The following is a 288358-nucleotide window of genomic DNA, read 5'->3' on the forward strand; positions in this document are numbered from 1 at the left end:
TGCCATGAGTTCAACATATGTATACTCATATGTTGGCACTAACCTCATACATGCCCTGTATACTGCTTCAAACCGATTATAAGTTATTATCTGTTCATCAGCAGCTTGGTATTTTCCAGGGGGGACTGACTGCAATGACGATTGCGGTGCAGACAAAAGCGGATAAATCTTTAAGAGTTTCTCTCAATTATTATTATCTACGGGCGATTCTTAATCTTGTACACATGAAAATACTGTAGCAGCTGGAAGAACCGATTACTGCTTCCCACATCAGTGATCGGTATACATCTACAGTCATTCAACCAGTATAAATGGCTGGAAGGCACTTTCATTATGTCAGTGTGCTGTAAAATACCAACAGACTGTTCTAGTTCGTTTTTTTTTTCTTGCCTGGAAAGAAATAATCTATCCGCAATTCGTAAATGTTGGAAAGCTCAGCAATGATCTCGAATACATTCTCATTTAAACATGCTTTATAATATAGTGCAATAATAACGCGTTTCCTTTTGATGTGGCTACGTGAACTTTGGCAGTGTATTACTTATGATGCAAATATCTGAACTTTATATTTCCGCGATCCACCTGACCGCTATCTTCAGATGCGAATGCTGTACGTTAATCTCGCCGGAACTCATCGATACCGAGAATGGCGCCGCTTTTATACACCGCAGAAGCCCAACAGTGCGTGCACCAGAAGTAGTCGTTACTGCCCCTGCAGCGTCCCGGTGTCGAAAGGTGGCAAGAACAATGGATCGCTGTGGAGTACCACTATCAATATATTCTACTGGCCGAGTCAACTAACATCGTTTTTTAGTATCAGAAAAAGCAGGAATACACGTAACAAAACGGCTAAGCCATAAATTAGGTTGGTAACTACGATCAGAATTCGTGTCCTGGATCAGAGAACCTTGGTCACTCCACTGAATAAGGGAAATTAAAGAAGGCCACTAAGAAGTGCAAACACGACCAGAGTGGGCGATGACCCCCTTGCACCGGACGCTAAAACCTGTGGCCCTAGTACTAAAAAACGATAGGGCCGTTTCCTGTCTGTCCTGGCTATCGCGTGCTAACTCCCCTTGCCACCTTCGTCCTGCCAGAGCTGCTTCAGCCGACTACCCTGCATCAGTCGCTCCGTGCGCCGTACTGCCGATCGCGCCCTCTCGCAGCCAGCGTCGCTAAAATCAAGCTGTCGCTCTGAGCGATCTCCTGCGCCGTGAAGACCCTTCTCAGTGTCGGTGTGGTGGCCAGTTGACAGTGGCCCACATTCTGTTGCACTGTTCTACTTTGGCTGCCCTGCGACATAATATTCGATTACCAGACTCGTTACCGTTAATTTTAACTGACGACACCTCATTGGCTGATTTAGTTTTACGTTTTATAGGTGAAGGGGGATTTTATCCTTCTATCTTTTAGCGCACATCCTTTGTCCCTCTGTGTTCTCTACCCTAGGGCTTTAAGGCTGGAGGTTTCAATGAGATGCCGCGCGGGATTAGCCGAGCGGTCTAGGGCGCTGCAGTCATGGACTGTGCGGCGGCTGGTCCCGGCGGAGGTTCGAGTCCTCCCTCGGGCATGGGTGTGTGTGTGTTTGTACTTAGGATAATTTAGGTTAAGCAGTGTGTAAGCTTAGGGACTGATGACCTTAGCAGTTAAATCCCATAAGATTTCACACGCATTTGAACATTTTTTTTAAATGTGTTGCTGACGAGGGAACCTCCCCATCGCACCCCCCTCAGATTTAGTTATAAGTTGGCACAGTGGATAGGCTTTGAAAAACTGAACACAGATCAATTGAGAAAACAGTAAGAAGTTGTGTGGAACTGTGAAAAAATAAGCAAAATATACAAACTGAGTGGTTCATGGTAAGATATGCAACATCAAGGACACTGAGAACGCAGGATTGCCGTGGTCTCGTGGTAACATGAGCAGCTGCGGAATGAAAGGTCCTTGGTTCAAATCTTCCATCGAGTGAAAACTTTAATTTTTTATTTTCAGTTTATGTGACAAACTCTTATGTTTTCATCACTTTTTTTGGAGTGATTATCACATCCGCAAGAAAACCTAAATCGGGCAAGGTAGAAGAATCTTTTTACCCATTCGCCAAGTGTACAAGTTAGGTGGGTCAACAACATATTCCTGTCATGTGACGCACATGCCGTCACCAGTGTCGTATAGAATATATCAGATGTGTTTTCCTGTGGCGGAATCGGTTGACCTATGACCTTGCGATCAAATGTTTTCGGTTCCCATTGGAGAGGCACGTCCTTTCGTCTACTAATCACACGGTTTTGCGGTGCGGTCGCAAAACACAGACACTAAACTTATTACAGTGAACAGAGACGTCAATGAACGAACGGACACATAATAACTATGCAAAAATAAAGAAAGTAAAATTTTCACTCGAGGGAAGACTTGAACCAAGGACCTCTCGTTCAGCAGCTGCTCACGCTACCACGGAACCACGTCGCTCGTGAGCCCACATTCTACATGATGTTGCCTATGTGGCCCATGGACTTCAGTTTGTATATTTTGCTTATTTTTTCACAGTTCCACACAACTTCTTCCTGTTTTCTCAGTTGATCTGTGTTCAGTTTATCAAGGCCTATCCACTGTGCCAACTTATAACTAAATCTGAGGGGGGTGCGATGGGGAAGTTCCTTTGTGAGTGGCTGGCTTATCCTTTTCATTCTCGTGATCAGCCAGCCACGGTCATCTGCTCTCTTGTTTTAATCCCTCCCACCTGTTTCTTGCGTGTCTCTGTGATTTATTGTCCTATTTTGTCCATTTTGCCCTTCTGTCGTTTTTGTGGTTTTACCTTTCTCCCAGTTTTGTGCTGTAAGTCTTGTTTGTTTTATTCCTTTGCGGAATTGTTTTAATGACAACAAGGGACCAGTAAGCAGGGAGTTTGGTCCCTTCCCCCCCCCCCCTTTAAACCAACAAACCAACCTAAGAACCACTGACCTTGCTGGGGTGAGGTGATTCCATGCCTCAACGCTACAGATGAGCGTACTGTAGGTGCAACACCAATGGAAGGGAATCTATAGAGATACCAGACTAACATGCGGTTTCTGCAGAGGAGCAGCAGCCTTTTCTGTAGTTGCAGTGACCACAGTCTGAGTGATTGACTGAACTGGCCCCGTAACGTTAATCAACATGGCCTTCCTATGACGAAACAGCGATCAGCTGAAAGCAAGGGAAAACTTGTAATGATCTTTAGTCTGAAGATTTTTTTGGCGCAGCTCTTCACACTAAGGGGAAAGTACAGAAACTATTTTTCTCGAGACCATGCAGCTCTACCGTATGATTAAATGATGATGAAATCGTGTACAGTGAACTATTCTGGAGGTGCAATGTTCTACATTCGGATCTCTGGGCAGGGACTACTCAGGAGGATGGCATCATTATGAAAGGCATCGGTTGATGAGACACATCCTGAGACATCAAAGGCTCGTCAGTGCAGTGAACTATTCTGGAGGTGGAATGTTCTACATTCGTATCTCTGGACAGGGACTACTCAAGAGGAGGTCATCACTATGAAACGCATCCGTTGATGAGACACATCCTGAGACATCAAGGAATCGTCATTTGGGTAATGGAGGGGAAGATGGAGGGTAAAAATTGTAGAGAAGAACCAAAGGATGTATACAGTAAATAGGTTGAAATGGATTTGTGTTCCAGAAATTATTCAGAGATAAGGAGACTGCACAAGCTGCACCAAACCAGTCTTCAGGCTGAAAACCACAACATCAACAGCGACAACAACAACGTAAACATTGCAGCCGTGAGATCGTTGCCGGCCGGAGTGGCCGTGCGGTTCTAGGCGCTACAGTCTGGAACCGAGCGATCGCTACGATCGCAGGTTCGAATCCTGCCTCGGGCATGGATAAGTGTGATGTCCTTAGGTTAGTTAGGTTTAATTAGTTCTAAGTTCAAGGCGACTGATGACCTCAGAAGTTAAGTCGCATAGTGCTCAGAACCATTTGAACCGTGAGATCGTTGGGAACTCTGCCCTCATAAATAATTACTTAAATAATAAATTAGAAGCTACATTAAAATTTTTGGTGTTATAAATAGATTACGGAAAAAATTGCAACACCAAGGAGGAGTAGTGCGACATAAAAGAAAGTTGGTAGGCATGTTTCTACGTCTGTAAGGTGATGTCTATTCAGAATTTGCGGTAGTCGCATAAGAGAAGCGGCACTATGAGCATGCAAATCAGTTTTGCTTTAATACACACTGCAACGGTCCTGAGCGTTAGTTGCCTTTGAGACTGGACGTGGTGAGCTGATGTTATTTAAGAATGCCTTTAAGGCGACGAAGATAACATTACCAGCACCTCACTGACTATGAACGAGGTCGTGTAATGGGGCCACAAGGAACAGGATTTTCATCCTGTGATATTGCAGAAAGACTTGACACAAATGTAGTCACTGTACATGACTGCTGGCAGCGATGGTCACGAGAATGTATGGTCGCAAGAAGACCAGGTTCTAGATGGCCACATGGCACTACCGAGAGGGAAGACCATCGCATTCAGCGTAAGGCTCTGGCGCTTCGTACTGCATCCGCAGCAGCAGTTGGAGCAGCAGTTGGTACCATAGTGACACAAAAAACTGTTACAAGTCGGTTACATCAATGACAGCTGCTAGCTAGACGCCCTGTAGCGTGTATTTCACTGAGCCTCAAACCAACGTCATTTCCTTCTTCAGTGATGTCAAGCAGGAGCTCATGGACGGAGTGGAGGTCTGTTGTGTTTCCTAAGGAAAGCTGCTTCTGCCACAGTGCCAGTGATGGCCATGTGTTGGTTAGGAGGAGGTCAGTTAAGGGCCTGCAACCATCCTGTCTGTATGCTAGACGCACTGGACCAACACCTGAAGTTATTGTCTGAGGTGAGATTTTATATGACAGCAGGAGCACTGTCGTGGGTATCCCATGCAACTTGATTGCAAATTTGTATGTCAGTCTGGTGATTCGAACTGTTGTGCTGGATGAGTTTCCCAATGAATAATGCTCGCCCACATTGTTGTGGCTTGCTGTTGTAACCCAACATGCTCTTCCGAGTGTCGACATCATACCTTGGCCTGCTCGATCTCCAGATCTGTCTCCAGGCGATCACGTATGGGACATTATCGGACGTCAACGCCAGCGTCATCCAGAAACAGCATTAACCATCCCTACATTGCCTGACCAAGCGCAACAGGAATGGAACTGAACCCCACAAACTGACACCTGACACCTGTACAACACAATGCATGCACATTTGCATGATTGCATTTGATATTCCTGCGATTACTCCGGTTATTAATGTACCAGCATTTCACATCTCAATGGCTTAAATCACGCTAATTATTTATCTGTGATCATCAATGTTCATCACTTATAAATGTTGCCTATACAAATGTATTCCCGAAACTTCAGTACTCTACATTCATTATTATTTGGTGTTGCGATTTTTTCGGTCAGTGTATAAGTGTACTTACATCAGTGCCATGTAAAATAAGGAAAAACGGTGTAAATAGTGTATTTTCTTTTGTATCTACAACAGTAATTTTAGGTCTACAATTGTGCTTGAGAATCGTGTGAAAAGAGTAATACAAGTTTCTTTTTCATTCCTTTCATTGTATCGATCGTTAACATCAATCAGCCATGTGTTGGAAGTGTTGATGTTGCCTCAGGGAGTGATTTGTTGAACTTGTAGGTTATGGCTTCATTGGAGTGACTGCAGTGGGGAAGAGAATGATATGATCAGTTGGGCTCATCCGTGGAACTGTAGGTTATGTCATAAAGACCAGAAAATCAAGGAATAGGGGGTATATATTTGTGCCATTCAGGAAGAGTTGGAAACCAGAAATTTGAATTACGACAACTGAAGGCGGAGAAAGAGAGCAGGCGTTGGGATAAGGTTTGCAACCAAAGCGTGAATGGAGGAAAATTTTGTTAGCAAGTTCGAAATTCAGTTATGCAGCAGATTCCGTTTGTTAGAAGAGTAGTTAGTCAGAGAAGGAAGAGTCTCATACAGATGAAGTGAAATGTAAGGTGTAGTAGAACAATGCTACGTAACTTACAGCTTAGTCAGGTGAAAAACAAAATAGGAAAAGAAGTGTTCTGCTTCTTGGTAGCAGTCGTGGCAGTGGACTAGGCCAGCAGCTACAGGAAAAATTAGTTTCAGAGTACCAGATCACAAGATCTGTGAAGCGAAGCGCTATCCTTAGCCAGGTAACAGAAAACTTAGGAAAATTTGTAAGGATCTCAACGAAGTAGCCCTATATGAGGGATTTATGGTTGGGGAAGCTGGAAACTGCCTGGCTAAAAACGAAAAATACAATATAAAGGGTGGTCTGGACAAAATAGGAGCAGCTACTGCACACAATTATATGAATTTCCTGAAGGTTCTATGGTGCTATGCCCTGTCCTCAGTCAATGTTACTGTAAAGCGTGTAAGCTTGGTGCTGAGAGTGCTCCATCAAATTGATGCAAAATTTTATGTTGGTGCTGTTCCAGAAGTTTCTATAGGAAGATATACTTCTTATGGCCTACACATCAATATAAGGAATGAAGACAAATTAGATCTATTAGCAGAAAACATAAGAGGAGCAACTGCCAATAAATCCAAATTCCTGTAGTTATTGTGGTCAGGTGAGATGCTGACGTTAGGTTAAACCCAGAATTAAGAGAAAATCACAGGAAATTAAATTTACAGAGATTTCCATTTCATCTTATATTAATAGATGGAATATTCAACTCGTTTCATCGCAATGTTATGTGGGTTAAAAAATAAAGTAAGTTCGTTTTTTTGTTTTCCTTTTTTTATTTTTGCAAGATCTTAGTAGTTGGAAATAACCTGATTTCATTTGTCTGTCTGTGCAACCATATAATCATAGGAATATCAAATCTTAATGTGAGTGGTTGTAAGTTAGCTGCATATTCATGTGGACACTATATGGATAAAGGAGGAGTTGTCACATTCATAAGAAAAGGGTATAAACACAGTATAAAATGTAGCATTAAATAAATTCTTTGTAGATCAAGGTACAAAAGAATGTGCTTATGAGTCTTATTTTTAGTCGTCAGTCTTCTCACTGATTTGATGTGGCCAGCCAGGAATTCTTCTCCTGCACTAACCTCTTCATCTCAAAGTAGCATTTGCAACCTACATCCTCAATCATTTGTTGGATGTAGTCAAATCTCATTCTTCTCCTACATATTTTACCCTCTAAATCTCCCTCGATTACAATAGGGGTTAATCTCTGATGTCCTAACACATGTTGTATCATCCTGTCCCTTGTTTCTGTCAGTATTTTACATATGTTCCTTCCTCCACCAATTATGTGGAGAAACTTCTCATTCCTTATCCAATCAGTCCACCTAATTTTCATCATTCTACTGGCTCCACATCTCAAACGCTTCGTTTCTCTTCTGTTCCAGTTTTCCCACTGTCCATTATTCACTACCATACAATGTTGTGCTCAAAATTTACTTTCTCAGAAATTTTTGCTTCAAATTAAGGTCTATGTTTGATAACAGTAGATATTTTTTACCAGGAAGGCCCTCTTTTCCTGTGCTAGTATTCATTTTATGTTCTCCTTGCTTCATCTGTCATGGGCAATTTTGCTTCCAAGGTACGGTACCAGAATTCCTTAACTTTATCTATTTCGCGATCACCAATTTTTGATGTTAACGTCCTCACTATTCTCATCTCTGCTACATCTCATTGCCTTTGCCTTTTTCTAGTTTACTCTCAATCCTTATTCTATGAGGTGTGCGGCTCAGCTTTCATCGAATTCCCGGGTTCTGTTTGTTGTTTGTTTCTTCGCTTCTGAGATGTTCTTGTTCTGGTGGAGGCTCTCGTCTCAGAGCGACAGCTCGATTTTTGCGGCGGTGGCCGCGAAAGGGCGCCATCGGCAGTACAGCGGAGGGTAATCGGGTGAAGCAGCTCTGGCCGAACGAAGGTGGCAAGAGGAGTTAGCACGCGATCGCCAGGACAGACAGGAATCGCCCCTGTCGTTTTTCAGAACTAGGACCACAGGTTTTGGCGTCCAGTGCTAGGGGGTCATCGCCCACTCTGGTCGTGTTTCCACTGTTTAGTGACCTTCTTTAATTTCCCTTATTCAGTAGAGTGACCATGGTTCTGTGATCCAGGACACAAATTTTGATCCTAGTTTTGTTACGTGTATTCCTGGAAGAAAACGCCTGTTTAGTGTCATTTAGTGGTGGTTGTTATATTTATCCAATTAATCTGGAGGCCCACCTGGTTTTCTACTGTGGATACTTCACGACATCTTCGGTAAAATGGTTGTGTATCATTAACTCCACCTGTGGACTGTATAAGTTGCTGCCTCCTCAGAGTTGACCGACGTTGGGGGACTGTTTGGATTAGCTTTGCATGAGCCGGCCAGCTCTTTAGTCGTTCTGGGTTTCGGTAACATCTCTGTGGTGTCTTGGTTCGATTTAGTCGCATCGAGTTGCAGGCCTTAGCTTCTGCCCATTGCCTTTGAGCCTCAGGTAGCCTGGCATTTCCGTATTGACGATGGTTTTACAGAGGCACTGTGCTGTTTCGCACCGCACTTGTATTTCTCTCCTGTGTATGTTTATTGAAATTACTTTTCTACCAGTGGTATGGAACCTGCCGTCAACACACGCCTTAGTGTGTTCTAGTTGCGCCAGTATGAGGGCTGCGCCTTGTAGAAGACGACGCTGGACTGACAAGGTGGAAGGATGCCCGCACCTGTGGCAACAGAGGGACGGCGACTAAGCAGATAAAAGCATTATACGCAGTTAATGGCTTGTCCCAGTGTACCTTGGTCAGGGCTCTCAAATTTTTTTCTGCTATATTTTTCAAATAATTAAAATTTTAACAGTTTTGTTGTTCAACTGAAATAAGTTGTAAGATTTTATTAAGTATGGTGCCAATTGTACATAATTCAAGTTTGCCTTGACTGTATGTGTGACTGGTCCTTAAATGAGTGTCTTCTCTTAAAAGCTTAGAATCTTTTTTAAAAAGAATCTTTTTGTTTTAAATTGCGGAAAAGGTGTACATTTGATGGTTAACATTTCGCTTAAGAATTGGATAACTATGAACTTGACCTCAAGATCTTGAGTTAGGTTGCGGCTTTTGTTATTTGTTTTTATTGAAATTATATTTCTTAAAAATCTGGGAAACTTTTAATTGCAGAATATTGGTTTGTTTAAATAAATTGTGTTACTGAAATATGAAAGATGTTTTCCTTTAACTTTGCCTAGAACATTGTAAATTATTTGTAAGTTACTCCTGTTTTCCTCAGAATTTCTAACATGTTGCAGCATTTAGATTGTCTAAAGCTTTTTCTAGCTCGATGAATACTATGAGTTATTAGTTACTTTTGGGAAAAGAAATATTTGTGTTTGTTACAGTATACAGGTTACAAATGGGAAATTTCTATAAAAAAACTTAGATAAATTACTGTGCTCTCTGTTAGAAAGAAAGAATTGATTATTAATTTGTGATGATTTTGATGTAATTTTTTGAAGGAATCTGACAGAAAAGTGGTTCCAAACGTTATATTCATTCAATAAGCAGAAACTAAATGACCACATGCATATCTGGTGATAAATGGATTGTCAGGTTATGATGTGCAGTTAATTATATTACGTGACTTAGCTCCATGTACAGTTCAGAAACACTCTAAGAAAACAGTGAGGCCAGTTAGTGACAAAGCTACTGAATATATTTGTGGTATGATCCAGAAATCATAGTGCCACACCAAACTTGGCAATGCACACCAATACCACAGACATTAGCGATGTCTTGCTGCAATCTGCAATGACATATAGGAGAGACTGAAGATATACTCCCTCTCTCAACACAACAGCTCTATTGCACAGAGATCAGTACAGGGCCGAGCTTGGAAGTGCTCTACCCCAGTTCGTGACCTCTTCTGAAGCAGTCAACATCGTCAAGTAGGTGTTAAGAGTTATTCAAATCTTGGAAAGAAATGTACTTTTGGAAATGTTGAACACTGTACTTCAATTGTTGATTGATGCATCAAATGATGCTTCAATAGTTAGTGACAGTAGTAAATTATTAAGTATTCTAGTGGCAAATGAATGTATCAAGCTAAGTAAATCTTTTCATCACTAATTTAATAAAAATAACTAATATTTCATATATTGTAGTTTGATGAGCCATCTCCCAGGACAATCAAAGAACCTGTAGTTATGGGTGGACAATTGTAGTTTCATCTGGTCACAACAGTATTAAAGAAAGCCTCAGATATATTGACTGAACGAAGTTTACAATGTGCCTAATGCTAACTTTCACTTAAACAAATTTCTTAATGTGTTTGTATCAGTTTTTTAAAGTGGTTTCCCTACAGCAATAATTGCATGTAATAATGTCAAATCATTAATGAAACTTGAATCACTACAGGTATCAGCGTTTCTTCACAATGAAAAACGACTTGAATAAAATAGCCAGAATAAATAATAACTCAGAAATAAGTCTTGTTACAAACATACTGTAATAGATTAAAGTCCATTTTAAAAAAAATCATATTGTCTGAAGTTGGCAGATCAGATAATAAAATAAAATTTAAAGAGAGGCATGGAAAGAAGCCACAGAAGATGACATTAGTTCTGTTAAAGAGAATAGGAGCATTGTAAAAGAAAGTTCATGCATAGCAGGATATTTTTAATAGCTACTTTTTAAAAATAAGTGAGAAAATTCGAGCAAATCGTTCAGAACAGAGAGCAAAACAGTATACTGAAGAAGCAATACATTTACTGAATTAAAAATTATGTTAGATCTCTATCTGAAATAAGGAAGATCATTGTGACTAACAAATAGATGATTATGTGGTGTTTAATATCTCAGTAAGACATTACAAACTTATGGCTCTACAATGTGTAATGTTCTTAGTCACTTCTGTAATGCATCATTAACTCAGAGCCTTTTCCTAGAAAGGTGGAAAACTAGCATTGTTAAGGCTTTCCATGAAAACGTTATCTCTGCAGATGTCGATAACTATCGCCCAGCGTCACTCCTTACATAATTTTCTAAAATTCTTGGGAAGATGATGTAGTCCAGAATTGTCAGTTACCTGTGTAGTAATGGGATGCTCAGCAACCACAGTTTGGGTTTCAAAATGACCATTCTACTGAGCAAGCTTTTTATGCATTTACTGAGCACATAATAAAATCTTTAAATAATAAACTATCACCAGTTGGATTCTTCTGTGATCTTTCGAAGGCATTTGATTGTGTTGGTCATAATATTCTACTAGAGAAGTTAAGTTTTTGTGGAATACATCTATACCTCACTGTATAGTTGCTCTTCATGCTGCATTATCCTATAATGACCTTTTCAAATTATGGCACCTCTTTGATTTATGGCCCACAATATTTTGTTGCATGATCAATGGCGATACCTGTTTAGTTTGTTACACAGTCAGAAGTGACGCTCTGTTTAGTTTCAGCTCCTCTATATGTATTGCCTTTTTCATCACTTCATTTATTATGGTATCACTTGAGTGGTTTCCTTTGACTCAGTTGTTAGACATGTTTGTTGCTATTTTGTCTGTTTGAATTCATCGTTGAATTGTAAGCATATCTGTTACATATACTCATAAATTAGAAAGACTGCATTTTCGTTATACACTTAATAAATTCCCTATTTCTTTCAAACATAATTTTTCTTTTGTTTTCAGGAAAAAATGCCACTGAAACGTTTGAAGCTGGATATTATGTTTCACACTAGAGACCAAACAAAATGTTTTATGTCACATAGACGCTGGTGAAGAAATAATTATATTTGTAATACACTGGAGATGGGGGAGCCCACTGTTCAAAGTTTTCAGAATAGAAAAGAAGAAACCAAAACATAGTCACTATCAGCATCACATTCAGTTGTATCAAAATTAAGTCAACAGGGAAGCACCAGAATGAGAAAAAATGGACAAATGCGAGTATAAGTGACACTCTGAAGAGTATACAGTTGGGTATACAGACAGACTTAGAAGAATGTATATTTGAGAATCAAAATATGTAACATAACTGACCGCATCTTTTGTTTGTATTGACTCAGAAGCTTCAATTTTTCATATCGCCCAGGTACCATGGTATTTGACATGAATTTCAACTTAATATCTCAACCTGTTCCTGAGAAAAAGATGTCCTAGCAGATGGACAAACAGACAACAAAATGATCCTGTAAGAGATCTTTTTTTATTGATTGAAGCACGGAACCCTAAAAGTTGGCAAAAATATTACATACATGGATTGAAGACAATACTCAATGAATTATACCAAAGAGCCAATTGACTATCGAAGAAAAAGCTAAAAGTATTTTTGAAGAATTAGAGGGTGGATAGTGATGAATCTGTGGAATACGAAACACTTCAAGGAAGCTGAAGTTTTTTTGAAAAAATCAAAAACTACCACAGTTTGCACAATTAAAAATTAAAAGCGGAAGACCAAGTGCAGATGACGATACAGCTAAAGACCATCCCAACATTTTGGAAAAAATTGTTGAAAGAGGTCGATGATGATATAGCTAAAGACTATCCCAACATTTTGGAAAGAATTGGATGCCGACCTAAGCAAGTTTTCAATGTAAGTGAGACAGGATTCTGTTGGGAGAACTGCCTGGAAGAACTTGCGTTTCGAAATGTGAAAAGTCTGCATCTGGATATAACGTGTGAAAACAAAGACTAACTTTGCTCTTTGGTGCTAATGCTGAGGTGATTTTAAGCTAAAACCACTTTTAGTATATACTGCCGAAAATCCTAGGTGCTGAGAGGTTATAATTAAACTGTCGGTGTTCCACATATTGCAGTGCGTGCTGCGCGTGAATACATCGACTGATGCCGAAACACGGTAGGCATGTTTATTAAAAGGTGCACCCTTGGAGTACACTGAAAAAGTAATACATCCGCTTTCTACCACTAGGTGAAAATATGACGCTGTAAGAAACCAGAACGGCAAAATTATTTTATCAGAACGGCAGCAATAGCAGTGTTGCATTGCAGGAATCTCGCCAATTGAAACAGCTGTGAAGAGGCCTCAGATCAATAAATAGACTAAAGAATATGATCAGGAAATTTGAAGAAATAGATGAATTAGGTGGTGCAGCAGGAAGAGGGAGATGGCCCATTCCCATGGCAGGTGTTAATGAAATTGCTGTACCTATAGGCGACTGTGCAGGACATTGCTTCAAATTCTGCAGCTAGTGCTCGAGCTCTGTCACGGCAATTATCTCTCCCCTGGCCACAGTTCAAAAGATTTGGTCACGTGTTTTACAATTGTATTCCTACAAGATTCAGAATGTGTACCAAATGAAGCTCCAAGACAAGCTACAACGCCGTGACTTTGCACTTCGTTTTTTGGTATGCGTGGGAATGGATGATATGTGGCTGGGGAGTATTCTTTGGATAGACGAGACACATTTTCCACTGCACGCTACCGTGAATGCACGGAACTGTCGCATGTGGGTCTCTACTCTGCCACATACTGTGTGGGAACATCCACTGCACTCATACTGTGTAACTGTGTGGTGCGGTTTCACAAGCTCCTTCATTCCCTGTCTGTTTCTCTTCGAGGAGGTGATATCTCTTGGGCCTGTTAGCGTTATAGTAACATGTGATTCCAGCTTTGCAAGGATTTAACTGTGTCCACACCACTATTTTCATGCAAGATGCGGCAACACCATATGTCACTTGCTAGGTGAAAGATCTGCTTCAAGAAACCTCCGGTAACGACTGCATTATATCTAGCGAATTTCAAGACGTGTGACCTTCCGGAGCCGCGAACCTAAATCTATGTGATTTATGATTGTGTGGATATCTGAAAGATCGTGTCTATCAAGGAAATATCTGGACTCTTACCGATCTAAAAGATAGCATGTCACTCTGGTTACAGCGGACATGCTGGAAGCAACTGATGTAGCAGGTTGATGAGTTAGGAGATCATACTGAACACATGTTTTAACTTGTGAGCATGTCCAAATAAACGTGAAGGAATCACCATTATCATGTGTTTGATCGTTCCTCTCCTTTTCCTGTACCCACACCACGTTCTGGCTTCTTACAGCATCATATTTTCACCTAGTGGTAGAAAGCGGATGTATTACTTTTTCAGTGTACTCCAAGGGTGCACCTTTTAATAAACATGCCTACCGTGTTTCGGCGTCCCTCGATGTATTCACGCGCAGCACGCACTGCAACATGTGGAACACCGACAGTTTAATTATAACCTCTCAGCACCTTGGATTTTCAGCAGTATATACTAAAAGTGGTTTTAGCTTAAAATCACCTCAGCATTAGCACCAAAGAGCAAAGTTAGTCTTTGTTTTCACACGTTATATCCAGATGCAGACTTTTCACATTTCGAAACGCAAGTTCTTCCAGGCAGTTCTCCCAACAGAATCCTGTCTCACTTACATTGAAAACTTGCTTAGGTCGGCATCCAATTCTTTCCAAAATGTTGGGATAGTCTTTAGCTATATCATCATCGACCTCTTTCAACAATTTTTTCCAAAATGTTGGGATGGTCTTTAGCTGTATCGTCATCTGCACTTGGTCTTCCGCTTTTAATTTTTAATTGTGCAAACTGTGGTAGTTTTTGATTTTTTCAAAAAAACTTCAGCTTCCTTGAAGTGTTTCGTATTCCACAGATTCATCACTATCCACCCTCTAATTCTTCAAAAATACTTTTAGCTTTTTCTTCGATAGTCAATTGGCTCTTTGGTATAATTCATTGAGTATTGTCTTCAATCCATGTATGTAATATTTTTGCCAACTTTTAGGGTTCCGTGCTTCAATCAATAAAAAAAGATCTCTTACAGGATCATTTTGTTGTCTGTTTGTCCATCTGCTAGGACATCTTTTTCTCAGGAACAGGTTGAGATATTAAGTTGAAATTCATGTCAAATACCATGGTACCTGGGCGATATGAAAAATTGAAGCTTCTGAGTCAATACAAACAAAAGATGCGGTCAGTTATGTTACATATTTTGATTCTCAAATATACATTCTTCTAAGTCTGTCTGTATACCCAACTGTATACTCTTCAGAGTGTCACTTATACTCGCATTTGTCCATTTTTTCTCATTCTGGTGCTTCCCTGTTGACTTAATTTTGATACAACTGAATGTGATGCTGATAGTGACTATGTTTTGGTTTCTTCTTTTCTATTCTGAAAACTTTGAACAGTGGGCTCCCCCATCTCCAGTGTATTACAAATATAATTATTTCTTCACCAGCGTCTATGTGACATAAAACATTTTGTTTGGTCTCTAGTGTGAAACATAATATCCAGCTTCAAACGTTTCAGTGGCATTTTTTCCTGAAAACAAAAGAAAAATTATGTTTGAAAGAAATAGGGAATTTATTAAGTGTATAACGAAAATGCAGTCTTTCTAATTTATGAGTATATGTAACAGATATGCTTACAATTCAACGATGAATTCAAACAGACAAAATAGCAACAAACATGTCTAACAACTGAGTCAAAGGAAACCACTCAAGTGATACCATAATAAATGAAGTGATGAAAAAGGCAATACATATAGAGGAGCTGAAACTAAACAGAGCGTCACTTCTGACTGTGTAACAAACTAAACAGGTATCGCCATTGATCATGCAACAAAATATTGTGGGCCATAAATCAAAGAGGTGCCATAATTTGAAAAGGTCATTATAGGATAATGCAGCATGAAGAGCAACTATACAGTGAGGTATAGATGTATTCCACAAAAACTTAACTTCTCTAGTAGAATATTATGACCAACACAATCAAATGCCTTCGAAAGATCACAGAAGAATCCAACTGGTGATAGTTTATTATTTAAAGATTTTATTATGTGCTCAGTAAATGCATAAAAAGCTTGCTCAGTAGAATGGTCATTTTGAAACCCAAACTGTGGTTGCTGAGCATCCCATTACTACACAGGTAACTGACAATTCTGGACTACATCATCTTCCCAAGAATTTTAGAAAATTATGTAAGGAGTGACGCTGGGCGATAGTTATCGACATCTGCAGAGATAACGTTTTCATGGAAAGCCTTAACAATGCTAGTTTTCCACCTTTCTAGGAAAAGGCTCTGAGTTAATGATGCATTACAGAAGTGACTAAGAACATTACACATTGTAGAGCCATAAGTTTGTAATGTCTTACTGAGATATTAAACACCACATAATCATCTATTTGTTAGTCACAATGATCTTCCTTATTTCAGATAGAGATCTAACATAATTTTTAATTCAGTAAATGTATTGCTTCTTCAGTATACTGTTTTGCTCTCTGTTCTGAACGATTTGCTCGAATTTTCTCACTTATTTTTAAAAAGTAGCTATTAAAAATATCCTGCTACGCATGAACTTTCTTTTACAATGCTCCTATTCTCTTTAACAGAACTAATGTCATCTTCTGTGGCTTCTTTCCATGTCTCTCTTTAAATTTTATTTTATTATCTGATCTGCCAACTTCAGACAATATGTCCATGCTACTTGATTTTTTTAAAAAATGACTTTAATCTATTACAGTATGTTTGTAACAAGACTTATTTCTGAGTTATTATTTATTCTGGCTATTTTATTCAAGTCGTTTTTTATTGTGAAGAAACACTGATACCTGTAGTGATTCAAGTTTCATTAATGATTTGACATTATTACATGCAATTATTGCTGTAGGGAAACCACTTTAAAAAACTGATACAAACACATTAAGAAATTTGTTTAAGTGAAAGTTAGCATTAGGCACATTGTAAACTTCGTTCAGTCAATATATCTGAGGCTTTCTTTAATACTGTTGTGACCAGATGAAACTACAATTGTCCACCCATAACTACAGGTTCTTTGATTGTCCTGGGAGATGGCTCATCAAACTACAATATATGAAATATTAGTTATTTTTATTAAATTAGTGATGAAAAGATTTACTTAGCTTGATACATTCATTTGCCACTAGAATACTTAATAATTTACTACTGTCACTAACTATTGAAGCATCATTTGATGCATCAATCAACAATTGAAGTACAGTGTTCAACATTTCCACTGAGAACCTCTTCCTTACGCTTGTGCCTTCATTAACAGTCATCATTGTGGCACCATGTCAAATGCTTTACGATTATCTAGGTATATGGACTCCACTTGTTACCCTTCATCCATGGTTTGTAGGATATCACGTGAAAAAGGGATAAGCTGAGTTTCGCACGACGCTTAGTAAATCCGTGCTGATTTGTCAACAGAAGCTTTTCTGTCTCAAAGAAATTTATTGTATTCGAACTCGGAATGTGTTCAAGAATTATGCAGCAAGCCGATGTTAAGTATATTGTTCATTAATCACGTGGATCAGTTCATTTGCCATTCTTATATACAGGCGTCACCTGCTCTTTTCTCCAGCCCCTTGAGACTTTTTGCTGGGCGAGAGATTCGCGATAAATCCAAGCTAAGTAAGATGCCAATACGCTGAGTACTCTCTGTAAAACAGAATTGAGATTCCATCTGGACCTGCCGATTTATTTATTTTCAGCTCTTTCTGTTGCTTCTCTGTGACATGGTTCCCAATTAGTACGTCCTCCATGTGGGAGTCTGTATGACTCAAAAGACGATAAGTTTGTACAATCCTCCATCGTAAAAGATTTCTTGAATGTGTAATTTAAAAGTTCGGGTTCCGTTTTGCTGTCTTCCATTGACACTCCAGACAGGTCGACGAGTGACTGGATAAAGCCTTCGACCCGCTTAGTGATTTTATGTATGACCAGAATTTTCTCGGGTCCTCGATAAGATCTTGGTTGTATGCTTCATGCGTTGATCTTACAGACGCACGAATTTCTACTAACTGTTGCCTGTCAACATTTGCACACTCTTTTTTGAAACGAGAGTGCAACGGTCATTGTTTCTGTAGCATATTCCGAATCTGATTATTAAACCATGGAAGGTTCTTTCCATCCTTCATCCACTTACTTGACAGCCTCCAGAGCGCGATTTACAGTCTGTTTAAACTTTGCCCATAATCTGTCTACACCTGTCATACTGGAGAGAAATATTGTCCATTTATTGTCTGCGTGGGATGCTAACAATTGCTTATCTTCATTCTGTACCATAAACACTCTCCTAACCTGTTTTACGGATTCATTATCTTTAGTAACCATCGTCGCTGTAACGACATCATGATAATAATCCCTGACTCCATAATGCCACCATCGAAAGGTCGGGCTTGTTTGTAAACACAAAGTCTAAAATATTACTGTTGTGGGTGGGTTGTCTAACTAGTTGTTCGAGGCAGTTTCGGGAAAATGTGTTGAAGTACTGTACTTCAGAAGACTGTCTGTTTGTATCACCTGCAATGAATAGACTCCCCAGTCTGTACTAGGTAGGTTAAAGCCACCTCCAACTAGTATTGATGATCTGGGTATCTCCATTGCTTTGGGTTTCAGCCAGCTCTCAGTCCCGAGAATAACACGAGGGCGAAGTATTTCCTGGAGGCAGTAAATTCGAGAGCTTGTTTACAAATACTTCGAAAATTTACCGTTAAAATTTTGACAGCCCAAGTGTCTCTGCTTAGTACACGATCTGCTTTCGCTCTCTGAGTGTCGACTGGCGAGGATTCATCAGAGTACCTAAAATTACTGCGTAGCTTAAAAGACCCCCATGTGCACTCCACAATACTCTCCTATCTCAGTAGAGGAGTAGCGCGCCCTTCGCCTACCAAGAGGAGTCCTACAACTCTGCACGACCTGAAATCTGCAGCCATGACCATCACAGAATCGATGGAGCCTCTGGCTGAGACCCTCCACTCAGCTCCAAACCAAAGGACCCCAATCGACTCTGATATAATGCTGCAAATTGTGAGCTCTGCTTGTACCCTACAAGTGAGTCCAGCAGTCTTCACCACTTCCACCCTCCACCCACAGGAAATAAGGATGTCCTCAGAATCCAAGCGACAGGCGTCATTGGTGCCAACATGAGCAACAACTTACAGGCAACTGTCCCTGCACACTCAGCAGCTGCAGGCAGCGCCTTTTCCACATCTCTACCAGGCCCTCTGGCACACACACCATGTGCACTTTGGAATTCTTTCTGGCCCTGGACGCTATTTTCCTAACGGACTCCACAATGCGCCTAACATTGGAGGTCCCAATAACTAATAAACCCCTCCTCCTATGTGCCTGCTCTCACCCCACTGAAGGAGAGGCCACCTGTCCATTCATAGAGCGATTGGGTGAAGCTAGATGATCAGCCTCCACTTTCACTCTCCATCTCGAGCGACACGACCTCTTAACAATCTGCCACTCACTGCACAGTGAATGTGGATCCCAAACATCGAGTACACTGGAAGGTGCCTCGACAGCAGAGCTCGCTGGCGAAATAACCAAAACCACACATATCCCATGTGATGTGTCAGTTTCTCTGCTGCTGCCACATCCTCAGGTAACAGCCTGCAGACAGCTGACCATGACCAAAAGCGTCTTCAGCATCTCACAAGCTTTGGTCAGCTCTTCCTGCATTTGCAAACTGCCAACAAATACCCTATCAATCCTATTATCACTAATTTGAGAATTAAACTATGAAACAGAAAAAGTTAAATATGTGACTAGCTAGTCTCCCAGTAGCTCACTAATCGATGATGGCAGCTGATTGAGCTATGGTCAACAATTACTAAAAGTCCAAAAACAAATGACTAATGTACTACAGACTGTGAATGTAAATGTTACCATTACAAAAACGCATTACTGATCCTCTCAAATAGAAAAATACCCAATGAATTTAAGAATTAAACTTTAAAAGCACAAGGAGTTTAAGAATTGAACTAAGAACTCAAACAGAAAAGCTAAATATGCTGCTTGCTAGTCTCCTGGCGCTTCACCATGGAAGCTGGCAGCTGACTGCGCTGTGGTCAACAGTTACAAAAAAAATGACTACTGTATTACAGACTGCGTGAATGTAAACGTTACCATTACTAAGACGCATTACTAATCCTCTCAAATATAAAACTACACAATGAATTTAAGAATTAAACTTTGAAAACACAAAAAACATGTAAATAATTTAAGAACTGAACTGAGAACTCAAACAGAAAAGCTAAATATGCTACTTCCTAGTCTCCTGATGATTCACCATTGGAGGCAGACAATTTCTCAACAGGCATTTCATTTCGTACAGAAAACTTCAACCTTCCTAACCTTTTACACTAACAGTCACTTCACACAGCTAGCAAATCAACATGTTTCATCAAGTGACAAACAGCACACTGACGTCAAAAAGGAAAACGTTTCATACTCTTGATTTCTTACAGCGCCATACTTTCATTTAGTGGAAGCAAGGGGAACAATTATTTTTTCAGCGTACTCCACGACCACGAAAATTAATTAACAAATCTACGATGTTTGGGTATCCTGCAATGTATACAACACTGCAGCACTCAGAAACCCATTAATTTAGTAATAATCATTCAGTATGTTAAAGGCTCGACCAGGAAACAACTGCCTGTGATTTGAAGATCCAACAGTAAAGGTCAGATGACTAAAATTCTCTTTGAAGACTGGTTCAACAATTATTTTTGCGCAAATGTAAAAAAATATTTGAACGACAATAACATAATCAACAAGGCATTGGTTACTTTGTATAATGTTCCAGGTCACCTGGTTAATTTATTCGACTTATATGATGATGTGAAACTTGAGTATATTTCCAAAAATACAACAGCTGTTCTCCAGCCAATAGATCAGGATCCAACAGGCACTTTTAAGTCTTTTATTTACACAGAACTTTTCACAAACTTATGCACAACACCGGTGGTGGATCTTCATTACAACAGTTTAGGAAAAATACGACATCAGAGATGCTGTAGACAGAATTAGTGAATTGTAGAAGGAATTCAAATCGACCACATTGGAAGTTTGGAAATAAAATATGGCCAGAATTCATAAAAGCTAATGAACCTGAATTTGATTCTCTTTCGGAAATTCGGCAAGACATACTAATCATAGAAAGCTGTCTTAGTTTGGTAATTTGGAAGAACATAATTTGACTTACTTTCTTAGATGTTGGTAGAGTACCTCTTTCAAGTGACGAACTCATCCAGTTATAAACAGAGCGAGCATGTGATGAAGACCCAGAGCCTGAGCATCCTCTGCATCAACAGCTGACTGCAAAGAATTTGACAAATACACTTTATTATGTTATTCTTCAAAATAAACCCAAACAAGAAAGCAACACTAAAGTCTCTCGAGGAGTAAACTCACCTACTACCTGTTTCAAAATACTGCTGAAGAAGACAAGAAGTAGTCCAAAGCAGACAACTTTTCAATAGTATTTTAAACTGATCAGTCCGAAAAAGCACAAAGTGAGGATGACAGAATATAACAGCATAGTCATTCTTCATGTCAATGTTTGTCATTAGATTAAATAAATGTCTAAACTTTTTTATAATACTATAAAAAAGTGCATGTGATGCCTTATTTTTTATGTATCTGTTTATTTTTTTATTGTCTAGTATCACATTGTTTTGTATTTTCATTTTTGGATAAATATATTTGTAGGAAATAAAAATAATAAAATACTTTATGAAATGAATATTACATAATTTTATAAAAAAATTTTAATAGACCCAATGAAATTTGTTTGGCTTTGTATCAAAACTATTGATTCATTATATCACCTCTTTAGTTTGTAGCAAACTTCTACACAATGTATCTGTGTCCTAAAGTGAGCTGTGGGTGTATATAGTTCAGCAGATGCCTGCCTTAGATCTTACATAAGTAACAGAAAGCAGAAAGTTACCCTGTGCTATTGGAGTATTATAAAGTGGGGTGCCACATCTTTTGCACTGGGAGAAATTACAATGGGAGTTGCACACAGTTTGATCACTGGCCCACCGCTGTTCTAACTTTATGTTAATATTCTGTCATTTTATCTGAATCACTTAGTAGTATTAGTCATCTTTGCAGATGATAAAGGAGCTGTTGTGATGCTAAGCATGAAAATATAACAGAGAAAAAGGTACATAATATTATTCTGTAAGTTGTTGAATGGTTCTACACAAACTAACTAGATTTAAGCTTTCAAAGAAATGCAGTTAATCTAGCTTTGTACTGTTGAAAATATCCCACTTCCTATTAACCTAGTATACCAACAAGAAATAATAAACTGAGCAGAAAATTGTAAGTTCTTGAGTGTGCATATTGATGAAAACTAAAACTGGAAAACCATATATTGTTGTTTCCAGAATGAGATTTTCACTCTGCAGTGGAGTGTGCACTGATATGAAACTTCCTGGCAGATTAAAACTGTGTGCCATACCGAGACTCGAACTCGGGACCATTGCCTTTCACGGACAGGTGTTCTACCAACTGAACTACTCAAGCACAACTCACACCCCCTCCTCACAGCTGTACTTCTGCCAGTACCTCGTCTCTTACCTTCCAAACTTTACAGAAGCTCTCCTGCACAGCTTCTACGGTAAGTTATAGGGTCAGTATGGCCTTACATGTTCCAACATTTCTACAGAATCCAAACTGATCTTCCCCAAGGTCAGCTTCTACCAGTTTTTCCATTTGTCTGTAAATAAATCGTGTTAGTATTTTGCAGCTATGACTTATTAAACTGATAGTTCGGTAATTTTCATACCTGTCAGCACCTGCTTTCTTTGGGTTTGGAATTCTTATATTCTTCTTGAAGTCTGAGAGTATTTCGCCTGTCATACATCTTGCTCACGAGATAAAAGAGTTTTGTCATGACTGGCTTTCCTAAGGCTATCAGTAGTTCTAATGCAATTTAATCTACTCCCAGGGCCTTGTATCGACTTTCAGTGCTCTGTCATATTCTTCACACAGTATCATAGCTGCCATTTCACCTTCATCTATACCCTCTTCCATTTCCCTAATATTGTCCTCAGGTGCATCGCCCTTGCAGAGACTCCTTCCACCTTTCTGCTTTCCCTTAAAATAATGTAAATTTAATCTATGAAGTTGTAGATGTAAGTGGGTTGTGCATAGCAGCAAAATTGAAGATGTAGCCATAACGTTTCCAAAACAGGAAATTGTAGTAGCTTCAGTACACTGCCCCCAAAACACAATGAAGACTTCTTTGTGGAGCTTCTAGAGAAACTAATACTCTTGCTACTCAAACACAAAGATTACAGAATAATAGCAATTGTTGGTATCAATACACATATTAGGTTTGAGAACAGAAATGTTGATAATTTGCTAAATACATTAAGATCCCTTAACTTTTGTTGCATTAGTGACAAAAGGATGCAGGAAGCATGTCTAGATAATATAATATGTAATTTTCATCTAACCAAAACAGAATTTGACACAATCAAACTATGTATTTCTGATCATGAGGGACTATGGCTCAGCTAATCTCTTAACAGTAATATAACTGAACATCCACAGAACATAGGAAAATTATTAGACCAATTAATGAATCAGAGCTTAACAAGTTGATAGTAAATTGAATAAAATACAACAGGATAAAATAATAAACACTGCAGATGCAAATTAATGTACCAAAATATTTTAAAGCTGTTCATTGAACATTTTGAAGCATCTTGTCCTAAATACTACAAGAAAATATCAAAGCAGAATCACTACATCAAACGGCAAAATCTAAAAAAGTAGCACACCCCACATCTAAGCAGAATAAGAATCACAATGCTCCTCTATCATGATAGGTCTAAGCATAATAACACTGACAAAGAAATGTATATGAACGTGCAAAAGTTTTCAAGACATCAGAGTGCAAAGCAAATGATACATATATACTGAACCCAGTGAATAAATGCGAAGCAGTATTGGACATTATTAAAACTGAAATAAAGTGTGATGATAAAATATATCAGATACAAATTTCACCTGATATTCTAAATGCACATTTTGTCAGTCCTCAGTCAGATGATATCATCTTAGAGGATGTGAGTAAAGAAGGGGCACTGCTGCCAGAAATGAACAGTAAGTAGACAGACAGCTTTTGCTGGACTTGTGTAACTGAGAATATGGTCAATGAATCAATAGCTAAACTCCATAATTATAGAGCAGAGGATTTCTATGGCCTCTCATAATACATTATTAATTATACCAGAAATCAAATTGTAATGCAGTTGACTAAAATAATCGATAAAATTTTAAATGAAGATATTTATTTGGAACATTTAAAAATATATGTAGTTAAACCAGTACTTAAGGAAGGAGATATAGCACATCCAGATAACTATAGACCTATATCACACATATCCAGAATATCAAAAATAATAGAATACTCCATGCATAAATGGATGAGTCAATATTTTGAACGTAATGATGTACTTACCTCCTCACGGTAGGGTTTCAGATCCAGCCCTTCTACAGTCAAAGCAATTGAGAGTATGGTAGCAACAATGTACAAGTGTTTTGAAAATAAAGATGTTATCTCTGCAACACTGTTGAACCTCAGGAAAACATCTGATATGGTCACCCACAATATTCTCATAAAAAACTCTACCACTATGGAGTGAAAGACAATGATCTATGCCTAACACAGTCTTACTTGGGCAATAGAAAACAGTTACTAAAGGTAAATAATCAAATGACAGAATGTCTTTCGGTTGTAAAGGTTGTACCTCAAAAGTCTGTTCTTGGATGTTCCCTTTTCATCATTTACATAAATGATTTATCCAAAGTTGTACCATGTGATGCTCATCACATGGGGTAACAAACTTGAAAATGTGCAACACAGCAAGGCAGTTGCAATGGAGATATGTACTACTTGTAGGCTGAGGTAAAAGTACTGCAGAAGAATGATAGTAAAACTGGATATACTGTGTTCAGTCTGAATACTCCCTCTCATGATAACAAAACAGTTGAAGTATTACGATTTCACATAGATCAAAAGCTTAGCTGGGATGCCCATGTAGGGAAATTATGTGGTAGATAAGCACATGTCATCTATCTGCTGTACGTGCTGAGGAGAAGTGTCAGTAAAGACTTTCCATTAAGCTTTGCATATTTTGCATGCTTCCATTCCCACCTGAGTTATGGGATACTATTATGGGAGAATTCTGTAGACTCAAACTAAGTGTTTAAATGACAAAAGAATGCTGTAAGGTACACTGCAGAACTTAGCCCATATGAATCATGTCGGATTATTTTAAGAAACAAAATATAATGACAGTGCCTAGCCTGTATATTTACAATTGTGTTGTCTTTGTTAAGGAGAATCTAAGTAAATTTCACCTAAGGAGGGCAGTTTGTGGCCATAATACGTGAAGTGGACATACAATTAATGTTCCATAACAGTTACAAATATCTTGGTCCTGTCTACTTCAAAAAGTGAAGTGACCTACATAGTGCTAGTAAATAAATTTAAAACTGGTCTTTCAAGATGGATGAAAAGTAAAGTAATTTTCTCTGCTCAACAGTTCCTTGAGTGTATGTCAAATGGCCTGCATTCCTTATGTGAATTAACAATTAACTACAAATTTTAGATATGCTACACTGTGTAACAATATTATTTCTGTTTCATATACCTATTGTTAATTATTTGTTTTATTACTTACTATCATAGTGATTTATTTAATTATATAGTTCATTTATATTGTATTTGCTCTATTAGGAAACTTTTTTATTGGCATTTGTTTAAATATGTAGAGTATCTATCCTGGATTATTTTCTTAAAGTTAATGACATTTTCCCAGGCATATATTATTATTATTGTATTAACTTTGATGACACTGATTCATGTCAGTATACTCATAGGTGAAATGAAACATTTGTGTTTGTATTTGTATGGCATAATATTCTGGGGTAACTCCTCACTGAAGCAACAAGCATTCATTTCAATAAAGAAAGTAATTAGACTTATATGTGGAGTTCACACATGTACATCTTGCAGATATCTCTTTAAACAGCTGGGAATATTAACCACAGCTTTGAGTACATTTATCTATTTGTGAAACTAGTTATTAACAACCCGTCTAAGCTCTAGACTGACCGAGATATTCACAGATACAACACTTGAAGGAAACAATATCTTCGTTACCCTTAAATGATGTTAACCATGGCACAGAAAGGGGCCAAATACACATCTATAAATCTTTTTGATATTCTACCCATGGATATAAATGTTTTCAAATATAGATTCTACATCTAAATCTACATGGATACTCTGCAAATCACATTTAAGTGCCTGGCAGAGGGTTCAATGAACCACCTTCAGAATTCTCTGTTATTCCAATCTCGTATAGTGCGCAGAAAGAGTGAACACCTACATCCTTCCATATGAGCCCTGATTTCCCTTATTTTATCGTGATAATCGTTTCTCCCTATGTAGGTCGGTATCAACAAAATATTTTCGCATTCGGAGGAGAGAGTTGGTGATTGGAATTTCGTGAGAAGATTCCGACGGAACGAAAAACGCCTTTTTTTTAATGATGTCCAGCCCACATCCTGTATCATTTCAGTGACACTCTCTCCCATATTTCGTGATAATACAAAACGTGCTGCCCTTCTTTGAACTTTTTCCTTGTACTCCATCAGTCCTATCTGGTAAGGAACCCACACTGCACTGCAGTATTCTAAAAGAGGACGGACATGTGTAGTGTAGGCAGTCTCCTTAGTAGATCTATTACATATTCTAAGTGGCCTGCCAATAAAACGCAGCCTTTGGTTAGTCTTCCCCCACAACGTTTTCTGTGTGTTCCTTCCAATTTAAGTTATTCATAATTGTAATACCTAAGTATTTAGTTGAATTTATGACCTTTAGATTTGACTGATTTATCGTGTAAATAAAGTTTAACGAATTCCTTTTAGCACTCACGTGGATGACCTCACACTTTTCGTTATTTAGGGTCAACTGCCAATTTTCGCACCATTCAGATATCTTTTCTGAATCGTTTTGCAATTTGTTTTGATCTTCTCATGACTTTATTAGTCTATGAAAGACAGAATCATCTGCAAACAACCTAATATGGCTGCTCAGATTGTCGCCCAAATCGTTTATGTAGATAAGGAACAGCAAAGGGCCTATAACACTACCTTGGTGAACGCCAGAAGTCACTTTTATTTAACTCGATGACTTTTCATCAATTACTACAAACTGTGAAATCACAAATCCAGTCACATAACTAAGACGATATTGCATAAGAATGCAATTTCACTACGAGCCTCTTGTGTGGTACAGTGTCTAAAGCCTTCCGAAAATCCAGAAATATAGAATCGATCTGAAATCCTTTGTCAATACCACTCAACGCTTCATGTGAATAAAGAGCTAGTGATTAAAGAGATTTCTCTTCAACAATGACTTCTACATCACAGAGGAATTTTTGAGTAAATTTAAGCAGTCATTAAAAGAATCTATGAAAGACTAGCTAGCACCATAACGTTTTTATTTATTTAGGTGCATATAAGTGTTCTGTGTGTGTTTTGTTGACACCATCCACACCATAACGTTTATCTGAATTTGATATATGAAACAAGTAACTGTCTGACTAACAAACAACTTTTCACAAACGTGTGACTCACATATATATCAGGAATTCCGTCAATGAACTCTCCTGACATACATCAAGGATTTTAGAAAGCACTGAATACACCTTAGGCTATAGGCACATGCTTAACCCATGGATTACGTGTCCAAGGAATATGCTTAAGTCAGATTCTAATCTTCTGGGAACACGCAAGGCCGCGAAATATAATAGACTGAACAAACACGTTGCACATGACAGACCTCCGGCTATCTGCTGTCGACATGCTACTATTTCACTGCGGTGGAATGACTTACACCCACATATTTCTGGAAATTTGATCAAATCACCAATTCCAAGTTTCAGGTTTGCTCATGTGTCATATCTGCGCACATTTCTGTCCCAAGTGCAACGATTTCTCTGGGAAGAGATGATATATGCAGATATTTTAGAAGGCATATCGTTTCATTCGGTACAGCCTTAACCAAGACCACCTACAGGTGGTCTTGCCTTAACTTAACGACCCAGTTCTTGGGTATGGCTTCATCACAGAAGGTTTTACAGGGAAGGTTTCGTCCCTCACGATCGCTGACGTTTTTGGTATGAGTGAGGTATTACCCCATATCTCTGTGTTCAACAGAGAGCGAGAGAGCAAACAACCATCAGTTCCTGTTTGCGTGTTGGAAACAGTAGTTAATGTTAACCAGTGACGCTAAGGTGATCCTGAAAGTTCTTTTGTAACTGAAAAATGTGCAGCCTGCTTTTCTTGGACACTTTATCATCAGGTGCTTGTCATCTACTGCTTCAGTGTACCCTAGAAAATTACATCTTGATTCAAATCCCTGCTCTGTCTTCTTCCATCCGCTTTCACTGCAAGGTACCTAGAAAAAGAAAAAAATGAAGTTACACATCTGATAAGATGCACACATTAACACGTTACAGCAGTAATAATTTTTATCAAATCTGTTGTAGTTTATGCAGATTAACGCAGCTAAATGACAAGTAAATACCTCTTACATTATTTGCAGTAGCTACAATATCACCACAAGAATCTATCACTTTGGCTCCCTCTATCGAAGAAAACTTTATTACACTTCTTTACTCTTTCGATTACTGACAACAAATTAGTTGCAATATTCTTTACATAATGTACACCATGAGCAGTAACAATTTCCTTTTCCCCATTCAGAAGCAAATTAAGATCCACTTTTCCTGCGAGTTCACACCTCAACTTAGATCCATCAACTGTGTAAATTCCAATGTCAGTCCTTTACTGGACATCATGCAAACCTCACGGAGCTTTGGTAATGTGCACAGATGCTCCTGAATCTAGGAACCATTCTGCATGATCATCACTCACTTCATTAAAAGAGTAAAAAACAGAAAATGCCTCACCTTTATGGGTAGTCTTTCTCCCAGGACTACTAGAATTAACATGCTTCTTTTCTTTTATACTTAACTTTTCGTTACACTGTGAAGCAACATGTACAATTTTCTGGAATCTGAAACATCTTATTGGCTTCTTCTTCTTGTACTTATAGTATAAAGCCGACGCTGTTTCTTTTTCTCAAACATTAGAATCTGGTTGATTCTTCACGTCCTGTAGAATCTTTACTTTAACACTATCCGCTGTAATTGGTATTCCCGAACTTTCCAAATCCATAATCATTGGCGAATATATCTCTGGTAGTCCAGATAACAATAAAGTTCCAATCCATTCATTCGCAATTTTGAAACCAATATTCCTCAGACGATTGGAGATTGAAATTATTTTATTCACATATTCATCCACACTTTTACACTTACTCAGTCTTATAGTTATCAGCTCACGAGGTAATCCTGCTTTTCTGATTAAACCACCATCGTCAAATGCGTTTTTCTGTTTGCCCCATACCTCCTTTACTGATGCAGCATTTTCAATATGAACATAATTCACTGGATTAATCAAAAGGATTAGATTTGATTTCGCCTTCCGATCCTTAGTAGCAAAACTTGATTCCGTAGGTTCCAATTTACCGTTTACGACGTCCCGTAAGTCATCCAAGTGCAAATACACTTCAACGGAAAATTTCCAGGTCGCGTAATTTTCGCGCCCTATAAGCCGCTCTATTTGCGGTATTTGTGTTGTACTCATTTTACACTTATTTTTCTTCTGTGTATAGCGTACAGAATCCAACTTTATACAAACTTCCACGCACTTTTTGCGCAAGTACAAGTCACCTTAAAGGTTATCACTTCGCTTTAATCCAGTAGCTGGGCCCATAACCTGTCGTCGTTTATGCATATTAACGCTGCTAAATGACAAGTAACAACTATTTAAGGGACAAAACAAGCTTTTTCTTTATTCGCACAACACATATTAATACATTTGGCTGCGCAAATATATTACGTTGCCCATCAACAAACACATAACATGTATATTCCACAGAGTCTAATGCACTCTGCACATCATATCTTGTGCGCCACTACGTACGCTCGTAAACACAGTCTAATATAACAGTCGCGACACTCACTGCTGTAAAAGTTGTTGCCGTTTGACAGATGGAGCGACACTAGCGCTCAGAGTGGCAGGTAAGGTGAACGTCAGACGCGTCGTAAGCATAATGTTTGTTTGCATCCATTTCCTACGTAATTTCCGAATTATTCGAGTTAGTTTCTTGCCTCCAAGAGTTTGTGTAGTATCAGAAGGCATATATGTCTCTAAAATTGCTTCTAAAATAAGCGCAAGTATGGACAAAAACCATGAATAGAGTGGCAAGCTACAACACATTCGTGAAGAAACACTTGCGAAATTGGACAGAATTGCAGCTTACCACGTTGATATCAAAAGAATATAAACACACAGATTCACATGTAAGAAGCACAGACATGTACCTCTACATGCAAAAGCGATGGACAGCTCGTTTATCGTTATGTAGGCCTACTGTGTTTGTCATTGTCACTTGTTTCCACGACCTTCATCTTTATATTATTCTAAGTGGGACAAGCAACTGACAAATAGTGGGAAGAATATGCTGAAAACACTATAATGAGCTGATTACACTACATGTCACGAAAAACCAAATATTTGTATAATTTTCAAACAATCTGTCAGTGAAGAAGGTGCTGACAAAATAATGTCATCACACGTTTCTCTTTCAATGGCATGCTAATCTGGCTTAACAACAAGTCAAGGGCATCTTTTTTTAAATATCGGGATCCTATAGTCTTTAACATTCGTTTGTCCTTGTTCACTTGCTCCTTCTGATACAATTTCTGTCGCTGTCTATAGGCACTTTCCTTGTCCCGTAATAGTTTCGCTCGAAGTCTAGCGATTTGCACATTCTGACACTTCACACGCTTTTGCAAGACACGAACAGCTGCACTTAATCTAACCACTTCATCGTCAAAGCAGGTCTGTGTTGACGATTCACACGAATCTGGCACTGATACATGGTGAGCTGAACCAGCTGCTTCTGTGTCATAGGACTGTTTTACTGCTTTAGATTGACTGTCGAATCTTTGTGGCAGTTTCCTCTTCATCGTCAGCTGAGGTGGCTTATTTGGAATGTCAAACAGGGTGGGTACTGCATTCCACACGAGTTTGTTGTTGTCTGCGTTCATGAACTGGTTTTGTTCGAAATGTAGCGAACAAAACCTAATATTACTATACAGGTACACTGGGTCTTTCTTCATGAGGTCTTCTCGGCTGCTATTAACAAGCTATTTTCTGCTCCTAAAACGAAACATTCATCATTTATACACATATAGTTTGCAAGTGAATCCTGACGATACAGTTTAGTAACATGATGGTTATACCTCTCAGGATCCTTAGGAAACCTAAAAAAAGACAGCTTTGGTGTCTTCTTTCTGTTGTTGGTGCAATTTATTGCGCTACAAACGCTCCCGCCAGTAAAAGCCATTGTAAAAATCAAAATAAACAACCACTATTCTCCTTCACGATCGCGCCGAACTCACAGTGTAACCTACCAGCCGCTTGGGGCGCTGCTGGCGCTGTAGGCAACAAAATCGAGGCGAAGTGTCGCGACTGTTATATTAGACTGTGCTCGTAAATGCTTGTTCACAAATCCCCAACAAAATCACTGACATTATGTCTGCTTTAAATAAATTCCTATGGACTATACATGATCTATGGTGTAAGACATTGATATGTACACTCTCTGGTTGTCAAGTTCGAAACGCGAATGTTTTGGCGGGAATCGGCTTGTGAGCTTGTTCATAGTGTTACAAACTTTTTGGCAGGCGTGTACTAAACTTTTATCTATATTATCATGGATGAACAGTGTATACCAGAATTTCATATTCCTTCTTCAGCAGATGATCTTACAAGTGATCGTTGGAAAAACGCAGGAAGATATACTGTTGAAAATGTTCTTGGTATCGGAGATTTGCCAGGAAAACTTGCTGGTTAGTTCATGGAGTGATGCCAAATTGACATCATATTTAGTGGTGCATTATACGTGCGTGCCCATTACGATGCTGTTATTTCAAACTACGAACCTAGGAATGTCTGCTACATACGTGTATGTTTGATAGTTATAAGAAGAAATTGTGCTGTGTTTATGTGCTAATACAATACATCGTATCGACAGTGACTTCTGCAAATCCATTCTTCCGGCTCATATAGCCTGAGACTAGGTGTATGCTTTCCAATTATGTACTCTCAAGGGCCCATTGTTGAAAAATATAAACAAATCGTAATGGGTGAAGTATATGTATACAGTAGCGAAATATATAATTCATTTTAATTTTAATGACAGAAAACATGTTTTTTGAAGCCACTGTAATAATTTAACATATAGCTGGTTTATTTATCACTGCACGCACAGTTTCTTATACTTACAAGATCTATCGCCTTTTCCAGAATGCCGGGAAGCCATGCACGATGTTGGTATGCTGTTCGTCCTAGACCATTTTGATTCACTGTTCTCGGTGATAGTCCACTTCAGAAAACTGGAGTGGAGTGTGTTAACAAAAGCATGGGGTGCTGTCATGCAAGGTAATACCTACCAAATTTTCATATTAAGTAAGCAGAGTAGGTCCACCTTTCCTAATTTTGTACTTAGTTCTTAATATTTGTGGTGTAGAAAGTGGAGAATTTATTCAAAAAGTATGTAATCCCATTTGCATCTGTACTGTGCAGAGGACAGAGCATAATTTATTTATTCATCCAAGAACAAGCACAATGATATAGGAATTGTCATGGTAATAAAATGATCATTGGTTCAAAATATACATAGGCACAGAAATTACAAGTATTGTTTAAGAGAACAGAATAGCTGGTTTGCTGTAGCGTTGATGAAGGATCCATCCCGGAATTTGCGTGAAAGGATATAGGAAAACCTAAATTGAGATGGACATACAGAGCACCCTCCATCCTCGTGAATATGAGGCCAATCTCTGACAGCTGCACTACCTCATTCATTTGGTGCTTGTTGTACAATGTTGTTTGATTTACATACAACCTGCCGCCTGCGTAGTGCAGCGGTAGCGTTACTGGCTTCCATGCAAGGGGCGACAACTAAAAAGACTTGCAATACGGCGGCTGAACCCGTAAGGGGATATCCCGACCAATAAACGCCATACAATCATTTCATTTGTTTTTGCTTCAGGCAACATAACATGAAACATGATTTGCACACACTGGGACACTGGTGGCGGTCGCCACTGATGGTCACCCGTGACTGTGATGAACACTCCTGAATCACTGGTGTCCAACACCGCAGGTGTTGCTAACTGATTAGTTACTGAAATGGAGTCATACAGGAGTAACAACTAGGTTTTGCTAACCTTTTATGGTCCGAAAAAATAAGGTTTTAAATTTAAAACAAGAACATACAATTTATTTTTTTCCTCAGCCATGCCCTTCTAATTGAAATCGGGCACAAACTTTGTTATAATTTCTTGCCACAAATTCATTTTCATCACTTTGTTGCTATAATCATCCCTTTTCACATCCCAAATAGCAGGATGACTTTGTGCTACTTCATCAGAATATACAGTCACTTAGGAATAAAGTAAGAGAGCTTGAAATCTTGCTACCAAGTGAAGATACGTTAATATACTGTGCTTAACTGAACACTGGCTGAAAGAAAATGAGTTAAAGACAGTGAAAATAACGGATTATGTGTTAGCAGCACAAACATGTAGAAATCGGTTTACACGTGGAGGGCACGGCATATACATAAAGAAATATATCGAATTCAATAACTTAGACAATGTTGAATCCTTAAACACTGAGAAAGATTTTGAAATATCAGGCATAGATATTCCAGCATTCAAGTTAATTGTAATATGTTTATATAGATCTCCAGAGACCCACCTAAAAAAATTCAATACTCGGCTTGATACTTTACTAAATAAAGTAGTAACAAATCAAAAAACAGTTTTTATATGTGGATACCTAAATGTAGACTTTAATAAGCAAAGCAATTCGAAATCTGCAGGTATAGATGATATACCTGATTTCATTATAAAGAAGTGTGGAGACTTGATTACTGAGCCCTTAACCCACCTATGTAACCTATCTTTTGCTACAGGAACTTTTCCTTCATGTTTGAAAATAGCAAACGTAAAGCCATTATACAAGAAAGGAAACAAAGATATTTCCAACTGCAGACCACTGGCACTTCTGTCTGTTTTCTCAAAAATGTTAGGAAGGCTTTTCAATAAGAGGCTAACAGTCTTCTTAGAGGTAAATGGCATTCTGTCAAAATCTCAACATGGATTTAGAGCAAACCGCTCAACCGAATCTTTCACTGCTTTCTATTAGAGGCACTGATAGCATTAGACAACAAAAAACTTACCATGGGCATATTTTTAGATGTGTCAAAGGCATTTGACACCATAAATCATGACAAATTGCTACACAAGCTAGAAAATCTTGGCGTTAGGGGAACAGCTAACAACTGGCTCAGCTCTTATCTTAAGAACAGGGAACAATATGTGGAAATAGGTCAAGAAAGGGACAATGTCATTAGGCAATATAATTCCAAGCTACTGACTGTTAAATATGGAGTGCCACAAGGATCAGTAATGGGTCCTGTTCTGTTCTTACTCTATGTAAATGACCTAAAGATAAAGAAGCTACTGACAGGCTAATATGCTACTTTGATGACAATGACTTAATAATAAACTCTGAAAAAACTCTAGCTGTGGATATACACACAGCACAAACAAAAAATCTGGTATCACCCAATCTAGAGCTATATGGACTGACAATTGCCAAAACAGCCTGTACCAAATTTCTTGGACTTCATTTACAAGACGACTAAAAATGGAAAGCACATATCGAGCAAATGAACAAAAATTTAAGTACTTCTTGTTTTGTGCTGCATACATTAAAAAATTGTACCAGCTACAACACCCTTCAGTATGTATATTATGCAGTTGTACATTCTCACCTCCGGTACGGGATTATGTTCTGGGGAAATTCTGGAGATGCCATCAAAACATTCCAAATTTTAAAAAAATAAAAATTATAAGAATAATGGAAGGGGTAGATAATTGCAAATCATGTAGACCATTGTTTCAAAAAAGGATGATCCTGCCACTTCCTTGCATATATATATATATATATATATATATATATATATATATATATATATATATATATATATATATATATATATAAAAAAAATAGAGGGAAGCATTCCACGTGGGAAAAATATATCTAAAAAGAAAGATGATGAAACTTACCAAACAAAAGCGCTGGCAGGTCGATAGACACACAAACAAACACAAACATACACACAAAATTCTAGCTTTCGCAACCAATGGTTGCCTCGTCAGGAAAGAGGGAAGGAGAAGGAAAGACAAAAGGATATGGGTTTTAAGGGAGAGGGTAAGGAGTCATTCCAATCCCGGGAGCGGAAAGACTTACCTTAGGGGGAAAAAAGGACAGGTATACACTCGCACACACACACATATCGATCCACACATACACAGACACAAGCAGACATTTGTAAAGGCAAAGAGTTTGGGCCCAACTCTTTGCCTTTACAAATGTCTGCTTGTGTCTGTGTATGTGTGGATGGATATGTGTGTGTGTGCGAGTGTATACCTGTCCTTTTTTCCCCCTAAGGTAAGTCTTTCCGCTCCCGGGATTGGAATGACTCCTTACCCTCTCCCTTAAAACCCATATCCTTTTGTCTTTCCTTCTCCTTCCCTCTTTCCTGACGAGGCAACCATTGGTTGCGAAAGCTAGAATTTTGTGTGTATGTTTGTGTTTGTTTGTGTGTCTATCGACCTGCCAGCGCTTTTGTTTGGTAAGTTTCATCATCTTTCTTTTTAGATATATATATATATATATATATATATATACACTTGAAAATATAATGTATTTAAAGCAGAACTTACATACAAAAAGACCACTCATCATTCAAAATCACACAATACACAGCTGTGATACAAGACAAAAATTGGATGTACATTTTCAAAGTGCCAACACAAAGTTATTTCAAAACAGCCTTATCCATCCTAGTATCAAACTATACAATGCCTTACCAGATACGATTAAATACATACAAAACATTGGTCACTACAAATCTCAACTGAAGTTGTACTTAGTTGATCACTGCTTTTACACAGTAAATGAATACCTACAAAACTAAATTTTTGTGTGTTTACCCAATGTAGTCTCATTCAGAAGAACATTTGTATTTTATCTCTCTGTATATAGCATAACAACATTTATTTAAGTATTCATCGTTAATTGATATATTAATGTGTGTTATTATGTACAAAGGTATATTATATGTAAAACTGTTAATATTAACAAAAAAATCCAAATATCTCTTGCACATTGTGTAGATGAAAATGGATCAATAAATCAACAAAATCTTCTGTGTTAATCAAATCTAAACTCCTGACTACAATGTGTACAGTATAATGAATGTTTTGAGTAACTGTCTCAAAAATGACTGCCTGTTGGTTGGGGAATCTGCAGCACTGTGTCTGTGATCTGTGTTCCAGTGTGAACACTCCAATTCAAACTAATGCATGTCTGGCAGTGACTGCTGTAAACACAGTCACCTTGTCCGTCACATGTGGCGAGGGTAAGTCACTGCTGGATCATAGTGGCTCGGTGAGGCAGTGTAGTGTCCCAGTGTGAATGCTCCAGTTTAAATGTATGTATTTACATCTACATCTATACTCCGCAAGCCAACTGACGGTGTGTGGCAACCGTCACAAGTGTCCCAGTGTGAAACGGGCCTTGGAACACAGACTGGTGATTCCTTCACCATGAACATGCTGCTATGACCCTTGCACTAATTAGTCTGGAAAATTGACTCCAGGCTCAAAACAGTCAGTTATAATGGCACCCCATGTCTCTCTTCATGTTCTCACCTCAGTTCACCTGAAAAACGAAGTCTGTGTCCAGTCATGATAATTGAGATGTTGCACTCAGGAGAATGAAAAGACGTTACCAACATGCACTTCAGATCTTCTACATGCGATTTTCTTTTAAAAGTATTACACTGTGATAATGTAATGTGACAAGGTGTTTGTAGTTATTCCCTTTTGTTATTAACCACTACTTGGTCTCCTGTAAGTAATCTTCAGTTGTATAATATCCATTACTTATGAAGATCATTTTAGCTCCATTTTTAAACAGGTATATTTTAGTAAACTTTTTCATTTCATTGGGCGCTTTATTCTAAAATTTTATTCCTTGATAGAAAACAGTTTTCAGTTGTTAGTTTGATTTTCCTTGGAAAATATGCGGTAGGTCCATGGCTTTTATGCTGCCCATGCACACCTGCAGAAAAGAGGCTGGAACTTCATCTACCCTTGCTGACCTCTTAATTTCTAAACTTTTTTCGTGACTTATAGCTATGTTGTGTTTGCTGTCTTAGTCATTGTAGGTGCTGCATGTAGGAAGATTTTGCTGCAGCTTCTCCGCAGTAGCAGAGAAATAATCATAAAATTTGCCAGTTTCTCAGATTTTCCGTTGTTCTGCTTCCATATTAGGACTTAAATATTGTTATAATTGGGTCTGCCTTTTGAGTTTCATGTTTTAAAACATTCTGGTACTATGCTGTTGTTTTCTGCATTACATGTTATTTTATCATTGACTTTTTTTCCAGCAAGCAGTACCCATGTGTGCCATCTTTTGTACCTGTGATAGTAATCTAGGAGCTGTGGATTAGTGTAGTGCTTTTGCAAAAAACTGAGAGATTTGAGTGTCTTGGATGACTTTCTAATACCCACAGTTATCTATCTATTTGTAAAATGCATCTCTCCTCAAAAATCCACATTGTTTGCCATATACACTTCATCCCAGATTTGATTTGCCATTATACAATAAAAAGTACATACTTCAAGTTCCGGGAAGATCCTTTTGTAGACCTGCAGTTTTATGGGTTTTACCAAGCACATTTTTTTAGCTTTGTATAATGATGATGATCAGAAAGGCCAAAATACATTCATAAATACTATTCTTTCCAATTTTCCCTGTCATTGTGTATAAGTATAGGGTCCAAGACTGATACTGAGCTTTTTGGTACCCTGTTGGTAACATTCGTGTCAAAAGTGCTCAAAATGTTAGAAATATGTAACTATTTTTATCCTCAAGTACTGTGTCTACTTTTGGAGGCTAAGGCTCTTTCCATGAATTCAGTTACTTTATTGAAGAATGTGTCCACATTACCATTAGGTGAGCTGAACACACACAAAGAATTATTTACTTCCTATGAATTCTAGTTTTGTTAGTTCAGTGACTGCCAATTCAATATGTTTATCAACACTCATGGTGAGCAGATCTCCTCTAGCTTTAAAAGTGTGTGCCACCTCATAGTATACACATGATTCTCCACCTTTTAAGGTAGATTTACTTGTGCATAAATTTTAATTTCACGAGTTTCACTGGGACAGGTAAATATGCGTGGACTGTGCCTGTTTTAATGAAACAGTGTATTTCACTTTATTCAGATATTTTGCTTTCTGTGTGGTTTAATCACAATAACTTTAAATTCTAAGTTCTGTTGACTAGTACATTTTAGCTACTAAATTACTTTCAACTGAATGTTTGTAAATGTTGTGGTAGTATATTAAAGGAGAAAAATTCTAAAGCTTTCAGGATTAGCGTCAAAGAATTGGATAAGACTATTTGTGACTCAATGGAAGCAGATAAGCAGCACAAGTACCGTAATGCCACAAAAATGATGGTGTATTTGCTTACACAATATATAAAAGGTTTTGAAGACAGACTGGCCGGGTGTGGCAAGGTAAATTTTATTTTTCCAGCATTATGGTATATTTCGCACTGCTGACCACTAAAATTGCAACACCAGGAAGAACAGCAAATTATAAAATTTTATTTACTACGCATACACATTATAGTAGGAAGAACTCACAAATTTGTAGCTGATTTGGAGGGTATGCAGCGTGTGACATTTAGTACACAGAACTGGCATCACAGTACCTCTAACATGACTGGACATTGAGCCAAACTGTGCTTGGGTGACAGACAGGGATATGTCATTCCCTCCTGCTTCAGCTGTATGCCAGAGTTCATCAGTTGTTGCTTGTTGGAAGTGAATGCCTGCCAGTCTCTTGACAGAGTACGTCCAGATTTGTTTCAGCTAGTGCAAGATGGGAAGAACGTGCTCTCCAGAGCATCAGTCGAACGCCCTGTGTGTGACGGTTGATCAGAACGATGTGGGCAACATGGGATCGTGCTTCATGTTGTTGAAAGAAAACATCAGAGAGACATTGAAAATGGAGAAATCATTGCCCATAAAGTGACAGCACTGTAATACTGATATCCAAATTATTGGCTATGCGAACCAGAGGTGATCGTGTTGTGCACCCCACTGGTACCACATACCATTAAAGTAGGTGCTGGGTCTGTATGACACTGATAAGTGCAATCTGACAAGATTCATTCTCCATAGAGCCTGCACACTGCAGCAGGATCATGGCAGTTTATTGCTCCATGGTATTTCTGCTTGCATTCGTTAGGTTGCCCGACTGTCACACGCAGCTGAAATCAAAGGGTCAAGAAGACAATACTCATATGGTATGCAGGATCTCAATAGTACCACACAACTAGAGTTGTTTGAAAAGCCTATATGTTTCACATGTGCCCACTGTTTTTTGCCGCACTATGGGTGGTGTGCCTCTCTAGGTTGTCACATCAGTGGAAATTGCAGTGATTGTCATCTTGTTGACAGCCCACAATGCTCCAGACAGCATCACGCTTTACATGTGGACACTTGATTTGCTGCAAACAGGCCTATTACGTAAAGCATGTCGCTGTGGAATTCTCTGTGGCCAAGTGAACAATATGTCTACAGACAGGTTGTCTTGGTTGGTAGTCACAAGGGGCTATTGATATCCTGCACGGCATTGAGTATTGCCCTCTTGTACCAACTGCTTCTACATACATTGTGTGTTGAATCCCAAGAAACATGAACAGCTATATCACAGAACAATAAACTGCGTTCTCAATAGACTATGATCCTGCAACTGTCAAATTCTGACACATGCTGGCAGATTTTTCTTCTTCTTACACAAGTAACAATAACAATAATAATAATAATAATAATAATAATAATAATAGCATGCATCACACATCATGCCAATCTAATAAAGATGCCACTTTTGTGGTGTTGTAGTTTTATTGGCCAACAGCATATGTGAAGAGTGTATCTATAGAATGTTACTTTCTATGATTTCAATCCTATTGCTTGTAATTATGTACTTGAATGTAACGTAATTGAAATAACTTTGTGATTGACAGAGATCAGATGGGTGTTGTGTTGGGCTAATACACAGCATGCCAAAAGCTCATGCAGTTGATATAAATCTTATTGTTTTGTTCTCCATCTCATGTAACTTGACTCTATTGATAATGCTCTGCATACACCCGCAAAACAGGCAGCACCACAAGAAAATGGAGAAGAAAGAACTCTGAACAGATGGTGCCTAGGTCCTACCATTTGTCAGTTACCTTAGTGACAATCAATCAGAGCATGAGTCTGGTCACTCTCTCCTATACTGTACAGGCTGCACACAGTTTTTGTTTTGCTCTGCTACCTCAGCTCTCAGTTAAAAGTCAGCTGCGGTTGATTGCTGTCTGTAACATTACTTTTGTGATTTATTCTTACATGCTGTGTTTCCCAATGTGTTGTGTATCTTTTATGGAACGTGTGTAGCTAACTGTGAAAGTGCTTAGGGAAGTGATAAGATTATTATGATCCTGCAAATGAGGACTAAATGCTGCGTGAATGTAGAAAATGTATGACTGTACAAAGTACAGAACTGCACAGCTGCTGCTATTGGAGCCATATCACTGCAACACCTAATAGATAACCATTGACATACCCTACTTCCTTGTTCAACTGTCAATCATTGTGTTATCCAGATCCAGGTATATTTGCTCAAAAAGAGTCACGACTCCTGGAATCGTTTTATCATCGTATCTGGAAGCTTAACTTTGAAGTCAAAGGCAAAAGTTAGTGACTCGTTGTCAATGACGAGTCTGAATTTTGTTTTGTGTAATAAAACATTGACTTTCGTGATGCTATAAATATATACTTCAGAGGTAAAATTGGCGCTCATTCAGATCTCCGAGCAGTGGCTACTCAGGAGGCTGTCTTCATCAGGAAAAGCAATACTGACATTCAGTGGGTCAGAGCGTGGAATTTAGATCACTTAATTGGGTAGTAAATTAGAGAATTTGAAAAGGGAAGAAAAGGGTAAGTTAAAGTTTATTGCAATTAGCAAAGTGCAGTGGTGGTGAAAATAGCAGTCCTGGTCAGGTGAGTACAGGATTACAAGTACAAAATCAGATATGGATAATGGAGGAGTAGGTCTAGAGTGAATAAAAATAGAAATGTGGGTGAGTATATGAACAACATATTGAACATGTTAGTATAGCAAAAATCACACAATGCCAACACCCACAACAGAAGTAAAAGTTTATACGCATATTAGCTCCGCAGTTGATGAAGAGATTGAAAGAATTTATGATGAGATAAAAGAAATTATATAGGTAGTTAAGGAAGATGAAAATTTAATTGTGATTGGGGACTGGAATTCATTGTAGGAAAAGGAAAAATAGTAGAACATGGACAGAGGCAAAGGAATGAAAGAGAAAGTTACATGGTAGAATTTTGCACAGAGCATAATTTACTCATTGCTGTTGCGTGGTTTAAAAATCAAGAAAAGGGGTTGTAAACATTTCAAGTAGAGTATGTCATGGTAAGACAAAAGTTTTCGAAACCAGCTTTTAACCTGCAAAATGTTTCCGGTGGCAAATGTAGACCCAGACTGTAATTTACTGGTTGTAAATTGTAGATTAAAACTGAAGAATTGCTTTGGTGACAAGCCCATGCATAGCTCGGGCCACATTCTGTTTGTTGAGTGACCCAGGAATTTTGGAAGCTCAATAGGAAGAAATTGCTCAATAACTCATCTCATTCTCCCTCTCCCTTTTCGTCATAATTTTTTTAAAATTTTTAATCTATCAAAGAACTGAAGTAAATATGAAAAATGAATCTTGAAGCTTTGTCTGTTTGTAATGTGTGTTACTCTTGAAGATATATCAATTACATATGCACCAGTAACACTTTACATAATGGCATAAATTGCTGTTTTCTAGGCCTGACATTGTTCTAAGTGGCTGGTCTTCAGAGTTTTAAAAGATAGGTAATTATGGAGGTGGGACCTGAATAAGTTGAAAGATGCAAGGATTGTTGAGAGTGTCAAAGGGAGAACTAGGCAGCAATTCGCTGAAACAGGGGTAGGAACAAGTGTGTAGCCTTGATGGATGACATAGTGAAGGCAGCGAAGGATCAAATTGGCAAGAAGACAAAGTCCAGAAGAAATCATTGGCTAATGCACGAGATATTGAAGAACTTATTTTACTGAAAGAGACAGTATACAAATTAGGAAGACAAAAAGGGAATACAGATGACTAAAAAATGAGATTAACAGAGTGCAAAAAGGCAAAGCATGACTGATTAAATGAGAGACATAGGGATGTAGAACAGAGGTAGCCAACATTTTTTATCTATTTCCCACTTTTGTGTCTGTTAAAATTTTATAAAGCCCACCAGTTCCACAGTAATAGTGATTTAATAAGTAGGGAAGTAACTGTACTTTATAACATTTATAAAGCAGGGTTGAAACAAGTTAAAGTATATAAAAATAATTACTTACAAAGTACTTTGTCAGAATTTCATGAAAACCTGATGAAAATGTTTTTGATATGCCTGCCTTCCACCAAGAAATCTGGAATGCCCCCTTGTGAACTGTGGGGACCATGTTGACTACCACTGGTGTAAAAGCATTCATAATAAGGGTTAGGGTTAAGATAGATGCCACCTACATAAATATGTATACATTTTTAAAAAACTCCTTCTCGAGAAAATAGCTGTAAGCGTTCCCTCTGTGGAGTAACGGGCTAGGATAAACCCGCAGTTATTCCTTGCCTTTCATTAAAGGCACCTGAAAGGGGTCTCATACCTAACGGGTTGTTTACATTGCAGATTTGGCCATTATTAGGACACCCATAAGTTTCACAACCTTTTTCATTCAATTACTTGTGTTCCCCTTTTAGAGTTGGACCTCCAATATTCTAAATTTCACCGAAGTATGGGCCATTCTAGGAATGGAATCTTACATAGTGCGTAATCTATCCACCATGCACTGTAATCTTCTGCATCTACTACTGGAGTGGAGTTCGGTTAGCACCCAAAATCCAGCTGGTTACTAAACTGTCGTGGGAGAATCATCCTGTATTCTCACAGCATAGCCCCCTGACAACCCAGGGGTAGCACTGATCTCACATATGCCAAGTTGTAGGTGCATGTTCAGTCTGGCACACAGGACCCTGGGCAATGGATACTAAGCCAGGTAGCCTTTTCATGACAGGGTGGCACCCATGGGGAGAGCCTCCAATTGGAGTGAATGGCATCAGGACAGACAGTGCACACTGAAACAGATCAAATTCGTGAATACTGGGGACCATATCAACACAGCCGTCTCAGTGGATCGAAAGTGAGATTAATGCAGAGACTTACAACCTCATGACATTTCCAAATTTGACTATGCCATGGGGTGATGGTCTGGCAAGGAGAAATGGAGTTGAGCAGTTCACGAGTTTTTGGCATACTGTAGAACTACTTTTCGCGAAGAATATTGGGGACTGATTTTAGTTGCTGCAATAGAGAATATAAGGATCTTTGTTGATTGAAACATTGAATACTGACAAATCTCAGGCACTTCAGTCCTTTGACAAGTGTTGGGAAGTACCAGTTGCCATCTCTATTCATATCAGACTCAACAGGATTCAAAATGTCATCATCCAGCAGGACAAATGTTAACAGACACATAAAGAACTGTGTGCTAACCTAGAGTGGTTGATGTCCAGTTTGTTAGTTGCATCCAGAGAGGGCCTGAGAATAGTTGGATGGACAGGGGAGCTTTCATCCTAACCTTTGATGGAAATGTTTTACCTCAAAAACTTAAGATTTTATGGTTTTTGAGGCCTGTTCAAAAAATTCCGGAATATTCATAATTTTGTGCCAATGGTGTGTTGGAGCAAAATGCAGTTGGCAACCCTGCACATGCCTGTGTTTATGTGTAACTGCTGGAAGTTTCATTGTTGTAGGTCTGTTAGTTATTGTTCAGTGCTGTATTAAATAGAACATTGTGCCACACCGTTTACAAAATTCAAGATGGCAGTTAGAGAAGAAATGCATCTGCATTAAATTTTGCGTGAAGTTAAAGAAAACCTTTACAAAGACATACCAAATGATGCAGGAAGCCTACAGTAATGAATGCTTAAGCAGTACTCAGTGTTATAAATGGTTCACACGGACGGAAAGTAAAGATGACTCTTGTTCAGGATGCCCTTCAACATCTACTGACGACACTCAAGTCAGGAACGTCAATGAAATTGTGTGTGCCAATCGAAGACTGACTGTCAGAGAGATTGCAGAAGAATGTAACATTTCAGTTGGATCACGTTGTGAAATCCTGACACAACATCTTGGAATGAATAGTGTTGCTGCCAAGTTCATTTCAAGGGTCATGAGCAATATCAGAAAAACCTCTTCCTCGCAATGTGTTATGAGCTTTTTGATCACGCAAATGAGAACAAGGTATTCCTTAAGAAAATCATAACTGGTTATGACACATTGATCTACAGTTATGATGTTGAGATCAAGGTTCAGTCTTCATAATGGGTTGGGACAGGTTCTCCAAGACCAAAAAAAGCTCATCAGATCAGGTTAGGTCAAATGTCAAAGCCATGCTAGTAGTTTTCTTTGACTTTGATGTATTCGCGTCAGAGGGACAAACTGTTAATCAGTGGAACTAGCAGGACATGTTGTGAGAAAGAAACAGCCTGAAATGTAGCGGGACAATTCATGGCTCTTGCATCACGATAATGCACCCACACATTCATCCCTGTTGGTATGTGGCTATTGCACAAAAATACAAAATCACTGTGCTGCCTCATCCTCTGTACTCTCCAGACCTGGCCCCGACAGACTGTTTTTTATTTTCAAAGTTGAAAACCCTGTCAAAAGACAAGAAAAAGAAAATTCACGAACAGCACTTCACATGATCCAGCAAGAGGCATACCAAGACTGCTTCCGTAAAAGGAAACTGTGTTGGGGGCAATGTATCAAATGTGGAAGGGAGTATTATGAAGGAGAACATGCATAATAAATAAAAGGTAAGCATAGAATAATTTTGTGTACAAAGTTCCAGAATTTTTCAACAGAGCTCATATAGATGATATGCCAAGCCCTTTCCTACTCCTCTGAGAAAATGTCAAAGTCCTGGACATACATTGTTCTGCTGTATGAATGAGACGTGTAGCAGGACAACGCGTGAGGACAGTCTTTGCGAACAACCTCCTACTTGTGTAAACTGTCCAGAACACCATCCCCCTTGTTCACCAACATGTTCAGTTTGCAAGAGGAGAAACGAAATCCAGAAATATAAAACACTTAACTGCCTGTCTTACTAAGATGCTAAAAAAAGTTTGAATGACTCCTTTCAACCAATATGACATCAAACTTTGCTATCATTGTGTCAAAATTCACATCTAGCAGGGTAACTAGCTCTCAAAACTGCAACTCCTGGCCCTAGCCACATGTCAGTGCCTGTTTTATAGTCGTGGAAGGGGGCACCAGCTCTCTCAACACCCACACTCACATCATTGATAGTGACCACCCCATCAGTGCAGCCAGAGATACCTCATGCTCCTCTGATATCATCAGGGAAGAAGACACCTGCCAAGATGCCCCCTCCCCCCAGGATGAACCAGACCAGCAGGCTGCTCCCAACCAGGGGCTAACATAGCCACAGGATGCAGGTCCTCATTTGTTCCAGAAGTTAAAGACAGGAAAGTCCTCACAGACACTGAAACCTCATATAAGGACAAGGATGATAAATCAAAAGTTAAACCGAATTATGCTGCTCTAGATTCAGTCCCCCACCCCCATAGGTCAAGCCTGTGAATACTGGTGAAGAACTACACATTCAGGTATAATGCAACTCAGGAGCAACATAATTTGTACTTCTGTTTCCTCTACACCACTTTCTCAGATCTCGGTCTGATATTTCTTCAGTGGTACTGCAATAGCTGCTATCACCACCAGGCTAATTACTCTACAGTTGGCATGGTGCTTCATGAGGCAAGGTTCTCATAAACCCAAGTCCTTACTATTAAAACTCCTGTATAAATTGTATTAACACCGAGAGGGCTTGTGGAGTCTGCATGCTCATGTAATCAGGCTTCTTCAGTGAGCAAATGCCACTAACCACAGTGTTAAACCCCATGGCTTTTCATATCTATTTCTCAGTTAATATCATAATATTTAAACCCCACCTACCCCAGACAAATCTGTAATATGTCACAAGTTGGTGGAACTAGCGGACCAGCTGCCTCCAACTATCCTCCTCCTAAGAGAGCTCAATGCCCACAATTTGTGTGTGTGTGTGTGTGTGTGTGTGTGTGTGTGTGTGTGAGAGAGAGAGAGAGAGAGAGAGAGAGAGAGAGAGAGAGATTAAAATGGAAAAATTAGAGGATAATACAGTTGCATTATTATTAAATGTTCTGCATGTACGGAATTGTTTATTCACTTTATCTTGTGGCATTTCTCTTTTTTACTGTGTCCATCACTGAGTATATTTTAATTATATTTGTCATCTTCTGAAAGGTTCTCTTTCTAGTTAATCTTGTGAAAATATGACCGTGGACTTCCTTTCCTACATTTCAATTATAGACACAGGCAGCCGACTCCAGGGAACACCAGTGCCTCTCAAGATAATATAAAACATGAAGGAAATTCTCCCAGTTTGGCTCCACTGCACTTCTATTAAAAATAATTCTGTTATTAGGTCGTCTTATTCGAAATCACATACAATACAAAACACTCGTAGCACATTATACTGCGAGCAATACATCTTAACCGTCCTTCTAAATATGAGAGAGTGAAACAAAATCATGTACAAATGTTTTTTGCTAATTTATCTGCACCTTACTGCGCAATCATAATTAATGTCTTTGCTGACACTTATGGTTGGTCTTTGATTCTGTCATTATCGCTTTTTCCTTTTTTTAGTAAAATTTAACTTTACCATATCCAGGGAGGGTCTTTCACCATGTACCTATACAAATCCTCTGTGGGGCAACCAAACCACATCTCGCAGGACCAAGTAATAGGACAATTAATTTCAAAACTAGAAGTCTGTGTCCTTAACACTGGAGCTGCAACACATTTCAGTACGGACCATGAAACATACTCAGCCAAATATGTTATGACTGCAACCCAAGTGTCTCATCCTTAACCCAGTGGTCCATCCATGGCAACCTTTGTGACAACGGCCACTTTCACATCACACTCTTTTCTCAAACCATCAACCAATGGAACATATACCACTCTTGGTCACTTTGGAAAGCTAACTGACAAGCTTTTGCCTCCAAAGTGACATTTGAAACCAGCCCTGAGAAGGGTGTTGAAGGAGTGGTACGTGATATTATTGACACGACTATAAAAACTGCAGAAGCAATGATACCCTTTCCTTCAGGCTCTTCCCAATGGACAACTGTGCCACAGTGGCACAAAGAAGTAGCTGCAGCTATCATAGTGTCATAGGGCACTTTAACAACACAAGCACCATCCTTCTATAGAAGATTTACTAGCTTTCAAGAGACTTCGAGCAAAGGCATGGTTTTTAATAAAGAAGAGAAAGCAGCTGTGTTGGAACATTATGTATCATCCATGAGAGACCACATCCCATCGCCTCAAGTATGTGCTAAACTACTCTGCATTTGTGGGCACTCACCATTCACAGTAGTCCCTCATATCTCCCATAGTGGTGGTAGTCTGCAGTAATTCGTGAATGTTTTGCAGGACACTTTGCCAAAGTGTCTACAAGCAGAAACTATCATCCTACTTTCCTGACAAGTAAACATCTGGAGCAGCAAAATTCCTTATCCTTCCCTGTACATGGCTTTGAATAATATAGTGTTCCACTTAATGGGAGTTCATTCCACAGTGCTTAAGCAGTGTGTTAAGACACACACCCCTTGACTCAGTAAAATCCACAAGCACCTTAGCAACAGCATAGAAGACATTCTCAGGTTTTTCAGTCATATTTGCTGGGAAGGGGAGTTTCCCTCCAATCAGTGATGGGTGGTGGATTCCTATTCTGAAACCAGGAAAATGGCCTCAAATTTTGACCAGTGATCAGCCAAACCAATCTTTCTAAGAATGGGTTGTGTAAATTATTCAAAAGAATGGTCAGCTGATGACTGTGTTGGTGCCTGGAAGCCAGAGGATCTTTACCACAATTTCAGAGTAGCTTTTGGTTGTTTGGTCCACCACGGACCAGCTGATTATCCTGGAATATGCAGTGCACAATGCTTTAGCCCATCGCCAACACCAGGTTGCTGTGTTCTGTAACTTACATAAGGTGTACAGTACCATCTGCTGTTATCACATCCTATATACTCTGCATGGGTGGTGCTTTTAGGGCTGTTTACTCATTTTTATCTAAAATTTTCTATCCCTCAGACTGTCCCAGATCTCCATCTACATCTACATTTATACTCCGCAAGCCACCCAACGGTGTGTGGCGGAGGGCACTTTACATGCCACTGTCATCACCTCCCTTTCCTGTTCCAGTCGCGTCTGGTTCGCAGGAAGAACGACTGTCTGAAAGCCTCCGTGCACGCTCTAATCTCCCTAATTTTACATTCGTGATCTCCTCGGGAGGTATAAGTAGGGGGAAGCAATATATTCGATACCTCATCCAGAAACGCACCCTCTCGAAACCTGGCGAGCAAGCTACACCGCGATGCAGAGCGCCTCTCTTGCAGAGTCTGCCACTTGCTAAACATCTCCGTAACGCTATCACGGTTACCAAATAACCCTGTGACGAAACGCGCCGCTCTTCTTTGGATCTTCTCTATCTCCTCCGTCAACCCGATCTGGTACAGATCCCACACTGATGAGCAATACTCAAGTATAGGTCGAACGAGTGTTTTGTAAGCCACCTCCTTTGTTGATGGACTACATTTTCTAAGGACTCTCCCAATGAATCTCAACCTGGTACCCGCCTTACCAACAATTAATTTTATATGATCATTCCACTTCAAATCGTTCCGCACGCATACTCCCAGATATTTTTCAGAAGGAACTGTTACCAGCATTTGTTCCGCTATCATATAATCATACAATAAAGGATCCTTCTTTCTATGTATTCGCAATACATTACATTTGTCTGTGTTAGGGGTCAGTTGTCACTCCCTGCACCAAGTGCCTATCCGCTGCAGATCTTCCTGCATTTCGCTACAATTTTCTAATGCTGCAACTTCTCTGTATACTACAGCATCATCCGCGAAAATCCGCATGGGACTTCCGACACTATCTACTAGGTCATTTATATATATTGTGAAAAGCAATGGTCCCATAACACTCCCCTGTGGCACGCCAGAGGTTACTTTGTCTGTAGACGTCTCTCCATTGATAACAACATGCTGTGTTCTGTTTGCTAAAAACTCTCCAATCCAGCCACACAGCTGGTCTGATATTCCGTAGGCTCTTACTTTGTTTATCAGGTGACAGTGCGGAACTGTATCGAACGCCTTCCATAAGTCAAGAAAAATAGCATCTACCTGGGAGCCTGTATCTAATATTTTCTGGGTCTCATGAACAAATAAAGCGAGTTGGGTCTCACACGATCGCTGTTTCCGGAATCCATGTTGATTCCTACATAGTAGATTCTGGGTTTCCAAAAACGACATGATACTCGAGCAAAAAACATGTTCTAAAATTCTACAACAGATCGACGTTAGAGATACAGGTCTATAGTTTTGCGCATCTGCTCGACGACCCTTCTTGAAGACTGGGACTACCTGTGCTCTTTTCCAATCATTTGGAACCTTCCGTTCCTCTAGAGACTTGCGGTACACGGCTGTTAGAAGGGGGGCAAGTTCTTTCGCATACTCTGTGTAGAATCGAATTGGTATCCTGTCAGGTCCAGTGGACTTTCCTCTGTTGAGTGATTCCAGTTGCTTTTCTATTCCTTGGACACTTATTTCGATGTCAGCCATTTTTTCTTTTGTGCGAGGATTTAGAGAAGGAACTGCAGTGCGGTCTTCCTCTGTGAAACAGCTTTGGAAAAAGGTGTTTAGTATTTCAGCTTTACGCGTGTCATCCTCTGTTTCAATGCCATCATCATCCCGGAGTGTCTGGATATGCTGTTTCGAGCCACTTACTGATTTAACGTAAGACCAGAACTTCCTAGGATTTTCTGTCAAGTAGGTACATAGAATTTTACTTTCGAATTCACTGAACGCTTCACGCATAGCCCTCCTTACGCTAACTTTGACATCGTTTAGCTTCTGTTTGTCTGAGAGGTTTTGGCTGCGTTTAAACTTAGAGTGAAGCTCTCTTTGCTTTCGCAGTAGTGTCCTAACTTTGTTATTGTACCACGGTGGGTTTTTCCCGTCCCTCACAGTTTTACTCGGCATGTACCTGTCTAAAACGCATTTTACGATCGCCTTGAACTTTTTCCATAAACACTCAACATTGTCAGTGTCGGAACAGAAATTTTCGTTTTGATCTGTTACGTAGTCTGAAATCTGCCTTCTATTACTCTTGCTAAACAGATAAACCTTCCTCCCTTTTTTTATATTCCTACTAACTTCCATATTCAGGGATGCTGCAACGGCCTTATGATCACTGATTCCCTGTTCTGCACATACAGAGTCGAAACGTTCGGGTCTGTTTGTTATCAGTAGGTCCAAGATGTTATCTCCACGAGTCGGTTCTCTGTTTAATTGCTCGAGGTAATTTTCGGATAGTGCACTCAGTATAATGTCACTCGATGCTCTGTCCCTACCACCCGTCCTAAACATCTGAGTGTCCCAGTCTATATCTGGTAAATTGAAATCTCCACCTAAGACTATAACATGCTGAGAAAATTTATGTGAAATGTATTCCAAATTTTCTCTCAGTTGTTCTGCCACTAATGCTGCTGAGTCGGGAGGTCGGTAAAAGGAGCCAATTATTAACCTAGCTCAGTTGTTGAGTGTAACCTCCACCCATAATAATTCACAGGAACTATCCACTTCTATTTCACTACAGGATAAACTACTACTAACAGTGACGAACACTCCACCACCGGTTGCATGCAATCTATCCTTTGTAAACACCGTCTGTACCTTTGTAAAAATTTCGGCAGAATTTATCTCTGGCTTCAACCAGCTTTCTGTACCTATAACGATTTCGGCTTCGGTGCTTTCTATCAGCGCTTGAAGCTCCGGTACTTTACCAACGCAGCTTCGACAGTTTACAATTACAATACCGATTGCTGCTTGGTCCCCGCATGTCCTGACTTTGCCCTGCGCCCGTTGAGGCTGTTGCTCTTTCTGTACTTGCCCAAGGCCATGTAACCTAAAAAAACGCCCAGCCCACACCACACAACCCCTGCTACCCGTGTAGCCGCTTGTTGCGTGTAGTGGACTCCTGACCTATCCAGCGGAACCCGAAACCCCACCACCCTATGGTGCAAGTCGAGGAATCTGCAGCCCACACGGTCGCAGAACCGTCTCAGCCTCTGATTCAGACCCTCCACTCGGCTCTGTACCAAAGGTCCGCAGTCGGTCCTGTCGACTATGCTGCAGATGGTGAGCTCTGCTTTCATCCCGCTAGCGAGACTGGCAGTCTTCACCAAATCAGATAGCCGCCGGAAGCCAGAGAGGATTTCCTCGGATCCATAGCGACACACATCATTGGTGCCGACATGAGCGACCACCTGCAGGTGGGTGCACCCTGTACCCTTCATGGCGTCCGGAAGGACCCTTTCCACATCTGGAATGACTCCCCCTGGTATGCACACGGAGTGCACATTGGTTTTCTTCCCCTCTGTTGCTGCCATATCCCTAAGGGTCCCCATTACGCGCCTGACGTTGGAGCTCCCAACTACCAGTAAGCCCACCCTCTGCGACCGCCTGGATCTTGCAGACTGAGGGGCAACCTCTGGAACAGGACAAGCAGCCATGTCAGGCCGAAGATCAGTATCAGCCTGAGACAGAGCCTGAAACTGGTTCGTCAGACAAACTGGAGAGGCCTCCGGAATGTCTTTCGCCCCCTGCCACCCTTGAGACGACCTCCCACTCTACCACAGGTGAGGGATCAGCCTCAATGCGGGCAGTATCCTGGGCAACCACAGTCGTAGTCTGATCGGGGGATGCGTGGGAAGAGCTGGCCGCCCCCGACAAACCCCCATCCAGAACCCCACAGTGATGCCCATTGGCAACAGCCTCAAGCTGTGTGACCGAAGCCAACACTGCCTGAAGCTGGGAGCGAAGGGATGCCAACTCAGCCTGCATCCGAACACAGCAGTTGCAGTCCCTATCAATGCTAAAAACTGTTGTGCAAAGAACGTCTGAACTAATCTACAGAGAGCACAGACAAATCGACACAAAATTTAAACGGTTATTAAAATACAAGATTGCCTAGTAAATGCAGTAATGCTGCTACTTGCGCACTGCTGACACACTGCCCGGCGGTGGAAGGAGACTACGCAATTTTACACTATTCAGGTACTAAAACGCGATGCTACAACTCTCAAATACTATAATACGCCAGAAATTTATGAATTAGACAATGTAATTACCAAAAACACGCAAAGAAATTAAGAATTAAACTATGTAGCAAATGGGTGGGTTTGACCCTCAGTAACAAATATGTACAGGAAACTGGAATCCCTCTCTGCCATTTGCAATCAGTGGTATTGTGGGTGCAGTGGTGTGCAGTTGGTAACTAGAGCCTTCCCTATGAGCCTTGTATACAGTCTACTGATGGATGATGGTGTCCAGCACTGCAAGTCTAATGCCAGCAACTCTTGCTAACTATGCTGTCACAATCTGTCAAATGCATGCGTATCCATGTTACATGACTTTGTTTCACAACCAGCAGGTTGTTTATGAATCACTTAAAACTGGATAGGCTAGGTGGGATAAGATTGCAGGTTCTGTGCAAGGGCCTCAGACTGCCCTCTCGTCTGTGTGCATGCAGTTCCCCCAGGCACCCATATGGTGTGTATCAAGTCCTCTAATTCGGATGGCCTTCTTCTGTGGCCCTAAGAAAAAAGGCTAATCCCACCATTCTTGGACACCAATTCTGTTCGAGTCTTCATGATTACCCAAACTCAACATGTATCTATACACATAATCAAAAGTCAATGACAAGATTGTTTGTGTGTTTGCACATGCAAGGGAGCACGAGAATTATTGTTGTCAAATACATACAGTGTATATGCTGCAGAGTGTGACCTGGCGAAGATTGCATCAGCATCGAGGCATACCAGTGTTGAGTTTGTATCTGTTCTTGGGCGCCATGACCGACCTCATTTGAACTCTTCTGTCAAGAGAGTTAATTTGGAGCTGGAAAGGCTGCTCATGTCGGGTGCGGGGTCACACATTGGTGTGGTTCATGTTGATTCTGTCAGTAGGTGGGATTATACTAGGCATGGCCTTCACCTCAACAGGAAGGGGAAGGGTAAATTGGCTGGGGAAATAGCAGGAAAGTTAAAGGGGGGAGGCACTGTCATGAGTGGTAAAATACCAGTGGTTATAGGATTCAGAAAAGACCCTTTTTTAGGGTAGGGAGGACAGAAAGAAAACAAATTTTAAGAGAGGTTAGAACTGAGACAAACCTTCAGTTTGAGAAAGAAATCAAAAAACATAATTCCAGCTTATTACATCAACATAAACAGCCATTGGTTAAGAATTTTCAACTGTCAGCAGATATTTTAACTCCATCCAATTTTAAGTCAGTCAATGTGAAATGTCAGCTATCTTTATTGCATCAAAATATTCGAGGACTGAGAAATAAAATTAATGAATTAACTATCTGCATAGATGAATTAGAGTCTTCAAACCCAGCTGACATAATCTGCCTCTCTGAACATCATGTGACCACTGGTATAGAACTTTTAAGTGTTACAGGGTTTAGGTTAGCATCTCACTATTGTAGATCAGAAATGGAGAAAGGAGGAGTTGCCACATTCATCAGGAACTGTCATAAATTTAAGAACATAGACATTCATAAATTTTGCCTAGAACAGCATATGGAAGCATGTGCAACAGAATTAGATTTTCACAAAAAATCTTTCATAATATTAAGTGTATATCGAGCACCTGCAGGTAACTTTAATCTGTTTGTAAACCACCTTGAAGCTGTACTGGCCCATTTAACAACCAAAAACAAAGAAATAGTGGTTGCTGGTGATTTCAATGTAGATTTCCTTAAAGACTCTCCCAATAAGAACCTATTTGAGTTAGTAACACTATCATTCAACTTAATTCCCACAGTAAAGTTCCCCACTAGGATAACCACTTGCTCACAAACAGCCATTGATAATATCTTTATAGAAAAGTCAAATGAACAAAATTATATTACAAAACCAATAGTCAATGGCCTCTCAGACCATGACATGCAGTTCCTTCTGTTAAATGTTAATACTGAACAGGATATAAAATCTGTTAAATCTGAGCTCAAGAGGGTAATCAGTAAGCCAAAAATTGATTATTTTAGGACACTCCTCAGAGACATTCACTGGACTGATGTTTACAGTGCTCATGGCATGAATGAAAAATATAACATTTTTGCTAATAAAGTGCTTACCTTATTTGAACACTGCTTTCCCCCAAAACTTACCAAGGTTAGAGCAAAGTCTACAAAGAAGCCATGGATTACTCGAGGAATAGGGGTATCTTGTAAAACAAAAAGAGAACTGTATCTGTCAATCCGAAACATTTCCAATGTTGATGCTATAGCACATTATAAGAAATACTGCAAAATATTAAAGACTGTAATACGGATGTCAAAGCAAATATATTACAAGGAAAAGATAGTCATATCAGATAACAAAATAAAGACAATATGGGATATAGTGAAGGAGGAGACCGGTAGAACCAGACATGAAGAGGAACAAATAGCATTAAGAGTAAATGATGCATTGGTGACAGATGTGTATAGTATTGCAGAACTTTTTAACAAACATTTTATAACTGTTACTGAAAAGATGGGGTTGTCAGGTTCGGTAGATGCTGCTATGGATTACCTTAGACCAGACATTTCAAGTAACTTCCATAATATGAATTTGACCCTCACTACCCCAACAGAAATAATGTCCATCATAAAATCTTTAAAATCAAAAACATCTAGTGGGTATGATGAAATATCAACAAAGTTAATTAAAGAATGTGATTCTGAGCTAAGTAACATATTAAGCTATCTGTGTAACCAGTCATTTATCAGTGGAATATTTCCCGAATGGCTGAAATATGCTGAAGTTAAGCCACTGTTTAAGAAGGGAGATAAAGAAATAGCATCAAATTTCCGTCCAATTTCACTGTTGCCAGCATTCTCAAAAATTTTCGAAAAAGTAATGTACAGTCGTCTTTATAACCATCTTATCTCAAATAACATACTGTCAAAGTCACAATTTGGATTTCTAAAAGGTTCTGATATTGAGAAGGCTATCTACACTTACAGTGAAAATGTACTTAATTCATTAGACAAAAAATTGCAGGCAACTGGTATATTTTGTGATCTGTCAAAGGCATTTGACTGTGTAAATCACAATATCCTTTTAAGTAAACTAGAATATTATAGTGTAACAGGAAATGCTGCAAAATGGTTCAAATCTTATATCTCTGGCAGGAAACAAAGGGTGTTATTAGGAAAGAGACATGTATCAAGCTATCAGGCATCATCCAACTGGGAACTAATTACATGTGGGGTCCCACAAGGTTCCATTTTGGGGCCCTTACTTTTTCTTGTGTATATCAATGACCTTTCATCAGTAACATTACCAGATGCCAAGTTTGTTTTGTTTGCTGATGATACAAACATTGCAATAAATAGCAAATCAAGTGTAGTCTTAGAAAGATCAGCCAATAAAATATTTGTAGACATTAATCACTGGTTCCTAGCCAATTCTTTGTCACTAAACTTTGAAAAAACACACTACATGCAGTTCAGAACTTGTAAGGGGTGTCCCAAGAGTATATGTCTAACATATGATGACAAGAAGATAGAAGAAGTGGACGGTGTTAAATTCTTGGGATTACAGCTTGATAATAAATTCAACTGGGAGGAGCACACCACAGAACTGCTGAAGCGTCTTAACAAATCTCTGTTTGCAATGCGAATTTTGTCAGACATAGGGGATATAAAAATGAAAAAGCTGGCATACTATGCTTACTTTCATTCCATAATGTCATATGGGATTATTTTCTGGGGTAATTCATCAAGCCAAGCTAAAGTTTTCCGGGCACAAAAACGTGCAGTAAGAATTATATGTGGTGTGAACTCAAGAACATCCTGCAGAAGCCTGTTTAGGGAACTAGGGATACTAACTACAGCTTCCCAATATATTTATTCCTTAATGAAATTTGTCATTAAAAATATATCACTTTTTCAAACCAACAGCTCAATTCATGGAATCAATACTAGAAATAAGAATAATCTTCACAAGGATTTAAAGTCACTTAGTCTTGTACAAAAAGGTGTGCATTATTCAGGAACACACATTTTCAATAACTTGCCAGCAGCCATAAAAAGCTTAACAACCAATGAAATTCAGTTTAAGAGAAGCCTAAAGGATTTATTGGTGGCCAACTCCTTCTACTCCATTGATGAATTTCTGAGGAAAACCAACTGATTTGTATATAAGTACAACATAACTTCTGCACAATTTCAGTGCAGTAATGTGTTCACTGAAAATTTGTGTGTGTGTGTGTGTGTGTGTGTGTGTGTGTGTGTGTGTGTGTGTGTGTAAGTATAATCTAACTTCTGCACCATTTCAGTGCAGTAATGTGTTCATTGTAAATAAGTATTACAGTAGTTGTATTACATGTTTCTTACCTTATAAATAAATATAAAACTTTTTTATTTTAAATTCAGTGCAACAGTATTTGTAAAATGACTCTTAGTGTTCATTAAAAAATGACGATCATTCCACTTGGGACCTGTGGAATGGTACATTAGCTTATTTTGTTTTAGTTTAAATATTTGTCATGTATTGTTGTTTTTCTGACATGTTCCACATCCTGGAGGACCTCCTCACTACGGATCAATTGGAATGAAAGTAAATCTAATCTAATCTAATCCATAGCACAGGCTGTGTGGTACATTAAAATTCACTTCATAAAGTATTTCCTTATTTTCAGTGACTCAATGAGCTGCTTACAAGGTATACAGAAATTTATTGGTCGCTAAGCTCAAAGACCTACTGTTTGCCTTCCACAGCTCCAGAACCACTGGAATACTAATCTGTACCCCAAGCCACATGGGTATTCTGGGAAACGAACTTGCTGACAAGTTAGCTAAAGAAACGACAACAGAAGGCAAACTTGGACTCAAAGTACTGTGCAGATTGCAAATACGATATCAGATTTTAAACCTGGGATACAGAAAGGCAGGCTAGTACAACCCTAAACCAGCTGACAGCAATCAAGGGAACTGCTGGGGTGTGGCATACTTTGCTCCAAGCCTCTCTAAAAGTTGCTATCATACTTTACTGACTATGTACGAGCCACTCCAGACTTATCCATGACTTCATTTTACATCAACAGGACCCTCACCGATGCAGTTGTGGAAACCATCTCACTAGTGCCTACATTCTCTGAGTGTGCACTGCTGGCTGACCTGAGATGTGCCATTAGCCTCTCTACCACTCTACTCCAGACCCTAGCAGACATTTGGATTACAGCTAACAAAACCATATATTTCCTATGGGAAAGCAGACTTCATACTAAAATTTGATGCACCTCAACTTACAGTGTGAGGGGTGGAAGTGTGGCATGGACATCTCGGTTTGACGTGTGCCCAGTGGCCTGCAACTACGTTCTCCTCCTACTTTGTCACACATTTTTAAATTTTTGTGATTTTTATATATGTTTTTTATTTATGTAACAGTTTAAACAAACTAAATGACTATCTCTCTACAGTCTTCTTTTCCTCATTTTAGTTGTGCTGACTATAACTAGAGCCTGAATTCCCATGCAAATGTATGTAGTATGCATGTTTGCAAAGTTTGGTTCTGTTGCTTAAAATACTGTGTGTATTTAAAAGTCCAAATCTCATGATGATTTTCTCCGTACCACTGTAGGGTAAAAATAAAATCAGCAAAGTGTCAGAAAGCAAAGACTGGAACTGGAAAGACCGTAACCATGAGGCACTGATTGAAATATATAATTGCTTACAGTTACCACTGCAAAATCTTTGGGATCCAGCTGTCTGCGAAGAACCATTTTCAGAGTAAGACTTGCCCATAGTCAGTATAGAAATTATTAGAGGCTACAAATTTAGTAACATATAAAAAGGCATTTTAATTAATATGTAATTTTATTATTATTACAGTATTGTCGGAAATGCTTGTTTCAAATCACTAGAAGATCCAGGAGTTACACAAGTCAAGATGAAGCCAATGTGTGAGACTATTTTTCAAATTATTGGTACGTTGGTGAAAAAGCATGGATATGGTTTCAGTTGCATTGTGCGCATTGGCCAGGTGAGTGGAATACTTATTAACTATTGGATCTCAGTCCCAGTCAGTCTCTCTCTCTCTCTCTCTCTCTCTCTCTCTCTCTCTCTCTCTCTCTCTCCCGCGCCCCCCCCTCCACTCTCAAATATATAGTGGGTGGTTACCTCCTTCCAAAATAAACACAAAAAATTTCCTCTGTATTGTATACAGGAATACACAGAATAAAGATCATAGTTTTCTGAATGAAGATAAAGGAATTATGCCTGTAAGTTTGTGAAAATTGTCTAGTTTCCTCAAATTGTAGTATGTGGTCAGAATTAATGTACTGTCTCTAGGATTGGAAAAGGTGGTGATTAATATGGAAACAGTTGTTAGCCATGGTCCCCCTTTTTTTCCTCTTTTAAAATCTTGAATGATGTAAATTCTTTGAGGCAGTGCTAACTGCAATAGGCCATGGTGGGCTGGAAAAAAAAGACATTGTGTCCCATACCATCAGTTTGTCTATTACTGTTGCTGTTTGTGACTGTCATCAGCAGATTTAGATTGCAAAAATAATACTTAAATTGGAGCACTGCTGTTTATTACTGTAGTAGTTCACACACTCTTAATCTGTTGCTACTTCTTTGTGTCTCATGTAAGTTCTTTACCTGGTGTGATTTTGAAGCAGTTTCTTCTTTTAGCCGCAGGCAGCTCACAGAATAATTCCCAGTCGCTTGTAGGCATCTAAATCCTTGAAATAACTGTAAAATATTTTACTTCAAGGAAAATTTTTACATAACAACCAACTAGACATAATTCTCTTAAGATTTACTGAATAAGTGCAAAACAATTTATGATTATATTGGTGTGGTATCAAAGACACCTGTTTCTTGTGCTGAAAGTGCAACACTCAATTGTTTTTGAGGAAAAGTGCACCAAGAGATGGTGAGATGTAGTCATGCAGCAAGGAGATTGCAAAATGCCTGAAATTGAATTCAAACATCAGTAAAATGAGACTTGTGTAATCAACATTCATATAGGCACTTGTCATATTTATAAATGATTGGCATAATATCCTTAATATGCAGTTCGCCATTAAATTTTATACTTAATATTATTCTTCTCATAAAGCCAGAAAGTTAGTATTGTGATATAAATGTTGCACAAAGCATGTATATTGGGCCTAGAAGCCACACTTGGAATGTTTGATGAAATATTTATGAAGAGTTGTATATTATTTCTGTGATACATACTGTTTCATTAAAAGTCTCACCTCCTGTGCCATACGAACAGCTGCAATGTATCCTGGAGATAATATTTGACTCTTAGGGGAAGAGAAAACTCGGCCTACAGGCCACAAGTGGCCCATCGGGACCATCCAACCACCGCGTCATTCACAGTGGAGGATGCGGATAGGAGGGATGTGTGGTCAGCATACCGCACTGCCGGCCGTTACGATGGTATTCTTGACCGAAGCCGCTACTTTTCGGTCGAGTAGCTCCTCAATTGGCATCACGAGGCTGAGTGCACCCCGAAAAATGGCAACAGCACATTGCGGCCTGGATGGTGACCCATCCAAGTGCCGGCCACGCCCGACAGCGCTTAACTTCGGTGATCTCACAGTAACCGGTGTATCCACTGCGCCAAGGCCGTTGCCTAGGGGAAGAGAAATTGTAAAGAAAGGTAGATTGGAAAATTAACACAGATTCATTTTCTGACAGAAAATTTTTAACACATTGAGACAAAAATGATTGATAATTGCACAGGTCTTTTTACAGAAAGCTTAATGTAGCTTCGTATTTTGAGAAATGAAGGGAAAATCCTACCAACAATTTGAGCTTATGTTTGATGAACCTTATTGCAAAATGAAAAATACAGGCTGAGTGCACTCAGCCTCATGATGCCAGTGTAAGAGAGATAAGGAATTAGTAGTAGTGAACCCAAGGTCTAGAAAGTAAGCAACAACTGGGAGTGTAGTGTGCTCTGATCCCATGCCACTCAACACTGCATCTGATGAATGACTGAAGATGACACGGCAATCAGTTGACTGTCATGTGGTCTTCAGCGTCTGATGCTTCTTTTTCTTAGTCTTCTTCTTTGCCTCCTCCTCTCTCTCTCTCTCTCTCTCTCTCTCTCTCTCTCTCTCTCTCTCTCTCTCTCTCTCTCTCTCTCACACACACACACACACTGTTTACAGAAAAGAAAGAAGAAAAGTTTTCAAAAAGCAATCCATCTCTGCCACTCACCCCCTTGCAGGTTCGGGGGTTAGAATAGGCCCGCAGTATTCCTGCCTGTCATAAGAGGCGACTAAAAGGGGTCTCAAATGTTTCGGTCTATATGTGATGGTCCCCTCTCGGATTTGACCCCCATATTTCCAAATTCTTCCAAAGAGAGAGCCAATTGGGGAAGGGCGCCTTACATGGTGCATTGTGCCCATCACGCATTGAGACCTTTAGCCAGCTTTCTCATCGCCGCATTGCCGTTCCACTCATTCTCCATTTCTTGGGCGAGGATACATTTCTTGGTGCGATATCCACCATGCACTGTGCAGTGTTGTTTTTTTGTGGAGACAACAACCATGGACTTCCTTGCACCTAATATCCAGTATGGTGGCTAGTCCGTTGTGGTGGAGCCACCATGTACCCGTTGGTTGTAGCCCCCTGACAACACAGGGATCACTGCTGATGCCTGCGCCATTAACTCCCCACGTATGCCAAGGAGTAGATGCCTATCTCCCTGTGGAATCGGCACTCCCGGCAATGGCCATCCTGCCAGGTGGCCCTTGCTGAGGCTGAGTGGCACCTGTGGGGAGGGCTCTTGGTCGAAGTGGGTGGCACCAGGGCAGATGACCCACAATGAAGCGTGGTACATTATCTCTTGCTGGTGGCCAGCCGCCAGTAGTCTCTAAGCGTTCTCGGGCTCAATTCAATGCTCAGAAATATGATCCCAAATCGTTCCACCCCTGGCCACACCGTGGAAGGAGCCCCAGTTCCTAGTTTGTACGAGGGCTGATGGGGAGTCTTTCATGTCAACAAAGCCTCAGTTCATCGTAGAACATTTAGAGGTCAAGTTTGGGAAGGTGGAGGGCTTGTCCAAAATGCGCCCTGGGTCAATATTGATAAAAACGGCATCCCTTGCCCAGTCATGAAGGTTACTTGCTTGTGACAAGTTTGGGGACGTTTCAGTTACCATCACACCCCATAAGAGTTTAAATATGGTCCAGGGTATTATTTTCCATAGGGACCTCCTTTTGCAGTCTTACGACGAGCTGCGCGCCAGTTTAGAGCGTCAAGGTGTTCGTTTCATCCGGCGCGTTCATTGGGATCCGATGGATAATCAGATTGCTACCAGTGCCTTCATCTTGGCCTTCAAGGGTGATACATTACCGGAGAAGGTCAAGGTGAAGGTTTACTGCTGCAATGTCAAGCCCTATATCCCTCCCCCATGTGGTGCTTTAAGTGCTGGAAGTTCAGCCATATGTCTTTCTGCTGTACTTCCAGCCTCACATATTGAGATTGCGGACGCCCATCACGTCCCACTACTCCATGTGCCCCGCCTCCCATCGGTGTCAACTGCGGAGAGGATCATTCACCTTGCTCGCCAGACTGCAGGATCTTACAGAAAGAGTGGAAAATCATGGAATATAAGACCCTGGACTGACTGACCTATCTGAGGCTAAGAGGAAATATGAACGACTTTGTCCTGTGTGCATGACTTCTTCATATGCTGCCGCTACGACAACCGTGATAGCCCCATCAGTTCAGCGACTTCCAGTCGGCTCACCAAGCCGTACAACTCCACATGCCCCCTTGCCCAGGGGGGGCACTACCCACTCAGTTGCTCCTGCGCCACCTACCTCAGGAGCAACACCCCCCTACCCATCGGGGACGTCTGTCCCCGCTTCTAAGCCGGAGGAGCAGCCAGCTTCTTTGACTCCTCTTGCTCGCAAGGGGTCCCTTGGGTCCCTCCCTTCCCAGGGTTCCACAAGTGGGAAGGATGACGCCCGACAGTGGCATAAGTGCCCACAAGCAGCTGGTTGTAGGGCTTCGCGATCCTCCTCCGACCTGGAGACTGAATTGGTGAAGCCGTCCCAGCCAGTGAAACACAAGGAGCAGGGAGAAAAGCCCAAGAAGACCACCTCTAAGACGAAGGAACTTGCGGTGGCACCCACCCCACCGCATCCTACTGCGTCTGAGGGCGAGGTAGAGATTCTGGTGTCCGCTGAGGTCGTATATCTCGCCGGACTCTGACACAATGGATATCATTTGCATAGGTACTCAATCAGTGGCAGCAGCTGACCCAGTGGTGTAATCTGCCTCCTTGGTCCCTTCATGCCTTTCTTGGCCGTGGACAATGTCATCCTCCAGTGGAACTGCAGTGGTTTTTTCCACCATCTTGCTGAGCTCTGACAACTTCTCAGCCATCACCCTTTCCTCTGCGTTGCTCTTCAGGAAACTTGGTTTCTGTCGATGCTAACCCCTGCCCTCCATGGCTATTGGGGTTATTATAGTAACCAGGCAGCTTATGAGAGGGTATCGGAGAGTATCTTATGGTGTCTGCATCTGAGTCCTTCATTCCCTTTACAGCAAGTCTGTCCCTGTACAAACTCCTTTAGAGGTTGTCACTGTTCGGGTGTGGACGCCTCAGGCTGTTACTGTCTGCAGTCTCTATCTTCCACGGGATGGTGATGTCCCGCAGCATGTCCTGGCTGCGCTGCTAGCCCAATTGCCGCCACTTTTCCTGTTACTGGGTGACTTCAACGCCAATAACCCTCTGTGGGGTGGATCAGTGGCAACAGGCTGAGGCAGCATCATTGAGCAAGCATTGGCACAGCTCGACCTTTCTCTTTTAAATAATGGTGCCTTCACACATTTCAGTGTGGCGCACAGCACGTACTCACCCATCGACCTTTCGATCTGCAGCCCTAGCCTGTTACCATCTGTCCAATGGAGTGTGCATGACGACTTGTGCGGCAGTGACCACTTTCCGATCTTTCTGTCACTACCACAGTGTCACTCTTCTGAGCGCCCCTGCAGATGGGCTATGAATAAGGCTGACTGGGACTTGTTCACCCCCATTGCCTCTTTCCAATGATACCATTGATGCGGTGGTTCACTCGGTCACCACCGGCATCGTTACTGCCGCAGAGTCTGCCATTCCCTGTTCTTCTGTCCCCCTGCGGGTCCGGGGGTACGAATAGGCCCGCGGTATTCCTGCCTGTCGTAAGAGGCGACTAAAAGGAGTCTCAAACGTTTCGGCCTTCTGTGATGGTCCCCTGTCGGATTTGACCTCCATCTCTCAAAATTTTTCTGAAGAGCGAGCCGATTGGGGAAGGGCGCCTTACTTGGTGCATTGTGTCCATCTTGCGTTGAGAACTTTCGCCAGCTTATCCGTCGTTGCGTTGCAGTCCTGCCCACTCTACATCTCTTGGGCTTCGATACGCTCCTGCGTGCACTTTCTGCCAAGCAATGTGTGGGGCCACTTTCTGCACTGACAGCGACCGTGGACCACATGTCACCTAACATCCAGCACGGTAGCCAGTCCCTTGTGGTGGGGCCGCCATGTACCCTGTTGGTTGTAGCCCCCTGACAACACAGGGATCACTCTACTGATGCCTGCGCCGTTAACTCCCCACGTATGCCAAGGAGTAGATGCATATCCTCCTGGGGTATCGGGACTCCCGGCAACGGCCATCCTGCCAGGTGGCCTTTGCTGTGGCTGGGTGGCACCCGTGGGGAGGGCCCTTGGTTGGATTAGGTGGCATCAGGGCGGATGACCCGCAATGAAGCGTGGTACATCATCTATCGCTGGCGGCCAGCCGCCAGCAGTCTCTAAGCGTTCTCGGGCTCAATTTAATGCTCAGAAGTACGATCCGAAAACATTCCCCTCTCTGGCCACGCCGTGGGAGGAGTGTATGTCTCAGGATGGAGGTAACAGTTATTCGCCCAGATTCTTAGTTTGCACAAGAGCTAATGGGGAGTGTTTTCTATCCACAAAGACTCAGTTCTTCGTCAAGCATTTAGAGGACAAGTTTGGGGAGGTGGAGGGCTTGTCCAAAATGCGCTCTGGGTCAGTACTGATACAAACGGATCCTCCGCCCAGTCACGCAGGTTACTTGCTTGTGACAAGTTGGGGGATGTTAACGTTACCATTACACCACATAAGAGTTTAAATATGGTCCAGGGTGTTATTTTCCATAGGGACCTACTTTTGCAGTCTGATGACGAGCTGCGCGCCAACTTAGAGTGTAGAGGTGTTCATTTCGTCCGGCGCATTCATCGGGGTCCGAAGGACAATCAGGTTGCTACCGGTGCCTTCATCTTGGCCTTCGAGGGTGATACATTACCAGAGAAGGTCAAGGTGATGGTCTACCGTTGTGACATCAAGCCCTATATCCCTCCCCCGATGCGGTGCTTTAAGTGCTGGAAGTTCGGCCATATGTCTTCCCGCTGCACTTCCAGCCTCACATGTCGAGATTGCGGATGCGCATCACATCCCAATACTCCATGTGCCCCGCCTCCCATCTGTGTCAACTGCAGAGAGCATCATTCACCTTGCTCGCCTGACTGCAAAGTCTTTCAGAAAGAGCGCAAAATCATGGAATATAAGACCCTGGACCAGCTGAACTATACTGAGGCCAAAAGGAAATATGACAGACTCCATCCTGTGTGAATGACATCTTCTTACGCAGCTGCTACAACAACTGTGCTAGCCCCATCAGTTTCGAGACTCCAGCCAGCTCGATGAGCGGTACGACTCCTCCTGCCCCCTTGCCCGTGGGGGGGCTCTACCCAACCGGTTGCTCCTGCACCACCTACCCCAGGAGCAACATCCTCCCACCCATCGGGGACGTCCGTCCCCGCTTCTCAGCCGGAGAAGCGTCTAACTTCTTCGGCTACTCTCACCCGTAAGGGTTCCCTTGGGTCCCTCCCTTCCCAGGCTTCCACCAGCGGGAAGGATGACAGCCGACAGTGGCATAAGTCCCCACCAGCAGCCAGGCGTAGGGCTTCACGATCCTCCTCTGTCCCGGAGACTGAATCGGTGAAGCCTTCCCAGCCGGTGAAACCCAAGGTTCAGCGAGAGAAGTCAAAGAGAAAGACCTCTAAGGCCGAAGAACTTGCGGTGGCACCAACCCCACCGCACCCTTCGAGCTCTGCGTCTGAGTTTGAGGTCGAGATTCTGGCATCCGCTGAGGACCTTGATCTCGCCGGTCCCTCAGACGCCATGGATGTCACTCGCATGGGTACTGAATCGGTGGCAGTGAGTGAACAAGCGGCGTAAACTGCCTTCCCAGTCCCTTCACGCCTTTCTCAGCCATGGATAATATCATCCTCCAGTGGAACTGCAGCGGTTTTTTCCTCTATCTAGCTGAGCTCCGACAACTTATCAGCCTTCACCCTTTCTTCTGCATTGCTCTTCAGGAAACTTGGTTTCCACCAATGCGAACCACCACCCTCCGTGGCTATCGGGGTTATTATAAGAACCGGGCAGCTTATGAAAGGGTGTCTGGTGGCGTCTGCCTCTATGTCCTTCACACTCTGCACAGCGAGTCTGTCCCTCTCCAAACACATTTAGAGGCTGTCGCTGTTCGGGTGTGGACGCCACAGGCTGTTACCATCTACAGTCTTTACCTTCCACCGGATGGTGATGTCTCGCAGCATGTCCTGGCTGCACTGATAGCCCAATTGCCGCCACCTTTCTTGCTACTGGGCGACTTCAATGCCCATAACCCTCTGTGGGGTGGGTCAGTGGCAACAAGTCGAGGCGCCACCGTTGAGCATTTATTGTCGCAGCTCGATCTCTCAATTTTAAATGATGGTGCCTTCACACACTTCAGTGTGGCGCATGGCACATACTCCGCCATTGACCTTTCGATCTGTAGCCCTAGCCTCTTACCGTCTGTACACTGGAGTGTGCATGACGACCTGTGTGGTAGTGACCACTTTCCGATCTTTCTGTCTCTACCACAGCGTCACTCTTTTGGGCGCCCTAGCAGATGGGCTATGAATAAGGCTGACTGGGACTTGTTCTCCTCCACTGCCGCTATTGAGCCTCTCTCTAATGATGACATTGATGCGGTGGTTCAATCGGTCACCACAGGCATCGTTATAGCTGCCGAATCTGCCATTCTCCGTTCCTCTGGGTCCCCTCGGCGGCGGACTGTGCCTTGGTGGTCGCCTGAGATCGCTGCAGTGATTAAATCGCCGGTGGGCGCTACAGCGTCACAAGCGCCATCCCTGCATTGAACACCTCATCACCTTCAAACGGCTGCGTGCGCGGGCCCGCCGCCTTATCCGCCAAAGCAAGCAGGAGTGCTGGGAGCGGTATGTGTCCACCATTGGCCTCCATGTCTCTCCATCGCAGGTCTGGGCCAAGATCCGACGCCTCTATGGCTATCGGACCCCTGTCAGCGTCCCTGCGCTTTCGCTGAATGGAGCAGTTTGTACAGACTCCGACGAAATTGCCAACAGCTTGGCAGAGCATTTTGCTCTTAGTTCCGCTTCTTCCAATTACCCACTGGCCTTCCGTTCCATTAAAGAGCGGATGGAATGTCGGAGTCTTTCGTTTCGCACCCACCACCCAGAATCTTACAATGTTCCATTCAGTGAGTGGGAATTTCGCAGTGCCGTAGCCACTTGCCCTGATACTGCTCCTGGGCCAGATGGCATCCACTGTCAGATGCTGAAACACCTTTCAGTGGCCTGCCAGCGATGCCTCCTCGACCTTTACAACCGTCTTTGGGTCGAGGGGGAGTTTCCGTCGCAATGGCGGGAAAGCATTGTCATCCCTGTTTTGAAACCTGGAAAGAACCCTCTGGAGGTGGACAGCTACCATCCCATTAGCCGCACCAACGTTCTTTGCAAGTTGCTTGAACGGATGGTAGCTGGCACTTGAATTGGGTATTGGAGTCTCGGGGCCTTCTGGCTCCCATCTCAGGGTGGGTTCCGTAAAGGCCGCTGTGCCATCTGGTGAGCCTGGAGTCGGCTATCCGTACTGCCTTTGCCCGCCGTCAGCACCTGGTCGCTGTCTTTTTCGACATGCGGAAGGCGTACGATACGACATGGCATCATCACATCCTTTCTACGCTTCATGGATGGGGTCTTCGGGGTCCTCTGCCGATTTTTATCCGCAATTTTCTGTCGTATCGTACCTTCTGCGTGCAAGTCGCGGCCTCATATAGTTCGTCCCACGTCCAGGAGAACGGTGTGCACAGGGTTCTGTTTTAAGTGTCTGCCTGTTTTTAATAGCCATTAACGGGGCTCGCTGCGGCGGTGGGAAATTTGATGCCCGGCTGACTTGGCTGCCTCACATTCGGCAGCTTAAACAGGCGTGTTGGTGGCATCTGAATGCTCTGAGATGCTTGAGCGACACCCGCTGGGGCGCCGACCGATCTACCCTGTTACGGCTCTACCAGGCGTTAATCCAGTCTCGTCTGGATTATGGGAGCCTGGCTTATGGCTCCGCTTCCCCATCTGCGTTGCGGGTGCTGGACCCAATACTACACAGTGGGATACGACTTGCCACTGGTGCCTTCCGCACCAGCCCTGTGGACGGCATACTTGTGGAGGCAGGTGTCATTCCATTGCGGTTCAGGCCGCTTATGCTGCCCATGTTTTTAGCTTGCCCGGGCATCCAAACTATCGTCTCCTGTTCCCACGATTGGTCGTCCATCTGCCAGAACGTCGGCCCCGGTCAGGTTGTACGATCGCGGTCCGCGTCGGAGAGCTTCTCTCCGGGCTTGGGGCTTTACCTCTTCCGCCTCATTTCCGGGCACCTCTGGGTACACCCCCATGGCGTGTGCCTCGCCCTCGCCTTCAGCTGGAATTGGCACAGGGCCCGAAGGACTCAGTCCCTCCGGAGGCCTTCCACCGCCGCTTTCTTTCCCTCCTTGCAATGTCTCAGGGCTCTGGCATTGCGTACACTGACGGCTCAATGGTTGCTGGTCGTGTCGGTTATGCGTTTACTCTAGGGGACCATTCCGAACAATGTTCATTGCCGGCTGGCTGCAGCATTTACACTGCTGAGCTGGTCGCCATCTTTCATACCCTAGAGTATATCCGCTCCTGCTCAGGTGAGTCCTTCGTGATCTGTAGCGATTCCCTGAGCGGTTTACGAGCTCTCGACCAGTGTTTCCCTCGTTCTCGTCTGGTGATGGCTATCCAGAGTCCATGTATACTCTTGACCGTTGCGGCCGCTCTGTGGTCTTTGTTTGGACCCCAGTCCATGTTGGGATACCCGGCAATGAAAATGTTGACCGCCTGGCGAAAGAGGCCACCAGTCAACCACCTCTGGAGATTGGCCTCCCGGCGACTGATTTGCGGGCACTATTACGCCGCAAAATTCTCGATTTATGGGACGCTGAATGGCGCAACCTGCCCGTACCAAACAAACTTCGTTGTATCAAGGCGACAACGACTGTGTGGCGGTCGTCCATTCGGGTCTCCTGCCAGGAGTCTGTTGTCCTCTGCCGGCTGCGCATTGGGCACACTCGGCTGACACACGGCCACTTATTGCGCCGTGAGGACCCACCTCTGTGTCGCTTCGGCTCCGTTTTATCTGTGGTGCACATTTTATTGGAGTGTCCGCTTTTAGCTGTGCTCAGGCAGACGTTCGCACTGCCTGACACGCTCCCTGCCCTTTTATCTGATGACCCTGCTATGGCTGGCTTAGTTTTACGTTTTATTCGGGCAGGGGGTTTTTATCATTTAATCTGAGTGTTTGTGTTTTATTTTATTGTTTTGTGTTGATTCTGGCCTATGGCCTACGGTTTTAAACTCAGTTTTTAATGTGTTCTCGGTGGCTGGCTTTTCCTTTTATTGTTCCTATGGTCGGCCGACCACCTTCACACTCTGTGTGATTTTAGTTCGTTTTGCCTGGTCTTTATCTACGTTTCTCTTGTTCTGTGTCGTCTGTGCTCTATTATGTTAATCGTTTTTATTCTCTGTGGGTGTTTTTAGGATTTGGAAAAAGGGACCGATGACCGTAGCAGTCTGGTCCCTTTAATCCCAACGAACCTTCCCTGTTCTTCTGGATCCCCTCAGTGGAGGACTGTGACTTGGTGGTCGCATGAGATCTCTGAGGCGATTAAAGATCGCAAGTGGGCACTCCAGCATCATAAGCGGCATCCCCCATTGGAACACCTAATCGCCTTTAAATGGCTCTGTGCCCGAGCCCACCGCCTCATTTGCTAACGCAAGCAAGAAGGCTGGTAAAGGTATGTCTCCACTATTGGCCTCCGAACCTCTCCATCGCAGGTTTGGGCCAATATTAGGCGACTCTATGGCTATCAGACCCCCATCAGCGTACCTGCGCTTCCACTGAATGGAGCAGTCTGTACTGACTCCATCACAATTGCAACTCGCTTGGCAGAGTATTTTGCTCAGAGTTCCGCTTCTGCGAATTACCCACTGGCCTTCCGCTCCCTGAAAGAGCGGTTGGAACGTCGGAGCCTTTCATTTCACATACAATGCTCCATTCAGTGAGTGGGAATTTCAAAGTGCCCTAGCCGCTTGCCCTGATGCAGGTCCTGGGCCAGATCGTGTCCGCTGTCAGATGCTCAAATGCCTCTCGGTGGAGACTGCCAGCGACGCCTCCTAGACCTTTCTAACAGTATCTGGGTTGAGGGTGAGCTCCTGTCGCAATGGCGGGAAGCGTCGTAATCCCCATGTTGAAACCTGGCAAGAACCCACTGGAGGTGGACAGCTACCACCCCATTAGCCTCACCAATGTTCCTTGCAAGTTGTTCCAATGCATGGTGAGCCGGAGGTTGAGTTGGCTACTTGAGCCGCGGGGCCTTCTGGCTCCATCTCAGGGTGGGTTCCGTAAGGGCTGCTCTGCCACCAATAATCTGGTGTGCCTGGAGTCGGCCATCCGTATAGCCTTTGCCTGCCGTCAGCATCTGGTCACCGTCTTTTTTGTCATGCGGAAGGCGTTCAATACAACATGGCAACATCACATCCTCTCTACGCTTCATGGTTGGGGTCTTCGGGGTCCGCTCCCGATTTTCATACAAAATTTTCTGTCACTTTGTTCCTTCCGTGTGCAAGTTGTGACCTCCCATAGTTCCTCCCGAGTTCCGGAGAATGAGGTATTGCAAGGATCTGACTTAAGTGTCTGCCTCTTTTTGATTGCAATTAATGGACTCACTGCGGCAGTGGGAATGTCTGTCTCATCTTCCTTTGTATGCTGCCAACTTCTGCCGATACTATAGCTCCACTGGCATTGCAGCTGCTGAACAGCAGATGCAGGGCACTATCCAGAAGGCGCAGTCTTGGGCTGTTGTGTGTGGCTTCCAGTATTCGGCTGCCAAGACCTGCGTTATGCATTTCTGCCGGCGACGCATTGTTCACCCTGAGCCATGGCTTTATCTTGACTGCGAACCTCTTGCTGTGGTGGAGATGCATCGGTTTTTGGGATTGGTTTTTGATACCTGGTTGACTTGGCTGCCTCATATTCGGCAGCTTAAACAAATGTGCTGGCGGCATCTTAATGCTCTTCGTTGCTGGGGTGCTGATTGGTCTACCCTTCTACGGCTGTACCGGGCGTTAATTCAGTCCCGTCTAGATTATGAGAGCCTGGCTTATGGTTCGACATCCCCTTCCGCATTGCGGTTGCTGGACCCCATCCTTCACAGCAGGATCCGACTCGCCACTGGAGCTTTCCATAAAAGCTCTGGCAACAGCATACTTGTGGAGGCAGGTGTCCGTCCATTGCGGTTCTGGTGCCATCAATCACTGGCCGTTTATGCTACACGTGTTTGAAGCTCGCCCGAGCATACCAATTATCGTCTCCTGTTCCCTCATTCGGTCGTCCATCTTCCGGAACGGCAGCTTCGGTCAGGGTGTACAATTGTGGTTCGCGTCAGAGCTCTTCTATCTGTTCTTGAGGTTTTCAGTTTTCCACCTCTTTTCCTGGCCCCTCTGCTTATACCCCTGTGGTGTGTGCCCACTCGTGCCTTTGGCTCGATTTTGCACAGGGCCCGAAGGACTCAGTCCCTCCTGAGGCCCTCCGCAGCTGCTTTCTTTCAATCCTTGCCGCATTTCAAGGCTGACGGTTCGATGGGTGCTGGTTGTGTCAGTTATGCTCTTATTCTAGGTGATCATTATGAACAACACTCATTGCCGGCTGGCTGCAGTGTTTTTATTGCCGAGCTGGTTGCCATCTCTCGCACCCTAGAGTATATCCGCTCCTGCTCAGGTGAGTCCTTCGTTTTCTGTAGTGACTTCCTGAGCGGTTTACGAGCTATCAACCTGTGTTTCCCTCGCTCTCGTCTGCTGATGGCTATCCAGGAGTCACTCCGTACTCTTGCCCGTTGCGGCCACTCTGTGGTCTCTGTGTGGACCCCGGGTCATGTAGACATTCTGGGAAATGAACGTGTTGACACACGGGCCAAAACAGGCTGTCGGTGCACCAGCCTTGGAGATTGGCCTTCCGGAGAGTGACCTCAGGTCAGTTTTGTGGCAGAAGGTACTTCGCACCTGGGGTGAAGATTGGCGCGTCCTGCCTTCACCCAACGAACTTCGGGCCATCAAGGAGGCTACCGGTGCGTGGCGCTCCTCCTTGCAGGTCTCTCGCAAGGACTCTGTTGTCCTCTGCCGGCTGAAAATTTGCCACACCTGGATAACGCACAGCTATGTATTGCGCCGCGAAGACCCACCTTCATGTCGCTGTGGGTCAGCTTTGACTGTGGTCCACATCTTGTTGGACTGCCCGCTTTTAACTCCGTTGAAGCAGACGTTTGCACTGCCTGATACACTTCCTGCAGTTTTATCAGACAACGTTGCAATGGAAGATTTAGTTTTGAGTTTTATTCGTGCAAGGATTTTTATCACTTGATCTAAGTGTTTCTCCTTTTTTGTGTTGAGTCTGGTCTTTGGCCTACGACGTTAGACTGGGATTTTTAGTGCGTTTCTTGGTGTTTGGCCCTTTTTTTTTTTTGTGGTCGGCCAACCACTGTCTCATTCCGTGCGATTTTAATTCCTTTTGTCTGGTCTCTGTCTGTGTCTTTCTTGTCCTGTGTCGTCTCTTGTTATCTCCATTGTTTGTTTTTATTTATATTGGTGGTTTCAAGTTCATGGAAAAAGGGACCGATGGCCCTAATTTTCTGGTCCCTTCAATCCCACAAACCAACAATCTGCCACTCGTGATCTTAAGCAGCAGAGATACATTGTGTCTTCTTTAATTATTAATCTGTGACTACTACGGATTGTTGGCATCCCACCTTAAAAAAAAAAGTTTGAGGCATACAAAAGTTGGTTTACATTATGTAAGTCATGGCCTTTGACACTGAACGTTAAATCTTCTAGAGTGTTACGGTGTGTCATAGTCCTCTAGTATTTCTTCTTGCACAATCAACCCCTGTGATGGGATTATCAGTTAACCAGGAACACTAGAAGATCCCAGCAAAGGAATCGAAACATCGATTGTGTAAGAAGAAATTCAAAAGGAACACGATTTAGCCTAACAGCCTATAAGGTCTTAATTTTCAGTAGTGTATATTGTTGTAGGACAGTTATAAAACAACCTAAAGTGTCAGCTTAGATGTATAATATAAGAAAAGCAAGGTGTAGGTTTCCAAGTAAATGAAGTCAGTTCTTTTAAGTACAACAATCACTGTAATTGTTAACATGTAAGTGGTAGTACATTATACAGAAAGCAATCAGAAAATAAGTTACATTGGGGGGGGGGGGGGATATTGGTCTAAGGATAGTGTCTTTGACTATTAATCCCAAGTTCTTGGATCCCAGTTTCAGTCCCAACCGCTGCTTAGGCACTGAATAAAAATTATCAGCTATGGGGGTTGAAGACTTTCGGTGTGGGAAGTTGTCCACATTCTGCCAGTTGCCATGTCAGTAGTCAATGGAAGAGTGGATAGAGATTCAGGATACCCTCTTGCTCTTCCAATGTGAAACTGCCTCTAAAGTCAGAAGAATCAGTAATGATCAAAGGTAAGATGGTGAAAAAATGAATGGAAAGTGCTGTGTTAAAGACATCTAATACACATCAACAGGGAATGTTTTCTGTAGTTGGCAAAAGATTCTGAAATAGTCCCACCATTCAGGTATTCAGGAGAAAGGATTGCCAAAGGGAAGATGACAAATAGAAAAAGTTTGAAAATTCACATAAAGGGTAACATTTTATGAGTTGGAAACTGAAATGTCAGAAGTCCAAATGTGGTAGGGAAGCTCCTCTCATCTGACATTTGGGACAGTCTTGTAGGAAATAACTGCTATTCCCAATGCTTATTTATAGCTCAGAAAAAAGCTTTAAGGCTGATCTGCAAGGTCTCAGCTAGAATTCATTGTAGATATTTATTTATTAGGTTCAGCATTATGACCTTGCCATATATATACATATTCCAGTGTCTGTTATACATTAAGAAAAGCTTCTCTTGTTTCACTTTAAAATATGATGGGCCTAGCTATAATAAACAATGTTATAATGGCATAACAAAGACTTCGGTTTTTGTACTGTGACTGGACATCTTTATATCCAGATTTGTTAGGTTATTTGATAAGCTACCACACTGAGTCGAGTCTAAAGCTGGAAGAATTATGTGAATGTAATGTTTAATAATAGTTTAATTATATTTAGGTTTATAGTCTATTTTGTCTGTATATTTACTGAATGTGCTTATGCAAACTTCACACTCACGTAAATGTTGTGGTTTGGGGTCATAAAATCAGTTCAGTTGAACAGAATCTGAAAATGGGAGTGCAAAAGCTGAAATTAAATGTAATGTGGATCAGTTAAGTGAAATGTAAAGAACATGAAGTTATCAGAGAAGATTGAATATAAGTTTGTTCTTTTGTAGTGTTCTGTATGTCCAATCGAGGAGATCCTTCAGAAATATGAAGTAGACCAGTGTATACATTAACAAAAGACAAGCAGATTGTAGAAACTATGTGTACACTGCTTTAACAGTGAATTTCCACTGTATTGCTTAATGCTATTTGTGCTTATGCCATATAAATTTAACTCAGTGAATTAGAAATAAATGTGCTACATTGAAAAAAGTTTGTCTCCTCTTGTCCCTTTTTCCTCAGTGGGCAGATGGTAAATTTGAAAGCAAAAGGTGAAGGAAAATATTATATTTAGAAAAATTTATTTTTAACATATTCAGAGTAATCAAAATTACAAGCTGTTATATTGACAAAGTATCGACCTAAAAATGTAACATTATACGTATTCTAAGCTTATCTGCATTTTGATAATACAAAGAGAAATAAAATTAAGAAATAGAAATGGTTTACAGTAATTTGTGGTCCTTTGCTAGCATTTTGCTAATACAAAGAAAAGTTAAATATGGAATTAGAAATGGTATAATTAATTTAACAGCATTTTCTTTTCGATGTTTTTTGCTTACTAACCCTGATATGTGGCACCTCTATTTTTAATCATCATCATCATAATAGCAAAGCTGTGAAATTTCTGTCTTCATTGACACAAATATTTGGCAGTCTCTTCTGAATATGATGCAATTGCTGAGGTTGTGGTTATGTTGGGACCTGATAACACAGTTTCCTCCCTCACCCCTGAATATATACCGAATTTCATACCGTATTTACTCGAATCTAAGCCGCACCTGAAAAATGAGAATTGAAATCAAGGAAAAAAAATTTTCCCGAATCTAAGCCGCACATGAAATTTGAGACTCGAAATTCAAGGGGAGAGAGAAGTTTTAGGCCGCACCACCAAATCGAAACAAAGTTGGTCCATTGTAATATGAGACACAATTTAGGTGGAATGAATGTCGATACAGCTACAGTAGGTTCGAGTCGTAAGCTTAGCAATTAAAGCTTTACTAGGTAGCCATTGCTATGCGCCACACGCTCCGTCCGTATTTATACAGGTACCTTTCCTTTTTCACGTACTCCGTCTGGTTTGAATTGATTGCTTATTTTGCTTTGATCCGGTAAGTGCCGATCTCTTTGTTATAGGTGTTTACGTCACTCTAAGCTGAAAATGCATTACTGTACTGTGTCATGAATTGTTTGTCATGTTCTGATAATGAGTGTTTACGGCCTGTCCCCGCTCGCGGCATGTCTTGCTTTTGTGTGTGCTACCGCCGCTTACAATAAAAAAAAAAGAGGAATCGTCTCATGAGCAAAACAATGGCAAGAGACTGCTATTTGTTGTTACTTACACTGCTGCTTTCTTTGATAATGGTCAACAAGAACCAAATAATAGACGGCTTATTATAGAAGACGTTCTGAACGAGAGTTTAGCGAAAATTTTTCTCGGTTTGAAAATCTTTGCAGGCGCTTCTTTAGTACATTACATTCTGCACAGAAATTAAGAGTCATCTTTGATTTAAAAATCTAGTCGATTGCTGCTTCATTTCTGACTGTATCACTATTAGGCATAAGAATATAAACATGACATGATATGTATATTCTTCTGCGTTTGCTGCTGTCTCACCCTAGTTTCGTAGTTTATTAGGCAGACAGGATTTAAATGAGATAGCAGCAAACACGAAAGAATACATGGCAAAATTTTTATATTCGTATTATTCTTATGGCGAAGAGAATACTGCATATAATTCACAATTCATAAAAGTTCCTATTTGCAACCATCTCTTCTCACAAGTAGGAAAAAATTCAGAACGTAGAGTTGGCCATATTGACAAACATCCCAAACAGTCTTGCCACTCGGATTTTCGTAGTACATTGAAATGCTGCTACATTCGAAGATAAACAATACGGAATTTGTATTTACTTCGTTGGATAGTGTATAAAATGCAGTGGTGGAAACTCGGGGCGGAGAAGAAATGTCGTCTTCCACCTTCTCTCTCTCTCTTTTTACTGACGCGGAGGTTTTGGCGCCAGTATTTATCTTTGTGCCTGCAAAGCATGCCTGTGCAGCGCTACATATATTCGACGGCGGAAGTTAGTTGTGGCGGCACCTACCAACATTTTTCAGAACTTCCGCTTACTTTGCACTCGATTCTAAGCCGCAGGTGGTTTTTTGGATTACAAAAACCGGAAAAAAAGTGCGGCTTTGATTAGAGTAAATACGGTATCTTATACCGGCATGAGAATATTACAGTGTCTCTCGCCTCCAAACATATCGTCTGACTGTTGCTCTCTCATTGGCTTCATAAAACCAACTGCTGACACATCCCCTTTTGTGCGGGTCATACATCATGGTGAGTGTCAACAACATTGCTGCATGTAACACATGAGAGCACCACTGGCCCCTGTCTAGACTTTACCATCTCTTGCAGCAATGAATGCTGTTGTTAACTATTTGTCCAATTTTATTTAGTCAGCTCAATTCCAACTGCAAAGGAATTCAGACAGACTGCAGTTTAAATGTGGTAGATGTTCATAAAAAAGCCAAAGTATGGGGCACAGATTCTTTGGTTGGTAACACAATGTAATTTGCTGCCCACTTACTACTCACCTACCCACACTCGTTCTAAATTTTCAGCCAAGCTGGCGACACTGTTCCCGTCCAATCCTTGCTTAGTGCTATGCTTGAGCAACTGTGAAACATGAATTGCAGTATCTTGTAGGATGTAAGTCATATGTAACAGCAGTAACTATACGTAAACAAAGGATCGGAATCACAATTCAGTCCAACTTTCATTCATCCTGTGATCTACTGAAGTCTGTTGGTACTGTCTCCATGACGAATCTTGCCTGTCTAATTTACTTTGTTTGTTAAACATTTCATTCTGGACTAATTTTCCTTTTTGTTTAATTTGAGTGTGACCACCAAGTTCTAAACTGATTAAAAGCTGGTTGCATTTTACCTGGTATTCCAATACATGAACAGTGACCAAATTTCCCATTTGCAACCCACTTAGTAAATCAATATGTTCTCTCATAACCTAATGAAATAGGAGTATGGGTTCAGAATTAAATAATGTTTTCTGAAGAACAACATTTTTGCTTTTGAATTTTAATTTAAAAAAACAACATTAATGTTTGTATATGGTATCCATACCTGTATAAGAACTTTTATTGCAAACCTGTTCAAATATAACAAGAGTTCGCAAGGTGATAGAATCTAATGCTATTTCCTTCTGTTACACAAAACTGTCAAATTTTTAGCAGAGCAGGGACTAGTTCATAGTTTCTCACATACCTTGCACTATCACTGCACTATTCAAATGGTTCAAGTAGTATCAGTACTGTAATGAGCATTTCAGTGTTCTGGGAAATCTTGAGCTTGATCGAATGAGAGTATCATTTGCCCATCCCTGCCCTTCTGAATGCTTCAAAATAAACCTGCTCTTGTCCTCAATAGCCAAAGCTTCATCTTTAAGTGTAAGATGACTCGTATATACTCCATTAAACAATGTTACAAATTTTGACCTCAGCAGCAGTGGTTTAGTCTGTGAATATAAGATGGCTGTGTAGTTTTCAAATGAGAATTTGAGAAGAAACTTTGTCTTATGATTGGGTAAATATGGCAGTCACATTCTCACATTAATATAGATGCAAACTATAGTATGTATTTGGGGAGGAGGGGGGAGACAGATTCAGAAGCAACAGCTAAATATTTGTGGCAATCAAAATTATAAATATTATTGGTGCCCAGTTGCAGCAATTTCTTCTGTGCTATTAATATTATGATTAAAAACAGTGATACCACAGTCAATGGGCTGAAATAGCAAGCAAACAAAGTGAAGATAAAAATTAATGTAAATCATTTCTTTTTGTTTATTTTATTTCTCCTTATATTATCAGAATGTAGGCAATCCATCAATTGCATAAGTTAAGAACAAGTATAGTGTCAACTTTTTTAAGTGAATACTTTGTCAATAAAATGGTTTGTAATTTTTACTAACCAAAATATGTCAAAAAAGGGTAACCATGGTATTTCGTAATTTATATATACTACCCATTCACCAGTGAAATTAGAAAACCTTCTACAGTCTTACATAGTAAAAGAATGAACTCCTTTTCCCATATTTGGAAGAAATTCTTCAGTTTTCTACCTATTATGATTTCTGACTTTTTAAATTTTATGTAAATATGACTGGTGAATATGAAATCATAGGGATCTGGGCTCACATAATATTAATCTGCTCATGGGGGTGTCCTTCAGGGCCAATGGATGACTGTTTTTTAAGATTATTTCGGATGTAGATTCCCTGTAGTTTTCGTAAAACACTTGAGGCAAATGCCGATATAGTACCTTTGAGAAAATCACTACCAGTTTCTATCCCTGTGTTTGCTGAGGCAAAATGTAGTTGTGTATGGAGGATCAGACCATGGTTTTTTTATTAATGTGCATGAAGGATGAGTTTTGTTTCAGTTCCTTGCTAAGTTCTTAATTACACTGCTCTAGCTCTATTTCAGATGTGGGTACTACATTGCTATTTGTGCAACTCACATCCCTGATCAAAATCAAATTGTGCCTTCCATTTCAGCTTTCCAATGTACTTCATAGAATTCTAGGGTTGGGGAATGGGTAGTGACAGTTAAATTCCATTTCAGATATAATAATATTTCTCTCCTTCCTTCTTACTTACTGTGCAGATTCAACTATCTGTTTCATAATTACAGCAATTTTAATGTTCCATATCATTACTGGTTTTACACTGTTATTCACTTTCTTTCCGTTCTGTGACATTCATCTCCATATATTCTACAGCCAGTGTCCATAATGTGTTTGTCAGATCAATGAGCTTTGTTTCCCATTCAAGATGTTTTTCAGTGGGAAACTCAAGGGCTCTCATTTTTCTTGTTTCTTCCCTTGTAAGCAGAAGACTTTGTTGATACAGGTTTATTATTATTTTATCGCAATATTGACCAACTAGGATCATGTAACATTTTCAGTTCCTCTCTTTGCCAGTTAATCCTTCAACTTCTCTTCATAGTGTTTTAGTTTTGTTGTACAGATATGCACATCTTGGTGTAGGTATTTTTTGTCAAACCATATGCTCTTTTCATCTTAGTCTTTTTTCGTGATCCATTCTGCTATAAATTTCTCAAAGAAATTTAAATTTACTAACTCACTGTCTTACTTATTTATGTTCTAAAGTATTTTGGTGTATTTTTAATTATTTATCACGAGGGTTTTTTATTTTTTATTTTTTTTTATTTTTTATTTTTTTTTTATTTTTTATTTTTTTTATTTTTTATTTATTTTTTTTTCAAGAGAAATTTTGAGGCCAGTTCTGTTTGTTGTTTTTTTTTTCTGGAGATTTGAGTGCAGTAATTGCTTTTGTCAGATTTTTCTGAAAGTGTTGCAGAATCGTCTGCAAAACCTGAACAGTGTACCTTAATTCAATTTGTTTTCCTTGGTTCAGTTTTGTTGCTTTTAGCTCAAAATTCCATTATCTTAGAGTTTTTAAAATGCTGTTAAATTGTAGAGGTGACAAGCTGTACCCTTGTCTAAAACCAGTTTTCATTTCAAATGGTCAAGATACTTCTCCTGTAACTTTAACTTTATATATTGTATTGCTAGAGTTTCACAAATTAGTAAATATAAATTTGATTTAATACAAACTACTCTGATTTTATCTATTGTTTCTCTGTCTACTTAATCAACCATTTTCTTGAAATCGATAAATCATACTATATGATTAACATGTGATGAATTATTTGTTTTTTAGGTAAATTTCTTTTCTGCACAGGAACTTCCCTTTCAAAAATCTCTGATATTCTCCCAGTTGTTTGTCTAAAGTTTCTTGGACTTTGATCAAGACTGTTCTGATATTTTTTTTGTTTAGCAAGCTGATGAAGAATCTCCTGAACCCAACATCTGGCTCAAGCTAACGTAGTTTCCTCTGTCCAGGCCGGTTGCTTCTAGTAAGTGGGTTGCCGTTTTTGGTGTGGAAGGCACACCCTGTTGGAAGCTGTGTGTGGAGATGGCAGTTGCCACAGCGCACGTGTGTTGTCTCGCATGCTATTCTGCAAATATTCAGTTCCTCTCCAGTTGCTGTCAGTGTTATCCCATCAGATGGTTCTCAGTGTCGGGTGCCTGATCGTCACCCCTGGTTTGGTAAGCCGTTTGCCCCAAGATACATTGGAATATAGAGTGGTTTGTGCCCTAGGTTTGAATGGTATTGGAGGCTACTGGACTACCCATCAGTGGCAGTTACTGTAGGCTGTCTTCTATCATCTTTGTCTACAGATTATGCTCATAGGGTGGCAGGAGTATGACCGGTACTGGAACAATCTCGTACGCAAGAAGTCAGAACACAGTAATCACAGAATTGAGTGCGAATGACATGAGTGCCATTGATCCTACTGATCGACTGACTGTAGCTTATCGAGGTGGAGTATTTGTGCATCAAGGGTAGGCCTTGCTTTTTGATGTCATTTGTCATGACCATATCAGTTTCACTCTTTACGAGTTGTCAGTGGTCTTCCATTCTGCAACTTTTGCTTTACCATTTGTTTCAGTGTCTTAACTGCCCTATCAAACCTCTGATACGTGATGCTGTTTCCTCCTTATCATTTTTTACTTAATGTTATGAGAGTAACAAAGGCATTTTCGTGTACATTGGTTTAACAATTTTCCTCTTGCACTCGTACACAGCAGAATCGATGCCGCGCTCCAGTGGTTGACTATGTCAAATTGTTTACGCCTAGCGGCTGCCTCGTGTTAATACTTTCTTGCGCTTGAGCAATGGTGTTCCGTTCAGATTTAGAAAACTTCACTGTCCTGTTTCTTTACTTTCTTGATGTGTGACAGTTCTCAAAATGTAAGGACAAGATAGAATGCTAATTGCTGTAAAGAGGACACGTTAAGTTGCAGACAGGCAGAAAGAAAGACACCTGCACATTACCTTTGGTCCACAGCCTTCATCCGATTAAGAAAGAGAAACATACACACATTCATTCAAACAAGGGAGCACACCTCACGCACACATGACCACCATCTCTTTCAGCCTGGATCAAAATTCTTGTCTTTTTAGATGTGCTTATCTGCAACTTAATGTGTCATTTTTACCGTAACTAGCAATCTATCGTTTTCTTACAATCTTGAGTTTCCACAGTTCTCATAAAGCAAGTATAGATCACTTATATTCTTTGGTTGTGACCACTTCGATAATCTTCCTATAAACTACTTTGTTGTTTTTGAGTGTCTTGCTGACTTTGTAAAGTTATGGCTCTGTTAGTGAGAATTCTTCCTCAAGATCTCCTGGTATTGTTGAAAAAACTAATTTAACTGTTGGAACTGGACAGTTTAAGAGCCTGTCAAAAAATTTTGCAAATATTTCACAAGTTTCTGTGTTATTAAATCACAGAAATAAATACTTGGTGCTTTGTACCCCTTAAGTGCAGTACATGTTTAAAGGTTTGGCTAAAATTTCAGCTATTATTTTTGTGAAATTTTGTTTTATTTAGATAAGCTGAGAATTTTCAAAGGTTCTGATTTTTCAGATTATTATTGATGTTGTTTGTTTTGTTAGTTGTCTGATTTGTTACAGATGTTCTTTTTTTTAACAACCCCATTTTTCCCCTCTTTGTTGTAATGCTTCTTCACGCTCTTCGATCCACCATCTCCTTTCTTTATTCTTGACCAATCCTTGTGTTTTTCTGGTGCTATAGTAATTAATACTTGGAGTTTGTGCCAATCACTTTGTCTCCATTTCATCTCTAAAGTTTCATTTGTTTTATGTTGTAATTTGGTCCTATGGAGTTGTATCTGAGTATTTTTAGGGTTTTCTCTCTTGTTTTAGACAGGGGAAAACTATTTTAACTTTTGGTAGATAATGATTTGAATCTGATTCTCCATTTCTGATCACTGAACATTCATAATTTCCTGGGTATGCTATTGAATACTGCTTTGTTAGTCTAATTGGAATTTCCCTAGGTTTGAACTTGAAGATATCCAAGTTTTGGCTTTTTGTTGTAGTTTCCTAAAATATGTGGACATCAGTGTTAGTAGGAACAGGTGGCATATATAGCTCAGCCTTTCATCATTTCAGCCTTTCATCGTTTCAGCCTTTCATCGTTTCAGCCTTTCATCGTTTCAGCCTTTCATCGTTTCAGCCTTTCATCGTTTCAGCCTTTCATCGTTTCAGCCTTTCATCGTTTCAGCCTTTCATCGTTTCAGCCTTTCATCGTTTCAGCCTTTCACCGTTTCAGCCTTTCACCGTTTCAGCCTTTCACCGTTTCAGCCTTTCACCGTTTCAGCCTTTCACCGTTTCAGCCTTTCACCGTTTCAGCCTTTCACCGTTTCAGCCTTTCACCGTTTCAGCCTTTCACCGTTTCAGCCTTTCACCGTTTCAGCCTTTCACCGTTTCAGCCTTTCACCGTTTCAGCCTTTCACCGTTTCAGCCTTTCACCGTTTCAGCCTTTCACCGTTTCAGCCTTTCACCGTTTCAGCCTTTCACCGTTTCAGCCTTTCACCGTTTCAGCCTTTCACCGTTTCAGCCTTTCACCGTTTCAGCCTTTCACCGTTTCAGCCTTTCACCGTTTCAGCCTTTCACCGTTTCAGCCTTTCACCGTTTCAGCCTTTCACCGTTTCAGCCTTTCACCGTTTCAGCCTTTCACCGTTTCAGCCTTTCACCGTTTCAGCCTTTCACCGTTTCAGCCTTTCACCGTTTCAGCCTTTCACCGTTTCAGCCTTTCACCGTTTCAGCCTTTCACCGTTTCAGCCTTTCACCGTTTCAGCCTTTCACCGTTTCAGCCTTTCACCGTTTCAGCCTTTCACCGTTTCAGCCTTTCACCGTTTCAGCCTTTCACCGTTTCAGCCTTTCACCGTTTCAGCCTTTCACCGTTTCAGCCTTTCACCGTTTCAGCCTTTCACCGTTTCAGCCTTTCACCGTTTCAGCCTTTCACCGTTTCAGCCTTTCACCGTTTCAGCCTTTCACCGTTTCAGCCTTTCACCGTTTCAGCCTTTCACCGTTTCAGCCTTTCACCGTTTCAGCCTTTCACCGTTTCAGCCTTTCACCGTTTCAGCCTTTCACCGTTTCAGTTTTCTGAAGTATGCTGGATATTCACATACAGTATTCTTAAACTTCTTTTCCTTCATCTCTTGCGTAATGAAGTTGCCAAGAAGTACTTTGACGTTGATCGCACAGTCCACAGGTGGACTACCATTTCTTAATCCCTGATAGGCACAATTTTTCAGTGTTCAGAAATGTCACCGTCATCAGCTGCACGGACTTAAGGAACTGCTGGGGGTCCACAGTTGACTTATTTCCCTCCCACTCGCCCACAAACTGTTATCAGTGAAATCCCCAACTTATGGTGCCATTTGGGGTGGCTGCAGAGGCTATTGCATTGGCATCTGTGGCCTTTCACACCTGCCAGGGTGCCCCAATTATTAAGATGACATTCATGAAGAGATTTCATAGCAACTTTTGTGAAGATGGTGCATCACATTGATTTAGCAGTAGCCAGGAGAATCAAGAAGTCGGCTAGCCTTTCCTTGGTACATGAAAGGATTCACTCTACCCTCTGGAGCCATGAGGACAACTGCTAGGAACTATTTAAACTACTTTTATAACTGGCCAATCATTTTAATTCCTGTCCCTGGGACTGGATCAATGGCGTTACTGGATGACAGCCGTTACTTCACAGGAAGAGGGACATCAAACATAAAAAAACTTTTACGTCTCAGGTCGGCATGCATTTATTGCCTGAAGCAACTGAATAAGTATGTTGTGAAACATTTTATGCTTTGACACGAACTAATTCTATCAAGTCACATTACCAACAGAGAGAGGGCAGCCATTTTGGACCTGAGAGACAGCCTGTAGGTTGTTCCTTTACCTGCAGACAAAGGCAATACTCTTTTCTTTCTCTCCCACAAAAACTATACTATGAATATGCAGAGCCTGCCAGATGATCAGGAAGACTGATGATGACCCATCAGGAAGGTGAACAAGACCAGGTCACTTCTCAAGGACTTGGAGGATTTACCAAAAATGTCATCAAGGAATTGTTAACACAAAAATATCTACCGCCAGTACTTAACAGACTCCCTAAGGTCCATAAAGATGGGGTCCTGTTACACCCCATTGTCAGCTAAATCAGGTGCCTGCACATTTGCTGGCAAAATACCTGAAAGACTTTCTAAGCCCTTACAAGGGCAAATGTCCGCATCATGTCTGTAATTCTGTAGATTTTGTAAAATGCCTCAACAACTTGAGGTTGAAGGGCTCAGATATCTGGTGAACTTTGACATCATTTTTGCTTTGCTCTAGGCTGCCTCTGCAAGAGTCACTCAAATTAATTGGTCAGAAATTTGTCGGGAAGATCACCGTCCTTTTCAGGCAATTCCTGACTCCACAATTTTTTTATTTAATGGAGAATACTATGAATCAACAGAGGGAGTTGCATTGAAAGTCCACTCTTCCCAGTGGTTGTGACTTTGTATCACTTTGAGGAGGAAGCACTGAAGTCATCCAAATGGAAACTGATTTGCTTTTTCTGTTGTATTGGTGATAGGTTCATCATCTGGCCCCATGGAAGGCGGCAGACTCCATGACTTGCCCTAAAATCCATTCATCCCAACATCAAATTCACTATGGAGACTAAGATAGAAAGATCATTACCATTCCTTGATGCCATAGTCAAGAGAAGAGATGATGCCACAGTTTGTATCAAAAGAAAATGCACACTGACCTGTGCTTGCTTGCAGACAGCTGTCATTACCCTGTGCAGAGGAATGGGGCACAAAAAATACTAGTGCACAGGGTGTATGCCATCTCAGGTGGAAAGGCTTCCCCAGGAACTGGAACACATAAGAAATGTGTTCTAAAAAAAATGGCAGATTAGGCATGCTATGCACTCCTCCATTGTAGCACAACCTGTTGAAATGGATGTAGACATGGGGAAAGAAGTAGCCACTGCCTTTTTACCATACACCAGCACACTCAGGAAAAGTTGGATACATACTTAAAAAGCACCAAATGAAAACTGTCTTTTGCCCACTCAATAAGACACTCGCATTATTGAAGAGCATCAAAAATGACCTTGGCATGGAAGGCTGGGAAATATCAGATTCTCTGCCAATGTGGCTAGACATATATTGGACACACAGTGCACACTATCAAAGACAGATGCTGAGAACATCAGCGGCACGCTCGGCTAATGTACCTCAAGTCAGCAGTCACAGAGCACTGTTTGACCAAGACTCATGCAATGGAATACAAATGTACCATGATTTTAGCACAAACTTTGAAATACTGGGACAATATCATTAGCGAGGCCATCAAAATATTCACCGGGGACAGTCTCATCGAGTGGAACTGTAGTGTTCTGGCAGCCAGGGTTGACAGATAGCTACACCCGCGCTACAGCAAGCTGGGCATTCTGCCGGGCATCACCAGCAAGAGACATAAATGCAATTGTGCTCCACAGCTGTGCCAACATGCACCCTCTGGCATGGATTGCTAGGAGTTCGGGGGAGGGATATAAGTTGGCCGTGCATCCCCAGGAGGTCAGTACATCAGTGCACATAATGATGGCGACATGTTTTGATTGCGCAACATTGTGCCCACTGGACATTGTGAACTAGCAGTATACCCATTGACTGTTCAGTCAACAAAAATGCAAGGGAAAAATGAAAAATCATGTTTTAACCTTATCTTCAGGTACATTGGAGATTTCAGATTCTAAAAGATCCCAAAATTGATTTATTTTCTACAGTTTTATTAGATTTTCATGACAGTTTATAATGGAACAGCACTTTTTCTTGCACTTTTAATAATAGGCTTTCTTCCTGGTTTTGACTTAAAATCTGTTATGCTCTATTGTTGGTTATTATTATTATTATTATTATTATTATTATTATTATTATTATTTCTTTCTTGTCTCAGACGTTAGGTCTGGTTAAAAATGGAAGGTGACACGGACCTTGATCAAGCGTGACTTCCTTTTAACTGTACGGTATATGTTACATTGCATTTAGGAACTTTCGGGTAATTGAACAAGTGTCAATAATTACAGATTTCTGTAGTTGTATGTATAAGTTTGGATGTAACTGTATTGCATTGATGTACTGGTGGATATTGTGTGGTATGACTCCTGTAGTTGGTAGTATAATTGGTATAATGTCAACTTTATCCTGATGCCACATGTCCTTGACTTCCTCAGCCAGTTGGGTGTTATTTTCAATTTTTTCTCCTGTTTTCTTTTGTATATTTGTTGTATTGGGTATGGATATTTTGATTAGTTGTGTTAATTTCTTCTTTTTATTGGTGAGTATGGTGTCAGGTTTGTTATGTGGTGTTGTTTTATCTGTTATAATGGTTCTGTTCCAGTATAATTTGTATTCATCGTTCTCTAGTACATTTTGTGGTGCATACTTGTATGTGGGAACATGTTGTTTTATAAGTTTATGTTGTAAGGCAAGCCGTTGATGTATTATTTTTGTTACATTGTCATGTCTTCTGGGGTATTCTGTATTTGCTAGTATTGTACATCCACTTGTGATGTGATCTACTGTTTCTATTTGTTGTTTGCAAAGTCTGCATTTATCTGTTGTGGTATTGGGATCTTTAATAATATGCTTGCTGTAATATCTGGTGTTTATTGTTTGATCCTGTATTGCAATCATGAATCCTTCCGTCTCACTGTATATATTGCCTTTTCTTAGCCATGTGTTGGATGCATCTTGATCGATGTGTGGCTGTGGTGCTTGCCGTGTAGTGTTTTCTTTTTCCAATTTACTTTCTTCATATCTGTTGATGTTGTGTGATCTAAAGGGTTGTAGAAGTGGTTATGAAATTGCAGTGGTGTAGCCGATGTATTTATATGAGTGATTGCTTTGTGTATTTTGCTAGTTTCTGCTCGTTCTAGAAAGAATTGTCTTAAATTGTCTACCTGTCCATAATGTAGGTTTTTTATGTCGATAAATCCCCTTCCTCTTTCCTTTCTGCTTAATGTGAATCTTTCAGTTGCTGAATGTATGTGATGTATTCTATATTTGTGGCATTGTGATCGTGTAAGTGTATTGAGTGCTTCTAGGTCGGTGTTACTCCATTTCACTACTCCAAATGAGTAGGTCAATATTGGTATAGCATAAGTATTTATAGCTTTTGTCTTGTTTCTTGCTGTCAATTCTGTTTTCAGTATTTTTGTTAGTCTTTGTCTATATTTTTCTTTTAGTTCTTCTTTAATATTTGTATTATCTATTCCTATTTTTTGTCTGTATCCTAGATATTTATAGGCATCTGTTTTTTCCATCGCTTCTATGCAGCCGCTGTGGTTATCCAATATGTAATCTTGTTTAGTGTGTTTTCCCTTGACTATGCTTTTTTTCTTACATTTGTCTGTTCCAAAAGCCATATTTATATCATTGCTGAATACTTCTGTTATCTTTAGTAATTGGTTGAGTTGTTGATTTGTTGCTGCCAGTAGTTTTAGATCATCCATGTATAGCAGATGTGTGATTTTGTGTGGGTATGTTCCAGTAATATTGTATCCATAATTTGTATTATTTAGCATGTTGGATAGTGGGTTCAGAGCAAGGCAAAACCAGAAAGGACTTAATGAGTCTCCTTGTTATATTCCACGCTTAATCTGTATTGGCTGTGATTTGATATTATTTGAATTTGTTTGGATATTAAGTGTGGTTTTCCAATTTTTCATTACTATGTTTAGGAACTGTATCAATTTAGGATCTACTTTGTATATTTCCAATATTTGTAGTAACCATGAGTGGGGTACACTATCAAAAGCTTTTTGGTAATCAATGTATGCATAGTGTAGCGACCTTTGTTTAGTTTTAGCTTGATATGTCACCTCTGCATCTATTATCAGTTGCTCTTTACATCCTTGTGCTCCTTTGCAACAGCCTTTTTGTTCTTCATTTATAATTTTGTTCTGTGTTGTACGTGTCATTAATTTCTGTGTAATGACTGAAGTTAATATTTTGTATATTGTTGGTAGGCATGTTATGGGGCGATATTTAGCTGGGTTTGCTGTGTCTGCCTGATCTTTAGGTTTCAGATGAGTTATTCCTTGTGTAAGTGTATTAAGGAATGTGTATGGGTCTGCAATGTAACTGTTAAATAATTTAGTTAGATGTGAATGTGTTGACGTGAATTTCTTTAACCAGAAATTTGCTATTTTATCTTTTCCAGGGGCTTTCCAATTGTGAGTAGAATTAATTGCTTGGGTGACTTCATGTTGCAAAATTATCACTTCAGGCATTTGTGGTATCATCTTGTACGTATCTGTTTCTGATTGTATCCACCGTGCCTGCCTGTTATGTTGTACTGGGTTTGACCATATGTTACTCCAGAAGTGTTCCATGTCTGTTATGTTTGGTGGATTGTCTATTTTAATGTGTGTGTTATCTATTGTCTGATAAAATTTCTTTTGGTTTGTGTTGAATGTTTGGTTTTGTTTCCTTCTATTTTCACTTTTTTTGTATCTTCTAAGTCGTTTGGCCAATGCTTGTAATTTCTGCTTCTTTTCATCTAATTGCTCTATCACTTCTTGTTGTGAGATTTTACCTAACCTTTTTCGTTTTTTGTCTGATATTTCATTTCTCATAAATTGTGTTAGCTGTCCGATGTCTTTACTCAGTTTTTCTATTCTGATCTGTAGCCTGTGTTGCCATGCTGGTTTTGTGGGTTTCTTCTGTGTGTTGGTTGGTTCTGATCTCTGCCTAGTGTGTATATTTTGTGTAGTGAGTGCTCCTATATAAACCAGTAGTTGTAACTCTTCCATAGTTGTGTTTTCATTTATTTTGTTGTGTATGACTGTGTTGATAGTTTTTATTGTTGTTTCGACTTGTGGGTTATTTGGCGGTCTATGCAAGAATGGTCTAGTGTCTGTATTTGTGTCTTTGTATTCTATATATGTCAGCTGAAATTTTTCTTCTATATCTAACATGTGTGTCACTTCGTGTTCTATTTGTGCTTGTTCTGGTGGCTGTCTTAAGATTTCGTTTTCCTCTGACTGTTTAATTGATGCGTGTTGTTCTTTGCTTGTTTGCTCTGGGATGTTTGAGTCCATTACTGTATTTTCTTCTTCTTCTGATTGCACATTATTTTGTTCCAGTATTTGTTGTACTTGTTGTTTGATGTTTTCTAATTGTGACTGGGGTATCCTGTTAATTCTTATTATTACACGGATCTGATCAGCTAGTCGTTGTTCTGTTAAAAATTTTAATTCTGGGTATCTGGTAATAAATGTTGTGTATACTTGTGATCTGTATCCAGTTGTGTTGGTTCCTAGGTTTGTTGCTTGCTAATAACAGAACATGAGGTGTCGATTAACTTCATCTGACCATCTCATCCTCTGTCTTTGTTTTCCTTCTAGGGTGGTTGCAGGAAGCATATCCTGCAAAACACCTCTATTTGGATTTGAATCATTTTCCAGTTGGCTAGCAGTGTCGTTACCATTGTGGGCGGGCATAGGGTTCAAACATCGTCCCCGACCATAACGGCGCTTGTCCGAGGCTTCTTTAGTTCTGTCCTGAACCAACTAATCACACTAAAAGGGGGGTTAGCCCTATTAGTGGTTTGTTCTTTTTGTCGCCTTTTACGACTGGCAGAACATACCGGAGGCCTATTCTTTTATTATTATTATTATTATTATTATTATTATTATTATTATTATTTGCATAAAATGTTGCTCCAAACATTGGTTTGCCTCCATTCTTACTGCTGGTTTCCCTTTATATAGTCTGTAATGTGTATCAATCATATTCTCATTGGTTTGCCTCCATTCTTACTGCTGGTTTCCCTTTATATATTCTGTAATGTGTATCAATCATATTCTCATCTAAGAATCTAGTTTCTTGAATTTCTAAAATTTGTATATGCCGCTTCTGTAGAAGTAATCCAATTCCTCCTATTTTTCTATTTTCAGAAGGGAATTTACATTTAGTGTTACAAAGTGGTAAATCTTCTTGAACTTGTACTTAGAAGGCATTTTAGTGTATTCCATTTCCTGTTTTCAGTGCAAATGTTGGGATTCCTGAGAATCCCAGATTCCCGTGCATTAAGAGATGCATTGGTGATTTCTTCATTAGAATTACAACCTGAGATAGTATATCCATTATATGAATTTTCTATTTTGTAATTTGAAGTTGTAAATAGTAGAGCAGGAAATCCAGGGTCATCTCTGAATTCCCAAACTAATCCAAATTTAGCACTGGAAAACGGGCTGCCTCTTTCACCAGTTCTACCATTCCAAAGTCTATTTTTTCTGCCTTCACTGCTGTTGAGGTCTTCGCCATAACCCTGTCAAGTGACACTTATGTAGTACTGGCAGCTAGACCTGCAGAACTAAGTTTTCTTTAAGATATGTTACTCTGTCACTCTTTCTTTATCCTAGGATGCTGCAAACGACCTTGGAAGCTCTTAGGCCCCAGGTTGATAGAGGTTATTATTATTATTATTATTATTATTAATTATTATTATTATTATTATTATTATTGTTATTATTAGTATTAAAATGTGTATTACTCAGTCTTTCTCATACAGAACCAACATAGTATAAGCTGTTCTAAATTTGCTCTGCAAAGATTTTGTTTTGCTAGATTACTTCTTTTTCTGTTCTTCACCATGTATAATGTTGTGTAAGAAAGAGTAGATGTGTACTATTAAAATATTCATATGTACATTCCTTTGTCATTCAACAGATGTTACACATTCATGAACATATGGTGAGTCCAATGGTGCGCTGTGTGGTTGTATTGTTCAAAGAATTCAAGTGTACTCGCATTGTCCATGAAATTCTCCAAGAAATCTCAAGGATAGACACTGAAGTGGATGCAGATTCAGAGGAGCCTGCAGCTGGAGTGGGTGTAGCAAAAACATATGGCCAATTTATTGCAGAACTAGCAGAATCTGTTCCTGAACTAGTATTGCCTCATGTAGATTTACTTAAATCTCTTCTTGATATAAAGGTAAGAACATGTGTTTGAGATACTGCTTTTGAAGTAAATAAATTATTGTAGTGAAAATGGGTTTTCAGTTTAAGGATGTGATATATTGAGTTTGGGCAGCAAACTAAACAGAATTGTTGTTGTGTATCGTGAAGATGAGAAAAAATTCAAAATATATAACATAGTGAAAATAATATAATTATTTCAAAGAGGGTATCATTAGAGATGTTACAGAGCCATGTTGTATATTCATGATCTGTGCATTTTCTCAAATTATTTGTACCATAATTCAGCAACAAGTAAAGAGAGAGAGAGAGAGAAAATATACTGTCAGTTAAAAGGAAAAAAGTATGTTTTCACCCAGGAGAAAGTGTATTTTTAACTGGGAAATCCGGGAATTTTTTTCCTTGTCCGCGAATACACCGTGGATGAAGTACATTTGATTTACTTACAGATACCCACACCTGCAAATGTGTTTTTGTAGAGTCTGGTATCAAACAATTCAGTGCAATTAAGGTGATAGCAGAGCAGTATGTTATGTACCATTGATCTTTCATGTGTGAAGGTCAGCAGATACTGGAATTATATAGTGTAAACAATAATTGTTTCTTACATTCCCTTATAAAATGTTTTCTAAAGCAGTCTTCTTAAAAGTATTTTACTGTTTCCGTTGTTCTTGATATATTTCTCTTTTTTCTCGCTACATTTGCTTCCTTGATGTGGCTTTAAAAAAAAAAGTGTTGTAACACAAGTAACATTAGCCGTTGCTTCATAAACTAATTTCGTCTTTTCTAGGCATACGTGATGCGCAACTCAGTCCTATCTGCATACAGTATAATTGTGCAAAAGTGCCTTAGTGGTGAAGATCTGTCTGAGGAAGAGAGAAATAAGAGAGATGACTTACTATGTGATATGGAAGATCACATACATGATGTAAATGCCTTTGTGCGATCAAGGGTGAGTAAAGTTTACTTGTATGCTGTTGTTATGATTTGCATGTTATGTAATATTGTGGAGAACAGGAAAGAAATTCCCCTTTTTATTCTATACAACATTCATTGTCATGATCTGTCTTCCCCTAATAGCACTTCTCTAGTGAGTGCTGCCTCCTGGCAGGCCTTCTCAGATCAGTCTTTCCAACAGATTGTTATTGAGACGCACATCAGCATGTCTGTAATCCTGAAGGAAAAGTAACAGATTTCTGCCACAACATTCAGGGTATATTGTGAACTGTCATAACAACTGCAGAATAGAGGAGACTGGTATTTGGACAATTACTCCTCCAAACACTCCTTCTACAAGCTAACTGTATTATTTAAAATCTAAAATTGAAGCAACTATTTACTTAAATGCAGATATTTATTTTGAATGCAAAAAAAAAGAAAAAAAATCTAACCTACCTGGAAGATAAGGGCAGAAATATTAAAATTTAAGATGAAGATCCACAGTGGTATTGTTGATAAATGGTGTTAACTTACTATGCCACATTTCGTATGATTGCTTTTTAGCATTCTTACTAGCTTTCTGAAATGTGCAAAACCTGTGTCAGAAACTATGGCAGATCTGAAATATATTAAGTTAGCCTGTTTCTATTGTCTTTTAAAATTTAATCATCCCCTGTCCATCCTATCTCCCTCATTTGCCACGTCTTTATACTGCTTCCCCCAACATTTGCTTTCGGTGATTGATTGTAAGCATAGCAGGGTTGAATTTGAATTTGTAATATTTTAAGCCTAGAATTTTAAATTTTCTTTCTATACATTTGAGATTCTCATTATATGGTGTTATGAAAATGTATGATTATATTAAATGCCACTGCTAATATAACACAATTCATTTGAATGTTGCAGGTGCTGCAGCTATGGCAAAACTTGGTGAAGGAGCATGCCGTGCCTATTTCCTTCCATGCTAGTGTGCTAGAGAGAGCAGTGGGTCGTTTGCATGACAAGAGTGCATTTGTCAAGAAAAGTGCTGTGCAGCTTGTTGCATCATTCCTTGAACAAAATCCATTTGCTTCAAGGGTAATTTTGTTGTGTTATTTGGTGCAATAGATGACCATTTTGTATTGGGGGGGAGTAATTTTTGTCTTTAAAAAAACTGTGAAACAAAAGCTAACATCATGGACTAGAGAATTGAATGTTTCCTTATATTACAAAATATTTATGAAAGTGCGTATATTCAGCAATCTCTCTTCTGAATTTCATGGTTGACACATAAGTACAGTCATTGGTTGCATTAAGACACCTTTCTCTATTACCTCTTGACACTGGAACTCAATACTGTGACATTGGTGATAATTAGGACCTTTGATTCTGAAAAAGGACAGTTGTAGGATAATAATGATTCACTTCATCAACTGTTTTTGCTTTTAAATGGTTCAAAGTTGCAGAAACAAAAATTACAATTATTACTGGGTTGCCACAGATTCTGGAAATCTGGGAATTTCAAGTCCATCAGGGAAGTTTGGGGGGGGGGACTGAGAAATCTCGTTTTTGTCTCAGTAGATGAAATGGTTTGTTTACTGTGGTGACATGCAAGGTTTTTAGCTGGGTGCAGCTGAGTACGTGTGCCGCTTCCCTACTCCCTCATTCCTACTGCTTCTCCCATTCCTACCACTCTCTTCATGTTGCACTCAGTGCTGCCGCCATTTCTTGCCTAGCAGTTGCCGATGAGAGGCAGGAGACATGAGGAGTGGCTTGTTTAGATCTGATTGTCAGAGACTGGAGATACAGCATCCGGAGATGGCAGTCATGTGCGCCTGAGTTGTGACCAAGTGATTGTGTGAATGTGTGTGCGCTCTCATTTTTTGATAAAAACTATGACTGAAAAATTAGTTATGAGTGTGTGATTGTCTTTTCTACGTGTCTGTCTGTAGCTCAGCAATCATCTTTATGGGGAGTTGCTACCTATCCTCATTATTATTGATTGTCAGAGTATTTGAACAAGTTATCTGTTGCAGGGATTGATCAACGTGGTCTCATTTCATCAACGTGCTGTCTATGGCTCGTAAATAGCTGACCACAGAAATGGGTTTTTGCGATGGCCCAAAATCAGAGGCCGTTTCTGCGGGTATCTGTAATGGATAGGCCCTGCTGATCTGAAGCCATTCAGTTCCCGCTAATGTGCAAGCGCTGCCCGTCAAATCTAATCTCACTTATCTGTCTGCAGCCCGGGTCTGTTCGTGTGTGGCACAATGCAGTGGATTTTCAGGGTTTGTCTGTGGACACAGCATTGCAGTGCTCCTCAGCAGGCCAGAGTTCATGGGCAATGGATTTCAGGAATTGAGACTGTCTCACTGCAAGTACATTGTACAGTGTGGCATTTTATAGACATTTTATTTGTTCTAGTACATTTTGGCACTTTAAAAGTAGTTTATATGTTAGAAAGTAAGAATGGTAAGAAGAAGAAATTTGTGCCAGTCGCTGGTAGACAATTTGTAAGCTATTTATTCATATATTTCTTAAAAGAAAAATTACACAATACCTGTAAAATAGTACATATCACAGTGGGTAATAATCAACAATAACAAACATAGTAGAACCAACATTTTTTTTTTGCAGTCACCTACAGTGTTTTTTCCTTCACAATTCTTGGCTACCTTATACACTTCTTTCAAGAGGTGTACTTTTTTCCGAGGTTGTTTCTGAAATCAGTGAAGATATTTTAAATCTGTCTTGCAACTCCAAGGAAATGCGTATTTTTGTCACCAAATGTTTCATTTCATTGAAATAAAACAACATCAGTGATCTTTATTTATGGTATCCAAGACATCACTTTTACAAAATCTTTAAGGTTAGAATATAGAGAAAACATAAAGTGTAAAGCAACACAATACATGGTAGTGAGAAAAGTGAATATTAAATAAAGCCAAATTACAAAAACACAGGAAACAATGTTAATTTCAAAGAGCGGGTATGATTCTGTCTGGGATTACAATATTTGTATCCCATGCCAAGCCCAGTACATGGCAGCTTGTATGGCCTTGTCATCTGCTGTTAATAGGTCCTGTATCATGCAAGGTTTGTCCAGTTTCCTGCAGGCTAGAAGGTGTTGTGGGTCTTGGAATTCTCCACATTCACAGAGCTCATCTGTAGCAATACAGCCCCATTTCTTCAGGTTTACTATGCATCGTGATACTCCTGATCCTAATCTATTCAATGTTTTCCAGATCATATGTGGAAGTTCATATCCAGATACAGGTTCTTCCCTGGAGCTATTCCCTGGTCTTCGTGGTTCCGAGTTTCACCACAGGCGGTAAAGACATTGGATCAGTTGCTTGTAGTAAAATCTTCCTTGATTAGTGTCCAAACATTGGATGCCTGGGATCTGTTTCTTGTTTTTGTTTCTCGGTTTCTGCAGCAGTTCCTCCTCCTGATTTATGGAGGGGCTATGCCTGTAAGTTAGTCCAGCAGATTTGTGAGAGTTGGGCAGAGGCAGCCTGTTATGTAGCGTCCTGTCTCATTCAGAGCTATATTTACTTGTTTTGCATGGGTGGATTTTTGCCATACAGGTGCCGAGTACTCTGCAGGGGAGAAACATAATGCTAGAGGTGACATGCGGAGAACAGTAGGTTTTGCTCCCTATCTACTATTTGTAAGCTTGTGGATGTTGTTGTTCCTGGCACTCACTTTCATCTTTGTGTCCATACAGTGATCCTTGAATGTGAGAGTGCGGTCGAGTTTGACTCCAAGATATTTTGGTGTCACAGTGAGAGATGTGCTGTCTCCTCCAGCATATGTTGAGTTTACTCCTGGCCCCTTTACTGCTCAGGTGAAAAGTGCAGACCTGGGTTTTTGCTGGGTTCGGCTGGAGGTGGTTATCATCATAGTAGTCAGCTATATTCTCAAGCACTGTTGTCAATTTTCTTTCCACCTCTTGTACTGGTTGTTACCTATCTTGTTTCTTGATAACTGAATGATGTGGAATCTTACGCGGTATATTGTGGTAGGACCACATTCGCACCACGTGTTTGTAATTGATAATAATACGAGTAGTTCCAGCACAATTTCAGCAAGGCTTATTTATTAGTAGCTGCTGAAAGATTACACACTGCAGATCTCGTTTGTCTAGGGGTTTTCGAAGTTTTGTCTGCAAAATCATTACTCTAACAAGCATGGTCTGGGTTTTCTTCTTGTTTGAAATAAACACTACTGGATTCGAATTACTTTCGTCTAAAAATAATATTTATTCGTACTTTTTGTTTAGTCACTACAATATTTTCACTACGAACATTGATACTCTAAAAATGCATTATACTGTACTGGTCACTTAAACACGTCCATGTCCCTCCAATACTGACAAAGAAGTGGCGGGCAAGCCAACATGTGCCCGGAAGTTGCAGACATTCCTGCATTCCAGATTCTTTGGTCTTCTGACCTTAATACACTCCAAAGACACATATAAATAAATACATATAAATATACAACATTTATCATCTCAAACAAACCCATTATTTATCATAAAAGAAAATATTCATAAATAAATAAATTAAACACATTGTATGGCAACATAATGAAGTTACCTTAACTCTCTACTGTGGGCATCGTACTTTTCGCATGAGATAGTTTATCTCTGACAGTTAATTACATTACACTCTTCAAATGTTTTTCCCTGAGCAGTAATGACTGTATGTATCATCTGCGTAGATGGAGCGAGCATCCACTAATTGGCTGGTCATTGGTGCAGATGGTGTAAATCAGTGGAGCAAGGACGCTACCTTGGGGTAGTCCATGTTTCTGGGTTTGGCATTGGATGCTCTTTGTCTGCAGTGTAACAAAGTAGCGTCTGTTCTGCAGCAGGCACCGGATCAATTGCGCCAGTTGGTAATCCTTCATGGTGTTATATATTTTTGATATAAACTTATGATTAATGGTGTCATAAGTGGCTGTAAGGTTGATAAAAGCTGCACCTGTGATTTGTTTCCATTCGTAGTCATCTTCTTTGTTCTGTGTGAGGTTCAAAATTTGTCCACAGCATGACCTCCCAGGTCGGAACCCCGCTTGCTCTTTAATAATATTCTGGTCTGCATGTGCGGAGATGTGGTTGAGGATCATTCTTTCTAGGACTTTATAGAGCTGGCAGAGGAGGGAGATAGGTCGAGAATTTTTGGAGTCTGCAGGGCTCTTTAAAGTTTGTGGTGTAGCTACTATCTTTGCCTTCTGTCAGATCTTGGGAATCTTCATTTCAAGGGAGCATTTGTTCATCGTACTTAATGACCACTGTCTGGTAGAGGGTCCAAACATTTTTATTTGCTCGACCTAGGGCAGCAGCTTTACTACTCTTTATTAGAAAGATGGAGTCATCTAATTCTTCCAGGGCAAAGTAAGCACCTAGATGGTCTTCTTGAGTGAATCTCTCTCAAGCTTCTCTCTTGCATGTTTGCTGCTGGTTTTGCCATTTAGTAGGAGCTGATGCGCTGTTTGATCTGGTGTGACCTTATATTAATTTTGGGTGTTAGTTGAGGGTCATTAACAGTGTTTTTAAGAAATTGTCTGGCCTTTTAGCTATTCTGTTTCATGTCTAGGCTTGTGAGTAAGTTAGATGTTAGTACTTGCGATTTTTGCACCCTTCAGGAAACGCCATCTGCTTGCAACTTTTTTTTAGATATTTCCTCATTTGCACAATTGTTTCTTGTACTGTAGCTGCAAAGACAGATTGGCAGGGTCTCAAAATGTGTCAGGAAAAAATGCTAAAATTTGTCTGGAAATCAGGGAATTTCACTTGTGGAAAATTCTGGCATTCCTGTATTGATACCTACATGTATAGTACTGGTACTAAGCTTTTGTAATCATCGACACTCACTGGAACACATTCCCCTAAAAATTAAAACTGTACAAAAGGTTAAATAAAATTCCTATGTAGATGTTGAGCATTCTTTAGCCCACTAATATTCACTACAATGGATATTCTGGTAAGACAAATTTTCTTTGAAATCCTTAAAACATGAATAAGCAGCATACTTACAGCACAGATGCCAGCATAAGGCACTAAGAATGTGTCCTGGAAAGTTCTTGGCCTTGCCTGTAGCACCCAGCACTAGGTGCAGGATTTTCTTCCAACCCGAAGAGTGCCCAAAAAGTGCAGCAGAATCAGAAATCATTGAAGAAATTCACAATGCAAAGGTGGCTGAAATAGAAGTTGCCAGGATCATAGGGATTACAAATGACTGAGTAGGCTAAATTTTTCATGAAGAATTTCACGTGAGAAAGCTTTGTGCAAGGTGGCTGTCGCACCTACTTATGGCGTATCACTTACCAAATGAACACACACACACACACACACACACACACAACAGTTTTTAACAGTAATTGATGTGTTTCAATAAAATCAATTTTCTGCATTGGTAAGTGACAGTAACAACACTACAGATAAGACAATTCTTCAGCTCCAGGAAGGCAGACAGTTTTACCAGCTGGAAAGGTCATTGCATCGGTGCTTTGGAATTCCAGTGGTGTTCTGCTAATTCGATATCATCAGATAGATAAAATAATAACTGGGGCTTCTAATGTATTTGGATGAAAAAAATGCAACAAAATTTCATCAAGACAATGGACTACTTCACAGAAGTGTATTGGCATTGGAAAAGCTGAGCGATCTGTGCTTGATGTTGTCATACTATTTCACACATTTTGCTCTACCGGACTTCAGTCTCTTCCCAAAATTCAGTCTTCCTTGCTGGTCAATGTTTTATGAGCAACCAAGAAGTGACTGTAGCTGTAAACTAGTATTCTGCAGAACTTCCACAGGAACAATCTTGCAGAGAACTGTGTCAAACATAAAAACACTAAGTTGGTCCTGTATGGAGGAAGCATAAATTGGCATCCGTGTCACAGAGAAGCAACTGAAAGAGTTGAAAACAAATAAGTTGCCAGGTCCACAAGGAATCCCAGTACTCCTTTACAGAGAGTACTCTGTGGCCATGGCCTCTTACTTAGTCTGCATTTATCGTGAATCTTGCCCAGGGCAAAGTCCCAAGCAAATGGAAAAAAGCACATGTGACTCTTGTATGTAAGAAGGGTGAAAGAATGTACCCACATAATTACAGACCAGTATCCTTAACATTTGTTTGCTGCAAAATTCTTGAACACATTCCAAGTTTGAATATAACACATTTCCTTGAAGCAGAAAGATTTCTGTCCACAAATCAGCTTGGATTTAGAAAGCAGCATTTGTGCAAAGCTTGGCTTGCACTTTTCTCAAATGATATCATACAAGCTGTGGGTGCAATACAACAGGCAGCTTTGTTATTCCTAAAGTGTTCACCAGAGACAATGTTATTATCAGGAGTGCCCCAGGGAAGTGTGATAGAACTGCTTTATTCTATGTATACATAAATGACTTGATAGACAGGGTGAGCAGCAATTTACAGCTGTTTGCCAATACACTGCAGTGTATGGTAAGGTGTCGTTGAGTGACTGTAGGAGTATATAAGATGATGTAGACAAATTTCTAGATGGTGATGAATAAGCAGTTGCTCTAAATGTAGAAAAACTTATGTTAATGCAGATGAGTACAAAAAACAATCCTGTAAAATTCAAGTACATTATTAGTAGGATGCAGCTTGACAAGTCACTTCACTTAAAGATAGAGATGTAATGTTGTATTAGTAATATAAAATGGAATCAACATATCAGGTTGGTAGTAGGGAAAGTGAATGCTCAAATTCATTTTATTTGGAGAATTTTTGGGAAGTGTTGCTCATCCATAAAGGAGATGGCATATATAATGCTAGTGCCACCAGTTCTTGAGAACTGTTAAATGTGTTTGGGATTCCCACTATATCGGCTTAAAGGAAGGCATCAAATAAATTCTGAGGTGGGCCGCTATATTTAATATCAGTAGGTTCAATCCATATGCAAATATTATGGAGAAGCTTCGTGAACTCTAATGGGAATTCCTGGAGGGAAAGCAGTGCTCTTTCAACAAGGCACTATTGCACAAATTTATATTTTAGGCTGACTGCAGAATGAGTATACTGCTGTCAGCGTCCATTTCACATACGAACCATGAAGATACAATGTGGGAAGTTAGAGCTCTTATGGGGGCTTTTAGATAGTCATTTCTTGCTTGCTGTATTTGCAAGTGGAAAAGGAGAGGAAATGACCAGTAGTAGTACAAGGTACCCTCCACCACATACTGTATTGTGCTTTGTGGAGTATGTATGTAGATGTAGAATAATGTAGAGATGGAATACTGTCACTGGAACACCCTTGAATGATGTGTTTTAATGTCAGAGCAGGTGATGAAGATAAGCCTATTGTAGGACCGAAGTCACTCCAGGTGGATATTAGAATTGATTTGGCTATATTCAAAGGGAAGTAGTAGTTCATAACTGTATCAGTTCCTTGCACAGAAGCTGCAAAAAGTGGTAAAATTGCTATCTCATAATCTTATCATCACCACAAACTCCTTCCTCCTCCTCTCGGAATACTGTTACATTCCGTCCTGGGTTTTCCATTGTTTGATTTTCCTCACAGTATTCCTTTACAAGCATTTCTCACATCTAACTTACTTTAATTTCTGTTATGGACATTTCCAGGGGACACCACCTCATCGTAGGCACCTTCAGCACTGGGCAGGGACTCCCACGCCAGAGAAGCATCTGAAGAGGGGCCTGATAAAGAGTGTACCATAACTAAGGGAAGGATGAACTGTTGGAGAACTGGGGCAAGAGAAGGATCTGTTTCTTCTCGTATAATGAGGGGGGTCTAAAGTCATCTGTTCTCCATATGAGGAGTAATCAGCTCTGACTTACTGTTCAAAGATTGGACCAGATTCATTATGCTATTATGTCTGGGAGCCAAAGGCAAGCTCCTGTCTCGTTTAAGCCAGAACTGATTTGATGGGCAGTACTCTGCCACACTTGGAAGGAGGCAATATTAATTCCCTTATGGAAACTAGGCAAGTGTCATACCAACTCATAATTACTGAAGTGTAGCCCTTACCAGCGATATGGAGAAGTGCGCGCTCAACTGTGGAGGCATCTGGCTCCCCGAATACCAAGGTCATCTATGCTGCTCCCAGTGCAGTTTCAGCCACTACCATTCCGCCCTCGACAACTTAATTCTGCTGGAGATGGCCATACAGAAGACTGTCTTGTGCTGAAACAATTTGTTGGGTGTATTCTTTGATCTTGGAAAGGCATATGACAGCACTTGGAAGTATAACGTCCTTAATCAGTTTCATGGATGGGTGCTACGTGGACGTGTGCCATTTCTTATTCAATACTTCAAGGACAGGTGCTTTGTGCATTGGTGATACTTCGTCTAACCATTATGTTCAGAAGTATGGAGTCCCGCAAGGCAATGTACTCAGTATCACAAAATGATGGCAAACAATCAACAGCATGTCCATTGCAGTTAGAAGCCCGGTTACAAATTCTCTTCTTCTTCTTCTTCTTCTTCTTCTTCGTCTTTTGATGACTTTACGACCTTCTACATCCTCTGATACTACAACAGCTAACCATCGGGTGGCTGGAAACTTTGACCAATAAAACTGGTTTTAGGTTCTCACTTGAAGATTTCTGATGTAAATTTTAACCTTGCTTATTGAAGTTTTAACCAACCAGATCTCATTCGTTCAGACAAGGTTTTAAATTTTAAGGACACTTTTTGGGCCTACTGTTTGACATGAAATTAACCTCGCTTCCACACATGAGACTTATGAACAAAGAGCATCGTATCAGAATATTTTTAACTGCCTCAGTAGAAAGGCACGGGGAGTTAACAGGTCCTCCTTCCTGCAGCATTATAGGGCATTTTTCAGCTCATGATTGGCTCATGATAGCATGATTTATGGTTCAGCAAGTACTTCCTACTTCAACATGCTGTATGCTGTCCACCATGAGAGCATTCAAATCTCAATTGGAGCCTGTCGAACCAGCCCAGATTCAACACTGAGGCAAGGGGGTGGTATTTTGCTGGGCAGCAGTGTTTTGACACAATGTGTGCAGAGGCTGTTGAACCAATACTCTGGACTCAGTAGCAGCACCTCCTCCCAGCTAAGCAGATCCTGAAAATCACTGACATTGCATTAGTCATTAGCATTTAGTGCACCAGTCCACCGCAATTATGAGGGGCTGTTCAGCAATTGGTACCATGTGACCAAGCCCTTCAGGGTCCAAGTTACAGACTGTCTCTAGGATCTAGAGATATCACACCTCTGAATACACAGTCAGGGATGCCTTGGCATTTTCAGAGTCCCAAAGTGATTCTAAACTTGATAGAGTACATGAAAACTTGCACTCCAGATTATGTTTTTATAAATCTGGTTTCTTTGATTTTTAACTACGTGTCACAAATTTATCACTGTATCTTCAGATGGATCCCAGCAAGGAAATGCATTGAGTTGTTTAGTTGTTTTACCTGATAGACATTTCCAAATATGCTTCCAGAATAATTTACAAATTATGATGTGGAATTATATGGTATTGAAATGGCACTGGAGTGGATCCAGAGGCATCACAGTACAAATTTTCTCACCTTTCCTGACTCGCTCAGTGTGTTACAAGTGGATCAGAAACTGAAAGAAGTAGTTGTGTATTTGTACGAGTAAATAAGCTTTAGACATTGTGTAGAACATTACCTTTCTTTTGACTCCCTGGATTTTTATACAGTGCAGTGTATGACAAAGAAAACATTGTTACTTAAGACTTTGTGTAATTGGTATTTCTAATAAATGTTAAAATAAATGTGATTTATGTATGGTACATAACATTTCAGTTGGGATTGGAAGAACTTCAAGCTCAGCTAGAAAGTGAAGAAAAAAAGCTACAAGCTATTGAAGACTCTACTGCAAAACTGCCTCAAAAAGTAGAAGAGGAATGGAATGAATTAGAGCCTGATCTGAAAGGAGGTCTGACAGAAGTCCTGGAGGCAGGTATGTACACACATTTTCTATTTTGCGCGTGCGCGCGCGCGCGCGCGCGCACACACACACACACACACACACACACACACACACACACACACACACACACACACACACTGTACCTAGTTGTGTAATTTTGGTATAAAGTTATTCAAATGAGGGGAAACTGTATTTTAGGAGCATGTCCACTGCTTCGTGACAAAAATATGCTTTGTCTGTGTAGCGGTTTTACATGGGGGGAAAATGGGTTGCATGCAATTGATTTACTAAAACAAATTGAGGGACAGTACATGACCAAAGATCTAGAAATGATCTACTCTCCTAAAGGGTAGGTTTGTCTTTGAGAAGAATACAATGCAAAAGCAGTAATCCATGTATGTGTCCGAGATATGTGCCTTCATTATCAAAAATACCTTAACACAAAAGTTTTTGTTTCTTGGAAGAGTTAATTTGACTTCTATATGGATATGTTTTACCTTCATACAGTGATGACACTGTTCGAAGTCTTTTGCATGGGTGAACATTTGTCAATGCTTCCATGCAATAAAGATCTTTAAGTTTAGATATTTCTGATGCTGAAGGCATGTACCTTAGAAACACACGAAAATTAGTGCTCTTTCATTGTGAGTTATTCAGCCTGCATTTTAGCTTTCAAGTACTAACATAAAAATCATTCAATTATTTGTGTTCTGTAGATCTAGTTGTAAAATATGTCAAGATGCTGTTGGAATCTGTTTCTCTAGATTGCAGAAACAATCACCAGTAAAATGTCATACGGTTTTACACTTGCAGTGGCTAGTATTTCCAGTATAAAATTAGAAGAGAAATATCTTTAATTTTTTTAACTGCTACTTTCTCAGCTTTGCAGAGTGTTAATCTATCACTGCTTACTTCATAAAGACACTGCATCTGTCAAAGAATAACAACTATCTGCATGCTGTAAGAATAGACTAGTTTACAAAGTACATTGTTACTTACTATGCAGTTGAACAGGAGTTTTAAGTTACTGACTAGAAAATTGGATGACTTGTTAAAGTGACTAATAAAATATGTAACAGAAATACATGATTTCTTGTTTTATGTCTAACGGCAGCTGTTCAATACCTCTGCACCAAAATGCAGGATTTCCCTCCATACCTTAGAAAAGGAATCAATAACTGATTGTTATTATTAGCCACAAATAATATTCGGGAGTAAGTGTGCTGGAAATTGCAGCCTACAAATTTAGTTTCTTATGACTCTTTTCTCCTTGGCGGTAGAAACCCTGCCACAATAGAATTAATGGTACACAGTGAATGACAGAGATGTAATGTTAGCACAAAGATGCTACTGAGATTGGTGTAACTAATTTATTAGCCAAGAATTTGGATAATGTGCTGAATAACAAGCAGTCATAGAAATTTCTGTTACATATTAATGTCAGTATTGTATGAAAAGTTAGTTGGAATGCAAAAGCAAAGCAACTTTTGAGTAGAGGTATCATAAGCATGAATGAAAACTGAATTTTTCAGTGGTCCAGCTAGTGCAACTTAAAGCTATGTAGCAACTTTTTGATAGATTAAAATTGCACGGAGGTCGAGGACTCAATCCTGAAATTATGCCTTTCATGGGCTCTGCTTAAGGACTGGAAAGTATTTATTTTATGCCCATTTCTTGTGTGTTTTCTGCCATTTTTGATGTTACTTTCTTCATATTTTGGTGTTCTTTTTGCCACTTTTAGTATTTCATTATTTTTTCCTTTCCACATTGTTTTTCAGCATTATGTTGAATATGAAAATATAGATATCAATTACATTGTATTCACCAGCAAACAGGTCACATTTATATACATTATTGAAAAAAATAAATGATTTATGTTAAAGCCTTTAAATCTAACCCATTAAAAAAATCTACAACCATAAACTTGGAAGTTTTCCAAAAGAAAGTGTTATCAAAACTTGAGAGGTCTCATCTGAGACATTATGTCACCAATCAGTCAACATAAAACAGCTGCACAGAGTCTATAGTTGAGCACTCAAGACAAGCTGTCACCAGAAAAACACCAGACATGTAACAATGTACACATTTCCATCTGGTGTGGAAAGCTGCTTTTTCATTAAATGATGTTCGATAAGCGACCGGCTTGGGGATATTCCCTGCCCAGGGACTGGGTGTTTGTGTTATCATAATTCATGACTGTGGCTAGATTGGATTGTGAAAAAAATTGGACTGTGTCAACATTGGGACTTTGTATGAGCACTGATGACTGCAGAGTTCAGCACCTACCAAACCAAACACAACACCAGCATCATCATTAAATTATGAAGGGACTTGTATCCCCTCAGAGTATTTATACTACTGAATCCTGCCATTACAGAACAGGTCCTTTGCTGTATCAGAATTAATGGACTTAACCAACATCATCCTGTTGTTGCAATGAGAACCTATGACTCTGAATACAAACTTACATGGATCTGTGGCCGTAAGAGTTTATAGCCTACTTTAAAGTGTAGCCCAGTGTGTACCAGTGTTTCTTTCGTCTACTTGAAGTGCTTGTGCCTCCATGTTTCTCAAAAGCTTGCTTATTTCATCAGAAAAATTCCTTTCTCCCCAGTAATAACACAATCTTCAGCCCCCGTAACTTGGAATATGCATGTGATAATTTTATCTGGCAATGTCTCATTTCTCAAAAATTTTGCCCAACAAAGCATACCAAAAATAATGCATTTTTGAGAAATCATTAATGTTGTGTGCCAGTTAAACTGCATGTTTTTCATAGTGCACAAGTATATATGTGAAAACTCCCAAATAGGCACTTTAACTTCGCAAACATGGAAATAAACACTGGACTTGTTCTCTTTGCTTCCATCAACCTATCACAGCATAGGACACAAGATATGTGTTTGACAAACTACTTATCTGCCATATTTTGTGGTTTTCATTTTTATGGTTGGGTACTGTGAACATTTGCAGTTTAATTAATGCCCAGAATTAAAGCTTTCTCAAAAAATGCGTCATTTTTTATGTAGTTTGTTGTGCAGTAGTGTTGGTAATGACATTTCAGCAACTAAAGCTGTTACTTGAATGGAGTCATTGAAGTAAAGCTATCCTGTTCTTTACATAGGAAATGAAATGTCAGTCTAAGATTACAGATGACAGTCAGACATGAGGAGATCAAAATCCAATTTCAGAATTACAATTATTTACTAGTAATATTTACCCTGCTGCCCTCAGATTTACTACATTTTTACACAGAAACATTTGCTTAAACCCTTCCAGTTTCATTTTATATCACTATTTATTTCATGTAATTTTTTGCGTTATCATTTATGAAAAAGTTTCCTGTCCCTAGTTGTGGCCTTATGCTTCAGCTACTCAGGTTCAACTCACAACCTCCATTTCTCCCTCCTCCCCCTCCTCCCCTCATCCCCTCATTCCCCCCCCCCCCCCCCCCTCCACAGCTTCGTTTCTGCCAGTACCTCTCCTAGTTTCCAAACATCACAGAAGTTCTCCTTACCTTGTCGGACTGTTAGTTGGGCCTGGATAGGGTAGTCTGTAAGAATGTTCACCAAAGGCAAGCTTTTCATATTCGAGTCCCAGTCCGGCACTGTTCTAATTTGCCACAAAGTTCTGTAACAGTGCGTACTCAGCTGCAGAGTCAAAGATTCATTCTGGAAACAATTGTCTAGGTTGTGGCTAAGCCATTTCTCCAAAATATCCTTCTTCCAGGTGTGCCTGTCCTGCAAAATGTGTAGGATAACATCTTCATCTGTACTCCAGAAGACACCTTATGATGTATACCATTCCCTGTATTACCCAAGAATGGTGTGTGGGAAGAACAAGTGTATGTGTTCACAATATACCAGATGTAGAAGTATGAAACCGGAATTTCCCTAGAGATGGTGCTAGCAATCAGTGTAGGACCCATGAGACCATGTCTGCAGCGCCATCTGCTTCCTGTAATGGCTGGCGATGAGTGTCAGCACACAGTAACCTAAGTTCCATTCATCAATATCTGTTTCGAATCGGTAAACATGCCGAGTTTTGTGCCTGTGAACTATGATTTGCTGGCTGAATTGGTTTTCTGTTATCATTTGAAGAAAACTGCTACAGAATCGCATCAAATGCTTGTTGAAGCTTTTGGCAAAAATGCCCTTGGGGAAACAGTGTTTCAAGTGGTTCAAAAACTTCAAAAGTGGTGATTCTGACATGAGAAACGACGAGCTCAGGAAACCACTGAAAAGTTTCGAAGACAACGAATTGTGAGCTTTATTGGATGAAAATTATACTCAAACTCAGCAGGAACTCACAGTATAATCGAATGTGATGCAGAAAGCTGTTTCTATTCAGTTGAAAGTCATGGGAAAGGTGCAAAAGTGGGAAAATTGGTTCCACATAAATTGAGTAAAAGACAACAAACAAATCGCAAGACCATTTGTGAAATGCTGCTTGCTAGATGCAAAAAAAGTCATTTCTCCATCTGATTGTGACAGGTGATGAAAATGGATATATTTTGAGAACCCTGTGCATTGTAAATCATGGGTGAATCCAGGAAAACCATAGACATCCACTGCAAAACCAAATCGCTTTGGAAAGAAGACAACGCTCTGTGGGATTAGAAGGGTGTCATACATTATGAGCTACTAAAACCTGATGAAGCCATTAACATTGATCGCCGATAACAGCAAATGATTGATTTAAATCAAGCATTACATGAAAAACAAACGGAATATGGAAAAGGGCAACACAGTCATATTGCCCCATGATAAGGCTCCATGACACCCAGCAAAAAGGGTCAGGGAAACGATTTAAGGCATTCAGTTGGGAAATACTACATGACGCAGCCTATTCTCCAGACTTTGTTCCATCAGATTATCATCTATTTGGATCACTGGGACACGCTGTTACTGAACAACGCTTCAATTCGTATGGAAATGTACGAAAATGGCTTGCTGTTTGGCTCGCTCCAAAAGAAGAACTGTTTTTTTGGCTTGGCATTAACAGCCTGCCCAGAGAGGTGGGAGAGATGTATAAATAGCAGTGAAAATTATTTTTGAATAAAATATTGTTTATCAGTTTCAAACAATAGACATGTAATTATTGCAATCAAATTCCGGTTTTGTTCTTCTACACGTGGTATATTGTGAACAGCATTGGCCTAAACACTCGCAAAAATTACTTTTATTCATATATTTCATTCCATTAAGAATAACATTTTGAGTTCTTTATCCTGTAAAGCCTTGCATCCAGTCACGAATGTGGACAGATACTCAGTAAGCTCGTATTTTGTTGATTAAATGACAGAGCGGAACAGCATTGAATGCCTTTTAGAAGTCAAGGAGCTCAGTGTTAACCTGAGGGCCTTTGTCTACAGTGCTCTGGATTTCATAGACAAACAAAGCTGTGTTTTGCAAGATCTCTCATTTCCACTTTGGTTTTTATAGGAGATTTTAATTTTCCAGAAATATCAATACATAAAGATAAAACTCAGTTATGTGATCCACAAAAACTGTGAAAACTTTTGCTCACTTTCACATGAATGACACTACATGCAGACAGTTGCGGTATACACATTCTGGAGGGGGGGGGGGGGGGGGGGGGTGTGTAGGAAGGGCATCTGGCTACCCGTTAAATTAACATTACCAAGTCTGTAAATAACAATGCTGACATTGTGGGATGTAGGCACAATCAAAATATCTTTTTCGTGACCATTCTTGAAAATAGAAACGGCCTGTGCTTTTTTCCAGTCTCTTGTTCCACATTTAGATTCTGTTATAACCTCGCCCGAAATTATTGAATTCCTTCAGGCTATAAATTATCCTACCCTATCCTTGCTGTATATATTCCATTTAGAATTTCAGTATTATTCACTTCAGGTTTCAACCATACTGTGTGAGCATAGCCTTTAATAATCCATTCTAATTCTGGCACCTTACCAAATGTTTCTGCAGTTTACTAATATCATTAACATTTTCTCTATCTGATCTGCAAGAGTGGAAGCCTTCCTCTGAATCTAATACTTCTGCTCTCTCTTCTTTTTCAGTAAACAGTTAATCATTGACCTTAAGGATGGGTTCCTCCAACCTAAAAAAACACCTATCTGCATGCCATACATTGTTTGTTGCCCAAGTAGTCACTTCTGTTATCAATTGCACACCTGAACTATTGAGGGATGCCCCCTAAAATTCTCAGTGCTCCATCTGGTAGCAGACGTCTAGAAATTTGCATTAGAGATTGACACTCATTGTATGAGCCCCTCTGTTAGACTTTCCACAAAGGTCAAAACCAACAGACCTTCATTGCTTCTAACTCATGGCCGAAGCTAGCTGTCTTGACCAATGCAACCAGCTAGCGAAAGGAACTGAGCATGACCTTAGAACCCAAGTGGAAAGTGCCATTCAGTTGCCAGCAGAGCCTCCTCCAGACCTTGGATGAGAACTGACAAGCATACCAAGTGCACACTAGCCTGATTGCTATTTCCCTAGGGGGCTCCATTACCCGAATAATGCTGGAGCTCCAGTGACCAACAAATTCACCTTCTCAGGTTGTCCAGACTTACCTAGAAATATCTACACAGCACAGCAACTTAAACCTGTTACTAAAGCATAAGGGGAGAGCCGACCGTTCAGTTCCTACTTTCAGCCTCCAGATATGAACCCACCACTGCCTGCCACTGACCCTGCAGCAAGGATAAATCAGTCAGATGTTGCGTATCTGGAGACAAAGTGACATAGGAGTTGCCGGAGGATTCAGACTATATCGGAAATGTTAAATCCTTCATCGCTGGTGCCCACTGTTGCTGTTGCTGTTGCTGCTGCTTAGAGCAACAGCCTGAAGCCTCTTGACCTTGTCCAACACAGCTTCTAGCTGTTTACAGACAGAGGCCAATCCAGCTTCTGACCTCACACGACAAGCACTATTCTTATCTATTTCCTACTTCCAAACAAGAAAAATAAAAACTAGCTGGAGTCCGCCGATCTGTCCATACCAGTGGCCAGCCCAGTTACTGCTCGCACTGAAGTTCGTCCTTCACCTATGGTTGAGTATGAGGTCTCCTCGGGGCATGGCAGATGGCAAAAGACTTCACAGGGAGCCGAATGTAAGGCAGCCCCAGTTAGTCTGACAGGTTCCAGATGCTGTCTGCAGCCGATACTGACCCTCAGCCAGATTCAGCTGCTTGGCCTGTTTCAGAGGAAACCTCTCAGCCTACAAGACCCAGACAATCACAGAGGGTGGGATTATTAGTTAGGAGCTCCATTTATAATCATGTTATGGGACCACTTTGGGGCCTGACTGCCAAGGAGGGGAAGAAGGCCAATGTGCACTCTTGTGTGCATACCGTGTGGAGTCATTTCCAGATGTGGAACGGGTCCTTCCAGAGAGCTGTGAAGAACACAGGTTGCAGCCAACTGCAGATGATGGCTCTCGTTGATACCAGTGTTGTGTGCCGCTTCAGAGTGGATGAGATTCTCTCTGGTTTTGAGTGGTTGCCAGTAATGGTAAAGGCTGCCAGTCTTGCTTGTGAGATAAAAGCAGAGCTCACCATTTGCATCATAATCGACAGGACAGATTGTGGATCTCTAGTACAGAGCTGAGTGAAGGGTCTGAATCAGAGGCTCAGTCAGTTCTGTGACCATTTAGGCTGCAAGATTCCTCGACTTGCACTATAGGATAGTTTGATTTGAGTTCTGCTAAATAGGACAGGAATCTACTACATGCAGGAGGCGGCTACACAAGCAGCAGGGGCTGTGTGGCGTGGACTGGGCGGTCTTTTAGGTTAGAGGTCTCAGGGAAAGACAAAAAAGGGCTTCAGTGACTGAATGTGCATGTCGAACACAAGAAGAATGTAGATCTAGGAGCCATCGGTATAACAGTTGTAAACTGTTGTAGCTGTGCTGGAAAAATACCAGAGTTCCAAGTGCTAATAGAAAGCTCTGATGCTCAAATAGTTATAGGCACTGAAAGCTGGAGATACGTTCAGCCGAAATTTTTGCAAAAGCCCTAACATTGTTCAGAAAGGTTAGGCTAAACACAGTTGGCAGTGGCATGTTTGTTGCTGTTAGAAGTAGTTTATCTTGTAGCGAAATTGAAGAAGATAGTTCCTGTGAGTTAGTATGGGTAGAGGTCATTCTTGGCAACCGGAATAAAATAATAATTGGATCCTTTCACTGACCTCCCAATTCAGATGATACAGTTGCTGAAAGGTTCAATGAAAACTTGAGTTTAATTTCAAACAAGTATCTGACTCGTACAATTGTAGTTGGTGGTGACTTTAATTTACCCTCAGTATGTTGGTGAAAATACTTGATAAAATCTGGACGTTCGCATAAAACATCATCCAAAATTGTGCATTGATAAAGGATTGTCATAGAGAGACTGAATATTGTAATTCCCAGATCCTTCAAAAAGAAAGAAAAAATATACCTATTCAAAAAAGCAGATAAAAATTCTCTTGATGCCTTCCTGAGAGACAGTCTTGACTCCTTCCAAATTAACAATGTGCCAGTAAGTATAGACCAGATGTGGCTTGAAGCAGTTGAGAGATTTATACCAAATAAATTACCAAATGATGGAGCAGATCCCCCTTGGTACATAAAACGGGTCAGAACACTGTTGCAGAAACAACAAAAAAGCATGCCAAATTTAAATGAATGCAAATTCCCCAAGATTGGCAGTCTTTTACAGAAGTTCATAATTTAGCGCTGACTTCCATGGGAGATGCTGTCTAAAAACCTGGCAGACAATCCAAAGGCATTCTGGTCATATCTAAAGTATGCTAGTGGCAACACAATCAATGCCTTCTTCGCACACTAACAAAGGAAATACTATCTATGACAGTGCTGCTAAAGCAGAGTTACTAAACACAGCCTTTGGAAATTGCCTCACCAAAGAGGAAGTAAATATTGCAGAATTCGAATTAAGAACAGCTGCCAGCATGAGTAACTTAGAAGTAGGTATCCTTGGAGTTGTGAAGCAACTTAAATCATTTAATAAAAGGAAGGCTTCTGGTCTGGACCGTGTACCAATTAGGTTCCTTTGAGAGTATGCTGAGGCTATAGCTCCATACTTAACAATCATATACAACTCCTCACTTGATGAAAGATCTGTACCCAAAGACTGAAAAGTTGCACAGGTCACACCAATATTCAAGAAAGGCTGGAGGAGTAATCATTATATTACAGGGCCATATCACTAACATTAATATGCAGCTGGATTTTGTAACATATATTGTGTTCAAATGTTATGAATTACCTCAAAGAGAACATTCTATTAACACACAGTCGACACACATTTAAAAAACATCGTTCTTATGAAACACGACTAGCTCCTTACTCATACAATGTGGTGAGTACTATTGTCAAGGGATTTCAAATTGATCCTGTGTTTCTGGATTTTTAGGAGGCTTTTGACGCTGTACCTCACAAGTGGCGTGTAATGAAATTGCGTTGTTATGGAGTATCGACTGTTACGTGACTGGATTCGTGATTTCCTGTCAGAGAGGTCACAGTTCGTAGTAATTGATGAAAAATCATTGAGTAAAACAGAAGTGATTTCTGATGTTCCCCAAGGTAGTGTTATAGGCCCTCTACTGTTACTTTGAGATATAAATGATTTAGGAGAGCAGCCATCGTAGAATGTGCAGATGATGCTGCCATTTACCGCCTAGTAAAGTCATCAGAAGATCAAAACAAATTGCAAAAAGATTTGGAAAACATACCTGTATGGTGCAAAAATAAAATTGCCAATTTGTCCTAAATAATGAAAAGTGTGAGGCCATCCACATGAGTGCTAAAAGGAATCCGCTAGTCCTCAATTACACGATTAATCAGTTACATGTAAAGGCTGTAAATTCAACTAAGTACCTAAGAATTGTGATTATGAACAGCTTAAATTGGAAAGAATACATAGAAAATGTTATGGGGAAGGTGAACCAAAGACTGTGGTTTATTACCAGAACACTTAGAAGATGCAACAGATCTACTAAAGAGGCTATGTACACTATGCTTGTCCATCCTCTTGGAGAGTACTTCAATGTGGCGTGGGATCCTTACCAAATAGGACTGACAGAGTACATTGAGCAAGTTCAAAGAAGAACAGCATGTTTTGTATTATTGAGAAACAAGGAAGGGGTCGTCACTGACATGATACAGGATTTTGGGATGTACATCATTAAAACCGATGCCTTTTTTGTTGCGGTGGAATCTTCTCATGAAAATTCAATCACCAACTTTCTCCTCTGAATGCGAAAATATTTTGTTGGCACTGATGTACATAGGGAGAAATGATCATCATCATAAAAAAAAGGAAATAAGAGCCCACACGTAATGATACAGGTGTTCGTTTTTTCTGCATGCTGTCCAAGATAGGAGTAGTAGAGAATTATTGTGAAAGTGGTTCAAGGAACACTCTTCCGGATGCTTGGGTATGATTTGCAGAGTATTGATGTTGACGTAGATGTAGATGTGATGTCCTTAAGATGTTGCCACTACTAACCAGTGTCACAAAATGAGAAGTGGGAGCTGACACATTGGCACTAGCTCACTGAACACTACTGCACATCACATAGGCAAACAGCAAAATGCAAGTACTGATTAGCAGCTCTATAGTTTTTAAACTATACTGTTATGGCATTGCAGGATAAAGCTACACTTCTAAAACTAGATGGGTCTTTTTGGTTTTGCTGAAGGTGATACTACTAAGTAATGTCAGAAAATGAAACCACAAGCTGCTGTTTGAACACTGGAAAACTGAATTTGTCCGTACACCACACGGACAGATCACAAATGTCTCTGAAGCTTGGAAGGTGGGAATAGCTACTGACTGAAGTTATTGTATGAAGTTGCAAGTCGTGAATTATGCTTGGATACCTCAGCTGGAAGAACATTACCCTCAAAAGGCAAAACGAAGTGACATGGTGCAGTGGTTAGCACACTGGACTTGTACTTGGGGGGACAATGGTGCAAATCCTCATCCGACCTTCCAGGTTAGGTTCCCCATGATTTCCCTGAATTGTATAACACATTCAGTATGGTGCCCGAGTATCACGAATGCACTGTCGTAGCTAGTGCCAGAGTGAGACTAGAGCGACATCTCAAAAGGGTTAACATGTGATGAAATGAATCTTTCACAAGAATTGAGTCTCCCTTATTGGTATTGGCAGAATCACTTGACAACATTGCCACCTTATGCTTCTTTAGAGGGCTATTGATGTTATTGTCACTGCAAGCATCCTCAGAACCCTAAAAACATGAATTTACACAGTGTTCTCAGTAGGAACACCTGAGTAATTGTTTCAGTAACCTTTAAAAGTATTTCGGATTCATTCATTTCCTTCAGTTTTCTGGGATGCCCATACCTAAAAACAGGAGGAACTTTGAGTATCTGACTTACGAAAATAAAATCATAATGCTAAATAAGCAAAAAACGCATGAAGGCAATCCAGTTTGATGCACTGAGTACTGGTGTGACCACCTAAATTGACAAAGTCGTTAAAATATAACACAGCAGGTGGCATCTACAGACAGTGTGTAGAAAACGCTGGTTATCTCAAGATACATCCGTAAAGGATGGTGCGCATCACGCTGTGTGACAAGGTAAATACCTGAATAGTTCCTTTGAAAGGGCACACACAGTTTTCTTCTCTGCTCTGAACTTGTGGTCCATCTCTATTGACCTCATCAACAAGATGTTAAATTCCAGTCTTTCTTTCCAAAGGCAAGGTTCAAGTTCCAGTCCAGCAAGCAGTTTAAATCTGTCAAATTGCCTAACAGCCCACACCCCACTGCAAAGCGAGTCATTCTTAAAATTAAAACATAAGATACACAGTGGTTTATGCTTTTCATTGATGAAATTAATTCTCAGTGAACATCAGAAGGATGTTTAAGCTTTGTTAAGTTTTTTGGTCTCAGTCTCAACAAAACTTCAAGTGGTTACATGCACACGAACTTTTTCATAAATTCAGTACCCTAATTGTTCCTCCCACCCACTCCCAGTAAATGCCATTCATAAGGAACACAAGAGAGGGGATGTAACACAGTAACTTTTAGTCAGTTATTCAGTATGGTTGACGAAAATCAGCCAACCAGTTGCAGGTATAAAGGTTAATTTAATAACCCTTGACCATGGTTTCAATAATTATAAAAATGTCTCCTTCAGAAGTACATGGATCTACTTAGGAAAATTTTTTACATCATAGTTAAAAAGAATCAAGAGGTAAAGGATTTATAAAACCACTGGATAAAAATATAATAAACAAAATTTACTTACACATAAAATCACATATTGGCAATGACAAATTTCAGAGGAAAGAAGCAAGGCTTTTCTGTAAGCTGTTGTCAGTGGAGGAGGTTACGTTACATTTGTATTTATTCGCTAATAAGTATTTTATCCTATAGGATACATTTCCTAGGAAAGGACAAGAAATTCATTTACTATTTTCCACTTTGTTGGTGTCTTGTGTATTTCTATGTAACATGGAATATTTGTTAGTGGTTCTCTTGTTGACAATGCCGTCAGCTAAATTTTAGTATCTGTTGTTGATGCTAATAGATTTTGTAACGGCAATTTCATTCTGTAAATTAATCAAGGAAGGGGGCATTGATACAGCACAGTCAGTAGCTGAATGAAAGACGTGTGTGGGTGGGGGGGCAGAATCAGCTGAAGTAATAATATCCAAATATTTAGGCTTCCAGAAAATATTTAAGTTGCAGTTATTATCTACTGTTGTAATTGTGAAATCAAGAAAATTAAGTGGCATTTTCATTTTGTACTTCATTTGTGTAAGAAATTTACTTCATGAAACATGTTGAAAATGCCAAACTACTAATCTAGTTCATGGTCATTGCCATTGAAGACAAAAAGTATGTTGTTGACATAGTGAGTATAGAATTTTGTTTTAGTTAGCAATTCTGAATTGGAAACGGAATAAAAACTTTAAAGAGGCTTTATGAAAATGTGAGCAAGGATTCCAACAAGAGGCAACCCATTGTAAACTGTATGACTTGTACACATATTTTGTCATTGAAAGCGAAATAACTGTATTTGAGAATAGCCTGTAATAAACTTGTTCGTTCAGCAGTTTGCATTACAGGTAATTTTCTATGTTACTGTAAGTTTTTCTTGAGAATATTTAATGTCACATCTATGGGAACATTCATGCAAAGACTTACTATGTCAATCAATCTAGTGCAGGGTGTGCATTGTACTGTCATTTTATGAATTAGGTGAGCGGAGTTTTTGGCAGAAAACTTATTTTCAAAAACAAAGGTCTCTTTGATTTTATAATGGAGATGCCTCGCTAATACGAGATGTGCACTTCCAGTGCCGTTAACTAAGGGACGTACTGAATGGTCCTGTTTGGGCAACTTAAATTGACTTCTAAGAACTAGTGGCTATGGATTCATGTTAACAAGCCGTTTCTTCTGAAATTTACTGAACATCCTTTACACTTTGATAATTCTTTTTAACTGTGATGTGAAAAAATTCCTCGGTAGATCCATGTACTCCTGAAGAAGACAGTTCTACAGTTATTGAAAACAAGGTCAATGGTTTTTAATAAACCTTCATACCAGCAAATTATTTGCTGATGTTCTCATATCAGTCATTTACAATCACTGTTGCTGAGCAGCATGTATGTTCAAAATTCTAATATTCAGTATAGCATAATGTTCTTTAGGGAATATGGTGCCACTGATTTTTGTCAGCATCTCACATTGATGAGCCAACTGTGTAGCTATGGAGCTACTGCTTTTCTCAGCATTTCATATTTATTGTTCCAATGCTGCACCTCTCATTGTGAATTTATCTCACTATTTCTTCTTGTCTGTTTGTCTTACTGGTGCAGACATGACAACATACATAATGTCTAGTTTGCATATGTTTTCAAATTTTTTGTTTTGAAAGCACAGTAATGACCATAACTTTAAAAATTTGCATGTCAAATATAGGTACAATTCTCACTAAAGAGCTTAATACTTACCACACAGAATCTAGATCTTTGTCGTCAGACACCACTAGAAATTTATTGAAAAACTAAATGGTAGGACTATATTTAACATCAATCTTATTTCTCAAAAGAATTGGCAAATAACCAGAGCCAAAAAGTATAATTTGCAAGAAAGAAGTGAAAGATGACAGTCAAAATAACATTTCACTACAGGGTAGAATTGATCTTTTCTTCCTCTCTCTCTTTCTGGACTCTTTCCAGATTACATCTCTCAGCAACTGGTAGTTAAGAACTACTTTTCCGTCTCGCAATATAACTGTTTGTACAAAAATGATTAAATAAATCAATTTTAAGATACATTTGTAGTTATAATTTAATAATTAAACATTTTACTTATTTAACATGTGTAGCTTACCTCCAGATATGCAATCACTACGTTTGCATGTGCCACATCTTCCAAAAGATGAAGACCAAATTTCAGAAACCGTTTTTTTCACTGTCCCCTTTTTTTTCTAAGCTTAGTTAAATAAGACTTCTGGCAAACAGCTGATCCAGTTTCTGATTCAGTTATTCCATTCCCTTAAATATTGCAGGTAGACCGCTTCGTGCTCAGTCCAATATTTCTGGTTCTCCTTCAGTGCAGAATAAGTCCATATTAACTGAATATACTGGGAGCAAGATTTAACATTGCAAAAACGGCTGTGTTTACATGCGAGCAAAAATCAATAGCGGAATTGGAAAACCGGCAACTAGAAACAATTTCCAAAATCAATTTTGAAGTGTTTACATGACATCCAAAAAGCGGTACTGGGAAATCAGTTTACATAATCTGGTTTTGGTAGGCCCCATGTAAATGAGGTGAATATCTTATTTTAACGTTGTTTCTAAAAATATACTGTTTTCTCTCCTATACAGGGACTGGTTACTGTTACGTCCTTCAGTTTCCATCATCATCATCATCATCCTCGTCGTCGTCGTCGTCATCATCAGTATAGACACAGATACACACAGGGCATCCCAGTGGTAGTGGTCATTATTCAGGGATATGATAGGAACTATCATTCAAAGCAAATCAAGTGTTGTAAACACAGGATCTAAAATGGATATGTTAAGAGCTATGAGCAGTGGTTCATCTTAACTCTTGAAACACATATTTTCTACTGAACAGCTGCTCATAGCTCTTAAGGTATGCATTTTAGAGCCCATGTTCACCAGACTTTTTTGCTTTGAATGATCATTCCTGTCATACCTGAATATTGACCATTCCTCCTGGGACACCTGGTATATACACTAATCAACCAGAACAATACTATGATGACCTACCTAATAGTCAGTATGTCCATCTTTGGCATGAGTAACAGTGCTGATGCATCATGACATGAAAGCAATGAGGCCTTGCTAGGTCGCTGGAGGTAGTGAGCACCACATCTATGCACACACATCACCTAATTCCTGTAAATTCTGGGGAGGGGAGACAGTGAGCTCTAATGCCACATTCAATCAAATCCCAGATGTATTCGATCAGGTTCTGATCTGATGAGTTGTGGGGCCAGCACATCAGCACCATGTTCCTCGAACCACTCCATCACACTCGTGGCCATGTGATATGGAGCATTATCATGTTGAAAAATGGCACTACTGTTGGGAAGCATGTTTGTCATGAAGGGGTGTACATGGTCTGCAACCTGTGTACGATACTCCTTGACCATCATGGTGCCTTGCACAAGCACCACTGGACCCATGGATGCCCACATGAATGTTCTCGAGAGCATAATTGGGCTGCTGCCAGTTTGTCTCCATCCCGCAGAACAGGTGTCAAGAAGCTATTCCCCCGGAAGATGACGGATTCGTGCCCTCCCATCAGTGTGATGGGGAATGTATCGGGATTCATCAGACCATGCAATGCTCTGCCACTGCACCAACATCCAGTGCCAGTGGTCACATGCCCTTTGCAATTGTAGTTGCTAATGTTGTCATGTTAACAGTAGAACATGCATGGGTTGCTGGCTGCAGAACTCCATCATTTGGAGTGTTCGGTGCACTGTGTGTTCACACACACTTGTACTCTGCACAGCATTAAAGTCTGATGTTAGTTCCACCACGGAACTGCATGTCTTGTTTTACCAGACTGCCCAGCCTACGAGGTCGGACATCTGTAATGAGGGGTGGGCCGCTCAACCCCATTATGTCTGGACATGGTTAAAATCTTGGTTTCACCACATGTTGAAGACACTCACCACAGCACACCTCAAACACCTGACAAGTTGTGTGGTTTCCAAAATACTCCTCCCCGGCCATCACATCCTGCCCTAGGTCAAACTTAGATCGCACACTTCCACATTCTACAAATGGACAGCACACCCTCTGATACTACATGCACCATGTGTGAGTCTGGATAGCAGTTGTGAAATTTAAAATTTTCCTGGCGGACTAAATGTTCAAAGCGATTTCAGTATTGCAGCCGGTCCTCGTAAACTTCATCCCATGGTATTTCATCAGGAAACCTGCCAGTCATCTGCAGGTGAGCCATCAAAGACTGACGAAGACTTTCTCCCCTCAGCCTCGTCTAGCTTGCTGATAGTCATGCCGCACATGCTTCAGAGTCCGTGACAGAAGGACCACTCTGCCCAGTCCCAGTGGCAGCACCCTAACTGGTGGAACTGCAGAGATTAGCTGTCTGGCATTCCCACTTGCCACAGTCATATGGCATTTGGAGATGATAGGAATTCCATGCGTTATCCAGCTGTTAGCCGGGGTGTCTGTCAGAATGTCATTTCCGTCTAACCAAAACATCCAGGAATGGGAGACAACCATTTTTATGTAATTTCATAGTAAATCGAATTTTCTCATGAATGGCAATTTTCTCATGAACGGCATTAACATTATGTAAAAACTCCATTAACTTATCTTGCCCATGGGGCCACACTATGCAAGTATCATCTCCATATCTCCTAAAAACAATTGGTTTAAGAATGGCTGGTTCAAGTGACCTTTCCTCAAAATTTTCAAAGAGAACTTCAATCAGTAATTCTTAAACCAACTGGTTCTTGGAGATACATGCATGGTACTTTCGTATTGTGGCCCCAGCTGTTGGAGTTTTTACACCATCATAACTCCAGTCAAGAGAATATTCAGTTTGCTACGGAATTAGAGGAAGATAGTTGTCTCCAATTCCTGGATTTTTTGGTTAAATGGAAGAGTGAGGCTTTCTCAGACATTCTGTTTACTGTAAGCTCACCTCACAATGATTTGTACTTAATCTCTTCAAGTTGCCATCACCCATCACAAACCATGAGTGTGCTTAAAATCTTTGTTCCCAGTGCGCATACAGTGTCAGATGCAGATATTTTACCTAAAAAACTTGCACATTTAAAGATGTGTTCAGAGAGACAATGGATACTTGACCCAGTAAATTAACAGGGCATTCTCAACCAAAACCATGAAATGGAAAGTGGATAAAGGGAAGAATGCACCAGCTAAGTCCCTAGCTTTTCTTCCCTTCGTCGGAAATATTTCCTTCAAAATAGCAAGAATCCCTAATAATTTTCAGATGAAGGTGATTTTCCACCCACCATCCTAAGATTTCAGACCTGCTGGGATCAGTGAAGGATAATTTTTTCGGAAGGCAGGAATTTACAGAAATGAACAACAATGTCAAAGACAGTTGATCCTTGCAGTTCCACCAGTGAGGGCACTGCCACTGGGACCGGGCAGTGTGGTCCTTCTGTCACTGGGACTCTGACTCACCAGCAGTACTATCAGTGTGCTATATAAGGCGGAGCAGAGAATGTCTTCGTGTCTTCAATGGCTCACATGAAGGTGACTGGCAAGTGTCCAGTTGAAATATTGTGGAATGAAGTTCACAACGACTGGCTGCAATCCCAAAATCTCTTTGGCTAGCAGTTATTCCTCACCAGGTGACACTGCTATCGCCTGGATGTCTTTATATCGATAATAGGTTGGTGGTCACAATGTTCTGGCAGATCAGTGCATAACTGACACCATTGTGTGTTTTTGAAAACTTTCTACAGTGTTTGTAAATTCAGTACAGTAATTTGTTTCCTTAACCCTACTATTTCAATACAATCTGAGCAAGTAAGTGTGAAAGGTGTAATCTCAGAGGCATAGTCAACACCAGCAGAGTTCAAATCTACTCGTTACTGAGCTCTCCCACTGTTTTCCTAGATCAGTTTGATTCATACTCTCTTTGTTCCATGAAGTGCATTTTCAATTGCTCTAATCATATTTGCTTACTGCACTATTGGTGTAGTGTTAAACTTTAATGATTGATTAAACAGAAGCGGCAGAAGGGAATGACTTCCAAACTGCTGTTATGTGCATTTTCAGTTCTTAGAAATCCTGTGCACCTCATCTGGCTTCTGTATCAGTCCACATTTGGTTCCTCTCATAAACCATGACCAGAAGTGAGATGCCACCATGCTTGAGTGCTGTTACCTACAGTCACTATCATTCCAATTGTGAACATTCTCAAGAAATATAAGCAGATGATCCTTGGCTCATAGTCACAGGTGGATTTTTCCTTTATTCTTATTACTTGGATATTAAAAATTAGGATATTACTCTTGTTACTATCAACTGAAGAGCATAATTGATTTTATTTATCTTTCTTCTTGTTACAAAATCACTTCTTCCCTAGTTCATCTTGCTCTTGTTCCTCTTTTCCACCTCTTTGTACAAGTTGTAAGTTTATTGTTAATCTGAATGATGACTGTCAGCTAAAAATTCTTAATGTACAACAACCCTGAAAAGTGAAAGTGGCGCAAATTTCATGACAGTTTTGTTTAGGTTAGAGTGTTGTTCTTAATATTCATTAAGAAGACATGGACAATAATTTCTTTAATTGATAAGTCATTGTTAATTCTCAAAATGAGAGCACAAATCTCTTGTTATAAAAATATCTCGACAATGCATAAATTATTCATGATACTTTCTTTTAGTCCAGACCACCTATAAGCAGCTGGACAAAAATTTTGAGATAGATCTTTCATTTCATGTATCTTCATGAAGGGCAAGAGGAAACAACTGTTTCATTAACTTAATTTCCATTGCAGTTTTTTAACAAATGTGTTTCCCCACAATTTTAATACATGTCAAGATTGTGCATTTAATCTTTTAACAACAATAAGTCATCCTCAAATAACCACTGGTTACACTTTTTGAGAACATGTGAACAAACAAACTGGAGCTCCTGTTTATGGAAGACTCGACATAAGTATGTCATAGTTGTCACAAGACAGTGATGAAGATAGGAACTGGTTTTAAATTTTGAGCAATAGGAAATCCAGGTTGGAATGCAACTTCGTTTCAACTATCCTGATTCTTTTGATGTTTATTCCTTGATTGTTAAAAAAACAGCATCCTTATACATTATTCTTCCAGTCTTTATTTTTAGAAACCACCCATTGATTCAATGACAAATAAGTTGCACCATTTGGATAATATCCCGAAATGCTACTGTGATCAGAACATGGGCCGTTGCTTCCACTTTGTGGTTAATGAATTGTGAAGAAATGCTTTCTTGTGATCACAAGCCCATAATTAAAGCAAACTCTTGTCTTTCATTGACTTGCAGGATTTTACTTGCTCCTGCAAACACTAGAGTTTGCTTGAGCTAATTGTTGAGAAAAAACATGATATATTACCTGTAGTTTTACAAATCAGCATGTGTGATCCTTGTGGCTTTGTGCAGGGATAAAAATTTCTGTTGTTGGTTAACATCTATATGTACGTAATCACTCTGTTATTCACAATAAAGTGCCGTGCAGAGGGTTCAATGATCCACCTTCAAGCTGTCTCTCTACCATTCCACCCTCGAACGGCACATGGAAAAAACGAGCACTTAAATTTTTCTGTGCGAGCCCTGATTGCTCTTATTTTATCGTGATGATAATTTCTACCTATGTAGATGGGTGCCAACAGAATGTTTTCACAATCGGAGAAGAAAACTGGTGATTGAAATTTCATGAGAAGATCCCGTCGCAATGAAAAACGCCTTTGCTTTAATGATTGCCACTCCAATTTTACGTATCATGTCTGTGACACTAGCTCCCCTATTTCGTGATAATACAAACCGAGCTGCCCTTCTTTGTAATTTTTCGAAGTCATCCATCAATCCCACCCGATGCGGATCCCACATCACACAGCAATACTCCAGAATAGGGCAGACAAGTGTGGTGTAAACATTCTCTTTGGTAGACCTGTTGCACCTTCTAAGTGTTCTGCCAATGAACCGCAGTCTTTGGTTTGCTCTACCCGCATTATCTATGTGGTCGTTCCAATTTAGGTTACTTGTAATTGTAATCCCTAAGTACTTAGCTGAATTTACAGCCTTCAGATTTGTGTGACTTACCGCGTAATTGAAATTTAGCTGATTTCTTTTAGTACTCATGTGAATAACTTCACACTTTTCTTTATTCAGTGTCAATTGCCACTTTTCGCACCATACAGGCATCTTATCTAAATCATTTTACAAGTCGCTTTGATCATCTGATGACTTTACAAGATGATAAATGACAGCATCATCTGCAAACAATCTAAGACGGCTACTCAGATTGTCTCCTACGTCATTAATATAGATCAGGAGCAATAGAGGGCCTATAGCACTTCCTTGGGCAACACCGGATATTGCTACGAACCTTGACCTTCCTGACAGGAAATCACGAATCCAGTCGCACTACTGAGGTGATATTCCGTAGGCACGCAGTTTGGTTAGAAGATGCTTGTGAGGAACGGTGTCAAAAGCCTTCTGGAAATCTAAAAATATGGAATCAATTTGACATCCCCTGTCGATAGCACTTATTACTTCATGAGTATAAAGAGCTAGTTGTGTTTCACAAGAATATTTCCTGAAACCGTGCTGACTATGTGTCAATAAATCGTTTTCTTTGAGGTACTTCATAATTTTCGATTAAAGTATATGTTCTAAAACCCTACTGCAAATCGACATTAGTGATATAGGCCTGTAATTCAAGGGATTACTCCTACTTCCCTTTTTTGGGTATTGACATGACTTGAGCAATTTTCCAGACTTTAGGTATGGATCTTTCTGTGAGCAATTGGCTATATATAATTGCTAAATATGGAGCTATTGCATCAGCATACTCTGAAAGGAACCTGACTGGTGTACAGTCTGGACCAGAGGCCTTGCCTTTATTAAGTGATTTAAGCTGTTTCTCATCTTGGAAGTTGTTCTTGATTGTAATTCAGGAATATTTACTTCATCTTCTTTGGTGAAGGAATTTTGGAAAACCATGTTTAATAACTCTGCTTTAGTGGCACTGTCATCTGTGATTTCACCGTTTTTATCCCACATTGAAGGTATTGATTGTGTCTTGCCACTGGTGTGCTTTATGTATGACCAGAATCTCTTTGGGTTTTCTGCTAGATTTCGAGTCAGAATTTCGTTGTGGAAATTATTAAAAGCATCTTGTATTGAAGTAAGCGCTATATTTCGAACTTCTGTAAAACTTTGCCACTCTTGGAGATTTTGCGTTCTTTTAAATTTGGCATGCTTTTTTCGTTGTTTCTGCAACAACGATCTTAACTGTTTTGTGTACTGTGGGGTATCAGTACTATCACTTATTAATTTCTGTGGTATATATCTCTCAGTTGCTGTCGATACTATATCTTTGAAAACATTCCACATCTTTTTTACGCTTACACGATCAGATCGGAAGGAGTGGAGACTGTCTCTTAAAAAGGCATTAAGGGCAATTTTAGCAACTTTTTTTTAAGTAGATGTACTTTGTGTTTCATTTTGATGGTTGTGGGTGTTACAGTATTCAGCCTAACAGCAACTGCCTTGTAGTTGCTAATCCCTGTATTCATCACAATACTCGCTATTTTCCCAGGTTTATTTGTTGCTAAAAGGCCACGTATGCTTTCACAACCATTTACTCTTAGAGTGGGCTCATGAACTAATTGTTCAAAATAATTTTTTGAGAAAGCATTCAGTACAATTTCGGATGATGTTTTATACGTGCTGCCGGCTTTAAATGTATAATTTTTCCAGCATATCGAGGGTAGATTGAAGTCTCCACCAACTATAATTGTATGAGTGGGGTACCTATTTCAAATGCGAAGAAAGTTTTCTTTGAACTGTTCAGCAACTATATCTTCTGAGTCAGGGGGTCGGTAAAACAATCCAATTAATAGTTTAGTCAGATTGTCTGGTATAACCTCTACCCATACTATTTTCACACGAACTATCTACTTCGATTTTGCTACAGGGCCAACTACCTCTGACAGCAATAAATACTCCACCACCAACTGTATTTAATCTATCCTTTCTGAACACTGTTAGATTGTTTGGAAAAATTTCAGCTGAACTTATTTCCAGCTTTAGCCAGCTCTCTGTACCTACAACTGTCTAAAATTTGCAAATACCTTCTCTCAGGGTTGCATCACAGGACCGACAATTAACTGAACACTGCTGTGTAATAGGTATTGATTCTGTCAAAGCTCCTGTCCAGAATTCAAAGTTTTGAAAGGAGTTTTATTTAGTCCACAGTTGTGAGCTATGTTGCAAAGATAACAGTTGAGATTTAATGTTTTATTAAAGATGATAAAGTTATTGACCATTGTACTTCATGGATGTGGTTTATATAAGAACCAGATATTAACTTCTTAATTAACAAAGAATCCTTAACAGTTCAGATGCATCTTGATACCATTGCATGATCTAGTAAAATCTCTTTACTTTAGCTTTCCCATGTATTGCACCTACACTAATTAGCTCTTCCACATATCTTTTTCGTACATGTATTTAAAAGTTGCATAACTACTTCAGGCAGTTCAACAAATCAATTTCTCTTCTTTATTGAGCTTGGTGTAATTTTTCCTAAGCACTTTTAATTATGTGTTTATGCAATTACTTTTACATTGCCTCACTGTCCCTGATTTAATAGACTTATTGCTGTATAGTTCTTCTGGGTTGTAGTCAGTGTCATGTAATACAACAATGAACAATTACTTCATCCACTATTGCAAGTGGCCTTCATCAGAGTACATAATACAACCAAGTCAGTGCAAATTATTAATATATTGTCCTAACTTTTCCCCTAGAGTTCCTTTAAAATGTCCATAAAAAAATCTGTCATATGATTGGATGCATTCATAATAGCCATCATATTGGATCCAATCACACACTGAATGTTAATTGTATGTATCTTTTAAGGACTTATAGATGGAAGAATTATACAGTGTATTAATAGTTAAAATTTACTGTCCCTGTAGAATTACATACTCTCTTGAGACACAGTTACAATAGTGACTGAAATGTTGATTCGTTATTTTATGGCATTACATGGTCTTTGGTGCAGAAGAATTTTCTGGAAACTTTACTGCAGCTGTAAAAGCCTACAGATGTATACTAGATTTATGTCAGGGCAAAATCTTGTCGAATCCTATACAAACACCATAGGCTCCTGCATCGCAGCATCCATTACCAGCAAAAAATATTCCCTTGGCTCACTTTTTGTGTTAGTGTCTGATACACAATTGGTTGTCAGAATTTGATGGTTTAAAAAATATCTTTTTTACTTGTACTGAGGATAGCATTTCTCATTTGCTACTTGAGGATGGTCTTGTTCAGTCTCGGTAGATACTTAAATTCCAGGCATGTATCGGGCAATATCTTTTTAGTCATCGCCATTTGTTAAGTGGTGCTCCCCCACCAGTTTGTACTCATTGCACTCAACCTTTGATAGTCCATTATTTCCTCACGGAATACACTTTTTTAAACCACTTAGATTCTCATTTGTGTTTGCTGCCTGAATTCTTGGCCATTTTAGCGAACGACGTATGGACTGTCAACTGTGTTTTACTTTTTATCTGTTGTAGCAGTATGGTGAAGGCCATTTAATTTTTAGTTAGTGATCTCCATTTCTCTGTGGCATATTTTATAGACCTTTCTCCACGTCCCTGTTTTTAGCTGTCTTCTCTTCAGTTGATTTGGACTAATATGTAGTCATTTTTAACTCCTCTCTTTGTCTTCGTGTTCTACAGTAAAGTGATATGAAATACAATGAGCGTATAAGTACAGTAGTAGGGAAGGTCAATGGTTGACTTCAGTTTATTGGAAGAGTCTTAGGAGAGTATAGCTCATCTATAAAGGAGACTGCTTGTAGAACGCTAATGCAGCCCATCCTTGAGTACTGCTCGAGGGTTTAGGATCCCCTCTAGGTTTATACTCAATCTTAGAGCATTCATTTCTTTACTGTGTAGTGACATTAAAATTTCACGGTTCGGGATCACAGTCACGTGGTGGTGGTGGTGGTGGTGGTGTGTGGTTGTTGTTTTTTTTTTCCTCCTGTATCTTAAAATCTTCTGGGATGTATCCACAGAATTATCGTGTCCATATATTTGGTCTGTCATGAATTGCACCAAATCACTACTCGTGTGTACTGTTTATGTGAAAATTCATGTCACAAGTAGTGATTTGGTGAGTTTATGTTACCTATGTTAAAAGGCCCAGTATACAGATATGATCATGACATACATACATGCTAGAAGTTTTTCAGATTTTGAAGTGTGCCAAAGTGCAATTATACCACGTGATACTGACCATATGGCCAAAATCGCAGTAGTGCAAATAAATAACTTTTACAGAGAATGGCAACTAAGATGTAATTTACAAAATCATAGGGAGATGTTGGTTCTGGATGGTGATGCTGCTCATCGATTAAAGTTGCTGTTATCCAGCACTAACTGGAAAGGTTTTCCTGCATTAGTTGTCCCCCCTGCCTCAGTCCCTGTCATGAACATGTTGCCCGCAGTATTTGACTGGCAATACAACTTGGACCTGGTGTTGCAACTCACAGTGCAGTGTTTTACACTCTGTCATTGCAGGAACAAGTATATTTTCTGAGCACAAGTACAAGTTCGAACAAATGAGTACAATTTTTGTTGTGCCACATGGCAAGAACAATTACAATAGTTCAATGATGACGTGAATTACACACTGAGCCAGAACTGAATGAGAGCAAGCACTGGGCAGTGACTGGCTACATTGAAAGGTGTGGTAGGTGATGCTGAATGGAAGGGAACAGGAACAGTAGCAGTGGCGGCGGGGCCTGGTTGTTTGCTGATGTCCAGTCCATTTTGGACTGCCTACAAACACAAAGGTGAGATCAGGGTTGTGGGTGTCTCACAGGACAGAGAGTCTGAAGGCAGGAAAATCTCGGGAGCAGGAGGGAAGGGTTCAGAGCGTGTGACGGAGGAAAAACAAATGCCGATGGCGGCAGTGACAACAGGTGGTGAATGCTGTTGCAGCAGCAGTACCCTCTGAAAACCTGAGAACAGAATCGCTGTCCTTGAGTGCATGACCTTCAGTAGCGAAGATTCTACCAACTGTAGCAGTTGTGGCTTCCTCACTCATGGACCAACAGTTGACCATGTACAGAAATTTTGAGTGTGCATCGATGACAATCAGCCAGATGATATCCAAGAGGGGTCCAGCAAAATCAACATGAATGCTCTCCCATGGGTTGGAGGGTATTGGCCAGATAGAGAATGTCTGCCAGCATGCTGGCTGCTGCTGTTCGTACTGAGAACAGCTGCTAAGAAGATGGTAGACCTGCTGGTCTAAGCTCGACCAATACACATGATGCCAGGTGAGTAGTTCAGTGCCCAGGACTCTCCAGTGATCTTGCTGCAGGAGCTGCAGTACTGACTGTGGGACCACCCAGGGAGATTGTTGGTCAGTAGTGAGGGACATCACGCCACCCAGCAGGATGAACCAGTGGCAAAGGGGAAAATAATGGCAGAACAGGTTAGAATCTTGTCCAGGAATTTCGCCAGGTCAGCCTTGTTAGATGTACCTCTGCCCCTGTTGTAAAATGATGTCTTTCGACATCGCTGCTGCCACATGTGTCATTGTGATAGGAATCGAGCCTCTTCATCCAAATGGAAGCACGAGATCTCATCTTGGTCGAAATGGGTCAGGGTTCCACAGGAGACAGAAAAGGGTGTCCGTGTTTGCGTGTTATTTGGTATTCTTGAAGTGAATTTCATAGTGGTAACTTTGAGAAAAAGCACCCAGTGCTGGAGGTGGTGGGCAGTCCTCTGTTAGCTTTGCTGCAGGATCAAAGAGGGAGAGTAACAGCTTATGATCCATATAGGAAAACATGGAATTTCTTCAGCACAAGGACAGTCACAAGAGCATCCTTTTCGATTTGCAAATACTTCTTTTGCATAGCACTGAGTATCTTTGACACAAAAGCTGCCCTCGTATCCATTAGTCAGGGAACCCTGATGCCTGTTGTCTCCACCAACTGTTTACATGGTTGAAATGTGGCAAGAAACGGGGCTTGTATGAGGACCTGCCTCAGAGATGTGAAAGCTTGCTCACACGCTTCTGACCAGACAAAAAGGATGCTCTTCTTCTGAGGATTGTTTAGCAGACACATAATTGACGCCATACCTGGGATGAATTTGCTGTAATATGTGATCTTCCCCAAGGAAGATAGGAACTCCTTTCGATTCCCGAGGTGAGGAACGGCGATGGTTGCTTCAACCGGCCTGTGTGTGTATTGAATGCAATCGCAGGAGATAAGTGCCCTAGGTATTCCACCAATGGTTGAAAGAAAACTGATTTCTCAAGTTTATGTTTCAGGCCTTTGGCAGCTACCACAAGTTTGCTAAGTGTCCTGTCATTGTAGATCCTGTCACCACAATGTCACTGAGGTAATTTGTACATCCTGGGATGTCCTGCAGCAATTTTTCGAGGAATTCCTGAGAAATGGCTGGGGCACTGGCCACCCCAAGATTGAATTTTGAAAAATGTTGTTCTCCCACAACTGCAGATTTCAGAATGGGATAAATGTTGATATCTGAAAGTTGACTAACCTTAAAAATTCCACACTGGCACAGTTTTCCCCGTGGCTTTCTAACAATAACTACCAGCATTCTCTCACAGATGTGGGTTGACAGCGTCCCATAATGCAAGGGGCATAGATCATACACAAAACAAGTGGGGGCATGCTGACTTCTTTAAAGTGATGTGCTCCATAAAGTTCGTCTTGTTCCCCAGACCACCAGAAAAGCTCTTTAGAGTATCCCTTATTGAGGTCATTCAGTTTGTGAAATAGTATTTCTTCAGAGACCAGGTGGGCAGAGTCCTTGATGACAAATTCAAAAGCTGAAGAAGCATCGCGGACTAAAAGATTCTCTGTATAAGGGCCCTGAACCCCAGGAAAGGTGAACCAGCATGCAGCCTGTTTGTATGACGCCTTGTTCGTGATTTGCCCCTTAAGGCGGATGTTTTACTTATTATATGTCACCAAGTGACAAGCTGTGACACACAGAGATATAGATATGTTTGAAAGTTCAACAGAGGTGCATGTATTGACATGTAGCTGAACTTCTTTGTCGCACAAAGTGAGAGTGATAAACAGTTTCTTAGGGGATACTCCTGGGTTGGAGGACTCTGATGAAATCGCATTAATATCAAGTTAAATCAAACAATGGAAAAGCCAGGATGGAACGTGTGTGTGTGTGTGTGTGTGTGTGTGTGTGTGTGTGTGTGTGTGTGTGTATTGCTGACAAAGGCCTTAATGGCCGAAAGCTATCATTGTATGAATCTTTCTATTGTGCCTATCGCGGGTCAGCATCTCCGCTATATGGTGAGTATTAATATCAAGTTATGGAGACATGAGAAACGGCAGCATTTCGCTGCAATCCAAATAACAGATCCAACCATGCTTAAATCCCTTTTTCATCGTGGAACTCGCCTAGTATGTACCAGCTTTCATGTGATCTGGCCACTCTCAGAGAATCAGCACAACTGGCCTTTGTTGAATGTGTGCCTTGTTATCTACCTACTTTTACCACCACTGCTGTGTCATTGCATCTCGTGTGGTTTCTTATCGATGTCGTAAACAGCCTTATCAATTGTACCCCACACAAGTGGCCAAGCTGCAGGGACTCTGTAGGAAATAATGTTTTGTGACTACTGGAAATAAGAAATCATGTGCTGAAGTGGTGATTTGGGACAGTTATTTGGGAGGTTCCTCATAAGGAAGTGTGTCTGAAAGCTCCACAATTCAAAGATCCTTCTTCGGAAAACATTTAAAAATTAACCCAATCATTCAAAATTCCTTGGGCTGTGGGTCATCGGTTAGATTTTGGAGGTGACGTGGTGGCCATTGCTTTAGTCCAGGAAGAGGAATCCAATCTCGCCAAAGTAGCAAATGCGGAAGTAGCAGAGAGCAAACACTGCCTACCTCTGGTGCAGTCTTGTAAACAAGGAAGCAATCTTGGACCTATGACAGACGTTCGTTTCTGTCGTGATCAGAATGTTTTTGAAAACATGTCACAGATTCCTGATTTAGGTTTTTCCGCGGTTAACCTAAATCACTGTAGGCAAATACCAGAATGTTTCTTTCAACAAGGCCACAGGTGGCAACCCAGCCTACCTATTAACACGTTTTTATGTTTGTATATCTGTATATGTGACTTATATTTCCTTGTATTAAGCTAGCAGATCCTGTAAGATTATAAAATGATCCTATAATATATATATATGTTCTGATGCTAATATGGGGCAGTAATAATTTTTTTAATATTCATTTAATGACCTTGTAGGTAGCCAGTGTGAGAATTATTCTTTTGTAAATGTAGTGATCACTTTATTCTCCAATTTTTCTTAAGGCTAAATTTCGTTATGTTGTAAATGTGTTCTTTTATACCCCTACTAGATGACACATCAACAGACATGGAATGTGAGGAAATAGATTTTGCTGAACAATGTGGACTTGTCTGTAAACTGGTTAAATCTAAAGATTACAAGAGTGCCTATCAACAGCTGCGCTCTTTAGAAGAGAAGCTTCCTGCCCAAGTTCACTGCCTAAAGTAAGTAACAATTCCTTTAGGTATTTTTAAAAGTACCAGATTCAACTCTCCTGTCCTCTCCCTGTTATATCCTTTAATCACAAATAAATTGCGTGGATATACAAAAGTAGAAACACTAGCGGGTTACATGCTACTAACTCCGTATCTGTCATTCGACTGCCGTGCCGTGACATGGGGCCGGCGCCGTTCATAGCCAGGTGGCGCTCCCGCGCTCGGCCGAGCTGCGGAGCGCCTCTATCGCCGTGTTCGCGTACTGACGTAGCGGCACTTTTAAATCTCGTGGCACTGTCACAACACTTTTCCCCCCTTTGAAAAATAAAAAAAAAAAAAAAAAAAACTCACTTCCGTGGAGACACGGACAGTGCGGAGACATCCATGGCCTCTTGGGAGGCACCGGGAAGATCCTGCGGAGAAACACGAGAGTACGGTCGAAAGTGTCCAGGACGGAAGCTTGCGCGTGGAACGTGCCTGCTGGATGAGATGATGGGTGAAAACTCCGGAGCAGCATCCATAGGTGTCGAGGACCTGGGGGTGTGCTCCAGCGAGATGGGTCCCGGAGAAGGCTGCGTCGCAACTGGGGCTGGTTCCGGCGTACTCGGAAGCAGTAGCGACGTCGGCTGCAGCAACACGCACGGAAGATCAGCAGCAGCGACAGGACTGGCTTCTCGGGCTGGTGGAGGCGAAAGAAGGGGCGGTGGCACCGGCGTGGCCACCACTCGCCACTCGTGGGCGCATCTGGTCGTAATGGCGAACAACCATGCCGTCGTCCATACGTATTTCACAAAGCCGGCAGCCGCGAAGAGCCTGGACCACCCCTGGAATCCATTTAGGGCGAGATCCATACCCTCGTGCCCACACGTCGGCGCCCACCGAGTATTTTCCCGCACTAGGGGACACAGTACAAGGCCTGACAGGGTGAAGCAGGTGCAGTAGTGTGCGCGGTTGACAGCCATGCAAGAGTTCAGCCGGGCTGCGATCACCCAGAGGTGTGAAGCGATAAGAACTCAGAAATTGCAACAGAGCGTCATCTGTGGAAAAATCACTAAGGAATTTTTTCATCTGGCTTTTGAAAGTGCGGACAAGGCGCTCGACCTCCCCATTCGATTGCGGATGGAAGGGCGGCGCTGTAACATGATGAATCCCTTGTCCAGTACAAAAATCACGGAAGCCCTGTGAAGAGAACTGAGGGCCATTGTCCGTGACAATCGTGGATGGAAGACCTTCTAGCGCAAAGATTTTGGACAAAGCCAGCGTCGTCGCCGCAGTGGTGGGCGACGGACATCGAACAACAAACGGAAACTTCGAGAAGGTGTCAATCAACAGTAGCCAATAAGTGTCGAGGAAGGGGCCGGCAAAGTCAGCGTGCACTCGTTCCCACGGCTGCGCCGGATCAGGCCACGGAGAGGGCATTGTACGGGGTGCAGCCAGTTGTTGAGCACACTGACCACACGCAGCGACCATGTGGGCGATGTCCGAATCAATACCGGGCCAATAAACGTGCCTGCGGGCCAGGGACTTAGTCCGAGAAATCCCCCAATGGCCTTCATGCAATAGTTTGAGAACGGTTTTGCGAAGAGAGGCTGGCACCACCACCCGTGGAGATGCGCCATCCGTGGCCAGAAGAACAACACCCTCACGAACAGACAGACAAAGGCGCAAGGCATGGTAGTTACAAAGGGGATCCGATGCCCGGCCCTTGGTCCTGTCCGGCCAACCCCATTGAACAAAACCGATCACCTGACGCAGGACTGGGTCCCACGCAGTAGCCGATGCGACCTGCGAACCTGTAAGTGGAAAACCCTCGACCGCACTACGTTCATCCTCATCAATGTGAAAACAGAGTAGTTCATCTCGATCGAAAACCGGGTCGGGGCCCATCGGCAAACGCGACAACGCGTCAGCGTTGGCGTGCTGAGCCGTGGGGCGATAGTGAATCTCATAGTGAAAACGAGACAAGTATAAGGCCCAACATTGCAGGCGGTGAGCTGCCTTATCCGGAAGCGACGCCGAGGGGCTGAACAGAGAGACCAGCGGCTTGTGGTCGGTGATGAGGTGAAACTTAGAACCATACAAAAAAACGCGAAACTTTTTTAGAGCATATATGATAGCGAGCGCCTCCTTTTCGATTTGAGAGTAACGCCGTTGGGCATCGTTGAGGGTCTTGGAAGCGTAGGCGATAGGTCGTTCCGACCCATCCTCATACCGATGGGCGAGAACAGCCCCTAGGCCATACTGTGACGCGCCAGTCGCCAGAACCAAGTGCTGACCCGGACGGAATGTGGCAAGACAAGGCACCGACTGCAAATGAGCCTTCAGGCGGACAAAAGCGTGCTCACACTCGTCGGACCAACAGAAAGGAACGTTTTTGCGTAACAGCTGATGCAGAGGATGAGCCACCGCCGCCGCGGATGGAATGAATTTGTGATAATAAGCAACCTTGCCTAGAAACGCCTGATGTTCTTTGACCGTAGATGGCCGGGGTAGGGCGGTAATGGCCACAACGTGCTGTCGTAGAGGACGTATACCCTCACCGGACAAGTGGAAACCAAGATACACAATGGAGGGTTGGAAGAACTGTGACTTGGCCAGATTGCACCTCAACCCAGCCGAATGCAAAACCCGAAACAGTGAACGCAAATTGCGAAGGTGCTCCTCAGTGGAGGCCCCCGTGACAACAATGTCATCCAGGTAGTTGATGCAGCCGGGAACGGAAGCCGTGAGCTGTTCCAAAAACCGCTGAAAAATGGCCAGTGCGCTAGCGACGCCAAATGGTAACCGCTGGTACTGATACAACCCACAAGGAGTGTTGATGACGAGAAATTCCTTGGAAGATGCATCCAACGGCAACTGATGGTACGCCTGCGATAAGTCCAGTTTGGAAGAGAACTGGCCCCCAGCGAGCTTGGTAAATAACTCCTCAGGACGGGGAAGAGGATAAGCGTCAATGAGGCTCTGAGCGTTGACAGTGGCTTTAAAATCACCACACAATCGCAGACTCCCGTTTGGTTTAGAAACCACCACAATGGGCGATGCCCATTCTCTGGATGTAACAGGAAGGAGAATCCCCGAAGCTGTTAACCTGTCTATCTCAGCTTTGACAGGTGCACGCAACGCCATCGGAATAGGGCGAGCCCGAAAAAACTTAGGGCGAGCTGTAGGTTTAAGAGTAATGTGGGCTTCAAAATCCTTGGCACGACCCAGGCCAGCAGAGAACACGGACGAGAATTCAGAACGCAAGCCATCCAGCTGTTGATACGGAATATCCTCAGATATGAGGTGCACATCATCATCAATGGAGAACCCGAACAACTGGAAAGCATCATAACCGAACAGGTTTTCAGTGCCCGCATGATCCACCACATAAAACGTGAGGGGCCTAACAACAGACTTGTAGGCAGTGGAAGCATCAAACTGGCCAACGATAGGAATTTTCTGCTTATTATAAGTTCGTAGATTTCGCGTAACTGGAGACAAGGGAGGGGAGCCCAACTCCAAATACGTGCGAGAATTAATGAGAGTTACTGCAGAGCCAGTGTCCACTTGCATGCGAATGTCTTTATCCAGAACACGAACAGTAACAAACAACTTATTTGTTTGAGAAAGCACACAGTTAACATCCATGTCCGATGCCTCGTCCTCGTCGACAGGAACTTTAGGGGACTGACACACAGAAGCAATGTGGCCTTGTTTCCTACATGAATTACACGTGGCCCAACGTTTTGGACACGCGGCCCTGTCATGCTGTACGAAGCAACATGGACAAGAAGGAAGTGCGGAACGAACCTGCTTCTGTGGTTGCCGTTTTCGCTGCGAGCGTGGTGGCCCAACGCGACGTTGTTGACGCGAGTGCACCGCCGTCACATCGTCGTTTCCCTGTGAAACAGGCAAAGTGTCCGCGTCGAAAGTGGTGTGTACAGCGCCTACATCACACCACGCGTCTATTTGCGCCCCAGCAGCGTGAGACACTTCAAAAGATTGAGCGATGCTGAGAACTTCCGACGACGACGGGTTGGGCAATTGTAAGGCACGTTGCCGAACTTCTTTATCAGGAGCAAGCCGTAGAATAGCGTCCCTAACCATTGAATCAGCGTAAGACTCATGATGAGTGTCCGTGACAAACTGACATTTCCGACTCAGACCGTGTAGTTCCGCCGCCCAAGCCCGGTAGGATTGATGGGGCTGTTTACGACACCGGTAGAACGCCACACGGGCGGCAACGACGTGGGTGTGTTTTCGGTAATAGTTAGACAATAAATCACACATTTCTTGGAAGCACAGATAGGCAGGTTCCTGCAGAGGGGCTAACTGAGATAGCAGCTGGTAGATCCGTGGGGAAATCCAAGATAGAAATAACGACTTACACATAGGAGCGTCGACAACGCCGAAAGCCAAGAAGTGTTGCCGCAAACGCTTCTCATAATCCTCCCAGTCTTCAGCGGCCTCGTCGTAAGGAGGGAACGGAGGCGGAGAAGAGTAAGACAGACGATGAGTAAGCGACATCGACAACGCCTGAATAGCAGCCGTCAGCTGCGTTTGTTGTTCAATGAGCGCGTGCATAAGCTGTTCCATGTCTGCCCCGACACGAACACACGAATCCACAACGCAGGAAAAAAATATCCGACCTCGTCGCCAAAAAGTGTTATATCCTTTAATCACTAATAAATTGCGTGGATATACAAAAGTAGAAACACTAGCGGGTTACATGCTACTAACTCCGTATCTGTCATTCGACTGCCGTGCCGTGACATGCGGCCAGCGCCGTTCATAGCCAAGTGGCGCTCCCGCGCTCGGCCGAGCTGCGGAGCGCCTCTATCGCCATGTTCGCGTACTGACGTAGCGGCACTTTTAAATCTCGTGGCACTGTCACAACACTCCCGTTCCTGTATTCATTTACACTGCATACTACTCTTGGTATGTTAACTGATTTCCGGAATCTTTGTCATTTTTGTTTATAGATACACATTCACAGAATAAATAAAATCTTTGTTTAAGATGAGGAAAGATTTGACTGCTCTTATGTAGTTATTACCATGTGGAAAAAGTTGTTCTGAAAAGTAACATACAGCTTAAATTACAAGAACTCTTAGTCTTCCTGAAACAAGAACTTTTTAAGAGGTCACTTGCCTCAGGCAACAAATTTTGGGCAAAATTTTGCCTTTAGGTTCAGTATAAAATATTTTTTTTGATTAATTTTAATAAAAATAATTAGCATAGAACTACATGCATGTAAAACAAGTGCAATCAGTAAGCAGCGTCATTCAATATAATGAAAGTTCCTCCAAGTTGACAGGATCTCTGACTTGATGCATGCAGCCTATCCCTCCCAGTCAGGTAACATCCATTGTTTGCTAACTGCTAATGTGCCTAGCTCAAGCAATACCTTTCAATAAGTCTAAAGTTCCTGGAAGTTGGGGGGCTGTGTAGAATCAAATTACTCCGAAGCATTTTTCGGAGAAGAGTTGGTAGAAGAAAGCATCGGGATCATTATAAGTGGAAAGATAAGTAACAATATTGGGTACGAAGATGATACTGCAATTTATGCACCTTCACCCCCACACATGATCAACAATTTTGCCCAGCACAGTGAAGAATTTGGCATGTTTGTCAACACTTCCAAGATCAAGAGAAAATTTCAAACAACCTTGTCAATAATAGGAAATAAAATTGAACAAGTATCTTCCTTTAAGTACTTGGACAATGTGATGGGCGAGCTGTGTAACTGCGAGAGAGAGATCAGATCTAGAGTAGAACAGACCAGGAGACAATTTATCGTAATGAAAAACTTTCCATAAGATCAAATCTTAGTATGCAACTGTGAATGCAAATGATTCGTTGCTATGTATTCATTTTTCTCTATGAATGCAGAAGCTGGACTCTTATGGAATATGTAAGTAAAAGAATTGATGCTTTTTCAAATGCCTGTATCAATGTCTTACACATTTCTTGCAAACAAAGTAGTCCTTCAATGGGTGAAAAAACAAACAAAATTTATCGGAAAACATATTTTATACTTAACCTAAAAATAAAATTTCTCCCAAAATTTGTTGCCTGAGGCCTATACTCTCTTGTTTCGTGATATTCCATTATTTGCTAATTGCTAATGCTGTCTTATTGATCTCCATTGTTTTGTTAATATTTGTGTATTTAAATTATTAACTAACTTTTACAATAATGGGTGGTCACAAATGAAATAATGGAGAAACTAGAGGAAGGAAGTGAGATGTCGTCCAAAACATGAAAATTGGATTTGTTTTTCAGAAAGCCTAGTGGCAGTAATGAAAAAAATCAGGCAAGACTATATAATATAAATTTGATTTGTAGTGGATATGCTAAAATTATAGCAATAGGTATATTGGCATTTTACATGTTTTTAAAAACCAGCTATAATTGTTTTTATTCTAATTTTATTGTTTAATATTATTTTCTCTGTAATGAGTTCAAGTGATCGAATTTTATTCTACTCACGAGAAAGAGAAAGACAAAGTGTAAACCAAACATTACACCTTGTGGTTCTATTATTTCTGTTTCTGGTTGTTCAAATCCATTCAAGTTGCGAATCTGCATTATGTTTGCATATATGAAAGATTTGAACAATGTAAGTATCACATAGTTTCTGTTTTAAGATACACAAACGTACAGGTAATTCCACATCAATTCTATGCAGAAAACTGACATTTTCTACCTGACCATCTCAGATTTCTTTCAAATTTGACGCATCCAACGATCCAGATAAGAGACGTAAAATTACCAATTTGCAGAGGTATTATTACAATTGTGAAGAAAGTTACAGTTCCGAAAAATTTGGAAATTGTGTGAAATTTACGCGCGCGCGCGCGCGCGCGCGCGGGTGTGTGTGTGTGTGTGTGTGTGTGTGTGTGTGTGTGTGTGTGTGTGTGTGTGTGTGTGTGTAAATTACTATAATAATGGTTCAAATCCAGATGCAGCAGTGAAACTTGTATTACTGAAAAGCTAATGAGTAGAGCTTGACATTGATACGACTCTCTCAAAACATGTAATCTTCAATTTATTTTTTTTATTTTTTTTTTAAAGCGATAAAAAATACATTGTATTGCTCCAGTGTGTTTATACAGACATGATAAATATGAAGATCATACACCAAAGGTACCATGCCCAAAAATTTATTCTGAGAGCATTGGTACACTATCAAAGTGCAGTTCATGAGTAATACTGTACAAAAATATGGTTTATATTGTTGTAGTGGTATTATGAACTATTTAAATTGTAGCTTCAATGAAAAGGTAATGAAACGTGGTAAAATCACATCTCACAAGTCGCCAATTAAACTGTTAATGTTCACCACATCGGAGGCAGGGAGGCTGTATGTCCTTCCTCTTTGTGTCACTGGATCCAGTCTTGTGAGAGCTTCACATCTTCTGATAACACAAATGATAGAGTTGGTCCATGTGCATGCAAGAAGCTGGCCTGTACTTCACCTGTTTATTCAAAAGTTACAAAACGTATGAAACCTGCCGATAACAGGCAACAAATCCATCTATGTCTGTTAATAGCATTTCATTCACCATAGCAATCACTGCATCTTCTCTACTCACTGAAGAGTAGACTATGTCCTTGTTTTTACTTTATCCTTGGTAATAGGTATTACACAGTGTAGCTTCTGGGTACCCAGAGTCAGCCTCGAATTCTTGAATTCAGCTTGGCAATATCTTCATCCTGATTGGAAGCCAATGTATATTGGAAGACTCATGAAGGAATATTTTCTTTGCATCACTGAAACAACTGTTGTGGTGTCAAAATATGATTCTCATTAGGTTGCTTGAGACTGGCAAGTGTGGCTGAATCTTTGCAGTCCCTGCAACCCCTTCACGTAGCCCTTTTCCAAGTGCTGTATCAAAAAAATACAATTTTGTTGAAATTCTTTTTGTTTTTGTATTGAGCAGCACATCCATCTGAAAACTAGTGAATATGCTCTGGAGTTGGAAAGTGACATTTTAAGAAGTTGATGAAATTGTGCGCGCGCGCGCGCACACACACACACACACACACACACACACACACACTCTGCAGTATCAGGCAACTGTAGCAGAGTGGCTACAGTTGCGCGTGTGTTTGACAAAGGGAAGGCCTTATGAGCCGAAAGCTTTATTTGTGACAGTCTTTTTGTTGTGCCTATCTGCGACTCAGCATTTCTGCTATGTGGTGAGTGGCAACTTTCCTTTTCATTACATTGTCTCAGTAGAAACTGACACAGAAGTGAGTTATAACCTATGAATTATTCCAATGAAATTGCTGTACTTCATTTTGGATGATGAAAGGTAAATTCTTTGCAAAATCACAAACAGCAATATACTCACTTACTTTGAGGGTTCTTCTTTAGTGATTTTATAGAACTGTGACTGCTGCTGGCTGATAAATGAGTGCGGAAGGAGCTGTTGTAAACTTCATGCAAACATTTCATTAAATATGTTGTTTTTGTGTGTCTCCAGAACTACATTGCGTGTTGTTGACCAACACTTATATGTTGAGACCGGATTATATGCATTTGCAAGTTGCATATGCATTCGCATATTTGGCTCCTTTTCACCGGTTATTGCATACTTTAACTAAAAACTAGTGACGATGCATATTTTCGCTCTATGTTTACAGTATTTTAAAAATTTTCAGACGGTTGCTCTCTAGCCCTATCTTGTTTTGATGTCTCACAGATTGACCGTGATATAGAACTGTGTGCAATTGCTAACCGAGAGGCCACTGCCTAGTGAAATCATTACAGAACAGGAACAGGTAGACAGAGTCAATGCTCCTGCGCCCGTGTCCCTGGTTAATCCCCTCCGCTGTCATACCGTACGTGTCGGCAACAATTAAATTAAACTACGCAAGCTTTTAGTTGCACATCCATTGTTACACAGTTAAACCTGTTTACGACATGTAATGTGTAACCTGGTGTGCACCTTGCCACCCAAATAAAGAAACGTCGTTTCGTGCATAGCTGACCATCCTGGAACGTTTACACATGACGGAATTGTTTTATATTGTTGAATTTGTGAGGAAAACGATTTGTGCAAAATAAGTTTTGATCAGTATGTCAAGACAAGTCTTCATATTGCAGGAATGCAGAAGAAAAGACCACGACAGCAACTTCTGATAACAGCAAGTTGCAGTAGCAGCGATTTGTCCAAAGGTAACCAAAAAAACATTGGTTTAACATGGATCTGTGTGAAGCATTCATTGCAAGCAATATTTCTCTTCACAAACTTACAAATCCTATGCTCGAAGGTTTCCTGCGCAAATATTGCTTAAAACAAAATATACCAGATGAATCAACATTGCGCACTGACAATTTATGCAAATGTTTTGGAAGAAATACGCCATGAACTTAAGGGCAGCATTATCTGGATTTCAGTTGACGAAACTACAGGCACTTGTGGCTGTTACATTGCAAATTTAATTGTTGGTGTTTTAAAAGAAGAGCCTATTTAGCAGCCTGCAAAAAACTTGAAAAAGTAAATCATTCTACAGTCGCCAGATTTGTGAATGAGGGTATTAGAAAAATATTTCCAGAATCTTCTGCAGATGAAAGGGCGTTTGTGTTTTTCGAATGCTGCTTCCTATATGATCAAAGCAGGAAAAGCCCTCAGAGTACTTTATCCCAATTTGATTTATGTAACATGCTTTGCTCATGGAGTAAATCGCCATGCTGAAGTAGTACGTTCCACGTTTGCAACTGTAAGTAAACTAATTTCATCCACAAAGAAAGTGTTTCTAAAGGTTCCTGCATCAAGACCTACAAAGAAAACTACCAAACTTACCTTTACCTCTCGAACCAGTGGTAACTCATTGGACTATGTGGGTCGTAGTTGTGTTGTTTTATAATTGAACATTTTGAGGCCATTAGAGTGGTAGTAAATGGCTTCGATAGTGCAAAGGCTTTTTCAGTTTGCCAGTACAAGGAAGCTTTTAATGATTCCAATGTTAGAAAAAGACATTGCTGTGATTAGCACTCATTTTTCCCATATACCTGCAAGTATTAAAAAGCTTTAAACTCAAGGTTTGGCGTTGAATGAATCCATTCATTCAATGACATGTCTGCTTGTGTCTGTGTATGTGTGGATGGATATGTGTGTGTGTGCGAGTGTATACCTGTCCTTTTTCCCCCTAAGGTAAGTCTTTTCCGCTCCCGGGATTGGAATGACTCCTTACCCTCTCCCTTAAAACCCACATCCTTTCGTCTTTCCCTCCCCTTCCCTCTTTCCTGACGAAGCAACCGTTGGTTGCAAAAGCTAGAATTTTGTGTGTATGTATGTGTCTGTTTGTGTTTCTATCGACCTGCCAGCGCTTTCGTATGGTAAGTCACATCATCTTTGTTTTTAAATATATTTTTCCCGCGTGGAATATTTCCCTATTTTTTTATATATATATATATATATATATATAATGAAAGTGCTGGCAGGTCGACAGACACACAAACATACACACAAAATTCAAGCTTTCGCAACAAACTGTTGCCTCATCAGGAAAGAGGGAAGGAGAGGGGAAGACGAAAGGAAGTGGGTTTTAAAGGAGAGGGTAAGGAGTCATTCCAATCCCGGGAGCGGAAAGACTTACCTTAGGGGGAAAAAAGGACAGGTATACACTCGCACACACGCACATATCCATCCACACATACAGACACAAGCAGACAAATATGTCTGCTTGTGTCTGTATGTGTGGATGGATATGTGCGTGTGTGCGAGTGTATACCTGTCCTTTTTTCCCCCTAAGGTAAGTCTTTCCGCTCCCGGGATTGGAATGACTCCTTACCCTCTCCTTTAAAACCCACTTCCTTTCGTCTTCCCCTCTCCTTCCCTCCTTCCTGATGAGGCAACAGTTTGTTGCGAAAGCTTGAATTTTGTGTGTATGTTTGTGTTTGTTTGTGTGTCTGTCGACCTGCCAGCACTTTCATTTGGTAAGTCACATCATCTTTGTTTTTAGATATATATTTCCTACGTGGAATGTTTCCCTCTATTATAACTATATATATATATATATATATATATATATATATATATATATATATATATATATATATATATATATATATATATATATATATATCAGTGTACTTAAGTTTTCTCATGTGTGAAAATTTATTGCAATAAAACATCAAAGTTTACTTAAATATATTCAGAAATTGTTCAAAAACTGTCTTACATGTCCATCTCTGATCAAACATTAGATGGGTGTGCATCCAAGTTGCACATTGTGAGAGTGTAGATCTAGTCATCAGCTAGTTTCACCAAAACCACCACAATATTACACATTGTTAGGAAACAGTTTGTGAAGATATGCTGTTGAAGATTACGACCGTTCCAAAAACATGCCTGTGTAGTTAATTTACCCTAACTTCTCACCATCACCCATCTGGTTTGTGTCATTCATGCACCAACTCTCTTGACTGCGTTTGTACGTCACACTGGGTTGCCAATGTGTTCTGCAGTTGAGCTCGTCTCACATTTTTATTCATAAGAAATCTTCTCTCACAAGGAGCCCCTTGAGTGCGAGGTCACCGGTTCAGTCTCTAGTAAGGTTCAATTGAGAGTTGTGTTAACAATTACGACAGGAAAAATATTAGCTGCCAATGACTCACAATGTGCATCAGGAGCGCTCAGAAAATAGGTGCCCGGGAGGTGCAGAGGTCAACCTTCTGTGGGATACGTGTATTACACTTCACAAAATGGATGTCATCAACATTCAAGAAATGTTCGAAACAAACCATTAACTTGCACCATGAACGTCAAATAAAAAATGGTGCACCACAGTGATCATAAAGGCTCGCATCGTAAAAATCAGAGGCGAACTCCTTAGGAATTACAGACAGTGCAGGATATTCAGCTAGGCATCCACTCTTAAAGAATGCATATAGAATCATATTAGTGTAACAAAGTTACGCAAATTGATGGATGTGATGGCTTGCAACCAAACGCAAAATAGTCTGTCATGGTGCTTATCATGAAACTGGCTATCCTTTAAGGAATAGTTTCAGAGTACAATAATATGTTTTAGATATATAGGAAAAACAAACATCCAGAGGCCGAATTTGTCCAGTGATTCCAGATGGTATGAATTGCAAGTTCTCACTCGTTTCAGGAGTGGTAGTTTGCTCTAAAGAAGTAGGATTTTTACAGAGACAAGGAATTGAGCAAAAGCAAGTTATGTTGACCATTTATTGGCTAAAAGCACCGCTCATACAATACATGAGCAGTTTGTATCATGCCAGTCGTAAGATTCTCACTAACAATAAGGTAGTTGTCAGGTAGTTCTCTAATCCAGAATACCATATCAAATTTTCCAGAAAGTAATTTGATGGCCAGTTGTCTTGTTTGTTGATCATTGTTTTATCTTCTAGGTGAATGATAGTGCAACAGACTTTCACACTTTGTTGAAGGCTTTGATCAAGGTTGATTTGATGAGATACAAGCTGAGGATGGCTAAATTGTGACAGGACATTGCAGGAATCAGAAAATAGCTAAGTAGAAATAATCAAGGAAAGAAAAGCTATGACGTGTATAAAACATAACAGAATATCCTAAATGAATTGCTAAGAAGCAAAAATACCTTTGATGGGTGGTCCCGTAGTGAGGAAGCTATTCTGGCAATTGAATAGTGGGGTTATTTAACGCAATAGTCGAGGCGACTCTGGAGGTGAGGCCACAGCAGAATCCACTCGGGCAACAGTTACTAAATTGTCAGGGAACATTATTGATGGCCAAACTATCTGGGCACTAGTACACTTCTTTTTCTGTAATGTCGAATGCTTGTTGTCACCAACTAAAGAAGACATGGTCTGTGATACAAAAGCGATTGTGCTGAAGGTGGCAAATGAGAAATACGTCCATCCAACATGAACAGATATCACATGCTGTTCTATCAGTGACAGAACACAGCCCCTCAAATTTGTTGTTTTAACAGATTGTAGTCGTAATGTTATTCTCGGATGTGTTTTCTTGCGGACATTACAAGCAATCATAGATTGTGGAAAATCAGAATTCCAGATTGACAAAACTGTTTCAACAAGCACACATAACAAAGAGTACTCTGGGTGGTCGTTTGTCTTTGAAGTTGTTGTTATTCCACCATCATCAACAAAATAGGTTCCGATCATCAATCTATGTCCTCAGTTAAACTGGGAAGCTTTTATCGGTTGCAGAAAGCTACTCAGACTCACAAAAGAAATCTACGTACCAGTAATGAAATAAGCACTGCAAGTGGTCAAGGAGAACCTTGGATCACCAATTGTCACAAGCAACTTATCCCTAAAACTATGTGTATAGGAAGAGGCGAACCAGTCCTGGATGGATAACTCAGTACTATCGACATAGAATCATGTACAACTTTGTTTACAGAAGCATGTTCCACTACCACTACAGACAATGCAGTGGAGGAACTATTATCAAACTGCCAATAAGATCCGGTCTGACCAAGGAACATCAACGTCAAGTAGTAGCCATTCTGTTCCAGTTTTTGAAGCCTTTGAAATCTGGAGTGGAAAACAGACAGAACAAGAGGCCCATAGTGAAACACCAGATCAATACTAGGAATCATTCACCAATTAGACAGCACTTCTATAGGGTATCACTGGCTAAGGCCAGTATTTCACTATCAAATTTCTTTGTCAAACTTACTTTACTTTTTCGGGTCCGGAGATTTGTTTCGAAGCCTTTCAGCCCAATGTCGGGCCAAGTCCAATGTCTCTCTCTTCTCAAGCCATAGTTCATCAAGGGTACACCTTGTGGGGCAGATGGAACACTGTAGAAGGTATCCTGAACTTCACCACAGTCGCATTTGTAGTCTCCTTCGTCCTTAAAGCCCCATTTGACTAGGTTTGCTTTAACTGGTGCTACGCCTGTTCTGATGCGGTTCAGTGTTCTCCAAATCTTCCAGCTTGATGTACTGCCACTGGGTATTTCTCGTGTGGCAGGGTAGTCCTTCGGAGGCTCGTTCAATTCACTAGTGAGAAATCTCTTACGGGATTTAAAGTCTGCTACGTCCACATGAAGAACCATGCAGTGGGTAGCCCTCGTCGAAAATCTGTTTAAATTTTTCTGTAAGTTCGTGCGCAATTCTTCGGGATTCAGGAGATGAGAATCCAGCTGCTTTGTATATTTTCCCAAGTGGAGTGGGTTTCATGCATCCTGTTGTTAGCCTGCATGTTTCATTAAGGACTGTAGTGACTGTTTTGGCATGTGTGGATCGAGACCATACAGGGCATGCATATTCTGCCATGGAGAAGCAAAGTGCTTGAGCAGTTGTTCGTAATACAGTCGGACTAGCTCCCCATTTACTATTCGTCAGTTTTCTTAAAATATTGTTCCTGGCAGCAACTTTTTGGCAGGTTTTTTCACAGTGATATTGTACGTCAGTGATCTATCCAGCACAACACCAAGGTATGTTGGTTTGTCCGTATGGTCCAGTTTGTTGACATTCCAGGTGACATTCAGCTTCCTGTTTGCCTGTTTTGTGCGGAGGTGGAAAGCGCTAACCTGTGTCTTAGATTGATTTGGTTTGAGGGAGTTCTCTTTATAGTATTCAGACATTACGTGTAGCGAGCTTTCTATCTAATTTCCCTTCTACTTCCTCAAAGCTATTTCCTTGCGCTGTAATGGCCACATCATCGGCATACAAGAAATGGGTAGTACGTTCCAGTGTTGGTTGATCATTAGTGTATAGGTTAAAGAGTAGGGGGGGCCAGCACACTGCCCTGGGCGAGACCGTTCTTTTGTCGACGCCATCGGCTTTTTTTTTTCCATTCAGCATTACATAGAACTGTCTGTTTTGCCTCAGAGATTCAATGATTTTTGTGAACTGATGATCCTTAAATGTACAGTACAGTTTTTCCATGAGCTTTCTGTGGTTGACGGTGTCGTATGCAGAACTTAATTCCACCAATGCTACACCTGTTATTTGTTTGTTTTCAAACCCTTCCTCTATGTGTTCTGTGAGTGCTAGGATTTGACTGGTGCATGATTTCCCGGGTCTGAATCCAGCCTGTTGGGAATGAGCTTTTGGTCTGCGATATTTGCTATGCGGTTTAGGATTATTCGTTCATACAGTTTGTACAGATGGCACAGGAGTGCTATTGGGCGGTAGTTCTTAAGTTGACCTGCGTCTTTCCCAGGTTTTAGTAGCGCCACTACCTTTGATTTCCTCCACATCCTTGGGATCTTACACATTTTTAAGCAATGATTAAAGAGCTGCAGGATCCATTGCTTGGCACTAGGTCCGAGCTGTTTGATCTGTTCCACGCATATATCGTCGACTCCCGCTGCTTTCCCGTATTTCATTGAGTTCATTCCATGATTAAGATCTTTCATGGTAAATGGTATTTCAAACATGCTTGACTCTTGACTCTGAAGTCTGCTGATTTTTATTTTCTGACATTTCTTGTTGTGTTTTCCATTTAGTAGGAGCTGATGGGCAGCTTGATTGGGTGTTACTGAAGAGCATTGTTTAGCTGTCCCAAAGTCACAATTAAGTTTTTTTATTAAGTTCCAAGTGACTTTGCTACTGTGGGTCATATACATTCTTTCCAGAGTTTCGACCCATTTCCTTTGTCTTGATTCACTAACCATTTCCATTAGTGTTTCTCCATATTGGACTACTTCTTCAATAAAGGGGTCCTGTTCGTAAAGCATTTCGTACTCCCTCAGGATGTTCTTTGATTCGTCAGAGAGACCTGGGATGAAATGCTCTCTGCAGCCTTGGGGTATGTGTCTTCGAGAAATCTTTGGGAGGGTCTCTACAAAAATTTGATAATTTTCTGGAATTGGGTGTAGATTTTTTATTTCTGCATCCATTTCCACAGCATATTCTGTCCATTTAGCTTTTTTGAAGTTGAAGCGTCTGCGGAATGGTATTCTCGTTGTTCTCAAAGCAGCTTATATTTGAATTCCGATAGGTCGGTGTTGTGTTTTAGGAAGAGGTGCATATGCAGTTTTTAAGCATCGGTCTTCCACGTTTGCGCTTACAAAACAAATATCAGGGTTGTATTCACACTTCCAGATTTTGTTGCTGAACGAGCATGGTAGCTTGGGATCATGGATCAGGGATAAGTTATTTATTTCCGCCCACTGCTCTAATTTATGTCCGTTGTCGTCTGTATGTTTGTAGCCCCATGATGTGCTGTGGCAGTTGAAGTCTCCTAAGATGAACTGTGTTTTCTGGTTGTTGAAGTTCGGCGGCAAAGTCAAGTTGAACTTCTCTCCGGGCGGCTTGTATACTGATGTTATGGTGAAAGTGCTACACTCGACAGTCAGTAATTCTATGTTATTGTATGTAGTTCTGTTAGTTGATATTATGGCCATCCCAGGTTTTGTGAAGACAGCGATGCCATATTTGGGATGTGGATTTGCTATGGCTAATTTCATTCTTTCTATTTCTGGTCTTATTGCCCCTTCTTTCTTGTGTGTTTCTTGTATACACAGTATGTCCCATTTGTGCGTGCGGCAAAGTTGTGATATGATTTGTTCTTTGTTTTTGGTGATACCCTCTACGTTTAGGCTTGCAATCATCAGAGTTGGCTCTGAGAAGGGCCCATTCTTTTTGCTTTTCCAGTGTTGGAAGGATTGGCCGTTGTCTTTTATTGCAACATTTTCGGGGGACACCGGATTTATCTGACAGATGATTCTCAGTCTCTTATCTCAGATAGTGCACGCGTGGAGGCTCCTTCCATGTCCTTCCTTTGTCAAAGAAATTGGATGGTGTAATAGGGAACTTTGTCAAACCTCGTCTGTCATCAAATAAATTTGATCAAATCTAGGGCCTCAGTGTAGATTTGATCAAAGAAGTAGCATGTCTTCTGCTCACTGCAATGTGACATGTTACCAAGTGGAGCGCTAGCATCGCTGCAGCATCCTGTCATCTGTAGTGTTTTTATAAACATTGCCTGTAAATACGATTGGTGTGCACCGACAACCACAAAATTAAGAGATGTATTAAGCTGATGAGGCACTTTACAACGTGAGACACACACCAGGATGCCAACTGCCTTTCAAGGAATCCTTTGGCAGAACACAGTAGTGTGAATGAAGTCTCAGTCATTGCTGCATTAAGTGATGTTGCTGAACGGAGGGGAGATCTACCACTGCTGAAAATGACAGAAGCCTTGGAAGAAGAGGAAATGGGTAGACTTACAATACATGGAACATACGAGACGTTTATCCTCTTACTATTCTTTTTCCCCTCCCTTAGAGAACATGTCTGGGGTATTCTTGGGAATGTTTGGCATTCTGTTGCTGACATGCGAACAGTCTCGCCTCTGTTTTTTGCTCCCTTTTCCTTTCTTTGTTTCCCTTCTCCTCTCATTCCTCCACTTCAGCGTTTGAGGATCCTCTTTTTTCTTCTTTCTCCCTGTGTGTTCCTGAGGGCTGGCCCACGTGACTGGGTAACACGTAATTCCCAGACCCAGGTCGACAGGTAGGGTTCGCACGTATCCCCTGGTACAGGCCAGGCCCAGGGAGGGGTGATTCCCTGAGCTGTAACCTTCCCATATTGCCGATTGGTCCCTCCATCAGGTGTTCGTGAGATGTGACCTGAGGTGTGAACAATCACCTAAGGTGGGTGCACCACTTGTGAAGGGGTCTCCAGTTTTTAAGGAGCGCACTATCGGAGACACTGGCAATCATGGAGATTTCCTCACAATGAGTCAATTATCTTCCCTCTCCACTTCTACAAAACATAAACGCAACAAGGCTAATGAGTCAAAGACCCTTCCCGCTGCACCACAATCCCTCACGGTCTCACATACTGAAGACGATCAGTCCTTCACCACAGTAAATCCGTTTATTATTCAGAAAGATTTAGATGCAATTGCTGGCCCTGTGAAATCCTGCTCTCGTTTAAGAAATGCCACTTTGCTTTTGGAGTCCACTTCTGATTCTCAAGCACAACAACTGCTTGCTGCCTTGCTTCTCCACGGTTACCCTGTTCATGTCGAGGCCCACAGAACTGCGAATTCTTCCCATGGTGTAATTTACACCAGGCTGCTCGGTGGTCTGACCAAGGCCAAAATACAATCTTACCTCTCTGTTCAGGATGTCATTGCCATTTATCACGTAATGAAAAAGGTAGATTCCTCTTAAGTGGCCACCCCCACTCTATTTCTCACCTTTGATAGAGTGGTGCTTCCATCCAAGCTCAAAGCAGGCTATGAAATTACCACCGTCTGGGCATACATTCTGAAACAATGCACTGCTATCAGTGTCATCAAATTTAACCACACTAGAATGAATTGTCGACATCAGCCAAATGTGTCACCTATGTTAGGAATGCGCACGAGGGAGATTGTCCACCTCCTTCTCCTCACTGTATCAACTGCAAAGGCGGACATGCTGCCTCCTCTCTGGAGTGTCCAGTGTATCTTGATGAGCAGGCTGTTCAAGAGATACAGGTAAAGGAAAAGGTGCCTTATCCAGTTGCTCACAAGTTACTGACTAGTCACAAACCCTGTGTTCTCCCATCTGGTACCTATAGTTTTGTTCTTGTTATCCCTTGCTCCATGAAGGATATAGCCACGCGACTTCCAGTTCATCTCAGAGTTTGTGAAATAGCCCATTGTCATGGTAGCATCGCTATCCCCCCATCCAGCTGTGCAACAAGCCGTCGAACTCTCGCCTCAAGGGGCGAAACTACAAGCTACATAACCGGTAGGCCAGAAAGGTCAGAAGGAGTGCACCTGTGAAGACTTCCTCCATCCCTCCAGCCAAACAACCGGGTCTTCATCTAACCGGAAAGGCTCGAAGAAGTCTTCCAAAGGCAAGCTGTCTTCGATGTGTCGGCATGTGAAACCTTAGCCCAGCCAGCCTCCGTGTCACCGGTGCGCACCAACAACCATTTTTCGGTGTTGGACTCCACAGACTGACCGCTCAAGCAAGCTGATGCTTCTGTGAACCCCATGGAGCAGGATTCTCCTGCTTCTGTGCCCCATTGTAGCACCTCTTCCCCAACTGTCACTCAGCAGCTGCTGAGGTGACATGCCCACGCCTCTTCATCATGACTCTCCTCCAATGGAATGTTCGCGGCCTTTGATCCTACAAAGAGGATTTACAGGTGCTTTTAGTGTTGCAGCGTCCCTTTGTACTCTGCCTCCAGGAAATGAAATAATGCCCTCACGACCGCTTTGAGCTTTCGCATTTCTTACCGATTCGTTACGACCTTCCCCCTGAGGTCGTCATTCCCTCTCATGGGGGCATCATGCTTCTCACATGGGATGACAGTCTTAGTCAACCCATCTCGCTGATTACCAATCTTCAAGCTGTGGCAGTTCGCCTTTTCCTTCCCCACCTGACATTTTCCCACTTTACTGTATATGGCCCTCCATCATTCACTGTCACCAGGGCCGACTTCCTTCAATTCATTGGGCAGCTGCCTCACCCATTTTTGCTACTCGATGACTTTAATGCACATCATCCCCTTTGGGTTTCTCCCAGGACCTGTCAGAGAGGTGCTCTCTTGGCTGACCTCCATAACCAACTTAACCTTTTCTGCCTTAACACTGGAGCACCCACTTTCCTTTCCGACTCCTTGCACACCTATTCCTATTTGGACCTAACCTTCTGCACTGCCCAGCTTACCCATAGTCTTGAGTGGTTTGTTCTTTCTCGCACCTACTGGAGCGACCATTTCCCGTGTGCTACCCACTTGCTGTCCCCTACCCCATCCGCATGCACACCTAAATGGCCGCTTCCCAGGGCTGACTGGCAGCTTTACTCCTCTCTGGTGACCTTCGAAGAACAAGATTTCCCCAGTTGTGATGAGCAGGTCGAATATCTCACAAACGTTATCCTTACTGCTGCAGAACGTTCCATCCCCTGCACTTCCTTTCTACCATGTCGTGTCCCAGTCCCTTGGTGGGCTGAGGCATGTCGTGACGCAGTTCATGCACGTAGACATGCTCTCAGCATTTTTAACTGCCACCCTACTTTGGCAAACTGCATTCATATACAGATAAGTGCGAAGTATTTTCGCGTTCTTATGGATAGCAAAAAAGCTAACCGGATTTCATTCATTAGTTCTTTTAACAGTTCCACACCTTCCTCTGTCATGTGGGCCAACCTGCGATGGCTCTCGGGAACCAAGATCCATTCTCCAATTTCCGGCCTGACAGTTGCTGATGATGTCATCATGGACACTATTGCTATCTCCAACACCTTGGGCCGCCATTTTGTGGAAGTTTCTAGCTCTTCCCATTATTACCCTGGCTTTATCTATCGGAAACAAGCAGAGGAGGCTCCAACGATACCCTTCTCTTCTCCGAATTGTGAGTGCTACAACTCCACCTTTACTAAGAGGGAGCTACATTGTGCTCTCAGTTCATCCTGATCCTCCACCCTAGGGCCAGACGCTGTCCACATTTAAATGTTGCAGCACCTTTCTCTAGCGGCCAAACACTTTCTGCTTAACATGTACAAGCGCATCTGGGCAGAGGGCACATTTCCTGGATTCTGACGTGAAGCCACCATCATACCCATACCTAAGCCCGGTAAGGGCAAAAACCTTCCTTCTAGCTACCACCCCATCTCCCTTACCAGCAGCGTTTGCAAGTTGATGGAACGTATGATTCATGCCTGGCTGGTGTGGTGGCTCGAGTCTCGCTAGTTATTAACAAGTGAATAATGTGTATTTTGAGTGTGGCGTTCCGCAGTTGACCACCTCGTTAATTTGTCCTCTCATGTCATCAATGGTTTTCTGCAGAAATCCCAGACTGTGGCCATGTTTTTCGATTTGGAGAAGGCCTATGACACCTGCTGGGTAATTAGTATCGTCCGTCCTCTTTACATGTGGGGCTTTCGTGGGTGCCTGCCTTGTTTTCTTCAGGCATTTTTACAAGACTGTGTTTTCAAGGTGCGTGCGAGTTCTGCCTTGTCGGATTCCTTTATCCAGGAAAATGGTGTGCCTCAGGGTTCCATCATGAGAGTCATCCTCTTTGCTATCACCATTAACCCTATAATGAACTGTCTCCTGTCGGGCATCTCCAGTGCTCTTTTTGTTGATAATTTTGCCATCTACTGCAGTTCTCCACGGACCTGTCTCACTGAGCAGCATCTTCAGCACTGGTCTTGGTCTTCTTTACTCCTGGAGCATCGACAATGGCTTTCACTTTTCCCCTGACAAAACTGTCTGTATGAATTTCTGGTGGAACAAATGGTTTCTTTCTTGGTCCTGTTGACGTTTCGTTCGTTGAAACTACGAAATTTCTGGGGCTCATGCTCGATAGGAAACTCTCTTGGTCCTTCCATATGTCTTGCCTTGCAGTCCGCTGTACACGGTTCCTCAATCTCCTACATGTCCTCAATGGTACTTCCTGGGGTGCCGATCGAACCATCCTCCTCCATTTGTACCGGTTCCTTGTGCATTCCAAACTAGACTATGGTGGCTTTGTTTATGCGCCTGCACACCCATCCCTCTTACGCTGTCTCAACACTATCCATCATCATGGCATCCATTCGGCCATGGGCTCCTTTTGCACCAGCCTGGTTGAGAGTCTGTATGCTGAAGTTGCTGAACTACCACTGTCCTACTGCCATGACTCTCTCCTCAGCAGGTATGCATGCCGTTTGTCTGCCATGCGTGGCCACCCCTCCTATGCTACCTCCTTTGATGATTCTTTTTATAGTCAGTATGGGGCTCATCCCTCGTCTCTGTTAACTCCTGGAGACCGCATTTGCCACTTGCTACAGTGGCGTAACTTCATACTATCTGCAACTTTTCCAGTGGGTGTGGACCCTTCACCACCTTGGCTTCGTGAAGCAGCCCATGTTAACCTTGGCCTTCATTAGCTTCCTAAGGACACTTCTCCAGCCTCAGTCTATCACCTCCAGTTTCACGACCTATCACCTCCAGTTCACGACCTTCGCATGGAACTTTGCTATAGTATCTTTGTCTACACTGATGACCCTCGGACTGACTGTGGGATTGGGTGTGCGTTCATCATTGGCACCCGTGGCTTTTGATATCGGCTTCTGGCACACTCCTCAGTATTTATAGCCGAGCTCTTCGCCTTGTATGAGGCCACGGAGTACAGCCGGCAACACAGCCTTTCCTGTTGTGTCCTCTGCTCGGACTCACTCAGTGCCCTCCAAAGTCTATGTACACTGTAAACTGCTCGTCCCTTAGTGCAGCAGGTCCAAGGTAAATGTCACTTGCTCTCTCTTCGTGGAGCTAGTGTCATGTTTCTGTGGGTCCCTGGTCATGTCAGTCTGCCAGGAAACAAGGCTGCAGGCCTCGTGCCGCAGCCTGCGAGTACCTGTATTCCCTCCGATGATCTCTGTGTTGCCGTCTGTCAGGAGGTGGTGTCCCTTTGGCATTGCCAATGGTCCTCCCTTCACGGGAATAAGCTTTGGCTTATTAAGCCTCTCCCAGCACATTGAACGACCTCTTCACGGCCCTTCTGCTGGGAGGAGGTTATTTTAACTCGGCTGAGTATTGGGCACTGCCTTTTTAGCCATTGTCATGTGCTAAGTGGTGCTACCCCACCACTTTGTTCACATTGCACCCAAGTTTTAACTGTTTGCCAATTCCTGCTGGAATACTCTTTTTCTAACAATTTACGTTCCAGCTTGGGTTTGCCTTCTGATTTATCAGCCATTTTAGCAACCGACGCACAGGCTGTCGACCGCATTGTACTTTTTATCCACCAAAGCAGTACGTTGAAGGCCATTTAATTTTTAGTTTTGGACCTCCATTTCTGTATGGTGTTTTCTCTAGCCCTTTCTCCACGTGCCTGTTTTTAGCTGTCTTCTATTCTGTCCATTGGGACTGACATGTAGTCGTTTAACTACTCTTGGTGTCGTGTTCTATAGTTTTGACTTGGGCACGTATGACCTCTGTTGTTTTTTGCATCCTAAAGCAAAACACACAAACACGCACTTCAAAGTTGTGCCAATTGCCAAAGCTCTGGAGATTGCAACATTCCTTGTAGCAGACTTCATTTTGAAGCACGGAGCACCCTATTTGATGATCTTTGACTGTGGAAAGGTTTCCCAAATGAGAATAGTATCAGAGGTAATTTCATGTTGTGGCACCACTCTCGGAATGACAACTATCTACCTCCTACAGATGAATGACCTCACAAAATGCTTTAATAAGATGTTGGCAGACGCTTTCAAGGTATGTTGATGTCTGACAAAAACTGGAATATAATACTGCCTGTTGGGACACACATATAATATTGTGAAGGAGGCCATTATAGGCTTCACACCGTTCTTTCAGCTCCACAGTCAGAAGGCTAAAACAACAGTGGATACAATGTTCCATTTCAGTGGGACAATACTGGGGAGTATTATGTGAAACACATCACTTTCAGGACTGATGAAGCAAGAGGGATGGTTTGCATACAATCCCCAAAGAAGGACTGAAAGCACTATAACACCAAGCACAGGCCAGGAGACTTGGTATGGTTTTTTACACATCCTGTATGGAAAGTGGGACTATCAGAAAAGTTACTGAAACAACGCTTTGGGCAGTATTGTATTGTTTATTGATTGTCAGATGTCACATGAAGTCAAGGATTATGACCCTTCATCAAAAAGACAAAAATGAAGAGGTGTCCTGCATATGTAGCCCTGCTTCAGTTCTGAGGAACATATCAACAGATCTCGCTTAGGGAAATTGAAGCCTACTTGATGATTGTGAAACTTCAACAGAAGTTAACTTTGCTACTCATCATAGTGAAGAGAATGTGACAACACGACCCTTCCTCTGAAGCAAATTGATGGCCACGAATGTCTTTTTGGGGCTCCAATAATTTGGAAATTGCGTGGGGAGAGATCAGGACTGTATGGAGAATGTGTAATGGCTTCCCACCAAAACTTCTGCAGCATACTCAAAACCTTGGCAACATGTGGGACCACGGTGCCAATCTCCCCCCACACTATTTCCGTAGTTTGGGAGATCTGAAGAAAGACATTGGTGGCCATCAATTGGTTGAAGAGGTGCATGCCTGGATGCTATCGTGAATCCTTAGACAGCTGCAAACATTTTTCATTGTGATCATCTTGTCTCACAGTTGAATAAATGTAGTAACAGTTACAGTAATTACTTTTGAAGTAATAAACAATTTACTTATTTCCTTCCATCTTTCTCGTTTTCATTTGGTTGGCCCCTATATTTATAATATCGAGAAGGTGTTCTAAATTTCTTATGTTTATAATGTTTACAAGTTCTGGGATATTTGAGGTTTGTATTAACGACAGCTCTCCCCATGCATTTCTGTTTGTAAATTTATGTCTGTAATACACATGCTTTCAGCACTAATTGTTGTGCTTTATTGACAACTGTGTTTTTAAAGGTTACGACAATAGAGTATTATGCTAGTTAATACAAATTTTACTCAGAGAAAGTGTTCTAGTGAAAGAGGTTTTTAGTAAATGAACTGAATAAGTACTTGCTCATTTCGCACTTGTTTATTTTCAACAAGGAGAAGAAGTAAGCATTGATTTCATTCGGAGATTGTCCAAATCATAAATACGTAGCTTTTTCCTATTTGTGGATCTGAGACAGTTTCCATATTCAGAAAAGTCCAAGTGGAGGAAATGTAAGATATAGAGTAGAAATTTAAACTAGCTATTATGGATTGTCAATTGTTAATGTCAAATATATTCATGTCTTGCACGTTATAAACTGTTAGTTTAGTAGTTACTGTCCTGAACTGATCCTATGTATATGTTGTATGAGTGCTAATCTCTTAAGTGCACAAAAGGGAAGAAAGAATTTCTTCTTACTATTGTAACAACTCAGTCCCTAATGACATGACAAAATTACACTTGTAGAGAAGTTTTATCTGCTCCACCTAGTAGAGAATAGCAGTCAGTTGCCTACCAGTGGAAAAGGGTGAAGAACAGTTGACCTAGGAGGCAATAAAAAGGTAGAGAGAAAAAGTAGAAAGATGAAGAGAGAACCTATGGAGATGGAAGTTGATCTGGGTTGATGTTGCTGCAAGGTTGATAAAACCTGAAGTATTATAATCAATTCCGTTTATGGTCTTGATAGCACTTTTATTACGCCAACGTACATTTCAAAGCCACAGCTTCATAATAAAGGTTTCAGTGGGAGCTTCAGTGTGATGTCAACACACCAGAAACACAGATCTGTATATTTTGTTTTATTTTGTCTGTGTCATCTCAATCAAGCAACTCCCACATTTTCAACATACACAGTTTCAAATACAAGTCTCATGTGGCCTTTTGATATTATTTAGCGAAATAGTTTCTTTATAATATGAATTATTTATTTTCTTTACTATTTTTCTGTTCTTACAGGAACAGTGTTGATATAGAAGAACTTCATGATAATTGTGTGAAATTATTCCGTAAAATTCATTTTATGTATCATGGTGAACCTGAAGAGAGTGAAGAAAGTAAGGAACTTAAACGTGTCATTGCATTTTTAAAGGTGAGTTCATTTAATATTAAAATATTTTTAATTTTTATCAGACATAACCTATGAAAAAGATGTGCTTGTCAAATGCACCACTGAAAAGTTTTACGTTCTTAGGCTGTGATGCAGCAAGTTGCTGGATTTGGACGGGTTACTCCTGTAACTGAAATATCAGATCTGAAGACGGTTCTGGATGAACTGAAATCGCTCATATGAATAAAAAGATTTTTTGCAGTCAAGACGGATTATAAGTAACAGACTCATCATCCACAGAATTACAATATCCAAATGTTCCAAAACTTGTTAAGTTTCTGTTACATTGCCTCATGGAAATGTGGACATTTATGAGAAATTGGATGCAAAGTCAGCTTTGGGTTTACTCCTCATCGTTTCAAAGTAGAGCGGCTGTTGCACCCAAAATTCAATAAATCGAAAGATTTTGCCACATTTTACTTTCAAGAGTTCCTGAATCATACATCAATGACTTCGAACTTGGATGTATTCCACATAGACCTTCCTAGAACACTCCAAACAAATCAGAACTTCATGCTGTTGACAGAGAAATCTTGTTTTCCTCATCAGTCAAGAAGGGCAAAAGCCAGATCTTTTTTTGTTTTTCGGACCATTCTTTGGGTGTCTGTTGCTCACCTTCTATGTGAAGTGTTCTGATGGTGTCACTCAACTCTCGTGGCAAGTGTCCAGTTGAAAGTGTGATTCATATGAGACTCAGCAAGATCTCTTGCTAGAGAAGATCAAACTCACCTTTACTTCTGTGTTTGAGTAAACTTGATGCACCGTGGATAAGAATTCACACCATAAGCAACATCTACTAACTTGAAGGAAATGGCAAAAGGCCATCTTCTTGTCTGGCAACTTGATGAATAAGCTGCATGCATTTGGTCACGACAGTCCACACCACCTTTTGTCATATTGTAAAAAATGGTTATCTCAGGTTTTCCCGATTTAAGATCATTGTTTACTGCATGGTGCATAGAAGTAATCAGTTTTGCACCTTTTGACTCTTCGGGCACAGAGGATAGCAGTGACATGTCTTCTGTAACAGTTATCTTCACACCTTGTTTATCATTAGATAGAACCTGCTGTGGTATCTCCTTTCAGCATGCTCACGTATGTGAGGTCCTGTGTGGGAACACTGTGACCTTTCCTCTAGTTTGAAAGGGTGTGACCATCTCTGCCTTTTCCGGAATAATGTACGCGTTATACAAGTAATTTGTACAAGCATCAGTCAAGCACTGAATTTTCAAGCCATATTTTGCCGGTTTGCTTGGCATATAAATTCTAAACCATACCTTCCATGGAAAGATGCAAGCATTGCATCGACACACACTGATTCTGAAAACATCTGTCTATCCCTTCAGTTGCAAACAAGATGTAAACAATTTGTTGCCCGATTTGAAAATGGCTGAATATACCAATAGACCAATTAGTGCCTTCAATTCAGTGACATCAACACCTTGTAGATGGATAAGCAATCATTGGTATACTGTGCTCTTAAGCTTAGATATTTTCAGATTTGAATCTTCAGGTTTTGGCGGCGCAAAGACTGTTCCATTAAGTTTCGGGTGTGCAGCCGCAAGAAATCTCCTTCTTCTAATATTTCGGCTGTATAACGTTCAGCCATCTTCAGAGTGAGCCGCAAGACTGCCGCTCCAGTGCTCGCTTCGTCCCTTTATACTCGTGTACCGAGCGACTGCGCATGCGGCCACAGATGCAAATGCGCCAGAGACAGTCGGCGGCAGAGACGTGCATAATGCGCGAGTTGTATCTATGACTCCACAGTCGATCTGTGTTGGCATGTCGATGTATCATTGTGAGCTGCAGTGTGACAATGTCTTTGAGAGTTTATTACAGCAAGTGCCGGATTCCATGATTTATCACGATTGAAACCACTATCTCTATTTATTAAATTCATCCTCAAGTGAATTTCAATTGCCTCCTTCACTATCGAGTCCCAAACGGATGATGTAGTTTCCAAAATTTTGATGTTGTCATACAACATACTGTGACCATTATCAATACAGTGCTCTGCCACTGCTCACTTGTTAGGTTGTAAAAGCCGTGTGTACCTCCGGTGTTCTGTACATCTTTCTTGGACAGTACGAGTTGTTTGTCTGATGTAAGGAAGGCCACATTCACATGGAATTTTGTAAACTCCAGATTTTCGGAGCAGCAAATCATCTTTGACGGAGCCCACGAGTGCAGCTGTCTTGGGTGGAGGACGAAAAAATTCCATGTGAATGTGGCGCAGTAGGCTGAATGATGCACAGCTGCACTCCCGACATCCATGGCGAGGTCTATCTTTGCAACCATGACACCATGCAGTGTGGTACAGATGAGTCCAACAACATGCCTAATGGACCACTCAGGATTGGCATCACATTCTCTTCACCGAAGAGTGTTGCATATGCCTTCAACCAGACAATCGTCAGAGACATGTTTGGAGGAAACCCGATCAGGCTGAACACCCTAGACACATTGTCCAGCAAGGTGGAGGTTCCCTGCTGCTTTGGGGCGCCATTATGTGCGGCAGACGCACACTGTTGTTGGTCACAGAAGGCGCTGTAATGGCTGTATGATACGTGAATGCCATCCACCAACCAACAGTGCAACCATATTGGCAAGGCATTTGTCTTCATGGATGACAATTTACACTCCAATCATGCACATCTTGTGAATGACTTCTTTCAAGATAAAAGATAACATCATCACTCGACTAGAGTGGCCAGCATGTTCTCCAGACATGAACCCTATCGAACATGCCTGGGATAGATTGAAAATGGCTGTTTTTGGACGAGATGACCCACCAACCACTCTGAGGGATCTACGCCGAATTGCTGTTGAGGAGTGGGACATCCTGGACCAACAGTGCCTTGATGCACTTCAAGATAGTATGCCATGACGAATACAGGCATGCATCAATGCAAGAGGACATGCTACTGGGTATTAGAGGTACCCGTGTGTACAGCAATCTGGACCACCACCTTTGAAGGTCTTGCTGTATGGTGGTACAACATGCAGTGTGTGGTTTCCATGAGCAATAAAAAGGGCAGAAATGATGATCATGTTGATCTGTATTCCAATTTTGTGTGCAGGTTCCAGAACTGAGGTGATGCAAAACTTTTTTTGATGTGTTTATATCTTATTGAGGGTTAAGGGAATCAACCAGGTTAGATCCCTATAAGCAGTTCACATATTATTGCCACACAAGTGTCAATACACATAAGGTAAAGACTGTAATGGATCGCTTTATGGGGAATAAGTATGGATGGGCTGCTTATCAATCCCCACAGCAGACAATGTGGTAAGTTGGTGTACTGGAATATGCTCAGCATGTAACCTGGTCATGTGACCTAGAGCACTTAGATTTTGAAGCACACAGAACATGGCTGAGACTGATTGAGCACAACCCTGCATTTACATGTATACTTCGCAAACAAAGGTGAAGTGCATAGCAAGGGTACTTCCTACTGCACCACATGTTAGATTTTCTTCCACTCCTATTTGTGCATGAAGTGTGGGAAGAATGACTGCTTAAATGCCTCTGTGCGCACATTAATTAGTTAAATCTTGTCATTGTGGCTCTTAAGAGAATGGTATGTAGGGGTCTGTAGTACATCCCCATCAAGCTATCCCACTGTTCAGATGCACTGCCAAGCTCTTCGTACCTTGGCATGCAGGTGTGCCATGGATAGGGTTGTTGGAGGGCTTGATGCTATGTGCAGGTATTTGAGACACAGCAACTTCTGCACTTTCACCTTGGAACAAGTAGTTTGGCTGAATAAACAATTGCATGGACTTTTGAAACCATATTGTTTCTACTGCTTCTTATTTAATGACAATAAATCAGCAAACTTTAGCAACTGCAGGGATACTAATGAATTAATATTAAATGGGATCTAGTAGGATTACCAGAAGTGTGTCACAAAAAATGAGGACAGAGGGACACAATGTGGGAGGAAATTCATAAGCTGATGGAAAAAAATCGCAACACCAAAAAATAATTAATGCAGAGTGACGACATCTCAGGACTATGTTTGCCAAGGTAAACGTATTTAAGTGATTAACATTGGATGATCACAGGTTAATGTAAGCATGAGATAAGCCATTGCAAATGTGAAATGCTGGTACATAAATAACTGGTGTAGCGGCCAGAATGTTGAATGCAAGCATGCAACATGTATTCATTGTGCTATACAGGTGCCATAGATAAGTTTATGGGATGGCTGTTGCATTTGGTCAGTCAATACAGGGGCGGTTAATGCATGTTGTGGATGATGTTGGAGTTGTCATCGGATGATGTCCCTCTATTGGAGACAGATCTGGTGATCAAGATGGCCAAAGCAACCTGTTTACACTCTGTAGAGCATGTTGGGTTACAACACAGCAGTATGTGGGTGAGCATTATCTGGTTAGAAAACACCCCTTGGAATGCTGTTCATGAATGGTAGTACAACAGGCCAAATCAGCAGACTGATGTACAAATTTGCACTCAGAGTGGGTGGGGTAATCACAAGGGAGATCCCACTGTCATAGACCAGGTTTAAGTTCAGTGTGTCTAGCATTCAGGCAAGTTGGGTGCAGGCCAACTAGACTCCTCTTAACCAACACGTGGCCACCACTGGCACCATGAGAGAACAAGCAGTCATCAGAAAAAACAACAGATATCAACCCTACCCTTCAATGAGCTCTCAGTTGACACCAGGGAAGTCGAAAATGGCGGTGGTTTGAGGTCAGAGCAATGCACGCTGCAGAACATCTGGCTCGGGGCTGTACTTCAAGGACAGTAACCGATTTATAACAGTTCGTTGCGTCACTGCCGTGCCAACTGTTGCTCAAATTGCTGCTGCAGATGCAGTACGATGCACCTGAGCTATATGCTGAACATCATGGTCTTCCCTAGCAGTAGTGCCGTGTGGCCCATTGGCGCCTGGTCGTCTTGCAACTGTACATTCTCATGATCACTGCTGTCACTGTACATGTACGGTGGCTACATTCCTGCCGAGTCTTTCTGGAACATCACAGAAGGAGCATTCAGCTTCTTGTAGCCCTATTACAAGACCTTATTCGAACTCAGTGAGGTATGGGTAATAGTGTCTTTGTCACCTTAAATGCAATATTCGCTACCAACAACTCACCACTTTCCAATCTCAAAGCTAACTAACTCTCATGACCATTACAATGTTTATTTAAAGCAAACCTGATTTGTGTTCTCATACTGATGCTACTAGCACCATTCTTACGTGGATGGTGCAAAATCTGTGTAGATATCATCTTTAAGCTGTAGAAACACATCCACCAACTTTCATTTATGTCACACAGCTCCTCCTGGGTGTGTTGCGATTTTTTACACGTCAGTATATGTATACTTCACTGTACAAAGAAATTTAAAAATTTTCAAAGACTTAAAGAATGTAGGACAGAACAACATTCGTTTTAAAAATAAAGAAAAGATGTTGCACAGAATCATTCAGGTCAATTCATCAATGTGGTCACATTCTGATGATCAGGTAGAAGCGAATTACCCTAGTACTCGTCATCCGGTAAGCCTGAAATGTGTTAAGTACACAGCAGATAGTGTCTGGGTAAAAAAAACTTTACAACACACACATACTACCAAACTTAATTACCCTCTTTTAAATTAGGTAAACAGTCCTAAGACCTGACACTATATAGCATGTGAAAAACGTCAGAAGATACTTCTATTTATCACACTGTGGTTTTCCGATATACATACACAGCAGTTGACAGCAACTATGAGGAACTCCTTGATTCTTCAAAGTAGATGTGAGAGATGGAGGAAATGGTGCTATGCCAGGATTAAACAAAGTGATAGAGGAGCACTTTTTGAGTCATCAGCTAATGCTGCTGCCATGAATACCTCCCCTAAGCCAACCTCCTCATCTCAGAGTAGCTCTTGCACCCAACGCCCTGAATTATTTGTTGGCTGTATTACAATCTCTGTCTTCCTCTACAATTTTTACTCTCTACAGCTCCCTCTAGTACTATGGAAGTTATTCCCTGATGATGTAAAATGTCCCATCATCCTGTCCCTTCTCCTTGTCACTGTTTTCCATATGTTCCTTTCTTCGTCTATCCTGTGGAAAACTGCCTCATTCCTTACTTTATCAGTTCACTTAATGTTCAACACTCTTCTGTAGCACCACATCTCTAACAGTTAGATTCCTTTCTGTTTTGGTTTTTCCCTACTCTGCGATTCCTTAAATTACAATGATGTGGTCTAAATGTACATTTTCAAAAATTTCTCTCTCAAACTGGCCAGGAACATACTCTGTTTGTGCTAGTCTGCTTCCTTATGTCCTCCTTGCTTCGTATGAGATGCGTTATTTTGTTTGCAAGATAACAGAAACCCTTGACTCCATTTACTTTGTGATTATCAATTCTGATGTTAAAGATCTCGCTATTCTCATTTCTGCTGTTTCTCATTACTTTCATTTCTTCGGTTTGCTTTTAATCCATGTTCTGTGCTCATTAGCTGTTCACTTCATTCAACAGATTCCATAACTCTTCTTCATCTTCACTGACATCAGCAAATCTTACAGTGATATCCATTAACTCCAAATTTTAACTCCCTATTGCACCATTCTTTTATTTCCACCATAGTTTCTTCTATGTAGGAGATGTGAGAGAGAAGTAATGAGACACATTTTTTATCCACTAAAGTTTTTTTTTGAAATAACAATTTTGTTATCTTGTGCAAGTAGTTCCCTTTGGCAGCTTTTCCCAGCCTTGGTAGCAGCGCCAACAGGCTTCAACTGGTAGGGTTTTTTAACATGTCTGTCGCATTTTTGGAATTTTCTTGAGAGTCACAAAATAGTATCCTTTTAGTGCATTTTTCAATTTCAGGAAACAAAAACAGACACAAAGACTCAGATCAGGTCAATATAAAGGCTGTGGAACAACAGGAATGCCTTTTGAGGTCAATGGGGCATTACCATGATGCAGCCATCCACTCATCTACAATGTTCGATCTCCTTCGATTCACCCTTTTCGCTAGCCTTTAAAGGACATCTTGGTGAAGCACTTGGTCATAACTCGATGTCCTGTGGCTGCACGAAAAGCATTATTCAACATGGTGGCATTGCTGTCAGGGTTCCTCCGAGCCATAATCCATAAGTAGCGCTCATCCACTGCAGTAGTAGCCCTTAGGCAACCTGAGCGAGACATGTCATCGACAGTTCCTGTCTCTCTGTACATCTTCCATGTTCGAACAGCATTGATTTGGTTCACTCTGAGACACCTGGACACTTGCCTTGTTGAGAGCCCTTCATGGCACAAAGTAACAATGTGGACATGATCGAACCGCAGTATTGACTGTCCAGGCATGGTTGAACTACAGACAACACGAGCTGTGAACCTCCACCGTCTAATAGGCGCAGCTCACGCGTTTTTGTTTGCATCTTTGGGCGGGTTTAGTGACATCTCTGAACAGTCAAAGGGACTGTGTCTGTGATACAATATCCACAGTCAACGTCTATCTTGGAGTTCTGGGGACTGGGGTGATGTAAAACTTTTTCTGATGTGTGTAATAGAGAACTCCCAAATTGACCTCCTCCTGTGTCCTTAACACAATATCCAGCTAAGATAGAAAGTACCACAATTAACAGCAACTAGTCACATGATCCATATATTCTCATTCTTTTCACTTTTATTAATTGTTTTGGTGGAAAAATACTTCCTGCAGGCAAGTATGCTCTTTTACAGTGTCATGGTATGGGAGTTGGTACCCAATACGGGGCCAGTTGGAGGGCACAAGCCGCTGCTTGGGGTGCCAAGCTGAGAGGGATGCCAGAGGCACCACAGCTGTGTAATTCCTATAGATTACATATCACAATTAGTAATGGCCGTTTAGGGCACCAAGTTGTGTGGGACACCCCAGTGAAAGGTTTGTATACAGTGTGTTTCCCAATTAGTGGTGGAAACTGATATGGGTTGTTGAAAATGTATGAGGGGAAAAGAAGGCGGGAGAAGGTGCCAAATGAGAAGTCGCTTATATGCAGAAAGATCCTTGAACTGGTTGTGGTCCAATATTATCCTTGGGTTGGATGACATTGTGCCAAATGATGAGTCGCTTGTGTGTGGACAGATTCTCGAACCGGCTATGGTCCAGTATTATCATTTGTTGGATGAAATAGTAACAAACAGTACATGTAAAGAGAGACTGTCAATTCATTCTACAGGAACAGTATTTTTAAGGGTGACCCTCTCAAAAATATATGTTAATGAACAAATATTGAAATACTGCGGGTAATTCCGACATGTTCACTTCCACCATTCCCCACATACATCTCTTTAATTTCAAATTAATTTCAGTCAGTGTTGTTGTGGTCCTCTGTCCAAAGGCATCCCCTGATGTGTCAGAATGTGTCCTATTAACCAACCCCTTCTTTTGGTCAAGTTGTGCCACAAATCTCGTTTCCCCAATTCTATTTAGTACTTCCTCATTAATTACATGAGTGACCAGTCTGATCTGCAACATTTGTATGTAGACCAAATTTTGAAAGCTTCTATTCTCTTTCTATCTAAACTGTTTATTGTCCATGTCTCATTTCCATACATGGCCACATCCCAGACAAATACCTTCAGAAAAGACTTCCTAACACTTAAGTTATATTTGATGTTAACAGATTTCTCTTGCCATTGCCACATTTTTATATCCTCTCTACTTTGGCAGTCATCAATTATTTTGATTAATTTGCTACCCAAATAGCAAAACTCATCTACTTTAAATGACTCGTTTCCTCATCTTATTCCTTTAGCGTCACCTGATTCAATTTGGCTACTCAGTCATCCTTGTTTTGCTTTTGTTGATGTTCATCTTATATCTTCTTTTCAAAACAGTGTCCAGTCCATTCAGCTGCTCTTCCGAATCCTTCGCTGTGTCTGACAGAATTACAATATCACCAGCAAAGCTCAAATTTTTTTCTTTTTCCCTGAATTTTAATTCCTACTCCAAATTTTTTTTTGGATTCTTTTACTGGTAGTTCATTGTCCAGATTGAATAACTTTGATGATAGGCTGCAACCTTGTCTCACTCCCTTTTCAGCCAGTGCTCTCCTTACATGCCCCTGACTCATTACTGCCGTCTGGTTTCTGTACAAGTTGTAAATAGCCTTTTGCTCTCTGTGTTGTACCCCCAGCTACCTTCAGAATTTCAAAGAGAGTATTCCAGTCAGCATTGTCAAAAGCTTTCTACAAGTCTACAAATGCAATAAATGTAGGTTTGCCTTTCCTTAACATGTAAGTTCTTCGTCTATTAACTAAAATACTACAGTGTACCACACTGGTTACTATGCAGCAGACATCACCTCATACATTTTGTCATATGTTGTTCCAGGATTCAATAGCATATGTGGAGCTAATGAACAAAGCCTTACCAGTTATATGTTCATTGCTAACTTCAATGCAAACAACAGATATAGTGGAGGCAATTGAATTCATCACCAGTGCTTACCAATTTGGTTTATATCAGGCAGAGAACAGCATGCGAGAACTATTGACTTTGGTGTTGTCTGGAAATGAATCTGTTCTGTCTGCTGTATCTGAAGCTTATTACCAGGTTTACCTTAAGACAGAAGAAACTGATTCGAGGTTAGTGATTTATATTATGTTAACAAACATGTTTAACATTTCCTTTTTGGCATAAAAATATGAACTGTTTAATTGTGTTACTACAGGAAACATTCAGAAATTGTTGTGAAGAACTTGTGCCACTTAGTGTCAACAATTAATGCTGGACAAAAGGCAGCATTGGACAGTCTGCTGTTGGAATGGCTTAAGAAAGGCTACATAACTCCAGGTGACATACAGGTAGGTTAATTAAATTGCAGTCTTGTTCAAAATAAGTAACACATTAGTTCTTGAATGCCCATTGCATATCATCTATGAAAGAGTGCCACCATTCTGAGCACAGGAGTTACAAAAAATCCATACCAGGAGGAAGCCAAGAAGAAGGAGGAGGAGTTGTTAACTTATTGCAGTTAGTGAAAATTAATTGGCCACAGTAAAAGCTATGTGATCATGTAAAGACCTTTTGAGGATTTACACTCTTTATTACTCTTAAATATGAAATTACTTTGTCAGTCATGAAAGGACCTATTAAGTACAATACTAAATGTTCTGGCGCTCTGCTTTGTGGGATTTCGTACCTATAAAATGCTCTCAGTTAACTTATGGATTGCGTTCCAAGCTTTTGATGATATCCTCTGTTGTCTTTGTTAGGAAAACAATTTGACTGTCAATGAGGTCATGAGAATCCACAAAGATGTGATGTACTAAAACCTTCTGTGCTCAGAAGCTGCACTGGCACCAGTTATTATACATCGCATACAACATTATTTTTATACTAAGATTCACAAATGATGGCAGTTTGAACAAAATGAGACACAGGTGGGGATTGCAGTATATTCTGTTCCAAGCAACACTTCTGGTAGGTGCATAAACATGCTTTGTACTTCAAATAAGCATGTATCTCATAAATTACGTCTCTCACATGCATATGTAAAATTTGTCACTACCATCATTACCAATGACAACCTGAAATAAATGGAATGAAAATTCACTAAATGACGTGCTGCAATCATGTTTAATGCTCACATTGCCCAAAACATTTACAGCAAAGCGCTCCAAACACTACTAAAGCTCACTGGCTATTGGAGAATGGATGGCGCAGGTGCATAGAACAATCCTAAACTCAACCACTATCATTTGTGACTCCCAACTCTAGTACATTACAAAATGAAATGATACTCCCCTGTAGTCTCATAGTATGAAGTGCCTGCTTTCATGCATTTTTGAGAGCATGAGTCGTACCTCCATTAAATTTATTAATGCAGTCTAATTTTCGTCAAATGTTTATGACTTCGTCACAGTAATCTGAAGAGTGGGATAGATTACCTATCTTCTCAACCAAAACCTTATGACCATTCATTAGTTTATATATGGCCACTCTCATGTTCCTCATTGTGGCACCTCAGAATTTGTATTTTACTTGATGGCTGTCTGATTTCTGGAAGTTAATTAAAGTTTTCCCTCTTGTCAGGTCGTTGTAAGTTTCTTCTTCCAGTCAGGCTCTGCTCTTTATGGGTGCTAAAACTATAGGAGTACAGAATTTCATTTAACTCGTGATTCATGATATCGGTAATTAAATAATAACTGTATGATGCAACCACCTGCTTATTTGAAGTGCTAAGGATTCTTCTTCATGTATAATAAGCCACCTGGTGCTAGTAGACAAAAACTCAGGTTTCTGTTACCTCAACTAGAATGCAATGGAACAAGTAATCTTTAAAAATCTTCATCTGTTTATGAAACAAGTTAAGTTCGAAAATCTTTAACACATGATATTAATATTACAGCTGGAGCCTGCTCCACTCACGGTTTTGTTTCACATTACAGTTAAGCCACATGCTTATCAGCTGTGCCGCACTACACAAAACCAAGGAATGAGGGTTGGCACAGCATGACACATCTGGTGTGGACAGCACTGTACTGTACTGCGCAGTGGCACAGTTGGTAAACCAAACAAAATGGTACATTTGTGTATCCTGTGTTTGGATAGTGTTTCTCGTTTTCCATTTTTACTGGCATTTACGCTGGAACATTGCTGTGAATCTATGAACAGTCTGTGCAATTCTGCCTTGGTCTGTGCCTTTCCGAGCTGCTGTGCACCATGCATTTGTGCACAGCACATCCAATGTGGACATGGCTTTGCACTGCCCCAGTGCTGGTGTGTCAAAAGTTTTGTTTATGGTTTGCCGGTGCTTCTATGCACTGCTTGTAAGTGTTGTTAAACTGAATGTTATTGGTGTGGTAGGTGATTGAATATCCTGTCCCAGAAATCCTTCCTTCCCAATTCTACTGCTAGGTGCTGGAAAGATGCGGCCCTCAACAAATTCCTCTCCTGTGCCAACCTCTTCATCTCAGAGTAGCACTTGCAACCTACATACTGTGTCGATTGACAGTGGGAGGTTGAAACGATGATGGCACTCTTTATGTCATTGTGTGGCACAAGAGCTTGTGTTGCCAGTGAACATTGCTGTCACTGCCAATGACAAGTGAACTTCTTTAGGCAGAAACTATGTCAATAAAACATTTTGTAATTTAGATTAGTGGAATTATGTTTAAAATAAAATCTTCCTTAAGAATGTCTTTAAAAAATGGGAGAGTCAAGCTTACATTTGGATAAATACGGCAACGTGTTGTTATATATTAGTTTATAACATTACAGTGTTCTTGATATCTATTTCATCATATTGTTAGTAGAAGTCTTCTGCCTGTCTCTTTTTTTCCCCCCAAGATATGAAACTTGATACTTCAAATAATATAGATTCATGGATTTTCGTTTGTTCCAGATTATGTGGGAGTGGGTGGCTATGGCAGAACCAGAAATAAGTGCAGAGGACAGCAGACATGCTTTGGTTTTACTGGACATACTTGCTGTGTGAGTTGGATTTCACACAAAAGAGATTTAATGGAAAAAAAACCTTTTTCTAGCAACAAAACAGAAATGTTATGTTAACAATTAATATGCAGCTGTCTCTCAGCAAAGACTGTACAGACCAAAGACTTTGACACAGGTGTTTGTGTTGTCCTCATCATTTCATCGTTATCATCATTCGTGGCCGTGGATAAATTTGAATGTGAAAAAAACTGGGACTTTGTATGGGCACTAATAACCACACAATTGAGCGCCCCACAAACCAAACATCAACTACTACTTTGATGCACTTAAATGAAAACCACGTAACTAGCAGCAGAAATGTAATTTTCTTTCATTCTTCTTTGATAGATACACTTATTTGCATGGTCATTCTAATATATTCCATTTTAAAGCCAGCCTATACATTTCTGGGAGTTGAGTTCTGTGAGGGAGAGTAGTAGCTTACCCTTTTTTTCCAGAAACTTACTTATGCTTGCAGAAATATAAGACGACATATTAATGAAAGGAGGACTCATTGGGTTTGAATTGCTCATAATCATGCAGAATTTTCTTCAGTAACAGAGCCAAAAAAACCATTCAAAACACTAGTTTTTAAAGACAAGCTCCTAAAGAATTACATTTCCTACTTGGAGGTAAATGTTGGCATGCTTTTATTTAAAAATTCCATTCCTTTTATATTTAATGTTTTCCCCAACCCACTTTGCACTCCATTTTTTGTGCCTGCATTGTAGGTCAGGTCCATCTATCGACACTAATCATACTGGTGTCCAAAATTAAAGCAGCAAACGGGAATTGTGCAAGGTTGGTTCATTTTTCCATAAAACCGTATAAACAGATGACAGTAAAGTAGAAACAGGGTAAAGGATGCAGAACATAAACAATTCCAACATGCATAAAAGTAAACAAAAAGTTCTTTGTTTTTTCCAACTTAACGGATTTGCTCTCACATTCTGACAAAGAGTTAACACACTCACTATGGTGTGTGACCACATCTGGCACTAATACAGGCCTGACGACAACTAGGCATGTTGTGAGTGATGTCATCAATCTCATGTTGAGGCAATAACGCCCATTCCTCCTGCAGAGATGCTCACAAGTCTTGGAGAGTGGCAGATGCTGATGTGATACAACCTATCTTCCTACTGCATCCCAGACATGCTTCATGGAATTCAAACTGGGAGAACAAGCAGGCCATGCCGTGCGTGCAATATCTTCCATTTCCAAGAAAACATTAGCCACCTGTGCTCTGTGAGGTCGAGCTTTATTATTCATAATTACGAAATCTGGGCCCACACCACCTCGTAAAGACCGCATATGATGTCCCAAGATCTCGTTACAATGCCTGACAGCAGTTAAAACCTGCCACTCCACCTGCACAATTCCATGATGAGGTATTATGAAGATGTATTAGAGCGATCAGCATAATGCCTGCCCACACTATTGTATCCTCCTCAATACCGGTCTCTTTCCACAATGTCTGGATCCCAGAATCATGTTCCATGTTACCTCCAATCACTCTCCAGATCAAATTGGGACTCGTCTGTTAAAAGAACATTTACGCATTGTTCCAACATTCAGTTTGCATGTTGACGACTCCACTCTACAGACATTCCCTTCTGTGGGAACGCATCAGAGATTACATACAGAAGGTCTCCAATAACTCAAGCCACTCTGCTGAAGCCTTCTATATGCTATTTGCCTCGATACAACACATCCAGTGGATGCTGTGAGGTCAGCAGCCAGTTGCCGTGCAGTATTAAGGCAGCACTGTCGTGCTGTTACAGCCAAATAATGTCCTCTCTTTCTGATATCACATATGGTCGGCCCGGAATTGGTCTTTGGGAAACAGTTTTGATCTCTATAAACTGTCACAACAAACAACAGAACGATTCACATTAAGCCATCGGGACGCATCACTTTGCAACTGTCCTGTTTTCCTTCTTCCTACAGTCCTTTAGTGCAGAGTTTGGCAGGCATCTTCTCCATACCATGCTGCACCATGTGTGACTGTGTACACAATGATTGCAGATGTGGGACTTGTGCAAACGCTACCCCTTTGATAAGTGCGCTGACGTCGTCGTTAGTGTGGTTGCACAATCGTTCGGACATATGTTTATAGATTGTATGATTATATCGTGAATTGCACATGGGATGGGGAAATAGTATTTTGTTGCTTTAATGTAGGACCCTAGTGTATGATATCCCTCCAAAACAGAATTGAAAGAAGATCCTACACACATGTAGTATAGTTTTCTTTCTGTTTTGTGATACATATCAGTATCTGATTGATCATAGATCTTCCTTTTGCTACCATTTTCTCAAACAACTAAGTTACTTTTTAAATAACTTAGTTTCAGTAATTTTGAATCAGAATCTGACTTTTATTGCCTTATGACAGTATTATGAAAAGGGTAGATTGGTGTTCCCTATATAGCAGAGATGCTGCATCACAGATAGCCACATAAAAAAGATTGTCAAACAAGTAAGCTTTCGGCTAAAAAGGCCTTCATCGGAATCTCACACACACACACACACACACACACACACACACACACACGACCACAGTCTATGGCTGCCGAGGTCAGACTGCGAGCAGCAGCACATCATAGAAGAAGTGATGTGCATGATGTGCAAAATATGCCCAATCCACCCACCCAGCACTTCCTATTCCAGTCCTGTCACAGGTTTATCCTACCCCATCAGGGGCTGGGCCACCTGTGCCATTTACCAGCTCTGCTCCAATTGTCGCACAGCTTCTTGTATTGGTATGATGTTGCATGCTGGCCCAGGATGCTGGAGTTGGTGTGTGTGTGTGTGTGTGTGTGTGTGTGTGTGTGTGTGTGTGTGTGTGGTGTGTGTGGGTGTGGGGTGGGTGTGAGAGAGAGAGAGAGTGAGAGAGAGAGGAGAGAGAGAGTGAGTGAGAGTAAGTGAAATCCTGCTCAGATATCTAGAAAGATTTTAAAGTAAGTTCTTCATAACTTTAGGCAAAACTCAAAGCTAATGTAGTCTATCGAGATTGTATGAAAGTCAGATTTGAATTTCGATAGCAGCACCCCCTGTCCAAAATAGTTAATGATTTTGAAAGAAGTCTACTATCCAGATTTTATGAAATATGCAAAAGAGAAACCAGTATTTAAGAAAGATCCAAAGGATATAAGGGATATTTCAGATATTTCAGGAAATACATAAATAAGGGAAACTGTATGGTGCTTTCCCTTATATCCTTTGGATCCTTTCTTAAATACTGGTTTCTCTTTTGCATATTTCATAAAATCTGGATAGTAGTCTTCTTCAAATCATTAACTATTTTGGACAGGGGGTGTGCTATCGTATTCAAATCTGCTTTCATCATCTCGATAGTCTACATTAGCTTTGAGTTTTGCTATAGTTATGAAGAACTTATTAAAATTTTCTGATATCTGAGCAGGATTTCTCTCTCTCTCTCTCTCTCTCTCTCTCTCTCTCTCTCTCTCTCACACACACACACACACACACACACACACACACACACACACACACACACTTGCTAGATTTGATTCAGATTTGAGGTTTGACACCTGTCCATAGAGACTGTCATTTATTTCTGTGCTCTTCAATTAATTTAGTGTTCGGCATTTTATTTGCTGCTTTCACAACCTCTTAAACCGTTTCTGTATGATTTAACATAGTTAATAAACACATGACTCATCAAATTTCATCTCAGTGATTAGCTGTCTCTTCCTATTACCACATGTTTGTTATGCCAAAACCATTCCATTTTAGTTTATTTGTTATGTTTATTTGACAGACTATGGATGGAAATGTTTCATTGAAAATGTGTAAAAACCTGTTGAAAGACTTATCAGAATATTTTGAACATGAGCTGTGATGTTGCACCAACTAATCTACAGCATATTTTCCTTACTGAACTGTCTGCTCGTGGAACATCTCTTTGCATTTTCTTCATTTATCATCAGTAAACTAGAGAGATCTGAGTGTCTTAAGTCCAAAGAGAATTTGGCAGTGTTATAAATGTATACAGTAATTTGTTAAAATATTTACATATTGCTCCCTGCTTATTTACCATAGTGAAATTTAGTCTTATAGTTAGATTCACTACTTAAAAAATTAAGTTGAGGTGCTTGTTTGTTTGCTGTATATAGGATAAAATAAACATAAATTGCTATTTTACCACTCTTTCCTGTTGTGAGTTTATGTAGGAGACACTAGAATTTATTTAAAAATAATTTGATTATATCATGGAGATGATAATTGTAATAGGAATTCTATCATTCTAATTCTACTCAGCAACTTTAAAATAGAAGGTCTTCATTCAGTAATTTAAAATTGGCTCTTTTTATTTAACAAGTTGTTAATCAGTATACAAGAGCATCCACGAGTTTCCTACAAAAGCTACTAGTTAATTTAAGTTTTGCTTTGTTTAAAACTGTGATGAAATCTTTTATAACACAGTGTTTCTTTAGGTAACTAACTTCAACATCTTTTTCTTCTCAAAGAATGATTTGCAACTCATCATTTTTTGTGGTTTTATTCTGTGGATACATTGCACTTCCGCCGTTTATGTTCCATTGCATTAAAAATGAAGACATACACTTGCAGTTTTGAACATATTTACTTAAACATTTTGCTAAAAGGTAAGGAACTTAATGTATTTAGATGCAAGCCATACTGTGCTTTACAACTCGTAATAATAAACTTGTTTGAGTCTACAAATATTGCTCCTAATCCATTACACTCATCTTGGTTGCTGTAGTTTATTTTCTCTTTACATCTGTCAGTCACTGATCTTCTGTCCAATATGCCATGCAATATAATTTTTTAATGTGGGTAAATACTTTTCGCTGATCAGGTAATCTTCATTGTTTCGCAAACCAGCTCTTCTTTATTGCAGCCCGTCTTATGCTCTGAGACAATATTACTTCTACTGTCCGAACACTTGAGAGCATGCTCACATACGTGACACATAGGTGAGAAAAGAAACAGGCCCACCTGACAAATCAGTCTTCTGCCAGAAAGTTCGTCGGCTCATAATTATGACACAACATGAACCGTAATCCATCCCAGACTAACAGGTGTCTTTATTGCCAGTTATTTGCAGGATGGAGTGGCTTTAAGCAAACATACTTGGTTCCATTGTTCTTTTATAATATATGTACATTGGTCCCCAACCAAAATGTCCACATCTAGTAATTAGTTTTCCATTCTTTAGCCACAAATATCCGCTGGTAAATAATTATGCTTCAGACCGTAGTACTGCAGGTAGTCTCAGTGAGTCACTTGGAAATTTACATCTACATCTCCATATATAGTCCGCAAGCCAACATACAGTGCGTGATGGAATGTACTTTGTGCCACTACTTGTCATTTCCTTTCCTGTTTCATTCACAAATGGAGTGAGGGAAAAAGACTGCCTATATGCCTCTGTATAAGCCCTAATTTCTTGTATCTTATCTTCGTGGTCCTTATATGCAATTTATGTTGGTAGCAATAGAATTGTTTGGCAGTCAGTTTCAAATGCTGGATCTCTAAATTGTCTCAATAGTGTTTCTCAAAAAGAACATCACCCTCCCTCCAGGGATTCCCATTTGAGCTCCCGAAGCATCTCCATAACACATGTTGTTTGAACCTACCTGTAACAAATCTAGCAACTCTGAATTGCTTCCATGTCTTCCTTCAATCCGACGTGGTACGGATCTCAAACACTCAAGCAGTACTCAAGAATAGGTCACACCAGCATCCTATATGTGGTCTGCTTTACAGTTGAACCACTTTTTCCTAAAATTCTCCCAGTAAACTGAAGTCGACCATTCACTTTCCCTACCACAGTTCTCATATACTCTTTCCACCTCATATTGCTTTGCAATGTTAGGCCCAGATACTTCAGTGACTTGACTGTGTCAAGCAGGACCCTAGTGATACTGTAGCTGAACATTACAGGATTGATCTTCGTACTCGTCCTCATTAATGTTAATTTTTCCACATTTAGGCCTAGCTGCCATTCATCACACCAGCTGGAAATTTTATGCAAGTTGTCGTGTATCTTCCTACAGTCACACGCCTTCGACACCTCACCATACACCACGGCATCATAAACAAACATCAGAAGATTGCTGCCCACCCTGTCTGCCAAACCATTTATGTATATAGACAACAACAGTGGCTCTATCACACATCCCTGGGGCTCTCCTGACAACACCTTTGTCTCTTATGAACACTCATCATAGAGGACAACGTAATGGGTTCTACTATTTAAGAAGTCTTCGAGCCACTCACATATCTGTGAACTTATTCCAAATGCTTGTACATTCTTAACAGCCTGCAGTGGGACACCATGTCAAATGCTTTCTGGAAATCTAGAAATATGGAATCTGCCTGTTAGCCTTAATCCGTTGTTCACAGTATATCATGTGAGAAAGGACAAGCTGAGTTATGCACAAGCAATGCTTTCTAAAATCATGCTGATTTGTGGACATAAGCTTTTTGTCTCAAGAAAGCTTATTGTGTTTGAACTGAGAAGATATTCAAGGATTCTGCAGCAAACAGAAGTTAGGGATATTGGTCTGTAATTTTACGGATCCATTTTTTTACCCTTCTTATATAGTGGAGTCACCTGCACTTTTTTCCAGTTGCTTGGGACTTTGTGCTGGGCGAGAGATTCATGATAAATTCAGGCTAGGTAAGGGGCCAATGCCGTAGAGTACTCCATGTAAAATCGAACTGGGTTCCATCCAGACCTGCTGATTTATTTGCTATCACATCTTTCAGTTGTTTCTCTATGCCAGGTATGCTTATTACTATGTTGTCTATATGGGAGTCTGTCCGATGGTCAAATGGTGCTGTGCTTGTTTGATTTTCCTGTGTGAATGATTTCTTGAATATGAAATTTCAAACAGTCTTGCATTTTGCTATCTTCAACTGCCGCACTAGACTGGTCACTAAGGGACTGAATGGAAACCTTAGACCCACTTAGCGATTTTACGTAAGACCAGAATTTTATCAGGTTCTCAGCCAGATCTTTTTTTAAGGTGTGACGTTGATGGTAGTTTTATGCTTTGACCAAAGGTCTTTTCATATACTCACAAATCTCTACTAACCTCAGCTTGTTGTCATTTGTGCATTCCACTTTGAACCAAGAGTGGGGCAGCCTCTGCTTCCTCAGCAAACGCCAAATTTCTTTATTAAACCATGGTGGGCCATTCCCATCCTTTATCCACTTTCCAGGCACATAACTCTCCAGACAATGGTTTACAGTCTGCTTAAACTTTGCCCATAATTCCTCTACAGCCATCTTACTGTAACTAAGTGATGCCAATTCACTATCAAGTGAGATGCTAATAACTACTTATCTGCTCTATCTAGCAGAAACACTCTCAGCCTTCTTTACTGATTTATTAACTTTCATAATCGTAGTTGTCATAATGACATCATGATTGCTAATCTCCGTTTCTATACTGACATCTTCAATAAGGTCTGGCCTAGAATGAAATTTTCACTCTACAGTGGAGTGTACACTGATATGAAACTTCCTGGCAGATTAAAACTGTGTGCCGAACCGAGACTCGAACTCGACACCTGCATGGTGCTTCTGTGAAGTTTGAAGTTTGGAAGGTAGGAGATGAGGTACTGGCGGAATTAAAGCTGTGAGGATGGGGCATGAGTTGTGCTTGGGTAGCTTAGTTGGTAGAGCACTTGCCCTGCGAATGGCAGATGTCCTGAGTTCGAGTCTCGGTCTGGCACACAGTTTTAATCTGCCAGGAAGTTTCAAGGTTTGGCCTATTTGTAGCTACAGAGTCAAAGATATTTCCATTGTGTGTGGGCTGCTGAACTAACTGCTGAAGACAGTTTCCAGAAAACATGTTCAGAAGTATTTCTCAGGGCTGGTTGTCTGTACCCCCTGCAGTGAACCCATAGACATCCCAGTCTATACCCAATAGGTTAAAGTTGCCTCCAACTAGTATTGCGTGATATGGGTATTTACACGCTATCGACTGTAGACTTTCTTTGGATGACTCTAGAACTGTCACAGTAGCATCGGGTGGCCACTAAAAAATCCAACAGTTAACTTGGTTTCGCTTACACCTGTTATATGCAGCCAGATGACTTCACTGTTACATTCAGCTTTGACATCACTAGAATAGTATTTTTGTCTGCTGTAATTAATACACCCCCTCCTATGGCCTCAAATCTGTCTTTCCTATATACGTTCCAAGACCCACTAAATACATCAGAGCTTTCCACTTCAAGTTTCAGCGAGCTCTTGGTCTCAGAAATAATTTGAGTATGAGAACTTTCCTGGAGGGCAGTGAATTCGGGAACTTGATTACGAATACTATGACAGTTTACTGATAAAATTGTGACAGTTGAAGTGTCCTTATTCCAAACACTTTTTGACTTCCCTCACTGCATATTCTTTTGACAGTGTTGCTGCTCTCTGTTAGTAAAACAGTGCCCCATATCTGTTTTTAATCCATTTATTCAGAATGATATATTGAATTCTCTCTCTCTCTCTCTCTCTCTCTCTCTCTCTCTCTCTCTCTCTCTCTCAAAATAAACACTGGTTTACAGTAATGGATTTCAAAGTAGACAACAGCATAATTATATTAATTTTCAACATTTACAAGTATTAGAAATAAACTTTTATTTAAATTCATGCAAATTCTGTCTCTGAGATTTGGTTATGCTTGTACAGCGAGATTTGGTTATGCTTGTACAACGGTAAAGCACTCTAGCAATGTCACCTTGAGGATTCTAGCATTACACGTATACAAAGTCACGCTAGTTGGTACTTAGATGGCACATATCCAGCCATTCTGACATTCATACCTCAAGTAACCTTCAGGCACCAGGGGAACATTAATCAAATGCCGCCCATACGGATGGCGTAGGCATCCACTCAAAGGTATTTCATTCTACTAATCTTATGATCAGAAAAATGAGACTCCTTGACATGTCACTAGTTAAGAGTCCCTTCATAATTTTCACAGTGCTGTAATAGTATCCATAGATAGAGTTTACTGGATCTGTTATTTCTATCCAACACATCACATATGTTCAAATAAAACTTTTCTGTTAAGAATGGGAATTCGAAATTACTGTTTAATCTTATTAGAGAACATATTAGCACTGTGTGTATTGTCGGCAGCTGAGAATTATGTGCAGTAGGAATATGGGCATGAGTGGGCTGATGTGGTCTAAACCAGTTTTCTGCAACCTGTTACTCATGGTACCTCGAGATGGGCCCAGACTTAACAAAGCACACAAAAATGTCCGCCTCTAGTAATATAATTATAAATTATTACATTGTTATGTAATCTTCTATTATTGTTGTTGTTATTGTTTTTATAAAACAGCAATAATACTCATGCACTTTTTAACAACTTATTAACTTTAGTTCACAGTAGTAAATAGACATTTGCAATATGAATTTTAAAGTAATTAAATCCATTTATATATTAAGTGAGATACTTGAGTCTGGTTAGCTGCATACAGACGCTGATTTGTGGCAGAATTGTGTACAAAGCAAGCTCCATTTCTTCATTGATTGATTTGAGTCTCTGTTTGATGTTTTAATTTTAGTCAATGTTGAGGAACCGAGTTCACACAAATATGTAGTTGAAAATAGTAATAACATGTTAACTGACGTCTCAGAGATAGATAGGCGTTCACTGCTCATTGACAAACATAATGTACCCAACTGCACCATCAAAAATTTTAATTTATATGCTCTGTCTGCTTTTAAATGTATCAGTTCCTATTGTAAGCAAAAACATAAATCATTCAGAAGATGTTTTGAATCCATGAGTGGATCACGAACCCAGTCAGAATCTTCAATACTCTCTTTAAAGGAATCTTCAGTAGCCTCCTAAAAGTATTTTTTGAAATTCTGTTGCAAGAGTACTAAATGTTCTGTAAGTCATTGCGGGATGTGGGTATTTCCACGCCTTCGCCTGTACATACAGTTGAGAACTTTTCACACAATCCATTTTCAATCATCTATATCCACAAATTTAAATTATTAATAAATCATCGAATATTATTCATACTTCTCAGAATATTTTTGTTTCTATCTTGCATTTGTGTACTTAGTTCGCAAAAATATTGGGAAGATATGCCAACTCAGATACCGATTCATCATCTGCAAATAAATCCTCATATTGTTGCCTCTCAGTAGTCAGAAATGCTAGTACCTCATCTATAAGTCCAAACATTCACATTAACACTGTACACCAAGATAATGATAATACTTTGGTATAAAGCAAAAGTGTAATGTGCTTGGATCCCATTTCTTGACACAAAAAGTTAGAAAGCTGTGTATTTCGGGACCACAATTTGATGAAGTTCATGGCATTTACCACTTTTAAGTCATAATTTTCAGAGTAGATGGCAATGACTAAGCAACAATGGCTTCGTGTTGAATGAGAGAATAGTCGTTCATAAGTTAGGACTAACTTCGCGTACTTCATCCACAAACCCTTTCACTCAACCTGTCATAGAAATGGCTCAGTCTGTACAAACACTAATGCAATTCCCCATTTTAATTCATTATGGACCAAATATTCAACAGTCGCACAAACTGTTTCTTCAGTGATTGCTTATTTGGGCTCTTCTTTGCAATAAAAGAAAATACTTGTAGTTACATCTGTAGACATACTTTATGTGATCAAAAGTATCTGGACATCTGGCTGAAAACGAATTAAAAGTTCGTGGCACCCTCCATCAGTAATGCTGGAATTCAGTATGGTGTTGGCCCTTCCTTAGCCTTGATGACAGCTTCCATTCTCACAAGCATACATTCAATCAGGTGCTGGAAGGTTTCTTGGGTAATGGCAGCCCATTGTTCACGAAGTGCTGCACTGAGGAGAGGTATCGATGTCGGTCGGTGAGGCCTGGCACGAAGTCGACGTTCCAAAACATCCCAAAAGTGTTCTATAGGATTCAGATCAGCACTCTGTGCAGGCAAGTCGATTACGGGGATGTTATCGTCATGTAACTACTGTGCCATAGGCCTTGCATTATGAACAGGTGCTCGATTTCCCCCTGCGGGTTCGGGAGTTAGAATAGGCACACGGTATTCCTGCCTGTCGTAAGAGGCGACTACAAGGAGTCTCATAAGTTTCGGCCTTATGTGATGATTCCCTGTCGGGTTTGACCTCCATCTCTCAAAATTCTTCTGAAGAGGGAGCCATTTGGGGAAGGGCGCCTTACTTGGTGCATTGTGTCCATCTTGCGATCAGACATTTCGCCAGCTTATTTGTCGTTGCATTGCAGTCCTGCCCGCTCTCCATCTCTTGGGCGTGGATACGTTCCTGCATGCCCTTTCCACCTTGCGCTGTGCAGTGCCACTTTCTGCACTGACGGCGACCATGGACCTCATGTCATCTAACATCCAGCACGGTAGCCAGTCCGTTGTGGTGGGGCCACCATGTACCCTGTTGGTTGTAGCCCCCTGGCAACACAGGGATCGCTCTACTGATGCCTGCGCCGTTAACTCCCCACGTATGCCAAGGAGTAGATGCCCATCTCCCTGGGGCATCAGGACTCCCGGCAATGGCCATCCTGCCAGATGGCTATTGCTGAGGCTGGGTGGCGCCCGTGGGGAGGTCCCTTGGTAGGAGTCGGTGGCATCAGGGCAGATGACCCGCAATGAAGCATGGTACATCATCTCTCGCTGGCGGCCAGCCGCCAGCAGTCCTAAGCGTTCGAGGGCTCATTTTAAAGCTAATGTGTATGACCCCAAATCGTTCCCCTCCCTGGCCATACCATGGGAGGAACGAAAGTCCATGAATGCCAGTGAAACATATTCGCCCCGGTATCTCGTCTGTACCAGAGATGATGGTCAATCCTTTGTATCTGTGAAGCCTCAGTTCTTTGTAGAACATTTAGAGGGGAGGTGGAGGGCTTGTCCAAAATGCGGTCCGGTTCAGTCTTGATAAAAACAGCATCCCCTGCGCAGTCACGGGCCTTGCTTGCTTGTAAGCAGCTGGGGGATTTTCAGTTAATATCACGCCCCATAAAAGCTTAAATATGGTCCAGGGCATTATCTTCCACAGGGATCTCCTTTTACAGTCCGATAACGAGCTGCGCGCCAACTTAGAGCGACGAGGTGTCCATTTCGTCCGGCGCGTCCACCGGGCTCCGAGGGATCATCAAGTTGCCACCGGTGCCTTTATTTTGGCTTTCGAGGGTGACGCATTACCTTGGAAGGTCAAGGTGATGGTGTACCGTTGTGATGTCAAGCCCTATAAATAATGGAAATGAAGACCCTGGACCTACTGACCTACACGGAGGCAAAACGGAAATTTGACCGGCTTCATCCTGTGCACATGACGTCTTCTTATGCCGCCACAGTCACTCCTGCTACAGTTGTGTCAGCTGCAACACATCCAGTCAGCTCTGAGAGTCGAAGGACCAAACCTGCCCCCATGATGGTGGGGGGCACTTCACTTCCTGTTGCTCATGCTCCATCTACTTCAGGAGCAACGCCCCCCAAACATTCGGGGACATCAGTTCCCCCTTCCCAGCCGAAGAAACGTAAGACTTCTTCGGCTCCTCTCGCCAGGAAGGGGTCCCTTGGGGACCTCCCTTCACAAGTTCCGACCAGTACAAAAGCAGACAGCCGCAAGTGGCTCCACCAGTGCCTGGTCGTAGGGCCTCACGGTCGTCGTCCGTCCCTGAGACTGACCCAGTGAAGCCCTCCCAGCCTGAACCACCGAAGGCAGAGTGAAGTAAGCTGAAAAAGAAAAAGGTACCCAAGAATCCTGACATTACGGTGGCACCCGTCCCACCGCTTCCAACAAGCTCAGCGTCTGAGGACGAGGTCGAGATTCTGGCGTCTGCTGAAGACCTGGATCTCGCCAGTCCCTCAGACGCCATGGATGTCACTCGTGCAGGTTCTGAATCGGTGGCAGCAAGTGAACAAGCAGCGTAAATTGCCTTCCCAGTCCCTTCACGCCTTTCTCAGCCATGGACAATTTCATACTTCAGTGGAACTGCAGCGGTTTTTTCCAACATCTTGCTGAGCTCCGACAACTTGTCAGCCTTCACCCTTTCTTCTGCATTGCTCTTCAGGAAACTTGGTTTCCCGCAATGCGAACCGCTGCCCTCCATGGCTATCGGGGTTATTATAAGAACCGGGCAGCTTATGAAACGGTGTCTGGTGGCATCTGCATCTATGTCCTTAACTCTCTTCACAGCGAGTCTGTCCCTCTACAAACACCTTTAGAGGCGACTTCAACGCCCATACCCTCTGTGAGGTGGGTTAGTGGCGACAGGTCGAGGCGCCACCATTGAGCATTTATTGGCACAGCTCGATCTTTTGCTTTTAAATGATGGTTCCTTCACACACTTCAGTGTGGTGCATGGCACGTACTCTGCCATCGACCTTTATATTTGCTGCCCTAGCCTCTTACCGTCTGTACAATGGAGAGTGCATGATGACCTATGTGGTAGTGATCACTTTCCGATCTTTCTGTCACTGCCGCAGCGTCAGTCTTCTGGGCGCCCTTGCAGTTGGGCTATGAATAAGGCTGACTGGGACTTGTTTTCCTCCACTGCCGCTATTGAGCCTCTCTCTAATGATGACATTGATGCGGTGGTTCAATCGGTCACCACCGGCATCGTTACTGCCGCAGAATCTGCCATTCCCCATTCTTTTGGGTCCCTTCGGCAGCGGACTGTGCCTTGGTGGTCACCTGAAATTAAAATTAAAGATCGCCGGCGGGCGCTCCAGCGTCACAAGCGACATCCCTCCATTGAACACCTCATCACCTTCAAACGGCTGTGTGCGCGGGCCCGCCGCCTTATCCGCCAAAGCAAGCAGGAGTGCTGGGAGCGGTATGTGTCCACCATTGGCCTCCATGTCACTCCATCGCAGGTCTGGGCCAAGATTCGACACCTCTATGGCTATCGGACCCCTGTCAGCGTCCCTGCGCTCTCACTGCATGGAGCAGTTTGTACGAACTCCGACGAAATTGCCAGCAGCTTGGCTGAGCATTTTGCTCTGAGTTCCACGTTTTCCAATTACCCACTGGCCTTCCACTCCATTAAAGAGCGGATGGAACGTCGGCGCCTTTCTTTTCGCACCCACCATCCTGAATCCTACGATGTTCCATTCAGTGAGTGGGAATTTCACAGTACCCTTGCCGCTTGTCCTGATACCGCTCCTGGGCCAGATAGCATCCACTGTCAGATGCTGAAACACCTTTCAGTGGACTGCCAGCGACATCTCCTCGACCTTTACAACCGTATTTGGGTCGAGGGTGAGTTTCCGTCGCAATGGCGGGAAAGTATTGTTATCCCCATTCTGAAACCAGGCAAGAACCCTTTGGAGGTGGACAGTTATTGTCCCATTAGCCTCACCAACATTATTTGCAAAAATGCTTGAACGGATTGTGAGCTGGCGGTAGAATTGGGTACTGGAGTCTCGGGGCCTTCTGGCTCCGTCTCAGGGTGGGTTCCTTAAAGTCCGCTCCTCCGCCGACAATCTAGTGAGCCTGGAGTCGGCCATCCGTACTGCCTTTGCCCGCCGTCAGCACCTGGTTGCTGTCTTTTTCAACATGCGGAAGGCGTACGATACGACACGGCGTCATCACATCCTTTCTACGCTTCATGGATCGGGTCTTCGGGGCCCTCTGCCGATTTTCATCCGCAATTTTCTGTCGTATCGTACCTTCCGCGTGCAAGTCGCGGCCTCCCATAGTTCCTCCCGAGTCCAGGAGACTGGGGTACCACATGGATCTGTCCTCAGTGCTGCCTCTTTTTAATTGCAATAAACGGGCTCGCTGCAGCGGTGGGAAATTCTGTCTCTGCTTCCCTGTATGCTGACGACTTCTGCCTTTACTACAGCTCTATTAGCATTGCAGCTGCGGAACGTCAGCTATAGGGCACTATCCGTAAGGAGCAGTCTTGGGCTGTAGCTCATGGGTTCCAGTTTTCGGCGGCCAAGACCTGTGTTATGCGTTTCTGCCGGCGACGCACTGTTCACCCGGAGCCACGGCTTTATCTTGATGGCGCACTTCTTGCTGTGGTGGAGTCGCATAGGTTCTTGGGTGTGGTTTTTGATGCCTGGTTGACTTGGCTGCCTCATATTCGGCAGCTCAAACAGATGTGTTGGCGGCATCTCACTGCTCTCCGATGCTTGAGCCACACCCGCTGGGGTGCCGACCGATCTACCCTGTTACGGCTCTACCAGGCATTAATCCAGTCCCGTCTGGATTATGGGAGCCTGGCCTATGGCTCAGCATCCCCATCTGCGTTGCGGATGCTGCACCCCATCCTCCACAGCGGGATACGCCTTGCCACTGGTGCTTTCCGGACCAGCCCTGTGGACAGCTCGACATCATACTTGTGGAGGCAGGTGTCCCTCCACTGCAGTTACGATGCCAACAATTACTGGCTGCTAACGCTGCCCATGTTTTTAGCTTGCCCGGCCATCCAAATTATCATCTCCTGTTCCCGCAGTCAAGTCGTCCATCCCCCAGAACGTCAGCCCCGGTCGGGTTGTCCGATCGCCGTCCGCATCAAAGAGCTTCTCTCTGGGCTAGGGGTTTACCCTGTTCCACCTCCTTTCTGGGCCCCTCTGCATACACCCCTGTGGTGTGTGCCCCACCCTCGCCTTCAGCTGAAATTGGCACAGGGCCCGAAGGACTCAGTCCCTCCGGAGGCCTCCCGCCGCCGCTTTTATTCCATCTTAGCCACGTATCAGGGCTCTGGCGTGTTTTACACTGACGGTTCGATGGTTGCTGGTCGTGTCGGTTATGCGCTAACTCTAGGGGACCATTCCGAACAACTTTCATTGCCGGCTGGCTGCAGCGTTTACACTGCTGAGCTGGTCGCCATCTTTCGAGCCCTAGAGTATATCCGCTCCTGCTCAGGTGAGTCCTTCATTATCTGTAGCGATTCCCTGAGCGGTTTACGAGCTCTCGACCAGTGTTTCCCTCGTTCTCGTCTGGTGATGGCTATCCAGGTGTCCCTGCATACTCTTGCCTGCTGCGGCCGATCTGTGGTCTTTGTTTGGACCCCAGGCCATGTTGGGATACCCGGCAATGAAAATGTTGACCGCCTGGTGAAAGAGGCCACATGTAAACCATCTCTGGAGATTGGCCTCCCGGTGACTGATTTGCGGGCACTATTTCGCCGCAAAATTTTCGATTTATGGGACACTGACTGGCGCAACCTGCCTGTGCCAAACAAACTATCGTATCAAGGAAACAACGACTGTGTGGTGGTCATCCATGCGAGCCAACCGCAGGGACTCAGTTGTCCCCACCCGACTGACACACAGTTATTTACTGTGTCGTGAGGACCCACCTCTTTGTCGTTGTGGGACGGCCTTGACGGTGGTCCATATTCTGTTGGAGTGTGCCCTTTTAACTGTGCTCAAGCAGACTTTTGCGCTGCCTGATACGCTCCCTGCGCTTTTAACTGACGACTCTGCCATAGCGGACTTAGTTTTGTGTTTTATTCGGGCAGGGGGATTTTATCGCTTAATGTCAGTGTGTGTTTTTGTGTTGATTCTGGCCTCTGGCCTACGATTTTAGTCTGCTTTTTTAATGTGTTTCTCGGTGGTTGGCTTTTCCTTTTTTGTTTCTATGGTCGGCCAACCACCGTCACACTCTGTGTGATTTTAGTTCGTCTTGTCTGGTCTTTGCCTAAGTTTCTCTTGTTCTGTGTCGTCTGTCTTCTCTTCTGTTGATCGTTTTTATTCTCTGTGGGTGTTTTTAGTATTTGGAAAAAGGGACCGATGACCGTAGCAGTCTGGTCCCTTTAATCCCCACAAACCAACCAACCAACCAACCTATTCGGGCAGGGGGCTTTAATTGCTTAATGTAAGTGTGTGTTTTTTTGTTGATTCTGGCCTCTGGCCTACGATTTTAGTCTTATTTTTTAATGTGTTTCTCGGTGGTTGGCTTATCCTTTTTTGTTTCTATGGTCGGCCAACCACTGTCACACTCTGTGTGATTTTAGTTCGTCTTGTCTGGTCTTTGTCTGAGTTTCTCTTGTTCTGTGTCATCTGTCATCTATTCTGTTGATCGTTTTTATTCTCTGTGGGTGTTTTTAGTATTTGGAAAAAGGGACCGATGACCGTAGCAGTCTGGTCCCTTTAATCCCACAAACCAACCAACCAAGGTGCTCGATCATGTTGAAAGATGCAAACGCCATCCCTGAATTGCTGTTCAACAGTGGTGTTTAAAGATCAATGTAGGCCTGTGCTGTGATAGTGTCATGCAAAACAAGTGGTGCAAGCCCCCTCCATGAAAAATGCAACCACACCATAACACCACCACCGCCTCTGAATTTTGGCACTATATAAACCGGCAGACGACGTTCACTGGGTATTCGCAATACTGACAACGTGCCATCGGATCGCCACATTGTGTACTATGATTCGTCGCTCCACACAACGTTTTTCCACTGTTCAGTCGTCCAATGTTTACACTCCTTACACCAATTGAGGCTTCGTTTGGCATTTACCTTCGTGATGTGTGGCTTATGAGCAGCCACTTGACCGTGAATTCAAAGTTTTCTCACCTCCCGCCTAACTGTCATAATACTTGCGGTGGATCCTGATACAGTGTGGAATTCATGTGTGATGGTCTGGATATGTGTCTGCCTATTACACGTTACAACCCTCTTCAACTGTTGTTGGCCTGTATACTTTTGTGCTGTACGTGTCCCTTAATGTTTCCGCTTCACTATCACGTTGGAAACAGTGGACCTAGGGATGTTTAAGAGTGTGTAAATCTCACATACAGATGTATGACACAAGTGACACCCAATCACCTGTTCATGTTCGAAGTCTGTGAGTTCTGCGGAGTTCCCCATTCTGCTTTCTCATGAAGTTTTATGACTACTCAGGTCGCTAATATGGAGTATCTGGCAGTAGGTGGCAGCACAATGCACCTAATATGAAAAACGTATGTTTTTGGGGGTGTTTGGATACTTTTGATCACACAGTGTACCTTATGCGGGAAGGAAACTGTACATGACCATCTATATCGCTGCACATCAGTGAGAAGTGAGAACTTCGAACCATTCTTTATTTGCTCCTTCAAAATATTTTCGATGTCACTAAGTTGGTGGCTGATTGTGTCAGCAGAGAAAGGAATGTTTGAACTTCAAGTAGCAGCGTCTGAACCAAGGACAATTTTTACCATTTTATTACTCACAAGCAATAACAATGTTTCTGCTAGTGTTAGTTGTTTTCCAATTGTGATTATAAGTTCAGATACCTGTACTTTTTGCGAAACCTGTCCCAATGTAGCCATGAGCGTTTCTTCCAAATTAGCAGACAAATGTCATTTCAATTTACTGTGAACCATACCAGAATTAATGAGTTTCCAACCTTCCCCCCCTCTCTCTACCCCCCTCCTCCCTCACTCTCCCTACCACCCCTATCCCCATGGGCTCAATGATTTCACTACTTGGAATCGAGGATGGCCCATTCCGTACAGTGAACTTATAATTATTGGGGACAGGGGACTATTAGTGTTTAAAAACAAAGTAATAGAAAATTCTAGTGTAGCAATCACAATATTCGCCCTACTGCAGAGCACAGCTGTGATAAAACTGACTGAAATACTCAAGACTCCCGGAAAGTCCAGGGTGGAATAAGAACAACAATATTATAAGTTTCCTTTAATCTAAATCTATGGTCACAAACTTTTTGTTAACAGATTACCGGTTTTAGTCTATAATGACGATCATCAGATCTACAGAAAAAATTTTTTGCTGCAGATCTGATGATCATCATTATATACCGAAACTGGTAATCTGTTAACAAAAAGTTTGTGACCATAGACGTAAATTAAAGGAATTTATATATGGGTCAATGTTTTATTCCTGACAATGTCGCAGCTTGTGGAACAACAATATTGTTGAACGGAAATACGTTACTGTTGTTTGACGATGTCCAAGTGCGAGTGGTGAACAAAAAGAGCAATAAAATTTAAGAATTGGCTGCAGATGGGAGCAAATATCAAAATAAGGCAACAAAAGTAATAATAGAGGGACACTTCTCGATTCCCAGAAATTTAGGGAAAAACACGGACATCCAGCCATGCACAAAAGGTGCAGTCTTACAAAGTAGTGTCACTCTAGTGGCATTGCCAGTCCAGTGGTACAGGCAAGAATACAATTAACTTCCGAAAGCAAAAATATAACAATATTGAATAAATAAATTACATTTAATATATATGAAAATGTAACCATTGTCAACATTTTTTAATAATTAAAGAACAAGTAAGCACATTCGTCCCTAAAATCAAAGTAAATAAATTACATTTAATTTCTTTGATAATGTAAAGTTTCACGGTATCTCCAAAATCAAAAGCCCTAATTTCTTAAACTAATTTTTAATGTTTGTATCACACCCTTCACTTTCTGGAGGCACACCATTGCAGAGCTTTAGACAGATAGTGTGCACTGTTCTATAATCATTTTCAAGAATGCAGTTATGTGAAAAAGTAACTGCCTGATATGAAGAGATTTGGCTGATATAAATATGTCAAATCATCCGACATCTTAAGTGCACTACTAGTTCCAAACTAATAGCGGTCAAATTCACCAATTGTTTACTGGTATCAGTAAGTAACTACTGTATAAATATTTCATTAATACTGGTAATGTGTATGCAACTACTGAGGTGTGCCTCGAGGATGTTTTCTTCCTTTTAAAAAAATGAAATTACTAATGGTAGGATTTTCTCTTCTGTTTCCTGCTTTTAGTGTAGATGTGATGCGCGCATTCAAGTTTCACTTGAATTTACCCTTTTGGCCGTGGAGCCATAAATAAAATAGTCAAACTGTGATCATAAACAGTGAACACTGATATGCAAGGCTGACAATCTAGTCTGCTGGTAAGGCAATATTTTACAGACAGCCAATATCTTGTTTCCTGGGTAGTTGTAGCACGAAATCCCCCCTCCCCCACAGGCTTTCTTTTCAGCTGCCTACTGTAGTTTTGTTGCGTTACACACAAGTATTGTTCACTGAAAAAGATGGGAGGTGGGGCACTGCCCTGCACTGTATGGAAGTACTCCCTGTAAAGCAACAACAAGTATCATCATTCAGGATGTATACGATCCAGGGAAAAACCGGGAATTTTTTCATCCGGGAAAAACACGGGAATATTTTAGAATTCAGGGATATTTTTTTGTTTTAGTTTTCAGTTAAATTTTTGTAATTTTGACTGCTAAGAAATAGTACTCTGACAAAGGATATTACTGCATCCCGCTGCTGCAGAATGATAATGCAGCAATAAAACATGAACGAGAGGAAAAAACTAAAATAAAACGTAAGTAGTGAAGGAAATGCGTCATGTACGCAACAAAACACAGTGCTCATACAAGTGTCTGCCAATGTGTCAAAGGCTTTAGGAAGACTATGCAATGCTTTCATAACAACAAATTGCCTCCGATGAGCATGCCGTCACAACTGTTTACATTAGATTCGTGTGAGCAGTTGCAAGCGGCCATGCCCAGTTGAGTCGCGCGTGTACCTTCTCCCACTTCTGGCCACAAACGTGTGGCTGTTAGCTGTATAAGCAGGCAGCAAGATGCTACCCGAAAAATTTTACTGGCACGCACAAGCTGCCATATTCACTGGGAGCAAACCGGGGTATCTGCCCCAGGCGGCAATTTCAGTTAAGCATTAATCGCCTTGCTGAACAATGAAGTTATTTTTGTCGGTTTGCTAAAGAAATATGGCTTTATTAATCTTTTCCACTGAGGCAGTCTATTTATTTGAAACAAAGTGTTTAATTCCACACTATTGGCTAGTTCCAACTGTTCACTTCATTTCAAAAGAGCATGCTTTCATCCTCTAGCACGTATGGCACTATGCCATAATAAAGAACCAAAAATGAGATAATACAGTACTGGTACTTCAAGAAAATTTACAACCGAATCTGGACATGCGAATGTGCACTTTAATCCGAATTATGCATTTTAGTATGGTTCATGAAATTCCTCTGATGTCTTGTTTCTTTTATGACATAATGTAAGACCTTTTAATGTTTTACACATAGGAACATATGGGCTTCCTGCGTCATTGTAGCTGCGCAAGCGCGGTGACGCCTGTTATCTAGCACTCTCTGGCAACTGCTGAAACGAACCTCTTTCTAACAGGTTGCGGGAAAATATTTCGAATGATTGATTGAAAAGCATTACTTTCAAAGTAAATTTCCTTTTACACAAGATGAACGAAGTGCGGTGAATTTCTTAAATCACAGAGCATTTTATTCTCATTGAAAAATAAACTATTTGTGGACGACTGTTTAGAAAAAAATTCGAGCCCAGAAGATCAGACATTTATGTCAGTATTAAAAATTTTACTGGCACATTTGTGTGGTGTATTTCAAAGTGTAACATGCGCAAAAAAGATCAACATTATACGTGAAACTTTAGCTTCTCTTGCTGCTTATTAATCATCGAGACCATTATTATATGTGAAAGCTTTGCTTTTCTTGTAGCCACACGATGTGTACTAATTTACACCATTAACTTTCCACTATTTGTGTGTATGCGCCACTTGTCAGTTATAATGCTATTAGCTGACTACATCACGTGTCCTAAGCTCTGAATATCTGCTGTATCGACTGGCGAAATCACGTGACATGAGCTATGACTGGCTTACAAAAGCGGATCGCAATCTCGATTTCAATGCTTTGGAAAGTAACATGTAGTGTTTGGTGGAATTCGAATTTATACTTTTGTAATACGGAAATATGCAGAGTACATGGCCTTTTTTTCTGAGTTTCATTTTCTAAACGTCTGAGAAACTTTACGCCGGTGTATAAAACCATTACCATTCATAGGATTGCTAAGTTTTATAGTTTGGAGGAAAAGTATACTGTCACTTAACACGGAAAAAGTGTATTTTAACCCAGGAGAAAGTGTTTTCAACCAGGAAATCCGGGAAAAATCCAGGAATTTTTTTTCCTTGTCCGCATATACACCCTATCATTCTGTTGGGTCATTGTATTGTGTATGTTTTGAATTATAGGTTGAACATTAGGTATGATTTCCTTATTATTGCATGTTTAATTATTGCTATTTTGTTGTCCTAGTGTTCAGGTGCCATTAAGAAAACATACTTTATCATACATAGCATATGATTGCCTTCACTTGTTTTCTTATCTGTTGTCCAAGAAATCATTGAAAGCAGAAACAGAATCCACACAAAATACAGGCCCCAGTGTTGCCAGTTGCCCCAAGAGGCCAGCCAAAGCACTTGGTGTGGAGCTAAGAAAGAAAGTAAACTGTTGATGTCACACTGTATTATCTGTTTCCCTCTACGTATAACAAATCAGTTGGCTACATTCTAGATGCATATTACTCCAGTAATCACCTATGATTTATAATTTGCCTTTCTTCCCCACAGAGAGAAATCAGATATGATGAAAACAAGATTGCCATTTCTCCTTGCTGCTTGTCTAGGAGAACGTGGTCAAAAGGATTTTCTTCTTGTTACCATTACTTGCCGACTGATTGCAAAATCTCACAGAGATTCTGAAAGGTAGGGAAACACTGATATTTGTTAGCAATATTTTAACCTGTTTGATAGATATAATTGAATCTAGGAATTCTGTGATTGTGTGCCAGTGTTTGTCTCAAGATAGGATTTATAAAAAATAACAAGAAGACAACTTTCCTGTGAAAGGATAAACTTCCAGTCAGGGATGCACACAGACCTCTTGTGTACTCCAGTTTTTTAAACAGAGATGAAATTTTTGCAAGAAGATATGACAGTAGAAAAACATGGGGGATAAATCAGAGCAAAAGAAATGAAATGCTTAAAGGTGACAGTTACCAGTTGTCTTTGAGTAGGCACTTATATTTGAAGGGGTTTATGGCATAATGGTGTTAAAGTAGTTTTGCACATTTTGAAAAATAAAACATTATGTGAAACATTGTACAGGAAGACCGCGAGTCCTAATAAAAGTAAGTATCAAGATATTTAGTCAAATAAAGTACAGGATTGATACTGGAACATAAATTGTAGTAATACTAATATTATCACTATAATTATTATAAATTCAATGAATTTCACTTTGAATTAACAACGCTTGAACACAATTAAGTGTAGTAATATTAATATTGTCATTATAATTGTGTATTAATTGAATGGACTTCAGTTTGAATTAGCACATAAATACATCCCAGTCATCTTTGTTCCTGAAAGTTACTTTCAGAGAATGAAAAAAAATACATGGTGAACAGGAGAGATGTATGGTAACAAGTGTATCACATCCTGTCCTCTTTTAGTTTACTGCCTGGTCATATTTTATGGTATAGTAGTTCCTGTTTTATTCTGTTGAGCTGGACTGAACAGCCCTTCTTCCCATTTTGTAAGCCATTATCAGCATTCAGAGTTGTCGTGTAATTTACCTTCGATGTTCTGATCTGTCATAGCTTATCAGTGCCTGGCTATTTTTTAATATTGACCTATGTACTTAAAGTGTACAAATTTAAAATAATTTAATCACCCTATAGGTTGTTGATAAGCAGTTGGTTGCAGTCAAGTACTTGTGCTCCAACTGATTATGTCGTGCACAATGTCTGATACTAAAGAAATTATACCTTTGCAACACGCTTCCCCGATAGTTCAGGTAGTAGTATTCACCTACAAAGTTGTGCCCATTTGAGTCGATGGCTGTCCCCAATCGTTCCTTCAATAGTAAAAAACATTTCTACTTGTAATTTTCCACAAAGCTGCTCGGGAGTTTGATAATTTTTGCCATCTGGCAGAATACAAAGTCGTGCCAGTTATAAACTCTTCCTCCACTTGTACTGAGTTAACTGATTGGTTTAGATTTAACAACATAAGAACACAGCATAAAATTAATAAATCACCTCATTTGACAATACCAGATGCCTGATGACTATTCATGCCATGAATAAAGTCGACCAGCCTGTGTTGCAGTAAAATCTCCCCCTGAGAGACAAACACCTAGAAGTAAACAATGACTTGTTTCTGTTTTAGAGCTACAGTCATTCAACCTAAGATCGTTTTTTAAAAAAAGAAGTCCAGGAAGCTTTCCGATGGTTCTAGACGCATGGTATGCTCATGTTGCAGATATTTTCTTACTGGGTCATCCCTTTGTAGTCGGATATTATCATTCATTGGATAAAATGGAGGGTCACATTCACCAAACAAAAAGATGCACATACCATTGTAGGGTCTCATACCTACAAGGGCTTTTCGGAAAATGAGGTCTGGTCAGTCACGAAAGGGAAACCACAATGAAAATCGAAAAGTTTTATTTGCGACAATTTGATATACCTTCCAGCAACTTCTCTACATAGTTGCCGCTCTGACTTAGACATTCATTGTACCTTTATATGAACTTTTCAATACCGTAGTCATAGAGGTAGCAACCTGTGCTTCCCTATTCTTTTCTACACTTCATTGTCTGCGCCAAAATGTTGTCTTCATACCCATTGGTTCATGTGAGCAGAGATGAACATCAGAGGGAGCCAAGTCCAGGCTATGTGGTGGGTGTTGAAACACTTCCCGTCAAAAACGCAGCAGTATCATCCTCATTGCCCCTGCCGTGTGCAGAAGAGACTTGTCATGAAAAAAGAACTGCCTGGCAAGTGTGTAGATGAAGTTGCATGAAATGAGGTGAAACACTGCAGCCTGCACCCGTAATTGGCAGAAGACTCTATTGTTATAGGCATCTTTACTTACTCACTGTGCACAGATGATCGACAGGCACACTGCCCAACACGTCTGTTCAAAGCTTCATCAGCTTTTCACTGTTGTTTCCATTTTGCGACTTTCTGAATAGCTCTTCTATATTCCGCATTTGTAGTACAAATAGGAAACACATCCAGTGGTGATCATGCTCCTAAGATGATTCTACAACAGATGATAACACTGGCACTGCAATGGTGGTCCTTTTCCACAATATTATCAGAGTTGTGTTGTGTCCTAAGGGAGCACCAGATGAACACAGTGAGACTCAATCTCAAGCTGAACTGCAATCCACTTATAAACAAAACATTACTTCACTTCTTTTTGGGCACTCTTGCTGGACAAGACACTACATTCACTGAGCCACTTACTGCCTCTGTGAGTAAGTAATGTATGTGGTTGGTTGACAAGTACACAGAACAAACTCTTGGAATTCAAAATGAGATACACGAACCAGAGGCTGCCATAAAGTCACTAGCCAATGAATCTGCTGCACTAGCTAAGCCTATTCACGCTCTTAAGCCACAGTGGTCCTCCAGGTTGTGGTATATAGTCCACATTGAGTGTATTGCCATTCACTACTGTAATGCCACAGGTGTGAAATGATAGTACAGGCATAATTTAACTCCCAGCCCACCTTGCTCCAGTTGTTGACCACTGATCTGCAACAATGATCTGGTTATTCATAACATACACCAGATGTGTTTACTATGTCGTCATGCTTCTGTATAATTCGTATATTGTGTGCATAATGCTCACAACTACCAATCTTGAGTCCTGTACCCATGGGAACCATTACAAGCACACTAAGCTTTCTTGTAATGGTACGCCCTGTGTGTCACTTGTTACCACATTGTCTTTCGAAAGCTGCATCAACACAGTATCGTTGTGATGGAAGTTTATTTTCCCCTGTGACCTTGAAAACTGCTTAGCTTCTGCAGAAAAATGTCACAAACAGGTATCTAAATAACATGCACAAACAGCTTTCATTGTGCTTTTCTCTTGATTTATGGAAAACATTAAAATATTCATAGTTAAATTTTATTAATGTTCTACGCAGTTTCAAAACCGTAACTGAAAATTAATTAGTTGACATCTTATCATCTAGTTCCATATTTGTCATATAAGTTTTACTTTTGGCTTAAAAATGCCCTCCCAAACACTATTTTCAAAGTAATTTATACTGGGTGTCAGTAACTTCTTTGGGTGTTTTTTCTTCCCACCTGTGAAGAAAACTATTCCTTCCAAAAATGGAGGAGAGATTTATGGGATGCTAGAATTTATATCCCCAAGTCTGTTTTGCGTTTGATGATACATATACTTAGCTTCTTTGGAACTTTTTGTTGAGTTGCCTTCATATTGAATAGTAAAAGAATGTCATAAATCCTGAATTTGAATGAATTCATATCGGATTCTGTATTTTAAAAGAAAAATGAATATTCAGATTGTTTCTTTTTATTTTACCCAGACATTTGATAGAAGAACACAGAAAATCGTTAAACACTATAGGTGCTTAATTTTTACAATCATAATCCACAGTATTTGCTCCTTACAGTAAAGGAGAAAATGACTATTTTTGGAGTGGAATGATTAAAACTGCTAATGCAAAGAGCTACTTAAATACTCCAAAAAGTAGAGTTGCCATTTTTTTATTATTATTATTTTAAACTAATATTTTTGTGTGCCTGCTAGAACAATGCTATTCCTTTACTCTGTTTTTTTAAATAAATTGAAGCTTTTAAAGTAGATACTCATCATCTGTCTTGATTATTATTTTCACTTGCTGTTTAAATTTAAATATGTCAGTAAGTTATTATAGAGTCCTTTTCATTTGTAAAATCTGATGTTTCACTCTTACATAAGAAGGCCATTGGAGAACTGGCCTATTACCAGAAAATAATACATTGTTTGTTTTTGTTAATACCTGCTTCCCTGATTTTCTTTAGGTTACCAGAGGATCATGTGATGTTCTCAAATCTTTGTAAGATATTGCGTGAAGGATTCCCAAAGAAGGACTGTCCAAATTATGTGGTCATGGCTGAAGCTGCTATTGAATTAATATACCAGGTACAAAAATTGTCTTCTCACACTCCCCATCCACTCACCTTTTTTTTTCCCTGCTGATCATAGAATCTTTTCCTGTAACTTGTCTCTTCATGACTTCTGATTTGTCTCTTTCTTTTGTAGTTGTCCATGAAACCAGTTGCTGAAATGGAATCATTGGTGATCAGTTTATCAGAGCAGCTTCAGAATTGTAATCTAAATAAGGACTCAGGTAACACTTTCCTGTGTACATTTTTAATAGTCTTAAAATATCTCTGATCTCTGTTTTGAGCATTTTGCAGGAAAACTTAAGAACTACATTTCCATAGCACTTTTTCTGGCTGCTGTAGCACAGTGTAATATTAAGATCTGGTGCAAATAAATGGCACTATCCCTTGACCCAAGGATCTGGGTGACTTATCCAAACTCTCCACATTTCCTAAACCTCACCACTCTTTTCCCTTCACCCCTCTTCCTTCCCCTGCATCTCTTCTGCCACAAGAATGAGCCCCTGGTTCCAAAGGCTCACACCCTTATGTGTGTTCTACTGTCACTTGGTGAAATAGATTTTTTTTATGTATCCAATCACATTATGAGAATAACTTGTGTGTTGTTTAAATGAGGGGAACGTAATCAATCATTCCTACTGCTTTTCATAAACTGAAAGAAACACTGCTGCATAAAAAAATTGCTACCCCAACCCCAGCCACCATTCCAGTAAAAATATATTACAAAGAAAAATTTTCAGATAACGTTCTTTGGAACTGCAGAAATGTTTTACATTGGAGTTGAATGTGTGTTGTGTGGAATATTTATGTACTGAGTTATAGTACAGTACAAAATCATTAGAATACAAGTTTCAGAAAGATTTTTTAATCAATAATTGATGTCATCTGGCAGTTTAAACCATAAAAAGATTTTACCTTCCACAACACTTAAAAGCTGATATAATTTTCGTTATAGGGAACCATATACTAGTAAAAGAGGGTGTTAAAATCATAATTACGGCATTCATGCATCCTAGTTTCTTTCTTCTAGATTTGGTGTGTCTTATAAGAGTCAGTTTAAATTATTACTCGCCCAAGAAATGATAATAGTCGTGGTATACTATCTATTTACTATCCTTTTAAAAAATTCAATAAAAATACTCTTGACGCCTTTTTCAGAAACAGCCTCCACTACTTCCATTCTGATCACGTAAGGATAGAAAAGATGTGAATGATTTCATAGAGAGTGTCAACAGCAATACCACATAAATTAATAAGTGATGGTATTGATTCCCCATGGTACGCAAAACAGGTTCAAATTGCTGTTGCAGAAGCAACGAAGAAAGCACTCCAAATTTAAAAGAATGCAAAATCCCCAAGATTGGCAAAGTTCTCCAGAAGTTCAAAAGATAGCGCATATTTCAATGCGAGAGGCTTATAATAATTTCCACAACAAAACTCTGTCTCAGAATCTGGCAAAAGACCAAAAAGATTCTGGTCACACAAAATGCGCACCAGTGGCGAGACACAATCAATACCTTCACTGCGCGATAACAACGGTGAAGTCACTGATGACTGATGCCACTAAAGCAGAGTTATTAAACATGATTTTTCGAAATTCCTTCACAAAAGAAGACGAAGTAAATATTCCTGAATTCCAATCAAGAACAACTACCAAATGAGAAACATAGAAGTAGATATCCTCGGTGTAGCAAAGCAGCTTAAATCACTTAATAAAGGCAAGGCCTCCGGTCCAGATTGTATACCAGTCAGATTCTTTCACAGTATGCTGATACGATAAATCCTTATTTAGCAATTATATACAGCCACTCATTCAAACACAAAACCAGTACCTAAAGACTGGAAAATTACTCACACCAATCCCCAAAAAGAGAAATCAGAGTAATTCGCTGAATTACAGGCCCATATTACTAATGTCAATTTGCAGTAGGGTTTTGGAACATATACTGTGTTCAAACATTATGAATTACCTCAAAGAAAACGATGTATTGAGACACAATCAGCACGGATTCAGAAAATATTGTTCTTGTGAAACACAACTAGCTCCTTATACTCATGAAGTAATGAGTGCTATCAAGAGGGGATGTCAGATTGATTCCATATTTTTAGATTTCCAGAAGGCTTTTGACACCATTCCTCCCAAGCGTCTTCTAACCAAACTGCATGCCTATAGAATATCACCTCAGTTGTACGACTGCGTTCGCGATTTCCTATCAGAAAGGTCACAGTTCGTAGTAATAGACAGAAAGTCATAGAGTAAAAACAGAAGTAATATCCAGTGTTTCCTAAGGATGTGTTATAGGCCCTTTATTGTTCCTGGTCTATATTAATGACATAGGAAACAATAGGAGTTGCTCTCTTAGATTGTTTGCAGATGATGCTGTCATTTAGTGTCTTGTAAAGTCATCAGATGAGCAACATAAATTGCAAAATGATTTAGATAAGATATCTGTATGGTGCGAAAAGTGGCAATTGACCCTGAATAAAGAAAAGTGTGAAGTTATTTATATGATTACTAAAAGAAATCCTCTGTATTTCAATCAAGTGATAAGTCACACAAATCTGAGGGCTGTAAATTCAACGAAATACTGAGGAATTGCAATTACAAATAACCTAAATTGGAACGATCACATAGATAATTTTGTAGGTAGCACAAACCAAAGAGTGCAATTCGTTGGCAGAACACTTAGAAGGTGCAAAAGGCCTACTAAAGAGACTGCTTACATCACATACATCAATCCTATTCTGCAGTAGTGCTGTGTGGTGTGGGGTCCACATCAGGTGGGACTGACGGATGACATTGAAAAAGTTCAAAGAAGGGCAGCTTGTTTTGTATTATCGCGAAATAGGGGAGATAGTGCCACAGACATGATACGTGAATTTGAGTGCCAATCATAAAAACAAAGGTGTTTTTTTGTTGCGACGGGATCTTCTTATGAAATTTCAATCACCAGTTTTCTCCTCCGATTGCGAGAACATTCTGTTGGAGAAATAAAATAAGAAAAATCAGGACTTGCACAGAAAAATTTAAGTGCTCATTTTTCCCACGCACTGTTCAAGAGCAAACTGGTAGAGAGGCAGCTTGAAGGTGATTCATTGAATCCTCTGCCAGGCACTTTATTGTGAATAGCAGAGTAATCACGTTGATGTAGATATAGGTGGATCTGTTGGAGCCTCACTAAAATCAAATTTATTGGCAGAATAAATAAAAATGGGTTTTTTAAAGGTCAGTTCTCTATTTGTGACAGTTGGAAATATTCAGATTACTCCCATTTTCATGACTCATTCCTTTGCTTGTGAAATATGTGAAGTTTAACCTTTCCATTCAGGCTATGCCATTAACATTGCATTTTATTGTTAATCATGCTTTTTTCTGCCTATAGGTTCAGAGTCTGGAAAATATCCTGCAGAAGTTCTCTCACGTTTCTTGTTTGTTGTGGGTCATGTATGTTTGAGACACATGATTCATTTGGAAGAGTATGTTTACATCAAACTGAGAAAAATAGCAACAAAGAACAAAAGGAAGTCAAAAGCTAGTGACACTTCAAAATCACGAGAGGTATGTGAGGTTATTGAACAGAATGTTTTGTTAAAGTTGTTGTGCTTTTGTTAATGTCCCATTAATAGAATGTCAGTGCTGTGGTACCCTTGTTTACTGTATTCAAGCTTCAATCCCTCTGGACAAGTTTTACCCTCCAGACTTCCTTCCATTAATGGACAACAATTCCTCGATGCCTCAGGATATTTCCTGTCAACCAATTCCTCCTTTTAGTCAAGTTGTGCTAAAAAAAAATTTCTGTAATTTGGTGCAGAAGCTTGTCATTAGTTATTCAATCCACCCGTCTAATGATCAGCATTCTTGTGTAACACGTAATTTCAAAAGTTTCTTTTGTCTCCTTGTCTAAAATATTTATTTTCCATGTTTCACTTGCATACATGGCTGCATTACATACAATACAGTCAGAAAAATTTCTGCTGTATAGATTTATATTCAGTGTAAATATTTTTCCCAGAACTAGTGTTATTGCTATTAAAATCTGCATTTTATACCCTCTCTACTTTGGTCATTATCACATTATTTACTGCCCAAATAGCAAAACATGCAGGCTACTTTTATTGTGCAATTTCTAATGTAATTCTATCACTGTCACCCGATTTAATTTGAGTACGTTTCTTTGCCCTTATTTTGCTTTTGTTGATATTCATCTGCTAAACTCTCTTAAAGACTTAAAACATTCTGTTCAGCCAATCATCAGTGTCCTTTGTTTGTTCTGACAGCATTACAATGTTATTCCCAAATTTTGAGGTTCTTACTTGTTCACCCTAAGTCCTACCAAATTTACTCTTTGTTTTTCTTACTGCTTGGTAATGTAGAGATTGAATATCATGAGGGATAGGCTACAACATAGTCACTCTCACTTTGCACCCACTTCTTCCCCTTCATGTCCTTCGACTCTTGTAACTACAGTTGGGTTTCTTTGCAACTTCCAGATTCATTTTTGCTCCCTGCTGTCTACAGCATTTCAAAGAGTGTATTCCTAGTCAATGTTGTCAAAAGCTTTCTCTAAATCTTTAATGTTTACATATACTATTCATATTCCTGCAAATTTTAATGGCAATAAGCAGCCTAAAACAAGTTCCAGTTTTCAGAACTAGTTGATTGTTGTTGTTCATTTTTACTTCCATAACTATCTACTTAAATTCCATTGTGTTCAAGCTATTCCCTTCAACTATTGCAACTCAAATACTTTTGGAAAACAGTGTTTTCATTGCTTTCTTTCTATATAATTTAAAAAAAAAAGACTCTATCGTAAAGTGATTGTTTTTCTTCTTTATCACATAGTGTATATAAAATTAATCATTCACTATGAAGACAAGACTTCCATTACGTAAAAGTTCTATTACTTCTTACTCTTCAAAAAAACTAAATTTTATGTTTCTTATATAATCTGATTGATGACTATAGTAATTGTTTCAGGGTTCTCCATCTGGTACACAAGCAGAAGATAATGAGTATGAGCAAATCAGAATGTTGTGTGAGAAACATGTTGTAACTGGAACAGATATGCTTGCTCTCTGCAGGTAATGTTGTAGAGCTATGTTGCAAAGGTAGCTATGTATGTCATGCTCATTCCCAATGATAAAAATTTTCTATTTTGAGATACTGGAAAACCACACATTCTACAAAGTAATGAGTCCTTGGCTCACAGCTGTAACTGCTCTTTCACAACAGTAAAGAAAGATAATACAGGATACGGACAACTGGTATAATTCATGCCCATATATATATATATATATCAGTTCCCTTGATGCTTTTATATATGTGTATTGTCTCTATCTTCCTGCATTGTGGATGGATTACAATGCAAATGTGTATTCTTACTTAGCTACATAATTAGAGAAGTATAAAAGTAAATGTAATTTGGATAGATCATAAACATGTATGTTAAACAATGAGGTGGAATATAATTATACAGGTGTTACAGTAAGCATAGAGAAAAAGATGAGGATTGGAAAAGGGATGGCGATTGTGGTAGTGATACCAAGGTCAGCTGAACAGATGAAGTGGGTCTTACAGTGAGTAGACTCTTCTGCGGCCACATTCACAGTCTTTTTTATCCTAAACCAGTTTTTTTGTGTGTGTGTGTGTGTGTGTGTGTGTGTGTGTGTGTGTTGGGGGGGGGGGGGGGGGGTTGCGCATGTGTGGCCATGCGCACAGGGGCGGGTGGGGGAGTGCACACGTTTCCAGGATAACTCTGGAATACCTGTAGTAATTTCAACCAAACTTTGTACTCATCTGGCGGCAAGCCAAGTAGCAGTTGATTTGGTTGTAAGGCACCCAAGCAGTAGTGTTTCTGAGCATGGAAGTGGGAAAGTTGTGATGAGTAAGCAGGACTGTGGAACACATGGAGCCATTTCAACAGACTTTGTGTATATATTACTTGTTGTGGTCTTCAGTGCAAAGACTGGTTTGATGCAGATCTCCATGCTACTCTGATCTGTGCAAGGTTCTTAATCTACAAGTAACTACTGCACCCTACATCCTTCCGAATCCACTTAGTGTATTCATCTCTTGGTCTTCCCCTATGATTTTTACCCTCAACGCTGTCCTCAAATACTAAATTGGTGATCCCTTGATGCCTCAGAACATGTCCTGCCAACTAAACCCTTCTTATAGTCAAGTTGTGCCACAAATTCCTCTTCTCCCCAATTTGATTCAGTACCTGCTCATTAGTTACGTGATCTACTCATCTAATCTTCAGCATTCTTCTGTAGCACCACACTTCAGAAACTTCTATTCTCCTCTTGTCTAAACTGTTTATCGTCCATGTTTCTCTCCCATACATGGTTACATTCCGTACAAATACTTTCAGTAAAAGACTTCCTGTCATTTAAATCTGTACTTGATGTTAACCAATTTCTCTTCTTCAGAAAAGCTCTCCTTGCCATTGCCAGTCTACATTTTATATCCTTTCTACTTTGATTACCATGAGTTATTTTGCTGCTCGAAAAGCCAAAGTCATTTCCTACTTTCAGTATCTCATTTCCTAATCGGCTTCCTTCAGCATCACCTGATACAACTCACCTACTTTCCATTATCCTTGTTTTGCTTTTGCTGATGTTCATCTTATATCCTCCCTTCAAGACACTGTACATTCTGTTCAACTGCTCTTCCAAGTCCTTTGCTGTCTCTTACTTACATTACTTACTGTGTGGAAAAATATGCTTTTCACGTAAGACAATCCAGGTACCATTAGGTGTTGATGGAGCTGGTGTAAAACTAATTAAAGATTAACGGTGAGTCCTCACTTTATTGGGGCCACTGCCACTGATTGTCATTAGTCCCGATGTTGTTTAACCCTTGGGGTAGGGGTTGTGACAAAAACGAGTTAAATATGATACACACCTCTGGAACACATGGAGAAATTTCAACCAAACTTTGTACACATATCAGTTTAAATATAAATGTTGTGTGGTTAAGACACTGTTTGCACCCCTACTTGTGGCGGTGGAAGTGTGAAACTTTCATCATGGATGCTTAACTGTGGACCACCTGGAGCATCTAGAACCAATCTTCATTACAAATATGAGTTAGTGTCTGAAAAAGGGCAGTAGATGGAGGGGGGGGAGTATAATATACCTGTAATGCTGCTCAGAGTGAGAGTGAGGTTGAAATTGAGAGGAGGTGATAAAATATTGGGGAATGACTGCTGTTGTTAGTACCGTATCTATTGTTTTTTATGTTGTTAGCTTGACTGGGGAAAATTTGATGACATTTCACCTCTGAGATGGTTTTGGTGGAATGGGAAAGAGATAACAAAAATTGTTAGAATATAACAAATATTAGTGTTATACCCACACTATTTGGTGTTAGGCTAAGAAGTAACAGATGTAGCAGCAATTGACACACAGTGTGGGCTGATGAGTGTGTGATATGGCAAACAATCAAAAATTACTAATACTAGTGTTACATCCAAAGGCCTTCATGGTCATTTGGTGGTAGGTTACAGTCCTGATAACATTTTACCAGTACTCACATGGTAACGATGGGAGTAGGTTGACATAAAAGTAAATGAGTAATCAGCGAGTGAAACATATACCTGGAAAACTGTATGGTATTCTCCATAGACTCACTGTCTTGGTCTAGAGAGTGACTAGGCAGATAATTTTTTCCAGTGACATTGCTTCGGCAGAACACGAATGCCGATAATCAGTCTACGGCAAGAGGGAGAGGGGTATTGTGGTTGCTAATATAATTTCCTATTGTTGTATTAACTAAACTCTTATTTAGTTGCATTAGGAGTGCAGCTTTGCACAGCTCACATTGATTCGTAAAATTTACCCTATGGATAGAAGAAATGTTACCAAAGACAAGGGAAGACACCATCCAGAAAATGTTTGTGTTGCTACACAAGTGTTCTGTTAAAATAAATATTCCCATAACTATCAGAAAATTACAACTAAGTTTAATAGGCATGTAAAGTTGTCTGTGCTGAGGTAAACCATCTTCATGAAGAACCACCACAGCAGTGGCACACATTTGATTTATTGTTCGAATTCTAAGACTGGGCACCAGCTATTCTTTTACACACAGTTCTCCATATTTGCACCTTCAGCAAATATTGAACACTTTTGAAAGATAAAGTATCTCAGTAATCTAGTGAATTTCATTTAATTTGTGGGTGGCCAATGCTGAATTGAAAATCACTAATGGATTGTCAGTACTGTTTACCATGATATGCAATGCAATGATCAAGTCACAGTATCCAGATTTAGGTTTGCTCTGATTTCCCTAAATCACTAAAGGTGAAAGCTGGGATGATGGTCCCTTCAAAAGGGCATGCCCAATTTTCTTCCACACTCTTTCTCAATCCTGGCTTTTACTCCATCTTTATTCGTCTTGTTGCTGAAGGGATGTTCAATCCTTATCTTGTTTTCCATCTCCTCCCCTTCCCTACAAAATGACAAATTGCTATTTACCCTCAGAAAGTAATTCAGAAGTTTTGTCCAGAGGTCTTTCGCGACTTTTCTCTATACTTCTACGACACTATCAAAGAAACGCAATGATGACCCATGTTATATACAAGTACGAGGTGTTCTTCGATAGCAGTCTGAATATTTGAATCCACCTCCAAGCATTTACGGGAAATTTCTGTATGTTCCCAGATTGCACAGTATTCTCATTAGTGACACTGATATGCAGAAGTTGTGGGAGCTTCATTTATATATAGTTCGTTTTTGGTTTAATTTTTGCCATTACATCAGCCTCATTTGAACCAGTAGCAAAGTAATTTTGAAGATAAAATAGTTCCCCTATAATCTCATGGTAGAATTGCGGAACACAATGTAACAGAAATAATGAGGCAACTAAGCTTGAGGATTTCAAAGCAGCTGTCAGTACACTTGACGTCCAGAACTAAAGTATGGTGTGTGGACACGGATCATTGGTCAGGAGTCCCTACAGCCTTACAAAACTGCTGAAAGATGGTGGGATTTGGTCTCTGTATCAGAGGTGGATGCACCTCCCTTAACTCACTTAGTTTCTCTGTCTGTGCTGTTGTCGTAGACGTTCCTTTATGTACATTATATTCAACAAAATTGTAATAATGTTTTGGGCCTGTTAAATTGGCTGGAAAAAGTCTATTTTGAAGAAATGCTTAACTGTCAACCATCATAGTAGTGCACAGGAGAGGGATGTGCTGCTTCCACAATCATGAAAATACAGAGAAACTAAGAACTACTGCAGGATAATGAAACTATTTCCTAATTTCCATAGTCTGCTACCTTTTTTCCATGAACGCCTCCTCCTCTAACAGTCCTTTTTATACCACAGTGTGAAAACTTGTTTCAGACAGTAGTAATCTCTTACAGTCTGCATTCTCTTGCACATTGCAGTGCTATACATGGTCATTAAGTGCAACTGTGACCAGATGCTCTTCCTGTTACTTAACATATATGCTACGCATTGGGAAGAATTTTTTGCATATCTAAAAATGTTATAAACATTTTCTTGTATTTAATCTCTGTAAATTGTATACTTAAAGCAGAAATGGTGTGCCAACATGGTATTATTAGACAGGTTATGGATGCCTGCATAAAAACAATACACAGAGTAAAAAGAGTGAGGCCAGTAGCTTCTAATTCAGTGCGTAGATACACTTCATGTCGCTCTTCTTTATTTGATGCTGTTAGTGCAGGAAGTTGTAGAAAGTTATCCCTTGACACATTTTCCTATATTAACCAGCAATAAAATTTTTCAATTATTCTTAATGTAAACTGAAATTATTTTAATAGTTGTTCACTTTTTGCAGCAAGTTCGTTGTTGATATATGCTCCAAGCCAAAGGAATATGATGGAACCAGTGTTTTAACATCTGCATTTTTAGCATTATCCAAGATGATGGTAGTATCAAGTGAGTTCTGTGCAGAGCATATACAACTTTTCATGACTGCATTGAAAACATCAACTGATGAAAAGTTACGTGCAAATTGCCTGATAGCCTTTGGTGACATAGCTTTTCGATTTCCAAATGTTGCTGAACCCTGGACTGGATATATTTGTGACAGGTATGATTTTTAAATTTGTTTTGTGGTCATATTTAGAATTGGAGGTTCATAATTGTGGATTTGTACTTTTATCTTACACATTTCTGCCTGTAAGGCACACACCATTTTACACTTTCAGAAAACAGCCTAACTTTTAGGTGGTAAACAGTTCTACAAAAACAGTTGTGGTGAAGGTCAGAAGTAAGAAATTGTGTAGCTGTGGTTACCGTATTTACTCGAATCTAAGCCGCACTTGAGAAATGAGTCTCAAAATCAAGGGGAAAAAAAATTTCCCGGCTCTAAGCCCCAACTGAAATTTGAGACTTGAAATTCAAGGGGAGAGAAAAGTTTTAGATCGCACCTCCAAATCAAAACAAAGTTGCTCCATTGTAACATGAGACACAATTTAGGTAGAATGGATGAAGATACAGCTACAGTAATGGTTAATGGGGCTATATAATCAACATATAAACATATATATTCTTCAGTAAACTAATATGGAATGAATCAACAGTGTCTTGTTTCTCAATAGCTGTAACTATTTTGTTGAAGCCACGCGGATTGTCTGCGCGGTTTGAGGCGCCATGTCACGGATTGCGCGGACCCTCCTGCCAGAGATTAGAGTCCTCCCTCAGGCGTGTGTGTGTGTGTGTGTGTGTGTGTGTGTGTGTGTGTGTGTGTGTGTGTGTGTGTGTGTGTTGTCCTTAGCATAAGTTACTTTACGTTAGTTGAAGTATTGTGTAAGTCTAGGTTCCGATGACCTCAGCAGTTTGGCCCCTCACGAATTCTCTCTCTCTCACACACACACACACACACACACACACACACACACACACACACGTGCTATTAAATTTGCACCAGCTAACTATACAATGCCAGGACCGTGGTTCTGAAGACTGCACAGTGTAGCCGTATAGTTAGCGAGGCTTGGGGGTTGCACTTCAGCTCGGAAAAAGATTCTTCCAAAAGATAGCACAGTTTTCACTCTTATTTAGGTACTTGTTGAGGCTCGACGTTTCTACTACTCAAAATAAAAATGTCGAATCAAAACACCTTCAGGTGTCTGGATTTACAGTTCTTATTTTATTGGGCAACCAGTTTTGGCACTACATTATGCCATCTTCAGCCCCCCTGACCAGCATGTATGGAGAATCTCACCTGTGGTTAAGTCAAAATAGGGGCAGCAATCAGTGAGTGGTATACATAGATTTTTGACACAGCGATCAAGTGATGATTGAAGTGATAACTGTCAAAAATCTGCAGATACCAGTCACTGAATGCTGGCCGCTATTTTGACTGGACCAGAGGTGGAATTTTTCCTCCATGTCAGTCAGGGGGCATGAAGATGGTGTAATGTAGTGCCATAACTGATTGGTCAAATAAAATAACAACTAGAAATTCAGATGGCACAAGATGTTTTGATTCGACATTTTATATTTGAATAGCTGTGGTCCCAGGATTGTCTTCTTTAGAAATAGTCACACCGATCGGTAAAAAAAAAAGTATATATCGTTATTCTTCAAAGAATCATTCATGAAATTTGTTACATGCAAAAATTCAGCACTGTTGGAGGAAAAAATGTAATACTGAGCTGCTGTACTTTTTCCTCCTGGTGTAAAATGGCTGGCTACCCACCATTTCTTTGATGCTGCGATATCTGTTGTCATCTTACATGATAGAATTAAAATGGACAGGACAACAAATCAGTAACATACTTTCTTTCTATCTTTCTTTTTGTTCCCTTGGCTGAAAGTATGTAAAACATTCTTGCTTTGAAGTATATTTTAATGCAAAGAAACAAGAACTGTGTACTGATACCTTTTTGTCATAAATATTAGTATTTATTTACTCTTGTTACAGTTTAAGAGATACAACATCAGATACAGTGCGTCAAACAGCAGTACTGATTCTCACTCACTTGGTGATGAATGACATGGTGAAGATCAGGACTCAAATAGCAGACATAGCTTTATGTTTAACAGATGCACATCCAGAAATTTCATGTAAGTGTTGTACATAAGTATAACTGTCTATCTTTTCCACCAAAATCAAGTACACAACTCTGTAAAGTTTAGTTTTAATGATGTTCATTTGCACAAGACATGGTTAGTTACATAAAATGTTGTTGTTTTTTCCCCCTCCCTGTGTGTAATGGGGGGGAGGGGGGGGGGGAGATAATAGAGAGATTCTCATTTACATCTTGTCATTCCTTATTCTCTTACACATTCCAAGTACTGTTCCCTTTCCAATTATGTTATTCCATTTTTCTGCCAACATCTCGAACTTAGTTTATATTTTCTGTGTTCCCTATATCAGGATACCATTTTAATTTTTAAGTCCTGAAGTGAAATAGTATGTTTCTAAAAAAGAGCCAAAACTTGTAAGCAATGTGTTACAAGGTTTTTGTTGCTTATATATTGTCTTCTAGGTAAATGTAGATCAGTCGCCTATCTGGCAGCTCTTCTGTAAAACTTGTTTTCAATCTTTCCTCTGTTTGTATGTAATTTATTTCACTGTGGGAAAAAATGTTCATTGCCTTGTCCTTTTGCAGCCTCTATTTTTGAATTACTTGTAATTCCGTATGGTGAAATTGTAATATAATCCTGTTATATTCCACCCACAGATACAGCAAAGGTGTTTTTCTATGAACTTTCACAGAAGGGTAATGCCTTATATAATACCCTACCAGAAATTATTTCAAAGTTGACACATCCTGAAACTAACCTTGATGATAGTAAATTTCGCACAATTCTGAAGTAAGTATAAATGCTGTACACAATGTTGTGAAGTACAGAATCATGAATTTGAGCCACTAAATGTTTGTCACGTTCATTTCATGTTCAATTCGTTTTCAGATTCATATTGGGACTAATTCACCGCGAAAGGCAGTTGGAAACTTTGATAGAAAAGCTGTGTCAACGATTAGGTGCTGCATCTACTGAACAGCAAGCAGCTAATCTAGCCTTTTGTATGAGTTTGCTGACTTACAATGAGAAATCTCTTTATCTGCTCATTGAAAACCTTAAATGTTATGCAGATAAACTCCATCACAAGCCAGTATTTGACTATTTCATGAACATTGTCAGCAGTTCGATGAAAAATCCGAAACAGGAAATCAAGGTATTATGCATTACACCACTTGTATCTTTGCATATTTATTGGACGTGTAGAGAGGTTGTGTTAAGATTTGAATTAAAGAAGCAAAGAACACATTACTTACTTACAAGTTACATGGTGCCATGCCTACACACACACACACACACACACACACACACACACACACACACACACACAGTCTTACTTTGGTTTCTCTCATCACAGTTATGGCTTATAATTGGCAAAATGTTGTGTTCTTTTGAGTTACTTATAATTTGTGATTGTATGTGTGAACATTTAGACTGAAACATCAATATATAATTCTTACTGTTGTCTGAACATACTATTTTAAACACAATTATTTTGTTTATTGGCACACGGTAATTGTAGGAATGATCCTTGACTGATCAGACCAACAACAATGAAGATGATGTTATGAAAAAATGTGCTAATGAATTGGAAACTAATAACAAAAATAACATAAATAATGAATTTCCCTTGTTTGTGAAACACTGTAACTGATAGTATAGTGTATTTGGACAGATAATAAAATCTGCTCACCAAGTGGTGGCAGGAGGACACAGTATAAAAGAAAGGTTTTAGGCATGCAAGCTTTCAGAGCGAGTGGCTCCTTCTTGCGGCAGAAGGGTAAAAGGGGAAGGAAGAGGGGTTGAGGAAAAGGACTGGAGAGGTTTAGCAAAAGGGGTAAAGTTTGGAAAAGTCACCCTGAACCCCAGGTCAGGGGAGACTTACCAGACGAGAAGGAAAGATTGAAGATACAAAAAACATAGGTTTTCATAAATGAGATTATGATTGACATGGCTTTTCTGGCACTCTGAGTTAGTGAAAAAAAGTTACTAAAATCTGTCACTCTTCCTTATTTGATCAATTTGTTTTGTGATATTTTCATTGCTGAGTCTAACTGGAAAGAATATTCACCTGATTCCTAGAACTGATTTCACTGACAATAACAAATTCAGTATTCCATGAACCCCCACCTATGCTTCAAATTTTGCACTGTCTTCTGTAAATTCCAGAGACAAGATCGAGAACATTCAGTCATGTTAGTAGAGATGTCTAACACAAAGAAAACAATACTTTAGGTTAGATACTAAGAAGAAGTAGATAGCTTTGGCTTACATGTAACAAAATATCAGCAAAAATGTAACAAAATCTTATTAGCATTTAGCAAGTGTGCACTGTACCTCTGTTTTGGAATGTAAATAATTTGAAAATAAAAGGAGTTGCCAAAATATGAGCTTTCAAAGCATAATTGTGGAGGAAGAATTTCATAGATTGCAGGGATTAGATGATCATTTGCCAGATTTGCCCATTTGCGATACAATACATGCTTCTTAATAAAAGAAAAGAAAAAGTGGTAGTCACAGGTAAAAGTAATGTGTATTAAACTACAGTGATGACAAGAAGCTAAGATTATCAAATGTGGTAGCATGTATGTATTACTGAATAGCATCTGATAAAAGTATTTAACTGGATAGATAACAAAACCTACTCACCAAGAGGCGGATGAACACACACATAAAAAACCGTTGTGATTGGCAAGCTTTCGGAACCAGTGGCTCCTCCTTCAGGCAGAAGAGTTGAAGGGGAAGGAAGAACAGTGAAGGAAAAGGACTGGATAGATCTAGGAAAAGGGATAGATTTTGGGAAAGTCACCCAGAACTGCGGGTCATGGGAGACTTACTGAACGGGATGAGAAGGAAAGACTGATTCATCAGTCTCCGGGTCAGGGGAGACTTGCCTTACGGGACAAGAAAGAAAGACTGATTCATCTGTCTTTCCTTCTCATCCCATACAGTAAGTCCCCCTAACTCGTGGTTCTGGGTGACTTTCCCGAAACCTAGCCCTTTTCCTAGACCTCTCCAGTCCTTCCCCTTCGACCCTTCTGCCTGAAAGAGGAGCCACTGTGTGTGTTCTGCCGCCACTTGGTGAGTAGGTTTATCATCTATCCAGTTACATAATTTTATCAGGTATTGATTGTTTTCCTTGAATAGCATCTGACTATGACACAGAAAAAAGCTGGAGCATAGCTGCATGGAGTTACAAGAACATGCTGTCATCATCTTTTGTAAAACACCATTCCTGATCATCGAAATCACCAGGCTCTGTGATAAGAGATTCATCAGCAAGGACTAGGTTTTCATGCTGTAATAATCCTCTAAATATGATTGAAAGGCCTATATAAACTGAAGAGCCAAAGAAGATGGTACCCTTTCTAATATTGTGCTGGGCCCCCGCGAGTGCACAAAAGTGCCGCAACATGACGTGGCATGTACTCAGACTGATGTCTGAGGTAGTAATGGAGGAAATTGACACTTTGAATCCTGCAGGGCCGCCCATAAATCTTTGAGTGCGAGAGGGTTGAGGTGTCTTCCGAACAGCACATTGCGAGGCATCCCAGATATGTTAAATAATGTTCATGTGGAAGTGTTTAAAATCAGAAGAGTGTTCCTAAGCCACACTGTAGCACTTCTGCACATGTGGGGTGTCACATTGTCCTGCTGGAATTGCCCAACTCCATTGGAATGCACAATGGACATAAATGGATGCAGGTGATTAGATAGGATGCTTACGTACGTGTCACCTGTCAGTCATATCTACACGTATCAGGGGTCCCATATCACTCCAACTGCACATGCTCCACACCATTACAGAGCCTCCACCAGCTTGTACAGCCCCCTGCAGACGTGCAGGGTCAATGGATTCATGAGGTTGTCTCCATACCCGTACAAGTCCATCTGCTCGATAAAATTTGAAACAAGACTCATCCGACCAGGCAACATGTGTCCAGTCATCAACAGCCCAGTGTCTGTGTTGGTGGGCCCAGACAATGTGTAAAGCTTCGTGTCATGCAGTCATCAAGGCTACACAAGTGGGCCTAGGCTTGCAAAGCCCGTATCGATGTTTTGTTGAATGGTTCACACGCTGACACTTGTTGATGGCCCAGCATTGAAATCTGCAGCAATTTGCAGAAGAGTTGCATTTCTGTCACATTGAACATTTCTCTTCAGTCATCGTTGGTCCCATTCTTGCAGGATCTTTCCCCAGCCGCAGCAATGTTGCAGGTTTGATGTTGTACCGGATTCCTGATATTCTCAGTACGCTCGTGAAATGGTCATACGGGAAAATCCCCACTTCATCGCTACCTCTAAGATGCTTTGTCCCATCGCTTGTGTGTGACTATAACACCACGTTCAAACTCACTCACATCTAGATAACCTGCCATTGCAGCAGCAGTAACCAATCTAACAACTGCCCCAGACAGCTGTTGTCTTATATAGGTGTTGCTGACCACAGTGCCGTATTCTGCCGGGCTTACATAACTCTGTATTTGAATATGCATGCCTGTACCAGTTTCAGTGTGTGTAACAAAGACTAGCAGTCAGTTCCTTGATTGTCAGTACATCTTAAGCAGTTGAGTTTTTGGCTACACTTTTGGAATGAAATGTATTCACTTAACTTTCATATGTTTTTAATTATCTGATATAGAAAATAATTGCTTACAAACATGAATTACAGCATGTCGTCAAAGTTCTCGGAAGGTAACACTTCATGAACAGGCTTAAAAGTCCCATATTATCTCCAGAATATATTGTAGACCATCGTTGTGGCATATGAAATGAATTATTTTATGGTTTGCAAGTCCGCCTGCTTAGCTGACTGGTAACATGCATACTGCGGGCCCGGGTTCACTTCCTGGCTAGGTTGGAGATTTTCTCCACTTGTAGACTGGATTTGTGTTGTCATCATCATTTCATCCTCATCACTGGCATGCGAGTCGCCCTATGTGGCATTTACTGCAAGAAGACTCGCACTTGGCGGCCGAACGTCCCCGGATGGGGCATCCCGGCCAACAGTGCCATATGATCATTTCTTTTTTTTATTATTGTTTACAAATATAACAATGGAAAAACCTGTATGGAATAACAATAATACAGAAAGGATATATTGCTACTTGTTTGAGGAGGAGGAATTGTGTAGCAGACAGGAAAAATGAGGAAGACTCCTAAAATATTAAGTTTCTGGACAAAGTCCTCCTTCCAAAATTGAAAAAAATAAATAAATAATACTACGGCCACTGCCTCCAGGCACTGGAGCCTAACTGTATCTGCTTTTGAAATGAGTTGCAGTCCATAATAAAGAAAATCCTGTGCAGAACTCAAGTTCTGCTGGATTTGTTAATGGTTCCAGTTTTTGTATTAGGTGATACAGTTCAGGATTTCCTGAGATGAACATGAATTGAAAATTGACAATGAGAGGTGGTAGTATAGACCGCAACAAGGAAAAAAAATTCCAGCAAACAGGGCCTCTAAAATGCATGCTGTAAGAACTATGAGCATTTGTTCACCTTCACTACTGTGAAACACATCTCTTTACTGCAAGCTCTTTACCATCATAAATAACTTGCGGAATACAGTAAACAACTGAGGTCACATTCATCTTGTTATTGTCCAGGGATATGGCATGCAATAAACGTATCTCACTGTATTTACTGTAAATCAGTTCTGGGTAATTGCAGTGCATTCATCAATTCTAATGGAACTAGGTTGTGTTCTGATAAGTGCGTGAAATGCTTTTACAGTGTAGTTTCATCATTACACAGGCCAGCATTACCACTTACCTGGTTCCATTAAAACTAATGTATCTGCTGCACTTACCAGAACTGTGAATACAGTTTACAGTGCCAACACTAACAGTTATTTAACACCCTGTGTAACTGCAATCGTAGGTAGCAAGCACATCCACTCATCATGTTGTTAATTAAAGGATGAAAAAGCTATTTAACACAGGTGATGCAGAAGATCTACCTGCCACATTCACTAACGCTTGCTCTGCCTCTGGTACAGCTATCAGCTCCTGATAACTCTGCATAGTTTGCATTAAAAGTTGTTGTAAGTGTTCCATTGTTGAAACAAACCTGGACACTCACCTAATTATGAAAATTTTCATGGGTCAGTTAACACATGTTATGGATACTGAGCCATTGCCACTTTTGTAAAGGCAAGTTACACATAAGCTGCCAGGGGCCTGCCTGGGTTTATATACAAGAAGGGTTGCACATGTGTTGCTCCTCAGAAATGATGTTTAACACCTTAGCCAAACATCTATCACACTCCAAGACTGACTGCATCAAAGCCTACTCAGGCTGGCTTATTTGGGAGATTTCGGACGGTTCCATTAGGGGGCACTCTTGATAGTCAGTATCCTCTGGGTAGTGGGGCAAAAGCATTAGCCACTAATGTTGTACCAGCTACTCAGTTTCCATATTGACATTGGGTGGTGCAGCTACATTGTACATCTGTGTGTTTTTTGTTTACTTATGACTTCAAGAAATGTATTCGACTAAATCAAAACTCCAAATGTCAATTTCATTTATAAATTATTTGCTGTTTAGTTTATGAAATCTCATTTGGAATTCGTTCTTTTGCATTTCAGGCTGTAAGCAGTGAACTGGAGTCATATATTCAGGATATTGTAAATGGAACGGGTGACAAAAAGCAAGATGGTGACGAGCAAGAACCAGGCAGGCCACCAAGAACAACAAAGACACCGTACCGTCGAAGAGGTATGCCTCCTTTTGTATGATTCTCATTCCATTCTATAAGGTGAGATTCATTACTTTAGAAAATGTTTTAGTTCAGTTCAACCCCATTATTTTCACCAAATGACTAAAATATGATAAATTTAAATATAGGGTTTAAAAAGGAAATGTTAGTGTACAGTGTATCAACAGCCACTTTCTATGTAACGAACATGTGCCTCATACTCCAATTTACTGGCGAAAGGTCCTGGTAGATATGTTGCAGGCTATTCTGCAGATTACTACGCTCCCCTCCCCCCCACCCCCCACCCCCCCCACCCTCCTCCCCCTGAGATAACCATAAGTGTGAGCAACTGATTAAGTCTTCATTCAAATAAAAGAAACCTTGCTGCACATGTAATATATCTGGCTTTGCACCTCCAGAGTTAAGTCATTTTCATTGTGGCTCAGAAAATCAGAAACCTTCCATAATTTTGACTGAGCCAGATTGTATATACCACTCATCCCATAAAAAGTTTCATCTGGACCTCGCAAATGGTAAGATTTGTTATTACCATCTCTATTGGTGTTATTGAATCTTGATTTCTTCTCCTCTCCATTGGCTCTACTGTGCAGATTTTATCATAGCTGAACATTCCATTGTAGGTAGTTTGTGCACCTGCAAACTGTTTTGAAGCACATAGCTGACGGTACTTCCCATTGTACTGGTTTGGGTTTCTTCAAATTCCATTCATGTATTGAGTGAGGGATGATTGATTGCTTACACATGTCAATCCACACCCACCCTTCCATAGTTGCAAACAGTAATGTTGTAAATCAAACCAGAAACCATCTTTGATGATGATACAGTATGTTTTTCTTTCTCCTCCCAACCCTGTGCTGGTGGCATCTTTTTTAGTAAGATACTGCTATAGACTAATGACAGGTAGCAAGCAGTGACCACTGGCATCTCGAGCACTAGATTCATGCCTCAGTCTCACCTGGGATGTATGTAAACATTCTATAAGCTCCCTTTGTTAGGAGTATCTTTAAAAAAATTCTCACTGTTATGTGCTTGCCACCCTCTGCCTCATTCTGTGTGCCCATTGTAATCTTACCCTTCCAAATGTCACCATTAAAATTCTCTCTGTCTCTCTCTCTCTCTCTCTCTCTCTCTCTCTCTCTCTCTCTCTCTCTCACTGTCTGCACAAGTTTTGAAAGCTTCAAGAGGAGTAAGATATACAAAAGAAAAACTTATCTTCATTTTCTCTTGCTGTTGGCTCCAATTTTTGCGTCTAGGGGTACATTATTGAGACTGAAATTTTGACTTACTGTGTTCCAGAAGACTAAATAATTGATGGACTACTATCTGTTGCTGTGATTTTCTTTTAGTTTATCCCATTTGTCTATATCACACTGACTTCACAATCTCCTTTTTCATAAAACCGTCAATTACATTGTTGCAAACAAAATTAAAAATATATGTGCATTTCCATACCCACATTCTTTGATACTCACAAACTCCAAAGAGTTTACAAAGCAAAAGTGTTTACAAACTTTCTTGACAAAAGAAGCATCATCACCAAGCTATAACATTATTTTACAAAGTGGATCCAGAAATAAATTTAATAATTAGTGTTAGATTGAGCCATTACTAATATGAATTTTAAGTATGCCTGTTATTTCGTAATATAAAATATTTCTACAAGAAGAAGAATTTTAACTGTATCGATTGTAACAACTTTGACAGTGAAATTGGAAATCTGAAGTCAGCCTCCCCCTGTACTAATAAGTATGGAGGAATCCATTTGTTGCAGGCAACAAATTTGTTAATTGGGTAGCCAGATGTAACAAAGCCTTTTACAATTGTCTTATTTTACGTGCTTACTATTCAAAGCCTGTGTAACAACCACCTGCTTCTCATCTGTCTCACATCTCGGAGAAGCTGTTCCTTCTTTGGAAGCCCAATACCACAGAACTTCCAATAGGGGGATCTTCATGGCATGGTGCATGGTGCTGCAGTCTCAGAGACGTATACTTGTTATGACATAAGCATGTCAGGGGGCAGTCTTGTGTCACTGTACAATGTCCCTTTAGCACCTCAAACATTAAAGAATGCACAAGCGTCATGGCAGATTAAAACTGTGTGCCCGACCAAGACTCGAACTCGGGAACTTTGCCTTTCCCGGGCAAGTGCTCTACCATCTGAGCTACCGAAGCATGACTCACGCCCGGTACTCACAGCTTTACTTCTGCCAGTATCTCGTCTCCTACCTTCCAAACTTTACAGAAGCTCTCCTGTGAACCTTGCAGAACTAACACTCCTGTAAGAAAGGATATAGCGGAGACATGGCTTAGCCACAGCCTGGGGGATGTTTCCAGAATGAGTTTTTACTCTGCAGTGGAGTGTGCGCTGATATGAAACTTCCTGGCAGATTAAAACTGTGTGCCCGACCGAGACTCGAACTTGGGACCTTTGCCTTTCGCGGGCAAGTGCTCTACCATCTGAGCTACCGAAGCATGACTCACGCCCGGTACTCACAGCTTTACTTCTGCCAGTATCTCATCTCCTACCTTCCAAACTTCACAGAAGCTCTCCTGCGAACCTTGCAGAACTGTTGTAGACAGACACAACAAAAAGACTGCCATTGATGTTGAGCTTTCAGCCAAAAGGCAACACACACACATTCATGCAAGCACAAATCATACACACTGTGCCCACTGTCTCTGACGACTAAGGCCTTATAATTATATGATCATGTGCTTTTGTAGGGCAAAGCTTAGCTTCTAACCAACATATTGCCCACCACTACAACCAACAACTGCGCTACAACCACTCTTGAGTGCTGAAGCAACCCAACTGTTACTACCCTATACTCCAAAACTGTTACCCCATTTACTACAGTTCACTGTACACTCAGATGCAATGTAAAGTTGCATCAGTTTAAAAAACTGTGAATGCACAACATCTGAATAGTCATCATTATCCGGTAACAGTAATCTAGATCTAAACACTTCACAAATTACCTAATGCTCCATGCCTTATCAGTAGTCCTGTAATTGTTTTAAGTAAAGTAATCCCATTTAAGCCACTTAGTATGTCTGTGACAACATTAGCTCCCACTTTCTAGCCAACTATAGTTGTCCAGTTCTTAATGTACTTTTTTACTTCCAGCTACCTTCCCCTAGAAAACTATAGAAACCCGTCTGAGGTTCGAGTCCTCCCTCGGGCATGGGTGTTTGTGTTATCCATAGCATAAGTTAGATTAAGTAGTGTGTAGGCTTAGGGACCGATGACCTCAGTAGTTTGGTCCCATAAGACCTTACCAGAAATTTCCAATTTTATAAATTAGAGCAACTACTAACCATATCCCTCTTGTTCCCTTGACTCAGTACTGTTAATTTATGGTTAGGCTGACTTCTGACAAGAATCCATAAGTCTTGTATACTTCACTTGCCTTTCTTCCTGCCTGCTTCTAGGTCAGCTAATACTGCCGTTTTCAGATTAAGCAGTCTAGTAACTGCAAAAGGTAGTCCATAGAACTCTATTACTTGTTTATCACCTTCACACTTCTCTTGTGATTCATAACTAAGACAGCATTGCCAACCTGATGCAATACTGGAACTCTCTTTTCCCATCTCTTTCTTCACCTCTGTCTTTCCTTAATTAATGTTCTCTAATATTTACTCCCAGCGTGCACATATCATCCTCACCCTCTGCTGGCAATTCAATCTTTAGTTACAGCTTCCCCTTCAGCATGCTTCTCTATTAGTGTTATTGGTGAAATCTGCATTACAGAATGTGGCAATTGATTCATCACCTGCTCAAGGTCTGTTACCAAATCTACCTGCTTAGAAGGTTTATTGGCATAATAGGTTCTCCCTAATATACTCTATTCTCGCATAATTCTCTCGCGACTGGGTTGGCTTGTGGGTGGTATTTTGAAATCAATATGTGGTTCGCACTTCCTCAAGCCATAAATTCATGGAATTGCGTAGCAGTAAACTGGGCGTCATTGTTTGATTGGTCAAACTTCTACTTGAAAAAGCTGTTCGGCAATCTCTGTATTTCATTTGGTAAATGTGGCCATAATCTGATGCACCTGTCACTAAGTGGAATGGTAAATTGAAATCTGGACAGACTACAAGTGATAATGACACTACTCTCTCCTTTATTAATTGAATTCTGATTTACAGTCTTGTGTTCATTTCAAGGTGAGCTATGTTTGAGTAAATGCCATCAAACATGACTCATTTCATACACAGTCTTCTGTAAATTTTCTATAAAATCCAACAAAACCTAAATATGATTTAAGTTGTCTCTTGTTTGATGGTCGTAGGCAGTGGCTAATTGCATCTAATCTGCTTGGGTCTGGTTTAATCCCTGGCATGTTTACAGCATGCCCCAGAAATTTTACCTCGCTGCTTATATATTTCATTCCCACTAATCTAGTTAGCAACTCCTCAATGACGGGGGTTCTCTCACATTCAGTTTCATTTACTCTGTTCACTGTTTTTGCTCAAGTACCAGTCTTACTGATCAGTCTAATTTCTTAATTACAACTAAATGGCTACTGCAACAACTGTCAGATGTTCAATAACATTCCTTGTTAACAGTCTGTTAATCTCATTACTTATAGATGTTTTTGCTGCCACTGATATTGGATATAGTTTTATAGAAGGTGATGTACCAGGTAGTATCTTTAACATACAAACAAAATCTTTAATAACTGCTGGTCTCAGCAAAGAAATACTCATATACTTACTTAGAAAAGCTAACAAATCTTTCTTTCCCTGTGTCATTAATCCCAAAGATTTACTTGTATTAGTCTTAATGGCCTCTATACTTCTTCAATGTAAGTCCATTCTACATTATTAAGACCTTCAGTTACCTGAGCTAGAGCAATAAGTGTTACAAGAATGAAGCCTATAAATTGTAAGATGCAGGAGTGCCAAAAGTTAGTTCCCTTCTTTTACATGCCTAACTCTGTGCATGACATATTTGCATTTTTTTTGTGCTGTGATGAAAAAATTTTTCATTTTCTTCCCACGTTTTACTCCTCTATAATTTTGACATTAGACCACCACAGCTTGGCAACGGAGGTAGACTTTTGCTTACTTGGGTGACGACTAACCTGGTACAGGATTTTTTTGTCGCCTTTGGAAGCGTGCCGATGCCTTGGCAATGTATAAGGCTTTCACAAAACTACAGGATGACCTTTAATTACATGTATTTGTTTACCTTTTTACAAAATTTGAACCATTTTGCAAAAGTTTGAAATATAGAAGTGGTATGCTTCAAAAACCTGCCAGCAAAACATGTATTATGTTTAGCTTGACTTTAAATCATCATATCTTGGCAACAGGTTAGGATTGTTTGGTAAAAATAACTTCATTTTTACTTTATCCATTTATCTACCTTCGTGCAAAGTTTGAATCGATTCGTAAAAGTTCAAAATAGAAGTGATGCACTTCAAAAACTTCCCCAAAGCAAGTGCTTTTTGCATGTTTTTATATGTAAAATCAGAACAGTGCACATAAAAATGCTGCTATTAGCTAAGCATTAATTTCAGCCCTATTAACTTTTTTTACAAAAGTAATAAATCAATTTGCACAATTTACCTGGTCATCAGCACAGTTTCATCATTCAAACTTGGCTCAGTATGTTGTAACATAGGTACAGGAAGAGAGATATTCAAATGGCTATACAAATAGCTGGTGGTCCGAGCTAAACAAAAACTTTGCCTCCACGCTGTAATGATATTAGAAGTAAATGTGATAACTATTGAAATACAATCTCAAAATATCTTCTACTTTGCCCTAAGGAAATGTTATACTGCTGTGTTGAAAGCTTAAGGTAAGTTTATGGTCTGTCAACCTATCAGTGCCTAATATTTCAAGTACGTTCAGTCCTGCTACCATGTACATGGCATAGTGAAATATATATTCATTTAGCTTAAGTGTTACTAGTAATTCTGATTGGATTAGTTTACCTACTGATCTTGTAATAACCATTACTTATATTCCAGTCACCGGCACACTGGAAATGCACGCATCATATCGGACTGTTCTAAAAATAATACACTGCTATGTTGCCTGTCGATCCTTGTCATTTAGGCTGGATGTATTTCTTGGTAGAGTCTTCCTTTTTTGCTCTAGTAATTCATTTCCTATAGTAGTGCTGTTATTGTATCCTAATAAATAGGAATTCAAATTTGTGGATCGTTATCATTCACTTCTGGAGACTGAGCCTCACTCTGGAGACACATAATTTTTCCACTTCCCTTTTACTAATATTCTGGTGATTAACAGCTCTACTGAATTGGTTTGCATTATCAGGGTTATGATTATTTCTCTCTGTTTGTCTCAACCTGTTTCCCTGTTGGTCATTAGTGTCACCTATAGGATTTCCCCCAGACTGCATGTTGTTATTACTATTTGTGGCGTTATTTGTTGCACTGTTATTGCAATGCTGTCTATTGGATTTTTTTCCAGAGTATCTCTTTGTTCTAGGTAGTCTAAAAGATTATTTACTTTACCCTACTCTGTCTCTATCAACTTATCATGCGCCTTCCATGGTAGTCGACTTAACTTTCAACAAGTACCTCTCACGAATTGGGTCACCAGAGTATTTTGCTTTACTTAATTGATTTTCTGCAAATCCTCTGTATCCTTTCTAATTAGTATTGTTATGTGTTTGAAATCCTAATAATTCCATTCTCAATTTCTTCTGCACTTCTTCACGCCAGTATTAACCTTTAAATTCTAATTCAGAGTTATTGTAAGCATTAAATTTGTCAAATTTTAATATATCCTGTTGTGCAGTGGTCCTGTAAGATGACTTACCAAGAACCTGGTTTTAATGTGGTCTGTCCACGTAGTGGGTAAAACATCCCCAAATGCTTTTAAAAAAAATATGTGAAAGTACTGATGTAAAATCATCACTTACACAATCGTTAAGTTTATCTTTATTTCTGTTCATCGCATTCTTCCCTTTCTTGTACATGAGTATGACACTCCGTCTTCAGGCCACAAATGGCCCATCGGGACCATCCGACCACCGTGTCATCCTCAGATGAGGATGCGGATAGGAGGGGCGTGTGGTCAGCACACCGCTCTCCCTGTCGTTATGATGGTTTTCTTTGACCGGAGCCACTACTATTCGGTCGAGTAGCTCCTCAGTTGGCATCACGAGGTTGAGTGCACCCCGAAAAATGGCAACAGCTCATGGCGGCCCGAATGGTCACCCATCCAAGTGCCGGCATGCCCGACAGCGCTTAACTTCGGTGATCTGACGGGAACAGGTGTATCCACTGTGGCAAGGCCATTGCCTGTACATGAGTATAGCCCTTACCTAATTTAGCATGTTGATTATTTCCAAGTGCACTGTGTATATTATAATGGGTAAAAGAATCACTAGTAATATTTGATGCAGAAGTTATTGCCTGAGGTATCATGTTCTGGGAAACATTCAAACCAGTCTTTAATGTTGGCTTCCAGTTACTATGAAAGATATATAATATCAACATGCAAATTGTTCTGTTTTGCAAGGCTGAGCTACAGTCATTAGCAGACACTATTAGCATCAGAACACAGCCCATAGACCAGGTGCTAAACACCTCATGCAGCAATACTTGAGATACCTTACAGATTATTAGTATTGTACCAATTAAAGTACAGGGGCATACTGGACGTGTGAGATGACACTTCCCACAGCATGTTGATTTTTAACAAACAGGAGCTCCTTCCCCACCCCATGCTCGTGTGGGGGCAGTAACTATGGTGATCAATATACTTACAGCTTCTTCAGTGTTCAGTGAACTTAAAACGGTGCAGTAGCTAAATGTTGGAACTGTGATTTCTATTTAAGTGACAGTGAAAGAATCTCCAAAAATTGTCTTATATTTTGTGTAGAAATAAAGAAGTTTCTTCACAAAACACACTGAGTAGGAGACAAATTTCTGTTGGACATTATGTGAGAATTTTCAAAGCACCACACACACAAACAACACTGAAAAACTTTCCTCGTGTGTGTGTGTGTGTGTGTGTGTGTGTGTGTGTGTGTGTGTGTGTGTGTGTGCGCGCGCGCGCGCATCTGCAAATGTCTTTTTTGTGGGATGTGTGCACGCATGTGCGTGTGTGCGCGCACGCATGTGCAAGTGTCTATTTTGTGGGGAAAATAGTCATGTGGGGCATGATATACAAATGTTAACTTCATAAGGAATGGTTTACCTGCAATTATCAGAACAAAAGTATCTAGTGAAGCATTGTTTCACTCTCAAGTGATAATTTCCTGTAAGTAATAAATATCATGGTTGGTTGCTTTATTGAAGGTACCAGGCAGGCACCATCAACAGTTAAAAAGCAACCGCAAAAAGGGAAAACTCCTAGACGAAGAAAACCAAAAACACCTTCTTCTACATCTGAGAGTAGTGACCTGGATGAATGAGAAACCTTTTAGGTATGTACACTATTGTCCACAGACATACTGTGAATGTACTCTTAAGAGCCACCATTGAGACAGTAATAAGTTGATAATTTAATAATCAGTCTTTGGTAAAAGTATTGCAGTAAATAAAAGCTCTTTTTTCTTATTATCATGGAATACATTGCAACCTTTGGGATTTGCTGTTGAGTTTTGAATACTACGTAATTTGTGCTAGCTTGTAACTATTTCGCAACCTGTTAAAAAATATTTGTAGGTACTGAATTTATTACACTGATTTATAGAAGCATTAACGGTGAAATATTTCATATGAATAGCATTTGTATTTTTGAACTGTAGAATTGTTTTTAAATGATGGCACATTTTACACTTATCTTTCAAATATAATATATTTGTGGGGAATGTATATGTGTCAGCACTGTAGAGATTTCAAAGCTATTTTCATGCACAAACATCCAAAGCTACAATAATGGCCAGCAAATATATTTAATGAGAGAATGGATCATATTTGTTACTGTACATGCTCGCTCTCTCTCTCTCTCTCTCTCTCTCTCTCTCTCTCTCTCTCTCTCTCTCTCTCAGCCTTACTGGTTAGTTTCCAGTTAGGGAGCATGCATAAGACAGAACTAATATTTACAAATGTTGTTGGACCAGTAATGCAACTGGAAGTGTGTTTCTATTTGTTCATTGCCTCTGTTCTCTTTAATGTATGTTGGGTTACCAGAAAATGAATATTACTGCTAGTTACTGGTTGCAGGGTGTATTTGCTGTTTTTGTTATTAAGATGTTAGTACTTGTGTTTGTGTTACTGCAAAACTTCGCATTACACAATATTAAATTCTGGTAATAATTTCAGTGATGTATCTTTGTTTGTTTCAGGTTTTATTTATTTTAACTGACATAGGGGAAATGCTTCCTGCAATTAAGCCCATAATTTATACATTGAACAAAACATGACAAAGTGCAATATGTACAATCATAAGAAGGGCTACAAATGCTTTCATGCTGGCACACAACTATTTTAATGTGTCAATATGCATGACAACTTTAAACTGCCTTCTTGAAGACAGGAATAATTATTTTATTAATTTTTATATTTAATCTCCACTGATTCTCCGCAAGTAGGGCTCTGTATTATTGTATAACTGACCTGTTAGTTCTAAATGTACAGGATTTTATTTAGTTAACTGGTCACTGAATTAAATGTACAGTATCTCTGCATAGTGATAAAGTGCACATGCACATTTTATGTATTGCTGCCAGTATGAATGAATTAGTTTTTACTAGTATCATAAGTGTCTTGTTATTTTATTGTTATCAAACAAGTAGTTGAATATGACTTTAAGACTTGTGTTCTCTAACCGAATTCTACTTTTACTGCGTTTTGAGACAAAACATGTTGAGCTACAGATGGTTAAACCCTTGTCATGTGCTGAATGTGATGGGCCCATGTTACACATGATTTAGAGGCAAAGGGAAGCAAATGAGATGGGCAGGAGGCAGCAGAGGTACTGTGTAAGACAACTGAGAAAACAGTATGGTTGCAGTCCATATACTCTCAACACTCAATGAAAAGTCGCAAGACAGGCTAGAGAGGAGAAAGAAATTCACAGAGCAACAGAATAGGTAGAGAATATGGGCTAGTGAAGACTTGAGTCCAGTAGAGGTTCAGTACTAAATGATACTCTGGAGGGATGTGCAGCTTAATGGAATTGTGTTTTAGTAGGGAGAGAAGTTAGAGATGGCATAGACTACAAAGCAGGAACTGAAATCAAACACTGCTTGCTGTGTCTTTTAAATGTTGAATTGCGTTTGGTCATAGTTGACTGGTTGGCCTCTCAGAAAATTACACATTAATCTGCAACATTTTTATCTTTAAAGCGTAATATGGAATCTATATTTAACAATGTTGTACCTTTTCAGTAATGGTAGTTGTCCATGTAGACTGAAAAAAATTAGACAATTAGTATTTTATCAAAGGTGCATATCAAATGGCCATTGCATTTTTTCTTGAATTGAGAATCCTGCTTTATGATTGTCTTTAAAGAATGAGATGCGTGACTAAATTAATTTAATGTATTAATGAATTTCAGTATACAATGTATCTGTAGGAGTTACTCACATAGATGTTCAGTGGAAGGCTGGCATATTTCACATCACAAAAAAATCCCTTGAATATGATCTGTGGGTATACTAAAAAGAATTATGATTGGCACAGTCATACAGCAAACGCAGGATCTCAATCATTCTTTCAAACAAGCAGAACAATGATACAAGCTGTATTGATTCAACACAGGCAGGAAAAACTGAACAAAAAATTAATGCAAATAATGAATGATAGGATACTAAATGAATGGTATAGAACCAAACAACAGAGACAAAAAATAACCATAAAAAGATGTGCATAAATTAGCCACAACCATACAAGTACTTCGTACAAACAAATAGGATAAAGATGGCAACAGGAAAATCTGGCAACAAAGGAGTTCTATGGTTTACAAATATAAATTCACAATAAAAAATTGTCACAATGCAATGAGACAAGGAAATAAACATATTTACTCAAACTCAGATCTTATGCCAAAAAATCTCCCTAAAATAAAAATAAGCGCATACTTATACTATAAATCAGTATGTGAGGAGAAAATTAGTTTGGACGCAATTAAGTTGCACATTTAATATGAAATATACAAGAGAAAAACTGAAAGTTAGAAATAAGGCGCAGTCCAGTGATGTTCAGATAAAATGGGTATGTGACTCAAACCTTAAACGAGAAGTAAGTTGTAGGTGGGACATTGACAAGGTCAAAGAGGAAGAAAAGTCTTACGAAGATGCTCTGTGATAGGCACCATACAGTTACAGAACAAGTACTTCTTAAATCAAAACTTAACATGACAGGTCAAAACCTTTTCCCATTTGGCAAGTGAGAAAAGAAAATACTATATTTCCTACATTGTGCATCCATTCATACACTGTGTTCCATAGATGCAGTGAGAGGGGGAAGTGGACTAAGTCCGCCATGGTCCTCTTAGAAATCATTCTGACATTAGCCTGGAATAGTTCGGGAAACCCAAGTCAAGTAGCTCATTACAGAAAATACTGTATGGTCTTTAGAGATGTTTTTAGATAGGCCAAGAATATGATCGTCACATGAAGGAGAAACAAATCTCGGATTTTATTTATATTGGTTATTTCCATTACAATACTGGTAATACTGTGTGTGTGTGTGTGTGTGTGTGTGTGTGTGTGTGTGTGTGTGTGTGTGTTTGATGACGATGATAACAGAAGCAACAGAGTAAAACCTTGTTGCGGCACATGGCCTACTCCTTGTAAATAACATAAAGGGGACTGCCAAGCTTAACATCCCCATCCAATAGGAGGATCACCATCAATAATGTCACACCATCAGTTCATGAGACAGTGCAGAGAGGTACGGTATTTACACCAGGACATTGACCCAAAGCCTGGTGGTCAGCAACTGTGCGCCAGGGGTGGGCAAACGTTGCACGCTGCTCATGAGCGCACAGCACTGCACATGTGCTGTTGGTGTGCAATCATCGACCAGGGCAGTGGCGACAGCCAGCAGGTTGCGGCAGTGTAGTACCAGGCTAAGCTGCGGACGTTGATCCAAAGCGACCACTACATAGTGAACACTGTATTTCAAGATCTGGAAAATGCAGAGTGACTCAAGGAAATGGAGAAGTGGAGATTTGCTATATTTTAAAAAGGAATGGGAGAATCATGTTTTCTTTGTGCAAAAACATAAAAATTCGAAATGTTTAATACATGGCAGTATTCTCACTGGTCAGCGGAAGTTGAGTATTGAACGCCATTATAATAAATTTCACAAGGACGAGTACAATTTAGTGTCGGATTCTAAGCGGTAGGGGAAATTGACTGAGCTTAAGAAGAGCGATCTGACGATACTAGATGAATCTGACGTAAGTCGCTGTTGTCACGAGAGATCTGAGACTTTCTTTCGCCATGTCTCTCATCTGACCGATTCAACATTTTATGGAGCACTGTTTTCAATTTTTCAGGATGACAACAATGATAGCCCAGCAGTACGTGCAAGTTATAAGATTGTGCTTAATGTAGCAAGAGCAGGAAAACCATTTGCTGAAGTTGAGTTTATAAAGGAGTGCATCAATGACACTGCTGATTTACTTTGCCCACTGAATGCAAATCGGTTTCGAGCTATCACTATTTCTCGGCGAACTGTAAGTCATCGTATAAGTGCCATGGCAGGAGACATTTACTGTCAATTAAGGAGTGCAGTGCAGGAATTTATTGCATTTTCCATCGCACGTGATGAGTCCACAGATATTTCAGACACCATGCAATTAGAGATTTATGTCCACTGCGTGGACACTGCTCTACACATAGCAGAGGATTTTTTAGATATGAAATCTTTAAAAAGCACATCCACCAGTGCGGACATCCTAAAAGCCATTGAAGAAGCTGTCAGTTCAGCTAGCTTAAACTGGGAACGTTTGGTGTCGGTGACAACAGAGGGAGCACCTGCAATGAAAGGGGATCAAATGGGATTTGTTGGATTACTAATAAAAAAGCTATAGCGTACAGAACAATCATTGTACAGTATCCACTGCATTTTGCACCAAGAAGTACTCTGTGCAAAAGATGAAAAACTGGGGGACGTCATGCAAGTGGTTATTCGGGCAGTCAGTTATTTGAGATCCCACGGACTTACACATAGACAGTTTCACACATATTTAGCTGAAATTGGGGAAGAGTACGGTGACATACCATACCACAGTGAAGTCTGCTGGCTTAGCCATGGTAATGTACTCAAGAGATTTTTTGAGCTGAGAATAACAATAAATCAGTTTTTAAAGGACAAAGGAAGGTACGGCCCCAAGTTAGAAGATCCAGAGTGGGTTGCTGACCTTGCATTTTAAGTGGACATTACTGGACACATGAATGCATTTAACACAAGTTTGCAAGGAGAAAATCCAGCTAATCTGTGAAATGGCTGAAAAGGTGCAAGCTTACAGTCGCAAGCTTGAGCTGTGGGAACGACAGCTCTCGTCAGGGAACACAGTGCATTTCCTTACTCTGCCTATTGTGCGAGAACAGAATTGCAAAGAATATGTTTCCGTACTTAGTTCAATAAAAGAGGAATTTCTCAAGCGGTTTGGGGATATATCATATTTATCCCAAGCTTTTGAATGGTTCTAGAGACCATTCGCTGTTTCTGTAGATGATATTCATCCCAATTTGCAAATGGAATTAACAGATCTACAGTGTAATTCTCGTCTGAGAGACAAGTTCCTTTTGGCAAGACGTGTAATAGACTTTTATCACGACTTTCTACTGCAAGAGTTTCCTCATCTCCATCGAAAAGCTGTGTAGATAATGTCAGTGTTTAGCTCGACATATGTTTGTGAGAGATTTTTTTTCTGTAATGAAAATTAGTAAGTCTCAGTTAAGAGGAAACATCAGTGATAAAAATTTACGTAACTGTTTGCGTTTGTCTGTATGTAGAAATTTTGTTTCAGACATTAAACGTATTGTAAACTCCACCTGTGATAATTCAATAAAATGTATCATAGGTAATAGGTACTCTTTCAAACCATGATTTCTTTCAAGCACTTCTACTAACCTTATTCCTTCATTTAATAAAGCAAGCTAGGAAAGAAAACGCTTTACAGAGGAAAGAGCAGAGGGACGGTATGATGGGAGAGAAGCGGGTGGCCAGCTTGCCCGTGTGCATGCAGAACACCTGTTAACTGCACACGTGCAAGTGCACCGCACACGTGCAGGATTCCGGCCCACCCCTCCTGTACGCCATCACCTCTCCTACCCTTGCCCACCAAATACTGGCAGTGAAACTTTTTTCCACCACCAGGATTCAAAGTGTTAGATTCAGACTGTTTTAGTGAGAGGTGTCAATGAAATTTTCATTGTCACTACAAATGGTTCCTTATTACTTGCAACTTAATTGCATCAAAACGCATTTTCTCCTCACATATTGATTTGTGGTATACATGAGTGCTTCTTTTTACTTTATGGAGATTTTTTGGCATAAGATCTGAGTTTGGATAAGTATGTTTATTTTCTTGTCTTGCTTGCATTGTTTCTATTTTTTATTGTGAATTTATATTTGTAAATCCATAGAACCCAAACAAACTAAGAGAAGTGTGCGTTAGCGACCTCAACCACAGAGACAGGTCAAATCTCGGATTGAAATTGAAATATGAATATGTGAGGTATCTGAACAACAACAAGAAAGTTCAGTTTACTAGATCACAAAATAGGAAAACAAGAGCTATTAGTTACATTACTGAGGCAATTATGTTGTTACTGTGGGTAAAATTTCTTCCACACCCCCAATTACAAATTATTTCTTACCAAACATTTTATTAATATACAAACAGATGATACAACCATTTGAATGAATTTTCAAGAAAATTAAGGCACTATTAAGTGAATTAAGTGTAAACATTCATATGGTTACTATCAGATGCAAAGTAGTATAGTGAAAATTTGTACGGCATATGTAAATGGGCTTTATTGTTTCAAGAATGAACCCTTCACAGTGTCATGTAGTCTGTGCAGTAGTGAAACTTCCTAGTAGATTAAAACTGAGTCGGACCAGGATTCAAATCTGGAAGTGCACATTCTTCTCCATAGTGCAAGACTGAGCCACAAAAACTTTAGCTATACTTCATGAATTGCCACAAAATTAAGTACTGTACTGTAAGACATTATGAAATTGAAGTAAACAATGTGTGTTAGTGTTTTGATTTTTTCATCATCTTTGGCTGGCAACATCCACATGACAAAGATTTGATAGTTGTATGGTATGCCGCTCTCAAATTAATTTATTGCCAATGTGAAATCTGAAGAATATAACACTGTTAGTCTTTTCGATCTCCATGTTTTCATATTTTGTACTTATTTTGGGTGGAATTGTTCTAAACTGCATATGGTGAGAAGCACAATGACAGTTAACTTGTTAGGAACCATTTATAGTGACAATGAAAATTTCATTGACACCTTTTACTAAAACAGTTTGTTTATCACACAATAATATTGATGAAAGTCATTAATGTAAAAAAGTAGTAAATACTCACCAGATTATTCCTGTTTCCAACCACAATGTGATTCCCACAAAAGGTACAGTACTGGTGTTTTTCACACAACTGCAAAGGGTACTATAGTTTCTCCCATATCTTCCAGGAGAAGAGACTGCGCTTCATGAGTTAATTTTTGTTTACCTTCTGTGTTTCATTTTGAACTATCACTAATATCTGTGAAGTGCTCATCATATACTGTTTACCAAACAAGCCATTCCTTTGTGTAATACACTTTTTTGTTGTATTTTTATCCTTCTCAGTGCTATGTGTAAGAAACAGGGGAATCTTCAAGGAGTTGCCGCTGTCGCCTCCTCCCCCAGCCCCACCGCCATCCTCACCCTGCCCAAAAAATCATTTCATCACTTCCTCCCTTGGTAGTTCTTTTATTTTGTTTTCTGTAACTGTGGCACATCACTTGTGGCATTCATTTGTATGTGAGCTTCAAATATAGGTAAAATCAATTTGTAGTCAATCTATATTGCTGTCGATATTTTCTGTTTTGTATAATCTGTTGTTTAGAGAGCAAGAAAACTAATTATTTACATTGAGAAAATATTAAATGAACCGTGGGTACTAACTACTAGAAATTACCTGTTCAAACAGCACCTTTACAAGCCGGCCGGAGTGGCCGAGCGGTTCTAAGCGCTACAGTCTGGAACTGCGCAATCGCTACGGCCGCAGGTTCGAATCCTGCCTCAGGCATGGATGTGTGTGATGTCCTTAGGTTAGTTAGGTTTAAGTAGTTCTAAGTTCTATGGGACTGATGACCTCAGAAGTTAAGTCCCATAGTGCTCAGAGCCATTTTGCACCTTTACATTACCCCTCCTCAGCAAGAATCTAAGTAGCTCTTTTTCTCTTGTATGTGGAATGTTTTGCTGACTTGCCTCATGACTAGTTTGTGACAGCATTGTTCATATCGTATTCCTGTAATTGATTTAACATAGTGTGATGCTATCCAAGACAAAGATTTATAACAGTGGCATTGATGTCTTTGAATGCTGCACCCTGGTAGCATCCATGATTCATTTTTGTCTGATACCTGTTGTGCAATCATCAGTAACCTAAACTTCAAAGTCAAATTTCAGCAATATAACATCCCAGAAGGTTTACCAGAAGAAATATTCTATTAACCTAAATCCTTCAGATTTCACGTTATAAAAACTGTACCACCTCATGTTTTTCTTTGTTTATTCAGCTGTAATTTGATACTTTGTTACTAATATATATTAAATTATTGGATATAGTACTTGTCTTGTGATTGTACAATGTCACTTACTTAAAGTATTACAGTATAGTGTGTGGGTGGGCGGGCACGCGCGCGGCTGCGTGGCCATGTGCATGTGCAAGCGCAAGCATGTGTTTTGTGATATCAAGTTGAATAGTATTCAGGGAAAGTGCTTATCTATATGCCACACAAACAATAGATTGCAGTGTGAAAATGTTTGCTGTTTTTTCTTGTCAAATGACCATTGCTTCCATTTCTTAGTAGCCTCATTCAACTGTACAGTAATTCCCACTTGCAGCTCTCTAGTCTATAACTAGACATCTGCTGGGTGGCTCTTCGTCAGTCAAATGACCTCTCATTCTTCTCCGAGTTTCTCTCCACCTCTTATGGCAGTACTGGAGATAACCACAAGGAGTTCACTTTTTGTAAACTCCAACTTACTAGCCACCTAACTGGGTGTGCCGACCAGCTCTGGTTAAGTCTGTTTTCCATATGTTTAAATGTACATACATATTAAAAGTTCACTAAAACTGAATGAAAGGTAAGTATTTACTTGCTTTTACTCATATCACACTTATGGGTTATGTCCCTAATAATAATAAAGCAAAACAAGCAAGAAAATATACAAAGGAGTTGCATTATTTGGCATGGCCTTTATTGTGAATAAGGACGTCCTTGACTGTTGTAGATGTAAATCAAATCAGCAACAGACTAATGACCATAGGAATTAAGCACACCAACAAAGCATATATATTTTAATGTTCATTTACCTACTAACATTGACATTGACAACAAAAAAGAATCTGTGAAGGCAGAAAAGATTTGGGAAAAACGTGAAATTGAAATGTCCAAAATTCCAGAGGGGGACATAAAAATTCTTCTTGGTGATTCCAACGCACAAATTGGTAAAGAGATGACATCAAGCTCATTGAGTTTTGCCAACAGCACAATCTAAAACTCATGTCAATATCACTTCGAAATAACTCTAAGAAACAAAAAACGTGGTGATCTGCAATCCTTCAGCTAGGTGAATTTGAAATAGACCGTATTGCAATCTCCTGTGTTTTCCAAAAGAAAGAAACGATGTTTAAAGTCCACAGAGGGAGATTCTGACCATTATCTTATCAGATTCAAAATTAAATTCACACCAACAGGAAAATGCCAAAAGAAAACCCCACTAATTCCCAAATTTGATTTAGAAAAAATCCAGGAATCAGTAATTACAGAAATATGACAAAACAACCTACAAACAACTGGAGATATTTCCAAATGAAAATTGTACAGAAAACAAGAGAACTGCTCCCATTAAAGAAAAAAATCTGAACGTTCATGGTGGGATTCAGGTTGTTTTAATACAATAAGGGAGATACAGTGAGCCTTCATAAATTAAAATTGTGACAAATTGGAAATCACACTACATAAATTTTTTTAAGTCGGAAAACAAAATACTTAAACAAACTGAAAGAAAATATCTTAAAGAACAGCTAAACTCAATTGCAAAAGACTTCAGAAACCACAAAGCAAATGTCTTTTCCAAAACATTTGCAAATCAAACCAAAGAATACACTCCACAAAACATGTTTCAGGAAACAAAAGAAAATTGTCAAGAATTAGCCTAATATTTCTTACAACTTCTAAATTGCTCACAACCAAGTACGAGATACGTCAGATTACAACTGGAACACAAGAATGAAACTTCACTACTGCCAATTCAAATAGAAAATTTATAGTCACATTAAAAAGCTCAAAAATAATAAAGTCATCAGGAGAAGGTGGAATTGTAGCAGAGCTGCCAAAGAACCTTGGACCAAATTCCTTAAGAAACCACTCAAATCATCCCAAGAAATTTGGCAGACAGAAAATATTCCAGAGGACTGGAAATGTGCACAAACTCGCCCATTGCAAAAAAGGGAGAGAGATAAGATGTAAACAGCAACAGAGGTATAGTCAATAATAAAATTTTGTCCGCATGTCTCTTAAAAGAGCACAAGAACAACTGAAAGATACAATTTCAGATTACCGAGCAGGCTTTTAATGTAATAGATCATACCCGGAACAGATCTTCAATCTTAAAACTATTTTAAAAAATCAAGGCACTCAAGTCGAACTCAATACACAAAGTAAATAGTTTTAGACAAAGTAGCCTATCCCCGGTGTTATTCAATCTGTATATTGAGCAAGCATTAAAGGAAGCAAAAGAAAAATTCGGAATAGGAATTAAAATCCATAGAGAAGAAATAAATACTTTGAGGTTTGCCAGTGACAAAGTTGTGAATGAGTTTTGCTATTTGGGGAGCAAAATAACTGATGATGGTCGAAGTAGAGAGGGTGTAAAATGTAGACTGGCAATGGCAAGGAAAGTATTTCTGAAGAAGAGAAATTTGTTAACATCGAGTATAGATTTAATTGTCAGGGAGTCGTTTCTGAAAGTATGTGTATGGAGTGTAGCCATGTATGGAAGTGAAACGTGGATGATAAATAGTTTAGACAAGAAGAGAATAGAAGCTTTCAAAATGTGTTACAGAAGAATGCTAAATATTAGATAGGTAGATCACATAACTAATGAGAAGGTATTGAATAGAATTGGAGAGAAGAGAAGTTTGTGCCACAACTTGACTAGGAGGAGGGATCAGTTAGTAGGGCATATTCTGAGGCATCAAGGGATCACCAACTTGGTATTCGAGGGCAGTGTGGAGGGTAAAACTCGTAGAGGGAGACCAAGGGATGAATACACTAAACAGATTCAGAAGCATGTAGGTTGCAGTAGGCACTGGGAGCTGAAAGAAGCTTCCACAGGTTAGAGTAGCATGGAGATCTGCATCAAACCAGTCTCCGGACTGAAGACCCGAACAACAACAATGAAAGAATGGAAGTAAGAAAACAAAACTTTTGGAAGCCAGTCGAACTAGGAAGAAGTCAAGGAAAAATGGAATGTTCCATATTTAGCATTTGCAGATGAGCTAATGATTGTAACAGACAGTAAAGAAACAGCAGTAAAAGAAATTGAGACCCTCAAAGGATGTGAAAAGAAAGTTGGCCTGCAAATCCCCTTTGAGTGGACTGAATTCATCTGTTCCAAGTACGTATTCCGAAACTTAAAACAAATTATGGTGAAATTGGCAGAGTCAAACATGTTAAGTATCTCAGTGAAATTATTGAACCAACAGGACTTGAAAAAATAGCACAAAAAATCAGATTGTAGAAAATCGAGAAAGCATCCAGGCTTGTTCAAAATTTGTGTAACAAAAATGTCTGTCAGAAGGCACTAAAATTAGACAGTACAACACAGTAATCAAGTCGGCAGTCACATAAGCAAGTGAAACACTCTCATTGACTTGAAAACTAGATTTATAAGAAACTAAAAAAGTAGAGAGAGACAGATTATTAGAAAAATTATGGGACCGCAGTTCACACAAGGTGGATACAGATTGCAAACCATCGAGATGACAGAAAAAGAATCAAACATCGAAACTGACATCGGAAAGAGATGAAGTTCTATGGATGGCTAGACAGATTACCTGGAAACAGAAAACAGACAACTAAACATCTATTGGACTGTATGCTGGTAACTGAAATTAAAAAGGATTCGACAAAAGCAAAAATTGATATAACACAAACTTCAGACGGATACATCCAGAAGCAAACTTGACAGGTGGAAATTTACTTCCGAGACAGAAACAACCAAATGGACCAAGGAAATAAAGAAGGCCTTTGGGAAGAATATTAAGAATATTGGGAAAATAAGAACCACCTTAAGAAAGATTGAAAATCGCGTGCTTATCTTTCTCCAATGAGGACATTCATTAATAATGTGCAGAGAATAAAACAAGGCTTCCAGTTCCCAGAAGATCAGGGAACACTTAAAAAATTCTGACAGCCAGTGAATATAGGGGGCATTTTTGGAAAAGTAGGGCAGTGTTTTAAATTTGGTTGTTTTGTATTAAAAATTGAAGTATAGTAAGAACTATTAATAGATGTACCAACATCGTATTATGCCATATTTACGTAATCAAGCATACTATTGTAGGCTGGTAAATCTTCTGTTTCTATTCTTTTTTTGTCGGCTGTGTTCTGGCGCCCAGTATATAGTAGTTTTGCAGTGAAGTATGTACCATTTTTGCACTAAATTTTACACTTCTTTCATTTTGATAATCAGAACTATAAGGTACTTTGTAAAGTTATCAAACTGAATTTAGACTTTTGAAATGGAAATACAACAGTTGGGGGTGGTTTCTCGAAAACAAAAAATTTGTTGAAAGCATCATGAACAAATTTAAGTGCTCAAGGAACAGTAGAAAATGCAATAAGATTCCATCAAAACAATCAGAATATACCAGTTACCCAAGCACTGTTAACCACTCCAAAGAAGATATCATATTAGGAAAACCTGAGAATGTCTAGAAAAGTTGAAAGAAAGTAGAGTTTTACGTACAGATATCAATAAACTTGAGAAGTTGAAGAAATCAAAGTAACTTGAAGCTTTAAAAGAAGAAGAAAAGATCAACTTAAAATAGAAAAATTATGGGTTTGCGCGAGCTACATTTTAATAATGTAATGTACAAAAATATATAAAAAAGGACAACATAGGTTGGCTATTGTGATAGTGAAGACTAGTAAATAGAAATATATTTATTTCCTTGGAAAGTCTGTTTGCTTTGGTTGTTTCTTAAGCTCATGAAGACTTTTACCCTCACATTGCCTTCAGCAGTTTCTACCAGAACTTTTCCTTTAATTAAAATATCGGTATCATGTACTGAAGTAAAACACATGCAAGTGTGAAGCAATCCTTGCGATATCAATAAAATTTCTGTGAATGAAGAGAAAAAGCAAGGACTGTAATTTTTTGTTACTAGCTTGCAAGATGTGGGTCTGAATACATGACTGTAGTATCAGACATAATTGCTGTTTAGTTGCCATAATCTAAATGCAAATTAACTCTATGATTAGGTCCACCTCTGGACATTATATGAATAAGTCAACCTGTGGACAGGGAATTGAGAATTTAGTGAAAGTAAAGTCAGCCATTTGTGCTCGAATGATCGCAGAATACATCATAAGTTTTAAAGGGTATGCATTTCTCTTAATTCATGACTTTTGTGTACCTAGTACTTAACATTGGCTTACCTTAAGATCGCCAGGTTTAAGGGATAGTGGATGATAGAACCTACAAGCCTTTTTTTAAATTTCATTTGGGAATATGAATCGTTCTGCTACAATACAACTAATATCAAAGGCTGTTCTCCACTTTCTGTTGAATCTGTACATGTCCTTGCAGTCTTAAGAGTAATGAAAGTGCTTTTCCAAATTGCACACTCGAAATAACATTAATTTAGGCAGTAGCATTTTCCAGCAGCCACGTAGAAGACTGACCCAAAGAAATCAAGAAAGATCTAAATACACAATAAAATTGCCCGTTCAACATTTGCAAGCTTTAAGTTGAGTCCACACGATGCCTTTTTGTGTTCAACTTTGCGCGTGCGTAATTTCCTGGAAATGGAGACCGTGCATAAGCGCATTGTTACTCGCCCTCGATGGGAATCTTTGCGCTATTTAGCAGACAACAGGTAGCTGGAGTCGATATTTGTTTGATTATGTTGTGTGTTGAGGTTATGCTGTAAAGCGATTTATGTGCAATAATATCTGTTGACTCCTAAAGTTGCGGGTCGGGGTTCCGGTATCAGCGGATTCCCCAATGGCTGGCATCGGCCGGAGATAGCTGATCTTTTCAAATCAGTACGCCACTACGTGCACGGTCACACTATAGCCAATCCTAGCTTCCGAACATACAGACTTAGGACAGTAATACGTAAAATTCAAATCAGTTTGTTCTCTTCGGTCAAATGGGCCGTTCTCCCATACGAAATATGGAGTGTGAGAAACTGATAAGTTTACCCCAATAAAGAATGAGTTTTTGGCATCCTGAGGATGAAAATATCATAATCGGGATATAATTCGGACTGAAATCGCAGGTTTATTCGAAACCTCGAATAGGAAAAATCTTAATTGGATATTTTAATCGTAGATAATAACCTCAAAAAAACAAGTTGTTCAAGTGAATAGGGCGTATCCTGTAGGCTTGTAGGTACCGTATTGGTTTTCTTTTTCTTTTTCTTTTTTTTTTTTAGGGTGTCATTAGTTGTATGCAAATTATTATTAGTGCTTAGTGGCGTTTTATGTTAATGTTAATGTGGTTTGCAAATGCGGTGTATGATATGTATTTCCATCTTTAAGTGCTTTAGGTTTTCAGAACTACCTTAAGCTACACTTTGTGCCTGTCTTTCACTCGAGTACTAAACGACAGTCATTGAATGTTAAGTGACTCACATCTGCACAACTTTAAATAAATACCGAGAAATAGTGTGTTTATAACGTGTTTTTCAAGGTCACCATGAATTATCTCGAGTATGTACCAGAACGTTTCTCCCGTCATCTCATATATTCGTAAAACTTGTCTTGTTATTACAGTAATTAAGGACACGGGTATAGTACTCACTACCTTCTTTATGGGACAAGAAAGATCATTCACATGCATTCGGAGTCTCTCTAATTAGAAGCCACTATGCAACAGTATCCAAGCACAGAGGTGTGGTATCCATCCCACCCTAAGAGGTTAAAATTTAATCTACTGCATAGATTCTAACCTAACCGAACCTCCTTGACCTTGCCAAAAAACTGACGGAGGAGATCGGACGCACTATGACCACGCTGCTGGCCGATGTTACCATGCGACCTCAGGCGACGGTGTCTGACGACCGTTGTCAGCACATTGAACGCAACCTAAGGAAGCAAGCTTAAGTTTATAGATGATTACATATATAGAAAAAAGTCGTGTGAAATACCTCTCCTGAAGATCATTTGAATAAAAATTCGAGATGTTGCCCTGAGCGTCATGTATTAGTTTAAAAGTCTCCAATCATATTTCTGCAAACAATAAGATACCTTGTTTTGAAGTAGGAAGTGAGCATAATAACCCAAAAATTTATGTAAAGTGCTTATGAAAACTGTGGACGAGTATTCATGCTATGGCTACCTAAAAGGACAAGAAGTGAGGAGCGTGGCATCTGAACAGAGGAACACTGGGCGACTCGCGCGTCGGTGTTGCGGATGAAATGAGGATGAGGACAACACTACACCCAGACCCCGAGCGGAGAAAATCTCGCAGGCGGACTGAACAAAGGCAGGAAAGGGTTATGTGTAGCTCCTCAACAAACTACTAAAAAGAGAAATGAAGCACACTGATAGTGCAAAAAACAAGAAATTGAAAAACACGACCTCGGTTCCAGTGGATTCTAGCAACTATGAAATTCCAAAGTTTGTTGAATCCGAGGATGCTAATCTACAAATCATATTTCATGACTAAATACAAATGACGCATTGAAAGTAAACTAATCCTCACATAACGACTAGGAACCGCCCTTAAGTGTTTCTTAGTTTCAGGAATAACAGTTTTCATTTTTAATTATTTATTCTTATTCCGTTGATCCAGTATGAAAGGGAACTGCATGGATGTGGAACAATTCATAATTGTACTTGAACACAGTTCTTAGAGATGCTAATAATTACAATTATTCCACATTACATGTTACAAATTTGATAGAATTGAAACGCGATGTTTTGAAATGAGGAATAAATAAATCAAACGAGTATATAAGCCACCAGTTACTAACTAACAAAACTTTATTTCCAGCTTTAATGCTGCAATTTACCAAACAGAAAATCTAAAATATCATCTGACCTTCCAAAATTTGCAGACAAAACGTCATCACTTTGTATTTCTCATTTCTCTGTTGGTACGTCTTCTTTACCTACAGGCTCTTTTGCATTTTCTGTTTCTGTCGCCTTTATACAAAATACACAGGAGAACGTACAAGCGTTCTTTCCACAGATGTTTGTGCATGCCCTTTTATTCCCATGCGCCTGCGATTGCGCATGACGAAAGAGGCATCGTGTGCACAGACCTTAACATTCAGATATTACGAGGTCATACACGGTTCTTAGTGGGGATCACACAACAGATTTGGTGCAAACTGCTTTAGACTCTAGAAATGAAATACTTATACATAAACCCTAAATGAACTTCATGTGTGAAGTGAGAGGCCAAAACACATGTAACTAAAGTAATTGTGAAATAATGCGGGAAATAGGATGGCTTCCTTCTGTATATCATCGGGAATATCATTAATGTAGACTACGAAAAGTTATGGCCCCTGTTCAGTTCATTACAGCACACCATGTACAATCTCCACCATATGAGAGATACTGTATTTGTACTCCCCTCATCTTCTATTTAATTTAGCTATGTACAATTATGTTATTGAGTTGCAAATATTCTGCTCCCTTTCACGGGAGCACACATTTTGTCACACAGATGTAATTTTTCGCTAAATTTTCATCTGCCAGTTGTCACATTTCTTTGTTATGGTTTTGCTAGAAGTTGCAGTCCATTTAAAAATCGTCTAGATACTCGTCACAAAGTGCCATTGGTTTGTAATATGCCATTTGCTGTTTTTGTAACAATTGGTTTTCTGATTCACACTGGATCACAACCACCCATAAAACTGTGTGTTCACACTGGACAAAACAAGAACATTACGTCATATCCAAATCCCAGAACTAATTGAGCGCTCAGCTCCCATGTTCTGGATTCGTAGAGGTTGGAAGACTTAATGGTGCTAGAGTTTTGTGTCTGGCGATTGCCATACTTACAGACTTACAAATAATAATACTGTGTAAAGCATCATGTTACGTCTGTTTGTTACAGAATGACAGATAAAACAATTAGGAGCCCATCGCAAATGTTATCTTCTCATTCACGAAACTCTTAAGCAATTGTTACTTTCATTTGCTCAGTATTGAGCACATGCCATACATGTAGCACCAGTACTGTGCACTGCAAGCAAGCAAGGTGAAACTTACTTCCCAGAGGTGTTTGCTTCCTCCGCACACTGGAATCAACAGTACTACCCGAATTCATTAAGGGCCAAAACAAAATTCCTAAGTGATGTTCTTGGAAAAGGTCCTAAACATAGCTGTGAAACATATAGAAAAGTGTTATGCAAACATTTCAATACACCAACGTTTATTTGCTTAACAAATGGAGAACAATATTTAGCAGTGTGGTAATCATAGCTCATTTTCTTTATTGTCGGCATGCACTCACTTTTTTCACATCTGTCTCATTTTCATTAGACTGTCTCTTATAGTAATAAATTTGAAGGTTTTCAACGGATGTAGATATAGGTGTAAATCAGGGTAAGCCTTCAAAAGGCAAAGATATACTTTCATTATAGGACAAACTGGACATTGTGCACAATTCTCTAATCAACACGAAACTATTCCAACTCCATCTAGCAAACCACATCTCACCCTCAAATCAGCAGTTATGTACTTAACTTGGATCCCACAAAATGGACCGACAAAATTGAGGATTTTGCTAGGACAATCTTTGTCAGAAGAGGCCTTCCAGAACAAATAACTGAATTGGACTGTTGTTATGAAGATGATTCTAATCGTAACTTTTCTTGTAAAAAAATACAGTTACAATTTGTGCAATAGTGAAATTGCCCCAAAAATAGTTTGTTCAAAAAGTGCAGACGTGTTTTGTTTTTTTCGCTGCAAACTCCTTTCGAATATTAAAATATTACTCACTTCAAGTGGGTACAATAATGGTGGCACATTTCTGAGATAGTATCTAGCTATGGTAGGTCCCTAGTGCTCCTGTAATAGTACCAAAAGTGGGTGGAACTCTGCAGAAGATTCATATCTGGCAATGCTGTCGATGCAGGAATTATGCACTTACTGATTGCGGAAACCCAGCATTGGAAAGGTATAATCGAAATCATTTTCCTTCAAGAGGAACTACAAACGATTCACTCACAAGAATGCTAATTTCTTGAAGAGGGTCGAATTATTTGGAAAATTTGATTCAGCCTTTAATCGAATATATGAGAACAACTAATGGTGAAAATAAGTCTCATCATTGTCTGGCAGAAAACATACATAATTCATATTCTTCACCAAAAAATTAAAAACAAAATATTGTCTTTATCGAATGCTGCTAAATATTGCAGCATAATTGTGGAATGCACCAGATATTTTTGGTCTTTAACAAATTACAATGATATTTCTTTTCGTTAATGTGAAGTCTACTGATGTTGAGACTTGCAATATAAATATTAGTAAACGTTTTGCTTTTTTTACCTGAAAGCGATACATCTTTTTTGAGGTCGACAGAGGTAGGCTATTTCACATACTGTAGTCAGTTTACTTTTTCTGATTCCCTGGGATCCAAAGTTCTACTCAGAACTCGTTGAAATAATTCAGAACGTTATTTGGTTTTGTAACTTACGTCATAAAACGCGATCTACCTATGTTCAATACTACAGTGAACAGCCGTTCAGTGACCAGTGAAAATAGGTGCATTTGTTTCTTTGTCGATGTGGCATGCTACGAATATGTACCGCACGTGAAGATACACATCTGTGTAAATATACGCATTCACAAAACCATTCTCTCTCTTGCGCCTCATTTACTCTACACTAAGCAATCGGTACGAGCGTACTGCGAGAATACTACTTCCCGTTCCGTTTGTTACTCAACCTGCGGCGGTCGTAATTCTCCCTCTGTCTGCATGCCTCTCCCCCCCCCCCCCCCCCCCCCCCCCCCCCCCCGCTTAGGTAACGAGAAAAGGTTAACAGACTTAAGCTATGTACTCTGCGGGTGACAGAATTCAACTTTGGAAGTATAATTCAAAATGTATTACTCTGCAGAAGTTTCGCTTATGTTACGTTGGTTGGTGACCCACACCTGGCTCTTGTCTCAAGACTTATTCACATGCAAAAGACCACGAGTGAGTGTGATGTGTTAAATTGAGATATCGTCGATAAATGACATTGTAAAAGATGTTGACCACGGTAAGTCTGAAAATGTAATGAGGCGAGGAGGGGCGGCGCTTGAACTTTTCGCCCTGGACGGTAAAATCTCTGGAGCCGGCCTTGTCGGCAATTTATTTCAAGTGCGGGTCTTCTTAACATTCTCAGCAGTTAAGATACAAAGGAATTACAGACATCGACTGCGAGCAGTCATTGATCAAAATCAATGGGGAAAATTGAAAACTTGTGCCGTACGGGATTCGAACCTGGGTCTCCTGGTTACTACACATATTCTCTGACCGCTAAACCATCTGGACACGGTGGTCGTTGTAACCGCATGGACTACCCTAGCACGCCTCCTGTCAGATCCAAATTTTCAACTACCACTGTGACCAAATGGCTTAGTGGTCACAGCATCTTCCTGATAACCAGAAGACCCAGTTTCAAATCCTGATCCGGCACAAATTTTCAACTTTCCCCATTGATTGCAATCAATGCCGGCTTGCAGCCAGTGTCTGCATTTCTTTTGTGTGTTAATTCATAATGGTTGCTGGATCAAAATGGTGTCTGTTCTTTTGTACACGTCGAAAAAAAGTATATACATTTCTCAGTAGCGTTTCATGATAGATGCGTCTTCTCCCTCCTGGAATTTTCATTTGAGTTCACAGAGCATTTCCGTAATACTCGCGATCGAACCTACCAGTAACAAATCTAGTACGACACCGAATTGTTTCAATGTTACCCTTTAATCTGACCTGGTGTGGATCCCACACTATCGAGCAATACTCACGAATGTGTCGCACAGGTGTTCTGTACACGGTCTCCTTTACGTATGAACTACACTTGTCAACAATTCTTCCAATAAAACGGAGTCGACCATTCGCCTTCCCCACAACCAACCTTGTGTGCTCATTCCATTCCATGTTGCTTTGCAGCACTACGCCTAGATAATTAATCGAAGTGGCTGTGTCAAGCAGCACACGGCTAATCCTGTATTCCTACCTTACACGACGGTTTTTTCCTACTGATATTCATTATCTAGCATTTTCCCACACGTAGACCAAGCTGCTACTCGTCACGCCAAATAGAAACTCTGTTCAATTTATCTTGTATCCTTCTAGTCACTCAAAGACGACAGTTTCGCTTTCACTACAGCCTCATCAGCAAACAGTGACAGAAACCTACTCACGCTACCTGTCAAATCGTTTATGTATATACAGAACATGACCAGTCCTATCACACTTCCGGGGAATACTTCTGATGCTACCTTCATCTTCAATGAACGCTCGCTTACTTGGACAATGTACTATCATTTAAAAAGTTTCGTGACACAGTGTAGAACGAAGTCAGGAAATCTAGGAATGTAGGGTCTGCCTGTTGCCCTACTTCCGTGGTTCGCAGGGTATCTATCATGCAAGAAAAGGCCGAGGGCAGTGGTTGAATGTACCTAATATTGCGATAGGTGGGAATACACAATGCACCCAGGAGCATTGTCGAATGTGATCGTTTCACTGGTCCGGATGTTATGGTGTGGATAGGCATAATGACTTGCAAATCTCTGAACATGGTACACTCACCGGTCAACATTATTGTGACACTATACTCCTCTCCCATGTGCGTCTGTTCAGGAATGTGTTCGGTCCTGGCGTCATTTTGAAGGATGACAGTGCACGACCGAATCAAGCAGCACAGCTGGAGGAGCGCTTGGAATGAGGGACCGGCATGCTCGTTCCTCAAATGTCCCATGCAGCACATCCAGTGCAGCTGTTAACCGCGCTGGCCTTGTGGCCAGCATGGGAGTATGTTGCAGAGTGTGCATTACCGTCCGTGGTCATCAGACGCCCTACTAACAATTATAGCCCGCCTTTTGTAATATTCAGCAGAACATGGAGAACCGTGGTGACGTCAGTGTAATTATCATCTTGAAATATAAATGTCATTTCTGTACATCTCATTGCGTATTTCTTTCAGTTACCTTCCGTACTACAATGTAACAGTTTTTTTGTGTATTTGGTCCAAGTTCCATCGAGTTATGTTTTATGGCAGTGACATATAGCGAAAATTACTTTCGTCCTTAAGTTTTGTACACAAGTGTAGTTTGGGCATAGTTATGTCATGGCTGAAGGTAATTCTTAAATAATGATCAGATGCAATGAATTGTTCTTACTTCCTGAGTCATACTCCAAACTTCAAGATGCTAGGCATAATATAATGTTGTTGAGAGAGGTCTACCAGTTCGAATTATACACACATCAAAAAGTTTTACATCAGATTAACATAAATATCACTTCCGCCCTTTTTATTGCTAATAAAAAACACACATTGCATGCATGTTGTACTACCATACAGCGAGACCTTCAGAGGTGGTGGTCCAGATTGCTGTACACTCTGGTTCCTCTAAAACTCAGTAGCAGGGCCGGCTGGTGTGGCCTAGCGGTTCTAGGCGCTACAGTCTGGAACCGCGCGACCGCTACGGTCGCAGGTTCAAATCCTGCCTCGGGCACGGATGTGTGTGATGTCCTTAGGTTAGTTAGATTTAAGTAGTTCTAAGCTCTAGGGGACTGCTGACGTAGATGTTAAGTCCCATAGTGCTCAGAGCCATTATTGAACCCAATAGCAGGTCCTCTTGCATTGATGCATGCATGTATTCGTCGTGGCATACTATCCGCAAGTTCATCAAGGCACTGTTAGTCCAGATTGCCCTACTCGTCAACAGCGATTCGGCGTAGATCCCTCAGAGTGGTTGGTTGGTCACGTCGTCCATAAACAGACCTTTTCAATCTACGCCAGGAATGTTCGATAGGGTTCATGTCTAGAGAACATGCAGGCCACTCTAGTCGAGTGATGTCGTTATCCTGAAGGAAGTCATTCACAAGCTGTGCACGATCTACTATTGAAAAAGCTGATTCACACAAACAAAGACTGCAAGATAACGAATTCATTTTCTGGCCATCATTTTTCTATAACTTTTAAATTATAGATTGCAGCGATCAGTCGTCCTTTTTAAACTTTATTGTGCAGATCTAGATTTCGGCTAGAAGCATGCAAAACAACCAATATATTTTGCATTTACAAGGAAAATCGGTTTTAAGGGATAAAGAGGTTAGCACCCTCTATATCTATAGCGGAATAGCCAAATTGCACCAATCATGCATCTGACTGACATTTGGCGCCATCTATGAACTATTTAGTAAATATGATGAACAATATACTTTTATATTTTAATAAAGGGAGATATAAAGATAAATATATTTAAGCCATATCAACTAATAGTCGTATACACTACGTGTCGTTTTGTGTTTTACAAATTTTAAAAAAGTTTTACCGACCTGACGTTATTTAAATGTTTTAATAATAATAAGGAACTCACAAGGAGTGAACATGGAAATTTTATTACTTACTGGCAAATATGAAAGAAATCGGACGACAATGTAAAAATTTTACTTATGTTTCGTTTTGTGTAATTCTCATGCAAATTTGAAATGGTTTACTTCCCTTGAAGTTTATAGACGTAGTTCACGTAGATTGCGCAATGTAATCAACCGATGTGTTCTCAGTGGTATGTAATATACAAACCATATGAGTTAAGCCATTACTTGCAACTTTTTATTACATCATCTAACTATGTACTGCTTATATTCTTAGCATTGAGAACGGCTAGCTTCTTGCCGAAATCTAGATCTGCACAATCAAATTTAAAAAGGACGACTGATCGCTGCAATCTGTAATTTACAAGTCAATATAACAGTCGCTGAGTGCAACAGCTTTCTGAATGGAAGGTAACCTGATTTTTTTTCTATAAGATAATGCCTCATGTACTATTTAATCAGCCACCGAAGAAGATAATCGAACCGACCAAAGCAAAACAAGACAACCAGAACTTTGAACCGGTAATGCAAAACATCGGAGATGTCGTTGACTCCATCCTTAACAAGATTAGTTTCGAAAATGACGAAAAGATGCCTGCCAAGAAGCCACGGATTCTTCATGGACATAAAAAAATGAGATGCTTTGGAAGTGTGCGATGCCGTCCTTCATGAAATAAAATTATATTTTCAGTTCACAGGACACTTCTTTGATGTAAATCAGTTTGACAAATACAATACCGATTTTCGAGACAAATACCTGGAAACTAAAGACACACATACATTTCTGGAAAAAGCAGTTGAAGGGTGAGCTTCAAGTCTTTTATGCTAGGCCTAAGTTGAGAGCAGTTCCGCTTCTTTCGCTGATTCTAGAGGATGAACTTCGTGACACATTCGACGAGACTGTTAAGTTTTATAACTGCTAATCACGACGCCCATCTCGACTTCAGAAGCTGAGCGGTGCTTTTCAATGCTCAAGAGAATTAAAACTTTCCTACGAAACACCTTGAAAGAAGGACTGAATGTCTTGGGGATGCTATCCTGAGAAATGTCATTCGTGTGTAAAGTTGAACATTTCAATCTGAGATAACGGATTTATTTGCGGACAAGAAGGAGCAACGAATCGATTTACAATATCTTTCTACTAATTATTTTGAACCTGTCTTCCCAGAGTTGCTGCTTTTGGTTAGTACAGTGTTTATAGTTTTAAATGTTGGTAATTTGTTTAAACTCGCTTCGCAAAATCCACATCACAACTTCGAATAATTTATGCATGCTCTATTATTTCTCATACTGACACTCATGTTACCGGACACTTTTCTGGCAGTCGGCCGTGAACATAAATACAATACAGAGTTTTATCTGTCGAGAGGAGAAGAGCGGAGTGGGGGAGACAAGCCACACCACCATCTCACAGGGCCGGAAGCCTACGTCCGTATTCTGTGCTCCTGGGAAGGCAGAACCGATGTAATAATTTACATATGGATCACTGATTCAATCTGGTGTTGTGAGAGTCATATTCGAACCCCGCGACAGAGCAAGATTGCTCTCTGCACTCATTTCAAAATAAGAAAAGGAAACAACCAGCAAGCACAACTCGAAGCAGAGCGGAGCACACAAATCACTTGGTTACGGCTAGAGCGCAATTGTTAGCCGAGTTTGGTGGTGTTACATGGTAATTCAGGCCCAATGTCCACTGTTATCTTGAGAAACTATACATAAAAAAAACCTGCTTACGACTGCCACGTAAAAATGACCGAACATACCCTTTGAGGAGTGAAGAATAGTGTTGTTGATGTGTCTGCGCTCTTATGCATTTGTGTGTGCGAGAGAGATTTTCGGAGTTAGTGTTACGTTTTATAATCTCAAGCAGACATGCGAAAAATATAGCTAAAGCAACCCTCTCTCTCTCTTTCTCTCTCTCTCTCTCTCTCTCTCTCTCTCTCTCTCTCTCTCTCTCTCTCTCTCTCTTAGACAATCACTTGCTTTCATGTTCTCCATGAATATATAAATCTATTACCGTGCATAAGAAGGGCGCTGTTATAAGTATTTATTTCTGTTTCTCTATACGTTTTGTTTTACACAATATCTTTTGAAATAAATGGATTATCAACTAAATTGGCACCATCAATGGAATGCCTCAGCGGTCGCCACTGCTAGTCACCTTACAAGCTTCGACCCCATCTCTAAACTGCGTGAGATTCAGTAGCAGTTCTGTACAACTTTTGCTAGGACGAAATCCATCTTTCTGATACGTAAATAAGGGGCCCATTGCAGGCGGAAGGCGATTTAGGATTATTGTTGGTAGCAGTTTGTGGAGGTGACAATAATGCAACTGGTCAAGTTCTTCGGTTTGTCTCTTCTTCTGCAGGCTTTAGCAGGGCAACTACTCCCCTCTTCTGCCTTAACTTTGGAATTTGGTGTCTGTTCGTATAGTATTTGTTGTTGACCAAAGTCCTTAATTCGCTCCGTCGAATATTATTCAAGCCACCTGATTGTCCATTTTGTTGTGACGGTCTTTTCAAATTCAGCCACGCCAAATGCTGTTGTATAATCAGTACTCTCATCTTCGTCTTGTCTACAAGCCTCGTCATTTTATTTGTAGAAGGCCTGTCTGTTTAGCAGTAGGTGATGTACTATTTGGTTGGCAGTGACGGTATAGTTTTAGTGATCGTAGTTGAATCAGGTGACGCTGAGGGAATTATATTAGGAAACGAGACACTTAAAACTTAAAGTACGGTAACTGATGAGTTTTGCTACTTGGACAGCAAAATGACTTATGATAGCCGAAGTGGAGAGGATGTAAATGCAGAGTGGCAATTGCAGGAAAATAAATTAACATCAAATATAGATTTAAGTGTTACGAAGTCTTTTCTGAAAGTATTTGTATGGAGTGTAGCCATGTATAAAAGTGACACATAGACCAAACGGCTTAGGCAAGAAGAGAATAGAACTTTCAAAATTAGGTGCTTCAGAAGAATATTGAGATTAGATGGGTAGATCACTTATCCAATGAGGCAGTACTGAATAGAATTGGGGAAGCAAGACATTTGAGGCAAAACTTGATTAGAAGAAGGGATCGGTTGATAGCACTCATTCCGAGACCTCAAGGAATCACCTATTTAGCGTTGTAAGAAAGTTTTGGGGGTAAAAATCGTAGAGGGAGACCAAGAGATGAATACAGTAAGCAGATCCAATGATTAATGTGTGTTGGAGCAGTTACTCGAAGACGAAGAGGCCTGCATAGAGTTTCATGGAGAATTGTATCAAACCAACCTTCGTACTGAAGAACACAACAGTTGGATCATTGGATATTGTGTGGTCAGAATGCTTCCTTGCTTCTGACCAAAGACTTTTCCTTTGGATGATTTTACGACTTTTCCATCGGAATGGGGTAAAAACATACAGTGATTAATTTGTGTTCACCCAGGATGGTTACTTGCATCCAGATAATTTGGAGGCAAACTCTATTTTGACTTCGCTAGATTTAATATTTTTCTCGAGTGAAAAGTGAAATGAATATTCTCCCTCATTTTCTTGAGTGACATCGCTTGAATGAAAGACGCTACTGTTACCCATGGGCCAGGTCAATGTGACAATGTCAGGAATAACTGCACAGGAGCATCAGGTTAGCGAGTTAAACGAACTAAAAAATAAGAAGTCGACACGTGGATAACAACACGATTGTATTACACAGAAAGGAAAACAGGAACAAAATACAGTACTGTTCACTGTGCAACACGGATGTTGCATCAGGATGATTGATTGGAATCGTTAACAAAACTTTTAACCAATATTTAAAATAGGTCATGTCCGTATTCGACTAATATGAAGAACACACTGTAAGACTAATACTCAACGACAAAGTATTGATAAATAGTTTCGAAGGGCTGCTTAAGAAGGACGAGAACTGAAGTCACGACATATGGGGCGTTTGGAAATTCCCGTTACAAACTTCTGGGATTTGTAGAGGGAAGTGAATACCTAATATTTTGCATAGGAAGGTACCGTTTTAGTTCTACAACGCTTTCAGTTCAGGTGTTTAAGTCATTCACTTCTGCTTGAGGAATTGAATTATTCACTCAAAATGTGAGTTCAAAACATTTTCGGTCTTTCATCGCTGGGTCAATATTTAGTAGTACCATACAGTGGTAGTACTGTAACCACTTTCTTTCTTTTTTTTTTTTTTAAGTAGTCTCTTATCTGGTGCAATTAAACCTGCTGACGTCTTTTGAACGGGACTCACATGCGACGAGTCTCCGCAAATGATTCTATGCAACTCTGTAACACCTGGCAGGGTACAGATTAGCTGGCTGTTTTTCAAGGAGTTCCTCGCGGAGTGGGGTGGTGGCTGTGTACGTAAAAAAACAGTATTCCTTTTGAGTCCGTAGATATACGTAAAAAAACAGTATTCCTTTTGAGTCCGTCTGCACCGAACAGATATTTGAATGGTGTGCAGGGGCAGCTGAATTTATTGAAACTAAACTTCTAATGTTTATATATTCCTTACCTCTGACTTCAGAGCATTTCTGCTCAAGTTAGTGAGGATTCTTGGTTCACTTTATAGGCAGTACCAAAAATTAGTTACATGTAGTGACTTAAATATCAATTTTGTGTACGACTGTGCAAGAAAAAGGATTTTGATAGATCTGATTCAGATTCTGTTTTTTCCAACTAGGGTGCAGGCGAACAGTAGCACAGCCATAAACAATATTTTTATTCATTCTTCATTACTAGAAGGGCATTCTGTTAGTAAAAGGATAATGGCTTTTCAGACCATGATGCACAAATTTTAACATAAAAGGCTTTCGTACTCAAACAAATGTCACATATAATTACAAGTTATATAAGAAAGATTATTCAACAGCAACAGAGCGATTTTTAAACCTCGTTAAGAAACAAGAGTGGCAAGATGTTTATAGTGCTAATAACATAGATGACAAATATAATGCTTTCCTTAACACATTTCCCATGCCCTTAGAGAGTTGTTTTCCATTAGAACAGTCTAAACAGGGTACTAGCAGTTAAAGGCAGCCTGGGTGGCTGGCTAGTGGGATAACAATATCATGTAGAACAAAGCTGGAATTATGTCAAAATGTTAGAAGTAGTCACAATCAAGCTACAGTAGCCCACTACAAACAGTATTGTAAGGGTCTCAAAAACGTTATTAGGAAGGCAAAGAGTATGTGGTACGCAAATAGAATAGCTAATGCACAGGATAAAATTAAAACCATATCGTCAGTTGTAAAGGAAGTGTCTGGTCAGCAGCACATGGTTGACAACTTAAAGTCAGTTCCTAAAGTGCGCGTTATTTATGTTGGCGGCCAAGTTTAGGTTCGTTCTGCGCATCTGACGTCACAAAACACAGTCGGCCAATGAACAGAGAACGACGTTGCCACATCTCGACTGCAGTGCAGAGCATGGACGAGTGTCTTCAGTTTTAGAACCGTTCAGTCATAAATAAAGTAATAGAACAAAAGCAATGTCTTGATAGCAGACATTCTTTTATAGAAAGTTTGGAAAAAGCATTCTTTATACCAATTGCTTCATATTCTATTAATTAATTAAACCAAACAAGCAACAAGACTCTTAATTCAGGCGATAGCAAGGAAAGGTGTTTGTATCACTCTCACGAACCGCTTTTTCGCAATAAAGAACAGCGGTAATTGTTTATTTCCTATTGTATGTCGACGAAGCGTGAGTAATTCATAGTCGTACCAACAGTGTTTGTCAGTATTTTGCGTGATGTGTTATAGTCCTCATGGTGTTACATAGTCAGACGAGGTGCGTTAGCGTAAGGGTTAAGGTGTTGGGCTGCTACGCGAAAGATTATGAGTTCAAACCTTGTGCGGTGCTGAACATTTTCATTATTTAAAAACAATATCGAAGTGCCTTACTTCACGAATTATATTCGTTTGAATGCATTTTTTTGAAATTTCTAGTGCTTTGTCTCTTCATTAACCCTTTCGCTGCTGCAGACAGGTGCTCGCCGCATTCCGTCATCACTGCACTGCTCGCCTGTGCAGACACATGGTGTTCCCACTGCTTTGACACACTTATCATTCGATTTCACAAAAACTATTTCGCCCGAAAATTTGATTTTTACACGTGTTCTTGACTGATACCTTCCCCCCATAAATGACTTAATTTTGTTTCGATGTTCAACACAGTTATTATGCAGCATTAAATGTAGTAAACCATTGCACGAAATTTTGAAGAGTTTGCAGAGGTAAAAGTCCATAGCGTATACTTTCCGTATGGTCGATTTTAGTTGCCATAATGTTGAGAATGAAATGTCGACAAGATACCTACATTTCATATAAAATTTACTGTGTAACAATATCACATTTAATTTAAGTACGACATACGTGTCGTATGTAATATTGAGAAATATTCCGTCTTTCACGACTGTAATAAAAGTATTATTTACACCGGACGTGTTTGGCTTTATTTTAAAGCACTTCAATCAAGGAAAGGTATGGCACATTCACAATGGTACTCATGTTCTCTTTCTTGTTTTTGTTCCACAGTCGCAGTTTTAGCAATGATACTGAAATATATTCCTCTTCTGCAACTGTAATAAGGGGCTTATTTAGACCAGACGCGTTTCTCTCTTTTGAAGCATCTTCAGTGGACAGTATTTTGTCTCCTCCATTGCCAAGTCACCTTTCGTAGTTTTGTGCTGCGGTAACACAATATTCAACGTTTGTGTTGGCAGATCAGTTTTTTAGCAAATAAATGATGTTTGTGTGTGCCACACACAAAAATTATATTTGACATAGCTCAGAGCACTTCACTGATAGATGGTGTATTCAAGTCCTAATGTTTTTGTAAGTCCACAGTTTTGTTTAATGTATTTTGTCTACTTACTTTTGATTGATTGAAGTGCTTTAAAATTAAGCCAAACGTGCTCAGTGTAAATAAAACTTTTGTTACAGTCGCGAAAGACGGAATATTTCGCAATGTTACATACGACACCTATGTCGTACTTAAATGAGCTATTGTTATGCAGTAAATTTTATATGAAATTTAGGTATCTTGTCCACATTTCATTCTCAACATTGTGGCAACTAAAATCGACCATACAGAAAGTATACTCTATGGACTTTTACCTCTGCAAACTTTTCAAAATTTCGTGCAATGGTTTACTATATTTAATGCTGCATAATAACTGCGTTGAACATCGAAACAAAATTAAGTCATTTATGGGGGGAAGGTATCAGTCAAGAACACGTGTAAAAATCAAATTTTTGGGCGAAATAGTTTTTGTGAAATCGAATGATAAGTGTGTCAAAGCAGTGGGAACACCATGTGTCTGCACAGGCGAGCAGTGCAATGATGACAAAATACGCGCACATCGCGGAATGCGGGAAGCACGTCTCTGTAGCAGCGAAAGGGTTAATGCGGCCGTGGTGGCTTCACTTCATAAACTGCGTGCTCCCCCTAAACGTAAGTTTGCGAACTATACTATGGCGCTGCTTTTCTTGGCGCGTACAACTGGCAACGCAGCAATCTCCCGCGTCTGGGCGGGCATGCGCGAGCCGCCAAGATAAAAGAATTGAACTATAGTAAAAGTACTTCTGTTATTGACAAGTCAGATATATGTACAGTAATTAACAATCATTTTCTGAGCATTGCTGTTGAATTAAATAAAAATTTGGTTTCTATAGGGAATCATATATCTCTCTTGGCAAATGTCTTTCCTAGACTGATGTATGAAATACTACTCTGTGATACTGACAAGGGGGAGACTGAGTCAACAATTAAATCACTGAAGACTAAGGACTCTCATGGATATGATGGAGTGCCTAGTAGAATATTTAAGTACTGTGCTGTACATGTTAGCACTGTACTTAGCCATATTTGTAATTTTTCCTTTAAGAACGGTCAGTTTCCTGAACGATTAAAGTACTCAGTAGTAAAGCCACTTTATGAAAAGGAAGAAAGGGATAATGTAGACAACTTTAGACCTATTTCTGTGCCATCAGTGTTTGCTATAGTTATTGAAAAGGCTGTGTATGTAAGGATAATTGATCTTTTTATATCACATAATCTGCTATCAAATGTATAGTTTGGCTTTAGAAGCAGTTTAACAACTGAAAATGCTGTATTCTCTTTTCTATGTGAGGTACTTGACGTATTAAACAAAAGGTTTCGAACGCTAGGCATAATTTTTGATTTAACTAAGCCGCTTGATTGTGTTGATCACGAAATATTGCTCCAGAAGTTGGACCATTCCGGAATACGGGGAGTAGCTCACAACTGGTTCACCTTTTACTTCAACAACAGCCAACAAAAGGTCATTATTCACAGTGCTTTGCCCAAGCGTTTGTGAATATTCCCACAGTTTCTTTCTGTGTAGTGAGAAATTCGATGATGGCATGTTGCTTGTAACGTACATCACCTACAGACGCCATTTTGACAGTGGCGGATTTACAAATAGGCCCACTAGGACTAGCGGCGTCACCTTAAGAGGGACGGCATTTTTTGCTCTGTACTCATTTTAACCTTTTACAATTTAAAATAACTGCACTTACAAAAGACAAAAGTTGTTAATAGTGTTAAACAACTTGCTAGTTCAAATAAGCCTTAACAACTAAATTCGACAGTACAAGCTTGGAAATATACAGCTTACTTGGTGACTGAATGGGAATTTAACATTGGGTTTCTGTCTGGTATCATCTTCATGATTGTTTAAAATATTTTGAAGCAAGCTGTTAGGACGGCAATCAACAATAGAATGTTTGAAACGTTATTATTCCGAGAATGATGTCGGCTTCAAGTAACTCTACCATATTTTCCCCGTGAAAATACCGGGACCCCTGAAAAGCTGTGATAAACTAATTAGCAGTTTCTTAAACATTGTAACATGTGTGGGCCTCAGTATGTAAAACCCGACTCTACATAAATTTCTTGTAGAAATTACAGGGAAGAACCAAGCCAACCCTCCATTACTGTAATTAATGTGAAAGCTCTGTGGTCTTCAGTATCTGAGCTTTGATTTAATGACATCCGTTTCACAAAACATTTTGACACCATGAATGTTTTACTTTTTAAAAGCCGGCCGGAGTGGCCTTGCGGTTCTAGGCGCTGCAGTCCGGAACCGAGCGACCGCTACTGTCGCAGGTTCGAATTCTGCCTCAGGCATGGATGTGTGTTAGTTAGGTTTAACTAGTTCTAACAAGGGAATGGTTAGACTTGTCATGTCGAAACCTGTGTTGCTTTTTTTACTACTGTGAGTTACATTGCAAGAAGTCTGTATGCAGAATTTTAGCTGCTGACATGACCTGGAAGTCTGTAAACAATTTTATGAAGTAAGACATTTTTGTCGCATGGTTTCCGCGCTTATAACTGCCTCTTGTACAACCTTGACCCCTCTCGCTACGTTATACCAACGCCATCTAGGGACAAGGTGGCGTTAGCTACGCGCCGCTCTCTTGCCACAGTAGTGTTGTTGTTGTTGTTGTTGTCTTCAGTCCTGAGACTGGTTTGATGCAGCTCTCCATGCTACTCCATCCTGTGCAAGCTTCTTCATCTCCCAGTACCTACTGCAGCCTACATCCTTCTGAATCTGCTTAGTGTACTCATCTCTTGGTCTCCCTCTACGATTTTTACCCTCCACACTGCCTTCCAGTACTAAATTGGTGATCCCTTGATGCCTCAGAACATGTCCTACCAACCGATCCCTTCTTCTAGTCAAGTTGTCCACAAACTCATCTTCTCCCCAATCCTATTCAGTACCTCCTCATTAGTTATGTGTTCTACCCATCTAATCTTCAGCATTCTTCTGTAGCACCACATTTCGAAAGCTTCTATTCTCTTCTTGTCCAAACTATTTATCGTCCATGTTTCACTTTCATACAAGGCCACACTCCATACAATAACTTTCAGAAACGACTTCCTGACACTTAAATCTATACTCGATGTTAACAAATTTCTCTTCTTCAGAAGCGCTTTCCTTGCCATTGCCAGTCTACATTTTATATCCTCTCTACTTCGACCATCATCAGTTATTTTGCTCCCCAAATAGCAAAACTCCTTTACTACTTTAAGTGTCTCATTTCCTAATCTAATTCCCTCGGCATCACCTGATTTAATTTGACTGCATTCCATTCTCCTCGTTTTGCTTTTGTTGATGTTCATCTTATATACTCCTTTCAAGACACTGTCCATTCCGTTCAACTGCTCTTCCAAGTCCTTTGCTGTCTCCGACAGAATTACAATGTCATCAGCGAACCTCAAAGTTTTTATTTTTTCTCCATGGATTTTAATACCTACTCCAAATTTTCCTTTTGTTTCCTTTACTGCTTGCTGAATATACAGATTGAACAACATCGGGGAGAGGCTACAACCCTGTCTCACTCCCTTCCTAACCACTGCTTCCCTTTCATGTCCCTTGACCCTTATAACTGCCATCTGCTTTCTGTACAAGTTGTAAATAGCCTTTCGCTCTCTGTATTGTATCACTGCCACCTTCAGAATTCGAAAGAGAGTATTGCAGTCAACATTGTCAAAAGCTTTCTCTAAGTCTACAGATGCTAGAAACGTAGGTTTGCCTTTTCTTAATCTAGCTTCTAAAATAATTCGTAGAGTCAGTATTGCCTCACGTGTTCCCATATTTCTACGGAATCCATATTGATCCTCCCTGATGTTGAGTTGGTTAACACCAGAAATAGCATTGTCAAAAGTGCTGCAAGTCCGTCAACGCTTGTTCCACTTATAAAGTCGGTTCAGAGGATTTCTCCAAAAGGCAAAAGGCTTATGCAAATGATTGATGATCAGTGGAGAGCATTGCCACATGCAGAATTTCCCGAAAATCTACGGTCTAAAGAGGTGGACGAATTTTGGGAGTTCATAAAGAACGCTAGGGACCTTCATGGTAACCAAGAGTTCCTCCAAATAGGAATCATTGTGCTAATGTGGAGTTCGACAACGATACTTATTAGGGTGAGTTTAATTATGTTATTGTTTTTAATTATATTACGTACACAGTGCTACTTGCATAAAATCTGTGATGCTTTGGACACTTTCGAGTTTATCTGGTTCTGAATGTATTTTTAGTACTTAGCATCGCGATTAGAGACGTTTTGGATCGTAATTAGGAGGTTTTATGGATAAAAATTTTAAAAGATGAGAAGACTTTGCCATTCGCGATTGAAAACAAATATTGTGTACGTCATATTATCAGCATTATTGTTTTTGTTTTTTTAAGATTATCAATATACGATAATTTTAGATAAAAAACGATAATTTTAAATACAAAATGCCATAATTTTATCTTCTGGGGTTGGCAACGCTGCAGGCGAATATGAGATTAAATTATTCTGCGCTGTCGTTCTTTTATAGCTCTAGTGATGGACTAAACTGCGATTTTCCGATCTCAGTGATTTCTGTGAATGCTACTTTTCAGTATCTGTTATTCTTAACTGTGATTTGTCGCAGTTAAGGAACATAGGTGTATTCCTCCGCCACTGCTATTTCTGCGATTTCTGCTACTTCCGCGATTTCTGCGACTTCTGCGATTTCTGCGACTTTTGCGATTTCTGTGACTTCTGCTACTTCTGCGATTTCTGTGACTCCTGCGATTTCTGCGACTTACCACCGTATGAAAAAGTTACATCTGTCAACACAGAAAATTGCATCTCAACAAACCTGTCATTGGCAAGTATGTTTTACGTTTTTTCTTCCGTTGGTTTTAATTTTGTATTAAAGAAACAACTGTGAAAATATTAATAGTGTAATTAATATGTAAGTAGCCGTACAGTACCGTAATAGTTCGTGTTTAGAAAATGAATTCTAACATACTGTTATGTTCACAGGTACCTGAACTACAGTTCAGCCACTCAGTAAAGTGATAACTCAAAATATCATTGTCAACAGATCTGAAGAAATTGCCACTGCGTCTTTAGACCGTTTTCGTCAGACGACAGGTTAGTTTCTAAGCGTTTCGATGGACTTAATTACTTCAGTGAGATCGTTCTTGCAAATGTGATATTCCTTATAGCAAATATTAGCAATCTACTCTGTCAATTATATTGCTAGTAATTAGTGACAGCAAAAATTGTTTAATAATCCTTGTGTTTTTGCAGACGCATTTCTGACTCTGATTACTGGTTGCTGTACGTATCTGTCCACATCAAGGCAGTTGAGAGAGACTCGTGAAGATTTAAGACAGCTCTTAGAGGATTTGCAGTTTAAAAGTGAAATAATTGTGAAATAAGTGTGTGAATGATTAAACTGTGTTTTATTGAAGTTGTGCGATTTTAAAGGAATAATAAATGTTAAATACAGTGAGTGAATAATAAAAATCTCATTTTCCACATGTTAAGCCGTCCAATACCCGGAATTTTCCGCCACTTACTTATTGGTAAAAACTTGTTGGAGAGTGACATGCCACCCCCCCCCTTTCTCCACAATCTTGGTGTGACACTGACCTGTATCATATCCCGAAGTCTACAATATGCATTTTGAGGCTGTTGATATGAAAGTGGGAAGTACAGATCTTCCAGTTAAATCAGGAATAGCTTAAGTGCATTACTTGAAAGTAGCTCAGGAAAAGCGTACTTATGTAGGTGGTAGTAGTGTCGGCAAAAAGTTCTTGTTTGTAAAGTTGCCATGAAGAACACCAGGTGTACAACTTTTCTCCCGAGTCTTGAACTGTGTTGGAACAAAAGTGAGGCATTCATATGAGTGTTTTCATTTCACTACACTTATACAGATGTCTGAGTTCTGCTGTGTTAACATTGCAATGTCCTGTAGGCATGTGGAGTAGTAACCAAAACTGTCATATTGGAAGCATAATCAAACACAGTTGTTACGTTACTTCATATTTTCGGGAGAAAAAGGCAATGTTGCTTCTTATTAATACAGGGTGATTCAAAAAGAATACCACAACTTTAGGAATTTAAAACTCTGCAACGACAAAAGGCAGAGCTAAGCACTATCTGTCAGCGAATTAATGGAGCTATAAAGTTTCATTTAGTTGTACATTTGTTCGCTTGAGGCGCTGTTGACTAGGCGTCAGCGTCAGTTGATGCTAAGATGGCGACCGCTCAACAGAAAGCTTTTTGTGTTATTGAGTACGGCAGAAGTGAATCGACGACAGTTATTCAGCGTGCATTTCGAACGAAGTATGGTGTTAAACCTCCTGATAGGTGGTGTATTAAACGTTGGTATAAACAGTTTACAGAGAATGGGTGTTTGTGCAAAGGGAAAAGTTCTGGACGGCCGAGAACGAGTGATGAAAATGTAGCACGCATACAGCAAGCATTTGTTCGCAGCCCAGGAAAATCGACTCGCAGAGCTAGCAGAGAGCTACAAATTCCACAATCAACTGTATGGAGAGTCCTACGAAAAAGGTTAGTTATGAAACCTTATCCCGAGGCGATGGATCAGCCGCCAGGCAGCCCGTGACAGAGCACTTCATCACTGGCCTCCAAGAAGCTCTGATCTTACCCCCTGCGATTTTTTCTTATGGGGGTATGTTAAGGATATGGTGTTTCGGCCACCTCTCCCAGCCACCATTGATGATTTGAAACGAGAAATAGCAGCAGCTATCCAAACTGTTACGCCTGATATGTTACAGAGAGTGTGGAACGAGTTGGAGTATCGGGTTTATATTGCTCGAGTGTCTGGAGGGGGCCGTATTGAACATCTCTGAACTTGTTTTTGAGTGAAAAAAAACCTTTTTAAATACTCTTTGTAATGATGTATAACAGGTTATATTATGTTTCTTTCATTAAATACACATTTTTAAAGTTGTGGTATTCTTTTTGAATCACCCTGTATAATACATTCAGAGTCACAGCAGTACTTGACCAATCATAACTGATGCTGAATGTGCATGTCGTCGTATAATATGAAGGGCTTATTTCAATAGTGGTACAAGTCCATTACCTCCACTTTTCTGTCTATAATGCTTCTGAAATTAATGATCCAAACAAACATAAATAAAGGTTCATCTCTAGCAAGCATATACTTGAATATTTCTGGTATCTCAACCGCAGATTTTTCAGCGCTCATTTAACTTTACGACTCTGTATCTCAAAATGAACAAAAATGGACTTGTACCACTATTGAAATAAGCCCTTCATATGCACACACAGCACATCGATCTCGTGAGGCACAAGGCTCTCATAACGAAGTACGTACGTCGGTCAACAGATGGCACTAGGAAAAGTATGTTAACTGCGCTTTTTAGTTGATACTTGCGACTCGTAGTTGCGATTTGTCACAGAAATCGCAGTTTGACTCGGTAGCGAATAGCGTAGTATGAACTTTGCTCAACAGATGGCAGTGCTAACTGCGCTTTTTAGTTGCTACTTGCGACTCTTAGTTGCGACTTGTCATGGAAATCGCAGTTTGACCACAGTCTAACATAACAGTCGCGACACTTAGTCTCGATTTTGTTGCCCATAGCGCGAGCAGTGCTCCAAGCGGCCGGTAGGTTGAACTGTGAGTTCGGCGCGATCGTGAAAGCGAATAGTGATTGTTTATTTTGATTTATACAATGATTTTTACCATCGGGAGCGTTTGTAGCGCAATAAATTGCAGCAGCAATAGGAAGAAGACACCACAGCTGTCTTTTTTAGGTTTCCTAAGGATCCTGAGAGGTATATACCATCATGTTACTAAACTGTATCGTCAGGATTCATTTGCAAATGTATGTGTATAAATCATGAATGTTTCGTTATAGGAGCAAAAAAATGGCTAGTTAATAGCAGACTAGAAGACCTTATGAAGAAAGACCCGGTTTACCTGTATAATAATATTAGATTTTGTTCGCTACATTTCGAACAAAACCAGGTCATGAACGCAGACAATAACAAACTCGTGTGGAATACAGTATCCCCACTGCTTGACATTCCTAATAAGCCACCTCAACTGACGATAAAGAAGAAACTGCAACAAAGATTCGACAGTCAATCTAAAGCTGTAAAACAGTCCTATGACACAGAAGCAGCTAGTTCAACTCTCCATATATTAGTGCCAGATTCGTGAGAATCATCAACACAAGACCTGCTTTGACGATGAAATGGTTAGATTAAGTGCAGCTGTTCGTGTCTTGCTAAAGCGTGTGAAGTGTCAGAATGTTCAGATCGCTAGACTTCGAGCGAAACTATTATGGGACAAGGAAAGTGCTACAGACAGATTGTTTGAAAATTATTCAAATATTTGGTTTTTCGTGAAATGTAATGTAATCAGCTCATGTTTTCAGCATATTTCTCCCACTATTTGTCAGTTGCTTGTCCCACTTAGAATAATATAAAGATGAAGGTCGTGGAAACAAGTGACAATGACAAACACAGTAGGCCTACATAACGATAAACGAGCTGTCCATCGCTTTTGCATGTAGAGGTACATGTCTGTGCTTCTTACATGTGAATCTGTGTGTTTATATTCTTTTGATATCAACGTGGTAAGCTGCAATTCTGTCCAATTTCGCAAGTGTTTCTTCACGAATGTGTTGTAGCTTGCCACTCTATTCATGGTTTTTGTCCATACTTGCGCTTATTTTAGAAGCAATTTTAGAGACATATATGCCTTCTGATACTACACAAACTCTTGGAGGCAAGAAACTAACTCGAATAATTCGGAAATTACGTAGGAAATGGATGCAAACAAACATTATGCTTACGACGCGTCTGACGTTCACCTTACCTGCCACTCTGAGCGCTAGTGTCGCTCCATCTGTCAAACGGCAACAACTTTTACAGCAGTGAGTGTCGCGACTGTTATGTTAGACTGTGGTTTGACTCGATAGCAACGAGTTAATTTTAACTCGTTGCTCGATAGCGTGTCGCAGAGATGAGCGTAGTACGAACTTTGGCCTACAGATGGCACTGTTAACTGCGCTTTTTAGTTGCTACTTGCGACTCTTAGTTGCGACTTGTCACAGAATTCGCAGTTGGACTCGACAGTGTGTCGCAGAGATGAGCGTAGTACGAACTTTGGCCAACAGATGCCACTGTTAACTGCGCTTTTTAGTTGCTACTTGCGACTTCTAGCCGCGACTTCTCACTGAAATCGCAGAAAGGAGTATGGAATTCGGCCCACAGATGGCTCACGGCGTTGAATGTGAAATGCTACTTCCGACTGCTAACTGTGACTGAAATCGCAGTTAGATTTTGTAAAGTTGTTATTGTGATGTCTGTGACTTCTCAATCACTGTGATTTCTAACAGATACGCGATTTCCTGCCCACCACTATATAGCACAGTTACGTCGAGTAATCCGAGTTGGTCAGTCCATCGCTCTGTGTCTAAAGGACAAAAATCTTTGTGCTCGTGTGCCGTGTTTAAAGTAAAAAACTTGGTGCTCATGTGCAGTGTCGCACGATTGGAACTGGATTCAGTCTTTCTTTCTTTCCTTTTACAAACTTTTTTCTTTTGTTTTGACTGTGAAAAAAAGCAAACGTTCAAAATTAAGTGGGGCAGCATTTCGAAAATTGTCGAAGGAAAGGCGAGATCGTGAAGCCAGTGTTCTGAAAACGCTTGGCAGAGTAGATAAATTTTTCGCAAAAAATGTTGCTGGTTTGACTTCGAGTTCAAATGGTACGGATAATATTTCTGGCACTGCAGTTGTTGTAAAAGAAGTAAATTCAGCCAAAACAAAAGTTAACGATGAAGAAAAGCAAATTGTTGCTGATTTCGAGTTTAACGAAAAACTGAGTGCCGAGTCAGACATTACAAAAAGAAATAACTTTGTTAGTGATGATCCTGCCGAATGGTGTGTCAATGAATCTACAATCGGCATTCTCTTACAACGTGGCATAAATCAAAATTGTAATGGTTATTTTTCTAATTCAAGGAGATCAATAGGCGATAAAACCAGATATTTGAACATAAGTTTATTTTATCGTAAACTGTTAAATGGTGAATTAACATTGCGTGATTTTCTAGTATACTCCTGTAGCACCGTTGCTGTTTTTTTGAGCACCATGTAAATCGTTCGGAGGTAAGGCCGAGATTGCTACTAATGGTATTGCAGACTGGAAAAATATTTCTAATATTTTATCTAGTGAGAATTCATTTGAACACACGAATTCTAAGTGACCAATCTTAATAAGAAAAAAGTCACTTGGTACAAAAGATAACCATTTCGAGTCATATGTTAGACAGAAAAAATGTACTGGTGCAGTGTGTTGAAAAAATTGTTTGCAATAGTGAAGAAGCCATCAAATCGTGGACTTCCCCTACATGGTCACGTTGAAAGATTCCATTCATTACGTAATGGTCAATTTATGATGTCTTTTGAACTTATAGCTGAGTTTGATCCTTTTCTCGCAGAGCACAATGAACGATATGGAAATCCAGGACAGAGACATAAAAGTTATCTTTCATCAACAATCCGTGATGAAATAATAGAGCTTCTTTCTGAACGAATAGAAAGAATTATCATAAGTGACATAAAAAGGCCAAATTTTCTCTATAATAGCAGATTCTACAGTGGACATTTCACATATTGATCAATTATCTTTCATAATAAGATATGTGAACGAGAATGGTGTACCAGTTGAACGTTTCCTTCTGTTTTTAGCAAACCCAGGACACAAATCCGATAACTTAGCTGAGACCGTACTAAAAGTCCTGTCTGCAAATTCCATTGATATTACTGACTGTAGAGGCCAGTCATATGACAACACAAGCAATATGTCAGGAACCTACACAGGTTTGCAGGCACACATTAAAGAACGAAATCCGAAAATGCATTATGTGCCTTGCGCAGAACATTCTTTGAATTTAGTCGGCACTGGTGCTGCAAGCTGTTGTAGGGAAGCATGAGATAAACTTATTTCTTTCATGAAACCAGGAAGCAAAATGGTATAAAATGTATCAAAATACGTTGGTCAGCAAGAGAGGAACCGTGTGTATGTCTATATGAAAACTGGGAGGGCGTTATCAACGCCCCCACACTTATTGCCAATAATACGTTTGAAAAACCACTTGTGCGAAATGAGGCTTCAGCTTCATTGAATCAACTCAGCAGACTAGAAACATTATTCATGATGACAATTTGGAAGGACATACTCCAGAGATTTAATAGTGTAAGTCTGAAATTGCAAAGTAAATATTGATACTAAAATAGTGAATGAACTACATGAATCACTTGTAGGATTTATTGCATATATTCGTGGCATGTTAGATTATTATGAAAATAAATCCATGGAGATTGTGACTGATGTAGACTATGAATGCACCCATAAGATCATGAAAATGCAAACTTCGTGATGACAAAGAAGCGGACTCTGTAGAAGTTTTTTTAACTGGAAGGGAAAAATTTATTAGAGTCGAAGCATTTCTCCCAGTACTCGACAACTTGTACACCGAATTAGTGAGGAGGAAGGAAAGCTGTAGAACTCTGTTGGATTCCTTCACAGTTTTCAGTAACCTTCAGAAGAGTCCACTTGACGATATTGCTGAACGTGCAGCAAAACTTCGAGGGTCCTAGGACACAGATTTAGAGCCTTCCTTCCCTACTGAATGTGTACATTTCCCAGAACTTTTGAAATCTTCTGAGATTAGTGATATACCGGTCGAAATGAGTAAATTTTTACGGAAAGAGAGGTTACAGTCCGTGTTTCCGAATGTTGACATTGCTCTTAGAGTATTTCTATGTATAGCACTAACAAATTGTTCAGCAGAACGCTCGTTTTCGGTTCTTAAAAGACTGAAATCGTATCTACGTTGTGTGAGGAGAGATTGAACGCCTTGTCCATTCTTCATCGAAGCTGACCTAATTGATAACCGTCTGAACTACGAAGATATGATCAACGAGTTTTCTGCCGTCAAAGCCAGTTGCCAACTTTGCTGTCTGGTGGGTTTGCTTATTTATTCATATTAGTTTTAAAAATTTAACATTATAATGTGATTTTTATTATAACTTAGAGCACATTCATTGGAATTACAAACTATCTATTACCTGTTTATTTTGCAATTGCCGATGGCAGAACTCGGAATTAAGCCTCGTGCACGTGCAGACGTGACCGAAGGCGCCCGATAATACTAAACCATACCCGAATGACCCAGGCCGCTCGGCGCTGTATTGTCAAGTCATACTGATACTATAGTATATTACAACTGATGCATATTTTTGGCGTCTGCTGAAATATATAGTTATCGTGGAAATATACGTTATCGCTGTTCAGCCCGTCCATGGATTAAAGGTATTGTGTACACTTATTATGCAGCATCTAGCTACACAGGCCGTAATGCTTTACTCGTTAACTATTAGATTAATAAACAAATTTGGTTTTTCCACACTAGTCTGTAAAATTATGTAATAGCAAATCCAGTTCTGTGTTTATTCGTCTGCATTTAGTTATTAGTTCGTGCACCGAAATCTCTATTTCATTTTCATTTCTTACGCTTTCCTATAGATTCACGTATTAATACAGAACGTGTTTCTTTTTTTTTATCCGCTACACATTCAAGTTATTAGATTGTAAAACGACAGTTTAATTTTTAACGCTTCTGTGTAAAAGTACGTATTAATTATAATTGTATGACACGTTCGCGTCAATTTGTAGATCGTAACAAAACTTTTTTATTTTCATTTTCGACGCTTTCCTGTAAAAGAACACATTAAAAGTGAATGTATAACAAAAAAATCCGTTGTCTCCTACACTCTATTCTGAATTTTTAGGCCATAAAAGAAAAGTTATTTTCTTTGTGTTCATTTCTGTTGTCTTTCGACAGAAGAATGTGTTGACACAATGCAGTTTTAAGTTTGTTTTATCCGCTGCCGTACACCAAGTTCAGTTCAGGAACCATATTACATTTTGATTGAGCGCGACTAGACCACTGACGCGGCCTTCAGAACAACGAATAGCAGAGTATGGAAACAGCTCACAAGGTTAGGTTAGGGCGCTCTCACCCAAAACGGCATTTGTGAAGTGATCAGGTAATAGCTATTATTTAAAACATGTTTTTTTGAGGAACGCATATAATATGGTGTGCCAAGGAGCGCAAAATTTTTTAATCCGCCACTGCATTTTAAAACTGTCCTGCAGCTACGCTACCTGTGGGAAGTGACGGAAACTTTGGCACGTTCGCTCACGGGACTTCAAATAATAGATACGTAACGTTTCGTAGCATTGTTTTCGACTGAGAAGAAAAAAATGCGGTGCATTACCTTCTGGGCAATTCTCGTAGATATGTCGCAACGAATTCCGACGTATTTTAATATAAGATGTCGCGTTCATTTGTTCCACAAGCTGTGTCAAAGAGGCTTTGTATTTTCATTACACCGCTTTGTCCATTCTTGTCTATTGTCGTCAAGTCATTTGAGGATCGCTCCAATAAGAACGAACTAGGAAAGACAGGCCAGTAGTAGCTTTTATTTTCTTATGATAGCTGCATGTCACTTCCACATGGACTATAAAGCAGAGTACAGTACCAATTTATGTCTATTTGTACTTCTGCGCTGTTATATTACATAGCGGCAAAAAAAAAAAAAACCAGAGTAAACCGTGACAATGTCGCACAATCATTTTATCATCGATGCTTGCAATAAAGAGCTACTAGTTTTTAAAGGAATACCGCTATCGAGCAAATGAACGTGTATTATTGCGCACGGCTGGTAGCTGTAGTGAAGTATTTTGTCGTGGTTGTATTAAGTGAACCGCACACAGCATGCATTTACTTTTGAAATTGAAGTATTTAAGAACGGCAATGTAGTGACTGAATGTTACGTTTATGTATATTACATCGTATTATAGTGAGCTTCTCAAATATAGCAGGCTAGAAAACAGCGCCGCGAATGTCATTTCAATGACAATTGGCTACAAGAAACAGATTTTTCGGGGTGGCTTTCCGATCGAGATGAATATACCTGACATTGTAAGTTTTACAGTGAAATACGACTCAGTGAAAGCGATAATGCATCATGCCAGTAGGAAGACTCGTATTGATAAGGTGTGGGATGTGTTTAGAAACTCCACTGCTCAAAGGCATTTCGTGCCAGCGGGAACCAGTAAGGAAGAGGAAGTGTTAGCAACAGAACTTATATTAAAATATCATGTAGTGAAACATCATCACAGTTATCTTACAAAAGACATTGTAAATGCTATATTATCTCACTTTTTGTTTCAAGATTCGAAATATCGTCCAAAATTCACTTGGACGGACAAAAGCTGAAACTATAGTAGAGAATGTATTGGCTCTATATTCTCTACAACAAAATCTTTAAAAAAATCATAGAACTCCAGTCTCGATTGCATGTGATGCATCAAATAAAGGAAATATGAAATTATTGCTAGTTGCTATCCTGTACTTCGAGCAAGAAATGAGAACGACTTCAGCCGTTATCGATTTTTACGAAGACGCTGACGAAACATAAGCACCCGTAACCAAGAAGCTTAAAGATAGCACCATTAAGACTGGAATTTCATGAGCGTAGTTAGTCGTTATGATGTGGACAACTGTTTCGTAAATAATGGGAAAAACCAAACTCATTTCGTGGAGTTGAAAACAATATTTAAAGCACTACATTTTATTGCAGGATTTTGTCACATACATGTAATGCATAATACTGCGAAAAATGGACTAAAACTACTGTCATATGATGTGAATCGTTAGTGGTTAAGGTATTTAATGAGATTTCTTCAAGTGCGAAGAAGGTGAGTGAGCTGAAGAACTTTGTGGAGTTACTGCAGTCAGAGTACTCCACACCACTCCGGCATGTTCCTGCACGCATTTCGACTCTTTTTTTTCTGTTGTAGATAGATTGCTCCAGAACTGGCCTTTGTTGAAGACCTATTTTCTAAGCCAGCGTGAAGGCAATACTGCCAAACTTATTTGGACAGTCCCAGAGATTTACATGTACAGGGTTATTACAAATGATTGAAGCGATTTCACAGCTCTACAATAACTTTATTATTTGAGATATTTTCACAATGCTTTTCACACACATACAAAAACTCAAAAAGCTTTTTAGGCATTCACAAATGTTCGATATGTGCCCCTTTAGTGATTCGGCAGACATCAAGCCGATAATCAAGTTCCTCCCACACTCGGCACAGCATGTCCCCATCAATGAGTTCGAAAGCATTGTTGATGCAAGCTCGCAGTTCTGGCACGTTTCTTGGTAGAGGAGGTTTAAACACTGAATCTTCCACATAACCCCACAGAAAGAAATCGCATGGGGTTAAGTCGGGAGAGCGTGGAGGCCATGACATGAATTGCTGATCATGATCTCCACCACGACCGATCCATTGGTTTTCCAATCTCCTGTTTAAGAAATGCCGAACATCATGATGGAAGTGTGGTGGAGCACCATCCTGTTGAAAGATGAAGTCGGCGCTGTCGGTATCCAGTTGTGGCATGAGCCAATTTTCCAGCATGTCCAGATACACGTGTCCTGTAACGTTTTTTTCGCAGAAGAAAAAGGGGTTGTAAACTTTAAACTGTGAGATTGCACAAAACACGTTAACTTTTGGTGAATTGCGAATTTGCTGCACGAATGCGTGAGGATTCTCTACCGCCCAGATTCGAACATTGTGTCTGTTCACTTCACCATTAAGAAAAAATGTTGCTTCATCACTGAAAACAAGTTTCGCACTGAACGCATCCTCTTCCATGAGCTGTTGCAACCGCGCCGAAAATTCAAAGCGTTTGACTTTGTCATCAGGTGTCAGGGCTTGTAGCAATTGTAAACGGTAAGGCTTCTGCTTTAGCCTTTTCCGTAAGATTCTCCAAACCGTCGGCTGTGGTACGTTTAGTTCCCTGCTTGCTTTATTCGTCGACTTCCGCGGGCTACGCGTGAAACTTGCCCGCACGCGTTCAACCGTTTCTTCGCTCACTGCAGGCCGATCCGTTGATTTCCCCTTACAGAGGCATCCAGAAGCTTTAAACTGCGCATACCATCGCCGAATGGAGTTAGCAGTTGGTGGATCTTTGTTGAACTTCGTCCTGAAGTGTCGTTGCACTGTTATGACTGACTGATGTGAGTGCATTTCAAGCACGACACACGATTTCTCGACGCCATTTTGTCTCACTGCGCTCTCGAGCGCTCTGGCGGCAGAAACCTGAAGTGCGGCTTCAGCAGAACAAAACTTTGAGTTTTTCTGCGTATCTGTAGCGTGTCGTGACCATATGTCAATGAATGGAGCTACAGTGAATTTATGAAATCGCTTCAATCATTTGTAATAGCCCTGTATTTTGTCCACAATATCATGCATTTATTTAAGACAACTGTAAAACACGCTGAAAGTGATTATATACAGATAACTGAAACATATTCTTATTCCTGAAGTTGTGTACAGAAATTATTAATTGACAAAGAAATAATTTCTTCAGATTCAAGGTAGTACAAGAGCTAAAGAAATGTCCGCAGTGTGAAAAGCAAAATTCGTCAGAGAAGCTCAACAAGCCTATACCAGGATTCTGTAATATCTAGAAAAATGTTTTGACTTCGTCTATACCAGGATTCTGGAATATCAGGAAAAATGTTTTGACTTCAGTGAAGATTCTGTTTTCAAGCTTAGCTCCCAGTTAAATCTTGGAGCCACTTAAAGTGGAGAACATAGTGAAACAGGTTACGTAGGCATAATTATAAATGGCGACGAACTATTTTCTGAAATATATGCACTGAATGACGTCTTGCCGTTCATTAAGAACTTATCAGACACAAACATTTCAAACAAATATGTGACATTTTTTTAAGAGATGCAAAGCTCATAGTTTTCTGAAAGTTGTTCAACATGCACTAGCAGTGGCGCCGTCCAGCGCGTTTGTAGCGCGGATTTTCAGTGTGTGTTAAATATCTGGAACAATGAAAGAAACAGACTGAAAGTGGAAATGGTGAATGCTGAACTATTTGTGAATTTTACTACAGTATGAAACGTGCCGAATTTGCTAAAATTTGTCAAATACAACAACGGGAAAGAACTTGTTAAAGCTGTGAAGTAAGAAAAGAAGTATAACTCTACAATATATAACTAGCAAAGAAACTAGAGGCACGTAAAAATGACTGCATTCACAGTATTGACAGTGAGTATCGTGTTAAATAAATGCATGTATGTGTTGTGTAATGCGTTGTGAATAATACTAACAAGGGGAGGCCGCCAATTGTGAAATTCAGATTCGATTCACACTGTGCATAATAAAAGCTCATGGCCAGAGGTGTAATGTGGCAAAGCACCAAGATGCACTTCTCAGCCGTTGTCGAGAAAATCGACAGTTAAAATAAACCGTTGCGGTGAAATGCTCTCTACGATTAATAGTGTTCTACAGCGTCGTGGCGCAGCGGTAAGCGCTCGGGTTCGTAATCCGAAGGTCGCCGGATCGAATCTCGCGCCATGCAACTTTTTTTTTTAGTATTTGTTTTTTGTAATTCAAATGTGTGTGTATACACACACACACACATATATATATATATATATATATATATATATATATATATATATATATATATGTCTGTCTCCGTTTGCGCTCTGGCAACTTGTTTGGGGTTGCTAGTCCCCCATCGGGCGCCTCCCCAGGTGGCGGATAGGGGAAAGCCTCCCAGATATGGGTGGTACCGGGGAAATGAAGTACCCGGGGTGGACCAAAACTAGCAGTGTGGTGGCGTCTGTACTCTAGTGGAGCGGCCTACCAAAGGTGTCTGTACCCCATGTCAGGGGCGGCCTGGAAATTATATCGCCAATCCGTTCTGAAGCAAGCGTGGCGATTATGCTTCTCACCTTCGAGTTATGTTGTGTGACATTAATGTTAAATTTTCCGGAGTAATAGCCCCACAGTCGGATCTCCGGGTGGGAGCAACTTTGATGTCCCAAACACCAAGTGGTGCTGAGAAGAAGATACAGACTCTTCACGTCTGTACATATAACTGTCGCTCTCTAATAGGCAACGACAGACTAGAAGAGATCGAGAAAGAGCTTACAAAAATCAACTGGAGTATTGTTGGTTTAAGCGAAGTTCGCCGAAAAGGGGAAGATTGTCTCCGTTTGCGCTCTGGCAACTTGTTTTACTTTTGTGGCGACCCAGAAGGAAAACTCAATGGAGTTGGGTTCTTAATCAACAAGAATATTGCTGATAGAGTATCTGTCTTAGAAGGAACTTCCAGCAGGACAGCTCGAATGGTCCTGAAGGTGTCGAATAGGTATAAAATACAGATTGTTCAGGTGTACGCTCCCACCTCAAGTCACCCTGACGAAGAAATTGAATCCTTTTACGAAAGTCTGGATAACACCTGTAAAAAAGGTAGCGATTGTCACTTCCAGATGGTCATTGGAGATTTCAATGCAAAAGTTGGCACCAAGAAACAAGGCGACACAGTGGTGGGCAACTATGGGATTGACGACCGAAACGATAGAGGTGAGAGGTTAGTCCAGTTCGCTGAGTACACCAGTATGTCCATCATGAATACGTTCTTTAAGAAGCACCCTGACCGAAAATGGACTTGGAGGAGCCCAAATTTCAGTGTCAAAAATGAGATAGACTTTATTCTGTCAAATATTCCGCAGATTGTAAAAGACGTATCAGTGCTAAATCAGTTCAACACTGGCAGTGATCACCGTCTTGTGAGAGCAAGGGTCGAACTCAATGTAAGAAATGAAAGGAGTAAACTTATGAAAGGGAAGAGAAGGGTAATCAACCTCAAAAACCTGGAAGAACATTCCTCGAAATTCCAAGAAGTCCTCCAAAGCAAGTTACACGTAACTAAAGATTGTGATTTGGCGGAAATGATTGTTTCAAGTGCACAAGAAGTCGGTGGCCTATGCAAAAAAAATTAACAACCAAAGAAATTCAGTGCCAAAACTGAAACCCTTTTACAACAGAGGAGAGAAATGAAAATCCAAACCGATCGTGACATGGTGGCGTATTCTGAACTATGTAAGGCAGTGCGAAGAGAGATGAAAACTGACATACAGAAATTCACTGAAGACACCCTACGAGCAAGCTTGGAGAACAAGACAAGTTTAAAGTCAGCCAAACGCAAACTCACAATAGGTAAAAAGCAGATTATCGCACTCGATGGAAATGACAGTCGAATCACTGAAAAGGAGGCGGTTTTGAAGTTCATCAGAGACTTTTACAGCAATTTGTATAGCAATCCAGGGGAAATTTTGAGTGTATCTAATTTAAACGATATATCTAGTGTTCCAGATATACTCCCATCGGAAGTCAAGTGTGCTCTAGATAGCATGAAGAAGGGAACAGTGCCGGGTGATGATGAGCTCAGCGTTGACATCCTCAAACTGGCAGGAGATGTAACAATAAATCACTTGGCAAAAGTATTTACTTCCTGCCTGCACTATGCTTCAATCCCACTATCGTGGAACAAGGCTAAGATTATTTTGATACACAAGAAAGGAAGTATTCACAATATTAAAAACTACCGTCCTATCAGCTTGCTCTCAATTTTGTACAAAATTTTTACAAAGATCTTGCTAAACCGAATTAGTTCCACCCTAGACTCAGCCCAACCTATCGAACAAGCTGGATTCCGAAGCAATTTTAGCACTATTGACCACATTCTGACCGTTAGTGAAGAGCGAATGAATACCAACTGCCTCTCTGCATTGCCTTTGTTGACTTTGAAAAGGCATTTGACTCCGTTAGCCATGTAGCTGTCCTCCAAGCTTTGAGTGAGCAAGGAGTGGGAGCAGCATACATTGAAGTGCTCAGGAAAATCTACGAGAATTCTTCAGCTTATGTTAACATCGGCGAATCAACTCAAGAATTCCGCATCATGAGGGGTGTCAAGCAAGGCGATCCCATCTCCCCAAAACTGTTCTCTGCTGTATTGGAAATGGCTATGTCAAAGCTGAGCTGGGAAGGTAAGGGAATTAGAATTAATGGAAGAAGGCTTACCAACTTGAGATTTGCTGATGATATTGCCTTACTGGCCAAAGACTTCGCAGAGCTCCAAAACTTAGTTACAGATCTTGCATCGGAATGTCAGCTGGTTGGCTTAAACATGAACCTTTCCAAAACAAAAGTAATATCCAACAAATGGGTCCCAGCTGGAGATGTGAAGGTGAAGGACAGTCTACTAGAAGAGGTCAGTGAATATGTCTACCTTGGCCAGATTATAAATATGAAGGGAGACATAAGACCAGAAATCTATCGACGCATCAAGCTTGGCTGGCAAGCATTTGGGAAGAATTCAAAAGTATTCAGATCAAAAATGCCAGTAAATCTGAAGAAAGCAGTATTTGATCAATGCATTCTTCCTGTGATGACGTACGGATGCGAGACATGGACACTGAACTCATTCACAAAAGGGAAACTTAGGACAGCACAGAGAGCCATGGAGAGATCAATGCTGGGCTATACAAGAAAGGACAGGAAAAGGGCAGATGACATCCGGTCTGTGACGAAGGTTAATGACATCTTAGAGAGAGTAGGTTCCTTGAAAAGGCAGTGGGCTGGCCACGTCGCAAGAAGAAAAGACAACAGATGGACGAAGCTAGTACTGGAGTGGAGTCCGAGAGAGCACCGGAGGCCTAGAGGAAGACCACCAGACAGATGGGACAAAGACATCAAGAAGATCGCTGGTAACACCTGGCAGAGAACTGCCCAAGACCGTCCCACTTGGAGAAGACTTCTGAAAGCCTACCTGAATCCACGACTCGAAGAGGCCACATCATCTAATGATTGAATTGGCTGATGATATATATATATATATATATATATATATATATATATATATATATATATATATATATAATTCCCGGCAATCAGTTGCAACAACTATGCATATAATAAGTTGTTGAAAGTCGTTTGTCGTGGAAAAACTGGCGACTTCGAACATCATTATGTTTTCCGCCAACAAAGTTGTATTTCACAAATGTTATTGTCTCCATAATGTTAACAACGTATAGTTAACGGAAGACGTAGAAACGATATTCCGAAACGAATACGTATAGCGTAAAAAGTCAAACGTTCGAATTAGAATATAAACCCCACGAACACAAATTTGCTGTGGCAGGTATGAAATATAAACTCCGTTACTCGCTCGTTACACTTGAAGGACAGATGTTGAATGGGCCGAAACGAGCCGCCGCATAACAGCGTAATTGCCTGCTAACTTCGAAAGAAAGGTAGATGCGGTCCCTAGCGCAACTTATAACATCGTCGAAAATCTGTGCGGACGTGAGAGCTTTGGTACACCCTGTTAAACAAACGGAAAAATGGAGGCGATACAATTGGAGAGCGATCCGCCTTCACCAACATGCATAAGCAATTCATTAATAGTTTATATATATATATATATATTTGAATTACAAAAAACTAATAATAAAAAAATGTTGCATGGCGCGAGATTCGATCCGGCGACCTTCGCATTACGAACCCGAGCGCTTACGCTGCGCCACGACGCTGTAGAGAATTATTAATCGTAGAGAGTATTTCACCGCAACGGTTTCTTTTAACTGTCGATTTTCTCGACAACGGCTGAGAAGTGCATCTTGGTGCTTTGCCACATTACACCTCTGGCCATGAGCTTTTATTATGCGCAGTATGAATCGAATCTGAATTTCACAATTGGCGGCCTCCCCTTGTAAGTCATTTTTAGTTGTTCGGTTTTGGCTCTTGTTAAAGTTAGAAACCTATCTTCAAGTGCAAAGCACATGATGGCGTATCGTAACTATCGCTTGGGACCGGCAACAAATCGAATCACGTCCATACCGCGACCTGCATGAACCACCATCATTCACGAGTCAGGCCTCCACTTCGCAAATACTGAAATCAATATGTCAACTGCTCAGTTTCCTTCTGTCAGCCAGTCACAGCCCTGGTCATTGTGTCGTCACACGTTAGTGTTAGTTCTCATGATTTTTTTTGAATACTCTTACCAATTATATGATTTTTATGAGTGATAATTAATCTGAACTTCGTACTCTGCAAGATGTTCTCACGCCTTCACTTCTGTGACATTGAACCAAAGGAAATATAGCTGCAATTCTTCTCAATCAGAGCCCTGAATGTAACTAGTTAAAGCTATGAAATACAATAAACGTAATAAGAGATTAAACTTATTCATACTATAGAATTTAGTAGCAATGCATTAAATAAAGTATAACTATAGACAGCTCCTACTGTAAATTATATATAGGCCTATACTCCGATGTGCTAAACTTAAGGACAAACTATTCATCATTTGGATTTGCAGCTCCTCGTGTTACCGTGTTTGCAGTTAAAATTGTAGGATGTGAAGTCCGCCAGTTACGCAAAACACCGTTTTTTTCCAAGTACCCAAACATGTTTCAGCATATTGTGCCATCATCAGTGGGTTTCCGTTTTACTTAATCTGTCATGTGAACATTTTTACTAAATGATTACAAAATTATGTGGGTATTTAGTTCAAACAGTAGTTCGTTTCTTTTGTTAATACCTTTACACTTGGTGTGCATGATTTTTCAGGACCACTTTTGTATTATTTATTACAGGTATCTTTAGTAAAAATGTTCACATTACAGATTAAATACAATGGAAACCCACTGATGATAGCACAGTGGTGCTGAAACATGTTTGGGTACTTGGAAAAAACTGTGTATTGCATTACTGGCGGACCTCACATCCTACAGTTTTAAGGACAAAAGTAACTTTCGGATGATGTGTCACTGTCAAGTAACAAGCTGGATGAAACTTAGACCATACATATGAAGAACAGCTTACCTGGTGGTACAGACGTTAAGTGTAATAAATACGCAATGAGACGAGCAGTAGTGACACTTACTCAAAGGCAGTAATTGCACTGAAGTCACCTTGATTTATAGTGATTCCCTGGTCACTTACAAAAGACAGGACACCGTTCATAATAGATTGTGTGATCTTCATGGATGGCAGTGCAGGCTCTGCAGCTTGCTCCAATCCTGGCGACAAGATTGATATGGACGTTTGATTCCACAAGCAGTGCGGTTGACAACTGCTGGATGGGCGTCGATGCATGTGGACGTGCTGCAGTACATGTGCCCAACGCTTCCTAGATGTGCTCGTTGGGTATTAAGTAGAGGGAAACGTGCAGGCCAGTCCAATCGCCGAATATTCTGTCGTTCCAACGCCTCCGCCAGCTGCGCAGTTTGATGGGGTCTCAAACTGTCACCCACAAAAGTTAAGTCAGGGACCTCGTTACATTGCGTCGAAGTTACAAGCCCTGGCGCCAGCCACTAGGCCACTTCTTCAGCAGTAAACGACTGATTGGCACGATCGCCAGTCAAGGAGATGGAGTTAGTTGATGTGTAGACACGCCTTGCCTCCTATGACTATGGTGTTCTGCTTTCTCGGTGGATAACTATTTTCGGACACAGGTGTCCATCCACAGTTTTTTTGTTTTTTTTCCCTCCCGGAACCCTCCAAAATCTCCACTGTTTTTCTGTATAAAGAGTACATGGTTCAAATGGCTCTGAGCACTATGGGACTTAACATCTGAGGTCATCAGCCCCCTAGGACTTAGAACTACTTAAACCTAACTAACCTAATGACATCACACACATCCATGCCCGAGGCAGGATTCGAACCTGCGACCGTAGCGGTCGCGCGGTTCCACACTGAAGCGCCTAGAACCGCTCGGCCACACCGGCTGGCTATGCAGAATATATATATACTACTTTCATCTGAATGTATACCAGAGCATCATGCAAAAATTTGCAGTAAATCAGCCAAGAACTTTTCCAGGTTTTTGTCATTGCTTCGCAATTACTATATATGTATGGGAACTGGATATACGTCTTAATGTTCTTCTCCCTCCTCTCCTCGTCCCCCCTCCCTTTGTCCATCTGCTCCTCATCCCCGCTATCTCTGACCATCACCTTGTAACATTGCACTGATGCAGGCAAGCTAATTGGCCGCCTAGAATTGCTACGAGGTAACGAATTTGATGTACAGCTCAACGCTAGTGGTCCCAGGGCTGAGGGGCGGATCGCAGCGGACGCCCCAAGCCATCTGGGTTCAAAAATGGCTCTGAGCACTATGGCCCTATGGGACTTAACATCTTTTATTAGAGCATCTTGTAAAAATTTGAAGTAAATCGGTCAAGTACCTTTCGAGATTTTTGATAACAGCGTTTCCACTTTCTATATTAAATTTGTATTTCTATATTATAGACGTTAAAAATGTGTAGTCTATATCCGTCTGAATGTTCATTAGAGTACCATGTAAAAATGTGAAGTAAATTGGTCAAGAACTTCTCTAGATTTTTGGTAAAAATATTAAACAATCGAAGTGTCTTAATATGCTAGTGTAGATTATACGCTGGACCGCCTTATGAGCAGCGTTCGGCTGAAATACTACTCTAAGATGCAGACTCTTTGGTAACCGAGGACGATAAACGGTGATTATAACCTTTTGTAGCGAAGAACTACTGGACATCGTAAAAGCATCCGCGATGAAAATGACATATGGTTCACGAATGCCCTCCATACTAGTGTAACATTCAACTCTGAAGTGTATTGTTCTACCTTCAGGAAATTGAAGAAAAAGCTTCAGCGTGTTCATAGTCTGAGAAATGCAAACGAACTTCTCCTTCTCCGTGACAATGCAAGGCCTCACACAAGTCTGCGCTCCCAAGAGGAACCCACAAAACTTCACTGGACTGTTCTTCCTCTTCCACCCTACAGCCAGGATGTTGCACCTTCCAGATTCCATGTGTTTGGCCCAATGAAGGATGCATTCCGCGAAAAGCTGTATGTGGGATGATGGAAACGTTATTGATTTGACAAGACGCTGCCTCCGACGTCGACCAGTAGAGTGGTACCACGCGGGCATACGGGACCTTCCAGTAAGGTGGCGTAAGGCAATCACATTGAATAGAGATTATGTTGAAAAATAAGGTTTTGTAGCCAAAAGAGTGGGGAATAATGTGGTGTATTGAAATCCTTAGTAAAACCAACTTGCTTTCAGAAAAAATAGTGTTGCGCGTCTTATTGAACGCCCCTCATATATATTGTACTTGAATTTTGTAAAGATTACACCAGAAGAAATCAGAGGAACAGTTTCGGCAATATGCTAAAAAAATATTTCAGAGACATTTTGATCAAACATGAACACCACTTGCCGACTACATAAACAGGTTCGATTCAGTGTATGTCATTTATATAACGAATGTTATCAATTCCGTAGCAATCTTATATTTTATCTTTCTCTTTTAACTACTATATGTAGATGACTTGACATTTATTTCATCACATCTTTACTGCTCTGACAGGTGACAGCAATGGTACTTTTATTTATTTCTGTGAAGAACAAGATGATTAAAGCAGGATCAAATTATTTACATCATCTTTCTTTAAAGAACACAAGAGAAAAAAATTCTTGTTATCTGCAACTGTTTAAGAAGATTTTTTAATTAGTTCATTCGTTAACCTGAAGAAGCACTCGTTTATTTAATCCAGAAGCAATGGCGATTTGATGAAGAACCAAGTATTTATCTCTGTTGTAAATTCTCTCCCTTCTACTAATAACAAATAGGAATTACGCATCTTAAAAAAAAGAGAATTATTTTGTTTAATATCAAAGAAGCCAGACCAAAGAAGACAAAAATGGCGAGCGTTGGAACTGGCTTGAAGGGGTGGACGGAGACCTGAAAAAGAAGGGAAAAAAACGGGAAATGTAAGTCGAGCAGTTGCCCACGAAAGGCATAGAGCTCAGGTTTGAGTAACGGTCTAGCACTAAGTTTTTATGTGCCAGAAAGTTCCACTTATTACATTTTTAGTTCATGTAAGAAGTTTTACCGAGATCTATACGTTTCTAAAAATATCCCGAAAGTTCTATAGATTTGTAATCTAATACTGGATTTAAATGTCAGTATACTGTAGCTAGCTGGTGTATCGATCCCAAAGAATATGGATTTGACACTAAAGTTGACAGTTTTCCATTATATGTGTCTCTCACCCCCACTTACATAGTTGCTAGAAATGTCCACAGTATATTTTTTCTATGTGGTAAGTCACATGCGTACAGAGTGTGGTTGAGATTGCACAAAGCATTGCGCAACTATGGTGGACCACACACACACACACACACACACTTTTTTGTGAATATAGTTAGATGACAAGCCAAGAAAAACTGTTTATAAAAGTGTAATATTTATAGTTTCTAGTACGAGGGTGGTTTGAAAAGTTCTCGGAATCACCACGAGAGGTCAGCGCTAGCTCAACGAGATGTTCACGTGATACTCATTGGACTGTTACTTGTAAACATGTCCCACGTAAGTGCTCTTAGAAGAGAGCCGTGGCGGTGACGTGGTTCTGTTATTGTTCCCACGCAGTGATTTGCGAATATGGAGGAAAAAAATCGAGATTCGAGCATTGATTGAGTACTTCGTACAGAAAGGTATGAAAGCAAAGGACATTCATGCCGATTTCCAGAATACACTGGGGGACTGTGCACCTTCGTATTCAATTGTTGCCAAGTAGACAAGTGAATTTAAATTTGGTCGGGAAAGAACTGATAGCCGGAGTTGACAACTATTTTGCTGGCCTGGAGGAAACTCGAGATGGGATCAAGGAACTGGAACATCGTTGGACAAAGTGCATTAATCTATAAGGAGACTACAATGAAAAATAAAAAAGAAGTTTCAGTGATGTAAGTACTTTTTTTCTATTCCGTTCCGCGAACTTTTTAAACCACCCTCGTGCGATTGGCAATTGCCGCATTGATCGTTTGGCAGTAGGTGTTGCAAGGTGTTGAAAGCCATAGAGGAGTTCGTGTAAAACCTGTTCCCTTCAGTCCTTATTTGAAGGAAGATGCTTGTTATTCAAACGAAACCGTAATGTCAAAAATGGCTCTAGCACTATGGGACTTAACATCGGTCATCAGTCCCCTAGAACTTAGAACTACTTAAACCTAACTAACCTAAGGACATCACACACATCCATGCCCGAGGCAGGATTCGAACCTACGACCGTAGCAGTCGCGCGGTTCCGGACTGTAGCGCCTATAACGGCTCGGTCACCACGGCCGGCACTGTAATGTCCATGAAGAAGATGCAGAGAGATAAATGTGTGGAATATATATTTCTCGCTCTGTCCTCCATGAGATTCATAGGGCTGTAGACAACGGCGTTCAGGTTGATGCGGTGTTCCTCGACTTCAGGAAGGAATACGATACTGCGCCGTACTGCCGTTTAGTTAAAAAAAAATACGAGCCTTCCGAGTATCGGACCAGGTTTGCGATTGAACTTTCCTGCAGATAGAACTTAACACTTCGCTCTTAACGGAATGAAATGGTCAGATGTAAAAGTAATTTCGGGAATACCGCAAGGTAGGACCGTTAGTGTTTACAGTATGTGTAAATTATCTAGCAGAAAGTGTCGGAAGCCCTTTGAGGCTGTTTGCAGACGATGCGGTTGGCTGTAGGAATGTAGCAACGCCAGAGAACAGTAAGGATTTACAGAAGGGCGTGCAGAGGATTGATAAACGGTGCAGGGACCGGTAGTTGACCCGGAACGTAAGTAAATGTAACATTAGTGCATTCATAGGCGAATAAATCTGCTGCTGTACAATTATATTATTTGTGAAGAATCACTGGAAATAGTAATTGCCTCAAAGCATCTAGGATTAACCATCTTGAGTGACGTTAAGTGGACTGACCACATGAAACGAATGGTAGGAGAAAACAGATGCCAGACTGAAATTCAGTGGGAGATTCTCAAGGAAATGTGTTTCATCCAAGAATGATCTGGCTTACAAAATACTTCTTCGAGCAAGTCTTCAGTACTCCTCATCAGTCTGCGACCCTCACATGGTTGGATGGATAGAAGAGAGAGAGGAAGAAAGAAGATCCAAGGAAGAGCGGCGCGTTTCATCAGGGATCCTTTAGTCGGTGCGGGTGCGTTTCGGAGATGCACACTGTGGCAGACCCTACAAGAGGCGCTGTGCATCACGGAGAGATTCTAAGAGAGTACTTTCCCGAAAGAGTCGGACAGCCTGTGACTTCCTCCCACATACATCTCGGAACATAAGCACAATGAGAATATTCGAGAAATTATAGCTAATACGGAAGTATGCCAGCAGTGATCCTTTCCACGCGTAATTGGCGAATGGAACAGGGAAGAGGGGAATAGTTAGTGATATCAAAATCACCCTCCGCCACGCACCATCAGGAGGCATGCGCAGTATAGATGTATATGTAGACACAAGTTTTGCTACTTAAGAACCCAGCAATGTGAGTAAAGCCTCAGAGAAGAGACTTTCCACGTTCATAAAAAAAATTGATTTACATTTACACCGATGATCCAAAGCATTATGACCACCTGTTTAATAGTTTGTTTGCCCGTCTTTGGAACAAATTACATCACTGATTCTACGTCACAGGGATGTGACAGTTTGTTGGTAGGTTCTGGAGGTATTTGGCATTAGGTCATGTGGTTCGCGTAAATAAAGGATCGCTGATTTGCGTATGTGGTGATGGCTCCCGATAGCGACCCAGATAGGTTCCATAGGATTTACATCAGACGAATTTGGTCGCCGAGACATGGACGGGAGTTTACTATAATGCTCCTCAAACTACTGTAGCACGGTTCTGGCTCCAAGACGCAGATAATTATGCTGTTGAAAGAGGACACCACCGTCGGGGGAGACATCAAGCATGCAGGGATGTAGGCGATTCGCAGCTGTCAATGTCTTCGATTCCTACCACAGATGTCATTCAAGCACAGGAGAATGTCTCCCATAGCATAATATTGCTCCCACTGGCCTGCGTCTGATGACGGCGTTTGTGGAGATCACAATTGACTTAGTGTAGCAAATATGTGGTTCATCTGCCCACTACAATCCAGGGTTGCCGCAGGTTCTGGAAATCAGGGAATTTCAAACACGTCAGAGAAATTTGAAAAAAGAGCACTGGAAAAATCTCAACTTTGTCTCAGTAGATGAAATGATTCGTTTACTGAGGTGTCATGCATCATCGTTGGCTGGGTGCAGCTGAGTACGTCATTCAAAATGTTTCTCCCCTTCTCCATAGCTTGCAGTCAGTGCTGCCGCTACTTCTTGTCGCTAGCCTAGCAGCTGCCGACGAGAGGCAAGGAGGTGTGAGAATGATTTGTTTGGATCTGATTCCCAGAAACTGTAGACGCACCGATCGGAGGCGGCGGTGATGTGTGCATAAGTTGTGTCTGAGTGATTGTGTGAATGTGTGGGTGCTCTCGTTTTCTGATAAAAGCTATATCTGAAAATTTAATTGTGAAAGTGTGACGGTCTTTTCTACACTCCTGGAAATGGAAAAAAGAACACATTGACACCGGTGTGTCAGACCCACCATACTTGCTCCGGACACTGCGAGAGGGCTTTACAAGCAATGATCACACGCACGGCACAGCTGATACACCAGGAACCGCGGTGTTGGCCGTCGAATGGCGCTAGCTGCGCAGCATTTGTGCACCGCCGCCGTCAGTGTCAGCCAGTGTGCCGTGGCATACGGAGCTCCATCGCAGTCTTTAACACTGGTAGCATGCCGCGACAGCGTGGACATGAACCGTATGTGCAGTTGACGGACTTTGAGCGAGGGCGTATAGTGGGCATGCGGGAGGCTGGGTGGACGTACCGCCGAATTGCTCAACACGTGGGGCGTGAGGTCTCCACAGTACATCGATGTTGTCACCAGTGGTCGGCGGAAGGTGCACGTGCCCGTCGACCTGGGACCGGACCGCAGCGACGCACGGATGCACGCCAAGACCGTAGGATCCTACGCAGTGCCGTAGGGGACCGCACCGCCACTTCCCAGCAAATTAGGGACACTGTTGCTCCTGGGGTATCGGCGAGGACCATTCGCAACCGTCTCCATGAAGCTGGGCTACGGTCCCGCACACCGTTAGGCCGTCTTCCGCTCACGCCCCAACATCGTGCAGCCCGCCTCCAGTGGTGTCGCGACAGGCGTGAATGGAGGGACGAATGGAGACGTGTCGTCTTCAGCGATGATAGTCGCTTCTGCCTTGGTGCCAATGATGGTCGTATGCGTGTTTGGCGCCGTGCAGGTGAGCGCCACAATCAGGACTGCATACGACCGAGGCACACAGGGCCAACACCCGGCATCATGGTGTGGGGAGCGATCTCCTACACTGGCCGTACACGACTGGTGATCGTCGAGGGGACACTGAATAGTGCACGGTACATCCAAACCGTCATCGAACCCATCGTTCTACCATTCCTAGACCGGCAAGGGAACTTGCTGTTCCAACAGGACAATGCACGTCCGCATGTATCCCGTGCCACCCAACGTGCTCTAGAAGGTGTAAGTCAACTACCCTGGCCAGCAAGATCTCCGGATCTGTCCCCCATTGAGCATGTTTGGGACTGGATGAAGCGTCGTCTCACGCGGTCTGCACGTCCAGCACGAACGCTGGTCCAACTGAGGCGCCAGGTGGAAATGGCATGGCAAGCCGTTCCACAGGACTACATCCAGCATCTCTATGATCGTCTCCATGGGAGAATAGCAGCCTGCATTGCTGCGAAAGGTGGATATACACTGTACTAGTGCCGACATTGTGCATGCTCTGTTGCCTGTGTCTATGTGCCTGTGGTTCTGTCAGTGTGATCATGTGATGTATCTGACCCCAGGAATGTGTCAATAAAGTTTCCCCTTCCTGGGACAATGAATTCACGGTGTTCTTATTTCAATTTCCAGGAGTGTATGTGCCTGTCTGCGGCTCAGCTACCTGTCCTCATTATTATTGATTCTCAGAGTATTTCAACAAGTTTTTTGTTGCATGGGTTGATCAACGTGGTGTCATTTCATCAACATAACGCCTGTGGTTCGTGAATAGCTGGCCACACGAGTGGATTTCCACGATGGGCCAAAACAAGAGGCCGTTTCTGCGGACATCTGCAATGGATCGGCCCTGCCGATCAGAAACTATTCGGTTCCCACTAATGTGCATGCCCTGCCCGTCGGATCTAGTCTCACTGATCTGCCCGCAGACCGGGTCTGTTAGTGTGTGGCGTAATACATCGGTTTCTCATGGTTTATCCATGGACCCAGGAGTGCGGTGCTCCTCAGGAAAGCAGAGACCATAGGCGATGGATTTCAGTAATTGCGACTGTCTCACCGCAAGTATGTTGTACAGTGTGGCGTTTCATAGACATTTTATTTGTTCTCTTACATTTTGGCACTTCAAAAGTCGTTTATATGTTAGAAAGTATGGACGATAAGAAAAAGGAAATTGTATCAGTCGTTGGTGGTTTGTACCCTATGTACTTATATATTTCTCGAAAGACAAATCACACAATACCTGTAAAGCAATAGATATAACACAGTGGGTGATAATCGACAATACCGAACATAGTGGAACCAACTTTTTATTAACGGTCACCTGCAGTTTTGGTTTACACAATTCTGCGCCGCCTTATACATTTCTTTAAGCTTTCAATAGACTTACTTTTTTCTGTGGTTATTACTGAAATCAGTGAAGGTATATTAAATCCGTCTTGCAACTCCAAGGAAATGCGTACTTTTGTCACCAAATGTGTTTCGTTTTATTGAAATAAAATAACATCACTGATCTTAATGAAACACATATATCTTTTGGTTTGCTTTCTCCATCTAAAAACAGTTCATTACAAAATATGTTGATGTTAGTACTTAAGATTTTTACTCACACCAGGAAACGCTATCTGCTTGCAATTTTTTTTTTTTTTTAGATATTTCGTCGTTTGCACTTTTGTTTCTTGTACCGTAACGGCAAAGGCAGATTGTGAACTTGCTTCTTAACTTACCCTTGAGATCTCAAAATTTGTCACGGAAAAATGCTAAAACTTGTCTGGAAATGACGGAAACATCAGGAAATTTCACTTGGGGAAACTTGTGGTAACCCTGCAATCGTAATTGACGTTGTCGTTCGGTCAACATGTGAACACTGTGAGTGGTCTGCTGTGGGGCTGCATGTTCAACAATGTACGATGAACGGTGTGTTCCAAAATACCTATACATGCACCACCATTGTGCTCTTTCGGCAGGGATGCCACGGATCACCACCTACCCTATTTTACAGTGCAGACAAATCTCCGAACCGCACGTTCTGTGAACATCGTAAACGTCCAATCATTTAGCGCCTAGTGGTAGTTTCACAGTCCTATCTCTTTCTGTAGATGCTCACGACAGTAGCACGTTAACATTCGACCAGCTTCGCCGCTTTCGAGATACTCGTTCACAGGCTCTGCGTAATAATAATCTGCCCTTTGTCAACGTCGCTTATCTCAATGGATTTCTCAATTTGCAACCCTTATATTCGCTAGGGTGATTCCCCGTCCGTGTCTGCTCTGCTTACATACTTTTGTTACCGCGTCACGTGTCCGCAACGCGTCCAGGCGACATCCAATGTCGCAGTGGGTAGTGGTCATAGTGTTTTGGCTTATCAGTGTGTAATGACATTTCTGAAGATGGTATCCTTTCGAAAATTCCACGCTTAAGAAGATTTATGTAAGCAGCCAAGATCCAAAAGAAGAATATAGTTGTACAACTACAAGTGTTTTACAGTTCGTGGCTGAATATGAATTTTCCGAAACTGTTGACAACTTCATTTTGGCGTTAAGATTTTTCTTAACTTTGTGTGTTACGGTAACGTCGTGTGAGAGGAATTTCTCAAAACTCAGCTTAATTGAGAATTGTGCAAGGTCCACCGTGAGACAAGCACGACTCTGTACTCCGCGGGCCGCATAACTACGCATGGCGGAGGGTACACCCTGTACCACTAACTAATCACGCCTTCCCTGTTCCACTCGCGAATGGCGCAAGGGAAGAATGATTGTCGGTCAGCCCCTGTGTTAACTCTGATATCGCGAATTTTCTCGTCATAGTCATTTCACGAGATGTATGTGGAAGAAAATAATATGGGATGCGATCGAAAAGTAACGGGAACTCTTTTAGTGTAGCTAAAGTATCGATTCTGATGACGCAGTTTCAAAGCTTGTAGCAGAAAAAGTTAGAAGGAAGAGATTTTAAGCTACAAATTAAAGTCAATATCACTAGAAGTGAAACATCCCCTTTGAACAATTTATATATGAAACGTCCCCATTGAACAATTTATATAGGACTGTGCTTAACCTGACACACAATACTTTGTTAGCGCAACGCAATCTGACTTTCAAAATTCCCTACAAAAGAATGGGCCTGTCTAACATTAAACTATACCTTTCACAAATCACTTACCTCACAAAAATCTTCGCTGCTCAAGCTACTGCAATACAGCAAGCGCCACTACTGCCAGCTAAATAAAAGATTCAAACTACTAAAGGCACTAACTACTGATAGGGATAGTTAGCAAATGAAAGATATTAATAGAGAACAAACAATGTATTTACCTTAATATCATCACAAGTCATAATATATATATCAGTTCATGACAAATTGCAAACCTCCGCCATCTCTCTCCCCACATCCACCACTGCTGGCGGCTCACCTCCAACTGCGCAACGCTACGCGCTGTTCACAGCCAGCTGCCGCTGCCCAACACTACAATGGCAGACAACAATGCAAACTAGCCACAGACTGCACACAGCACAGCCAGTGATTTTCATATTGAGCGCTACGTAACGTTGCCAATAAGAAAACATAAACAGCCTACTTACATAGAGAAAACATAAACAGCCTACTTACATAGCCCCCATGCTCCCCACAAAAATTTTTACAAATTGGTTTGGGCAGTGCCCAATACAGATTTGAAAAAAATTTTTCATAATTACAATAACAAAGATATCAAATGCACACACTTATTGATACAACGTTGGTCAAAAGCTAAAATTTTGTCACAGTCCATAAAGACAGTCCTGATTCATCACAGTAAAATAGCAGTGTTTTTCTCAAAGTCTAAGCAGTAAAAGAAAATGCACATAGAAGTAGTGGATTTCCATGCAGTCTTGAAGAAGTAGTGTTGACCTTCCAACGGAAAGACAGTGCTGACTCTCGACATGCAGACAGGTAATGGGCCACAACAGAGCAAACCCACAGCAGAGTCATTCGAAGTTTGGAAGAATATTGGTAGGTAGGTCATCACAGAGCAGACCCACTGGAGTCCTGGTAGAGATTGTGGTATTGGTGGGCCACCAGAGGTGCAGACCCACTGCAGTCCTTGTAGAAATAATGGTATTGATGGATCATCAAAGATGTAGACCCACTGTAGTCCTTGAAGAGATGGCCAGCAGCCATCTGTTGTGACTGTGCAGGTGCACAATTACCATTGAAGAGTCTTGCGGATAATATAGCAAGTCCATAAACCACCACTTGTGCACTCACAAAGTTTTTGAAATTGTCCTTAGAACCAGCAATGCTGTTATCCAGTCCCTTGCTGAGTTATTAACACACGTGCAAACACTAACAGTCCCTACTTCTCATATATTGTCCACATACTATGACCAACAGAAACGTGTGCAGTGAAATGTAACTAACAAGTTAATAATGTCATGAACTGGTGACAATTACAATTTTATAACATAAGAATACAATTACAAAGGTACAAAATACATCATTAAAAACATAATAATACAGATAACATTTGTAGTACAGGCTTTACAAAAGAATAGAAATAAACATATACATGAGTGTTACAAAAATAGTGACATAAGTACATACATAAAATAATGAGAATAGTTTTCGAAACATTAATTTCACACATGAACATTGAAACAGAACAGAATTGTAAACAACTTTACAAAGAAAATAACATATTATTAATGCAACTTATATTTGAGGATAACAGTATTCCTCCTCATAGTGAATATAGCTTAGTATTAGAAGAGAAAAAAATTCTATGAAACAGTACACAGAGACAGGAAGAAAACAAATACTCAAGGGTACACAAACACATAGTGGGATAACACCAATAGGAAAGGACAGGGTTCGTTTTCAGTGTAACATTTGGTACTGCAGTCCAACCCAAAACTTCATATATCTTTCCTCTTATTTCATCCTTTGTTTCCACCAAAAAAAATTCTATCTAAGCATGCTTTCTGTATTTATATGTTCACACATTTCTTACCTCAACATTTATTTCCAAGAAAATCCTACCTAAACCTGTTTTCTCAATGCATTTCTTCCAATTCATCGCAACTCATTCTCTTAGAGGCTACCCCCTCTTAAGCTAACTTAAATCTACTGAGCTCAGATGCTAAACTAAGGGACGAGGCAATGCAGCATCACATAACAATTAATATAAACAGCAATTACCAAAAAATTGGAAAATTGCAAAGCAAGCTACCGTAAATCTAAATTAACAGATAAAATGCAAAATTACAACTAATATGAGCCAATGTGCAGCA

At 40.4% G+C, this 288358-nt stretch overlaps 1 protein-coding gene and 1 pseudogene across 1 annotated transcript; one reads left to right on the forward strand and one right to left on the reverse strand.

Moving 5' to 3' along the window:
• The first annotated feature begins 31590 nt into the window (after nucleotides 1–31590).
• Nucleotides 31591–224894, forward strand: LOC124796583 (condensin complex subunit 1). Its single transcript, XM_047260708.1, has 26 exons — nucleotides 31591–31823; nucleotides 32281–32415; nucleotides 38490–38644; nucleotides 58077–58225; nucleotides 58328–58478; nucleotides 90951–91217; nucleotides 91992–92153; nucleotides 93047–93217; nucleotides 102917–103073; nucleotides 131706–131859; nucleotides 157131–157263; nucleotides 166625–166878; nucleotides 166965–167097; nucleotides 169641–169729; nucleotides 192109–192243; nucleotides 196371–196491; nucleotides 196612–196699; nucleotides 199859–200034; nucleotides 201454–201557; nucleotides 206288–206542; nucleotides 208382–208524; nucleotides 209145–209277; nucleotides 209377–209641; nucleotides 215075–215204; nucleotides 223493–223620; nucleotides 224485–224894. The coding sequence occupies exons 1-25, from the start codon at nucleotides 31688–31690 to the stop codon at nucleotides 223606–223608; spliced, it is 3912 nt and encodes a 1303-aa protein (XP_047116664.1). The 5' UTR covers nucleotides 31591–31687; the 3' UTR covers nucleotides 223609–223620; nucleotides 224485–224894.
• Nucleotides 222375–222491, reverse strand: LOC124723761 (annotated as a pseudogene).
• Nucleotides 224895–288358: the final 63464 nt, after the last annotated feature.

This window comes from Schistocerca piceifrons, chromosome 1 (genome assembly GCF_021461385.2).
Source record: "Schistocerca piceifrons isolate TAMUIC-IGC-003096 chromosome 1, iqSchPice1.1, whole genome shotgun sequence".
In the NCBI taxonomy this organism is placed as follows: domain Eukaryota; kingdom Metazoa; phylum Arthropoda; class Insecta; order Orthoptera; family Acrididae; genus Schistocerca; species Schistocerca piceifrons.

Excerpts from the sequence above, each read along its gene's own strand:
- LOC124796583 (XM_047260708.1), top strand. The coding sequence starts at position 31,688 with ATGGATGAACAGTGTATACCAGAATTTCATATTCCTTCTTCAGCAGAT. Across the intron at positions 200,035-201,453 it reads ACACTTCAAAATCACGAGAG|GGTTCTCCATCTGGTACACA; the intron begins GTATGTGAGGTT and ends TAATTGTTTCAG. Across the intron at positions 209,278-209,376 it reads AAATTTCGCACAATTCTGAA|ATTCATATTGGGACTAATTC; the intron begins GTAAGTATAAAT and ends ATTCGTTTTCAG.